The 243,793-nt window shown below is 38.9% G+C and overlaps 3 protein-coding genes, 1 long non-coding RNA gene and 4 pseudogenes across 27 annotated transcripts in view; 4 read left to right on the top strand and 4 right to left on the bottom strand.

The window, feature by feature from the left end:
- Positions 1 to 19,135: 19,135 nt before the first annotated feature.
- Positions 19,136 to 42,092, top strand: CLTA (clathrin light chain A). Its single transcript, XM_077147723.1, has 5 exons — positions 19,136 to 19,492; positions 25,893 to 25,930; positions 27,989 to 28,106; positions 34,608 to 34,719; positions 41,646 to 42,092. The coding sequence occupies exons 1-5, from the start codon at positions 19,276 to 19,278 to the stop codon at positions 41,815 to 41,817; spliced, it is 657 nt and encodes a 218-aa protein (XP_077003838.1). The 5' UTR covers positions 19,136 to 19,275; the 3' UTR covers positions 41,818 to 42,092.
- Positions 42,093 to 43,072: 980 nt separating this feature from the next.
- On the bottom strand, positions 43,073 to 119,612 carry GNE (glucosamine (UDP-N-acetyl)-2-epimerase/N-acetylmannosamine kinase). Of its 6 annotated transcripts, none has more exons than XM_077147717.1 (14): positions 119,498 to 119,612; positions 102,219 to 102,405; positions 91,333 to 91,538; positions 78,242 to 78,693; positions 74,020 to 74,172; positions 71,745 to 71,957; positions 62,527 to 62,614; positions 61,628 to 61,838; positions 59,258 to 59,387; positions 58,656 to 58,877; positions 52,258 to 52,440; positions 51,388 to 51,468; positions 46,297 to 46,413; positions 43,073 to 45,276 (listed from the first exon to the last, which is right to left on the bottom strand). In XM_077147717.1, the coding sequence occupies exons 2-14, from the start codon at positions 102,369 to 102,371 to the stop codon at positions 45,041 to 45,043; spliced, it is 2,445 nt and encodes an 814-aa protein (XP_077003832.1). In that variant the 5' UTR covers positions 102,372 to 102,405; positions 119,498 to 119,612; the 3' UTR covers positions 43,073 to 45,040. The 6 variants fall into 6 exon arrangements, with proteins under 6 accessions (XP_077003832.1, XP_077003834.1, XP_077003836.1 ...); XM_077147719.1 differs by lacking the exon at positions 119,498 to 119,612 and adding an exon at positions 98,740 to 98,844 and having other exon boundaries at positions 102,219 to 102,319; XM_077147721.1 differs by lacking the exon at positions 119,498 to 119,612 and adding an exon at positions 98,740 to 98,839 and having other exon boundaries at positions 102,219 to 102,306.
- A 2,123-nt stretch (positions 119,613 to 121,735) lies between these two features.
- On the top strand, positions 121,736 to 126,288 carry LOC143673346 (uncharacterized). Its single transcript, XR_013170331.1, has 4 exons — positions 121,736 to 121,803; positions 121,877 to 122,032; positions 124,281 to 124,412; positions 125,969 to 126,288. It is a non-coding gene; the product is annotated as an uncharacterized LOC143673346 (long non-coding RNA).
- A 10,504-nt stretch (positions 126,289 to 136,792) lies between these two features.
- On the top strand, positions 136,793 to 138,025 carry LOC143656279 (S-phase kinase-associated protein 1 pseudogene; annotated as a pseudogene).
- Positions 138,026 to 163,438: 25,413 nt separating this feature from the next.
- On the bottom strand, positions 163,439 to 175,248 carry LOC143656277 (protein FAM210A-like; annotated as a pseudogene).
- An 8,430-nt stretch (positions 175,249 to 183,678) lies between these two features.
- On the bottom strand, positions 183,679 to 185,233 carry LOC143656273 (polypyrimidine tract-binding protein 3 pseudogene; annotated as a pseudogene).
- A 34,949-nt stretch (positions 185,234 to 220,182) lies between these two features.
- LOC143660338 (histone-lysine N-methyltransferase KMT5B pseudogene) lies at positions 220,183 to 221,445 on the top strand (annotated as a pseudogene).
- Positions 221,446 to 237,529: 16,084 nt separating this feature from the next.
- Positions 237,530 to 243,793, bottom strand: part of RNF38 (ring finger protein 38) — a 218,604-nt gene continuing 212,340 nt past the window's right edge. For all 19 annotated transcript variants that reach the window (XM_077147696.1, XM_077147710.1, XM_077147716.1 and 16 more), the window contains 2 exons: positions 243,074 to 243,173; positions 237,530 to 241,474 (listed from right to left, as the gene is read on the bottom strand). In XM_077147696.1, coding sequence (XP_077003811.1) covers positions 241,412 to 241,474; positions 243,074 to 243,173 — 163 coding nt within the window. In that variant the 3' untranslated portion in view covers positions 237,530 to 241,411. The remainder of the gene's footprint in view (positions 241,475 to 243,073; positions 243,174 to 243,793) is intronic.

The raw sequence follows: 243,793 nt of genomic DNA, 5'->3' as shown, positions 1-243,793 counted from the left end.
ATAGGAAAAACACAGAGTCCAGAGACTTCATAGGAAAGTCTTTCAATCTACTGGGTCTTACCCTCAGGGAAAACTGATGCAGGTGACTCTTTCCTCCTGATAGGAGGCCAGTTTGGTCTGGGAAAACCCAGCTGGGATCTATAACACCTAAGTAGACCCTCCTAAGGGGGGGGGGGGAAGGCACCATACAGGCAGGGCAAGAAACAAGAAAACAAGAACTGAAAATTTCTATTCTGTTAAACAAAACCTAAACTAGTGGTCCAGATTAAACTGAACTGAATGTCAAAGAACAGATAGATAACGAAGTCATCCAGCAAGAAAATTCTAGATAAGAGAAGTGAAAACAATCTCCAGAATAAACTAATTAAGGCAATTAAATGCCTAGATGCCAGCAAAAAAATAACAAATCACACTACGAAAATTGAAGATATGGCCCAGTCAAAGGAACAAACCAATAACTCAAATGAGATACAGGAGTTGAAACAACTAATTCAGAATGTTCGAACAGACATGGAAAACCTCATCAAAAATCAAATCAATGAATTGAGGGAGGGTATAAAGAAGGCAAGGAATGAACAAAAAGAAGAAATCAAAACTCTGAAAAAAAATCACAGAACTTATGGGAATGAAAGGCACAGTGGAAGAGATGAAAAAAACATTGGAAACCTACAATGTCAGACTTCAAGAGGCAGAAGATAGGATTAGTGAATTGGAGGACTGGACATCTGAAATCCAACAAGCAAAAGAAAACACAGGGAAAAGAATGGAAAAATATGAGCAGGGACTCAGGGAATTGAATGACAACACGAAGTGCATGAATATACATGTTGTGGGTGTCCCAGAAGAAGAGAAGGGAAAAGGAGGAGAAAAACTAATGGAGGAAATTATCACTGAAAATTTCCCAACTCTTATGAAAGTCTTAAAATTACAGATCCAAGAAGTGTAACATACCCCAAACACAATAGATCCAAATAGATGTAGTCCAAGACACTTACTAATCAGAATGTCAGATGTCAAAGAGAAAGAGAGAATCTTGAAAGCAGCAAGAGAAAAGCAATCCATCACATACAAGGGAAGCCCAATAAGACTATGCATAGATTCTCAGCAGAAACCATGGAAGTAAGAAGAGAGTAGGATAATATATTTAAATTACTAAAAGAGAAAAACTGCCAACCAAGAATTCTATATCCAGTAAAACTGTCCTTCAAAAATGAGGGGGAAATTAAAACATTTTCAGACAAAAAAAATCACTGAGAGAATTTGTGACCAAGAGACCAGCTCTGCAAGAAATATTAAAGGGAGCACTAGAGGCAGATACAAAAAGACAGGAGAGAGAGGTGTGGAGAAAGTGTAGAAATGAAGACTATCAGTAAAGGTAAAAAGAAGAAAAATTAAATATGACATAAAATCCAAAAGGCAAAATGGTAGAAGAAAGTACTACCCTTACAGTAATAACACTAAATGTTAATGGATTAAATTCCCCAATCAAAAGACATAGACTGGCAGAATGGATTAAAAAACAGAACCCATCTATATGCTATATACAGGAAATACATCTTAGACCCAAGGATAAACATAGGTTGAAAGTGAAAGATTGGGAAAAGGTATTTCATGCAAATAATAATCAGAAAAGAGCAGGAATAACTATACTAATATCCAACTAATTAGACTTCCAATGTAAAACAGTTAAAAGAGACAAAGAAGTTGGTCACACACTGATGCTTAGATGTCCTAGTTTCTAATATGACCACAGAAGTCTTGATAGCCAGGCTTTTGTTTCCATCTTTTTTTCTTTAGAAACCCACAGAGGAAAACCAGATCCAACAGATCTCAATCTACTGTGTGTGTGAATGAACACTCCCTTTTGCTTCATATTTAAATGCTATACATCTTGTTTTGGATTGTATATTGTGTTTGTGTATTTATGCTTTGATTCACAGTACATTCTCATGTTATGGAATTGATTTGCATTGAACACAAACTGTAAATTTAAAATGGCTGAAAGGGCAAAAAAAAAAAGAGACAAAGAAAGAAATGATGTATTAATAAAAAGAACAATTCAACAAGAAGATATAACAATCATAAATATTTATGCACTGAGCCAGAATGCTCCAAAATACATGAGGCAAACACTGAAAACACTGAAAAGAGAAATAGACACATCTATCATAATAGTCAGAGACTTCAATTCCCCACTCTCATCAATGTATAGAACGTCTAGACAGAGCATCAACAAAGAAATAGAGAATCTGAATAATACAGTAAATGAACTAGACTTAACAGACGTTTATGGAATATTACACCCCACAACAGTAGGATACACCTTTGTCTCAAGTGCTCATGGATCATCCTCAAGGACAGACCATATGCTGGTCACAAGGCAAGTCTCAATAAATTTAAAAAGATTGAAATAATACAAAACACTTTCTCATATCATAAAGGAATGAAGTTGGAAATCAATAATAGGCAGAGTGCCAGAAAATACAAAAATATATGGAGGATCAACAACAAACTTTTAAATAAAGAGTTGGTCAAGGAAGAAATTACAAGAGAAATCAGAACATATCTCAAGCAAATGAAAATGAAAACACAAAATATCAAAATTTATGGGATGCAGCAAAGGCTGTGCTAAGAGGGAAATTTATTGCCCTAAATGCCTATATCAAAAAAGAAGAAAGGGAATTGAGGAATTAACTGTCCACTTGGAAGAATTAGAAAAAGAACAGCAAACTAACCCCAAAGCAAGCAAAAGGAAAGAAATAATGAAGATCAGAGCAGAAATAAATGAAATTGAGAACATGAAACCAATTGAGAAAATCAACAAAACCATAAGTTGGTTCTATGAGAAAATCAAAAAGATTGATGGACCCTCAGTGAGGTTGACAAAAATAAGAAGAGAGAGGATGCAAATAAATAAGATCAGAAATGGAAGAGGGGACATAACCACTGACCCCAGAGAAAAATAAAGGAAGTAATGAGAGGATACTATGAACAACTTCATGCTGATAAACTTGGCAATGTAGATGAAATGGACAACTTTCTAGAAAGGCATGAACAACCAACATTGACTCAAGAAGAAATAGATGACCTCAACAAACCAATCACAAGTAAAGAAATTGAATCAGTCATTCAAAAGCTTCCTAAAAAGAAAAGTCCAGAACCAGACAGCTTCACATGTGAATTTTATCAAACATTCCAGAAAGAATTAGTACCAACTCTCCTCAAACTCTTCAAAAAAATCGAAGCGGAGGGAAAGCTACCTAATTCATTCTATGAAGCCAACATCAGCCTCATACCAACACCAGGCAAAGATATTACAAAAAAAGAAAACTACAGGCCAATCTCTCTAATGAATATAGATGCAAAAATCCTCAACAAAATTCTAGCAAATCGAATCCAGCAACACATTAACAGATTTATACATCATGACCAAGTAGGATTCATCCCAGGTATGCAAGGATGGTTCAACATAAGAAAATCAATTATGTAATACACCATATCAACAAATCAAAGAAAAAAAAAACACTATCATCTCGATTGATGCAGAAAAGGCATCTGACAAAACTCAACATCCTTTCCTGTTGAAAACACTTCAAAGGATAGGAATAGAAGGGAACTTCCTCAAAATGATAAAGGGAATATATGAAAACCCACAGCTAACATCATCCTCAATGGGGAAAAACTGAAAACTTTCCCCTTAAGATCAGAACAAGGCAAGGAAGTTCACTAACACCACTGTTTTCAACATTGTGTCAGAAGTTCTAGCAAGAGCAATTACACAAGAAAAAGAAATACAAGGCATCAAAATTGTAAAGGAAGAAGTAAAACTCTCACTGCTTGCAGATGATATGATACGATATGTCAAAAAAAAAAAAACCAAAATCCACAGCAAAACTACTAGAGCTAATAAATGAGTACAGCAAAGTGGCAAGTTACAAGATCAACACTCAAAAATCTGTAGTGTTTCTATACACTAGTAATGAACAATCTGAGGGGGAAATCAAGAAAAGAATTCCGTTTACAGTTGCAAACAAAAGAATAAAATATTTAGGAATAAATTTAACTAAAGAGACAAAAGACCTATAGAAAGAAAACTACAAGAAATTGTTAAAAGAAATCACAGAAGACCTAAATAGGTGGAAGGGCATACAGTGTTCATGGATTGGAAGACTAAATATAGTTAACATGTCAATTCTACCTAAATTGATTTACAGATTCAATGCAATACCAATCAAAATCCCCAAAACTTACTTTTCAGAAATAGAAAAACCAATAACCAAATTTATCTGGAAGGACAGGGTGCCCCAAATAGCTAAAAATATCCTGAGAAAGAAAAATGAAGTCACAGGTCTCATGCTACCTGACTTTAAGGCATATTTGAAGTTACAGTGGTCAAAACAGCATGGTAGCATAAAGGGAGATATTCTGACCAATGGAACCGAACAGAGTTCAGATATAGACCCCCTCATCTATGGACAATTGATCTTTGATAAGGCAGTCAAGCCAACTCACCTGGGACAGAACAGTCTCTTCAATAAATGGTTACTAGAGAACTGGATATCCATATGCAAAAGAATGAAAGAGGATCCATATCTCACACCCTATACAAAAATGAACTCAAAATGGATCAAAGGCCTAAACATTTTATCTAAGTCCATAAATATGTTAGACAAAAATGTAGGGAAATATCTTATAAATTTTATAATAGAAGGCAGTTTCCTAGACCTTACACCCAAAGCACAAACATTGAAGGAAGAAAGAAAGAAATGGGAACTCCTCAAAATGAAACACTTTTGTTCATCAAAGAATTTCATTAAGAAAGTAAGAAATCAGCCTACACAATGGAAGACAATGTATGGAAATGATATATCAGATAAAGGTCTAGTATCCAGAATATATAAAGAGATTGTTCAACTTAACAACAAAAAAACAGACAACCCAATTACAAAATGGGCAAAAGACTTGAACAGACACTTCTCAGAAGAGGAAATACAAATGGCCAAAAGGCACATGAAAAGATGCTCAACTTCATTGGCTATTAGGGAAATGCAAATCAAAACCACAATGAGATATCATCTCACACCCACCAGAATGGCCATTATCAATAAAACAGAAAATGACAAGTGCTGGAGAGGTTGTGGAGAAAGAGGCACAGCTATCCACTGTTGGTGGGAATGTCAAATGGTACAACTGCTGTAGAAGGTAGTTTGGTGGGTCCTCAGGAAGCTAAGCATAGAAATGCCATATGACCCAGCAATACTATTGCTACGTATCTACTCAGAGGACATGAGGGCAAGGACACAAGCAGGCATTTGCATGCCAATGTTTATAGCAGCATTATTTACAATTGCAAAGAGATGGAAACAGCCCAAATGTCCATCAACAGAAGAGTGGCTAAACAAGCTGTGGTATATACATACGATGGAATATTACACAGCTGTAAGACAGAATAAAAATATGAAGTATGTCACAACATGGATGGACCTTGAGGACATTATGCTGAGTGAGATTTGCCAGAAACAAAAGGACAAATACTGTATGGTCTCACTGATATGAACTGACATTAGTGAAGAAACCTGGAGAATGTCATGGGTAACAGAGACCATCAGGAGATAGAAATAGGGTAAGATATTGGTTAATTGGAGCTGAAGGAATACAGATTGTGCAACAGGACTGACTGCAAAAACTCAGAAATGGATAGCACAATACTACCTAACTGTAATACAATTATGTTAGAACACCGAATGAAGCTGAATGTGAGAATGATAGAGGGAGGAGGGTTGGGGGCACAAATGAAATAATAAAGAAAGGTAGATGATAAAAACTGAAATGGTATCATCTAGGAATGCCTAGAGAGTATAATGATAGTGACTAAATATACAAATTTAAAAAATGTTTTTGCATGAGGAAGAACAAAGGATTGTCATCACTGCAGGGTGTTGAAAATAATGGTAATTAATATTTTAAAATTTTTAACTTATATGTGAGACTAAACCAAAAAATGTTTATTTGGTACAAAATTTATATTTTGTCTAGTGCAGTCCCTAACATAACTTATGTAGACATCTTAATTGAACACCATAAGTACATGGAACCTTGTAGGGCATAAGATTTTGTAGGTTTGTCCAGAGTGATGCCCCGATAAATCCCAGAGTGATTTGAACAGTGAGTAAAAACAGTATTTGCAAAGTCATCTCAGGGGAATGGTGAGAAAGGGGGCAAATTCAACTTCCCGAAGTGGAGAATTCTTGATATTCTCACAAGCAGTGGGGACAACCAAAGCAATAGGCTGAGTCCCCAATCTTGGGGGTTGTTCATATGAAACTCAACTCCACAAAGGATAGGTCAAGCCTACTTAAAATTAGGCTTAAGTGTCACCCCCAAGAGAACCTCTTTTGTTGCTCAGATGTGGCCTCTCTCTCCAGCCAACACAACAAGCAAACTCACTGCCCTCCCCCTGTCTATGTGGGACATTATTCCCAGAGGTGTGGACCCTCCTGGCAACGTGGGACAGAAATCCTATAATGAGCTGGGACTCAGCATCAAGGGATTGAGAAAACCTTCTCGACTGAAAGGGGGAAGAGTGAAATGAGACAAAATAAAGTGTCAATGGCTGAGAGATTCCAAACAGAGTCGAGAGATTATCCTGGAGGTTATTCTTATGCATTAAATAAATATCACCTTTTTAATTAAGGCATGACAGAAGCTGGAGGGAAATGCCTGAAAATGTACAGCTGTGTTCCAGTAGCCATGTTTCTTGAAGAAGATTGTATATGATATAGCTTTCGCAATGTGACTGTGTGATTGTGAAAACCTTGTGTCTGGTGCTCCTTTTATTTACTTTATCAACAGACAAGTAAAACATATGGAATAAAAATAAATAATAGGGGGAACAAATGTTAAAATAAATTTAAATTGAAATGCTAATGATCAATGAAAGGGAGGGGTAAGCAGTATGGTATGTATGAATTTCTATCTGTTGTCTTTTAATTTCTTTTTCTGAATTGATGCAAATGTTCTAAGAAATGATCATGTTGATGAATATGTAACTATGTGATGATATTGTGAATTACTGATTATATATGTAGAATAGAATGATCATATGTTAAAATGTTTGTGTTTATTGTTATATTTTTTAAAAAATTAATAAAACACACACACACACACAAAGGTTCACTTGGGGCATGCATCAATTGAAATAACCTAATCAAAAGGTCCCATCCACAATAATATAGACCCACAGGAACGGATTAAAAATACATGATCTTTTCTGGGGTATATTCAGCTTCAAAATCAACTCCTATTTTCTTTTCTCCGGCCTTGTTTGTTTAAGTCTCTACCCAGCTTCTCAGCCTCTGCTTTTAGAACTAACAACCTCCTTGAGAAGTAAATGGCTCCAAAGGATAGACTAATTTTTCTCAGCTCCCCTCCTCTGCTAGAACTTGGGCCCACAATGTCTTACTGGCTTGGTAGCTGCCTGATGCCTTTAAAAAGAATTTTAGAAACACACTGTGTTAGTTAGATTCGGTTGTCAACTTGGCCAGGTGAGCATACCTAGTCTTGTTGCTGGGGCCATGAGCCAATGGTATGTGAACCTCATCTGTTGCCAATTACATCTGCAGTCAGCTAGGAGGCGTGTCTGCTGCAATGAGTGACATTTGACTTAATTGGCTGGTGCTTAAATGAGAGAACACAATGTAGCTCAGCCTAAGCAGCTCGGCGGCGTTCCTCATCTCAGCACTTGCAGCTCAGCCCAGGCTTTTGGAGATGCAGAAAGAAGTCACCCCGGGGAAAGTTGTTGGAACCCAGGGGCCTGGAGAGAAGACCAGCAGAGACCATCTTGTGCCTTCCACTTAAGAAAGAACCTCAGTGGAAAGTTAGCTGCCTTTCCTCTGAAGAACCAACAAAATAAATCCCCTTTTATTAAAAGCCAATCCATCTCTGGTGTGATGCATTCCGGCAGCTAGCAAACTAGAACAGATTTGGTACCGGAGAGTGGGGTGCTGCTGCGGTTTGCAAATACCAGATATGTTGGAACAGTTTTTCGATGGATAAAGGGAAGATTTTGGAGGAACCATGAAAAGAATGATGGAGAAGTCCTGGAGGGCTTGAAGAGACTGTTGGTGTAAATGGAACCACTGCCAACCTTAGCAAAGGAGGATGCAAAAGGGAAAAATAGGAGTTTGCAGAGTGAGAACCATGGACGCTCAGGTCAGAAGCCAAGAAACCTCGGACAGGAGAGTGAACCCACCTGTATACATGGAGAGGGTGAGTTTACCCTGAAGGGTGAGGATGAGCCTCTCATCTTGTTGCAGTGGAAGAGTTGTGTAGCCTCAGGCCTTGGAGAAGGTAGACCATGCTCCTTGGGGGACTGGGAGAGCCTGGCTGCCACCATGTGGAGGGGTTGAGCGTGTGCCCCAGAAATGACAGAGAGCCCAGGGGTGGCCCTGATGCCTGGAGAGAGTGGAGCCTAGAAGTGGTCTCCTCAGTGTTCCCTGAGGATGATTTGGAAAGAGGTGGGCCACTGCATAGGCCCTTGGAAAGAGTGGGACTGCCACTTTCTACAGCCGAAGGATGAATGACTTTCAGACTTTGAAATTCCACAGCACTTGCCCTGCATGCTTTACATCTGTGTTTCTTCCAATTTCTCCCTATGGAAATGAAAATCTGTATCCTGTGAGTATCCTCCTTTGCATCTTGGCACCACACAACTTGTTTTTTTTTATTAATTAACGGAAAAAAAGAAATTAACCCAACATTTAGAAATCATACCATTCTACATATGCAATCAGTAATTCTTAACATCATCACATAGATGCATGATCATCGTTTCTTAGTACATTTGCATCGGTTTAGAAGAACTAGCAACACAACAGAAAAAGATATAGAATGTTAATATAGAGAAAAGAAATAAAAGTAATAATAACAGTAAAAAAAAAAAAACAAAAAAAAACCTATAGCTCAGATGCAGCTTCATTCAGTGTTTTAACATGATTACTTTACAATTAGGTATTATTGTGCTGTCCATTTTTGAGTTTTTGTATCTAGTCCTGTTGTGCAGTCTGTATCCCTTCAGCTCCAATTACCCATTATCTTACCCTGTTTCTAACTCCTGTTGGTCTCTGTTACCAATGACATGTTCCAAGTTTATTCTCGAACGTCGGTTCACATCAGTGGGACGATACAGTATTTGTCCTTTAGTTTTTGGCTAGACTCACTCAGCATAATGTTCTATAGGTCCATCCATGTTATTACATGCTCATAACTTTATTCTGTCTTAAAGATGCATAATATTCCATCGTATGTATATGCCACAGTTTGTTTAGCCACTCGTCTGTTGATGGACATTTTGGCTGTTTCCATCTCTTTGCCATTGTAAATAATGCTGCTATAAACATTGGTGTGCAAATGTCCGTTTGTGTCTTTGCCCTTAAGTCCTTTGAGTAGATTCCCAGCAATGGTATTGCTGGGTCGTATGGCAGTTCTATATTCAGCTTTTTGAGGAACTGCCAAACTGCCTTCCACAGTGGTTGCACCCTTTGACATTCCCACCAACAGTGGATAAGTGTGCCTCTTTCTCCGCATCCTCTCCAGCACTTGTCATTTTCTGTTTTGTTGATAATGGCCATTCTGGTGGGTGTGAGATGATATCTCATTGTGGTTTTGATTTGCATTTCTCTAATGGCCAGGGACATTGAGCATCTCTTCATGTGTCTTTTGGCCATTTGTATTTCCTCTTCTGAGAGGTGTCTGTTCAAGTCTTTTTCCCATTTTGTAATTGGGTTGGCTGTCTTTTCATTGTTGAGTTGAACAATCTCTTTATAAATTCTGGATACTAGACCTTTATCTGATATGTCGTTTCCAAATATTGTCTCCCATTGTGTAGGCTGTCTTTCTACTTTCTTGATGAAGTTCTTTGATGCACAAAAGTGTTTAATTTTGAGGAGCTCCCATTTATTTATTTCCTTCTTCAGTGCTCTTACTTTAGGTTTAAGGTCCATAAAACCACCTCCAATTGTAAGTTTCATAAGATATCTCCCTACATTTTCCTCTAACTGTTTTATGGTCTTAGACCTAATGTTTAGATCTTTGATCCATTTTGAGTTAACTTTTGTATAAGGTGTGAGAGATGGGTCTTCTTTCATTCTTTTGCATATGGATATCCAGTTCTCTAGGCACCATTTATTGAAGAGACTGTTCTGTCCCAGGTGAGTTGGCTTGACTGCCTTATCAAAGATCAAATGTCCATAGATGAGAGGGTCTATATCTGAGCACTCTATTCGATTCCATTGGTCGATATATCTATCTTTATGCCAATACCATGCTGTTTTGACCACTGTGGCTTCATAATATGCCTTAAAGTCAGGCAGCACGAGACCTCCAGCTTCGTTTTTTTTTCCTCAAGATGTTTTTAGCAATTCTGGGAACCCTGCCCTTCCAGATAAATTTGATTATTGGTTTTTCTATTTCTGAAAAATAAGTTGTTGGGCTTTTGATTGGTATTGCATTGAGTCTGTAAATCAATTTAGGTAGGATTGACATCTTAACTATATTTAGTCTTCCAATCCATGAACACGGTATGCCCTTCCATCTATTTAGGTCTTCTGTGATTTCTTTTAGCAGTTTTTTGTAGTTTTCTTTATATAGGTTTTTTATCTCTTTAGTTAAATTTATTCCTAGGTATTTTATTCTTTTAGTTGCAATTGTGAATGGGATTCGTTTCTTGATTTCCCCCTCAGCTTGTTCATTACTAGTGCATAGAAATGCTACAGATTTTTGAATGTTGATCTTGTAACCTGCTACTTTGCTGTACTCATTTATTAGCTCTAGTAGTTTTGTTGTGGATTTTTCCGGGTTTTCGACGTATAGTACCCTATCGTCTGCAAACAGTGATAGTTTTACTTCTTCCTTTCCAATTTTGATATCTTGTATTTCTTTTTCTTGTCTAATTGCTCTGGCTAGAACCTCCAACACAATGTTGAATACTAGTGGTGATAGTGGACATCCTTGTCTTGTTCCTGATCTTAGGGGGAAAGTTTTCAATTTTTCCCCATTGAGGATGATATTAGCTGTGGGTTTTTCATATATTCCCTCTATCATTTTAAGGAAGTTCCCTTGTATCCCTATCTTTTGAAGTGTCTTCAACAGGAAAGGATGTTGAATCTTGTCAAATGCCTTCTCTGCATCAATTGAGATGATCATGTGGTTTTTCTGCTTTGATTTGTTGATATGGTGTATTACATTAATTGATTTTCTTATGTTGAACCATCCTTGCATACCTGGGATGAATCCTACTTGGTCATGATGTATAATTCTTTTAATGTGTTGTTGGATACGATTTGCTAGGATTTTATTGAGGATTTTTGCATCTATATTCATTAGAGAGATTGGCCTGTAGTTTTTTTTTTTTTTTGTAATATCTTTGGCTGGTTTTGGTATGAGGGTGATGTTGGCTTCATAGAATGAATTAGGTAGTTTTCCCTCCACTTCAATTCTTTTGAAGAGTTTGAGGAGAGTTGGTACTAATTCTTTCTGGAATGTTTGATAGAGTTCACATGTGAAGCCATCTGGTCCTGGACTTTTCTTTTTAGGAAGCTTTTGAATGACTAATTCAATTTTTGTACTTGTGATTGGTTTGTTGAGGTCATCTATTTCTTCTTGAGTCAAAGTTGGTTGTTCATGTCTTTCCAGGAACCCATCCATTTCATCTAAATTGTTGTATTTATTAGCGTAAACTTGTTCATAGTATCCTGTTATTACCTCCTTTATTTCTGTGAGGTCAGTAGTTATGTCTCCTCTTCCATTTCTGATCTTATTTATTTGCACCCTCTCTCTTCTTCTTTTTGTCAATCTTGCTAAGGGCACATCAATCTTATTGATTTTCTCATAGAACCAACTTCTGGTCTTATTGATTTTCTCTATTGTTTTCATGTTTTCAATTTCATTTATTTCTGCTCTAATCTTTGTTATTTCTTTCCTTTTGCTTGCTTTGGGGTTAGTTTGCTGTTCTTTCTCCAGTTCTTCCAAGTGGACAGTTAATTCCTGCATTTTTGCCTTTTCTTCTTTTCTGATATAGGCATTTAGGGCAATAAATTTCCCTCTTAGCACTGCCTTTGCTGCGTCCCATAAGTTTTGATATGTTGTGTTTTCATTTTCATTCGCCTCGAGGTATTTACTAATTTCTCTTGCAATTTCTTCTTTGACCCACTGGTTGTTTAAGAGTGTGTTGTTGAGCCTCCACATATTTGTGAATTTTCTGGCACTCTGCCTATTATTGATTTCCAACTTCATTCCTTTATGATCCGAGAAAGTGTTGTGCATGATTTCAATCTTTTTAAATTTGTTAAGACTTGCTTTGTGACCCAGCATATGGTCTATCTTTGAGAATGATCCATGAGCACTTGAGAAAAAGGTGTATCCTGCTGTTGTGGGATGTAATGTCCTATAAATGTCTAAGTCTAGCTCATTTATAGTAATATTCAGATTCTCTATTTCTTTATTGATCCTCTGTCTAGATGTTCTGCCCATTGATGAGAGTGGTGAATTGAAGTCTCCAACTATTATAGTATATTTGTCTATTTCCCTTTTCAGTGTTTGCAGTGTATTCCTCACGTATTTTGGGGCATTCTGGTTTGGTGCATAAATATTTATGATTGTTATGTCTTCTTGTTTAATTGTTCCTTTTATTAGTATATAGCGTCCTTCTTTGTCTCTTTTAACTGTTTTACATTTGAAGTCTAATTTGTTGGATATTAGTATAGCCACTCCTGCTCTTTTCTGGTTGTTATTTGCATGAAATATCTTTTCCCAACCTTTCACTTTCAACCTATGTTTATCTTTGGGTCTAAGATGTGTTTCCTGTAGACAGCATATAGAAGGATCCTGTTTTTTAATCCATTCTGCCAGTCTATGTCTTTTGGTTGGGGAATTCAGTCCATTGACATTTAGTGTTATTACTGTTTGGATAATATTTTCCTCTACCATTTTTGCCTTTTGTATTATATATATCATATCTGACTTTCCTTCTTTCTATACTCTTCTCCATACCTCTCTCTTCTGTCTTTTCGTATCTGACTCTAGTGCTCCCTTTAGTATTTCTTGCAGAGCTGGTCTCTTGGTCACAAATTCTCTCAGTGACTTTTTGTCTGAGAATGTTTTAATTTCTCCCTCATTTTTGAAGGACAATTTTGCTGGATATAGTATTCTTGGTTGGCAGTTTTTCTCTTTTAGTAATTTAAATATATCATCCCACTGTCTTCTAGCTTCCATGGTTTCTGCTGAGAAATCTACACATAGTCTTATTGGGTTTCCCTTGTATGTGATGGATTGTTTTTCTCTTGCTGCTTTCAAGATCTTCTCTTTCTCTTTGACCTCTGACATTCTAACTAGTAAATGTCTTGGAGAACGCCTATTTGGGTCTAATCTGTTTGGGGTGCGCTGCACTTCTTGGATCTGTAATTTTAGGTCTTTCATAAGAGTTGGGAAATTTTCAGTGATCATTTCTTCCATTAGTTTCTCTCCTCCTTTTCCCTTCTCTTCTCCTTCTGGGACACCCACAACATGTATATTTGTGCGGGTCATATTGTCCTTGAGTTCCCTGATACCCCGTTCAAATTTTTCCATTCTTTTCCCGATAGTTTCTGTTTCTTTTTGGAATTCAGATGTGCCACCCTCCAAATCACTAATTCTATCTTCTGTCTCTTTAAATCTATCATTGTAGGTATCCATTATTTTTTCCATCTTTTCTACTTTATCCTTCACTTCCATAAGCTCTGTGATTTGTTTTTTCAGTTTTTATATTTCTTCTTTTTGTTCAGCCCATGTCTTCTTCATGTCCTCCCTCAATTTATCGATTTCATTTTTGAAGAGGTTTTCCATTTCTGTTCGTATATTCAGCATTAGTTGTTTCAGCTCCTGTATCTCATTTGAACTATTGGTTTGTTCCTTTGACTGGGCCATATTTTCAATCTTCTGAGCATGATCCATTATCTTCTGCTGGCTTCTGAGCATTTAGTCAGATTTCCCTGGGTGTTGGACCCAACAGGTTGAAAGATTTTTCTGTGAAATCTCTGGGTTCTGTTTTTCTTATCCTGCCCAGTAGGTGGTGCTCGTGGCACACGTTTGTCTGCGGGTTCCATCAGTAAAAGGTGCTGTGGGTCCTTTATCTTTGGAAAACTCTCGCCATGGGGGAGTTTCGCCAGCCGAAGCGGCTTGGAAGAGTGCCAGCCGGCCTGGGGGGTCCGAAAGCGGGGAGGTTCGCCGGCCGCCGCATTCCGGGAGAGCGCCCGACCAAATTTCCTAGTCGGCCCGGGGCACCAAGCGTGGCGGGAGGGCGCCAGCCACTGCAGCCCGGGAGAGTGCACCGTTCCCAGCCGGACCGGGGAGTCACGTGTTTGGAAGGGACCCCTCCGGTCACCGTTCTCCGCGGCCTGGGGATTTCCGATCCAATTCTCTCAGTTGGTCTGGGGGGCCTCGCGTGGTGGGGGCGCCAGCCGCCGTGGCTTGAGGGGACCACCTGCCCAATTCTGCCAGCTGGCCTGGGAAGGAGGAAGGGAGGTACTCCGGCCGCTTGCCGTCCCGCCCGGGAAAGCCCACGCCCCTCGGCAATCTCACCGGAGCTAGTTCTCCCAGACAGTCAGCCATTCCAGGATGGGGTACGCTGTCTTTTTGATCTCTGTCGTGGCTCTGGGAGCTGTTCTGTATTGTTTCTACTCCCCTAGTAGCTGTTCTGGAGGAGGAAAGGTGAGGGTGGCAAGGCTGTCGAGGACGGTGGCGGAGGAGCCGGTGAAGGTGGAAGAGGGCACCGTGGTGGTTGGAGAGCCGCCGGAGCAGGAGGAGAAAGGGAAGGGCAAGATGGCGGCGGGAGCGCCACTGGCGGAGAAAGAGGGAGAGGAGGGCTGGATGGCAGCGGGAGCGCCGCCAGTGGAGAAAGAGGGAGAGGAGGGCTGGATGGTGGCGGGAGCTAGACAACTTGTTTTGAGATTCCAGGTCCACATCAAGGAGAGAATTTTTTGCACCTGTTTAAGGTGATGCTTGAAGTTGCCAAGTTGACAAGGGGTGGACATGTGTTAGTTAGATTCAGTTGTCAACTTGACCAGGTGAGCATACCTAGTCTTATTGCTGTGGACATGAGCCAACAGTATGTGAACCTCATCTGTTGCCAATTACATCTGCAGTCAGCTAGGAGGCGTGTCTGCTGCAATGAGTGACATTTGACTTAATTGGCTGGTGCTTAAATGAGAGAACGCAATGTAGCTCAGCCTAAGCAGCTCGGCGGCGTTCCTCATCTCAGCACTTGCAGCTCAGCCCAGGCCTTTGGAGATGCAGAAAGAAGTCACCCCGGGGAAAGTTGTTGGAACCCAGGGGCTTGGAGAGAAGACCAGCAGAGACCATCTTGTGCCTTCCACTTAAGAAAGAACCTCAGTGGAAAGTTAGCTGCCCTTCCTCTGAAGAACCAACAAAATAAATCTCCTTTTATTAAAAGCCAATCCATCTCTGGTGTGATGCATTCCGGCAGCTAGCAAACTAGAACACACACACACACAGAGAATTTTAAAATATTCTGTACAGTTCTCATAGTTGATCTTAGCAGAATTGGTCCTAAATAACTTTGTTCACCAATGTTGGTAGAACTTCTCTCCTAAACTTTAGATCTAGATTTCCAATATCCTGTTAAACATTTCCTTAATATTCCACAGGTCCATAAATGCTTAATGTGTTCACAGTAAATTATTCATTTGTCTCATCCCCCACCCTATACTGCTACACCTTTTGGGGACTATTTTTGGTCATGGTTTTCCAAGCTGTAAATCTTGCCATCTATGACTCTCCTCTTTCCCTGTCTCCTATATGTTATCACTTACCAAGTTCTGAATATTACCTCCATTATTTTCCTCCCATCTGGGCTCATTGCTCAGTTTTCTAGAGTATCATTCTTGGCCACCCTCATTCCTCACCTGAACACTGAATCAGCGTTTCCTAATTATCTCTCCTGTTTTCAGAACCCTCCCCTATGCTTACACTGCATGAGCTTCCAGGAATCTCTTCCAAAACAAAGTGTTGACCAAGTCATTACCTACTTAAAGTCCTTCAAATGTTCCTCACAGCCTCTTCAATTAAGGTGTGCGCAGGCCCTCCATGATTTGGCTCCAACACACACTTTTTTCAGCCATATCCATCTGTTCTCCTGATTTTTACATCTGGGCAAATCATGTCGCCAAGCATAGCACCATCCTCTGCCTAGAGTCATCTTTCTTCCCCTCTGTCCCATCTCTTTCATAGACCTCTTCCTCTGAGGTCTCAAATACTACCTCATTTATTCCATCAACAAATGTTTGTTGAGCACCTGCTATATGCCAGACATAGTGCTAAGCCCTAGGAATACAACGATGACCAAGACAGACATAGTCCCTGCCCTCACCTAAAGGTCTAGTGGAAGACACGGACACTGGATTGCTTTTTAGCAACCTCTCAAACAAATATGATCTAGCCTTCCTTATGTCTTTTCAGCTTTTGGCTTGCTTGCCAATGCCTTGCTAATCCCTCACTCCACCCCATTCCAGCCCCATTATCACTTACAGTAATTTGTACCCATTTCCTACTGCCTTTATCTTGGATCAGATTCTTTTTTGGTTTTAGAGGGTAGGGACTGTGTCTTAATTTCTCACCCAGGACCCATCAAAAACAACTGTGTGGCCCACTTGGTTGTCTGGAAGAATGCTGAGGAAGGACAATCCTGCACAGGCCTGATCTCTGTCTCTCCTAGAGTCCAGGGCTCCTCCCTAACCAATAACCCAGTACTTCCCTCTCTCCATCCCTTCCATCCCACCCAGGCCAGGTGCTTCCCTCACCACTATTCTGTTTTTCTCTCCAGGTCTCTCCTGCCCCAGAGGCCCTGGTTAGGTCCCTTTTCAATTCCAATTTCAGACCTTCACTCTTTGTGGGTTGTTTCTGCTTTCAGAGTCTCAGGACTGTTAGCTGGGCTCACTCTGTATGAAGAGAAGTAAAAAATTGAATAGTCCTCCTATATATTTTTTGGCCATTATCTTCTGGGCTTCCCCTTGGCTTCCCTTTTCCCTCTCTTCTGGGTCTCATTTTGAGGAATTTAGTCCCTAGTGTGTCCTTACCCTTCCCTCTGCTTTTAATATCCTCCCTCCTCAGTCCATCCTTGCTAACACCTCTTTCTTCTTCATAACTTCAACCTTTCCCTATCTTCAGTCTACAAATTTATTGAAGTTTCTTCTATCTTGGCAAATAATCCTACAACTTTATAGCCTTTTCTAACTACTGCTCTCTCTTCTTCCCTCACTACCAACTCTTAAGTCTTCTACATTCACATTTACCCTAACATCTCATGCTATATTAGGCAAATTTCTTTCAGTTGCAAGTGACAGAAACACAACTCAAAATTGTCTTAAGGAAAAAAAAAATTGTTCACAGAACTGAAAAGTACAGAAGTCTCTGGTTATTTATGTTTTTAATTTTCAGGGTGGTGGTGGGAGGGGAGGAAAATGGTCCTTCCGTTGGCCATTACATAAGTACCCCTCCTCAGTATGAACAGCCATTATGTTCTGGAATCATCCATTATTTCTATGGTGTAGAGAAAATTTACTAGCCCTGTTATTAACATGTCCCTGATTTAAAAGAAGTATGAAGGAGCTTTTTTTTTTTTTTAAATGGAAGTTCCTATTGCCCTTAGCTAGTGAATGTTTGTACATACAAGAGGCTGTAGCTAGTACCATCATGGAGGTGCTGCGGTTGCCAGGAGACTCAGATCTTCTCTTGCCCAGTGACTCTGTGTATGACTGACCTCCTTCCATACCAGGGTCTTAGTTTCTCTATGAACCAGATGATCCCTGACAATGTTAAATTTTTCCCTGAGCTCTGTGATCCGAGAAAACAGAAAAAGCTAATAAAATATCCCCAATCTTTGTAGTCCAGGAAATAGCATACTGCAATGAACCACCCTTCTCCGTATAACTTAGGTAAGATACAGAGGTGTCTCATTTGCTTACCTACGACAAGGCCAGACATAGACCTCCCACATTTCCATTCTTCTCATAAATGATTAGCTGAACTGCTTGCTTTCACTGATCAAATCTGAACAAAACGCTTGCTAACCAAAAGTTTACGTTTCTTTCCTTCCTCTAGATCCCTGAACTTTAAGTACACCTTCCAGAAGTATGACTGTTTCAGCATGAAATATTCTCAGATTTACCATCATCACGCCAATCTTTCATCGACTTCTCTACACCCTCTTTTTCCTCTCTATGAAAGAAAAAAGCTTTTGCCCAACTCTTGAGACACTTGCAGACCTAAGAATCAGAGCCTTCTCCCTGGTGCAATAGTTCCCATACCTCACCTTGGACTAATCTTTTCGAATAGTCTCTCTGCCAAGTTCGGATTTTTTATTTGACACCCCTAAGGGATTTTCCGGTCCTAGAAACTTCTATCTAGTGCTGAAAAGCCATAATGTGTGCAAAAGTGCTTAGTAAAATAGGATAAATTCACCTTTATAAAAATACCTACTGGGAGAAAAATCAGAGTGGATGTGAATCAAGTGTATCTCAGTCGGCTCTAAGGGAGAAAAAACTCCAGGCTGGATGAATGAGTTAACCTATATATATATATAGTACCCCTATATATATATTTTTTTTAATTTTATTTTTTTTTAATTACATAAGCCAGTCCATATCCGTTAACGGATTCCGTTTTCCCAATAATCCTGGGAGGGAGGCAGTGCTGGAATTCTGGTCCCCATTTTACAAATGAGGAAACTGAGTTTCAAATATCGTCAGTGGCTTGCCGCTTCTGTAATCGACCAATCACCACCGCCCTAATTTCACCTCACTTCCCAGTGGAGAACTAGAATCCTCCTCAGCTGGTAGCCCTCCAGTCAGTCCTACTCTTGAGGGCGGGGCGGATAAGACTGCTTTAAGTCAAGCAGCCACTTCCGCCTCCCTTGAGCCCGCGGGACTCACGTCCCTCTCTATCAGCCCGGCCCGAGTCACGAGTTATCTTCAGGGGCCCGCCCCCTCCTGCTGACTGGGTAGCTCTTGAACCACTGCTGGGATCTGATTGGCGGTTCTCTTTCCGCTCTCCTTGACTGCCTGGACCAACCGGATATAGAGGCAGGATTTCCGCTTCCGTCTTCTCTCTCCTCCCGCTGGTCCCCGGATCGCCGCTGCCACCACAGCGGCCGCTGCTGGGCGCGGTGTTGGTGGGTCGGTTGGTTTGTCTCTTAACGTCAGTGTTCGTGCTGTTGAACTGCTTGCCATGGCTGAGGTAGATCCGTTTGGTGCCCCTGTGGTCGCCCCGGGAGGTCCCGCGCTGGGGAACGGAGTGGCCGGCGCGGGTGAAGAAGACCCCGCCGCGGCCTTCTTGGCTCAGCAGGAGAGCGAGATTGCGGGCATAGAGAACGACGAGGCCTTCGCCATCCTGGACGGCGGTGCCCCCGGGCCCCAGCCGCATGGCGAGCCGCCGGGGGGTCCTGGTGAGTGCAGGCGCTGTTGGGGCGGGAGGGCTTCTCTGGAAATTCGGGCCAGAGTGGGTCCGAGAGCTTCTGTGTAACTCCTGTTCCTTGTTGAACAGGGAGGGAAGAGCAGAGTAGAAAGAGGAAGCGAGACCCCGTTCAGTCATGCAGAAACCTGGGGTCGAGAAAAGCCTACTCAGTTCTGTGAGTGTGTTTTGTGTGCAGCAGCGCGCGGGGGGGCGGGGGAGGGAGGTTCCGAGAACTCAAAGAAAATCAAGGGTGACACTCAGGCCCAGGAACCCTGTTCAATTCAACAAGTTTTCATTAAGCACTCGCCATGCCTTGAGCCTGACCTCTGAATCAGCTCGGTTCGGCCATACTTACAAGTATGAGCCCAGCAGAGAACAGGTTATTAGGAAAGGGGGACAGAAAACTTATAGTAGTGGTATAGTTTTGAGTCATTTAAACAAACAAAAAAATGATAATGCTCTTCAGCATTTAAAAATGCTCGTAAGTTGGGTAGAGTCTTGGGTTATGGGGAAGGAAGGAAGAGTGAATAGTGAGTTCCAGAAACATGGTCTAACTCTGGAGAAAAAAACTCGCTCCTGAGAGGGATAGGAGTTTAGCATTCACTGAGTGGTATTAGAATTAGGACTTCTGGAGAGTGCTCTCCTTCCCTTCCTAACAGCTTCCTAGGCAGGGTTGCCTAAGTGGAACCTAAGACTAGCCTAGAACAGTCAGGGAGAGAAGAGGAGGTGAATAGAGGATACAGTGTGACTTTTTTCAGCTCAAGCCAAAAAAAAAAAAAAATTGTGTGTGTACTAGGGGCTGGTGGGATGCCAGTTTGACTTTTGAATACCTTACCTGTGTGTGATACTTAGTTGTGGCAGTGGGAGGAAAGAATACGTGGGATAGAGCTGTTCAGTAGTATAGGGACATAAGAAAACTAGCCAGAAGAACCAAGACATGGCTTCTCATTTCCTTAAAAAACATCCAGTTAGGGAGAAGAAGACACTGGTGGAGCAGATAGGGTATCTTCTACTTCAGACTCAAACTTTAAGGGACTAGTCAGATAACATAAGTGAGAAGCAGGCTGGGGGTGAAATAATGGGTGTTGGAGAATTAGGCTTGGGAACACTAGAGAGTAGTGCTCTGTTTAAAAGCATTCAGACTCAAAAATCTCAAATTATTATGCCAGCCAAGCACAACATCTGAGGTATTCAGCAGAGGTATAGCTGCTACGTTTCAAACCTCTAAGTTCTTTATACTACATGATACTGACTCTAAGCAAATGTCCCATTAAGAACTTGATGATAACTGAAAGTGGTACCATAAAGAATGGAGGTCAGAAATATATTCCCAGAAGCAAGCTTTTAGTATTATCTGGAATTGCTTGGACCAGGTGTATGCAGTTCATAGCAAGCAGGTTAGACTAAACTGGGCTGTGGCTGGGAAAGTTGGCTTTTAAGTGGTTAGGTGGAATTTTCATTGGGTGGTCTTTAACATTTGCCTGAGAATCATAAAATTTGCTTTTTAGATCTTTAGTTTACCTCTCATTTAATAAAAAACAGTCCCAGAGAGAAGTGATTTACTTAAATTAAAACAAAGGCAGGTTAATAGCTGACCCCGAAGTTTCCTCACCCTTAGATTATATCACATTCTGTTGCAGTTGTTTTAGCAGGGGTCTGGTGAGTAAGAGATGGTCTTTTCTGAAAAACCGTTGTGGCTGCACTGGGTAGGACAGAGTTGGGAGAAGCAGGATCCATAGTAAGAAGGCTATTCTTACTCAAAAGCAATGTTACTTTTGGCTCACTGTTGTATTCCCGATACCTAGCAGGGTGCCCTGACACATGGTAAGTGTCCACCTCCTTGCCAAAGGAATGGGCAGAAGTGTCTGATCCACAGGTTCTGTGTGGAACTGGTAGATCTTGGCATTGGGCATTTTGGGGAGGTAAAGGGAGAGAATGGAGTTGGACATTCAGGTCTCTCGTGCCTCAGGCTTCCAACAAAGGGAAGGAAGGGATGATTGCTGACTTAGTTCCTAGTAAAGAACTCTCTTAGTGAACTAAGCATTTAGTTACTTTAAGCCAGATTCCTGTCAGTGTGATTGAGGTTGTTAATAGTGCAGTGGTCAGCACTTACTTTGGGGTTAGAGAACTGGTTGGACCCTTTCTCTTTTTCTTTCTTTCTTTTCTTTTTTCTTAAAGAGGCACTCTTAATGTGTGCTATCCTAGACTGCTTGAGTGTGAGTTTAGCTTTGTGTTCTCAGCCCAGTTATATATGTACCACTCTGCCTCAGCTTTCTCCTCCATGAAAGGTGCATAATGTATGCCACATATTATTGGGATTATATGAAGATGCCTGTAAGGTTCTTACACGTACTTCTTGGTACATAGAAAACATCCAGTGAATTTTAGCTACTATTTTTCCTTGGGTATAGAGGAAGTTAGGTAACAAGATCTATAAGCTATAAGGTGTGTTGAGGAAATTGAGAGATTTTAGGTGGGACTCTTTTCTGATGCTTTATTCAGAAATATGTAACAATAGGCTGTAATAGATTAAGGAGAGGGGAGAATATCTAAACTCACCCCAGCCTTAGGGAGAATTCATCCTGTGGAGGATGGGGACAGACAAGAACCAGAGGGGTTGGATCTGAGCCTTTGAAGACACCCTCAGTTGTTCGAGACCCTTGGGGAAAGAAATAAGTGTACAGGCAGGAAGTAACCAGCTGGGTGATGTAGCTTGAGGGATATTGAAAAAGAACAAATGGTCCAGGAAGAGGCAACACAAGTCTAGAGCTATTAAAAAGCCCTCAGTCATGAAGGCTGAGGGAGGAGGAGGACAGGAGAGATGATGAGGAGTAATCAAGATAGTACAGCAGTGAGGCACTATTTACTATATAAGAGGAAAGCTTTCTGAAGGAGAGTAATTTTATTGGTAGCAGTGGTAGAGAGAGAAGTTCAGGGAAATATTTTGCAGGATATTTAATAGCTTTTTTCATTTACTCCACATTTACTATATGCCAGGTATTCTTTATATACTTTCAGATCTACATATTCACCCTGTAAGCTAATAGATACTGTGTTTCAGATAAGAATTGGTGTTTGTAGAAATTAAGCAATGTTCTTCGCAAGGTAGCAAGTTAATGCATAGCTCAGCTGGAGCAATTCAAACTCAGATCTGCTTTACCTTAAATGGTTGGGAAACATGGAAAGTTATAGGTAGGTTTGGAACAAAGAGTCTTGCATCTTCGGAAACTTACCCTGGTCCTTGTTTCTGTAGGAGTTTCTGAAATGTCCTAGAAAGTTTCCTTCTGGAAGAAACATCAGTTTGCTTAGTTTAGTTGTCTTAATAAGTTGAGGCCCTAGATTCCTTTTCTGCATGTTTCTTAGCAACAGACTATCCTTTGATAATTCATGTAAGAATATCAGTCTAGTAACAAAGAGCTCAAAGTGCATGCCTGTGTGTCTGAATGTCTTCAGACATAAAGGATAGGCAGCATGATTTAGAAGGAGTAATTGGATAAGGATTGCGTCTAGTTTTGTGTATGGAGAAGTGATCAAAGTCTCTGTCCTATTGAAAATGGCCCTGGGCTGGAATATATTAACTGAATAAGTGGTGTCTAGGTTGTAATATATTAACTGGAATATAGCCCTGGCCAGACTACCATTGTAGGCTCTAGAATTCAAAACTATTTCATTCTCTCCCATTTTAACAAAAATAAATTCCAGGTGAGCTAGACAGTTTTTAACGTACAGAGAAAGTGAATATCTATCCTAGAGTAGGGAAAGTTCATAAGCATAAAAACATAAATGAAAAATTAATAAGTAGTTCTAGGTGTTCAAACCAAAATCCAAGTTAAAAGTTAAAATGGGGAAAAATGTTTGCAGTATGAAAGGATTGTTATCTAATACAGAGATTAAAGAAAATAACCAATGAAGTGGGCAAAACTCAGACCATTCAGGTAGGAAGAAAATCAAATGTCAGATACGTGATTTCCTCACAAGTAATAAAAGTTGCACATCAAAGAAAGCTACCATGAGGTTTTTTCTGTCAAAATATTAGACACACTAAAATAGTCTCCAGTGTCGATGAAGGGATGAGGAGTGGGACACTTGTGTGGCTGGTAGTAATATAAATTGGTAGACTATTAGGGGCAAGTGGTTAGTGTTTTGGAAGTTAGGAAAATATATACCTGGTGACTCAGCAGGTTTACATAAGGAATTTTTTGTTATAGAGGAGCAAATGAATAGGCCCTCAAAATATTTTAATTAGTTTTTTGGTTAACTTTGTATTCCCAAAATTTAACAGAGTTATTAAAGCTTATATGGATAGGTGGTTTACCAACAGCTTAACCTAATAACAAGTGACTAAATAAAAACTGTTAAGAACAGACTCATTTTTTGTACTTTTATGAAATAAAGCATAGGAAGAAAGCAATTAGGGAAATTAAATTAAGAAAAGTATCAGAAATATGCTGAAGTAGTAGTATAGTATTTAACATACTAACCACTAGTGTCTAGTGTTTCCCATACTAAAAATTAAATTGAAAATCTAATATTTAGATAAATGGATTGCTTAAAAAGTATATGTTGTAGTTCAGTTTTGCTAAATTTTATGTATTGGTATTAGACAAACTAAAAAGATAGAAATTGAAGTACTTAGGCTGTGCAATGGAATTACACATCATTTGCTTCTGTCTCCATATTTTGTTATCAGGGGAGCATGGCAGGGAAATGATCTATAAAAGTTTTTAAATAGTCTCAGAGTCAAGGAAAGGGGAACTAAGAGAAACAAGAAGACCAAAAGAAAGGGTTAAGTATTAGGGTTGATTTGGAAAATACACAGTTTGCGTAGGTAACTAAGATACCCCGAGTAGTTGATTCGATGACATCTTTTGCCTGTTAGGAGAATAAACAGATTATCCTGTATTAGGCCTTTAGGAAAGCCGTGATGGCCCACGCTAACTACTTGGAGTCTCTTTTACTACCTGGGTTTCTTTGATCTCTTCTGGTTCTTCTCTTTTATCGTTCCCCTTCCACCATGTACAGTAAGACAGTCACTGAAGTTTGAAAAATATGTACAAAATAATGGAAAGTCCTAGTAGAGAGTAAATGTGGGTCACTCAACAGATACAGAATAGGTGGGATTTAAGTTTTTATGGTAGTTACATTGCAGTGCAGCTGCTCCCTAAAGAAGGAATGCAGTCCTTCCGCAATTCCCTCTTAGTAGGGGCTAGTGGTTCAGAGTAGGTATTAACAAACGTGGTTACAGGGACCAATCAGGAAACTGAGTTAGTGAGGGTCAGAAGGGGTTAAAATTTTAAAAAGCAGAATTAGTAAGGACCAGCAAATTGGCCAGAGCATTCTCTGTCTAAAGCCTGTCCTTGATTCCAGATATTTATCACCACCTCAGGAATGCAGGCCTAGTATTACCAGATCTTTTGTCTCCCTGCCCCTCTTCCTCCCCCTTCCCTCTGAAAAACTGGAAATCCTGCTTTTGTAAAATGTTCTAGCTTAGTACTTTGTATTTTAAATAAAATATGTTTGGCCCTTGGACCAGCGTTTTATACCTTAAGGGTAGATGATCTATAGGTCTTACTTAGATATTTCTCATATTTTTTATGAACTTTATCATTTAGCTCATGAATAGTTAATTATGTAAAAAAGACTGGATTGTACATCACACTCTGAGTTTTTTATAACATATCTTCAGATCACTGACTTATTTGGCATGCTCAAACCTTACTGCTTTGGACTAATTCCAGTTGGGCTAGAGGAATTAGAAGTCTCAACTGTAGACCCTTGGGTGCCTATTCTAGACCTTATTCTAACCAGGATGGGTAGTCCTGACCCCTCCCCCCCGAAAAGCCCCCTGGTTTGAAAAATGAACCTGCAGTTCTCTGCTTGTGATTGCAAAGATGAGTACATCTTGTATGATTGCAGGCCGCACTTTTCCTTTGCCTACTTCAGAGCATCCATCCAAACATTGTTGGTCCCTGAGACTTGTCTACCAATTTTACATTTGTTGTTTCTCAGGAAAAAAACAGAATCTCAGAACCTTTTTTGTTTGTTTGTTTGTTTGCATGGGTAGGCACTGGGAATCAAACCCAGGTCTCCAGCATGGCAGGCAAGAACTCTGCCTGCTGAGCCACTGTGGCCTGCCCTCTCAGAAGCTTTTGAACATGGGAAATTGGGAACAGATTTGTCCACATTTTGATGAAGTTACTTGGCATTTGTTTATAGGCACATCTTGGATTTATTAAATAGAAAATTTTTCAGTTATATCTAATACCTAACTCAGGGATAGCACCTAGTAGCTTATGGTACCTACAGTAAACAATAATATATTATACTGTATAACTCTTTGGCCTAGCATTTGACCAGCCCTGACTGACAGACTGAAATCTCTTGTCTTGCAGATGCTGTTGATGGAGTGATGAATGGCGAATACTACCAGGTACAGAGTACTCTGATTATTTGAATGATAGTGGTCAAGTGTCTTCCCTTCCTATGATTTTAATTGACTTATCTAAGGAGACAATCCAATCCTTTGATCTTCTTGGGCATATTCTTAGCTGGTGTGTTAACCTACCAAAGTGGAAGAATTTGAAGACAAGTGACAGTGACATAAAGAATGCTCTTTTAAAATCTTACTGACCTCACCCAAGGTCACCAACCTTGTTCTCAGGTTCTCTGTGATAATGATAACTAATTTAAACACCACCAGGTACTGTGTCCAAACTTACTCTTGTTAAATTCTCACAACAACCCGAGGGATATTTAATATTATGATTCCTATTTTACAGATGAATAAACTGAGATACACAGAGGTTAAACCAATTGTCTTAAGTTAACAGAGATTTGTGGTGGGGCTAGAATTTGAACCTTTTAGATTATATTTTTAGGGGGTTGGGTATTTGTGGTGACCACCATTATTTTCCTTCTGTCTCACTAAACTTTTGTTTGCCAGTCTAATTTGCACTGACTTAAACAATAAAGAAAACACACTGGTTCATATAACTGAAAGAACTCCAATGTAGGCTAGGTGTGCTTGGTCCAGTACTCTGTCTCTTTCTGCTGTGTAAGGCAGTTTTGTACTCAGACTTTTCTCACAGTAGCAAAATGACTACAATGGTTCCAGGCCTCACATAAAGGCATCACATTATGTAGAACAAGATGGGATTTTTCCTCTTCTAACTACCCAACAAGTCTTGCGTGTCCCTGAGGAGCAGTCACAACTCAGGAATAATGTGGTAATATGCTTACCTGGTTTCTGTCGGTCCCTGAACCAATTAACTGTATCAAGAGGGATAAGAGTAACCTAGTTGGGCCAGGGATATACGAACTTTTTCTGTAAAGGGCCATATAGTAAATATTTTAAGCCTTATGGGCTATATATAGTCTGTCAAAACTAGAAACTTCTCTACTCTGTGGCTGTAACATACAAGCAGCCATAGGCAGTATATAAACAAATGGGTATGACTGTTCCCAGTAAAAATATTGATTTATAAAAATAGGTGGCTGGCCTGGGCTGTAGTTTCTAATCCTCAGTTTAGAACTTGGGCTTAGATTGAACTGGGTTCAGATCCTGGCTTTACTGTTTACTAGCTGTGAATTTGGACATGTCATTTGTTTCTTTGTTCCTTGGTTTAACTCCCCTTTAAAAAAGAATAAAACTTAACCATTTAGATGATCAGGAGGTGAAACTTTTATGTTTTTGGCACATGGAGTATGCTAATAATTTCGTTATTAATATTTTAAATGATTCTCTTTTTTTGTTTATGGTCTTAATAGGTTAACCTGGTAATGTTCCCCAACTAGTTCAACAGGTGAAGTGATTCTCTAAAGATTGATATCTGTTTGAATGTTTATCAGTTTACTTATTAGCTCCCAAATTTTACTCACTACAAAGAAGAGTTGTTGTCCCTCCACTGCCAGTTGTGACTCATGTTTGTCCTTTTTTCCCCTCTCTCCGTTGCTGTGACTGTAGTAATTATATATCTTCTTTTGAACTTTATTTTCTAGAAGTCTGTATATTGTGATTAGAAAGTATTAGGTGACCTTTTTCCTATATAGTATAATAGTATTTATAAGTCTTGGGTCTGAGGCTTTGCTTTGCTGTGCAAAGCTTTGAGATGTCAATTTTATTGCTTTGAGATATCAATCTCTGTCAAAGGAGAAAATAAAAACTAATAACATTATTTCCTAATAAGTCTACCCCAGCCCTGCCCCCTGATAACTTTCCTATCTACCATTTATGTCCCATTTATTAACAGGTAGGATAATAACATCTCTGCTTCCCTTATGTGATTTTAAGTATTAAATGCAGTAGTGTTGATAGCACCCTATTGGCATGTAAGATTGTGTTAGAGTAATAAACCTTTATTTTCAACCTTCCTTTTAACATTTTAACAGCAGCCATCCATACACCAGGGGTTTTGTTCTAACTTGGATGAAGTGCATTTCAGAAAGGAGTTTTTGGTACTGATAGAGCACAATTGTGTTTTGTGTTAAGGAGAGTAATGGTCCGACAGACAGTTATGCAGCTATTTCACAAGTGGATCGATTGCAGTCAGAGCCTGAAAGTATTCGTAAATGGAGAGAAGAGCAAACAGAACGTTTGGAAGCCCTTGGTAAGAAATCCCTCTTTAATTGACTTTGACTCTACCTTCATTCCTTTTTAACTTAAGTTAGCCAGAATGTCCTTGTCTGGTCTTTGAAAAGGTTTCTTTCTCGACCTGAAGATCACAAGGTTATCCACATAGAGATGCGTAATACGGGCCATCCTTCAAGGAGTAGGGCAGCCCTCGGAGTCCCCAAGTGCCTCCTCTCTTACAGGAAGGAGCAGTGTGGTGCTATAGAAAGAGCACAGAGCTGGGAATGACATAACGGCTCTGGGTGCTTGGTTGTTCATACCTTTCAGAGTCTTGATTCTTCATCTGAGAAGGTATTTATAAGAGTGCTGTTAAACTTGAAAATATTGTATCCACGTGAGGAACTTTCACAGTCCATTTCTCATTTGAAGTCTGAATTTAAAATATACTTAGGAGAAAGATGTGAGATATATTAGGAAACATGATTTTTTTCTTACCTTAATATCCCTGCAAAGTAAGAAATGGTTGTCAGAATTTCTCCTTAAGTCTGCCCTTCTTCATAGTTCATATCCATTGCTTCAGCCTCGTTGCTTTCTAAACACATTTAATGTACACAGCCATCTAGCAATGCAGTCAAAGCCCAAAATCACTGCCAGCCAGCCTGGCCTTTAATGACAAGGTGTGTACTTATGGAGTGATTCTGGCCTCCCAGTCACTTGTTGATTCACAATATGGAAAGATTTGGTATATATGGGGTGGTGGGTGGAAGAGGCATGGTAGAGTGTGAGGATGTGATCCATGGTGTATCCTTAGCATTTTATTAAAATTTTCAAATGCTATATATATTTTTTTGTTTGTTTCTTGATTTTGTTTCATTTATTTAAATAAATATAAATATAAATTTTATATAAAACTATTCACATACAAAGAAACTTCCAGCGACTTGGATTTGAAACTCTCCCCAGGCAAATTTTCAGAAAGCAAGATCTATAGGGTTTAAGTTTCTAAATTATTTGCAACTTCAAAACTTTCACTTAAAGAAACAACAACAGAAAATAACCAAGACACCCCGTATTCTTAATGACCATTTCTATTTGATTTTATATTTTTCAATTAAAGAAGGTGCACCTTTACAGAAAAATCATGCAGAAAATAACAGAGTTCTCTAATACTGCGTTAACATTTTGCATTAATGTGGTACATTTGTTATAGTTGATAAATGAATATCATTATAATTGTACTATTAACTATAGATCATGATTTACATTAAGCTTCACTGTTTGTGGTGTACAGTACTAAGGTTTTTTGTTTTTGTATTTTTATTCTAGTAACATAGATGCAACCTAAAATTTCCACCTTTCATCCACATTGGATTATATAATCCATTGCTGTTACATTCACAATGCTGTGCTGTACAAAGTTTCTATTCAGAGTGATGGAAAAAAAAAAGTTTTCAAATGCAGAACAGTTGAAAGAAGAGTAAGATGAACATCTGCACACCACTTAGATTTAATAAGTAACATTTTGCCATTTTGGGTAGTCTTAAAGCATAAATAAAGCATGTGTGTATGAATATGTTTTATACATATAAGTGTGTGTGTGTGTGCACATACATACATAGAGATATAAAATTTTTTTCTGATCCACTTTAAGATAGAGATATCACATGCTCTGCACCTATATATTTCACTGTACATCTCCTAGGGATAACATTCTCCTTAGGTAACCACAGTGCCAGCAATATATTTCTTAAAACCACTGAATTAGTAAAAACAAGACTTCTATTTTACAGATGGGATCATTAAAACTCAGAAATAGGAAGGGACTTGACCCAGGTAGCAGCCAAGTACTGCCAAATCTGTAGTCTTGCCAGTTCCAATTTATATAGCTTTCAGAACAAACAGTACAATTTTTTTATGTTTTGGAGTTTACCGTGCTATCCAGTAGGTAGTAAGTAAAGTCCATAGTTTACATTAAGGTTCCCTCTTTGTATTGTGCACTTCTGTGAATTTGGACAAACATGTAATTCATTTATCCACCATTATAGTATCATGCAGAATAGTTTCAATGCCCTCAAAATGCCCTGTGCTCCATCAATTCATCCTTCCTTTCCTTCCCTTGAAACCATGGTAACTGCTGATCTTTTTTCTACTCTGTAAGTTTTGCCTTGTCCGTAATGTCATATAGTTTGAATCATATGGTATGTAACCTTTTCAGACTGCTTTCACTTAGCAGTATGTGTTGAACATTCCTCTATCCCTTTTCATGGCTTGATAGCTTATTTCTTTTTATTGTTGAATAGTACTCCACAGTATGGACATACCACAGTTTATCCATTTACCTATCATAGGATATCTTGGTTGCTTCTAAATTTTGGCAGTTATAGAAGAAACTGCTATAAATATTCATGTGCAGGTTTGCAGGTTTTGTTGTGTTTTTTGCATGGGCAGGCACCAGGACTCGAACCCAGGTCTCTGGCATGGCAGGGTTTGCAGGTTTTTGTGTCAAATAAGTTTTCCACTTATTTGGGTAAATAGTAGGAGCACAGTTGCTGGGTCATATGGTAAGCCTGTGTTTAACTTTGTAAGAAACTGCCAGACTATCATCCAAAGTGTTTGTATCATTTTACGTTCCCAGAGACCTTACTTTTTAAATTTGTTGTTTGCCTTAGTTGAAAGCTGTGTCAGCCCACAGCATTCCTCATTGCATTATAATGTCCTCCATTCCACATATGCACTTATGCAATAATCAAACACATCAGAAGTATATATACTGTATATTCTGAGTATCATCAATGGAAAATCTGTGTAAAATGTTTCTCCTTCTGATGATGGGTTACCTTCTGATAAGTTAGATAACAGGATAAAAAGTCCTTTATAATCTGAAACTTTGGGGCAGTTTCTAGCTCCTGTTGGGCTATTTCTAATTGTTCCAGACACAGCTTTCTGCAGGTTGTAATTATAAGACATTTCTTGCAAAGGCCCTAGAAATACCCAGAAATCCTTCATTTCTTCCTTTCAGGTATTTACTTGACACCACCATTGCTTTCTACTCTCTGAAGACTCAAATTTCAAATTGAGCTCTTTCTCCACACTTTAAAAAGTCTGTCCTCGGTATAACAGGAATTCTTAGAGTGGACAGTGATGGTGACTAAATGTACAAATATAAGAATGTCAGTATTGCAAGATGTTGATGATAGGATGGTATACAGGAAAAAATACAATCAGTTTAAGCTGGGGTCTGTAGTCAATGGTAACATTGTAATACGCTTCCACTGAATGTAACAAAGGCATAGTATCAGTAAGCAGGGGATATGGGGAGGGTATGGGATTCTTTCTGGGGCAGAAGGGGGGAAATGTCTTCCTGTAGATTCTGGTAGCTAAAGCATAACTATGTGATTATACCAGGAACCATTGATTTTTTAGTTATGTTGGATTGTATTATATACAAATAAAACTGTTTAAAACTGAACAGATACAAGTGCTGTAGAAAATGTGGAAAAAGATATTACATTTCTCTTCACTGTTGGTAGGAAAGCTGAAGAAGTGCAGCCCTTCTGAAGGGCAGTCTGATGGTTCCACAGGAGGCTAGGAGAGGTGTTGCCATATGATACTGCAACCCCTTTGCTAGGTATATACCTAGAGGAACTGAGAGTGGGGACACAATGGACATTTGCACGCTGGTGTTTATGGCAGCAATTTTCAGGATTTGTAATGTATGGAGGTGGCCTAAGGGTACAATGACTGAAGAATGGAAGGATCTGTGGTGTATACATACAATGGACTACTCAGTGCCTGTGAGAAGGAATAAAGTTGTGAGGTATATGCAACTAGGTGAGTGAAGCTTGAGGTCTGTATGTTGAATGAAATGTCAGAAAGAAAAAAGACAAATATCACCATGTTTTATTCGTATTGATAAACTGTAACATACAAACTCGAAGAATTGAATTCTAGAGTATGGGTTATCCAGGTTGGGGCCTACCATAAAGCTTCCTAGATTATGAGCTCTTACAGCAGTTACATCTATTCAGGAGTTGTAACTGTTATTTCTAAATTCTGAGATAGTGATCCATTTGGGTATAATTTTATTGTTCCCTAGAACTTTGAGTGTTTATGTGACACCTGGGACTCAGAGTTAGAGCTCTGAAGCTATGAAAGTCAGCATTATCCCATACAGCAACTGATAAAAAAAAAGGTTGAAAAAGTGATCAGGCTTCGACTGGAGATATGAATGAAGCTGATCTGGATAGGACTAAGGTAAATCAGAATACAGGGTAAAGGATGATATGGTCTATATTTTAAAACTCCAACTTCTGTGTGAGACCAAAGGAAGAGGTGTTTATTTGGTGCAAAATTTGTATTTTGGATGGCACATCTAATTTAATTTGTATGGTCGGTCAGTTTCTTCAAATACCTTAATTACATGGAATCTTGAATAGGGCATAAGATCTTGTTGGTTTGCACAGGTTAGTGTGCTGCCCCAATACATCCTAGGGTAAATAAAAAAGTATTTGCAAAGTCCCCCTGGGAGACTGCAGAGAAAGGAGGAAATATTCCACTTCCCCATTTGGGAAATTCCTGATATGCTCCCAAGCAGTGGAGACAACCAAATCAATTGGCTGAGCCCTCGATCTTGGGGCTCACCACTATGAAACTTATTCCTGCAAAGGATAAGCTAAGCCTGTTTACAATTATGCTTAAGAGGCATCCTCAGAGAATATCTTTTGTTGGTTAGATATGGTCTCTCTAAACCAACTATGCAGGGGAACTCATTGCCCTCCCTCCTGTGTGGGACATGACTCCCAGGGGTTTAAGTTCTCCCTGATATCAAGGGACAGAAAACGGGATAAGCTGGGACCTGGCATCAAGAGATTGAGAAAGCCTTTCTTGACCAAAAGGGAAAAGAGAGAAATGAGACAAAATGAAGTTTCAGTGGCTGAGAGATTTCAGACTGAGTTGAGAGGTTATTATACTTTATATGGATATCCTTTTTTAGTTTGTGGTATATTAGAGTGGCTAGAGGGAAGTACCTCTATTCCAATATTGTTTGAACTATATTCCAATAACCTTGATTTCTGAAGATGATTGTATAACTATATAGCTTTTACAGTGTGACCATGTGATTGTGAAAACCTTGTGGCTGATGCTCCCTTTATCCAGGGTATGGACAGATGAGTAAAACAATAAATAAATAATGGGGGGAGGGTAAGGGGTAAAAAAAAAAAAAAAGGGTACATTGCTATACTAGCCGTCAGTGAGAAGGAGGGGTAAGGGGTATGGGATGTATGAGTTTTTTTCTTTTTCTTTTTTGGAGTGATGCAAATGTTCTAAAAATGATCATGGTGATGAATACACAACTGTGATGATATTGTGAGCCATTGATTGTATGAATGAACTGTATATGCCTGAAAGTACCTAAAATAAAAATATTTTTTTAAAAAAATGTCTTTCCTGATCACTGGTGACCAGTTTCTGGCACATCCTATGATTACTCCTCTACTTATTCCCTTTCCATCCCTTCTTTGGAAGCAACACAATGAAGTAAGTACTGTATGAGTTTTAGAATCAGATCTGGGTTTGAATCTTGGGTTTGCCACTTATTATAATTTTAGGAAAGTCACTCAAACTTTGCGAGCATTAGTTTTCTCACTGGTGAAAAGGGGACTAGAGTTTATCTCCTTGGGGTTGTTGAAAAGATTAAATAAGATGTCTCTGCCAGAGAGGACATCCTTAATGTTTTTAAAGTTGTTATCAGGGTCACTTTAATTGCCAATTGCACGAAAAGCTATGACCTTGTGATCTATATTTCTTTATTTCTCACCGTCTACTGCTAATGTGTGCCTCTTTGGCCAAATGTCTCAGGGAAGCCCATATTTAGTCCTTAAAAAGTTTTATCTTTGCCAAAAGCCTTCAGGAAAAGGAGGTAAGAGAGAAATCAGTTTAGAGTTATGATGAAAAATCTGCAGTCTTGATAAATATTGAGAATCAGTCCAACCTGGCAGACCTGCTAGGTGTACGTTTTCTTTCTTATTTAATTCTGTCGTGTCTGCCACAAGCTCACTCTAGCTTGGAATAGATGTTTGTGGTCCTTTTCAACTCTGTATTCTATATTTCACAATTCTCTAGCCCTGAATCATCTCTACTAATAATAATTTTTCTCATAGCTCACTGCTTCATCATAGACATAGTTTTCCATATTTAGTTACAAGAATGCCACTTTGTATTTTATAAAACCATTACTTGTTAAACCTGGAGTATGGAATATCCCTCCTCCCACTAATACAAACAGAAAAATTAGTGATCCATTAAGGTGTCAGTGGACTGGGATAAAATGTGCTGAAACATGAGGAATAGTATCACTGAGATCAAGAATTGGTCATATAAACAGGGAAAATAGAATTTTATTTGTCCCCACCTCTCTCCTCCCCAGCATATGCACATGCCCACCATAAATTTAATCAAACCAAAATAAGCTCATGAAACTAACTTAAACTTGTGTTTTGCCTCATTTGTATTGTCTTTCTTTTCCCTCCATTCAAAGATGCCAATTCTCGGAAGCAAGAAGCAGAGTGGAAAGAAAAAGCAATAAAGGAGCTAGAAGAGTGGTATGCAAGGCAGGATGAGCAGCTACAGAAAACAAAAGCAAACAACAGGTCAGTCCATGGTGGTTCTATCACCAAGATTTGAATCAAATCCATTTGCCAGCACCCAGTCTAGGTCTCAGCTGCTGTCTCTTCTAGTGTGAGATGTCTTTATAAGCTTTCAAGTGCGTATTGAAACACAAGAGTTCCACGTCTCTTTGGAGTCTTGTGAACATAGTTCAGTCAGTCTGTAATGAGTTTAGCTCTTGAATGAGACCTTGGTTAATTTACATCACCTGCAGTGATATTGCTAAAAGAAAAGTTATTTCATGGATTAAGTCCACGTGTAAAATATAACCCTGAAATGAAGGGTGGTCACTAATGGATATATCAAAATTCCATTATTTTGGAGGTGATTATAGATTTGGTCAGGTTGCACTCCCTAAATAGAACCTTGTCCTCCCCTAAATACAAAGTTGCTTCACCAAAGGTACCCATTGGCTGGGAAATATGCTTTGTAGTTGAAATAGAAGAATGTTCTAAGATAGTAACTTCAGAATTAAGGATTCTCTGGATACTTGTCTGTACCTAAGGAAATCTTGAATTGACTTTATAATGCACTTTTCAGAAAATATTTCAGTCACTGACCGAAGGATAAGTTGTGGAAGAAAACATTCATTTTTGTATGACCACCAAAGAGCAGCTGTGGGTCTGTAACGCTCCACACTTAGGGTCAGTCTTCTAAGTAGCTTAGAAAGAGGCATAGGCAGTATTGCTCACCTCACTGTAGACAACTGGGCTTTGAACTCAGCAGGGGAAGAAAACAAAAGTTTCACTTAATAGTCACTCATCTCATTTCAGTATAAAGACAGGCCAGGCTGGGCCTGGGAATATTTCTGATTTTCACTGCAAAGAGCCTTAGTTTCTGTACTTAGAGGAGGGAAGCAGCAGTTGGATTCAGTGCCCTTGTCCTTAGCAGCTCTGTTAAGTAGGGATCTGCCTTGAAAGAGGGAGCTCGCCTTTTTGCCAGCCATCCTGTTCACATTGTTGGGTCAGCTATAACAACAGATTTACTTTCTCTTACACAGCCACCTTTTAGCTACTTGTCTCCCTTTAATCACACTTAATTCTATCAGCTGCCCCTCAGTTGCCAGGATTGAGCTACTGTCCTGGCCCCCTTCCTCTTGGGGATGGAATCTCTTCAAGTGCCTGTTGCATTTGAAGTTCTGTGGCAAGTATGGTGGGGACTGCTCTCTGGCCTAGGTGTTGAGTGGCTAATGGTGACATCAGCTACATGGGGTTTCTGTTGTTCTTGTGGTCAGTATGAGTTGCTAACGGGTCCAGGCTTTATCCTGTGCTCATTCAAAATGATTTCCCTTTAGATGAAGTTCAAAAATTTGTAAAAATTAAAAAATTAAAAAAAAAAATGACGAGGTGATTTGTGCAAGCACCATGCAAGGCCCTATGATTTTACCCTAGTGAGCAGCCTCAACAAATGAATCTGTTCTGAAATACTTGATATAACCAGCCTGACCCTCCCTGTATGGATAGGTTCCCTGATGCTTAAGCAATGTATGGATTTCAAGCTTTAAAAAATGAATATACAGGCTGGGCAATGGTGTCTCAGTGGCAGAGTTCTCACCTGCCATGTTGGAGACCTGGGTTTGATTGCCGGAGCCTGCCCGTGTCAAAAAAAAAAAAAAAGATTATATACGGGAGAGATTTCCCTTTGTAGAATTTTTTTCAAGCCAGTTTTGCTGAACTACATCTCTTCTGTAAAGAAAGGGGTATGTGTCTGTATATAGAAGCAGTTGTCCTTCTCTGTTTTTAGGAACTCAGTCTTAAAGGTTGACTAGTGCCTCCTGGGATTGATTTCCCAGGTTTTAGTACCCTTTTTAACTTGAAATTGTACAATGTTCAGTTAGATGGTTTCATGGATAAACCTCTCAAATCCCAGAGAAGGAAAGAGACTTAAAAACACACATTGAGAATGAAGAGCTGTGATGAAAAGCCAGAGCACTAGTTTTGTGGAAAAGTTTGCAGCACAGTTTAGTGACACATTAGCCACTCTCACCAACATCCTGGAGCAGGAGGGATGGTTTTTACTTTTTATTCCAGTGGTTCTTCGGTGGGTGGAGATGGGAGTCATTTTAGAATCATTTTGGAGAACTTCTTCCAATGGCATATACCTTCCCCTGAATATTTTAACGTTGCTAACTGCTCCCCCTCCATCTGTATTTGACTCTAAACATCAAAATCTAAAGGAATAGGTCATATTTATATCTTTCTCATTATCCATCTATGGGTAAGTAGTGAATGTTTTTAGAAACAAGAAATGGGGTTCTTAGTTTAAGCAGTTTTCCTTCTCCTTGGATGCCTCAAAATATGGCAGAAAAGCCAAGAAGTTTGAAAGAGGTGGCTTGGGGATAGAACAGTCCTGTTTGTGGAGTGTATCATCAGAACTCCTGCCTTCCAGGTGCCCCCATCCAGTCAGTCAGCAGAATATTAGGAGCATCCCTTCTCTGGCAGCACCATGCTGGGTGGTGTGCATAAAACAGTCACCAGGCAGATACCCTTGCAGAAGGTAGAGTGTGAGTCCTTAGATGGCATTTCCCTCCTTTTTTCCAATTTGGGGCCTAAATGTCACTGCACAAGAGCCATGAATTATTAAGTGATGGCCTATGGAAGAGAGTTCCTTTTTCCTAGGAGTCAGTTTTCATTGTAGCAGCTACAGGCTACTGTAGTTGGATAAGTTTACCTAATCAAGAACAACCCCAGCACATATTCTTTTCCAGACCACAATAGAAACTTTTTTTTTTTGCTGGGACTTTTCAGCTCTTTCAGGGCTTGTAAAAGTTTAGAAATCCATGGATTCTCAGTGATAGCAAACATTCACTTCTGTGCCCACTTTGGGTTAGTTATGGAAGTTCTGCATTGTGTTCAGGCCTCCTGAACTTGTCATGTAGTTAGGACCAAAGGCCCTCTTTCCCCTCTGCCGGGCTTCTCTGGACTCCTTCCTGTCTTGGCCAAGGATTGCAGCTTTCAGGGCCATCTGTCTGCTGGATGAAGAACAGACAGATTGATGGGGTTGTGTCTGTTTGGTGTGCATAATTTTCTGTTTGTTCTAGGCCTGTAATCTTGACAGGGGCTGTGCTTGTCACTGACAAGCTCTTTAGTCTTGGAACTAGCTGCGAAGGACCAAAAACCTGACATTCAAGCTTTTGTTGTCTTAGTGATGTCTTGACAGGAGTCATTAAACCTTTATTCTCTTTCAGTAGAAGCTCAAGTTGAAGTCAATTAGGTTTAGCCCTTTGTGTAGACTGAAAGGATTACAGATTTACAAACTGGCCTCCCTTTTCTTTCCCTCCCACTCATTCTGCTCACAATCAACTCTCTGTCTTCCTGCTGAGTCACTTTGAGTTCCAGTCAGGCTGCTCTTTATGCTTTCTATAAATGTCCACAAAACACCTCCTTTATATAAACTGAAATGGAAAAGAAGGAAGGGTTATGTGTGAGTTTAAAAATAAATTGGGATTGAGATTAAATTTACTACAACTTTCCTCAGATAAATATGTGTGCTTTTGGTAAGCATAATTATCCTTAAAGAACTGTCCCTTCCACTCTCCCACCCACACCCTCACTTCTAAACCTACCTGGCAAATGGTAGAGTAAGATTTCCTTGAAGGAATTCTGGGCTCAGTACAGTAGAAAAGAGTGGACTGGCTGGGCCCAGGGATTTGGCCTGGGGCAGCAGGGAGTCATAACCACCCTGTCCCCTGCATTGCACATTCCATCTAATATGCCCTCCTTTTCTTCTTGTCGAGCCCCTGCCACTTTGATCTACTTCCTGATCTGAATGCGAGTTAAGGAAGGATGTTCTGGCTTTTGGGCTGCACCTTCTCAAAGCCAGTGAAGTCTGGCATGGAAATATTCAGAAACTGCACCGGCACTTAAGCAGCCTGTCTTGTTCAGGGACACACAATAAGCCAGTGCCAGAGCCAGGACACCTCGTCTAGTGTTCTTTCCACCATACACTTGCCTCCAGTTGCTTTTTCTTTAAGGTAGGGATTTTGAAATGATTGTAGGTGTTCCCAGGTTGCTGAAAAATATATCCCACCTATCCAGTGTGGGGAAGCAGTAGTTAAAAATCTAAGATAAAACTGATTTTGGTCGTTAATGCATCTGGTGTCTGGCAGCATTCTATGCCCAGTCAAATTCACTAAACCTAGCAGGAAGATGGCATGGTCTCCTGACAATACACAGCTGTAAAGAAGCATAAATGTGTAGTAGTAAAAAGAGCCCTGGATAGGCAGCCTTGATTGTGAGTTTTGGTGCCACTCTTGTAGTTGCGCAAGGTGCTTCATCTCTAAGCCTCAGTCACCTCATCTGTAAAATGTGAAGTGTGGGTGAGAACACTGTCAAGAGGTTGTTAGGGAGAGGACAGAATCAGCATCATGAATTTAATAAGTGCTCATGGTTGCTTAATAAGTCTATGATTGCTGGGGTAAGCCACCCAAAAGGGAAGAAGGCAGGGAGTCCCCACGGAGGGTGGCCAGTTGGAAAACTCGGTATGATGTCAGTCTCTAGCATTGGAAGCTTTGCTGGGGTTAGAATGGAGCCTTGGGAGTGCTCCCCAGAGCACAGTTGCTCCCCTGTTGTGGATTTTAGATGTTTCTGCTTCTCAATGTTCTCTCTTTTTTCCTGCCTGCTTGCCTGCCTTTTGGACCTCTTGCTGTCTAGGGTGGCAGATGAAGCTTTCTACAAACAACCCTTCGCTGACGTGATTGGTTATGTGTATGTTGCAAAACTAATTCCTTTTCTTGTTTTTGATTCTTTCTATTTTATGTTTAGAGTTAATGCTCTTTTCATGTCACAAGTTGCTTTGCTTTTTAAATTGTCTCAAACTGGCAGAATGGGGCTACCTAAGAGTTGATAATCTGGGGGTGTGATTCATTGATCATCACAGGTCTTGCAGAATTAGGACTTCCTTGCCCCCCCCCCCCCGATGACCATTTTTTAAAATTCAGGGATGAAAGATAACTCCTTCCTAAAATGTGGATCATTCATGATATTGTCTGGGAAGGATTAGGGACTTGGGTAGACTCTGGTCTCTTGCTGTTGCCCCCACCACTGCTGGTACCACTGCCCTGTTGCTTCCCTGCCTCCAGGTAGGAAGGAGAAGTCTCCCTCCCTGGGAGGAGGTTAACAGTCCCAGGAGGTAAGGAGCCAGAAAGCAGCAACATTTGCATATTCAAAGTCAGGGCTCTAAAGGCTGCTTTTTCTACTTTTGGTTCCTTCCCAAAAAATGGGGTAAAAGATTCCAGAGCAGGGGAGATTGTCCCCAGTGGGTTTTTATGATTGGTTCTCTGTGGTCTCCCATATTGGAGATTATTCAGTCACCAGCTTCTGATACCCTGCCCCACATCCTAACAGAGAGACCCAGTTTTGAGGCCTTTCCCACCTCCTACCCAAAAGAAAACTGCATCTTTGTGTTCTGAATTTTTTTTTTAAGGATTCCTCGTATCAAAGTAGGGTTGCTGAAGACTTGGAAACCTTTATCACTGTTTCCTCCTTAAAAATTAGGGCCAACTTTTATATAAGGGAGATGGAATAGAAGAGGAGAGGAACCTGTGGGGAAGGATGGGCAATAGACTGAGAATTATAAAACCATTTAAGACCTCTGACCTTGAGATGATCATCCTATTAGAACACAGACTGGATTTCCTGGGCCTCCAGATGCATTTGCAAAGAGACTTGTGAAATGCTGGACTTACAGGTGGTGTTTGATTTGATTTTGCACATTCTCTCTGGAGTAGAAATGGAGACTGGAAAGGTCAAGTCTGGGTTTGCTGGGCAGCAGGGTGGCCCAGCAAAGCCAGTTGCACATTGCCAAGCATAGATGGAGTGGCAAAGGCATGTCTAGCTTACTGACCATCTGCATTGAGCTCATTCTCATTTTCTATATCTGACCTAAAGTTTCTCTCCTTGTTTCTTCTCTTCACGTTTAAGCACAAACATAAACCATCCTTGCTACAGCCTAGAACAGTTAAGTAAACCTTTCTCACTGCCCCTAACTGTGTGTGCCATGAGGTCGCAGTGTTGTAGTGGCTCTGGGCTTCAGCGGTGTTTACCACAGCCATCCCTGTGATAGTGCCACCCCTCCTTCCCCACAGACCAGTCATCTCCATTGCTTTTGCTTTGCCGTGATGCTTGTTGGACTAGATGAATATAGTGTGTCTTTCCTCCTCTTACCACTGTACTTCCCACTAGATAGATAGTCCCTAACTGGGGGTGGGATGGGCTTACCTTGGTGTGAAAGAATGTTGGAGCAAAGAATATTGGAGCAGCATTCTGCTCCAAAGCAGCTAACATTGGTTCTCCTGCCAGAATGTGCCCTGAGTGGCCCAAGGCACCTGGATGGAGGGAAAATGGCAAACTTTTGGCTGAACTGGAGAATGTCTTAACAACCCCCCTTCCAGAATGGCTTTAGTTCCTAGTGCCTGCTAGCATGGAAGCTTTGTCTTGAGTTCCTTTTGATCTGCCCTGTTTCTCTCCAACCTTAAGAATGAATCCATAGACTACTGTGCTATTTAGAAGTCTCTAAATTTACTTGAAACTCACAGCAGCCCAGTATAAACTATTGTTCAAGTTCATAACCAGCCTGTTCTGCACTTGTTAATAAAAGTAGCACATAGCTGGCTAAGGACTTATTTTTCTTTTTAAAGTTCTGTATGAGCAGAGAGAGACAGCAAGAGAGAGTGAGCCCTGAACCAAACACCTGTATTCCACCATTTTACACAGCAGTCCAGGCACACTTGTGCCTCGGAGAGCTGGCCATGGGCCTGCCCTGAGTCTGACCTGGGTTAGGGGCTGTCACTCTTTGAAATGCCAGAATGCCATTAGGTCAGGAATGAAGAGGCATTCACTTTTGTAAGAAGTCAGCCAGGTAGCTCACAAGGGTTCTCCGTTAAACCAACATATTCTGTTGTTCCTTCCAGGGCAGCAGAAGAAGCCTTTGTAAACGACATTGATGAGTCTTCCCCAGGCACTGAGTGGGAAAGGGTGGCCCGGCTGTGTGACTTTAACCCTAAGTCCAGCAAGCAGGCCAAAGATGTCTCCCGCATGCGCTCAGTCCTCATCTCCCTCAAGCAGGCTCCCCTGGTGCACTGAAGAGCCACCCTGTGGAAACACTACATCTGCAATATCTTAATCCTACTCAGTGAAGCTGTTCACAGTAATTGGATTAATTATGTTGAGTTCTTTTGGACCAAACCTTTTGTCTTTAGAGTTGATCATTGTTTGTGATTGCATGTTTCCTTCAACTGTGTTCTCCCTGGCATTCAGAGAAGGAGGAGGAGGAGGATGGGAGGGAAGCCTCCCAACAGTAACCTCACCTGAGCTTTTGTGCATTATTCTGAGAATAAATTTCTGTTTCAAACCATAAACATGAAGTTTCTTTATTGCCCTCAGGGTGTTCTAGTTTAGAGTGAGGTTTGAAGAAATGAGGGATTTCCTTTTGACTTTTTTAGGGCTGAGGTGGCACTAAAGCCACTAAAGGCATGGGACTCTCACCTATGCTTTGAATGAAAATCTTTTTCTGTGGTAAGATTTTATGGAAACTTTGATTTGAAAAGGGCAGTCCATGACTAAAAGTCCCTTACTATCCACCTAACACAGTGCTCGCCAACCTAGACATTTTCTCCCAGATGGGCTCTTGTTGGTCACTGTCCCTTAGTCTACGATCTTAGTGTGTTTTAACAGAGGTCTGCCTGGGGTATGTAGACCATAGTAGGATCTTTCTCCTTTGGATTCAACCAGGAAACCTGAGTCAAGATGTCAGTGTGTGGCCGGCCCCTTTACTTTGATTCCCTTAGCACACGTGGGGGTCTGTGCCATCCCTATGACTTTGATCATATTTCTGTTACAACACCCTCATCTCAACCTGTGCTATCTGTGCAATAGAGTGGGTTCTAGCCACATGTAGCTATTTAAGTTTAAATTAAAAAATTAAAAATAACATTTCTAGCCCTAGTCACATTTCACATACTCAAAACTCATGTGGTTAGGCAGCGTCCAAGTTGGGTAGTACAGATTCTACATTTCCATCATCATAGAACACTCTGTTGGACATGCTGTTATCTACAACTTGGGATGGCGTATAATACCTATGTTCCCTATACTCCATAAAAAGGAGGGAGTGGTCTAAGGACTCGGGGTGTTCAGCATCTAATTTCAAACCTTCCTTGGGGCCACTGCTATTTATGTCAAATTCTAAGTGTTACATAACAATGCTATCTATTAAATATTTTTGTATTAAATCTATAATATGAGATGCTTTAAAGAAAGTGTAACCTTCAAAACAAAACTAAAGAAGGGAAATGCTTTTTAGCTGGTGAGTTAAGAGCAAAACAATACAATGTGAGGATTTCCACAAAGAAATGTATTTATTTTTTCTTTAGAATTTGGCTCAGAACAGTACAGAAAATAATACATTAAAATAAATTAAGATGTGATTATTTAACCATATGTAATAATTTATGTTGTAATATATTAGCCTTTCCATGAGTTTAATAAAAACAACATGTGTTTTTAGATTCAGAACCATCCTTTCAAATATTTGGCATGAAACCTGCTAGCTGTGCAATTGTTGGATGTATAGAACAAAGTGTAGATTTCACCAAGGAATGACTGATGCCCCTTCATAGTACAGGATCTTATCCCTGATGGTGATGGCTGAGCAGACTAGCTTCCTTCTCCAGAATTACTGTGGATTGTTTCAACAATCACCAGGGCCACAGGTTATTTAAGGGTTGGTAGAGCTCCTAAGAATTATTTTTCACATTAACCCACCAGGAAGGAAGGCACCTCAAGTACAATATAGATTCCTTCATTTATTTTATAATGCTGAAGCAACACAATGTAGAAACTCTCAGGTTTTCCTAAAATAAAAGAAACAATTTGAAACAGGCATATGGTTTTTTAGATAAACTAAAAGTACCCTATAAAAACCTGTCACATTTCTAGACCACATAATGTAGCATAAAGTCTAGCAGACAGAAATGTTTGATTAAATTCACAGCTGACAAAATAGGGTCAAAGATAAATTGAGTCAACTGCAAGTAAAGTATTCTTATTAAAGCTTTTGGTAGCCTGGAATATATTAGAATATATTTGCATTTTGAAAGTGTTTCTCAAGTAAGCTTGTGTGGCTTAGCAGAAAAAGCACAGATGGATCAGAGTCAAATCCTGTCTCTAAGACTCACTAGCCACAGTGTCAAACACAATACTTAAACACACTAAGCCTTTGATTTTGGCTTATAAATGGGCATTTAAAAACCTACCTTATGAGTTATGAGAATTTAGAATAACGTATATGAAGCACCCTAGTTCAGAGCCTAGCACACAGTAGGCACTTAATAAATGGTGACTTTAAGTATTTTTTTCCAGTTGCAATTGATAGCCTTTGTAGTTTGATACCGTGGAAGCATGGGATCTTATTCGGCCAGAATTCAGACTCATGGATCTGGGCTCTAGTTATAACCCATACAAACACAGCCTTAATAATTGATCTAAGGTAATTTTTCAACCTAGTATGAAAAACTGATGGAGGGAGAGGTGTCTCCTTTCCAGTAGTAAAGATCCTTTTAGGGCAATCTCTTTCCAGAGGCTATAAATCCCACTGTTTTTCACCTATCCCTAGGAAGATGAGGACAAAAACATCGTAATTCAGATTCCTGGTGTAAAGTCTCACAAATTGTGCTAGAAATACCAAATAACATCCTTCAAAAAATGATATTCGCATGTGAGGGAAGGGATGTTGACAGATATGTCCAATGTCTTGATTGTGATTGTTTCACAGGTATACATATGTCAAAGCTTATCAAATTGTATATTTTAAAAATACATCAATAAAGCATTAAAAAAAAATAGTCAAGCCTTTCATGGTAAGATTTCCTTCTATTCCCTGACCCCTATTTCTGATCCAAATTTGGGGTTCGAGGGGTATGGACTTATTAATCCAAACTCCACTAACACGCTTACGTCCCAAGCAAGGCCTGTGGGTTTGAGCAGTATATCCAGTAAGCAGATTTCGAAGACTTCCTTGTCACTGTTGTAGCAATTTTTGGCACAGAGAACTGTGACTGTACTTAGAAGGTTCAAGCTGAAATTATCACTAAATAGAAAAAAGTCAGAAAGAGCAGCATCTACAAAACTTGGGTTGGGAAAGGTGACTTTAGAAAAGGAGACAAAAAATTAAAATGCCCATTTCTTTGCCAAAGTCACCTGCAATTAAATTCCAAATCTGCTTTTTAAAAAATGCTCATCAAAAAAGACAAGATCTGATTTCATGAAGTAGCTGTGGAATCTCTCTCCAGGTTTCCTCCTGGGATGCCTAGTAGATCCTGCGAGTTGTGTAGTCCAGGACCATGCTGGCAGCACCAAGCAGGGCAGGGTCAACCAAATTCGAAACCACCACATCCACGTCCTGAACTGAGGACAAGGCTTGCTGGCGGATGACATCTTTGACAATGTGGATATAGTGACTGGCAAGGATTCCAGAGAGGATCACAAGGGAAGGATTCATAGTGTGGAGGATGTTCACAATTCCAAGACCCAAAGCCGTTCCAGCTAAATAAACAAAAATTAGTTTTGGGGGAAAATCAAAAAACAACAAAATGGAAAAAAGCAGCCAGGAGGTTAAATACATTTACACTATGTAATGGAAAGTGGAACTTTAGAAACATTCATGATTTATTTTTTTTTTCACTCTGATGTTCATAGCAACATTATTTAGTTATTTAGTTTTGTGTTTTTTAATTTATATTTTTATTATGAACAACAAACATACAAACATTCTTGACATGGTTACTATCAATGGCTCACAATATCATCACATAGTTGTGTACTCATCACCATGATCATTTTTTTGAACATTTGCATCTCTCCAGCAAAAGAAAGAAAAAACTCATACATGCCATACCCCTTACCCCTCCCTCTCATTGACCACTATCATGATTTATTCTTTTTATTTTTTTTGCATGGGCAGGCATCAGGAATTGAGCCTGGGTCTCTGGCATGGCAGGCGAGAACTCTGCCTGCTGAGCCACCGATGATTTATTCTTAATATGAGAAAACGATCATGTTATACTTCGAAGTGAAAAAAGCAGGATATAAAATTAAACATATATACTATATTATTTGATTTAAACTATATTAAAAATTAATAGACTGGAAGGAAATGTTTACTGGATATCTTTGGATGGTAAAACACTAAGTTCTTACTAGTCCCTATTTCTCTAAAAAAAAATAAACGTATTATTTTCATAGTTATAAAACAAAAAAAAACCTATTTAAAAAGGCAATGGTGGGTGATGCAACGGTGGCTCAGTGGCAAAATTCTCACCTGCCATGCCAGAGACCTGGGTTTGATTCCTGGAGTCTGTCCATGCCAAGAAAAAAAGGCAATGGTGCCAAATATCTTGAATGTAATTCCCTTTTTCTCTCTCAGTAAACAAGAAAAATATCTCTGGTCAGATATTCCAGAGCACTGGTCCCTTGAGACAAGTTGGGTATCTTCCAGCCTGGCAGGAACCTTGGAATGTGTGAGACCCACCCTGATGCCAGAGCTCCTGAGAGTCACACACTCACCTGTTCGTAAGATGCTCTGGGCCTTGGCATTGCCAAGTTTTGCAGCTTGGATGAGGTGGAGCGCATTCACGGCTTCCTCCTTTGGCACTGACATCCCTTCCACCAAGAGCAGGTCTTCTGTTTTAGCAGAGGTGAGAAGGAGAAGCAGTCATTAATTAGCTACAGGCGGCCCTCTGGGGAGGCCACGCTTACAGGGATGCCTGTGGGCAGCAAGACCCCAAGTAGGAAGACAAAGTTTCCTTTTCACATTGGCAAAGACTGTTATCATTAACAAACATCCCTATACATTGCTACCCTCTTGCTCCATGTTTATATCTAATCCAGAATTTCCCTAACTTGAAAATCTTCAACCCTAACCATAGTCTCCTACCTTTCTGCTCCCTCACTTCTCACTTCCAATATAGAGTCCCTGAAATGTTCTTTTTTCTCAAATTATCAGATTTGTCTTCCATTCACTCCTTCTTCATCCATACCAAATGCAATGTTGTAGGACTTGCCAGTGCCCTGCATTTTATGAAGATGTAACCTAGTGGCTAAGAAATGCCACACACTGTCCTGGGTTCAGTTCTCAGCTCTGCCATGACTAGCTTCATGACTCTGTCCACTTAACCTTTATATGTGTGTCTATTCCTTTTTATAAGACTGGAGGTAACAGTACCTACCTTTATAGGGTTGTTTTAAGGATTACATGAGATATTGGAAATAAGGATTTGGCTAAGTGCTAACCAGAATAAATGCTCAATAAACAGTAGGTACCTCTGTTGTTACCTATAGTTCTTTTTTTATTATTAATTTTTAAATTTTTTTTAAAATACCAAAAAATACCAAACGCAAACATTCGTAACTTTTGATCATTCCGTTCTATATATATAATCAGTAATTCACAATATCATCACATAGTTGCATATTCATCATGATCATTTTTTTACCTATAGTGCTTGTTTTCTGCCACACTCACTCTATCAGTCACCAACCCAGTTCAATCCACGGTCCTAATCTGCTGCTATCCTTGGGCTCTAGTGGGAAAAAATTCCCCAGTCATGTAGACTGCTACCTAGACACCACTTGGTGGTGCTCCTGTCTTCCCTGGGCTCTCAAGGCTGCCCTGGTGGGTTCTCATTCTTCCTCATTGCTCTTCTGAACCCTCACCAGTTTCTCAAACCTACCCGCTCCCCCTAAAATCATTCCCTCCCCCCCAACACACACAACAATAGATTTACATACTTTTTACCGATAAAGGACACCACCAGGCAGGGATTCCCCTACTTTTCTGTCCCCCACCTATAATACCTAACTGTGTTTGTATATCTTTACTCCTCCTTTCCCGCTCCTAAGATTACTTTTCTGTCTGGGCCTTGGAACTCTGGGACTTTACTAAGGACTTTTTTCTTTTTCTCTCTTGCATTTTCACAACCTTCACATTCTTCCCCTCTGTCTCCTTTCCATCAGCATGTGCTCTAGAATTCCTTTTTTTTTTTTTTTCTTGCATGGGTAGGCACCGGGAATCAAACCTGGGTCTCCGGCATGGCAGGCGAGAACTCTGCCTGCTCAGCCACCGTGGCCCGCCCAGAATTCCATATTTTTTAAGCACCTTACCCAGCTATTTCAGTGTAGTTAGGCTTCTGTTCTTACTACTTGACTGGAACTTCTTTAAGACAGTTGCTCCCAAAGACAAAAATTAGTTCTTCAGGGCAAAACAAAACTTATTCTTTTTATGTATAAAGCACAGATGTGGTTTTAAAAATCCATGGTAGGCTAACTGTAATACAGTAATGTTAGAACACTGAATGAAGCTGAATGTGAGAATGACAGAGAGAGGAGAGCTGGGGGCACAAGTGAAATTAGAAGGAAAGATATACAATAAAGACTGAGGTGGTATAAAAAAAAAATCCATAGTAGGGGAAAGGGTTGTGGTAATTAGGAAAAAAAAGCTAACCAGGCTCCTTATGAGAGTGATAAAATTAAAAAGTTGAGAAATAGTCTTAAAGGATTCAGATGACATTCCCATGGCCAAATCCAATAAACATTTTTAAATTTTCTCTTACTTATAACATTTGACACTATTGGCTACTCCTTCCTTGAAATACTCTTCTCTTTTTAGCTTCTGTCATTGTATTTTTCTCACTTTCTTCTCATCTTTCTCCCTGCCCCTCAGATGTTGATGTTTCTCAATTCACTCTTTTTGACTCACTCCCTCGGTTTTATTCAGAGGTTTAGCCTTCTACCTCACAGCTGATCTCAAATCCTTATCTCATGCCCGGTAATTTCTCCAGAGCAACAGACCCCTAGGCATTTCCACTTGACACCTGTATTAGTTTGCTAATGCTGCCAGAAAGCAGTATACCAGAAAAGGAAGGCATTTATAAAGGGAATTTAATAAGTTACAATTCAATAGTTCTAAGGAAGTGAAAGTGTCCAAATTAAGGCAACAGTAAGAGGTTACCTTCACTCAAGAAAGGCTGAGGAGTTTTTCTGAACCCCTCTGTTAGCTGGGAAGGAATGTGGCTGAAGTCTGCTGGTCCTTGTCCTGGTTCATTGCTTCCATCTTCTGATGCCAGTAGTTTCCTCTCTAAGTGTCTGTGGGCCTTCACTCACAAACTGTGGGCCACAACTCTGGTTCAAGATTGTTTAGCATCTCATGGGAAGGCACATGGTGACATTTTGCTGGGCTCTACCCATTACTTGGCATCTTCTCTCTCTGGGCACTCCAAGCATCTCCAAACATCAGTGTCTCTAAAGTAACTGTTCTCCAAGCATGTGCATCTGCTCTGCTCTGAGCTTTCTCCAAAATGTTCCCTCTTTTAAAGGACTCCAATAAACTAATCAAGATCTACCTGGAATGGGTGGAGCCACATCTCCATCTAATCAAAAGGTCACACCAACAATTGGGCAAACCACAACTCCGTGTAGATAATCTAATCAAAAGTTTCCAAGCTACGATGCTGAATTAGCATTAAAAGAAACAGCTGCTCCCACAAGATTAGATCAGGATTCAAACTGGCACATTCCACCCTCTGGAATGTTCTTTCCGTATACAAAATACATTGACTTCATCACAATTTCACAAAAGTCTTAAACAATTTCAATAAAATACAAAGGCAATACAAAGTACAAACAGTAAAAAATCTAATCAAAGTCAGCTACAGGCATGATGTGTTCTAAGGTAAAAATTCTCCTCTGGCTCTGGACCTATGAAATTCAGAACAAGTTATCTCCTGCCAATATACCAAGAGGGGACTGTTATAGGATACATGTATCTATTACCATAGGGAGAAATTGATAGGTAAACAGGTCACAGACACAAACAGTTCTGAAAACCTGCTGGGAAAACTCCACTGGATTTCAAAAAACCATTTATCCTCAAGGCTTAGAAAGCAGCAATCCCACCCTTTCCAAGGGCCTACACAGCAGCCTTGCTCTCTCCAGATACTGGGGTGAGTTGCAACACTGGGGTGCGTTGGGTGAGACCACCTTTTTCTTGCTTTGGGGAGCACCCAGATCTCTGCCATTTCCAGGGCACAGGCTCAGCCCCTCCAGAATGGGGTGGCAATTCCTGGTTTATGCGCTTCCCCCTCTCTAAGGCCTGGGTGGGCAAAACTCTTACTGAGCATTGAGATGGAAAGCCCGCCCTCTTGTTTCCAGGGTAAACTCACCCTCTCCACGTGTATGGGTGAGTCTGCTCTCCTGGCCCAAGATTTCTTGTCTCCAGACCTTAGCTTCCATGGTTCTGCCTCTGAAGCCACTTTTCCTTCAGTTTGTCCCTTTTCTGTCCCTTTTAGTCCAGACTGGCAGTAGTTCATTTATAAAGATCTTGCAACACTCTTGTTGGTTCTCTATGTAGTATGCAGAGATCATAACCATCAGATAATAGGACTTTCCACAAATCCTTTCTGGATAACTCCATTTCCAATTCCGGCTTCTCCTGAAATGGCTAACTGGTTCCATGTTTGATTAAATCCTCACTTGTCACGTTCTGGAAGCCCAGAATTTTCCAGACCACAAATTTCTGTTTTCTTTGCACAAGAGTTCAGTTCTCAACTAATCTCTCTCCTGTTGTATTTTGCTACAAGCTGTAAGGAACAGCCAGACTGCACCTTCCACATTTAGCTTGGAAACCTCCTCTGCTAAATGTCCAAATTCATCACTCTCAGATTTTGCCTCCCATCCACAAAAAATGCCTTCCTTCCAGTTTGCAATGACACATTCATCATTTCAGTCTTTCAATTTCATTAAGAACATATTTAGTAAGCATCTAATGTATGTTTGGAACTGGAAGTATCCTTACAGTCCCTATTTCTACCAACAGTCTCTTCAGAGCATTCTAGGCCTTCTCTATCAAGACGCTCACAACTCTTCCATAATCTCCCTTTATCCATTTAAAAAGCTGTTCTAACATGTTTGGTAATTGCGAACCACAGCAGCACCACACTTTCCTGGTACCAGAATCTGTATTAGTATGCTAATGCACTAATGCTGCCAGAAAGCAATATACCAGAAAAGGAATGGTATTTATAAAGGGAATTTAATAAGTTACAAATGTATAGTTTTAAGGAAGTAAAAGTATCCAAATTAAGGCAACAACAAGAGGTTACCTTCACTCAGGAAAGGCTGATGGCTTTTCTGAACACTTCGTCAGCTGGGAAGGCATGTTTTATGCCTTATCTGCTGGTCCTTGTTCCTGGTTCATTGCTTCCATCTTCTGACGCCAGCAGTTTCTAAGCATCTGTGGGCTTTCACTCACAACTCTGGACACAACTCTGGGTTCAAAAAGCTTGCTTTGGTGGTTCAGTGGTAGAATGCTCACCTTCCATGTGGGAGACCCAGGTTCAATTCCCGGACAACGCACCCCCCCCCAAAAAAAAATGCAAAAAAAAAAAAGCTTGCTTAGCATCTCATGGGAAGGCACATGGTGACGTCTGCTGAGCTTTGCCCATGTCTCAGCATCTTCTCTCTCTGTGGGCACTCCAAATATCTCCAAACATCTGTGTCTCTGAAGTAGCTGTTCTCCAAGCATGTGCATCTGCTCTGCTCTGAGTTCTCTCCAAAATATTCCCTCTTTTAAAGGACTCTAGTAAACTAATTAAGACCCACCTGGAATGGGTGGAGTCACAACTCCATCTAATCCAAAGGGCATATCCACAATTGCGCACATCACATCTCCATGGAGATAATCTAATCAAAAGTTTCCAAAGTACAATATTGAATCAGGATTAAAAGAAATAGCTGTTTCCACGAGATTATATCAGGATTAAAACAGGCTTTTCTGGGGTTCATAACAGAGTCAAACCAGCACAGCACCCAACTATCATCTTCTGCCAAAAGCTTTTCCTCTTCTTAAATTCTCAATCCTGAGTTGTCCAACCAGAAAAGTGGAAGTGCCTCTAGAACTGTCCCACTTAAAGACATCCTACATTCAACTATCACTTGCTCCCAAAAAACATGAAGTTACAGTTTAGTGAAAAATCTGAAATTCAAATATAACCATGTCTGTTAATGGCTTCTCCATTACCTGCTGGTCCTGCTGAACTTCTTGCTACTCTATAACCTGCCTTACATTTCTGTACAGCACCAATTTCCCATGCCTCCTACAGGAGGTCCCTTAGCCATCCAAACTTGCTGGGCTAATTTCACTCATCCTCTGACTCTCAGTCCCCAGGATGGCACTAACACTCCCTGTTCCAAAGGAGAGGGCAGCGAGGGAACTCTGGTGTCCTTAAACATCTACATTCCTTAGCCATTTTTCTCACTGCACTTGGCACACTATTTTATAAGGATGTTAACTGACTCTTGTATTAGTCAGGACGTCAGAAGATGTCCTGATTTTCATAACATGTCCAGAAACAACTTTGATTCAAACCTCTCTCATGGTTTAAAAATATTAACGTGTTCATCCATTTATTCCTTCTTTAAAGGGCTTGTCTACCATTTGGCTATTTAATTTCTTAGGAAAAAGAAACCAACCATCATGTAGTTTTTTTGCTTCTCTCTGCAAGGCCATTCCAGAGGCATATGCTTCAATACACCCATGGCTTCCACATGAACAATCAGGTCCATCCAAAGACACAACAAGGTGGCCGAGTTCTGCAGCACAGAAGGAGCTTCCATGGATCAATTCATGCTGATGGATTATTCCACCACCAATTCCTACAGGGGAACAAAAATCATTGCTGTGGCTGTTCACCTGATATAGAAAAACATAAGGCAATTCTCATCTGTTAAGCATAGCTTTGGAACGTGAAGCTCTATAAAATGCCTGTTTTTCTAGATAGCTAAAGCTTACCTATTAAATACCAAAATATTATTTGCAACAATTCTGAAGGAAGTCTTTTTAGTAGACCCTCTGGTGCCCTGTGTCACATCTGCTTGGCTTACTCTGATTTCAATAATAGCTATGGTAGGCAGATCAGTGCAAGCTCAGACTCACCTTGTGTTGACAGCATTTCCACCTCAAACTTTCTACTTTCTACACCAAAGCTTTTCCAATACAGTAAGATCCGAGTCAACCATGTAAGCACAATGCCTGGAGGTAACCTTCAACCAAGGGGGTCAACTGCATATTCAAAGAATTATACACCATTATCAAGTGGGATAAATCCCAGGTATGCATGGGTAGTTCAGCGTAAGAAAATCAACTGATGTAATAAAGCACATTAAAAGAATAAAAGAAAAAAAAAGCCAAATGATCATCTCAGGGTCATGCACAGAAGCCATTTGGACAAATCCAGCACCTGTTCTTGATTTCAAACAAACAAACAACAACCAAAAAAAAAAACACTTAGAAAACTAGGAATAGAAGGAAACTGCCTTGACATGATATGAAAAACCTACAGCTAACCTCCTACTCAATGGTGAAAGCCTGAAAGCTTTCCTTCTAAGATCAGGAACAAAACAAGGATACCTACTGTCACCACTATTACTCAACACTGTACTGGAAGTTTTAGCCAGAGCAAATAGGCAAGTAAAGGAAAGCCTTCCCCTAAGATCAGGTACAAAACAAGGATGCCCATTGTCACTACTATTATTCAACATTGTGCTAGAAGTTCTAGCTAGAGCAATCAGGCAGGACAAAGAAATAAAAGGCATCCAAATTGGAAAGGAAGAAGTAAAACTCTACAGACCCTTCCAATATCAAAAATTTAGAAATGCCATAACCCAAACAACCCCAAAGAGAGGTGATGAAATATCAAAGGTGATGGCTTAATTATACATAGATGATAGGACTTAACAAATTAATATGAATGCTGATCATTAAATTGATATATTTTTGTCTTCAGTAGTTTAGAGCAGCTAGAAATAAAAACCTAAAATGTGAAACTGTAACCCATGTCAAAACTGAAATATGTTCTACAACTAATTGTGGTGCTGTGCTTTGAAATTTGTAGCTTTTTTTGTATATATGTTATTGTTCACAAAAAAAAAGGGAAAAAAAGGCGATTGTGATGATAAAAAATTATTTAAGCCCTCTAGCCTCCTATATTCTAGAGCAACTAGAAGGAAAAATATGAGAGGATTGTATGGTAGCCCATGATAAACTCTGGGATCTGTCACGTAACCACTTGTTCAAGAGTGCTTTGAGTACTACTGCTTTTTTATTTTTATACAATAAAAAAAGTTAAAAAAAAAAAAAAGAAGGGCAAAATAGTTGAACAATAATAATTGGAGGCTTCAATAATAGGTAGACACTAGACAGAAGATGAGCAAGGAAACAGAAGTTTTCAACACTATAAAACACCACACATTCTTCTCAAGTGCACCCGGAACAGTCTCCAGGACAGATCATATTTTAGGCCATAAAACAAGTTCCAATAAACTTACCAAGATGACAATCATCCATTACATCTTCTTTGAAAATGGAATGAAATTAGTAATCAATAACAAGGAAATATGAATATTCACTAAGATCTGGAAATTAAATCACATACTCTTAAATGACCAATGGGTCAAAGGAGAAATCACACGAGAAATGAGAAAATACTTTGGGATGAATGAAAATGAAGACAGAATATACTAAAACCTAAGGGGATGCAACAGAAACAGCACTTGGGGGAATTTACAGCTGTAAATGTCTTCATTATAGAAGAAAGATAGGAAATCAATAACCTGACCTTCTAACATAAGAAATTAGAAAAGGATAAGAAAAGTAAACACAAAGCTAGCAGAAGGAAGAAAATAATAAAGATTAGACTGGAGATAAATGAAATAGCAAATAGAAAAAGAAAGAGAATCAACAAAATCCAGTTGGTTCTTTGAAAATTAAGAAATTCAGAAACATTTAGCTAGACTGACCAAGAGAAAAAATTAAGGAGAGAAAACTCAACAAAAGTCAGGAATGAAAGTGCGGACATTATACCAACCTTACAGAAATAAAAAGGTTTGTAAGAGAATACTGTTAATACTTGTATACCAATGAATTAGATAACCTAGGTGAAACAAATTCCCAGAAACATACACATTGCCAAAACTGATTCAAGATGAAACAGAAAATCTGAATATCATTAAAACAATTAATTAGATTGAATCGATAATCAAAAAACTTCCAATAAAGAAAAGCACAGAACCAGATGGCTTCACTGGGGAATTCCACCAAATGTTTAAAGAATTATCACAAATCTTTCTCATTCTTCCACAGAATAGAAGAGAAGGAAATATTTCCTAACTCATTTTATGAGTCCAGGATTACCCTGATAGCAAAGCCTTACAAAGACATTACTAAAGAAAAATACAGACCATTGTCCTTTGTGAATATGAATTGTGATGTTCCAAAGCTGTATGTACCCCAGAAAACCTCATGTTCAGACAAGATCAGTTAATCTACTCCTTTGGGTATAGACCCATTGTGGATAGGACCTGTTTGTTGATTAGGTTGTTTCAGTTAAGGCATGCTCCAGGTGGATCTTAATCCTGTTACTGGAATCCTTTCTAAGAGGGTATAGGACAGAGAATACACAAAAATAGGTCCCAGAGAAAAAAGAGAAGCTGAGAGAGAGAAAGAAGCTAAAAGAGAAACACTCAGAAGCTCATAAAGGAAGCCACTAAAGGCAGAAGCTGGAAGCAAAAAAACCCAGGAGAAAAGAGAGAAACCAGCAGGCGTGCCATGTGCCTTCTGTTGTGACAGAGGTGTCCCAGATGCCAGCAGCGTGTCTTCAGAGTCCAGGTATCATCCTGTTGATGCCTTAATTTGGATATTTTCATGGCCTAAGAACTATAAGCTAGTAAGTCTATAAATCCCCATTGAAAAGAGCCAGTCCATTTCTGTTATATTGGATTTTGTCAGTTTTAGCAAACCGAAACATGGATGTAAAACTCCTCAACAGGAGCCATTTTCTCTTTCCTTACGTTGGCTCCCCTGGAGGGAATCATTTTCAGGCTCCTACCTGCTTTCTCCCTTTCGCTCTCCCACCTACCTTCTCCCTGCTTCCTCACCTCAATAAATCTGTTAAGCTTTAAAAAAAAAAATCCTCCACAAAATACTAGTAAACTAAATCCAGCAGTTATTATAAAGATTATATGCATTGCCCAAGTGAGATTTATCCCAGGAATGCAAATTTGGCTTAAAATTTAAAGATAAATCAGAGTGACACATCATATTAACAGCATGAAGGTAAACCTCAAATGATCAACTCAAGTGATACAGAAAAAGCATTTGACAAAACCCAACACCCTTCCATGTTAAAAAAAAAAAAAAAACACTCAACAAACTAGGAATAAAAGGAAACCTCTTCAACTTGATAAAGGGCATCTACAAAACACCCACAAAAAACATCATACTTAATGGTGTAAGATGAAATGTTTTTCCTTTAAGATCAGGAACAAAACAAAGATGTCTGCTATTGCTACTGCTCTTCAACATTGTACTGGAAATTCTGGCCAAGTCAATTAGGCAAGAAAAAGAAATAAAAGACATCCAGTTTGGAAAGGAAGAAGTAAAGCTACCTCTCTTCACAGATGACATGAACTTATATAAAGAAAACCCTAAAGAATCCATAAAACAATTATTAGAGCCAATAAATTAATTCAGCAAAGTTGTAAGATAAAAGATAAATATGCAAAAATAGTTGTATTTTCATATAGTAGCAATGAGCAAAACACAAAGTAAAATTAAGAAAATTCCATTTACAATGGATCAAAAAGAATAAAATTACTTAGGAATACATTTAATAAAATAACAGTAAAACTTGTACACTGAAAACTACAAAACATTGCTATAAGAAATAAAGACCTGAATAAAGGCATCATGTGTTCATGGATTGGAAGACTCAATACTGTTGATGGCACACTCCCCAAATTGATCTATGGATTCAGTGCAACCTCCATCAAAATGCCAAGTGTTTTTTATTTGTTTTTTTTTTGCAGAAATGGGCAAGCTGATCACAAAATTCATATGGAATTGCAAGGAATCCCAAGAGCAAAAACAATTTTGAAAAAGATGAACAAAGTTGGAGGACTCACATTTCTCAATTTCAAAACTCACTACAAGGTTACAGTAATCCAAACCGTGTGATAAAGGCATAAGGATAGAAAAAGTAGGCCAAAGGAACAGAATTGATAGTTCAGAAACAAACCCACACATCTATGGTCATCTGATTTTCAACAAGGTGCCAAAAACATTCCATGGAAAAAGTATAGTCTTTTCAACAAATAATGCTAAGACAAATGAATATTCACATGTAAAAAAAAAAATGAAACTGGAAGTGGATTCCCCCACCTTACATAATGTACAAAAATTAACTTGAATCAAAGACCTAAATGTAAGAGCTAAAACTATAAAAATCTTGGAAGGAAAAAAAAAAGGTGTAAATCTTCATGACCTTGAATAATGGTTTCTTAAGTCAGACTTAAGTATAACAAGAAACAACAACAACAACAAAAAAAGATAACTGGACTTCATTTTAATTAAGAACTTTTGTAGAAAGGATACTATCAAGAAAAATGAAAATAGAGCCTGAGATAAAATATTTGCAAATCATATATCTGGTAAGGGCCAAGTACTCAGTATACATAAAGAACTTCTAAAAAAAGAACTCCTACAACTCAACAAGAAGGCAAACAATCCATTTTAAAATGGGCAATGGACTTGAATAGACTTTTCTCCAAAGACGATGTACAAATGGCCAATATGAAGATAAAAAGATACTTAATATTATTAGTCATTAGGGAAATGCAAATCAAAACTATAATCTGAAATACTATTTAACTATTACTCATCCATCAGAATGGCTAAAATTAAAAGAAACAAACCTGGAAAATGACAAGTGTTGGTAAGGATGTGGAGAAATTGGAACCCTCTTATATTGCTGATGGGATTATTTATTGATAATGCAGCTGCTTTAGAAAACAGTTTGGCAGTTCCTCAAATGATTAAACATAGTTACCATATAATCTAGCAATTCCACCCCAAGGTATATACCCAAAGAAATGAAGATACTTGTTCATATAAAAACTTGTAAACAGATGTTCATAACAGCATTATTTATAATAGCAAAGACAGGAAGAAACCCAAATATCCATCAACTAATGAATAGATTTTTAAAATGTGCTATATCCATACAATGGAATATGATTAAGACCTAAAAAGGAATGAAATACTGATACATGCTACAACATGAATCAACCTTGAGAACACTGTGCAAAGTAACAGAAGCCAGACACAAAAGGCCACATGTTGTATGATCCCATTTATATGAAATGTCCAGAACAGGCAAACTCATAGACAGAAAATAATTAGAGGTTGCCAGGAGTAGGGGGAAATAGGAGAATGGGGATTACCTTCTGAATGGGTAAGGGTTTCTTTTGGGATGATGACAATGTTCTGGAATTCATAAGTGTGATGGTTGCACAACATTGTAAATATACCAAAACCACTGAACTGTGCATTTTTAAATGGTAAAAATGGTGAATTTTTAAAAAAATATTTTCAACAAAAATTTAAACCTACTTTATGGAAACTAGGATTAAATGAGATAATGTATGAAATATACTTAGCAAAGAGATTTGCAGCCCAACCTTAACAACTTAACAGATAATAGTACCTATTAATATTTTTAGTGAACACTGATTTTCCCACAATGTTAAGAAGTGTTATTGTAATCCCCATTTTATAGATGAGGAAACTAAGGATGGGTGGTTAAGTACTACTCCCAAAGTCATGAAGCCAGCTAAGTAGCAGGGCTAGGATTCTCACTCAAGTTCAACTTTCTTCAAAGCCTGGGCTCTTAACCAATATGCCACATTGCTCTCAAGAGTATGGATAAACTTCAGTACTTTTTCAACAAGAAATCATAAGGCTGAATAGGAAGGAACAACTTTTTCCAACTCTACCATTCTAGCTCTTGAAGCAAACTTCTCTCTTATTCTCTTACCTGTACCTGTGATGAGTGTCACAAAATTTTCCAGTCCCTTTCCCTGGCCAAATTTCCTTTCTGCCAGGGCAGCACAGTTGCCATCATTGTCTACCCACACTGGGAGATGCAAAGTATCAGACAGGGGAGTCCTGAGGTCCACAGAATTCCATTCTTGGATCAGCTTGGTAGAATGTAACACAATTCCTTCCCGAGGATTTACACGGCCACCCGTGGAAATGCCTGAGCTCAACCACAAACACAAAATATTTCTGGTTAGCAATCTTTTTTTTTTTCTGGTTAGCAATCTGAGAAAGTGACTAAGAATACCTGGCTGAGTTACAAATTAATTTACCCAAGATCTCCTAAGACAAACATTACCCAAGAATTACAAGGAAATGTGAGGCAGTTCTGATCTAAGGCTTTTTCCCCACAAGTATACAGTACCACCAGTGCTTCCCCTATAATGCTTCCAGGCAGTCCTCATGCTTGAGGCCCACAGACACAACCTGGTACCATGCACATACAAGGCCAACAATGACTCGATGTTCAGCCCTACATCAGAACATAGTAAACTCTATACATTAAAATGAAATTTCTTAGACCGGTAATTTACATCTCACCTACTCCCAGAATTCTGCAGTTCAATTTTACAGCTTCTGCTGCAGCTTCCACACACATCTGTAGAATTAATTTAATCCTCTCTTCATAGGTTTTAGGATTGAACTGTGTATACTTCTTAACTATTTCACCCTAAAAGAGGAAAAACAACAAAGTCTTTCTCACTGAGTTTATGCTCATGAGGAGCATACTAAGAATTTTTCATAACTCAGACATTGCTGCAGACAATATTGCAGATTTAGATGACTGATACAGAGGGTGCCACTGTATGGCTTTGACTGGCTCCAGAATAAACTCAAGTAATTTCCGGGGAAGTGGTCTTGACATATGGCTATTGAAGCAGTGGCAACTCCATGGTCAACCAGATGGCTCTCTCTCTTATGCTTAAAATGGATGTTGGCTAATCTGAATCCAGTTCATTCAAAGGTCATATTTATTCTTTCCATTCAGGTTGACAACATTTTCTTGCTTAAATGCTTGGGCAACTAAATAGATATCCCAAGTAGTAAGCTCTAATCAGCTCCAGTAGACTGAAGCATTTTATTTATTATACCCAGCTATTTTCCATGCTGGCTCTCACAAGTACTGCATTGTCTAAAATACTGTATTTTATATATGGTTTAATATCAGACAAGGAGAGTCCTTCCTATCTTGTTTTAACATTTGCTATCTTTTGTTTTTCTCACTTGCATATTAAGTAAATTTCAGATTCATGTTAATTTTTTAAAAATCCCACTAGCTCAGAACACTTATTTAAACTTAAAAAAAAACAAAACAACATTAAAATGTTGACTAAAATTATGATAAACTTAATACTTCAATTTGGAAAGTGCTGTCATTTAAAAAATAGTCAGCACTTCTATTCAGGATATGTTTTCAAGGCTTTATGTTTTACAGTAAAATTTTATAATTTTCCTATGCAGAGCACATAGTTTCTGACTTAGATTATTCTTAGCAGTTTTTGTTTTACTCTGAATATGATCTCTTTTTCCATTATATTCCTGGTTATTAATGGATTTTTATATCTCAACTACAAGGGTTAAAGATACCACTAATGATTGACATTAAAAATAAATCTAAAATAATGCTTCTCAACCTTCACTGGGCATTAGAATCACCTGGGCAGCTTTTAACAAATATTGATGCCTGGCCCACCCAGAGATTCAGATTTAAGGAGTCTGGAGTGAGAACCAAGCACCTGTTTTTATTTTTTAAGCTTCCAGATAATACATATGTGATCATAGCTGACAGTCACTCACCTAGAGAAAAAAAATCTTTGCCTACAATTTCATATAAGTAGAAGTTGATATTTATGTATTTATCATAGTATCCAGCCATTTTACTCAACTGTCTTATTAACTCTACAAGCTTTTTGGTTTATTCATATTGTCTATATACAAAATATTTTTATTTTTTGCTCTCCACAATTTCCCTTTTTGCTATTCCTTGCTTTATTCCCTCATAACTTCCAAAATTATGTCAAATAATGTTACAGAAAATGTCCTACTTTTCTTCTTATTTTCTTAATAGGAATACCTCTAGATTTTACCATTACAAAGGGTATTAGCCATTGATATGGAATAGATCATCTTTATGTTAAGAAAGTATTTTTCTGTTAATACTTTTAAAAGAGTATTTATATGGGAAGCCTTGGACTTTTCTTGAGAAAATCATGCTTTGTTTTGTTTTCCATTATTTGACCTGATAGTATCATAGTAACAGATTTCCTACAACTTTATGTTTAAAATACGTGTTATTTTTCAGATTTCTGAAACTTTATATATCTACACTATTTTAAACAAGTAATTTTCTGGTAAGTTCATACTTCTTTAAGTCATCAGAGATCATTAAAAGTCATCAGGACAATTTAGTATTTTCATGAAGGCTCTCAACTCCTGCCAACCTGTGGTGATGATTTGGTTAATAGATAAGGTGTGCTGTACTCAATAAAGAGCAGAAATGCCAAAATGCAAAATTGGGAACTAATACAACTTACTATGCCCTAAAGAAGGTGCAATTCCCTTAATCATACGTAGACACCCTCAACTAATAAGCGTATTACATGCTCCAAGCTATTAACCAAGAACAGGAGTGCAGGTCTCCTACATGACAAAAGCCATCTCTGGTGGCAAAGGAGCTCTCTCTATAGTCAACCCGGGTCTTGAGGCAATATTACCTTGGATTCACTGAACTTATTTCTTTGAAATTTTAATGATTAATAAGTGGTGAGGCAAACATTGTAAAGGATCCCCAAATCGACACTATAGGCAAATGATTTACGGGCTCTTGTGTATACTACCTTCCAAGCATACTTTTTTTTTAAAGCAGTTGCTCATTTGGGATATAAAGTTGGTGTTTAGGACTTATTTTACCTTCATGCTGACTATTGCAACTCTGAGGTTTGTCCCACCCAGATCAACAGCCAAGGCACTTAAAGTTTCGAGAATATGGTCAATATCTTGAGAGATATTCTCCTTTACAGGGGGAAAGCAGAATTTCTTTTGTAGTGGCTCTTGAAGATCAATAGATTTGAGAAACTTCAAAATCCTGGGAACAGCATTCCCATCCCCATATATCTTTGAACTGCAATATACAAAAAATCTAAATTAAATGCTGCTACCATACACATTAAATGATGTTGAGACATTGTATTAATGGAATCTGAGACTTAAGGTGAAAAATAGTTATGCTTCTACCTTTTAAAATAACAACATCTGGATCTCTTCAGCAACACAGTAACTAAGAACACCCATATTACCAATGCGATGCCTAGTTTCATTGCTAATTGAAATACAACTATTTCCAGCCTGAGATATCATTAATAAAATGCCCATATCATCAGGAAGACATTATCTTTATTAAGCTAACCTCAGATTACAACACAGTTTGTGGCAGTGAAAAAAATTTTTTCTTTTGCTCTTTTGGTTTTTATCTTTACATTCCTGGGGAAACAAATTATTTTCAAAATGATATTCAAATTCAGAAAGGACAGTATAAATTAAGTAAAATGCTGAACTAGACTGTATTTAAAGAAAATCAATTATATTACTTTCTAATACTTACAGAAATTCAAATAAGGCAAAAAAAATTTCTTAGTGGAAATGCTATATTAATTAACTAATACGATATTATCAAGCCCTGTTTCACCAATGACTAGAGGCCCTGGGCATTTAGAACGAGAGCTCTGGTAGGATGATTAATCAGTGAGCACAGCTAATGGTATCTGAGGCAGTTTCCCTTTTAAGTCACCCAAAAAGGGTTTGATACTCACCAAGGGTATTGTTTACCAAACTGAAGATGCAGTGCTTGCAATATTTTATCTTGGGTGTCAGCATCCCGAACATGAAGAACATTCTCCCCTAGGTAAATCCAGTAACACATTACAATGAATTAGAAATGAGAGTATCAAAGAATGAAGAAATTAGCATTATCCTGCGCATATAATTAGCCCTGAAACCTAAGGGATTTCAAATGCAAGTTTTCTATTAGTGAGACGTCAATTTTTCTACTCTATACTTTTTAAAGTACTTTCAGTAAGATTTCCATATATCGAACACTAAAGGGTACTAGGGTCCTTTAAATCAAGTTACTGTTTGCTTATTGAAATAAGGGGGATTAATTTAGCATCCACTTTACCTCTCCTCTAGTCATTTATCAAGTCTACTTTCTTCTAACCTGCTCTGCCTTCCTGCTCAGCCAGTCACTGAATCAGCTGGTCAGTTAGTCAGTCACTTTCTCTCCATTATATCTAGCCATACATTTTCTGACTAATGTGAAGGAGTAAATACACTGAAAATGACCAGGTCTCTCAACAGGCTTGGCTAAGAAGGGGAGAAAAACAGAAGGGTGGCAGCTGAAGAAAGGTGAGTGGTTAAGGCAGGGTTGTTTTGTATTGTTTTGTTTTGAAGATGTGAAAAGGCTGAAGCATGTTTAAATAATAAAGAGGCCAGAGATACCTGGAAGAGAAAGGATGCCTGATGGAGCGAGGTCCCTGAAAAGGCAGGGGGTGGGGATCTAGAACACAGGGAGAAGAAAAAGCAATGGACAGGCATGAAGGATCCTCTATACTATAAGAAAGTGAGAAGGAAAGGATGGGTGGGCATGTACATTTATAATGGTGTGGTGACAGAAAGCACAGATTGCTTTTGACAAAAGACCATGCTGCCTAGTACAGTATTCAACTCTCTGCTCACATCTAACTTGAACTCTCAGCAGCATTCAATACTGCCTCTTAAAAACTCTTTCTTCTCCTGGCTTTAATATCACCCTTTCCTAAATTTTCCCTGACCTCGCTGGCAGTTTCTTTTTAGTCTTCCCTGCCATCTCTTCCCTCTTCACCAGAACTCTAAATGATGAGGGGTTCCAGAGATTGGTCCTGGAGTTCAATATCTTCCCAATTTAAATGTTCTCCCTCATTTAGTCTCTTGGTTTTAAATATCACCTATAACACAGAGTACACTTGTTCTTTATATTCTTTCTCTATGCTAGTAATAGAATTTTTAGCTGAGCACCTGACCACCCAGCTAGACTATATATTCCTTTGCATTCCTTGCAGCTAGATGTGACCATGTAAATAAATTCTGATGAGATATGAGAAGAAATATTTGCAACTTTCAGATCATGCACTTAAAGGAAGGGCATCTTCCTCTTTCTTCCTTTCTATTGGCTAATATGTAGACTTGATGGCATATTTATTGCTGGAGCAGCAATAAACCAGATAGATGGAGATTATATTTCTGATGACTGAGGAGCTGCTATACAGTTCCAGACAGCCAACCAGTAAGAATGAAAGAAAATATAATTTTTAAATGCAAAAAAGAAATATAAAATTTATTAAAACACCCACAATATTTTAAAGATACCAGGAGTAATACAGTCCACAAACTCAGTTGTTCATATAAATTATAATGAAATACAAATCAAAAAGTGATACATACTTGCAATTTATAGGTTCCCTAAAATAAATTTACCTAAACACTGGGGAAGAAGGGATGGTGGGGAGGGGTAGTTCAGGAGGCAAACCAATAAAGTGGGAGGAATAAAATATTTTACAAAAAGGTAAAAATGATTCAAAATCAAAGTATCAGCAAAAATTTATGTACTAAGAATATCTATAGTTTAATAACTCGCATCCTATTGCCTTGAGACATTGCAAAACTCTACCATTCATTCATCAACCCCAGATAAACATTTCAAATAGCCACAGTTACAAAGTCAAGATGGAATAATGGAATATTCAAGTATGGTTGTTAACTTCACCTCCACTGGAAGCCAAGTTACCAAAAAGGAATTTTAAGAGAAGAACTAACTATATCAAAAAGCAACAGGGATTCTAGGTTAAGTATAACACATTAAAATATGCTACAAGATGACCTGCCCTTGCTTCTTTTTTTATTTTATTTTTTTATTTTTACATGGGCAGGCACTGGGAATCGAACCCGGGTCCTCTGTGGCATTGCAAGCAAGCATTCCTGCCTGCTGAGTCACCGTGGCCCACTTGCTTCTTTTTTTAATTAGAATACATGAAAAAGAAATGACATCACTCCTGTTTTCCTCCCTCTTTGTCCCCCCAAAAGAAAAGGTATTGGAACGAAGAAAATTTGGATATTCAAATGTGCCAGTTAGGTTTTTTTTTAAATCCCTATGAGAATAGCGATGTTATCCCTGAATGACAGGCAGTTAAAATGAGAAGAGAGCAAACAAAACCACAACTAAAAGCATCCCTGGTATCAGAAAAAATGAAGAACTAGGCTAAATCGCTCACTGATTCTTAGGGAAAAAACAACTGTAGACCTTGGATTTCTGGACTGCATTCTCTGTCCAGGGGAGAAGCCTACTGCTTTGTTTTGCTGGCACCACTCTGCAGGAAGGGCTTGGGAGCACAAGCCAGGCTCCTATACTCAGCCCTCTCATATATTAAAAACTCTCCATAAATGTTCCTTTTAGTCCAGGGCATGTCAGCCATTACTCCTACAGATATAGCTGGTTTAAAAAAGAATTAGGTTTTTAGAGAGTCATTTCAAATGACAGCAATGATGGAGATAGCTCAATGAGACGGGCATAGGAAATTCACATTTTATTCAAAAGCAAAACTTTAAGAAAAGAAACAAAGTCAGCCAAGCTCCTTCCTTTAGGTGTTCTGCAATTTTAACTGCTGAAGAATGAAAAATAAAATGACCCCCAATTCTTAAAAGTCATATATATCATCCAAAGGATAACATACAGGTGTCAGATCCTCACAGAATCTGTCAAAGATGTTTCAATGTCCTGTTTTTGAGGTATTTAAAAAAATTATTGTGATGTGGATGACACAAATGGAACTTCCTGCTGAGTTTTTAAAACATCAACTCCTATGGATCGAAGAAGAAATTCAGAATGGCACCAACTAAAAAGCAGCTGCAGTGGTATCAGCTGGGACATGAGGTGTTACCAACCAGGGATAGAAACAACACTGAGACAAAGGCTGCAAGGGGTAAAGGAATGCATATTGGTCCCAGCAATGCCAGTTGAAGAAGGGGCGCCATCTGGTCTGCCCTTTGCACCCTCAAGTCTCCCAGGGACGTCAGTGTGATTCTTGGCACGCATGCTTTTCCTGCAGGAAGAAAATACGTGTTCCCAGCTCTGAGAATGCCTGCCTCTTAGGGGAGGCAGGTCTCCCTAATGACCCCTCCCCCACAAAAAAGCTCTCTGCCTTTTCTTTCTCATTCGATTTGAGAAAACAGGTTTGACGCCAAAGGATCTGCTAGGTCAGGGAGGTCCACTCCCATCAGAAGTAAAGGAGCTAGCTGCCTTCTCCAGTTTGTTTGGTCACCAAGGGAAAAAGTAAAACAAAACAGAAAAACTGCTCAAAGCAGAACATAACATGGTAAACAGATCTAAGAAGGCAGATCTAAGTAGGGGTTGGGGGGAGCCAAGACGGACTGAAGCCCACATTATTTTTGGTTGGTTATGGTTTCGTAATGTTGATAGCATCTCAGCAAGTCAGGATAAGGGATAGTCACATTAAAACACTTTAGCACCATTTTATTTAGATGATTTCAATTAATAAAAAATGCTCCCTAGGGTGCATGGGTGGTTCAGAGGAAGAATGCTTGCCTTCCATGCAAAAGACCGGGTTCGATTCCCAGACCATGCACCTCCCCCCCCCAAAAAAAAAGCTCCCTAGTCCATAAAACACACTTCAGTAACACAAGGAAAGAGATATTGGTCAAGGCACATCAGGGATATAATATTAGTTTTCCGCCAGTGTTGCCTTGGTTGCAGACATTATGGTGGTTAAACTTCAAGAAGAAAACTGGCTAAATCTCGCTCAGACTACATTATCATCTCCTCATCGTCAACTATCCTCACACACCTACTGCTGTTTGATACAAAGCTAGTAAGCTCTGGTACTTCTTTCCTTGCTTCAGTGCTTTAAAAAGCCCTTGCTCTGCAAACTGCTTCCAAAAGTGGCTGGTAGAAGTGCCTAAAGGGGGCAGGGTATAATCTCTTTCCATGCATGCCACTATCATCTCAGGGAGAAGGCAAAGCAGTACCATGAAGCCAGGTGTGGGAAACTTGGGCCCTGCTAGAAACCAAAACAACAACAAAATACGAACAAAAAAACCCCAAATCCAAGAAACACCTTTAATCCAGATTTCCGACAGATAATGGTAGAAAATATAATTTGAGCCAATATTATTTATGATCTCTTTGTTGCAGCAGCTGAAGTGATATCCTATCAATACACCATCTATATACCAATAACTCTCAAATTTATATTCTAACTCTGGTACTGTCTAACTGCTTACTTGCCATTTCCACTTTGATATCTAACAGGCATCTCAAACTTAACATGACCATACAGAACTCTTAATTCTACCCTCAATCAAACCTGTTCCTCAGTCCAAAAATCTAGGAGTTATTGATGGTTCTTTTTTCCTTTGTCCCCCACATCCAGGTACCAGTATGTCCTATAACACTCCCCAAACCCATCTAACTTTTCTCCATTTCTAATATCACTTAACTTAACTGCTATCATCTCTCATCTGAATAGCTGAAATGGCCCCTTAACTTATCTCCCCACTTACACTCTTGCCCCCAAACATTCCACTCTGCACAGCAGCCAGAGTGATCTTATCAGATCATTCCATACTCTCCCTAAAGTGGCTTCCCATCATACTAAGGAAAAACTTAAAACTTAGAAAAAAACTTTAGGAAACACTGTCTATCCTGGCTTACTAAAGGCCTGCCTTCTTCTCTATCATCAACATATATCATTCTTCCTCTTGCCCATTAGTTCCCATCTTAGGGCCTTCACACTTGCTATTACCTCCAGTTCTCCCTGATCCTCACATATAGCTGACTCCTTGTCATTCAGATCTCAGCTTAAGTGTCACCTCCTCAAAGAAGCTTTCTCTGACTACCCAGTCCAGTGTAGTTACACATTCCCTGCTATCACATTACCCTGTGTTACAATCTGCAGAGACACAGGATCAGAAAAAGATCCTGATATTTTTATAATTTTTTTCTGTTTGTCTATTATCTATTTACCCTCCCACTGGAATATAAGTTACATGAGAGCTCAGTCCCTGTCAGCCTAGTTTACTGCAAATTCCAGTTCCTAGCACATAGTAGATGCTTACTAAATGTGTTCTTAATGAATGAAGTTGACAAGTTTTCCATCTAATGGCTTCTGATTTTTTCTGTGAAGTGGGAAGCAAAATAATATGCTGGGAATGAGAGAGGAAGAAGGTTTAAAGTTAATAGGAAAATCAGGGTGGGAATTATGAAAAAAAGGAGCAAACAGAGCAGGAACTAATCCCCTTGGTTCTAATCCAATTTTTTCCTATTAACCACATACTTTTTCCCATTAACTACAAATATATACTTGCATATAGATAAGACTTGCATACAGATAAAATTAGAACTTGGACTAATGTTAATAACAGTATCTAGCTCAATTAGCAAACGCTTTAATAATCCTACTTATACTTTAGGTATTAAAGGGACACCTTACTTAGAACAGCCATGCTCTAAAATACTGACTGAAGGAAGTCTCTCTTAGATCCAGAAAATAAAAGATTAGCATTTGTATTAGTTTGTTAAGCTGCTGGAATGCAATATACCAGAAATGGAATAGCTTTTAAAAAGGGAATTTAATAAGTTACAATTTTACACTTCTTAGGAAGTGAAAGTGTCCAAATTAAGGCACCAACAAGAGGTTACCTTCACTCAAGGAAGGCTGATGGCTTTTCTGAACACCTCTGTCAGCTGGGAAGGCACATGGCTGGCATGTACTGGTCCCTTGCTTCTGGGTTCTGTTGCTTTCAGCCTCTGTTGCTATGGGCTGGCTTTCATCTCTTGGCTTCCCTTGGCTCTCTCCAGGTTCTGGCTTGCTAAACATCTCATGGGAAGGCACATGGCGATGTCTGCTAGGCTCCAAGAATCTCCACACATCCGTGTCTCTGTCAGCCCTGAAGCAACTGTTCTTCAAGCATCTGCATCTGTGTCAGCTCTGAGGCGTCTTTGAAATGTTTCCCCTTTTAAAGGACTCCAGCAACTAATTAAGACCACCTTGAATGGGCAAAGTCACATCTCCATCTAATCAAAAGGTCACACCCACAATTGGGTGTGCCACATCTTTGTGGAAACAATCTAACCAAAAAGTTTCTGCCCTACAGTATTGAATCAAGATTAAGAGAAATGGCTGCCTCCATGTATTAGTCAGGGGTCTCCAGAGAAACAGAACCAACAGGAGATACTATAAATATGGGACTTATAAAAGTGCTTCACACAAACGTGGGGAAGGAAGAGACCAAAATCTACAGGGCAGGTTGCAACTGGCAGCTCCCATGAAGGTCCTCAACAAACTCCCCAGGAGAGGCTGGCTGGCTGGCTGAAGCAGAAAGAGCAATTCTCTCTTCTGGATTCTCCTTAAAGCCTCTGGGTGATTAGATTAAGTGTCACTCATTGCAGGAGACACTTCCCTTAGCCAACTGCAGATGTAATCAACTATGGATGCAACTAATGTGTAATGTATTCATGATTTGTCCTCATAGCAACAGATAAGCCAGTGCTTGCTTGACCAGACAACTAGGCACCATCACCTGGCCAAGCTGACACACAAACCTGACCACCACAGACCACTCCTTGTCAATCTGGCAACTATACACATCACCTTAACCCACACTTAATCTCTAAATAGAAAAACAATAACAGACATTTTTTTTTTTTTGCCTAACAATACTCAACTGTCCTGCAAATAGCTGGAAGCACACTAAATCTATCAGAATAAGGTAGAAGTCCTTGGGTAATATTCACTCAAACTTGATATCCTATAGCTTAAATACTATAACATGAACAATACAGTTTATATCGTATGATAAAGAGGATAAAATAGAGACAAAAACAAAGGTATTTGCTTTATGTATAAATACACAGAAACTCATTACAAAGCAAAAAAGAAATATTCTTTCTGTAACTGGTCATGTGGTCATAGTTCTTTTTTTAGAACTATGAACCCTCAGCAAGCACTTCAGCTAGCCATTATTCTTTGCCTGATGGGGTGACCCAAACCTTCATTCTTGAAGTTTCTGAGCCATTGGTTGTCCTGCCTGGATTGGGTTATTGCAGTTTTCCATTGATTTTAATCACAGGGCATGGTAGTACTAAGAGACTCCCTAGGAGATCGCCTATATTCCAGAAAACTCTTCTTTACCCCATTGTATAGTTGCAGTCCTATTTTCCCTTGATAGTCAGGATCAATCACCCCACCCAGTAAAGTAATCCCCTTCTTTGCCTGTTGATCCAGGGGCATGAGTAGCCCAAAGTGACCAGGTAGCAGCCTTAGATTCCAGTTCAATGGAATCACTGTTGTGTCTCCTGGTAGAAACACTCCTCCTTCTGGAACTAAAACCTGTAGATCAGCAGAGCTCAAGGTTGCACAGACAGGAAGCAAAAATTTTCCTAGTAGATCACTACGGGTGACAGTAAGTAGTGCCACTCCCATTTCCACCCCTTGATTCCTAGACCCATGAAGCCTGACTATGGGAGAAACAGCATCATAGATTGGATGCTGATTAAGAGTATACACAGCCTCCTGGAGATACTGCTCCAGCCTTGCAAGGTATTGTCACCTAGTTGACACCATAATTGGGTCTTCAAAAGGCCATTTCACCATTCTATCAATCCAGCTGCTTCAGCATGATGGGCAACATGATAAGACCAGAGAATTCCATGAGCATGTGCCCATTCCCACACTTCACTTGCTGTGAAGTGGGTTCCTTGATCAGAAGCAATGCTGTGTGGAATAGCATGATGGTGGATAAGACATTCTATAAATCCATGGACTGCAGTTTTGGCAGAAGCACTGCACGAAGGGAGGGCAAACCCATATCTAGAGTATGTGTCTATTTCAGTTAGAACAAATCACTGCCCCTTCCATGATGGAAGTAGTCTAGTGTAATCAACCTCCCACCATGTAACAGGCTGATCACCTCGGGGAATGGTGCCACAGTGGGGGCTGAATGAGGATCTCTGCTGCTGACAGATTCGGCATTCAGCAGTGGCTGTAGCGAGATCGGCCTTGGTGAGTGGAAACCCGTGTTGCTGAGCCCATGCATAACCTCCACCCCTAACATCGGTCCCACTTTGTACATGAGCCCATTGGGGCAATGGCAGGAGTTGCTGGAAAAAGAGGCTGCCTGGCATCCACAAAATGGGTCATCTTATCCATTTGATTATTAAAAACTTCCTCTGCTGAAGTCACCCTCTGGTGAGCATTCACATGGGACACAAATGTCTTCACGTTTTATGTCCATTCAGAAAGGTCTGTCTATATTAGCTCTCTCCCTGACACCCTACTCTCCAGTTATCCAATCATGTTTCTTCCATGACCCTGATAACTCCAGTTAGACCACCAGCTATAGTTATTGTGTATGAATGTACCTCCTACAATTTCACCTTCCAAGCTAAATAAAAAGCCAGGCACACTGCTTTAAGTTCTACCCACTGGGAGGATGCCCTTTCAACACTCTCCTTTTACAGGGATGTAGCAGTCACATCTCCATGGAGATAATCTAATCAAAAGTTTCTGCCCAGCAGTGTTGAATCAGGATTAAAATAGCTGCTCCCACAAGATTAGATGAGAAATAAAACATGGCTTTTCTGGGGCATGTAATAGCTTCAAACCAGCACAGCATTCATATGCTACTGACACATTCAACCACCTTCTCTTTTAAACACAGTCATCATAAACCACAATTGAGAAGCTCTTAGTTCTAAATGATATTACAAAGACAATAATTAAGTGTAAGTAGAGTTTTAAAAGGTTTGGTAAAATCACTTATGCTATTTATAGACTATTTATAGACTTTAGGCTACAATGAGTGATTAACCTCATTCACTCACTTGTTCATAAATATGTACCCAGCACGGATATATGCATGCCTTATAACTTGTACATATGTATAAAGCCTCATCAGTTGAAATATAAGCAAAGGTAAATACCTGTTTCTCTCCCAATCTGACGTGTTCCCAAATTGATTACAGGTGTACCAAAAGCTCCAACCTCTCGCACCCCACAGCTGCTGTTCCCAATCATGCAACCAGCATGAGCAACCAATTGTATAAACTGGTCAAATGGGACATGTTTAACTGCCCGAAAATTGGGATGATGCTCAATGCCCTTCTTCCGCATCACTCGAACCATTTCTTTGCTCCCTGTGAAAATGGAAAGAACCAACTGTTAGTAGTTTATGAGATAAAGAAACCATTTTCACTGTTTTGTCTTTTTAACTTTACTAAACCCCACTTAAAGAAATCTCCCTATTAAAATAAAAACTCACACTGGTTATAAGGGAAACAATAATTTTGATTACTGATCTGTTCATGAATGATGAATATCGCAAATGTATAGCCAGCTCTCTGCTTCAATTCAAACAACAGGAGCTGGTACTTTTCAAAAGAACTCAGCAAAATAAATTCCTTTCATTAGTACCCCAGTAAAAACCTTTACTTTTTAAAACAATGAAGAGGTTAGAGACAGGCCAGCAGTTTCTATCTCTTAAGCTAAGAGTTCTTACAAGAGAAGCTGATCAGAGAGCCTATCTCAGCTATGCTAAAACATCTGCACTAACAGTAGCTCACTTGGATAGCACTCCCACTTACATAGACCAAACCCCAAGAAAATACAGATAGATTCTGAGATTGTATGCGATATTTTATCTTATTTACAATGATTTAAAACACTTTTTAAAGAAGTATGAAGGGAAGGCAATATTTAATACCTCTCTGCTTGCCTCTCTTCCTACCCTTTCCTAGCTATCCCCACCACCAAGGGAGGAAATGTTGCTAATCAAGTTAATTCCAAGACATGACAATGACTGCACCACGTTCACCAGTGGGTATGAGCTACACCAGTTAACAGAAGTTGCACATGCATGTGTTCTCTCTCTTTTTAACTTTCTCAATGAGGCAGTAAATGGACTCAGGGTCTGGCTCCTTAGGGCAGGGCTTGCCACTTTTCTCTATATCCAATGTTGCCAAAGCATCACCTATAGTCATTGCAGCATGTCCAAGATTCAAATTTAAATTCAGGTGAAGGCTCCTCATTGGCCTTAATCTTATACCACACGCCATCAGCCCTACATTGGAGAACTGAGCACTAAGCCAGATAATGATAAAGTAATGCTTTGATTATTTCACTATTGTTCCCCATGTATATCTCATCAAAAACTCCATAGGGAAGAGGAGCAAACTACATGCATGATACAGATTTTCCTGGGACCTTTGCTTTAAAAATTTTCATATGTGAAAAATGTCTCTAATTCTAAAGTATATATAATCAGGAAAGTGTATTACAAACAGAATATCATTGGCAATGAATATTGAACATGAAAGACAATTACATTACAAATATTTATACAAAAATTTAAAGGATTAGAAAAGAATAAATGTCAAAGTTTTTTAAAGAAATGTCAAAGTTTACATTACCTGAATGAAATCTGGGTTAGGAGTTCTTAGATTTTTTTTTTTTTCAGTTAACACCCTACTCTGTTTCCCCTATCAGAAAATATTATGCAAGGGATTATTCCAAAGTGGGATTCTTTCAGAGTAACATGGTGACCTGGCACTGCAGGGAAGGGGTCCTGCCTCCTTCACAGAAAAAAATGTAACATCTTAGCAACAAGTGGGGTCAGCAAACCATAATCAATATTTGAAAGTTCCCCTTTGTCAGATTCTGTTTTAACATTTCTCACTGCCAACAGTTCTCACTAGTACGGCAGAACTGTCCACCAGCAGGTGATCAACCAGGTCAGGTTTGTGGATAAACTGGCTGCAGATTCCAGATCTATACTGCCTAAGGCACAGATAACAAAAATAAGAATGAGAACAAGATATAACCATAATACCTATTTTTCTGCAGCCAGTGGGATCTCTGCTTTCCTAGAGTTATTCCTTCACTTTAGTTTCTAAGGTTTATGTCTCTTGGTTATAGCTTTTTCTTGGGGCAAAGGGGAGGGAAAAGACTAAGCAAGTGACTAATGTGGAAACTGGAAAGACCTTTTTTTATTTTACATTTATTTCTTTGCTATTAAGTTTCTGTTAGACTTGATAAAACTCTTCAACCTACAGCATAATTGGTGATACTTTGAAAAGTGGAATGCATTTCAAATAGAATGGGCTTCAATCATAGGCAAAATAGGAAGAGAAATCAAAAGATGAGGTAATAGAAACATAACTTTGAGATAGGCAGCATAATTTCATTTTCAAGTTTAATTACCTGCATCAATATTTGGAAACAGAACTAGGGTCCGCTTGTTAAATGAGATAAGTGCATCCAATGTTAATTCAAACATTTTTATAGAATGCTTAATGTCAGTGGTCACAGGGTGCTGGAGTGCAACAATGTAATCTTTAGATTTTACATCATCACCTGTTTAAAGAAAGTCAAACCATATTGCTTCATTAGTTTAGACTCTTAAAAGAGAAAGAAACAAAGTCTAAAAGACCCCAAAGTCTGTGCTTTTAAAAATTCTAAAGTGAAACAGTTTGTCACATTCTAAGCATCCCAATAAAAATCAAATGCTGAGAATTTCTAGTAACAAGCCTGAGGATTTAGAGCACTTAAGATTTTACAAAGGTACATGCTACTACAAACATAAAATATAACTTCAAATAACAGGCACTAGAGACTTACTATGTTTCAAAGTCCATTGTATTCCAAAGCATTAAACAGTATATGAATCTTCTCAATTTCTCACTAATGTTTCTAATGAATATTAACAAGCAATAGTAATGAACAATAATATGTTTGTAAATGAAGGCATTCAGAATGTGAATGAGCATTAAACACATTTCATATAATGCAAAGCTGCTTCCCCATACCATCATTCACCAGTTTCAACAAATGATAAGTGTTTCTAGCTTTGTTCAAAGGACTAGAAAAACTCATATCACCACCAGAATGAACCCAAAGGACAGTTCCTCAGCAAAAATTTAAGTGTACTCTGTCAGCGTATAACCAAAGAAGCTGGGGGTCCAGGCCTGGTGACCGGTTCCTTAGCCCTCTCAATCAGGGTGCTCCCCACCTGCAGGCAGGAGGCTACACCCTATATGCTACCATCAGCCCTTCCAGAGCCCACCTGCCCCACCCCACCTCACCCTGCCCTGCCAAGCACAGCCATACCCTGCACATCTGAGAATGCTCTGCTCAGGAATGGGACGGCAGGGCTACATCTAGCTTCCCTGGTCAGCAGAGACTCAAGAGACCTCTGGGGTCCTGTTTTCTGGTCATGTGATCCTAGGGGTGCACATGGGCCCTTTGGGTGTCTGAACAGAAGGGCATGAGAGGGGGGCCACCACCCTGCAGTCCTGCTCTGCTGGTGTAGCAGGCAGCTGCCCACTCCCACTCCACCCTGCACTGCGGGCTCCTGAATCAGCAGAATAAGCATTTTATAAATTGTATTTTAAATACATGTTTTAAACTTGTCAAAAAAAATTTTTTAATGTAAAAGGTTTGGATGGACAGTGTTATGCCAAACAACACAAGACATTTACATCAGGGCCTAAATTATACCATAAAACTGAAAATGAACTCCAATTTTTTACTTTTAATGAAAGCATATCTTTCCCTGTGATACTAATTTTCATGATCAGTTTTATCATTAACTATATAGTTTAACATTAATTTCCAAATGCAATCAAAAGCAGTTATTTTTCATAGTTTAGAGGTAACAGAATTTTTACTAAGTTGCAACAGTACTTTTTGATTTAAAAGAATACATGGCTCCAAAATTTTAATTTTAAAAAATCATTGGTCCCATATTAGCTTCTAAACTTGGGAAAGACATAATTATTAAACTTTTGTACAACCAGGAAAAAGACCTGATAGATAGTAAAGGAATCTATCAGAAATTTGATAAAATATGAGAGGGTCAAAGATCAAAAGGAAAACTATTCTCTCTGTTCACAAGTAATTCTAGAAAGAGATCAACATAAAATCAGGCAATTTACTAAATACAGATCAGGGTTTAGAAAGAAACTATTTCAAAGAGAATTAAAAACTAAGGCAGATGGGGAGTAGCAATAAAAAAGTATTTTCATTGTGAACTACTAGATATAAACGTTGTAATCTGAAGTTCTGCTATAACGCATGGTTCTATAGTGTGAATTAACTCATGTGAGACTGGTAAAGAGAGGAATGACGTCAGCCTTTAACACAATAGCTGAGTTATTCACACGAATCCTCAAGGCTAAATGCAGAGAACCCTAATGTAAATGTATACAAGCTGTGGAGAAATATAGTACCCATCACAGAATTCCTTCACATTCTTTCTCTTGATTTGGTTTGCCCATGTGCTCTGTCTTGAAACCATTTATAGTGTAAGCCCCTTTGATCTTTGTGCATGGGATGTGGGGGCAATTTTTCTTTGAGAGTGAAAATGTTAATAGAGCTTCTGCAACTCCATATAGAGGATCATTCTATATAAGAGTTGTAAGGATTTATTGCTAAAGGGTAAATGGAAGGTAACAAGAAGTAAAACCCCAGCAGTCAACCCTCTGAGAACTTTTCACTTCTCATTTATCTTCTACTTTAAGTGTGGTTAAGAAACGTTTATAGTGGATAGAAAATAACCAATATAATGCAGAACATAGCAGGATTGCACTTTTTAACTTAAAATTCTATATGGAGCCATTTAAGCAGTTTCTTTATGAAAGGAAAAATGGCAAAATAGTAAAAACTAGATGTTTTTCCATCTGTGAAAAAGAAAATGGACAACAGTCCAAAGCCATCCATCCTAGTTAATAATATGTTTTGTGCTAAACCTGCATCTGCTTCTCAACCAGTAACTTCCAGTGTTATTTCTGCTCTTATCTCCAAAACTCAGCAGCCTCAATCCCTCTATCCAACCCTTTCCATTAAGGTACCATCATTGTTTTGTTTTTTATAATCTATTATTCACTAGGGTATTTCTCTCATTACTAGGAATTTAACATGCCTTTTAAACTTGGTTAAATTTTTATTAGAATTATTATTAAAGATCTGATTACAAAGTTGCATGCTTTGAATAGCCTACCCAACCCTATTTTTCTGTAAGGAGAATGATAATACCCTAAGTTGCAGGTGAAGAAACAGGTGCAGACTGTGTATAAACATATTACCGCCAGGGGAAGATGGCTCTGACTCATTGTGCCGTATTTTCCTTTTCACTGGTTGAAAAAAATGTCCAGGTTTTGCTGTTTTGTCATCCACTTTTCATAAAGAAACTGCTTAAATGGTTTCAAATGGGATCTCTAGTCCAAAGTACAATCTTTCTGCATTCTGCTTTATAATACTTTCTACTCACTAAACATTTTTCAGAAATACAAGATTTTTCTGAATACATATATAGCTAGCAGTATAATCAGAACAGAATGCAAGAGTGTTTACATAGATGCATGCAAAAAAGGAGTGGCTAAAGAGACAGAAGTGTGTTCCACCAGCCTAGGTTCCCTGATAATTATAAATATGTCCAAAGATAAGACATATATAGAATGGAGTAACATAGTAGGAAAGCCCAATCCCTTTCTTATTCCAGTGTGATCTGGATTAAAGATATATACAATCAACAAATCAATTTTCTATTCACTAATTTCATTATTCAATCAACTTACCTTTTAGAAAAGGGGAGACTAAACTAAAATCCTGGTTTTTCCCCTAGCTAATACTTTCACTATAAATTAATCAATGACATTCTGATTTATGAATGTTTTCTTTGTCTCTGATTAGCAAAAAGTAATTTCCAGGATGCTAGATCAGTCAATCTTGAAGATTTCAGGCCTTAAGGTTATTTAGATACAGAGAAAACAAACTCTAAATGAACTATGACTTTTGGTTTTTAATGATCATCATCATTCTTTACATTAGTACGTACTTACAGCATACTAATTGCTTTCACATTCCTTATCTCATCTGAGTATACCAACAATCTCGTAAGATAGGAATTAAAATTAACAGTTTTTCATTGTAGTAAAAAAAAAAATACAGAAAACAAAAATAAAAACACCCATAATCTCATCAACCAGAAATAAATATAAATATAATGACTTGGTATACATAGTTCCTAATCTTTCCATTAGGCTATAGTTTTATAAAAATTACATATTATACATATCATTTTGTAATTTGCTTTTTTTTCCCCTTTTGATTGTATTAGGATTTGTCCTTGCCACTAAATATTCATCCACATCAACTATATTTAATGGATTAAAAGCATTCCATTGTATAAATATAGCACAGATTTGTAAAGAATCAAATCATTAAGCCTATACCAGAAAAGCCTACACCCAGAAATAAACCCAGAGAACAGGTCAAATCATATCTTAGGGCAAGACTATGAACTACACACCTTAATCTTCCAATTGCTGGTGGAATATTTTATCCACAACAATTTACAAAATGACTGAAATATACCCAATATTTTTAGACAAAACCCCCTTAGACTGACAGGTCTAATACATACCTAACCACATCCGAATGATGCTCATATAGTCCTTGTTCTTGGCCGAGAGAAGTTTGTCATAGGAAGGGCAACCTGCCAGAAGGATACGATCGTGGTCTTCACACATGGATATCAGGTGCTGCTCTGCATTTCGGGTGCAGCACACATGATAATGAGCCAGTTTTGTTATGGCATGTCTGATAGAGTCATCAATGGTCCCACTGACCTCCCCACCTTCAATGTGAAGGATTCGAATGTTCATCAAGGCAGCAGATGTAGCCAGAGCCAGGGCATCGAATCTGTCTCCATGAACAATCATGATATCAGGCTTCAGGCGATTAAGGACATCTGGTAGCTTCACCAGGGCCAGGCCTACTGACTCCACCATGGCCGCCTCATCTTCCCCCCTAACGATCGTGTGTAACCTGGTGTTAATGTCAAAGTCATCTTGTTCAATCATGCGATATGTGTTTCTAAAGCATGAGAGAAATACAGGTGTGAGAGCATGTTCTTATATGCAGGACCATAACATCATATGGGAAAAGCAATCTAACACCAATCCTGAAGGGAGAAACACTGTTTTTAATTTACTTGTTAAAATAAATAAATGCAATGAAGTATAACTTACATACAAAAATAAAGAGCACGGATCATAAATCTACAGCTTGATTAATTTTTCTGCATGAACATACCTGTACCCTCTACCTAGATGAAAATATTCAATACCTCCAACTCCTAGGAAGGCTCACACATGTGCTCCCTGCCAGTTGATAGATGGAGGAAAAAAAAATCGAGGGAGTTTTTTTATTAGGAAGAACAATATCAAACTTTACACTAGTCATGACTTTTTTCTTTCTTTTTTTTTATTTACCAAATTTTAAAAAGCTATATGCTACTTTAATAATAGAAAAGAAGGTTACTTTAAAAAACAAAGCTTTTAATTTTTTTTTTTTTACAAAAACAAAACCTGGGAACCAGGATGCCTAATGTATAACTATGCTATAGTAAACCTCTGAATGATGGAAATTATCTCCTGAATTACCGGTATGGTACCATTAATGCAGCATAATTTTGTTTGGAGTGAAAATATAGGTTTGGGAGCACTAAAGTGGCCATGAAATACAGTTTTAAGTCCGCTTTATGCTTTAATAACAATAGAAACTCTTAAAATTTCAGAGTTTCCTGTTATAAGTAAATTTTAAAAGATATGGCTTTTTTTCTTAATATATAATACAAGTTTATCATTTAACATTGGAGAATACAAAAACTTATAAAGAGGAAAATAACTTTCATCCATAAACCTACTACTCAGTAATAAGTGATGATTTTATTTATTTCCTTCTAGTCATTTTATGTATCTTATTTTAACAAGATTGAGGATACTTTATGCATACAACTTGGTAACCTGCTTCATTCAGTTAACACTATAATATCAGATCATTAAATATTAATTACATACATCATTTTATATCACAAGGATGTTCTAGTAGACAATTTATAGATCCCTTCAGATTTTTCTACATGTTGCTTGTAAATCAAGACAATCTTTATGCCTTTATTTCTATGTTTTATTTTATTGGCACTGGCTGTTACTTCCAATATAAGTTGATGACAAGTGGTAAAAGCAGAAATCTTTACCTTGTTCCCAATCTTAGGGGAAGTGCATAAATTTTTATCAGCTGTAAGTTTTTCTCAGATGGGCTTATCAGATAAGGAATTCCCCTTCTAGTTCAAATTTGCTAAGACTTTATATTGCGACCAGTTGTTTAATTTTGTTAAATGCTTTGAGATGATAATATGGGTTTGTCCCTTTATTCTGTTAATGTGTGAATTATACTGTTTTTAATTGTTAAATCAATCTTGAATTTCCAATATGAACACTCTTAGTCATTATGAATTGTTTTTTATATTGCTGGATGTGATTTGCTGATACTGTGTTAGAAATTCTTGTCTATATTCATGAAGAATACCGATCTCAATTTCATTTTCTTGTAATATCTGTCAGGTTTTCATATTAGGGTTATGGCAGTCTTATAAAATGAGTTGGGAAAGTTCCCTGCTCATCTATTTTCCTAAAAAAGTTTGTATAGCTTTGGTGTTATTTCTTCCTTAAATGTTTGATAGAATTTATAAATGAGGCCATTTTGTGGGAAACTATTTTGGTGGGAAGTGTTCAATAAAGAAATAAATTCCTTTAATAGATATAGGGCTACTGAAATTTTCTATGTCTTTTTGTGCCAGTTTTGGAAAGCAGTGTTTTTCAAGGAACTGGTTCATTTCATCCAAATTCATTGTCCCATTTATTGACTGAATATTTCCTTTTTATCTTTTTAATGTCTGTAAGATCAGTAGTGATATCCTCTCTATTTTTGCTATATTGGTAATTTGTGTTTTTTCCATTTCCTTCTTCATCAGTTTTGCTAGGAGCTTATCAATTTTATTAATATTTTCAAAAAACCAACTTTTTTTCTTTGATTTCTAGTCTTTATTGTTTCCTTCCTTCTACTCTGGCTCAATATTTTTCATTTTCTTCTTTAATAAAACAGAAATGCAGATTATTGACTTTAAACTTTTCCTATATTTTAATATAAGCACTTTCACAAATTTTGAAATATTGTGATATTTACTATTCAGTTCAAAATATTTCTGAATTTCTCTTATTAAGAAATCATGGCCCATAGTCTTTTTTTTTTGAGAATTAAAATTTTATTTCTTTGTAAAATACTTATCAAGAGTAATTTTATTAGTGCTTGCCTTCTCATCATATAACTTGCGATATGGAGCTACTTTCTTTTATGTGGCAAACTATCATATTCCTAAATTTGAATGAGCGTTCAAAATTTTACCCTTTGCACTTTCAATGTCTTCATATTAAAATGTCTTTAATATGAAGCTTCTTGCCAAAACCACTTCCTCTGCAACATCTTCATCCTTTTCATCACCACAACCACTTTCCTCATTTATGCCTATAAGTAATTTTCAGTATGTTCCTCTGGTTGCGTATCTAAAGTCTCTTGAACAGCAGCAATGCCAGCATTCCCACAGTCAGCTATATCTTCTATAACTCCATTTCCATTCTATTTGAATCCTGCAAAATTTTTGTATAGTACTGTCCTGCACTACTGTGCAAAACAAGGACTGCCGGTAATTCTTGGAATCTGGGGGTAAACTTCACCAACACAACTTCACCAGATAATTTAATATTAATTAATTCATGCTAACTTCTGAAATGAAACCAGCCTCTACTGACAATAAAATGTTCTTTTTCAGTCTCCTTGTAATACAGCAACTTTCAATATAGCAAATAACTTCAACGCTTTGTTTGGCCGAAATGCTAGTCAAACTGATTGGGACTTGTTTTTTACTACAGTCTTCAACCCAAAGTTGAAGTAAACACTCCATTTCAACCATGAGAAGCAATTTATGCTAGAAGATGTTAAAGCTACTTTACCTTGTTTTTTCATATTCATTAGATTTTTTCAATATGGTTCGTACTGGAACTTCAAGCAAGCCTAGGTCTCTTCCTATCTTGGCTTTGATGTCACCATTTTCAAATCTAAACACAATTTCACTTCCAGCGTTATCGCTTTGCATTTCTTCACTGTCCCATCATCTTTATTGATTCCTCTTTCTATTATCCATTTTTGTAAAATGTCTCATGGGTTTATCACTGGGAGACAAGGAGGCTATGAGACTACATACTTTCTTGTTTATACATGAACTGGGTAACAGATGCTCAGTGACCAAAGCAGACTTTGAAGGAAGTATTGTGATTTGTCATCGATCATGATGCACATCTGTTATTTGCATAATGATTTATGAACAAAAGATCTAGCAGCAAAGTGTGTACTTTATGCAACTGTTCATAGCACTGTGGTAACTGAAATTTTGACTGTGTTTTTGGCAGACTGGTATTATTTAACTTTAGTTATGTATGTTCAAGCATATTGGAACCATGCAAAGCACACAGACAACCTTATTAAATAAATCTTCAAATTCTTGGTCAGATAAATCTGACAAACGATGTTTTCTAAAAAAAGCACCTTTCAACTTTATTCCTACCCAGCACATTTCAAGTAATTATCTTCAAGATTCACATAGCTTTTTCCATCATCTCCAAGAATAAAATTTCTTAGCCTTTCAATTCCATTGCGGCAAAGTGTCTTGCAGAAAAGGTTTCTTTGAAGTAAGAGTCCACGTATTTTCATACTAGAATTTCAAACTCCTCTGAGGTCATATACCTATGGTCAATATTACTGAGAACTTCTCCATTATCTCCATATCAGGGAGCAATCACCCTTGAACAACGTGGAAGCAGCCCATGGTCTTTCAAGACTAGTATTTAATTTCCAAATGTCTGGGCTTTTTGTTATTTCTCATTTCATGCTGCTGTGATCAGAGAATAAATACTGTAATATTTCAGACTTCTGAAATTTGTAAGGCTTAATTTATAGCCCAGGCTCTATTTTGATACATATGCATTTGAAAAGAAGGTCTATTTTACACATCTATTTGACAGTTCTGGAGCATTTAATGGCTGCTGCTAAAATTTCCACTACAGAGGCAAAAAAAAAAAAAAAAAAGATTCTCGTGCTGTCTGTTCTAGTTTGCTAGCTGCCGGAATGCAATATACCAGAAACGAATGGCTTTTAAAAAGGGGAATTTAATAAGTTGCTAGTGTACAGTTCTAAGGCTGAGAAAATGTCCCAGTTAAACAAGTCTATAGAAACGTACAATCACAGGCATCCAGGGAAAGATTCCTTGATTCAAGAAGGCTGGTGAAGTTAGGGTTTCTCTCTCAAGTGAGAAGGCACACAGGGAACATGGTCAGGGTTTCTCTCTTGGCTGGAAGGGCACATGGCGAACACGACGTCATCTGCTAGCTTTCTCTCCTGGTTTCCTGTTTCATGAAGCTTTCCGGGAGGCGTTTTCCTTCTTTATCTTCAAAGGTCACTGACTGGTGAACTCTGCTTCATGGTGTACAGCATTCTCTGCTCTCTCTGAATCTCTCTCATTCTCCAAAATGTTCCCTCTTTTATAGGACTCCAGAAACTAATCAAGACCCACGCAAATGGGTGGAGACACATTTCCCCCAATTCAGCTTAACAACCATTCTTGATTGGGTTACATCTCCAGGGAGATGATCTAATTACACTTTCAAACATACAGTATTGAATAGGGATTATTTTTGCCTTTACAAAATGGGATTTAGATTAAAACATGGCTTTTCTAGGGGACATACATCCTTTCAAACCAGCACACTGTCTGTCTGCATGTGACAGCCAAGACTGAATGGAGGAATACTATGAAGTACAAAAACATGGAAAGGGGAAGATAATCTTTGCAACTCAGAAAGAGCCCTGTAAAAAGTAAAGAGCTTTTTTATTCCACAAAAAGAATCTTAAAATTTGAATTTACATAAAAAAAGAGATGTATTTTTCCATAACTGGATACAGTGATCTATAAATGCCAGTTAGAGAAAGGTGACTGATGATTTTGTCCTGGGACTTCTATATTCTTGGGGATTTTCTAGTTATTTATTGTAACAATTACTGAGAGAGAGGTTTTAAACTCTCCAACTGCAATTACAAGTTTGTCTATTTCCCTCTTTAATCGTGTCATATGTTGCTTCATGTATTTTTAAACTGTTATTAAATACATGCATATTTAGGATTGGAATGCCAACTTTACATCATTCAAATGACTGCAAGAGTGGTAACCCCTCATTGTCTCTAGCAATATTCATTGAATTAAAGTCTACATTGTCATATAAATTATAGCCCCACCAGTTCTCTTACACTTACTGTTTCATGGTATGTTTTTTTTCATTCGTTTATTTTAAATTTATCTGTGTCTTTAAATTTAAAGTGTCTCTGGCGGATAGTATATAGTTAGATTTTGCTTTTTCACCCAGGCTGACAATCACTGCCTTTAATTGGAGCAATTAGCTTATTTATACTTAATGTAATTATTGATCCAGCTGGGTTTAGGCCTACCATTTGGTCATTTGTTCCTCATTTGTCACATCTGCATTTCTGCAGATTATGGTTGTTCCTCTGTTCCTCCTTTCCTGCCTTCTTTAAGGGTAGCAGAATATTTTTCAGTAGTCCATTTAAATTCCTCAACTGAATTTTTATCTGTATATCTTTGTATTATTTTTTATGTTTTTTCTAGGGAAAGAAATACTTATTGGTTTACCTTAAATACCATAAGACTTAATGTATAATAAAAACCTTATAATAATATACTTCCATTTTCACTTCCCATCCTTTGTGCTCCTTTTGTCATATATTTTATGGCTTTTTTTTTTTTTCGGGTGGGGGGGACAGGTTCATGGTCAGGGAATTGAACCCAGGTCTCCTGTACTGAAGGCGAGCATTTACCACTGAACCACCCATGCACCCTGTATTTTAAATCCACTTACATTATAAACTCCACAATGTCATGTTATGACTTTTACATAACAGTTTTATTTTTTTTAATTAAGAGAATAAAAAGGTAATCTTTTATATTTATCCATATGCATATATATAGTATATAACTGCTGGTGATAATTTACTTAGCTTTTATCTGAAAATATCTTTATTTCATCTTCACTTTTAAAGGATATTGTATTAGGGTTCTCTAGGGAAACGAGAAACAGGAGCTATCTGTAAATATTATGAGATTATGATAAGAATTGTCTCATGCAATTGTGGGGATGGACAAGTTCAAATTCCTTAGGGCAGGCTGCAAGCTGGGACCTCCAGTGATGGTTTTCAATGAACTCCCCAGGAGAGGCTGGCTGGCTGAAGTAGAAGTGGAAATTCTCTCTTCTGAATGCTGAAACCATCATTTCTTTTAAAACCTTTAATTGATTGGATGAAACTTCTCTCATTGTTGAAGGCAACCTGCTCTGTAGATTATACAGAGCCAAAATATGCAATGAACTCACTAATGATGTAAGTCCACAAAATGTTCTCATAGTAACAATCAGGCAAGGCTTTATGGCTTAGTGACTCTGACAATACACAGTTCATGATAGTCAACTCAGGGTTCAAGGTAAAATGGTGGCCATGGATAAGCATTCAGTCTCTACTAAGGCCCAGTAGCAGGCCAAAAGCTGTTTCTCAAAAGGAAAGTAGTTATCTGAAGAGGATGGCAAGGCTTTGCTCCAAAATCGTAAGTATATGTGTTGTGATTCTACAATGGGGGCCTGCCAGAGGCTCCAGACAGCATCTCTATTTGTCATTGATACTTCTAGTACCACTGGATCTGCTAGATCATTTGGCCCAAGAGGCAAAGAAGCTTGCACAGCAACCTGGATGTGTTGCAGAACCTCCTCTTGTTCTGGTTCCCACTCAACACTAGCAGCTTCTCGGGTCACTCTGTAAATGGATCAGAGTAGCAGACTCAAATGAGAAATATGTTAGTCTCTAAAATTCAAAGAGGCCAATTAGGTGGTGTGTCTTTTTTTTGGTTGCAGGAGGGGCCAAATGCAACAAACTTATTCTTCACTTTACAAGGGTCATCTCAACATTCCCCACACCACTGCACATCTAAAAATTTCACTGAAGTGGAAGTTACCTATATTTTTATTGGATTTATCTCCCATCCTCTGACATGGAAATGCCTTATCAATAAGTCTAGAGTAGTTGCTACTTCTTGCTCAGTAGGTCCAATCAACATGATATCATCAATATAAAGTGATGTCTCATGGGAGGGAGAGATGATCAAGGTCCCTGTGGACTACATTATGAAATAGGGCTGGTGAGTTGATATACCCCTGAGGTAGGACATTGAGGGTGTATTGCTAGACATAACAGCTGAAGGCAAACTGTTTCTCGTAGTCTATACTAACAGCAACGGAGCAAAAAGCATTTGCTAGATGAAAAGCTGCATACCAGGTACTGGGGATGGGTTGATTTGCTCAAGCAATGATACCACAACTGGGATAGCAGATGCAATTGGAGCTACCACCTGGTGAGGCTTACAATAAGCCACTGTAATCCTCCAAGATCCATCTGTTTTCTGCACAAGCCAAATAGGAAAGTTGAACGGGGATGCCACCACCCCTACATCCTTCAAATGCTAATTTCTGCAATCCCTCTATGCATCCAGTATTGCTTTTTTATTCACTATCTTGCAAGGTAGGGACAGTTCTAGTGGCTTCCACTTGGCCTTTCCTACCATAGTAGCCCTCAGTTCCCTACATGTTCAGGGGACCAATATGGAGGTTCTACCAGTTGCTGAGTATGTCTATTCCAATTATGCATTTCAGAACTGGAGGAATAACCATAGAATGGGTCCAGGACCCATTGGACCCACTGTGAAACAGACCAGAACCAAAATTCAATTCATCACCTGACCTCCTTAAGCCCCTACTCTGACTGGTGGACCACAGTGACATTTTTGGTCTCCTGGGATTAATGCCACTTCTGGGCCAACGTCTAATAACCCCCCAAATCTCCCCAATCATTTCCTTTTCCCCAATGCACAGATATTTGTTCACTTGACCTAGAACTCTTCTGCTTACACAGATCACATAAGAATTTAGTAGACTGCCTATCTATTTTACTTCAAGGTACACCATGATCTATTAGCCAACACCATAGGTCTCTGAGAGTCAGACTTTTTTGACAGCCACTTTGAATGTGCTTGTCTATTATGGTTGCCATGCCCACCCTGTCTTTGGCAACTAAGTGCTGCCATCTTGCTTCTGCCAACCAGGGATCTGAGGATTCCCATTGTGTTCAAGGATCCCAGTTCGGTGACAGCAGTTCACAAAATAATATCTGACCTTCAGAGAAGAGTGAACCATAGCGCTCTTTAGGGATAATGGAGTTACTCTTACAAATTTATTCCTCACAGTCCAAATGAAAGGTGTGTCTTCTGGAAATTCCTGGGGTAGGTAAGCAGATCTCACATGATGAAGCCATTCTAATCTCTCTAAGCCTTTGGGTCCTCTCATCTACATTAGGAAAGTTCTGGCATTTTGGCCTCACGTTATGTAGACCACCTTTTGATCCATGTTTCAGCCAACCACCTGAATAAACTGTTAAAGCCCTTTCTAACTCCTCGAGCTACAATATGGAGTCCAGAATCTCTGCTTAGTGGGCTCATAGCAATAAATTCAATCTTACCCCAGTTTATATTCCTTCCTCCATTATCCCATATACCATTAATATATCCATTTCCACACATATTTCCCTGATTTCTGTCTATACAAGTTGGGAAAATAATGCAGTTATTTTGGAGCACAGAGCCCCTTCTCATGGGTCGCACTTTGTACCTTACCTTTTTGGGCCTATTTAGACTTTAGTCTACTTATAGGTCTGAGAAGAATTAGAAATGTTTTACAAGCCAACACTACAGGGCATTTCGTTGCAGTTTCATCCAGTAAAACAAAATGAAGTTCCTCAAACAGAGTGCAGACTGTGTGCTTATGGGAGGTACTTACAGGCTTATCAGGCACAGCAGGGTTAATCTTTACAGGTGGAGGCTGGGTGGCTAGTTCCTCAGGGCTGAACAGAGGCTGGAGGCTGGTTTCTCAGGGCAGACCATTACAGGTTTATATGGCAAAAACTCAGTGAAACCCAGGGTTTCAATGTTCTCACCTGCATCATTATCAACCCATATGTCCCCATTCCAATTTTCAGGATCCCTTTCCTTTCCAATCAATGCCCTTGCTTTAACAGAAGACATCCTACAAGGTTAGGAATTTAGTTTATGTTGTAATTCAACTACTCATACAACGAGACTCTGGGTATGGTTTTCAAAAATCTCAAGTCTGCAGCTACAAAAAATAAGATTTTCTTTCAGGACACACACCCAGAAACTTTCATGTCTTTCATGTGGCATTTAATTAGTGAATTTGAAGCCTTGAGCTCATCCTTTCTTTTATCACTATATCCAGAGCACTTAGGAACAACCAGCCAACATCATAATACCTTTTAATCCCACAAAACTCTGTTGAGAGTGTCAAAAACACTTTCACCCAGAGCCATGCCACTTATAAGCATTTGAGTATCTGTATTCAGTGGTGATATTTTGGTATATCTCTATGGCCAACTCATGCCACGGACTATCATTGCCATCTTGACACTTGTCAATATAGTCATTAGTGCCTTTGAATCTAATCAAATTAGAGACCCAATTCTAAAAACCCCAGAACCAATTAAAAAATTTCATCCTTAATATTCTGCCCCTAACGAACCACTCCACTCTAGTATCAGAGCTGTGTTAGCATTCTCTAGGGAAACAGAACCAAAAGGAGATATCTGTAAATATTATGAGATTTGTATAAGAATTGCCTCACATGACCATGGGGACGGGCAAATCCAAATTCTGTAGAACAGGCCACAAACTGAGAACTCCAATGAAGATTTTTGATGAATTCCCCAGGAGAAGCTGGCTGGCTGAAGTAGAGGTGGAAATTCTTCACTTCTAACTGCTATTATCATAACTTCTTTAAAGTCTTCAACTGTACAGATGAAATTTCTTTGATTGTTGAAGGCAATCTCCTCATTTGACCGTAAATTGTAATCAGTCAAAGATGCAATCAACTTACTAATGATTTAAGTCCACAAAATGTTCTCATAGTAACAATCAAGCCAGTGCTTGCTTGACCAAATTAGGTACCATAACCTGGCCAAGTTGAAACATGAAATTAACCATCACAGATATTATCACTGGGGAAAAAATTCTGGATTGACAATTATTGTTGTTGGTTTTTTTTCTATGAGCCCTTTAGAAACATTCCATTATCTTCTGACCTCTGTTACTTCAGATGAGGCAACAGTTACCATTTACATCATGCTTTCTACAGGAACTGTCATTTTTCTCTTGCTATTTTCAAGATTTTTCTTGGTTTTCAGCAGTTTGACCATGCTGTGCCTAGAAAGTGGCTTACTTTGTATTTCTCCTTTTGTAGGGTTTGTTGTCCTTCCTGGATATATATACAATGTTTGTTGAATGAATAAATGAACAAATCGATTTCTCAGTAGTTGTTACTTATTTAATTTCCTCTTTTACTCAATTCTTATGAATTTGAAATGCTGATTTAAAAAAAAATTCCAAATAGCTGAAGTAAACTATATATGTTTTGTTTGTCTTAAGGTCTTAAAATAGGTAATATATACACAGTTTAAAATTCAAAAGGTACAAAGGTTATTTATGGTGAAAAGTCTACCCCTCACTTCTATCTCCTAGTCATTCAGTTCCCTCCCTAGAGGTAATTTCTTATGTTAGAATGCATTTTAAACATAAATTTAGGTACTAGTCAAGTTTCCAATTTAACAATCTTACCATACAAATACTATCTTTCCACCCTTAATAAGATAAGAACCTTACTTTCTACCCTTAATAAGATAGGAATCTTACTTAAAATTTCCCTGAGAGCCTTTCTCCCACTAGTCTTCCTACCAAGTCTTTCTCGTAGAAGTAAAAGAACCCACTCAGATTTTAATCACAGGCTAAATCGAAAATTTTTCTTCTACCTTGTCCTCTCATTCAAGTTGATTTTTTCAGTTGGCCAGAATTCATTTCACATTTAAAAGAAAAACTACGGATCTTTGTACTATCTTTAAGTTTCTTCTCTACTATTTAAATATTTTCTAAAAGCAAATTGCAACATTATTTTTGGAGGCAGGTTTTTATTTGTTGTTGTTGCTGTTGCTGTTTTGTTTTTAAGAAATAGTCTGAAAAACACTATTTTGCTTTAACACAAGCTTCCTTTATATACAACAGTGTATTTTTTTACCATCTTTTTTAAAAAATATTTTTATTGAGACATCTTCACACACATACATTCCATATATAGTGTACAATCAATGGCTCACAATATCATTACGTATCATCACAATATCATCACATATTCATCACCAGGATAATTTTTTTGAACATTTGCATCACTCCAGAAAAAGAAATAAAAAGAGAAAACTCATACATACCATACCCCTGACCCCTCCTTCTCATCAACCCACAGTATTTCCATCCACCCAATTTATTTTACCCTTTGTCCCCTCTATTATTTATTTATTTATCCTTATTTTTTACTCATCTGTCCATACCCTGGATAAAAGGAGCATCAGACACAAGTCTTTCACAATCACACAGTAACACTGTAAAAGTTTTATCTTTATACAATTGTCTTCAAGAATCAAGGCTGCCGGAACTCTGCTCAACAGTTTCAGGTACTTCCCTCCAGCCACTCCAATACATCATAAACTAAAAAGGGATATCTATATAATGCATAAGAATAACCTCCAGGATAACCTCTAGACGCTGTTTGAAATCTCTCAGCCACTGAAACTTTATTTGGTCTCATTTCTCTCTCACCCCTTTTTGTCAAGAAGGATTTCTCAGTCCCTTAATGACCAGTCCTGGCTCATCCTAGGATTTCTGTTTGACCATCTTAGGAGACTGTATTAACTTTTTCATGCCACAAGGGTGCACTAAATGCCACTTCATATTCTTTTAGTTTAAGTACATAGAACAAAATTCAATGTCCAGTTCTGATTTATACATTCTGTTCCCTCAAAATTTGATTGCCCAACCTTCATTTCTCAAATATAGATTGTGATTAACAACAAACATAACAATGCCATAATAAATATCAGTGGTAATAGCATGTAACATTCTACTTTACCTTGTAGATCAATTAGATTTTTAAAATCTTGTTCTATATCCATACACTGCTGATTTAAATACCAGTTTTAAAGTAGAATTGCCATTAAAGAACTCATAAAAGAGATCACATCGAATGAGTCACATTATTATAGACAATAAATATTTATAAATGGCATTTCTCCCTAATATAACTAACAATAATAACTATTATAACTATCATTATTATAATTAGCATTATATTATAATTAGCATCTACTAAACACCATCACTGTGATGGGCACTTTATATTACTATCACCATTCATCATCATAAGCAATGTTATAGGCTTTTACCTCATTTTATAGGTTAGAAAACCATCTCAGAAATACAAGTGACTTCCCCACGGTCTCATAAATATTTAATGATAATGGGGATTTAAACTAGGCCCATATGGCTCAAAAATCCAAACTCTCTCCAATACACCTTTCAATAAAGATTATCTTAAGGAAATACATTCATCTTACCCATAGTCGTCTATCAAGTGAGAGCCAAGTACCACCACGTCAAGTTCAAAGAACTCAGGTTCCATTTTAATGCCAAACATGATTGGGGCAAGTTTGGAATAATCAGCACGGTTGCAAGTAGCAACACAAACCCGAAGCTTTCGCTTATTCCCATTCTTCTCCATGACTTGCTTTATTCGTTTTGAGAGGTTTTCAAAATAGAGTTCCTAAGGTTACAAAAACAGAAATTACTATTTAGAATCAGAATGATAGGTCCTTGATACAAACACAGAATTTTGCAGTTCTAAGTCCTTAACAACTATTTAATATAGTGATTCTTAACCTTTTATCTACCCTAACCAATGAAGGACAACACTCCGGTGTGACCACTCCAATTGGCCTAGCCAGAGTATGAAATCTCAGCAGACTAATTACAACTCCACACTTTTCTCTCACACCCAAGAAAGAACAGTGGAATACAACCAAGAAAGAGAGACACAAATAAACTCTAATTTATAAAAGCAAGCAGACACCAGCGCTTTATCACTAATCTAAAATTACTTGCCATACTCACAAGTGATGCCAATAAAACATACTTACAAAACTTTAATTTTGTCAACTCCCTCACTTTACTGAAAGGGAAAACAGGTCTTGAGAAAGGAATGACATTCCCAAGATTCAAGATCACATCTCATAAGGGATGAGATCTATTCATTCTCATACCATACAGCCCCTATATCCAAAGCACTATGAATCATGCTGGGGAACAGAAAGAAGAGTAAGATAAAATCCTACCTCAAGGTTACATTAGCACCTAACACACCAGTGTCTACCAAACTGAAAACTCTAAATGCCAGCTATATGCCTCATACATTAAATACTTTAAAGTCAGTGTCCAAAGTGGAACTCATTTTCTTTCCCAAACCTGTTCCTCCTGCTTCATTTCTAGTTACATACTTTCATTCATCCAGTGCTTTGACATCATTGTCTTTACTGTTCTACATCCCATACTTCCTAAGCCTTATCAATTCTACCTCTTGAGTATCTTTCAAATCTATCCCCTTTTCTTCATCCCCACCAGGACTTCTCTAGTTCAAACCCTCACCGTGGGTCTGAACTGTTACACAACCGTTGAAATGGTTTGCTTATCTCTAGTCTTGCACCCTGCCTCTCACAAACTTTCATAGCACTCTATCAAAAGTTCATAAATCTGATTATATCACACAAAGCAGGATAAACCACCTAGGAAATAAAATCCAAACTGCTGATCTGGACCTATCCCTCTTTCCAATTGCTTCTCCCATACCTACAGTTTCCTTTACTCTGTGCCAAAGCATCAGTCATACCAAATTACCTGCACTTCAAATACTGGATCTCCATACTTCTTTGCCTTTACAGATGCAAGTATCTCCACATAAAACTTTTTTTCCCTCTTGCCTGAACTCTTCGTCCATCAAAACTCAGTCCAAGTGTCATCTCTACTGGAAAGCCTTCACATAAACCTCAATTCCTCCTTATTCTGCCTTGCTTAGTTGCTTCCCTTCTCTTAGCACTATATACTATCACTCAACTTCTCTTCCCAACCCCTCCCCCTATGCTATACCCTTCACTGAAAAAGTAGACATCAGGGGCAAGGAATAAGAGATATATTTTATGGAGCATCTTAAACTTCTCTACATCAATGTAAAATTTTTCCTCATGAACTCTGATCTCAATACTTAAGTTTCAGGAAAAATAGCAGTATTTCATATTTGTAAACAGGAATCTAAAGAAGCTTGAATTACAATGCCAATAAACAGGGAGCTGTCGTTTAGATCAGGATACACAGTGAAGCCCACTAGAAGTACTTTAGACTAGAAGTCTGTGGCCATGTCAATTGTGACATTACTAGACCTCCTCTGAACTTGCAACCTCCAGTAAAAGCTAATTCCACTCAATGGAAAGTACTTATAGGATAATAAGCATTCTGCCAAGAGCGTTGCATTTTTAAGGCCTAAGCACTACCCAATCATTAAAGAGTCAAAAATATTCTTCCCAAAATGGCTGTCTTGAGGTTCTTGCACCTAATTCTTCTACTCACTATTAAATTTAAGTTGAAGACACTGTGGTGATATTTAATTGGATGGGTAAGGCAAAGCAAATCACTCATGGTTGGTCAATTTGTATTTATTTTAGAAAGAACATTAAACATTCCATCTGGCAATACTAAAATGCTCTTAGTATTTACCAAGTTACTCAAAGGTCAGTCTACCAAAACTGAGTCTAAGCTAGCTGTGTAAATAAACTACAAAAAATACAACAATGTTACTTAAAGCCAAAGCTTTTTTTGGGGAAAGAAGTTAACTCTTCAAAAGAAAATAATGATAAAATGCCTAATTTTAAGGGGGAACTATTATTCAAAAATAATTTTAACTAATTTATTATTTGATTAAGTAGAAAATTCACATGGTTTAAAAGTGAACAATCCCAAGAGGCTATAGAGCAAAAAGTCTTGTCATCTGTGTTCCCCAACCATATAGTTTGTCTTCCTAAAAATTAATACTTACTAGTTTCTTCTCTAACCTTCAGGACATATACTATGTGTTTATACTTATTTAAAATTTAATATAATACATATTATACAAGTAGTAACATATTCTACCAACTGTTGTTGTATATCTTACTTTTTAATATTTATTTTTAACATTTTTTATTGTGGTAAAATATGCATAACATAAAATTTACCATTTTAACCATTTTTAAGTTTACCATTCAATGACATTAAGCACATTCACAATGTTGAGTAATTATTACTCTATATCCAGAACATTTTCATCATCCCAAACAGAAACTGTACCCATTAAGCAATATATACCCTGCTGTTTAAAATGCTTTTAATTATGTTTCTGAATGAAATGGAAAGGTTTAAAAGCACTGGAAATATCAAACCTAAAAGTATAAAGTTATGAAGATTGCTAGCCATCAATTTTTCAAATATGCGAAGGATTATGAGAGCCCTGAAAACAAAAATATTCATTGTCACAAACATTTATCTACTTCGCGCAAAGCATTGTAAAGAAAACAGAGAGATGTGAAGCTGAGCAAGTTCCTGATTTTTAGGAATTTATAATCTAGTACATGACACCAGGCCACAGAATAGATTTTAACCAGTTCACTTTCCTGAACAGAAGTACTAGAAGAAAATTAATAAAATTTTTCTTCGCCCAATATTCATTACAACTATTTGTTCTGCATTAGATGTTATGCCCAAATATATACTTTTATACTAAGAATTGTGACCAAAGTGTCCATCACCAGTATGGAATGAATAAATGTGATAAAAAGGATTTAAACTGCAATAGAAGAATCTAAATTGTATAAAGTACAATGCAAAACAAACAAGATAAAACTTATCTGTTTACACAGTGGCGTCCCAAACAATTCAAATGAATGGATTATGTCTCTATTTGTATTGATAAATCTCAAAAACAGAGCATTAGAAAGCAGCAAATTCTAAAAATTATATATTGGATACCATCTTTGTAATTTTGTTAAAATATGCAAAACATCATTACATGCTGTTCACTGATATTTAGTAAAATTTTAAGTACTTGCATGGGAACAATACATACCAACTCAGGATATTAGTTACCTCTGGAGAGGTAAGAAAAATGGGGGCTAAAGGGCTAAAGGGCTGACTATATAACTATTTTAAAAAACCATACCATAAGCAGAAATCTGAAGCAAACCTGAAAACATGTAAATATGTTAAACCTGGTGGATGGTAGAGGTTGTCATATTGTTTTATGTCCTTTTCAGCATATTTGAAATATTTCAATTTTAAGAACAAGAAGTCTTTTAAGTGAACACTGTTAAGTACTGTCCACAGTCCCCTCAAGATCTAAAGCTCGGAAAGCCAGAAGGAAGGGACTTGATATTTGCATCCATTTCACACTTCATTCCATAACTGTGACCCAGAGGCATCAAAGAAAGATTATATATATGGTTTCAAAAAAAAGCATGCCTTAATCTTGAATGCACTAATCTCTATCTGAGAAACCCAATTCTTGAAGACCATGTCAAGTATTCTCTCAATTCAAGACTGTCCATTTTAAACGCTACAAAAGATCCCACTCAACTGTGGGTAAAAAAGACATATCTTCTACATGAAGACGATTTCTTTTTTTAGGTTAATCAATTTAAAGTGATGACCCCTTGGCCCAAGTAGTCACTGAGCAGAGGAAGTAATTTGCTAAGCACTTCCTACGTGCCAAGGACTGTGCTACCTGCTAACAAACATTATCTCATTTCATCCTCACAGCCCTCTAATTAGCCCTGTTGTACAGGCGGGGACACTGAAGTACAGAGAAAATCATATACTTGCTCATAGCCAGTTAATTACTGACAGAACCAAAAATCAAACCCAAATCTGAATGACTCCAGTACTCAGGATACTGCCCCGCATCCAGTGTTTGCCATGTGTCTGTTCATTCCAGAAACACCCATGCGGGAAAACCTTCCCATGCCTGGCCCTGCAAGACACCATCGGGGTAAAGGGAATAGGATATACCACTCTTCCTCAGTGCAGAGGGGATGAAGCTCACAGGAACAAGAAGGAAAGGCTATACAAAGTGGTCTGGAACTCAGAACCCTATTCCTGAGCTATAATTCGGCCTGGCTCCTCATCCTTCTAGAGCCCCTGGAATTGGGTTAACCAGTTATCTATACAGCTCAGCTGTACCCCTCCTCCCCAGGGGAGGATCAAATGCTCTTTGTGTTCTAACAACCTTACAAGTGTGCTCAGGGTTTGGGGGCAAAGGCGGATGGATTATCAAACCTCCAAGGAAGCCCAGACTCAGAATACAGACTAAAGGTTGGGTCGGGACCTTCAAGATCAGTCCAACTCTAAACTTCAGGGCAACTCGCCTGCCAGGTTGCTGTCCAGCCTCTTTTGCACACCTACGTAACACACGCTCACTATCTTTCAGGACAGCCCATTTCCTTGCTGGACAGTAGTGCCCGTGGGAATGAGTCAAGCTTGATGTCACTCTAACCCTCCCCACGACTTCCCGGGTGTTCAGTCAGGGCGCATACCGAACCTGACTGCCCCGTGAGCCACAGGCAGAGATCCCTCAGCTGGGTTAAACAGGAGGTGCAGCGTATAAGCCCGCGGGCGACAGGACGAGGCCCGGGCCTAGGGGTAAGGGGCAGAGCGAAGCCGCGGGCGGAAGAGCTGAGGCCTCCGGCAAGGAGACTGGTAGGAGGCTCTGGGGGCCGGGAGGATGCTCTATCCGAGGCCGCCCGCGAGTCCCCGGCTGAATCGCGGCTCTCACCACAGGCGGATATGAAATTCCGTCCCTCGCCGCCGCCGCCGCAGCCGCCGCGGTGCTTCGCGGGTCAGATCCGAACCCGGCGCTCTAACGCAGGCGGGGCACAGGCCCGCCCCCTCGGCTTCAGCACCTCGGCCGCGCGGTCGATGAACTCGTCGCTCGACCCTGCTGACCCCCGGGTTCTCGCACACCCGGGCACATCCACCCCGGAGCACCGAATCAGAGAACGCTCTCTTACGTCACGAGAGAAGAATCCTGTGATTGGCTGCTGCTCCCCTCCGCCCCACCCCCTTCCCTGGGGGTTTTAGAGAGGCCGGATGCGCCGCGGGCCGAGGGCCTTCCGATGTCGTGGCATCACCGGTTTGGGAGCGCAATGAGCCTGCCAGTCTCTGTCCCCTCCCGGAAAGGGTCTCCTCCGCGGGCCACACACACTCATCAGAAACCCGAATCTTCTCCCGGGGTGGTGGTTTTAGTCTTGCAACCATAGTCGAATTTCCTACGCCTTCCATTCCCTCAGTCATTTCATAGGCCATGACATGCAGAAAAAACATACCGTCGTATAGCTAGTCAGTTCCAGAGGCATTTACTTCAGGACTGCGTCTGCCACCAGACTCAATGCGGTGCCGGAAGTTGGCCAAGGCAAGCCAGACAGTGATCGTTACAACTAGCGCGGCCTCGGCCTCCACTGTAGGGAATCCCCGGCCGGTCCCCCAACCCGCCCAGAGACGTCAGGAGAGAAACAGGGTAGTGGTGCCGGAAACGTGGCGGGAAAGGGCTCGCGCTGCCTCTGATGAAGACTTTCTGATAGTCTTTGCAAGCACCTGAGTCACCAGAAACTTTGAATGAGTTGGTGTTGCAAAATGTTAACGTTTTATAAAACCATTCAAAACTTTACTACAGTTTAAACCATTTAAACATCAGCACTTGGAAGATTTCTTGCCATAAAGCAAATTAATCTCAAATCCAATCAAACTTTTTCAGTTAATGATGTGTTTTAATTAGTGAAGAAGCTTTAATTTCCAGAACACAGCGGCTGTTAAGGTAGTGCCCTGCAGCTAGTTTAGATCCACCAAAAGGTCACATAGCCACAAAAGGACAGACATTAAAGGGTTTTGTTTAATAAGTGCCATAGGATTTCTTTTAAAAATACCACTTTTGGTTGTATGGAGAATAGATCGTTTGGGGGTTTAAAATGTTGGCATTGAAACTCAGTTGAAGTGAACGTAAATGAGATTTATTTTGGAAGTAGGATTGATGGAACATACTCATGGATTAGATAAGAGGGGATGCCAGACAAAAAGAAGGAATAAAGAATGACTTCCAGGTTTCTGGCTTTAGTGTTTGGGGGGAGGGGGTGCCATTTACTGAGATGAGAAAGGCTGTGGAAGTGACCAGGTTTGGGGGGATGACATGGCATGTTTGAGATGCCTATAAGATATATTAAATAGGAAATAGGATATATGAATCTGGGAACAGAGTTGTTCTAGTTTGCTAGCTGCCGGAATGCATCACGCCTTTTAATAAAAGGGGATTTATTTTGTTAGTTCTTCAGAGGAAAGGCAGCTAACTTTCCACTGAGGTTCTTTCTTAGGTGGGAAGGCACAGGATGGTCTCTGCCGGCCTTCTCTCCAGGCCTCTGGGTTCCAACAACTTTCCCTGGGGTGACTTCTTTCTGCATCTCCAAAGGTCTGGGCTGAGCTGCAAGTGCTGAGATGAGGAATGCCAAGCTGCTTAGGCTGTGCTACCTTGTGCTCCCTCATTTAAGCACCAGCCAATTAAGTCAAACATCATTCATTACAGCAGGCACACCTCCTAGCCAACTGCAGATGTAATTAGCAACAGATGAGGTTCACCTACCATTGGCTCAAGTCCACAGCAACAGAACTAGGTGCCTTCACCTGGCCAAGTTGACAACTGCATCTAAATACCACAAGAGCCATCAGACTATAGATGGCATATTCATTTCTTATTGCTGCTGAAACAAATCACCACAACCCAAATTTATTATCTTACAGTTTTAGATGTCAGGAGTCAGAAATGGGTTTCATGGAACTAAAATCAACGTGTCAGTAGGGATGCCTTCTTTCTGAAGGCTCTAGGGGAGAATCTGTTTCCTTACCGTCTCCACCTTTTAGAGGCTGTCCATATTCTTTGACTCATGGCCCCTCTGACCTCTGTTTCCCTCTTGTCACATCTCCTCTGACTCTTCTGCCTCCCACCTTCACTTAAAAAAAAAAAAGACTCTAATGATTACATTTCGCCCACCCAAATAATCCAGGATAATCTTTCCATCTCAAAATCCTTAACCACATCTGCCTAGTCCCTTTTGCCATCAGAGGTAAGATATTCACAGGTTCTGGGTATTAGGACATGGTAATCTTTGGAGAGCCATTATTCTGCCTGCCACAAGTAGTACTGAAATCCCAGGAGATATTCAAGATGGGCATATTACTTTTAAAGTTACACACCATACCACCAAATATTTTGAATAGAATATTAATTTTTTTCTCTTGAAAGTTAAGAAAATTAATTTCAAAAACAACACTAATGGTCAGTTTCTTGATCTAGATCCTGATTTTGCAGGTATGTTTAGTTTGTAAATTTTGAGTTGTATATTCAACATATGTTTAGTTTTTGCATGTATATTGTACTTCCATATGTTTTTAAAATAATGCTTAAGAATTTAGCTACAAATAAATGTAGTTAGAAATATAAATACTTTTCATAAAAGGCAATGCATTTTGAGAATTTGTGCACACTTATTAAGCCACTTTTAGAGTTTGTGTGTAATCAATATTGAGAATTTTATAATTCTCTTATAGTTAGGTAGTTCTCTGTACATGGGATCACTTAACCTTAAATGAAATTATCCTCTTTTTAGAATGTTCTGGGGTTTTTTTCTCCTATGAGAACTCTCTTAAGATAAAGTTGCGCAAAGAACCATTTTCTCTTGGCTTTTTGGAATAGTTTTCTATGATTAAATAGTATTACATTTCTGGATCTCTGTTACTTTATTTAACACTATGAATTACGTATCAAAAATCTTCCCAAGTGATCAAGTTTTTTGTTTGTTTGTTTAATTGTTCTGATATGAGGGCTCTATAAGCTGCAAAAAAATACATGTGGTCTGTAAATTTTTCTATAGATTACTCCTTAAGCAGAAATATGACTTCAAGAATTTAGGGCACAAACTGTCAAGGAATTCTGCACATTAAGAGATCATCTAGTTCGATCTTCTCATCAAAGAGAAGGCCTGTCGACAGCTTTCCTGACAGATGTTTATCTGGCCGCTTTGGGAACATTTCTTCCAACAGGGACTCTTGTTCTTTTACTTGGAGATTTAATTATTATAACATTACTCTATCTCTCGGTAATTTCTATCCATGTGTTAGTAACCTACTATTTTGAACACTTTGGCTATATTCACTCAGCCTTTGCAACAGCCGCAAAATATAGATTCTATTACCCATTTTATAGTATTGAAACATACTATTCTCTCTTAGCTTAAGGCACCCAATTACATTTCCTGCCATACCTGTTTCACCAGATTTTTCTAATATCCCTGTCTCCGGGTTTGTTATACATTTATTTTTAACCCATTCAGAAGTCTTTCATAACATTTACATACAGCAGTTGTCTGAGTCTTAGACAATTAGACTTGTAAGACATTATTAATTTTAATTTTATAGGGTTTTGGGGAAGCCAGGCAATTGTGCTTTATTTTAAACTTTCAGTAGTGCTTTCCTAGTGATATTAATACTTTTCTGACTCACTTTCTCCAATTGCCCATGCACCTACTCTTTTCTCCTCTCCAGCTTCTCCTCTTTCAACCCCTTTCTTTACACTACTGGTCACTGCCTCCTTCTTCAAACTTTCTTCTTCCTCGTCTCCCACAACATCTCCTGATTTCTGGCCTACCTCCAACTTCTCTGGCTGCTTTACCCCTAGTTAAGAGGTTCTGTTTCCTAGGATTCCTTATTCACCCTTACTTTCATCTCATTTTAGTATATACCTGGTGTGACCTCATCCACCTGCATGTCTTAACAACCAGCCATTAAAATTATTACTAAATCTGAATCTGAAGCCTATTCTTCTCAGTTCAAATCCAAATATCCAACTGCTTAAAGGACGTGTCTATTTGGATATGTTCCACAGACACCTCAAATCCACTTGTCCAAAATGACGTTTTCCTCTTCCCTGTGAACCTAGTCTTTCTCCTCTATTCTGATCCTCCGTGAATGGTATTATCATCTACCCAGAAACCTAGACGGCATCCTTGACTTCTATCCCCCTCTTTTATCTCTCACATTCAGACATGAAATCCTATGAATTTTGCACTTCATAAGAGTATTTTTCTGGAAGAGAATATAGTGTGATTAAAGAGAGTAAGATAGGAATGAGAATTACATATAGGGAAGACCAAGCTAACAGGAGATAAGTTTTGTTGGAGAATATTGGAAACATGATTAGAACTATAAGTGGAAGATTACCTTGAAAGATAACTTAGAGTATTTCAGAGTTGAGTGGTTGTAGAAACCACTAATCATTAGGCAGGTGAATGAAATGGAAATTTCAAATCACACTGAAAAAGATCAGTCATATAAAAAATGGGTTAGAGAGAAAGACACGTGTTAGAGCAACCATTACCTCTGTAATGAGAGGCAACCAATTCTTAGTAGATTTTATTGAAGACATGGGGTGAGGCAGGAAGACTTAGAAGCTCCAACTAGAAACTCAGAAAGTCTGACCTTGAATTTAAATCTAAGTACAAATGCTATTTAAAAACACACAAAGTAAAATGCTTGCAGAAGACGAATTGAAATGAAGTCTGTTACTGCATTAGTGATGCAGCTAAAAGAGTAGACAGTTGAAAATAATCGCAAGAATGTCATATCTGATTGAAAACTTCTCATAAAGCACTCCTGAACTATAGATGCCCTTTATACATACATAATCACCAAATTGAAATGTGATAATGATTTCCGAAAACATCTTGATTTCCATATGCCTCAAGAAAAAATTTAAATTAAATAAGCTATACCACAGTATAGCACGCTATTTGACACATTTATATGTTGATAAATATGGTAATTTCCTTTTTATTTGGCCCAGAAACTAGTTAATTCCAAATGAGCACACCACTGCCCAAAATGTGGTCAAACAACTGGATAAAAAAGAAGTAAAAACCAGGCAGCTCTGTATGCCATGTTTCAAAAGCAAAGGAAAAATTAAAAGTAAGTTCCAGAGAGCATTGCACCTTTTAGAAATAAACTGTATTTGTGAAGGAGAGGGTTCAATACTTAGACACAAACCGCGATTTATCTGATAAAAGTATCAGAAATCTGAAGGAAAGAGTTCATCTGCAGCTTTCAGTTTGGAAATATAAGGAGACCACAAGTTTCAGCGCAGTAACTGAGAAATAGTAGCCATACAATGACTAACCTGAGTTAGCAAAAATAATTACACTTACAAAGAAAAAAAAAAGATGCATATGATAGATATAAAAACAAAGCTTTCCTCTTCCTCCTTATAATTTCCCCTTCTCTTCTGATTACAATTTCAATAATAAAGATTCTATTAAATAGCTAGATTACTTACATGAGGTCCTTGAAAGTACCGCTCCCTGTGAGGATACATATTGGTTTCCATCCTGTCGCACAGGCTTTGTATTTCCGTGTGTTCTGAATTAATGAGCCGAGCAGCTGTTTGTTCTCTTGGTTTAGCTGCCACAGAGCAGTCATAATTAGACATCTGAATTCCAGTTTACATCTTGAGCCCCGCCTCTCTGAAAAGGAAGGGGGAAAAAATGTGGCTCTGAATTCTTCCTGTATTCCTGAAAGTAGAAGGACAGCCAGTATCTGGGTGTTATATCTCCAGTTTTGATATACCATTCTAGCCAGTGGTTTTAGTTTCCACTAGAAAAATTATTTCCTTCTGAGTTTCTTGAAGTAGAAACAAAACTCAACAAAAACCTCAATAGTCTTTTCCATAGTTTTCACACAAAGGTATATTCACAACATATTTACTGACATACTACTTTGAACAAAGAAGTAAAATAAAAGGGTTTAACTAGAAGATTTTTAGAGTTTACAGTCACAGATCTCAAGATATTTAGAATCTTAGTTTCATGAGGTTGAAGGAAAATCAATATTGTTGCATTTTTTTCTAAGTTACATTTGAATGGAAAACCTGCTACATTTTAGGAAGGATGTACCATGTTTTTGGTGCTGGGGGCTCCCTGGGGCAAGTGATACAGACTGATAAGCTGCTTGTGGTCAAACACAATTCTTTCCATTCAGTTGTTATATACTCATTTGGACACAGCAGCAGCCAAGTCTTACCTAACACACACCTTTACATTCCACATAAGGAAAGCTATAATAAAAGTAATCCACATTAATGAAAATAACACTTTATACTGCTATTTTTGAAAGCTAATAAACACAGAGACCCAGGTTCGATTCCCGGTGCCTGCCCATGAAAAAAAAATTAATAAACAGGATGGGAAGCATATAGGTTAGCATAGGCTGGCACATATTATTAAGCTAGCATAGGCTGTATGAAATACATTTAAAGAATCCTAAATAAAATGTTTATGAAATAATATTTGACAATATATGAAAATAATAAAACCTAACAAGTAGTCAGCATTTGTTTCTGTACCGTAAGGATGGTTCAGTTAGTGAAAAGTTTTGATGCACTCTCTCATTGTCATATTAACAAAAAAGAAAAGCATGATGGTGAAGCAAAATACTCTAATGCCATCGCCATCACTATTCACATGGTACTGGAAGTCCTAACCAATGCAACAAGATGAGACATATATGAAAGGCATTATTATTGGGAAGTAAGAATTAAAACCATTATTATTTGCAGATTGCATGGCTATTTACCAAGACATCCCAAGGGAAACAACTGAACTACTATAACCAAGGTGGCTGGATACAAAATGCCCAGTAATAACTAATAAGGAAATGCAGCAGAAAAAAAAGTCCGACTCAAAAAGTTAGTATACTTTGGAATTAGTCTGATAAAAAAAAATGTGTTTAAAAAAAAAAGGTGCAAGACATAAAGAAAACTCTAACACATTACTAGAAAACTTTAGGGAAAATCTCAATAAATATATAGACATTCTGTGTTCCTGGATGGGAACGCTCACTAATGTAATGATATTGACTCTCCCCCAATAATTTATAAATTTGAAACAATCCTAATGAAAATTTTCACTTGATTTTTCATGGAACTTTACTAGTTCAAGTTCTTCTAGAATAGGAAATGAGCAGAAATAAATAATAATAATAATAATGGGGAGGAAAATAAATTAAGGTGCAAAACTTGCCCTACCAGATATGAAACCATCCATAAATCAGCAGTAATTAAAACAATGCAGTATTGGTGCAGGAATAAACTAATAGATAACCAAAGCAGAATAAAGTCCAGAAGTTAATAGAAATTTAGCGTATGACAAGTGGAATTGATAAATAGTGAGAAAATAAAGGGCTATCTGACAATAAGAGATCCATAAAGAAAAAAAAAATACATCCCTATCTCACACCATACTCTGAAATAAATTCCACATTGATTATAGATTTGCAGTATAAACAAAAATACAGGGTAATGCCTTTATAATCATGAGGTCAGAAAGACCCAAAAGCCATAGAAAAAAATGGATAGATCTACTTAAATAGGGATTTAAAACAATGAAAGACTGGGAGAAAATATTTGCAATATATACCATAAAGGTTTAATAATAATAAAATATAAATAGTGCAACTATGTGATGATATTGTGAATTACTGATTATATATGTAGAACAGAATGAGCATATGTTAAGAATGTTTGTGTTTCTCTCTTGTAATTTTTTTTAAATTTAAAAATTAATTAAAAAAGCAATATATATATATATATAAATAGTCCCTACAAATATGCAATAACAAAATAAACAAGCTAATAGAGCATGTGATGATTTGGAGTTATGTACCCCAGTAAAACATGTTATTAAAGTTAATCCATTCCTGTGGGTGTGAACACTTGTAAAGAGGAGCTTTTGAAGAGGGTACTTCAGGTGCAGGTAAGGTGTGGCCCAGGATGGGTCTTAACCATATTTCTGAAAGTCACAGAGAGAGAAAGCAACCATAGAGGGAGCAGCTAGAAGTTGAAAGTCAACAGAACCTGGAAGAAAAGGGAGCGGCCAGGAGAGGCCACCACGTGCTTTGTCATGTGACAGAGAAGCCAAGCACCAAAGAGTACCGGCAACCAGCCCCAGGATGCCTGTCATTGGGAAGAAAACATCGCCTTGATGACGCCTTGATTTGGATTTCTCCTAGCCTCAAAACTGTGAGGCAATAAACGACCATTGTTTAAAACATGGTATTTACTTTAGCAATGAGGAAACTAAAACAGAGTGGGGGAAAGGCAAAGGATAAAAATAGACAATTCTTAGAAGAGGAAATACAAATATTCCAATAAATATTTGAAAAGATGCTTAACCTCACTGGCACTCAGGATAATGCAAATGAAAACCAACAAGGAGGAATTATTTATTGCCTATCAAATTCGCAAAAGCTAAAAAAAAATGATAATATGTAATGCCGATGATTGTGTGGAGGGAATTAAGAACTCTCCCACTCTGTGGATGGGAGTATGAATGGTTACATCCTTTTTGGAAAACAATATTTGACAATATTCATCAGAATTTTAAAGTGAATACTCTGACTCATCTAATCCCCTTCATATCATCTATCCTACATACAGAATTGCAAATGTGTTCAAAGATATATGTGCAATTATGGTCATTAAATCTTTTTCTAAAAAATTGGTGATATATACCTCTCAAGAGAAGAATAGTTAAATAAATAAATAAATTAAATTATTATAAATCCATGCTGCAAAATAACATATACCTATTGAAAGGAATACATAGCTCTGTTTGTGACTATACGGAATATTTTCTAGGACACATTGAAAAATGAAAATGCAGGCATCCAAACTATATGAATATTATAACCCTATAATGTGGAACAAAACTCTAAACTATACTTGGTACAGTTTATAAATTGTTCAAATATATAAATAACCCTATTGTAGTCATGAACCACATGTTTCAGTCCTAAAGCAATTTAACATTGAAAAAAGCACAACGCAAACAAGAACTCCAATCTCCACGTATGCTCTTAAAAACATAAAATTCAAATACATAGTCCAGGAACTATGTACTGTTCTTTCTTCCCCTGTTCTTTGCTTTTCCATATAAATTGTAGGATCAACTTGCCACATTCAGTGGAAAACCCCAATAGGGATCTTATTGCTTTAATTAATTTTTAAATTGTCTCTGTGGCTCCAGACTGAAAGCTCCTTGATGACAAGGGGCCATGTCCACCTTTGTTCATAATAGTGACCTCAGCACCTCACCCAGTGCCTGGCAAATAGTAAGTGCTCAATTAATATACGTAGAATGGTTGGGTGTGTGAATGTATGAATAAATGAATGAATGAATGACCGATACAACAAGATAATGGCTAAACATAAAATATTTTACAGGCATTTAAAATCTTAGTTTCAAAGTCCAGTCAATTGCAGTAAAACATTCACAACATATTAAATGAAAAATTGAGGGAAAATTTCCACAACATATTAAGTGAAAAACTGTGTAAATAAAATGATACTAATATTACAGTGTATATATACTTCATATATGCATAACAAAAAAACTGAAGCAGCAAATAAAAAAATAATGGTGGTTGTCTCTGGGTGGCAAGGTTATATATTGTTGTTACTTTCTTTTTATACTTTTATATCTTTTCTATAATTAGCCATGGTACTTTCATAAAAAGTGATAGACAAAAATAATTACTTAAAAAAAAATCACAATGCTTAGTTGTCATAATGAGGAGCAGATACTTTTGATTTTCATTAAATGAGAACTTCTTGCAATGCCAGGAAGTGTACTACAGAAACAATTCTGCCCTATCGCAGATCCACTCCTACTGAGACACTCTACTAGAGTTTTAGGCCCTCTCTCTTTTTGCCACATGTAAAAAGCTTCAGGGGGTTGTGATTCCATAGAAAATGATAGAACCTTCTTGTATTACTTGGTTGGGAAGTTACAGGGAATTGCTCATCCGGGGTCTTCCACCAGGCACAGAAATTCCTAGTTAGTCATTACCTATTTATAGATTATGAAGCAAACTGAGGTCCGAATTTATGGTGTTATAGTTAGAGAAACCAGTAAGGCCACCAAAGGGTAATTTTTAAATAACTCAGATTTTTTTTGTATTTCTGAAATATGTTAAAGTGTGTGTATAACCCTCAACATTTTGTTGTTGTGTGAAATCCTCACTTTATTCTCAATTTCAGTTCCTCACACCCACACTGCCCCTTCTCTTCTCCTCTTTTAACTACAAACGAAGTCAGACCTCCCTTCTACCCCCTTTTTCTCATCTCTTTCTCACTGAAGTTCAACTGGACCCTCTTTGGAGGGGGCAGGAGTGAGTGTTTTTAAGTAGGCCAGGACAGAATCTTTTCTCAAGCAGGGAGAGGAATGGGTCTCATAGATCATTTTTATGCTTCCCAGCTTCCTCTTGTTAATCTAGGCAGACCACACCTGCCAATAAAAATGTCCACTCTCTTAATGTACCACCCACAGACTGCTCCTGGGACCTCACTTGAGAATTTACCTATCAGTAGGGGGATTAAAAGGAGCTCTCCAATGGAAAAGGGGCGGAAAACGAGTAGGGAATTCACAAAGAAAGAAATACATAATCAATGAGCTGCCAATCCCAGAGTCCAGTCTCATTAGCACTTAAGAAAATGCAAATATTTTTGCTTATCCTATTGACTAAGTAAAAAATTAACTGCCCAGTGCTGGAGTGGGTTCAGGAAAAGGGGCTCTTTTATATCTTGCCAGGGAGGTGCAAATTGGGATAATCTTCTGTACAGTAACATGTCAGTCATGCCAAAAGTCTTTAAAGCGTGGTGTTCTAGTTTGCTAGCTGCTGGAATGCAATATATCAGAAATGGAATGGCTTTCAAAAAGGGAAATTTAATGAGTTGCTAGTTTACACTTCTAAGGCCAAGAAAATGTCCCGATTAAAACAAGTCTAAAGAAATGTCTAATCAAAGGCATCCAGGGAAAGATACCTTGGTTCAAGAAGGCCGATAAAGTTCAGGGTTTCTCTCTTATCTGAGAAGGCACATGGTGAACACAGTCATGGTTTCTCCCTCAGCTGGAAGGGCACATGGTGAGCACAGCATCATCTGCTAGCTTTCTCTCCTGGTTTCCTGTTTCATGAAGCTACCCCAGGAAGCATTTTCCTTCTTCATCTCCAAACCACTGGCTGATGGACTCTGTTTCATGGTGCTGCAGCATTCTCTGCTCTCTCTGAATCTCTCAATCTCTGAAATGTTTCCTCTTTTATAGGACTTCAGAAACTAATCAAACCCACCCAAATGGGTGGAGACATGCCACCAGCTAATCCAGTTTAACAACCACTCTTGACTAAATCACATCTCCAAGGAGATAATCTAATTGCAGTTTCAAATGTACAAACTGAATAGGGATTAGAAGAAATTGCTGCCTTTACAAAATGAGATTAGGATTAAAACATGGCTTTTCTAGGGTACATACATCCTTTCAAACCAGCACATGTGGATACCCAAAAACTCACTTCTAGACATTTTTATTTAAAAAAAAAAAGACCAAAAAAGTGTGCAAGGATTTTATTTCCGGGTTATTCGCTCCATTATTTTAAATTGTTCACTACTATAAAAATCTTAACTTCTCACAGTAGGGGGTGGTTAAGGTAACTATAGAACATCCATACAATAGAATATCATTCAATAATTTATAATGCTCAAAATATATAATATTCATAATATTCTTTAAGTGGCAAAAAAAAAAAGTTGTGAGTTACTCTATGTTTAGGTATAAATTAGTTCATATCACTTGCTCTTCAAAAATAAATCCCCAGGAAACCCCATAATGCCAAATTAACAGGAAATCCATTAGGTCGCTCTTTGGCTCAAATTGTCTTTGTATCCTGGGGATTTACTTAGTTTTGTGGTTCTCAAACTTTTTTATGCCTCAGAATCACCCAGCGAGCCTGTTACAATGTAGGTTCTCCATTCAGTTTTCAATTCAGTAGGTCCAGAATGAGAACATACATTTCTAACAAGTTCCCAGGTACTGCTGATGCTTTGGGTCCAGGAAATGCCCTCAGAGAACGTTTGGATCTAATCCAAATAGATCAATTCTGCTTTCAAGTGCCTTGTAGAGAGAGAACAAGAAAATCTCTCCATCCGGTTTTAGTGGTTGCTGCCCCCGTGTTCAGTCCCTGCCGCATGGGGTTCAGTCCCTGCCTCGTGACAGCTGTTGAGAAATGGTCTCATGTTCTCCACCAATGCTGTAACAATGTCCCCGTTGTTCTAGATCTCAGCCATAGAGGTTTTTTAAAGGAGCATTAAAAAAAAAAAAAAGCTGCCGAGAAGAAAACTATGCCAAGAAGCCCTGTCAGTGCATTTGTTTTCACTCAAAAACTCAGCCATTATTCCCAAAGCACATTTACCAGCCCAGGGTGGCCAGGTTAGAAGGCATTCCCAACCTGAGAGCACACCAGAACCAACCCCGCTCTATTCATACCGCTCACCCAGCATCTAACCCTAGTATTGAGCCCAGCTCATCAGCCCAGCAGCCATCTGATGGAACATGATAAATTCCCATCTAGAGGGGATTTGGTGTCTTTTCTGAGGAAAAGACTTGCATCAGGACCATCTCGATCCATCAAAGACATTCAAATAATCCTGCCCGAAAGAGGGAAAATGAAGGGCTGCATTCCTCTGTTCGCAGGAGGCCCTGGCAGGATCTTAGGCAAAATTTTCCACCTTCACTCTAAGAACTAGCTCTGCATATTTTTATATATGAGCAATCTCTTTCAAACACAAAGTTCCTAGTTTACCCTTCTCCAGGGCCAAGGAAACCTTATCAGCTTTTCCATTAATATGATTCAAACATAAATCATTCCAGTCTTCCAGAACAAAGAAAATTTATACTAAGATGTCTTGATGCCTTGATTTTGAGAAGAGATTCAGAAATATGAAATACATGTTGATTTCAAATACTAACTAAATGTACTAATGCTGTGTAATGAAACTGTCTGTTACATTGAAGGATAAGACCACCAGGAAGCTTTTCCATCTCAAAGAGAACTACATAGAGTTAGTAAATTGACCAACATTGTAGCAGGTTGGGTTCCCCAGTGTTCTAGTTTGCTAGCTGCCGGAATGCAGTATACCAGAAACGGAATGGCTTTTAAAAAGGGGAATTTAATAAGTTTCTAGTTTACAGTTCTAATTGTCCCAGTTAAAACAAGTCTATAGAAATGTCCAATCAAAGGCATCCAGGAAAAGATACTTTGGTTCAAGAAGGCCAATGAAGCTCAGGGTTTCTCTTTCAAGTGGAAGGGCACATGGTGAACACAGTCAGAGTTTCTCTCTCATCTGGAAGGCGCATGGCAAACACGGTGTCATCTGCTAGCTTCCTATCCTGGCTTCCTATTTCATGAAGCTCCCTCGGAGGCATTTTTCTTCTTCATCTCCAAAGGTCACTGGCTGGTGGACTCTGCTTCTCATGTCCATATCATTCTTCTCTGCTCTCTCTGAATCTCCTCCTTTCTCCAAACTGTTTCCTCTTTTATAGGACTCCAGAAACTAATCAAGACCCACCCAAATGGGTGGAGACACATTTCCCCCAATCCAGCTTAACAACCACTCTTGATTGGGTTACATCTCCAGGGAGATGATCTAAATACAGATTCAAACATACGGTATTGAATAGGGTTTATTCTGCCTTACAAAATGGGATTTAGATTAAAAGGTGGCTTTTCTAGGTGACATACATGCTTTCAAGCCAGCACACCCGATAACAGACTCTGCCACAGAGATTAATGTACAGGTGTATCAGGGAATACGCTCAGGATCAATATCTGTGGAAGGGAAGGGAAGAAGCAGGATCGGGAAGAGGGTGAAACTGGCTGCAACGTGGAATTAATGGAGGCCTCGGAGAACCCTATGGAGAGTTCTGTGTCTGGGACAATCCCTTTAAGTTTCTTAAAAGGTTAAACATAGAGTGCTCAATGTGGCCTATCTCTCAGCCAACACGACAAGTAAACTCACTGCCCTCCCCCTGTCTACGTGGGACATGACTCCCAAGGGTGTGGACTTTCCTGGCAGCATGGGACAGAAATCCTAGAATGAGCTGGGACTCGGCATCAAGGGATTGAGAAAACCTTCTCGACCAAAAGGGGGAAGAGAGGAACGAGACAAAATAGTCAGTGGCTGAGAGATTTCAAATAGAGTCAAGAGTTTATCCTGGAGGTTATTCTTACACATTATATAGATAACTCCTTTTTAGTTTAAGGTGTAACGGCCAGGTTAGAAGGGAACTGCCTGAAACTGTAGAGCTGTGCTCCAGTAGCCATGTTTCTTGAAGATGATTGTATAATGATAAAGCTTTCTCAAGTGACTGTGTGATTGTGAAAACTTTGTTCTGTTGCTCCTTGTATCTACGGTATGGACAGATGAGTAAAAAATATGGATGAAAAATAAACAAATAATAGGGAGAACAAATGTCAAAATAAATTGGGTAGAGGGAAATACTAGTGGTCAATGAGAAGGAGGGGTAAGGGGTATGGTGTGTATGAGTTTTTTCTTTTTTCTTTTTATTTCTTTTTTTGTAGTGATGCAAATGTTCTGAGAAATTATCGTGGTGATGATATACAACTATATGATGATATTGTGAGCCAATCACTTGGTGATTGCACACCAAGTATGAGATGTTCATATGTTAAGAATGTTCATATTGTATGTTGATTGATTTTATTAATAAACATTTTTTTAAAAACGTTAAACTTGGAGGTATCATATGACCCAGCATTTCTACTCCTAGATATATACCCAAGAGAAATAAAACATGTATGTTCACACAAAAACTTACACACAAATGCAGCATTATTCATAACAGTGAAAAGCAGAAACAACCCGTTCATTCTACTCAGCGTATGTCAAGAATGACAAGCTTCTCAACCTGAAACGTCATACTTCTGAGGAAGAATTAGACACATTTTGACGTATCATAAAATATTTTGAAGTCATTCGAGATAATATGAATGATGAGAAATCATGAGGAAATGTTTATGAAATCATGCTAATAAAAATGCAAGACAAAATTGTATATAGAATTCTGAATATGGAAAGGAAAAATATGTAAAGGGTAAATATATTAGGATATTAGCAGTTGTTTCCTTATGGTAGATGTGTCGCTGATTTCTTTTTCTGCTTATTTATACTTTTTTTGTCCATTTTCAGAGCCAATAAATAATAAAATTTTTTAAAAAGTGAATACATTTTGGGTATGCTTATAATAAATTTCTTTCAGGATGATTTTGTTAGATTTGGGCATTGATTGGAATTGGAGTAATACATTTAGCCTGTGATAAAGCAGAAAATCCAGTTTTTAACCATGCAAAGCCCTGGTTGTTTAAGGCTACAGAAAGACAGAAGAAGTTGTAACAAGCCTTGGCCTTCTGGGCAAGCCTAATTTTTTGGTCATGTTACGTGGTCCACCCTGAGTGGCCGCTCTTTCTTTTTTTTTTAATTTTTAAATTCTTATTAATAAAACCAATCGACATACAATATGAGCATTCTTTTTCAACACATAGTTGCATATTCATCGTCGTGATCATTTCTTAGAACATTTGCATCAATTCAGAAAAAGAAAACAGAAAAAAATTCATACATACCATATCCCTCACCCCTCCCTTCATTGATCACTAGCATTTCAATCTACTAAATTTATTTTAACATTTGTTCCCCCTATTGTATTTATTTATTTTTAATTCTTATGTTTTACTCATCTGTCCATAGGTAGATACAAGAAGCATCAGACACAAGGTTTTCACAATCACAGAGTCACATTGCGAAAGCTATATCATTATACAATTATCTTCAAGAAACATGACTACTGGAACACAGCTCTACATTTTCAGGCAGTTCCCTCCAGCTTCTCTGTCATGCCTTAACTAAAAAGATGATATCTATTTAATGCATAAGAATAACCTCCAGGATAATCTCTCAACTGTTTGGAATCTCTCAGCCATTGACACTTTATTTTGTCTCATTTCACTCTTCCCCCTTTTGGTCAAGAAGGTTTTCTCAGTCCCCTGATGCTGAGTCTCAGCTCATTCTAGGATTTCTGTTCCACATTGCCAGGGAGGTCCACATCCCCGGCAGTCAAGTCCCACATAGAGGGGGAGGGCAGTGAGTTTGCTTGTTGTGTCGGCTGAGAGAGAGAAGGCCTCTATTTCTTGCGAGTAAGAAAAAAGAAACCTTTGGAGAAGTGAAAACTTCTCTTTAAACCCATAGCTTTTTAACTTCTAGACATTGCTATATTAGCAATATTTACAGACTGGTTGGATTTGTAGATAAAATATTATTCACAAAGTCATCTCAAAAATCATTTGCAGTGCCAGCTTCTTCTAGAAAAGGTAATGCCATATTTGAAAGCTAAAACTTGGGGAATTTTCTTAACACTGAATTTTAGACCAAGGACTTGGGGATCAGGTGGCCAAACAAACATGTGGGGATTGCCCAGGCAGTGCGCCTGCCCCACACTTGTCTCTCAGTCTCTAACACAGGGATGACAAGCACACACACAAGACAAGGCAAGGACGAGGACAAGACTTGTCTGAACGTAATCTAGCTTTACCTGTTGAATCGAAGAGTTTAATACTTACACAAGCAGCAAAAGGAAGAACATTTCATCACCCCCAAAAGAAGCATCATACCCACCTCCTCCCAGCCCCTGGCAACCGCTAATCTCCTTTCTGACTCCATGGATTTACCTAAATTCACCTAAATAGGATACTACAATATGTGGTGTTTCGTGACTGGCTTCTTTCACTCAGCATAATGTTTTCAAGGTTCATCCATGTCATAGCACGTATCAGTACTTCATGGCTGAATATCCCATGGTGTATATGTACTACATTTTGTTTCTATATTCATCAGTTGATGAGCATTCAGGTTGGTTCCACTTTTTGACTATTATGAATAATACTGATATGAACATTTATGTAGGATTTTTTGTGTGGACATATGTTTTCATTCTTCTTGGGTATATACCTAAGAGTGGGATTGTTGAGTCAAATAGTAACTTTCTGTTAAACTTTTTGGGGAACTACTAAACTGTTTTCCAAATTGGCTACACCATTTTACATTTCTTACCACCAGTGATGAGAGTCCCAATTTCTCCACATCCTCATCAACATTTGCTTTTGTTTGTTTGTTTGTTTGTTTTTATTATAGCCTTCCCAATGTGTGTAAAGTGGTATCTCGTAGTTTTGATTTGCATTTCCCTCATGACTAGTGATGCTGAGGATCTCTTCATGTTTTTATTGACCATTTCTTTTCCTTTGGAGAAATGTCTGTTCAGAAGCAGAAATGTCCTTTGCCCGTTCTTAATTAGGTTATTTAGCTTGTATTATTGAGTCATAGTTCTTTATACACTCTGGATAAGATATATCATTTAAAAATATTTTCTTCCATTCTATGAGTTGTCTTTTCAGTTTCCTTTGAAGCACAAAAGTTTTAAATTTTGATGGAGCCCAATTTTTCTAATTTTTCCTTTGTCATTTGTGTTTTTGTGTTAGATATATATTTTAAAGACCTGGATGGGAAAAGCTTAAAAAGAAAAAGGAGTTAATTCTGATGATTATGTTCAAAAAAGAAATGGTTTTCCTTCATTAGTTCTGGCAGCTTTAAGTTTAGGACTATCATCTGGGTCTGTCTTATTTTTTAAAGTACTCCCATGAACAAACCATTATACCACTTGTTATTGTAATGGAAAGCAAGAACTCCCTCAGCTTCCCTCCACAACACCAATCCTCTTACCAGCATCTCTGTCCCTTCTGTTCCTCCTTCCCCACATGATAATAGAAGAGCTACCCATCCTCAAGGAAATAACTCTGGTTCCCAACACTTCCCTCCTCCTTAGAGCTTTGCACTTTCACTTATTCCATCTCCACATATATCTTCAGCCTCTACTGGGTCCTTTCCACTACTATTTCCATATTTTCTTCTATTTTAAACACCCCCTCCAGCTAAAACCCTATTCTCCCTCCCTTCACAGATAAACTTCTTGGAAGAGTTCCCCCTGCCCTGCCCCCAAACCCTCAGCCTTTCTCCTCTCTCTCCCTCTCTCACTTCCTCACCTCCCTTTTATTCTTCACCACTTCGTTGAAGCTGCTCTCCACAAAGGTGATGAATTAATTCCTTGTTACCAATGAATGATTCAGTCCTTGTCTTACCTGATCACATGATACTATTAATCAATTTCTCCTTACTCAAGTACCCCCTTCCTTGGCTTTTGTGACACCCTACTCTTCTGACATTCCCCCTACCTTCTTCTCCATCTCCTTTGGAGGTTTTGCTTCTTCTGTCTGTTCATTAAATGCTGTTTTCAGAGGCATAAGAGATTCTTCCACCCCAGCTCTCTTTCCAGAGCTTCAGACCTTATATCCAACTATTGACTGGATAGCTCCACTTGGACATCCAAAAGACTCTCCACCCTTAACCTAATGAGTAAAAAACTGGATGTCTTATCTTTCTTCCTCTCCCCAGCCAACTTCTTCTCTGCCCCCTTTCCCTGAGACCATCATTCTGTCCTCCTGAATACAGAGGTGGCTTTCCTGCTCTTTCTCTCTTCACATTATCAAGTCCTATCAGTTCTATCTCCAGGACTGTTGCTTTCCCCCTAACCTATAGCCACTACCCTAATCCAGGCCCCCATCTTCTTGTGCCTAAATTACTGCAACAGCCCCTACCATTGTCCTAGTGCCCAAGCTGCTCCACTCCAAAATGCTCTCCACTCTTTAGCCAGGATGAGTTTCCAAAAATACAAATCCTGGCCTGTCACTTCCCTGCTCAAAACTAGTGGCTTCCTGTTGCCTTTAGGGTAGAATCCAGCACACTGTTGGGTCCCTGCATCCCTCTCCCGCTTCATCCCTGGCCACCTCTCTCTTACATTCCGTCTTCTAGTAACATCAAACTCCTTTCATCCTTCAGTGGGTCATGCAGAGCCTTATCTCTGGGCCTTGGTACCTGCTGTCCTTTTGGTCTGGAATCCTTTCCTCATCCCCACAAATAAACTTTTGTTTAACTAACTCCTCTGCATCTTTCAACTCTCAGCTTAAGACTTTCTGGGAAGTCTTTGCTGATCTCTCAACTCAGATTTAGAATCTCTTATTGAGTCCTCTACAGTAAAGTTCTCAACATTTAGGCATTCAGAACCTCTTTACACTTTTAGAAAGTACTGAAGACCTCAAAGGCCTTTTGTTTGTTTAGATGGGTTATATCTTTTAATACTCATCATGTTGTAAATTAAAGCTGACATTTTAAAAATATTTATTTTAAAATAATTTAGATTAAAATAACAATAATCAATGACAGATTACATAATTTATTTATTTTATTTAAAATAACTGTATTTTCCAAAACTAAAGAAATTAATGAGAATAGAATTGTTTTACATTTTCTCAAATCTCTTGGGGGGGAATTATAATGAAAAAGGCAAATGTCATCTTTGTATTATTATGAATATAGTTTGTGCTTCACACAGCCCTGAAAGGGCCTCAGGGACACCTCTCACAGGGGTCCCCTCTTTGAGAACCACCCTTACTGCACGGCTTTAATAGACTGGTATTTCTAATAACCCATAAACTACTATAAATAGTAATTTATGGCTACTAGTATTTAGTATTTACTATAAATTTAGTATTTAGTATGTACTATAATACTAAAATAGCCAGGGCTATTTTACTTATCTTTGTATTTCCAAAATCTTATATAGAGCCAGACACATAGTAGACACTCAATAAAGTATAAGTTAAATTGAAATGAGCCATACACAACTATGTGATGATAGTGTGAGCCATTGATTGTAACTTTGGATGAACTGTGTGGTGCATGAAGATATCTCAATAAAATTATTTAACGGAAAAACCTAAATGTTCAAAAAAAAAAATTGAAATGAGCCAGCGGTAAGATAATCATGAGGAAACTAAAGAAACCTGAGAGAGGCAGAAGTTTAGTGCTGAAGGTCAGGTCTGTCTTCATCTTCATGATTTCATGTCTAGAATAGATTAGCTGATCTATTAAATATGTTTAGGCATATTTAGGGACTATTTAAAGTGAGAAGAACTGTATCAAAGACATGAAAGAGGATTTTTTTTTTAAAGAACATCAGATTAAAAAAAAGAACATCAGATAGGAAGAGAATCTATTCAGTGTGATAAATTGATAAACACAAACCTATACCGATTAAATATCTTGATTACTGAAGTGGATTTTATAGTGTGAATTTTTTAAAAAAATGCAGAATTGACATTAAGCTTACCCTCATATTTTCTAGTGACTGTGGGAATGATTATATAAACGTTTACTACTCTAGATCAAAATATATAACATCATTGTTCCTTATCTTTTCTTATACAAACACCACTTGGCATTAGGTTATGGCTTTAATGAAATAATGCTTTGTTAACAGCTCCATGTGTCAAAATCAGCCCATGCCTTATTTCATTTGTCATATGAATGCTCTTCCACAGCAAAGACCAACAGATAACAGTGTGCACTTCTGAAAGAGAAGCTGTACAGCTAGATTTTGGTCCTAATATTCTCCACAAGCGGCATCCCTGCATCTTGCAAGATAGAGGAGGAGCAGGTGCTGAGCAGATTGCTGGAAATCAGTGGCCACAGGCCATGTTTTTAGAGAAGTGAGAAGATCGCATTACTGATCTGTTGACTTCTGGAGAGCAGGGACTTTGAGGTTGTCCTCTCCAGCATGTAGAAGAGTGCTGATTCATTGTAGATGCACAATAAATGCTTGCTGACTTGAGAGATAAGTAACAGTGGGGTTTAGTACACTGAGGCTCTCAGCAGAGACCTGGTGGGCCCAGGTCCGAGCATGAGGTTTCAGGCCTCCTAAGCCTGAAAGAGAATCAGGACCACACCCTTGGACAGGTGTCTGTGAGGGGTGAGGCGTGCAGGACTGGTATGCTGGGCAGGCAGGATGTGCCAGCTAGCAGCAGGGAAGCAGAATTGAGCTGCTTTGGTACAGGAGGACCTGGACTAGATGCATGAGGAGACTAGAGGGTAAGATCTGGGGGTCTGGACTCAAAGCACCTGAATAGTAGAAGCAGGGAGTGGGACAAGAAGATTCTGTGTGTAGGTGTAGATATGTGGATTAACTGCAGTAGAGAAGTGAGGCAGAGGAAGCCTCCTGTCATTTCTTAGTCATATGAGTTTCCCAGGGCTACCACAACAACTTACCACAAACTGGGTGGCTTAAATCAACAGGCTCTAGGGGAGGACCCTTCCTTGCCTCCTCCAGCATCTGTTGGTTCCTGGCATTCCGTGACTTACTTGGCTTGTGGCCACATCCCTGCAAGCTCTTCTCTATCTTCACACCTCCTTTTCCTCCTCTGCCTGTGTGTTTCTTCTAAGGACACTTGTCATTGGATTTAGGGCCCACCCAGATAATCGAGGATGAGCACCTTATCTTGAGATCCTTAATTACATCTGCAAAGAGCCTTTTTCCAAATGAGGTAACAGTCTCAGGTTCCAGACATTTGACATGGGCCTATCTTTGGGGGGGAGGGTCACCATTCACCCCCTACACCAGTATCTGATCTAGAGTAGTGCTTCTCAGACCTGAGTGTGCATGTGACTTTGTTCAAGTGCAGATCCCGAATCAGGAGGTCTGCGGTGGGGCATCTGCATTCTAACAAGCTTCCAGATGCTACAGGAGTTTCTGATGAGGGTAACCAGCTTACCTGGCTGTCCCAGGATTACCCCAGTTTCAGCACATCCCCAGGTTAACTAGAATGGTTGGTTACCTGCAGGCCATATCCCTGCAGGAGGGGAAAACTGTGAACACTTGAGACTTCCCTCAAATATGGGGATAAGTGTAAAAGTATCCCAGAGTGGATGAAGTATGAGTCCCCAACATAAAGGGCCACAGATGGTTGCACATTTACTCTCTAAGTGTCTCCCTTTTCCAGTGCTTTTAATTTTCTATCAGCTCAGGATTAAAGCCTCAAGCAGGGTGATTTCTTATCAAATTCCCCAGATTGGCTCAGCAGATGGACTCTCCATTCATTTTACTGAGGCAAAGAACCTCCCAAGGAAAGTCCCTCATCTTTTCTCCCCCAAGCCGAACTGCTTTCCATACACTGACTCATGCTCTTCTCCTTGACTGGCAGATGGTAAAAAAAGCAAGGCTTTGAAACCAGCCAGAGCTATGTTTGAATTCTGGCTTTGCCATTTACAGTTGATTGATCTTGGACACACTGCTTAACTTTGTTAAGGTAGATAACACTCGAAGAGATAATTCTTCAAAGAGCTTTACCTGGTTGAGGAAGATAACCTATACAGAGTGCACAGCAAGCTTCCTTCCTCTCCCCGCACCCAGCAGAAGGGTGACATGGGCTCTGGTGGGTGATGGGCAGTGGAGTAGATGGTGCACCTTAGTCTCAATGACCACCAGAGTTCCTTGGATGAAGTAAATGCTACTTGTGCTACTATTTTACTTACACTTCTTGAAATCAACTTTAAATCAAATCAATGAAATCCTAACCAATAATATTTGTGGAATCATGGCTTTAACATGCTAATTATACATTTCCCAATGCACAGAAAGATAAATACATTTAGTTAGGCATTCATTTGAGGAATATTTAGTGTCTTTGGGGCTATGGATGGGATTAACCTGCTAGTTATATATTTTTTTCTAATAGACATTAAAATAAACACCCTGAGTTACTCACTCATTGAGGAGAATATTTATGCTTGTTTGAACAGCCTGGTGCAGTTCTAGACCTCTTGGGCATCCACGCTGAGAAAGTGAGCCCAGACCTCTCGGGCTGACAGGACAGATGACCTGCCACACTCTGGGGAGGCTCTGGCATGTGTTTGCCGAGGAACTGGTCCAGGGTGTACTAAATCCAGGCCTTAGGTGGATGACTTGCTTCTGCTCTTTATTTGCCTCCATCCAGTCAGAGAGAGAGAAGGGCAAAGGGATGGGGGGTTCTATTTTAAGACTTGAACATCTTGTTCTTGCTTTCTTATCTAGTATTTCCTTACAGATGACTGAAAAGAGAATTGACTCAAACCTGCTCTGTGGGTTTTGAGCATGTAGGTGTGTGTGTGTGTGTGTGTGTGTGTGTGTGTGCGCGCGCGCGCGCGCACGCGCGTGCTTTCTCTCTCTCCCTTCTCTTCCTCTTTCCATGCAGCTGCATGAGTGAATTGACTCAGGCCCTGAAGTGACCGGGCAACCCACCTACTTTTACCCTCTTTTCTTTTCCTCACATGCATACATCCTTCCTAAAACATTACTTTGGGTGCCAGGCCCATGTACCGATAAAATCCCAAGATTTAGATTTCAGGGTTGGAGTTTAGGAGATGCTACTTGAGAGTAAGACAAGAGTTCCAATCCAGCTTTATCAGACATTTATACCAGAAGGTATCACATGCTCCTTTAAAAACTAATAAAATGGTTCCACCAACTTCAGTATGATTTTCTAAGTTCCCTCCTTCACTGAGATTTGAGTTTGTCAATGATCTCTTTTGTCTTTTGCATTTTCAGTCTCTTCCTTTCTTCACAGGCCATTTCTTCTGACTACAAAGATGCTCCCCTATGGCCAAAACAAAAACAAACCCAAAACAGTTCTCTCTCTCCATACCACCTTTTGCATTTCATTCAATCTCTTTCCTTCCTTTCATAACACTAATATTGTGAGAGTGGGTTTCCATTTGGCAACCACCCACTCATTTCTTAATTTTTCCAGTCTGTCCTCAGACCCTAGTACCCTCCTGAAAACTGCTACCCTAAATTCAGCAGGGACCTTCGTCAACCTCTGCAACATATGCCACGTTGACCCTCCCCTGGCTCTGCCGCCTTTTCCTGACTCATCTTCTCCTCTACCACATGCCCACGGCTGCTGTCCTTATTTCCTCTTGGCCTGCATTCATCCTTCCCAGGAGCAGACCCCGTCCATGCCATCTTTGGCCCTTCAACACAGCGTCACCATCTGCCTTCACAAGAGAGAAAGGTGGCAGCATTTACTTTCATTCCCCCTTCCCTCTCAGAGTCCATAACTAAAAAAAGAAATGTTGAAAGGCTCATGAGGAGGACCCCAGGAAGGTCAGTGGGAACAAGTGAGGGTTTCAGAAAGGAAGCATGATCCCTGGAAGCCAGTCAGTTCAGAAGAACAAGGAGTTTCATAAAGAGTGGGACTTACCAAACCAGCCTCTGGTTATACGGTCAGGTGCAGAAAGAGGCACCAAAGTTTCAGAGGAGTATCCATCAAAACTTGCCTTAGAGCCTTATGGATAAGGACAGCTGCGGTTGGGTGAGATGGAAGAAAAACTATTTGTCCTCAAGAGTTGTTGGGTGACCCCTGGGGAGAGGAATTGGCTCCTGAGGCACCCAACAATGGGAAGCGGGGAAAACAGAGGACCGAGAAGTATGTGGTGTGGGCAGGCACTGCTCCCTCCTGCTATTTCAGGGCCCCCCCCCCCCCCAGCACACAGATCCTGATCGCTTGTGCTCTCTATAGAGACCTGGAGGCCCATACAGATGCTCCTTTTTATCAGGCAGTAATAATGCCCATTTTAAACATCAACGGTTCTGACTGCAGCCTGCAGAAAGCACCCCCCTCACCATTCCAGAAACAGGCAGCCAGAGGGGGGGGGGTGGAAGGATGCTTTCCTAGAATGTCTGCAAGTGCTGCTGGAATGTGAGGGCCAAAGTCCTTCCCACAACTTGGGCAGACGTGCCGGAATGCAATGTGGGCAACAAGGCAGGAGGGTTATTCAGTCTACCCCATTAAGGGACAGCTTTCAGAGGAGAGTGACATGTCACAGTCAGGCCAAACCGGGCAGGAATCCTGCATTTCTGGTTTACTAACAGCAAATGTTTAAGTTGCAGAACCTGTAAGGCACTGGTCTGGGCCATGGGGTGGGGGTGTGGTGGAGCCATGGGGAATATGTTCATGAGAATAGAAAAGAAAACACGGAAACACAGAGAAGAGGAATGGAAGATACACTGGCGCAGGGCCACTCAAGAGCTGAGGTGAAGACTCGGAACCGGAGGAGGGGGGCAGGTCTGCAGAGCCTGGGGGACGAACCACATCATGTATTTATAGGATCTCCAAGAGCTGTCCTGAACTGCTCAACACATGGTGTCCGAGAGAAAGAGGGATCGAACAAGAAGAAGAAAAAAGGAATGTTGTCTGGGGAGGCCAGATGGGAGGAGCCATGATCTGGGAGAAACAGGAGCCAAGCAAGATCCCACGGGCTTGGTAAGAAGCCTGGCACTGTCCCTGCCTTCCCTTCTCCTCCTCATCTCTCTGCTGTTGTAGAAAGGGTCACACTCAAACTAAATAATTTAAACATCTCTTCCTCCAGGCTTTTTTCTTAAGTTTTCATTAAAAAAATTGTTTATGTGAAATATTTCAAATAATAGAGGCAAAAACGAAAACATAACAAAAAACCCCGACTTATAAAGTTGAGCATTATGCCATATTGGCATCAGATCTCGTAGTTGGAAAAGGAAGCATGAAGGATAGAGTGAAGGGAGCTACCCTCGTTCTGTTTCTGAGAGCCTACTTCATTTCCATCAGCTTTTGGTCAGGGAGTTGCCTTCTGGCAGGGAAGTAACGTCCCTTTGAGAATCCTAAGTTCTTAGGTAGGAAAGCAAACCCTGAAGTGGACTCTAAATTCCCTCTCTCTTGCTCAGGAAGGGAGGCAGACGGTGGAGGGCGGACATGTGGAAGGTCTGTGGTTAACTGAGGTCTAAAGAAACAGGATAGCTAAAGAGGTCTTCACGCTGTGCCCATGTAATAAAAAGCACCCACCCAGGTACTGGTGCATGTTTTTCCTGCTTATGACTTTAATCTTGCTGGTTATCCTTTCACTCACATCTTTATTGAATGTCACACCCTTATTTACAGTGTGCCTTTTAAACCACAGTGGTTCATGAACCATTACTGTCATTTTCCTCTTATATGACTTGATTGGCAGATGGGTGTTAACCATTCTTATTCAAATATTTCCTGCTTATTCACCTGCAAAATTAGGACAATGATACCTATTTCAAAGTGTTTCCTGAGGATTACATGAGATAATGTATATAATACCTAGCATATTAATTGACAATCCAGAATGGGTTTTTTTTTTTTTTTTTGCCCTTTTCTAATTTCTCAGAAAGCATCCATTTAAAACTTCATCAAGAATTCTCAAACCACAGTTGGAGCTTTTGGAAACTACTTTTTGATCCATTTATAGATATTGTGGGATTTGCTTTCTTCTGGTTAACTTAGATGCTAGAAAACCTGCAGGAATTTAGCATCGGTAAAGTATAATCATTAAAAAATGTCGAAACATGATTTTCATGCAAATATAGAATGAACATTTGTCAAAGATTTCATTCAATTCATTAATTTACAAGGGCACCAGTGAGATATTAAGACTGTTTCAAAGGAGAATTTGAAGAACAGAGAAATGTATAGGCAATCAGGAATGATGAAATAGTTTTACTAAGAGATGCAAAACTTGTTAATATTCTACAGTGCAAAAAATATATAACATTTGGAGAGTGCTTGAGTAGTTCAGTGGTAGAATGCTCACCTGCCACTTGGGAGACCTGGGTTTGATTCCCAGCCCATGTGCCGCCCCTGCCAAAAAAAAAAGGGGGGGGTTATTTTTTCGACAATGAAATCAATGATATCTTTACCAGACAAAATTAACTTGTATTGCTATGAACAAGAATCATTTGTGTTGCTATCAATTTCCTACAAGGTAACTTCAACCCCTACAGAGCTGTAAAATAGGCTGACTAATAGGAAGTCAGTAAAAGTGCACAATCTTCTAGAATAAAAAAATCCCCTGCAGTTCACTAGGCAATGACCAGCATTCCAGTGAAAGGGAACCCAGTGGTCTCTTTACGCCCATTTCCAAATCTCGAACGCCCTTTTCTGACAATACCCACACCTTTGGGATGCCATTGTGGAGGGAGGCCTTGGAATTTTCTCACTGTGAATTGTGGGGTGACAAAGTCGACGTGGGGCAGCCTAGACTGGAAACTCAGGCTCCTAGCATAGCCAGCTTCTTCCTCTCTGAGGACTCAGCTCAGGGTTCTCCTCTCCCTGGGGCACGATGGGGATGAAGGAGAGGGTACTCGGGCAGCCCCAGCTTAACCATCCTAGTCTGTATATGGTAGTCCAGAGGCGAATAGGACCATTATCTAAGGCCTCCCTTCACAAGCACCCCTAACAGGCTTTCAGACACTCTCCCACTTTTCTCTTGCCAATCCTTGACTCACGCCTAAGAAATAACTAATATGCCCTTAAATTTGCAAAACTGTACGGTTTGTTAAACGGTTAATCATGTGCCACTTTGGAACATGTCTTGTATCATAGTTTCTAACTCATCTACAATTTTTTAAAATGTTATTTCTTGTGTCTTCAATTGGGTCATACTTCTTTGCTAGCGGAAACTTCCTTCCACATACCCAATAGTCTGTGCTAAATAAATATGTGTTGATTGAAGGACTCCAGAGAGGACAGAATCCTTCCCTGCTCAGAAAAATTATTTGACTTCTCAATGCCTTCAGAAAAAATGCAAACAACCTCTCAGAAAGCTCAAGGTCCCCCTGGATATGTTCTCCTCTTGACATATCAGGTGCTCACCCCAATACATTTATTTTTGCATCTTTGTGTCTGTTCTTCCAGCCTGGAATGCTCTCCACCTTTAGAGCTTCATTCAAATGCCATCTCTTCCGGGAACCCTTCCATGATTCCTCTACTTAGAAGTTATCATGTCACTTGCCTGGTCCTCTAAACAACTCTGTCTGGATGCAGTGTCAGACAGCCTGAGTTTATTTATTTATTAGCTTTGTAAACTTTGGCAACTTACTAAACCATTTGGTGTCTGTTTTCTAATATAAATTTGGGGGGAATACTTACCCCATAGGGCTTTTATGAGGCTTAAGTAAATTAATACATGTAAAGCACTTAGAAGATGCCTGGAACCTATTAAGTGCCTGTAAGGGTCAGTCATTATTCTTTGTGGACGCTCTCTGTGCTGGTTTGAATCTGTGGTGGACCCCAGAAAAGCCATATCCTTTAATCCTCATTCAATATTGCTGAGTGGGAGATTTTTTATTGTTTCCATGGAGATGTGTTTCCACCCATTCAAAGTGGGGCTGCTTACTGGAGTCCTTTAAGAGGGAACCACTTTAGAGAAAATTTTAGAGCCTGTGCAGCCAGAGACTTTTGGAGATGAAGGAAAACCCTCCCAGGGGAGCTTCATGAAATAAGAAGCCTGGAGAGAAAGCTAGCAGACTTCACCAAGTGTCTTTCCAGTTGAGAGAGAAACCCTGAAAGTCATTGGCCTTCTTGAACCAAGGAATCTTTCCCTGGATGCCTTAGATTGGACATTTCTATAGCTTTGCTTTAATTTGGACATTTTCACAGCCTTAGAAGCATAAACTGGCAACTTATTAAATTCCCCCCTTTTAAAAAGCCATTCCATTTCTGGTGTATTGCATCCTGGCAGCTTGCAAACTAGAACACTCTCATGATTCTTTACCAGTGCCTCTTCCAGAGTTTTTACATTTAGCTATTTCTACCTTATACATATCTATTTAATTGTATATCTTTCTGTCTCCATCACTTACGATAAGCTCCTTAAGGGGTGGTCAGGGAACATTTGCTGAATGAATGAACAAATTAAAGATTGAATGGATAGGTAATTGGTGCCCTGGCTCTCAGTAAATGCATCCTAACAAAAATCAGACTTTTTGCTCATGGTATATCGTATTTTTTTACACCACAAACCTGTGGAATGAGCTTTTAAATTTGCAATTTCAGAAATCTGTTTGATCTGAACTTTAATGTTTGCATAGCCCTGACACCTCCTACAGCACCAGGATCTTTACTATACAAACAGTTGAGGGTGTATTTGTTTTTTGGTGTATGTCAGAGCCATAATTTGATAGTCAGTTTGTCTTGCCTTCTAAAATTCACATCCGTGGTTGATTTTTTTCCTAATGTAAGTCCTAGGGTGAAAGGCAGAGAATCTAAGTTGAATCTTTTTACCACTAGTAAGTCACTTCCACACCACTGATTTATTTCTCTTAATCTTTAAAAGGAGGTGATTTCACTACCTGTGCTGAATTGTCTGGGTGGCTTCTCAGTGTCTCACCCATTCTATTCTGTGTCCTCCTCTTTCTGTAGGAGTTGGACATCTGGGAAGTACATTTCCTAGAAGACTTTGCTAGCACGGGGCCAGCGAGCAGCACGTCTGTGAGATTTGGAGGGTAGAAGAGCATATGCACCATTGCTCCAGCATGGCGGGCAGGTGCGTAGATGTCAGCAGGCTATGGAAGTGAAGTTTTTGCTACATCTTTTAGGTGTCCTTCTGCAAATCTTCTGCTTTGGTTTGGTAAAGCTGACAAAATGCAATATGCCAGAAATGGATTGGCTTTTACAATAGGGATTTATTAACTTACAATTTTACAGTTCTGAAGTGTGAGAATGTCCAAATCAAGGCATCATCAGACAATATTTGGACTTCTCTGTCACATGGCAATGCAAATTTCAGTGTCGGTTCTTCTCTCCCAGATTTCACTGCTTCAGCTTCTCACATCCATGGCTTTCTCTCTGCTTTCATTGTGTCCTCTCTCTTTTGGCTTCTGTCTCTCTTAGCTGCTGTTTCCTTCTCTCTAAACTTCTCTGGGGCTTTTTGTGTCTTATTCTCTTATAAAGGACTCTAATAAGAGGATTAAGACCCATCCTGAATGAGGTGGGTCACATTTCAACTGGAATAACCTAATCCAAAGGTCCTACCCTCGATAGGTCTACCTACCGGAATGGATGAAAAGAACAGATCTACCTAGGCCGTTATATGATAACCTACAGCTTTATATCGGATTCTACAAAGGTTCCATGCACTCAGATTACTTTCCTGAAACCTACAACCTCCAGACAGGTTCCTAGACCAGATATATCTTGAAATGCAGAGAGGCCAGCCCCTCCAGAATATCAACTAGTTCCATCCCTGTATCCCATATTATCGACGCCCCTTTCAACACGAAAAAGCTAGAATGGACATAGCCCAAATGCCCCTAAAGAGAAGGAAACGATCCAAGGAGATAGTGGAGTTATACAGAGAAGGTAGGGTTTAACAAATGAGTATGAGTGCTGAATCATTATGTTGATATTTCTTTTAGTCTCCAGTGTCTTGGAGCAGCTAGTAGCAAAAAAATCTAAAATTGTGGAATTGTAACCCATGCCAAAAACTGTGAAATCTGTTCTACAACTAATTGTTGTGGTGTGCTTTGAAATTTATCGCTTTTTTGTATATATGTTAGTTTTCACAAAAAAGAAAAAAGTTGATTGTGATGATGAACGCGCAGCTACATGATGACACTGCAAACCACTGACTGTGCACTTTGGATGATTACATGGTATGGGAATACATAATATATATCAGTAAAATTACATTAAAATTTAAAAAAGAACAGATCTTTTCTGGGGCACACAGCAGCTTCAGACCATCACATCTTCTACTTAAGCGCTTCAGGAAGCTGAAGTCCTTGGCGAATCCTATACATCTTGATTTCCTGAACTGCAGCAGTTTCCTGCCATTCCAATAAATATAAATTTTTAACAACAGCTTGATTGAGATGTAATTCACATGTAATTCACTCTGTGTTTTCTAGTATATTCATAGAGTTGTGTAACCATTCCCACAGTCAATTTTAGAATATTTTTACCACCCCAACGAGATACATTATACCTAGCAATAGTTTCCGCATTTCCTCCCAGCCTTGCCCACCCTCTGTCTTAGGCAAACACCAATCCACTTTCTGTCATGATGGATTTGCCTATTCTGGATATTTCATATAAATGGAATCTTGTAATATGAGGCCTTTGTGTCTGCCTCCTTTCACTTAGCATGATGTTTTAAAAGTTCATCCATGTTATTATATATATTTCTTTTCTTCATTTCTTTTTATTGCCAAATAATATTCCATTCTATAGATATACAACATCCTATTTATCCATCTATCAGTTGATGGAAATTTGGGGTGTTTCCACTTTTTGGTGATGAGTCATGCTACATTTGTATACAAGTTTTTGTGTGGATATATATTTTCGTTTCTCTTGGGCATACACATCAGAATGGAAATTCTGAGTCGTAACTCTCTTAAGCCTTTTAAGGAAGTGCTAGGTTGTTTCCAAAGGTGGCAACAGCTTTTTACGTGCCCAATACTTGTCATTTTCCTTCCTTTAAAAATTAAAACAACCTACTAGTTTCACTTCCCCCTTATTAGTGTGTGTTTTAACTCTTTTTTTGTGCTCAAAAGGCATTCTCCTTCACAGAGAGAACAGAATGAGAACAGTTCATTTCTATAGTAGCAACTGTCATTGATTTAAAATTTTGGACTTTGACCTTTATTTAAGTTTAGCTCTAAATATCACTTCAAAAGTTCTTCTTTGGTCCTGCATTTTTGTAGTTCATTTTGCTTTATCCATGTTGGCTCTATTTTTCCAGATATGTGTGACCTTCTATTTCTACTTTGCCTTGATGATAAGGCTATCATTTGCAAATGTTATCAACTGAACTCACTGGCTAACATCCTGTGTAAAATTCTAGTTTCTTTAGGGTTCTTTTTTTCTTTTTCACCCTTTGAAGATTACTTTGTTTATACAGATTTGAATTTTTGGAAGCTTACCATTAACTTCCCATCCAGAATCTCACACCATGGATCATTCATATCATCTCTCTGAATTTTAAAATAGTAACATTGGGGATTTTTATGATCATAAAAACAATACATAAAAAGTGAAAAAATATCAAATAAAGTAATACATGCTCATAGTAGACAGTTTTTTTTAACTTTTTTATTAATTAAAAAAATTAACAAACAAAACATTAAGATATCATTCCATTCTACATATACAATCAGTAATTCTTAATATCATCACATAGTTGCATATTCATCATTTCTTAGAACATTTGCATCGATTTAGAAAAAGAAATAAAAAGACAACATAAAAAGAAATAAAACGATAACAGAGGAATAAAAAGATTATACATACCATACCCTTTACCCCTCGCTTTCATTTACCACTAGCATTTCAAACTAAATTTATTTTAGTATTTGTTCCCCCTATTATTTATTTTTATTCCATATGTTCTACTCTTCTGTTGATATAGTAGCTAAAAGGAGCATCAGACACAAGGTTTTCACATTCACAGAGTCTCATTGTGTAAGCTATATCATTGTTCAATCATCATCAAGAAACATGGCTGCTGGAACACAGCTCTACATTTTCAGGCAGTTCCCTCCAGCCTCTCCGCTATATCTTGAACAACAATGTGATATCTACTTAATGCATAAGAATAACCTCCAGGATAACCTCTCAACTCTGTTTGGCATAGTAGACAGTTTTGAGGGGAAAAAAAAACAAAGAAAATTTAAATTACCTATAATCTCAATCCCTGGACAGTATTCATTAACAATTTGGTTTATTTCCTTCCAACTATTTTCTCTGCATTAATTTTTATAGTTTTACCTAATTGATATTACAATGTATGTACAGTTATTTATTTTGATTTTTCATGTCTCATTTCATGAGCATTACTCCATGTCATCAAAATTTCTTCATAAACATCATTTTTGAAACAAAACACAGTTTACGAAACCTTTGGGATGGGCAAAAGCAGTCGTCAGAGTGAGATTTACAGCTGTAATAACCTACACTTAAAATAAAACTAGCTGAAATCAATAGTTTAAACACCACCTTAAGAAACTGGAAAAAGAAAAGAAAACTAAACTCAAAGCAAGTAGAATAGACTAAATAATAAGGATTAAAGTGGAAATAAATAAAATAGAAATTGAGAAAATCAAGAAAACCAAAAATTTGTTCTTTGAAAAGATCAACAAAATTGACAAATCTGTAGCTAGACTGACCCAGAGAAAAAGAGAGAAGACTAAAATTCCTTTTTGGGAATGAAAACAGGCATTATTCTGTACTTAGAGGGGGGAAAAGTATAATGGAATATGGTGAACAATTATATGCCAAGAAATTAGATCATATGAAATAGTTAAATTCCTAGAAATTGACTTAAGAAGAAAATGAACATCTGAATAGACCTGTGAGTGAGATGATTAAGCAATCAAACTTCCCACGTGGAAAGGCCAAGTACAAGATGTCTTCACTGGTGAATGCTACCAAATATTTAAGAACAACTAATGCCTATCCTTCACAGACTCTTCCAAATAATACAAGAGATGGGAACACTTCCTCCACTCATTCTATGAGGCCAGGATTAACCTAATGCCAAAATCAAACAAAGACATCACAAGAAAAGAAATCTACAGCCCTATACGCCTTATGAATATAGATACAAATATCCTTGGCAAAATACAAGGAAACCAAATCCAAAAGCATGTTAAAAGAATTTTACGCTGTGATCAAGTGGGATTTATCCCAGCTATGTAATCATGGCTCAACATAAGAAAATCAATTAATGTAATACCAGACATTATAGAATTAAGGGGAAAAAATACATGATCATCACAATTGATGCAAAAAAGGCATTTGACAAGATCCAGCATCCTTTCTGGATAAAAAAAACACTTGGAAAACTAAGAGAAGGGAACTTCCTCAACATGATAAAGGGCATATATGAAAACCTCACAGCAAACCTCACTAGTGAAAGACTAAAAGCTTTCCCTCTTAGATCAGAAACAAGACAAGGCTGTCCACTGTCACTATTGTTATTCAACTTTGTACTGGAAGTTCTAGGCAGAGTACTTTGGCAAGCAAAAAAAAAGTGACATCCAAATTGGAAAGGAGGATCTAAAACTTTCTCTCTTTGAAGATGACATGATCCTTGTACTGGTTTGAAAATATTATGTACCCCAGAAAAGCCAAACTCTTTTAATCATAATCTGATTTTGTGGGGGAAGACCTATTGTTTGGGTGGGATCTTTTGATCAGGTTGTTTCCATAAAGATGTGACCCACCCAATTGTGGGTGGAATGTTTTGGTTAGATGGAGATGTAACCCTGCCCATTCAAGGTGGGTCTTAATTAGTTTGCTAGAGTCCTCAAAACAGCCAATATAGAGAGCAGAGAGTTCAGATGCTTGTAGACAGAAGAAGCTCAGAGAGGAGGCCACTGGAACCAGACACTGAAAATTATGAAACCCACTAGCAAAGGGCCAGGAGACATTGCCATGTACTTTCCCATGTGATAGAGAAACTCAAGATGTAATCAGTCTTTCTTGAGTGAAGGTATCCTCTTGGTGATGCCTTAATTTGGAGGTTTGCATGGACTTAGAATGGCAAATCTGTAACCTAATAAATCCCCTTTGCAAAAGCCAATCCATTTCTGATATATTGTCTTCCAGCAGCATTAGCAAACTGCAACAATCCTTTATACAGAAAATCCTTAAACATCCACAGCCAAGTCACTGGAACTAATAAACAAATTTAGCAAAGTGGTGGAGTGTAAGATTCACAAATTTAAATCAATAGTGTTTCTATATTCTAGTAATGAACAATCTGAAGAGGAAATCTAGAAAACAATCCCATTTACAATAGTAACTAAAAGAATCAAATATCTAGAAATAAATTTATCCAAGGATGTAAAGGACTTATACAAAGAAAACTATAAAATGTTGCTAGAAAAAAAAGACCCAAATCAATGGAAGAAGATTCTATGTCGTGGGATGGAAGACTGAATATTGTTAAGATATCAGTTCTACTCAAAACAATTTACAGGTTCAACACAATCCCAATCAAAATTCCAGTAGCCTTTTCATTAGGGGCACCCAAATCAATAGGCCAAGCCCTTGATCTTGAGGCTTGCTCTTGTGAACCTTAGCCTACCTATAGGTATGCCTAAGAGTTACTTCTGGAGGACTTCTTTTGTTGCTCAGATGTGGCCTCCACTCTCTCTAAGCCAAACTCTGCAAGTGAAATCATTGCCCTCCCCCGCTACATGGGACATGATATCCAGGGGTGAAAGTTTCCCTGGTGGCATGAGCGATGACTTCCCGGGATGAGTCTGGTCCTGGCACCATAGGATCAACAATGCCATCCTAACAAAAAGGGGGGAAAGAAGTGTAACAAATAGGGTATCAGCGGCTGAGAGAATTCCAATAGTCGAGAGGCTACTCTGGAGGTCACTCTTTTTTTTTGCGGGCAGGCATCAGGAATTGAACCCAGGTCTCCAGCATGGCAGGCAAGAATTCTGCCTGCTGATCCACCATGGCCCACCCTGCAGGTCTCTCTTATGCAAGCTTCAGTTAGACATTGCTACCGACCATAACTTTCCAACCCTGAACCAAAACTATTCCTGCTGATCCTAAAGAACACTCAGGGCATTATATGAGATTCTACAAAGGTTCCATGCACTAGGGTAACTTTCCAGAAACTTACAACCTCCAGATAGCTCCCTGGACCAGATAAGTCCTGAAACATAGAGGGGCCAGCCTCCCCAGAACATCAACTAGTTCCATCCCCCTATTCCATATTATCGACAACCCCTTCCAACATGAGAAAGTTAGATTAGGCATAGCCCAAATACTCCTAAAGAGTGGGAGAAAGATCAAAGGTGATGGTGAAGTTATACAGAGAAGGTAGGGTTTAACAAATGAGTATGATTACTGAATCATTCTACTGATATTTCTTTTACTCTCCAGTATCTTGTAACAGCTAGTAGTAAAAACCTAAAATTGTGGAATTGTAACCCACATTAGTTGTTGTATCACAACTAATTCTTGTGATATGTTTTAAAATTTAATGTTTTTTAATCAATTTTTAAAGTTTTTTTAAAATACCAAAAAACACCAAATGCAAACATTCCAACTTTTGATTATTCCGTTATACATATATAATCAGTAATTCACAATATCATCACATATAATGTGGTTTTTTTTGTATATGTGTTATTTTTCACACACACACACAAAGTCAATTGTGATGATTTAAAAAAAAAATTCCTTCTAGCCTCCAATATTCTGGAGCAGCTAGAGGGAAAAATCTGAGATGATGGAATGGTAACCCATGACAAACTCTGGGATCTGTTCTGTAACTACTTGTTGAAGAGTGCTTTGAAAATTATTGTTTTCTTCTTTCTTTGCTTTGTATATTTGTTATATTATACAATAAAAAATTCCAATAGCCTTTTTTGCATTAACAGGGAAATCAATCATCAAAATCTTATGAAAGTAGGGTGGGCAACAGTGGCTCAGTGGCAGAGTTCTTGTCTGCTGTGCCGGAGACCTGGGTTTGATTTCCAGAGCCTACCCATGCAAAAAAAATAATAAATAAATAAATAAATAATTTTATGGAAGTAAGGGAGTGGTAAGAGGTATAGAACAAAAAAACATAGGGGGAACAAAGGTTAAAATATATTAGGTAGATGGAAATACTGGTGGTCAATGAGAGGGAGGGTTAAGGGGTATGGTATGTATGGGTTTTTTCTTATTTTTTTTTTCTGGAGTGATGCAAATGTTCCAAGAAATGATCATGGTGATGAATATACAACTATATGATGATATTGTGAGTCACTGATTGTACACCAAGTATGGAATGTTCATATGTTAAGAATGTTAGTGTTTATATGTTGTTATGTTTTGTCAATAAAAAGATTTTTAAAATTTATGGAAGTGTAAGAGATCCAGAATAGTCAAAACCAACTTGAAAAAGAACAAAGTTGGAGGACTTACATTTCTTGACTTTAAAACTTATTATAAAGCTACAGTAATCAAAGTAGCATGGTATTGGCATAAGGACAGACATAAAGAACAATGTAATAGAATGGAAAGTTCAGAAATAACCCCCTCCCACATCTATGGCCAATTGATTTTTTTTTAATTTTTAATTTTTTTATTAATTTTTAAATTTTTTTAAAAAGTTACAGGAAAGAAATACAAACATTCTTAATATATGATCATTCCATTCTACATATATAATCAGTAATTCACAATATCATCATATAGTTGCATATTCATCATCATGATCATTTCTTAGAACATTTGCATCAATTCAGAAAAAGAAATAAAAAGACAACAGAAAAATAAAATGAAAACAGAAAAAAAATTATACATACCATACCCCTTACCCCTCCCTTTCATTGATCACTAGCATTTCAAACTAAATTTATTTTAACATTTGTTCCCCCTGTTATTTACTTTTCTTCCATATGTTCTACTCATCTGTTGATAAGGTAGATAAAAGGAACATCAGACACAAGGTTTTCACAATCACACAGTCACATTGTGAAAGCTATATCATCATACAATCATCATCAAGAAACACAGCTACTGGAACCCAGCTCTACATTTTCAGGCAGTTCCCTCCAGCCTCCCCATTACCTCTTGGATAACAAGGTGATATCTACCTAATGCGTAAGAATAACCTCCAGGATAACTTCTAGACTCTGTTTGGAAACTCTCAGCCATTAACACTTTGTCTCATTTCACTCTTCCCCCTTTTGGTCAAGAAGATTTTCTCAATCCCTTGATGCTAAGTCTCAGCTCATTCTAGGGTTTTTCTCAATCCCTTAATGCTGAGTCTCAGCTCATTCTAGGATTTCTGTCCCACATTGCCAGGAAGGTCCAAACCCCTGGGAGTCATGCCCAACGTAGACAGGGGGAGGGTGGTGAGTTTGCTTGTTGTGTTGGCTGGAGAGAGAGGCCACATCTGAGCAACAAAAGAGGTTCTCTTGGGGGTGACTCTTAGGCCTAATTTTAAGTAGGCTTGACCTATCCTTTGTGGGGCTAAGTTTCATGTGAACAAACCCCAAGACTGGGGGCTCAGTATGGCCAATTGATTTTTAATAAGAATGCCAAGTCCACTCAATTGAGAAAATAATCTCTTCAACATATGCTAGAAAAACTGGATGTCCTTATGCCAAAGAATGAAGATTGACCCCTACCTCACACCATATACAAAAATCAGCTAAAAGTAGATCAAATACCTAAAAATAATAACCCAGACTCTAAAACTCCTAGAAGAAAACATAGAGAAGCATCTTTAGGACCTGGTGTTCGGCAATGATTTCTTAGACTTTGCACCAAAAGCATGAGCCACAAAAGAATAAATAGAGAAAAGGGACTTCATCAAAATTAAAAATCTTTGCACATCAGAGGACTTCATAATGAAAATGAAAAGGCCACCTATAGAATTGGAAAAATATTTGGAAACCACATATCCAATAAGGGTTTAATATCCAGAATATACAAAGAAAACCTACAACTCAACAATAAAAAGACAAACAACTCAATTTAAAAATTGGCAAAAGACTCGAATAGACATTCATTCAAATAAGATATACAAACTGCTAAAAGGCACATGAAAAGATACTCAACATCATTAGCCATTAGGGAAATCAAAAACCACAATGAGACACTATTTCATGTACACTAGAATGGTTACTATTTAAAAGTGTAAAATCAGTGTTGGTGAAGATGTGGAGAAAAAGGAACCTTCATTCATTGTTAGTGAGGATATAAAATGGTGCAGCTACTGTGAAAGACAGTTTGATGGTTCCTCAGAAAGTTAAGTACAGAATTACCACATGACCGGGTGATTCCACTTCTAGGCATATCTCCAAAATAATTGAAAGGAAGAACTCAAACAGATATTTGCACATTGATATTCAGAGTGGCATTATTCATGATTGCCAAAAGGTGAAAGTAGTCCAAGTGTCCATCAACAGATGAATATTATTATTCACAATGGAATATTATTCAGCCATAAACAGGGCTGGAGTACTGATGTGTGTGACATGGATGAACTTTGAAGACATTATCATTAAATAAACCAGACCCAAAAGGACAAAAACTATATGATTTCACTGGTATAAAATACTTTAGATAAGCAAATACATAGAGACACAGAGTGGATTACAGGTTATCAGAGGGCGAAGGGTGAGAAGTGAGAATGGAGAACCTTTGCTTGATGGGTACAGAGTTTCTTTTTGAAGTGATAATGGTAATGGATGGTGGTAATAGTAACTCAATATTGTGGATGTAGGGAATATCTCTGAATTACACATAAGATCACAGTTAAAATGGGAAATTTTGTTTTGTATAGATGTGCTTTAGTTTCCTAGCTGCTAAAACAAATACCATATTATGGGCTAGCTTAACAATAGGATTTATTGGCTCATGATTTCAGAGGCTAGACAACTTGCTTCCTCCTGGGTTGGTGTCCTCTGGCTGGCTGGCAATCTTTGGGGTTCCTTGGCTTTTCTATCAAATGATAATGCACATTGTGATGTCTTCTCCTTTCTCCTCTGGGTTCCAATGATTTCTGGCCTCTGGCTGCTTCCCGTGACTTTTCTCTCCACCTGACTTTCACTTATTTGTAAAGGACTCCAGTAATCCGCATTAAAGTCCAAACTGATGCACTTGGGCCACACCTTAACTGAAGCAACGTCTTGAGGAGGTTTTATCTACAGTGGGGCCACGCCTACCAGAATGCAGACCAGGACCGTGTCTAAACTGGGACACATAATTCAATCCACGATAATATGTTATCAATAAGAATTTTTCAAGAAGAGAACATGTCGGCGATTATGAGCTGAGATGGGTTTCACTCACATAATGTCAGGTCTCATTACATACCTTCAACAAGCATTTGCTGAATGGGTGAATGAATGAATGAATGAAATACCTGAGGGGATTTTCGTTCCTTCAGGGAACAGGAGCAAGGTGACAAGAGTATGGAGAGGGGCCAGATGAGCCATCCGGAAAGTGGCCTTTCAATGAGTTGGAAAGAAAACAGAAACAGACATCTGGCTTTTGTGGGTAACCTTTGTTCAGAGGCAGCGTGGGAGATAACATGACCTTTACTTTCCCACGCCTGGTCAAAGGGGCTGTATTTATTAAGGTTGCAGGACACGGCAACAATAAACATGAGCAAACGTCTTTCCTTCACAGGAAGAAGTTTTGGGGCGGGTCTTTTTCTCTAGTTTTAGTGAGGCCTGAGGCAGATGGAAGGCATTAAGTCTTTGCCAAATGGCCTTCTGAAACCTGCCGGGGTTGGGGCGCGCCCAGCCAGAGTCCCGTAAAGAGCAGACAGCCAGGCTGTGGCCTTGGTCTCCGCCTTTTCCTTGTACTGTTCTGACGACGCTGGCTCTCTGGCTCTCGTCAGTCTCTGCCTCCCCCCACCCCCGCACCGCCTCCTGGAGACCCAATACCGTGGCTTCAACCACGTTGCAGCGTTCTGATGGACAGAGACCTGAAGCTGAGGTGGACGTGGCCAAACAATCTGTGACTGTAAAGACCATGCTGGACGAGTTGGGAACGGATGGTGAAGGAGATGAAGACCAGTTCCTCGACCAAATGTTAACGTAGCAATATTAAGAAACGGTCATTCAGTGGTGCGCCCACCGCAAAGATGACCCTCCCTCTCCTCCTGAGGGGGAGGAGGACAAAGCGAGCAGAGGATAGCTCTGTTTGGGACCGAGAATTCCCAAAAGTTGACCAGGGAACACTTTTTGGACTTATTCTGGCTGCAAACTAATTAGACAGCAAGGGTTTGCTTGACGTTACATGCAAGACTATTGCCACTAGGATCAAGGGGGAAATTCCCGAAGGGATTTGCGAGACCTTCAATATTAAAATGACTTTACTGAAGAGGAGGAGCCCAGGTACGCAGGTGAAGCGTTGTGCCCGGCACTAACACTGTAAGGGTTGTTCCAGACAGCAGGTGTGCAGCTTTGTCTGTAAGTGTTAACGTTAGACAAGCGGTAGACGAATGCAGCAGCAAACCAACTGTATTAGCAGAATATCGTCCCCATTGCGTGTGCAGTTTGAGTACAGATTCCAAACCTATGGCTGGATTTCTTCTAGTATGATCAAAAGCTGTTTTTCTCTGCTCTGAATAAAACTGAACTATGGGTTCTCTCTATACACACAGTGGCATTTTGGGCTTTCCCTCTTTTTGTAAAGCAATTTCTGCCTAGTTTACTGTTCAGTTACCTTCAGTGTAGTGACCTCTTTAAAGTTGGCATTGTAAATAAAAACAACTTGGAAAAAGTTTTCTGAAATAGAATTAACAACGTATTAGCTTATTCATGAGTTGAAAACTAGAAAAAGGCTAATTAAGGTAAATGCTCTGAGTTGGGGTCATTAGAATGTCTCCCAGCTCCCTAGAGTCAAAGAATACCACCAGTATTGATTAGTCTGTAAACAGGACTCCCTGAATTGGATTTCCTGGGGTACACAACAGTTTCAAATTGGCACACATGCCTTTTTCCCCCTGGCCAAATTTAAGATTGGATCTGTACCACTGGTTTGAGCAATTTGATGACAATACACGTAGGTGGTGTTTTTCTCATGTTCCTTGTGCTTAGGATTCATTTGAACTTCTTGACTAGGTGAGCTTGTTGCCTACATCCTTAACTGAAGGATAAACTGAATTTGTTAGAGGTTAATGGAAGCAAGGGTGTCATTTTCCCCCTAAATTTACAGACCCTTTTGATTTTGTCTGTGGGCCTCATCCCTCTTATTATTATGTGAATACTTTTAATCTTCTCAGCTTTGAATATATTGGCTAGAAATTCAGCTACTAACCAGTTTGTGTCTTTTTGGGAGAAATGTAACAAGGCAGTTTGTAGTTTTTAAATTGTAAAAGACACAACCCACATGGTATGTCATCTTTTTATAATCATTATTCCCATGTGGGGAAAACTATTCACACTACATGCGTCTAAAAAATAATTTAACCTTTATCATTAACATGTGTTGCAAAACCCAGAAAGTATCCGTCACAAATGCAAGATACTTTAAATAAAAAGTTAAGTTACATAAGCATGTGACAAACTCTGGGATCTATCCTGTAATCACTTTTTGAAAAATGCTTTGAAAACTACGCTTTTTTATTTCTTTGTATATATGTTATACTATACAATAAAAAACGTTAAGAAAAAAGAAAGAAAGAAAGAAAACACAGCCAACGTCAACGGAGCACTCTGGTACATTTAAGAGTTTGCACATCACAGACCCCAAGGACTGTTCATTTAGAGAAACCCTTCCTGGAGCCAGAGGCAGGCAGGGAATGTCACTGCTGTTCTGGGGAAAATGCACATTGCTGTCTGAGACAGCCCCGCCTAGTGAGAAATATTATTTTGGAGACTGGGTTTGAAGTCTGACACTCCTGTCCCCATTCCTTGGAAGAGTTAGATACATCTCCTACTTCTCACCAAGTCAAATTTAAATCCCCCTCAGCCCTGAGGGAATGGCACCTGAGAGGACAAAGGGGTGAGTGGGAGAGAAAGTGGGGGAAGAGAGAATAATGGTGAGGGCTGGACTGCCAGGCCCATCAGCTCTCCAAGTCAGTTGTTTTCCATGCCACAGGGATGTTTCAGGCAGGAGTCTTGGCAGGAAGAGGGATGAGGCCCACAGACAAAATCAAAAGGGTCTGTAAATTTAGGGGAAAAATGACACCCTCGCTTCCATTAACCTCTAACAAATTCAGTTTATCCTTCAGTTAAGGATGTAGGCAACAAGCTCACCTAGTCAAGAAGTTCAAATGAATCCTAAGCACAAGGAACATGAGAAAAACACCACCTACGTGTATTGTCATCAAATTGCTCAAACCAGTGGTACAGATCCAATCTTAAATTTGGCCAGGGGGAAAAAGGCATGTGTGCCAATTTGAAACTGTTGTGTACCCCAGGAAAGTCAGGTTCCTTACTTACTGATTCAAATATGTTGGGTGAGATCTTTTTTACTGTTTCCGTGGAGATGTGACCCACCTAATTGTGGGTGAAACCTTTTGATTAGGTGGTTTCCATGAAGATGTGTCTCCACCCATTCAAGGTGGAGTCACTTACTGGAGTTTTTAAGAGGGAACCATTTTAGAAAAAGCTTCAGAGCCATCAGAGCTGACATAGGCAGAGACATTTGGAGATTAAGAAAGAAAACGCCCCTGGGGAAGCCGTTTTGAAACATGAAGCCAAAGACCCCATTAAATGACAGCCATGTGTCTTTCCAGCTGATAGAGGCATTCCGGACCCATCAGCCTTCCTTGAGTCAAGGTATCTTTCTCTTGATGCCTTAGTGGGACATTTTCATAGCCTTACAACTGTAAACCGGCAACTTAATAAATTCTCTTTATAAAAGCCATTCCATTTCTGGTATATTGCAATCTGACAGCTTTAAGGAACAAATGCAGCATATTAGGAAGAGAGAAAGGTAAGGATGTTGGCAGATTTCGATCTAGAAAAATGCAAGGGAGGAAACAGTTGAGCAATATATTTAAAAGTACTGAAAGAAAAAAATTGTCACACTATAATTCTACTGCTAACAAAAATATCTTTTTAAAATGCTAGAAAAGAGAAAAAGAAAAAGTTTTTTTTTAAATGCAGGAAAGCAATATGGGTGAACCTTGAAAACATTATGCTCAATGAGCAAAGCCATTCACAAAGACCGCAATATTTTATGATTCCATTTATATGAAATGTCTAAAATAGGCAAATCCATAAAGAGAAAAAGTAGAAAAAATGTCTTTGTTTTTTTTTTTAGGGCTGGGGTTAGGCAAATAAGAAGTTGATAGCTAAAAGATATAGGGTTTCTTTTTAAGGGGATGAAAATGTTCTGAAATCGACTGTGGTGATGGTGGCACATATCTGTGAACACAATCAAAACCACTGAGTAGTAAACCACAGATGGGTGAATTGTATCTACGGGAATAATATCTCAATAAAATTGTGTTTAAAAAAGAAAAGAAAGAAAAATAGGTTTGGAAATACTAAAAAATAGAACATAGGCAACAAACTATAGCAATATTGGAGAGACCTGTGACCCTGTCACCACTATTAATATTGTCATATCATGTTATATTTGTTGCAAATACCTCAAAATGTCACTTAGATTCATCCTGTCAGAATCACAGTTGCTGGCTTCAGGAAGATGGCACAGTGGGGTGGATTGAGTTCACCCTACTCCATGGGACAGGATGGGGATGGAGAAAGAATGACCAGGACGGTGGTCCCAGGGGACGGATAATCTAAGAGGGTCACCATGGCGTTTTGGGGAGGAGAGAGGCAGGGGGATCAGCACAGGGAGAGCAGGGTGGTTCACACTGGCCGTGACACCCACCAGGGGTGGACAGCAGCGTGCAGGGAAGTGCGGATTGTAGGGAACTGACCGTCCCTCCGCTCCAGCCTGCCCCACGGGCTGGCTCGGGAAGCCTCCCCATGGATCTCTGCAGCCAATAGCAACTGTGGGGAGCCTGGAGGTAGGAGGGCCGGCCAATGCCAACAGCCGCAACTCCAAGCACTGGCAGGGGCTGCCTAGCGGGGCACTGTGAATAGCCATCGGGTAGGGCGCGCTGCTGCAGTTCAGCTGCTCCCTGGGCGCTGGTGGGCTCCACCATCACACGCACTGCGGACAGTCGTCCCTCTGCCGCGGGTCAGGAGCAGTCCCCATGCGGTGCATACCATCCCTCCACTCTGAAGCTGCACAGGCGGGCCTGAGGGAGGAGGTGCCTCGGGTGCACCACCTGCTGGTGAGGATGAGTAAGTGCAGGCAGGCAGACTCCCTATCTGCCTAGGTTTTTTTTTCTTTCCCTTCTTTTTTTAAATAATATATTTTTCTCTACATATTTTATTAATATATTATTGTTATTTATTATATTTATATATTTTCATATATTTATATTTTATTTATTTTTTATTTTATTTACTTTTTAAAAATTTTTATTTTGTCTCCCTTCTTAGCCACTGGTCTGTGTTCTCATCCTCAGTATATCCTGGGGTGACTCCTTCGGACTCCAGGACCCATTACTGGTGGGATGTTTTTGTTGTTGGTGGTGATTTTTTTCCATATATTTATTATAATTGTTATTTTTGGGGTGCACAGGCCTGGAATCGAGCCCAGGTCTCCCACGTGGTGGGCAGGTGCTCTGTCACTGAATTCCCCGTGCACCCCAGCCTAACTTTCTATAGACCCTCAAGTAGACCTATATCCCCTCCAAGAAATCTGAGCCTTGGTCTGGCAGGGAATTACTAACAATGTGCAAAAGGAAACCTTCAATGCAAAACCAAGTAAATACAAAACTTGAGATGAGTGAAGGAAACCAAATTGCAAAATAATATTATTAAGAGAATCAAACACCCTGAACACAACAGAAAATCACAGACCACATGAAGACTGAGATAGAAATGTCCCAACCAAACAACCAAATCAAAACACCAGAGGGGACGCAGAATAAATAACAACTATTCAAGGATATTTATAAAGGAATAAAGGATTTCAGGAAGACACTTAAGAGCATAAAGAAGAATGCAAAAGATTAAATAGAAAAGTGAAAGATCACACAGAGATGAAAGATAGAGTAGAACAGTGGGTCATAGAAGAAATTGCTAGAGAAATCAGTAAATATCTGGAGATGAATGAAAATAAGAATACAACATATAAAAAATTATGGGATGTGGCAAAGGCACTGCTGTGAGGAAAATTTACTGCCCTACATGCCTGTATTAAAAAACAAGAACGACCATGCGGAGACCTGTGTTCGAGTCCCAGGCATTGCACCTTAAAAAAAAAAAAAAAACAAGAATGAATAAAACATGAGGATTTAACTGCTCAACTGAAGAATTTAGAGAAAGAAATAAATAACCCCAAAGCAAATAAAAGAAGAGAAATAACAGAGATTAAAGCAGAAAGAAAAAAACTGGAGAATAATAAAACAATACAAAGAATCAACAAAACCAAAAGTTGGTTCTTTGGGAAAATCAATAAAATTGATGGATCCCTAGCTGGAATACCAATTAAAAAGAGAGAGGATGTAAATAAGCAAAATCAGAAATGAAAGGGGGTCATTACCATGGATCCTGAAGAAATTAAAAGAATCATAAGAAAATACCATGAACAATTTAATTTTATGCCCGCAAACTAGACCACCTAGATGAAATGGATAAATTGCTAGAAACACACAAACTACCCATACTGACTCAAGAATAAATACATCTCAACAAATTACAAATAAATTACAAGTAAAGAGATTCAATCAGCCATCAAAAATCTTCCCACAAAGAAAAGCCCAAGATCAGATGACTGCACGAGGGAAGTCTATAAAAATTCCAGAAAGAACAGACACCAATCCTGCTCAAACTCTTCCAAAACATTGAGAAAAAAGCAATGTTACCTTTACTATTTTATGAAGCTAACATAACTCTAACAGCAGATAAAGACACTGAAGGAAGGAAAACTACAGATCAATCTCCCTAACCAACATGGATGTGGAATTCTCAACAAAATACTAGCAAATTGACTCCAACGACACTTTCAAAGAGCTATACATCACAACCACGTGGGGTTTGAACCAGGAATAAAAGAAAAGGGTGGTTCAACACAAGAAAATCAATCAATGTAATACAGCACATTAGCAAATCGAAAGGGAAAAATCACATGATTATATCGATTAATGCTGAAAAAGCATTCAACAAAATTCAGCATCCTTTCCTGATAAAAACATTTCAAAAGGAAGGAATCATTGGGCCCTCTACATGATGCCCAATGAGTGCAGGTGGCTGAAGGATGCACTGACGGAGAAATAGAATGGCGAACAGTGGGGTATTCTTATGAACGAAGGTTGTGCTGCTACAAAAAGGAACAAAGTCGTGAGGCATGCAACGATGTGAATGAACATATGAGACATTTGGTGAGACAAAATAAGCCAGAAACAAAAAAGAACGACAACAGTATAGTCACCTTTAGAAAATGCTTGTAAGAAAACAGGGGCCTAGATTGTAAGCTTTTAGAGCAGACACATTAAGTCCGGAGTGGTGATTATTATTTCTGGATTTTGAGAGGCTGTTTTATATATATAACCTGATATTTAGAGATAAGAACTAAGCCAAACAGGTTGGGGTTAAAGTCATTCAGAACATAGGGGTAAGGAAGACAGTGTCTATATTTTAGAACCACACATACTCTTTGAGACCAATGGAAGAAAGGTTTATTTGATCTGGAACTGAAATTTTCTGTTGTGCATAATCTAATTCAACCTATCTGTATACTCATTTTAACAATTGAAACACAGGGAGCACAGAATAAAAAAGAGGTCATTTAATCCTGTATAGATTATTGTAATGCCTGGATACATCCTAGAGGATATTAAGCAGATAATCAAAAGTATTGGCTAAGTCCCTTGAGAGATGGGAGAAAGAACACAGAACTATTACACCTTAACATCAGGGAATCCCCTGTTACTGTGTCAAACTTTAGGGACACCCAAATCAATAGGCCATGCCCTTGATCATGAGGCTTACTCTTGTGAAGCTTATATAGTTAGCAGAGAAGCTTAGACTACCTATAGGCATGCCTAAGAGTTACTTCTGGAGGACCTCTGTTGTTGCTCAGATGTGGCCTCACTCTCTCTAAGCCCAATTCTGCAAGTGAGATCATTGCCTTCCCCCATACGTGGGACAAGATATCCAGGGGTGAAACTCTCCCTGTTGACGTGGGAGATGACTCCCAGAATGAATCCAGACCTGGTGCCGTGGGATCAACAAATCCATCCTGACCAAAAAGGGGGAAAGAAGTGTAATTAATAAAGTATGAGTGGCAGAGAGAGTTCAAATAGAGTCGCAAGGCTACTCTGGGGGTTGCTCTTACGCAAGCTTCAGTTAGACCTTGCTACCTATCATAACCTGCCAACCCCAACCAAGACCATTCCAGCCAATCCTAAAGAACACCTTGGGCAATATATAAGATTCCACAAGGGCTCCATGCACTAGAGTAACTTTCCAGAAACCTACTACCTACTACCTGGGTCCCTGGTCCAGATAACTCCTGAAACCTTGCCCAGCCTCTCCAGAACATCATGTAGTTCCATCTCCCTACCCCGTATTAGTGACAGACCCTTCCAATATCAAAAATTTAGAATTGCTATAACCCAAATACCCCTAAAGAGAGGTATGGAAATATCAAATGTGATGGTGGAGTTATACAAAGAAGATAGGATTTAACAAATGAATATGAATGCTGAATCATTGCACTGATATCTCTTTTAGTCTCCAGTATTTTAGAGCAGCTAGAAGTAAAAGCCTAAAATTGTGAAATTATAACCCATGTGAAAGTCTGAAATATGTTCTACAACTAATTGTGGTGCTGTGCTTTGAAATTTGTAGCTTTTTTGTATATATATTTTATTTTTTCACGAAAAAAGAAGGAAAAAAGTCAATTGTAATAAAAAAATATTTAAGCCCTCTAGCCTCCTATATTCTGGAGCAGCTAAAAGGAAAAATCTGACAGGATTGTATGGTAGCCCATGACAAACTCTGGAATCTGTCCTGTAACCACTTGTTGAAGAGTGCTTCGAAAACTATTGCTTTTTTTATTTCTTTGCTTTGTATATATGTTACACTATACAATAAAAAAGTTTTTTTTAAAAGTAAGGAATCAAAGAAAACTTTATCAGTATCATAAAGGGCATATATAAAAACTCATACCCAGAATCATATATAATGGTGAGAAACTGAAAGCATTCCCCCTAAGATTGGGAACAAGACAAGGATGCCCGTTGTCACCACTATTATTCAACATTATACTAGAAGCTCTAGCTAGAGTGATTAGAGAGGAGTAAGAAATAAAAGGCATCCAAATAGGAAAGGAAGAAGTAAAATTTTCATTATTTGCAGTTGACACAATCCTATACTTAGAAAACTCTGAGATATCTATGACAAAGCTACCTGAGCTAATAAACAAATTCAGCAAAGTGGCAGAATAGAAGATTAATGCACAAAAATCAGTAAAGTTTCTATACACAAGTAATGACCTATCTGAGGAGACAATCAAGGAAAACATTCCATTCAAAATACCGACCGGAAGAATCAGGTGTCTAGGAATAAGTCTAACCAGAAGTGTCAAGGATTTATACACAGAAAATTACAGAACATTGCTAAAATAAAATTTAAATGACCTAAATAGATGCAAAGACATTCCATGCTCATAGATAGGAAGGTCGAATGACGTTAATATGTCAGTTCTACCCAAATTGATCTACAGATTCAATGAAGTACCAATCAAAATTTCAACAACCTATTTTGGAGAGTTGGAAAAGCTAGTTACCAAATTCATCTAGAAGGGAGAAAGGTCCCCAAAAGCTAAAAGCATCATAAAAAAGAAGAATAAAGTTGGAGGATTAACACTTCTTGGTTTTAAAACTTACTATAAAGCCACAGTGGTCAAAACAGCATGGTCCTGGGCGGGCCACAGTGGCTCAGCAGCAAGAACGCTTGCCTGGAATGCCAGAGGACCTGGGTTCGATTCCCGGTGCCTGCCCATGTATTTAAAAACAAACAAAAAACAGCATGGTACTGGCACAAAGACAGAAGTATTGACCAATGGAATAAAATCAAGAGCACAGAAAAAGACCACCAAATCTATGATCAACTGATCTTCAAGGAGGCCTCTAAATCCACTGAACTGGGACAAAATAGTCTTTTCAATAAATGGGCATGGGAGAACTAGTCAAAAATGAAATAGGACCCTTACTTTACACCTTATACAAAAATTGAGTCAAAGTGGATCAAACACATAAATATAAGAATCAGTACCATAAAGCTCCTAGAAGAAAATGTAGGGAAACATCTTCAACACGTAGTAATAGGAGGTAGCCTCTAAACTTTACACCCAAAGCACAAGCAGCAAAAGAAAAAAAATAGATAAATTGGAAATCCTCAAAATCAAATGTTTTTGTGCCTCAAAAGACTCAAAAGTCAAAAAGGTGAAGAGGCAGCCAATGCAATGGGAGCAAATATTTGGAAATCAAGCATTGGATAAAGGTTTGTCCAGTTCTCCCATGCCCATTTTATGCTTTATGCTCTATATACATAAAGAAATCATACAACCCAATAACAGAAGAACAAACTGTCCAATTATAAAATGGGTAAAGATATGAATAGGCATTTTTGTGAAGAGCAAATACAGATGGCTAAAAAGCACATGTAGAGATGCTCATTTCCGTTAGCGATAAGGGAATTGCAGCTCAAGACTACAATAAGATACCATCTCACACCGATACGAATGGCTGCTATTAAACAAACAGGAAACTACATATGTTGGAGAGGATGTGGAGAAACTGAAACACTTATGCAGTACTGGTGGAATGTATACTGGTGCAGCCACTATGGATGACAGTCTGGTGGTTCCTCAGAAAACTAAATATTGATTTGCCCTATGACCTGGCAATACCACTACTCAGTATATACCCAGAAGAGCTGAAAGCAGTGACATAAACAGACACTTGCACACTAATGTTCATAGTAGCATTAGTCACAATTCCTAAAAGATGGAAAAATCCAAGTGCCCATGAATAGATGAGAGGATTAAGTAAATATGGTATATACATACAATGGAAAATTATGCAGCAGGAAGATGAGATGACGTCATGAAGCTTATGACAAGATGGATGACCGTTGAGGACACAATCCTGAGTGAAATAAACCAGACACAAAAGGATAGATACTGTGTGATTTCACTTTTATAACCATGGCAAAGGTAAAATCAGAGGCTTATAATACAGAATATAGGGGACCTAGAGATGGATGAACTGTTGGCTAATGAGGTTGACCTGAAATGTAAGGCAATAGATAGAAGTAAAGGCAGTTCACTAGTGGGTCTATAAGTAATATTAACATATTGAAGGTGGATTTTATTGAAAGGGGTTGTGTAGACCGATGTGTCCCACTGATTAACACTACAAATACAAATAAGTTCCTGCATGAACTACTACAAAGATATGAATCTTGTACAAAGAATGTATAATGTCAGGGTATGGGAGAAAACTACTACTGCAAGCTATGGGCTATGTTTAACAGGAAAACATCAGCAGTGCCAAGGCAACAGCAGAGGTAAATAATGGGTGGAGGGACAAGAGTTAAGAGGAGGTTTAGATCTTTTATTTGGCGAGGGTGTGTTTACTGGTTTTCTCTCTCTTGGGAACAATGAAATTATCTAAAATTGAGAATGTTGATGGACTATTGACTGTGGACATTCTACATGATGCCCAGTGAAGGCATGTGGCTGAAAGATACACTGACTGAGAAGTAGGTTGGAGAACAATGGTGTATACATATGATCAAATATTGTGCCACTACTAAAAGGAATGAAGTTTTGAAGCATACAGCATTGTGAATGAACCTGTGGGACATTTGGTGAGGCAAAATAAGCCAGAAAAAAAAAGAACAAATATTGTATGGTCTCATTTAGAAAATACTTATAAGAAAACAGAGGCCTAGACTGTAAGCACTTATAGTAGTCACATTTAGTCCAGAGTGATAATTGTTATTTCTGGATTTTGAGAGGGTGTTTTATATATGTATAAACCGGTATTGAGAGATAAGAATGAAGCTCATAAGGTCAGGATTAAGGTAGTTCAGAAATACATGGATAAGGAAGACATTGTCTGTATTTTAGAATTTCATGTATTCATTGAAACCAAAGGAAGAAAGTTTATTTTGTCCAGAACCCAAATTTTCTGTAGCACATAATCTAACTCAATCTGTCTGGATAGATCATTTAAACAAACCAAGCACAGGGATCCCAGAATAAGAATGAGGACCTTTAATCCTATACAGCTTCATGTAATGCCTGGATACATCCCAGAGTATATTAAGCAGATAATCAAAAAGTATTGGCTAAGTCCCTTGAGAGATGGGAGGAAAAAATAGGGAACTATTAAACTTTACCACTGGGGAAAACCCTGATACATGTCAAACATTAGGGACACCCAAATAAACAGGCCAAGCCCTTGAACTTAAGGCTTGCTCTTGTGAAGCTTATGTATGTAGTGGAGAAGTTTAGCCTACCTATAGGTATACCTAAGAGCTACTTCTGGAGGACCTCTTTTGTTTCTCAGATGTGGCCTGCCTCTCTCTAAGTCCAACTCTGCAAGTAAAATCATGGGACGTGACATCCAGGGGTGAAAGTCTCCCTGGCAGCATGGGAGATGACCCCCAGGGATGAGCCTGGCCTTGGGACCATGGGATCAACAATGCTATCCTGATCAAAAGGGGGGAGAAATGTAACAAATAAGGTGTCAGTGGCTGAGAGAATTCAAATAGAGACCAGAGGCTACTCTGGAGGTTACTCTTATGCAAGCTTCAGTTAGACATTGCTACCCATCACAGATTGCCAAATGCCAACCAAAACCATTCCTGCCAATCCTAAAGAATACCTAGGGCACTTTACATAAGATTTTACAAAATTCCATGCACTACAGTAACTTTCCAGAAACCTACAACTTCCAGATGGGTCCCTGGATCCAATAAGTCCTGAAATGCAGAGGGGCCAGCCTCTCCAGAACATCCCTGTTCCATATTATTGACAGCCCCTTCTAACATGAAAAAGCTAGAATGGGCATAGCCCAAATACCCCCCAAAGAGTGGAAGAATATCAAAGTTGATGGTGGAGCTATATGGAGAAGTTAGGGTTTAACAAATGAGTATGATTGCTGAAACATTCTATTGATATTTCTTTTAGTCTTAGAGCAGCTGGAAGTAAAAACCTAAAATTGTGGAATCATAACCCATACCAAACTTTAAAATCTGTTCTACAACTAATTGTTTTGATGTGCTTTGAAACTTATTGCTTCTTTGTATATATATTATTTTTCAAAAAAAGAAAAAGTCTATTGTAATGATAAATGCACAGCTGTATGATGATATTGTGAGCCACTGATTGTAGACCTGGATGATTACATGGTATGTGAATATATAATATATACCAATTTTTAAAAAGGTGAAGAGACAGCCAACTCAATGGGAGAAAATATTTGGAAGTCACATATCAGATAAAGGCTTGATATCCTATGTATATAAGGAAATTACACAGCTCACCAACAAAAGAACAAGCAATCCTATTAAAGAATTGGCAGAGGATATGAGTAGACCATTTTTGAGGAGCAAAACAAATGGCTAAAAAGCACATGAAGAGATACTCATTTTCATTAGCTATAAGGAAAACACAAATGAAGATAGCAGTGGGATATCACCTCACTTCTATAAAAATGGCTGCTATTAAAAAGACAGCTACAAATGTTGGAGAGGATGTGGAGAAATAGGAACACTTATTCACTGTTGATGGGAATGTATAATGGTGCAGCTGCCAGGGAAGACAGTTTGGCAGTTCCTCAAGAAACTAATTATTGAGTTGCCCTAACCTGGCAATACCAAGACTCGGTAAATACCAAAAAGAGCTGAAAGCAGTGACACAAACAGACATTTGCACAGAGATGTTCAAAATTGCCAAAAGATGGAAAGAATCCAAGTGCCCATCAACACCAGAGTGGGTAAAAGAAATATGGTATATACATATGATAGAATATTATGCAAGGTAAGAGGAAATGAAGTCCCTAAGCATATGACAACGTGGATGAACCAGGAGGACATAATGCTGAGTGAAATAAATCAAACACAAAAAGACAGATACTGTATAATTTCACAATTATGACTCTGGTAAAAGTAATCACAGAGGCGGGCCGCGGTGGCTCAGCGGGCAAAGTGCTTGCCTGCTATGCCGGAGGACCTCGGTTCGATTCCCGGCCCCAGCCCATGTAACAAAATACGGAGAAACAGAGTACAATAAAAAAAAAAACAAGAAAATGTTTCCCTTTCTTCCTTCCTTCCTTCCTTCTATCCTTCCTTCCTTCTCTCTGTCTTTCCTTTAAAAAAAAAAAAAAAAAAAAAAAAAAAAAAAAAAAAAGTAATCACAGAGGTTACACTACAGGATATAGCAGGTCTAGATGTCCCTAAAAGCTAGAGTGGGGGGAAAGTCTACATAAGAAGGGTGAACCTAAATGCAGGAACAGACAGAAAGGGTTGGTAACTCATTTATAATAACACTGCCATATTGAAGGTGAATATGACTGAAGGGGTGTGTACAGTGCCATGTATCCACTGATTAAATCTACAATTATAAATAAGTTTTCACATGAACTATTTCAAAGGTTCGATAGTGGACAAAGAGTCAATAGTAGGGGTATAAGGGGGAAACTAAAAAGGCATGCTATGACCAATAGTTAACAGAGAGACATCAACAGTAGCACAGCACTACCATGGGCAAAACTAATTGGGGGCAGGTGATAAGGGGTACTTTTGATTTGATAGTTGGTGATACTGTGTTTGTCGGTTCTTTGTCATTATGGACTAATGAAAATTGCCTGAAATTGAGAGTCCTGCTAATTGTACCAAGTGAGGATACTTTAAGATACGGTTTGTTTACTTGGATATTATCCATGGTGCCCAATTGATGGAGGGAGCTGAAGGATACAATGGCTGAGAAGCAGAGTGGCTTCGTATGATGGAATATGGTATGGCTACAAAAAGGAAGGACGTGGAGAGGCACACAGTGAACTAAATAAACCTTGGGGACAATGTGTTGTGCAAAATGAGCCAGAAACAAAAGAACAAATATGCTAAGGTCTCTTTCAGAAACTACTTATGAGAAAATTGGAGCCTAGAGTATAAACCGTTATAGAAGCCACACCCAGTCTGAAGTTGTAAATGTATTTCTGGATTCTGAGATGCTGAGCTATATGTGTATCCGCTGGTATGTTCCTGGAACTTTGTGTAACTGTGGCAGGGAGAACCCAGAAATGGAGTGCTGTAGCCCTGAATATTAGCATAGCTACATACAATAACAGTTAAAGCAACCGAAAAAGAGATCAGGCCTCGATTAGAATTAAAACAATACCAATCAGAATACAGGGTAAAAGATGAAAGCGTATGTACTTGTGCTGGTCTGTACCCTAAAAAAGCCATGTTTTAATCCTAATCCCATTTTGTAAAGGCAGCCACTTCTTCTAATCCCTATTCAGTACTGTATGTTTGGAACTGTAATTAGATCATCTCCCAGGAGATGTGATTTAATCAAGAGCGGTTGTTAAGCTGGATTAGGTGGAGACATGTCCCCACCCATTTGGGTGGGTCTTGATTAGTTTCTGAAGTCCTACAAAAGAGGAAACATTTTGGAGAATGAGAGCAATTTAAAGAAGAGCAGAGCAGAATGACATAGCCACGAGAAGCAGAGTCCACCAGCCAGCGACCTTTGGAGATGAAGAAGGAAAACATCTGCCAGGGAGCTTCATGAAACAGGAAGCTAGGACAGAAAGCTAGCAGATGATGCTGTGTTTGCCATGTGTCCTTCCAACTGAGAGAGAAACCCTGACTGTGTTTGCCATGTGCCTTCTCATTTGAGAGAGAAACCCTGAACTTCATTGGCCTTCTTGAACCAAGGTATCTTTCCCTGGATGCCTTTGATTGGAAATTTCTATAGACTTGTTTTAATCGGGACATTTTCTCAGCCTTAGAACTGTAAACTAGAAACTCATTAAATTCCCCTTTTAGAAAGCCATTCCATTCCTGGTATATTGCATTCTGGCAGCTAGCAAACTAGAACAGTATTCTAGACCTTCACCTACTATATGAGACCAGTGGCAGAGAGTTTTATTATGTCTAGAATCTAAATTTTTTGTAACACATAATCTAAGTCAACCTGCTTGATGGCTCATTTAAACAACCCAAGCTCCTAGAATCCAGAAAGGGAACAGGCCTCATAATTCTGTATAGCTTAATGTAATACCCAGATACATCTCAGACTATGGTGGACTAAAAATTTTTAAAGTATGGGTAGAGTCACTTGAGGGTCCAAAGAAATATATATATATGGAACTACTAAAACTTTCCCAATCTGTGAAACCCCAGGAACCTTCTCAACCATTGGGGACTCTCAAGAAAATTGGTCAAGCCCTTGAATCTGAAACTTATTTCTTATGAAATAAGCCGTTATGAAACTTATTTCTGTAGGTGAGAAGCTAAAAGTACCTATAATGAGGGCTAAAAGTTTCTCCCAGGAAACCTCTTTGTTGCTTAGATGTGGCCTTACTCTCTCCAAGCCCAACTTTGCAAGGAAAATTATTGCCCTCCCCTCTATGTGGGACACCACATTCAAGGGTGGAAGTCTCCGTGGTGGCATGGGGTGTGGCTCCTAGGGATGAGTCTGGCCCTGGCACTATGGTATTGACAAGGCCTTCTGGACCAAAACGGGGAAAAGAAGCGTAATAAAATAAGGCATCAGTGGCCAAGAGAGATCAAATGGAGTCAAGAGGTTATTCGAGAAGCTATTCTTATGCAAGCTTCAGTTAGATAGTACTCATTGCCATGATTTACTAAACCCCAACCAACATCATTCCTGTTGACTCTTAAGAACACCTAGGGCTTCAACTGAGACTCTATAAAGGTTTCATGCACTAAGTATGCTTTCCTGGAACCTGTAATTCCTGGAGGGTTCCTAGGTCAGACAAATCTTGAAACCCAGAGGGACCAGCCTCTCCAATATTATCAATTAATTACATCCCCCTTGGTGTCAACAACCCTTCTCAACATGAAAAAGTCAGAAGGGGCATTGCATAAGATCTGTATAGATTTGGAGAAGGATCAAAGGAGAAGGAGGAGGTATAATAGAGAAAATAGGATTTAACAAACAAGTATGACTGTGGAATCACTATATTAATATTCCTTCTAGCTTCCAGTGTTTTGGAGCAGCTAGAAGGAAAAATTGGGGATGAGGGAATCGTAATCCATGACAACTTCTGGATCTGTTCTGTAACTATTCACTGAAGTGTCCTTTGAAAATTATTGCTTTTTCTTTCTTTGCTTTATATATATATTTTTTATTTTACAACAAAAACATTTTTAAAAAATCACAGTTACTATTAGACCTGTTGACTCTTAGATCACTAGATCTTATCATTTATGCATTATAAAGTAGCATGTATATCCCATATCACAAATTTGTTTGTTTTGATACCTATATTTCAATATAATTTGTTGCCTTTACAGTTATTTCTACTTTATTTTATGCATTAAAAACATTAATCTGAGAAGTGGTCCATAGACTTCACCAGACTGCCAAAGGAGTGAGTTCAGGGCACACAAAAAAGAACTAAGAAAAGCAGTCTACAAAGGAGACATTCTGAAAACTCAAGATAGATTAAGCTCCATTTCAACATCCTTTTCAGAAGACATAAAGTCCTTTGTTGCTTGTGGCTGTGACCCTCTAAAGTTGATCCTGTTACAGAACAGGATGAAGATCAGATAGAAATGGGCCATGGGCCATGGAGACAAAGAAAAGAAAGGTCATGGCCAATACCCTCTACTCCACCCCTTGCCTATCCACCACCACCCCACCCCCCACCCCATACACACACATACAGGTAACAAAGAAGAGCAGAATCCACAGAGGCTCTGAGACCCAGACCCTTGGGTAGTTCTTACTATGCCAGCACCAGTGAGCTCCTTACAGTCAGCAGCTGCCAGCAGGCAAACTCCCAGTGGCTTCTACCACCTGCCAGAGAACTGCCTTGCCTGCTAAAAGCCTCTCAGACCCCAAACAGCTTTTCCTCAAGAAAGCAGAGATGACTTTGGTCTTTATTTGAAGATTCTACCGATATTTGACCCCTGAGTGCATGCCAAAGCTCTGCACTAAACATCCACTTGAACTTTGCAGTTTCCCTACTGATTAAAAGAGGGCTATTGTAAAGTCTGGCCAGGCGGAAAGGACACGTGGATTCCCAGGGAAACCACAATCCTCTGCAACTGAGGCCAATGGAGGAAGGAGGTGTAGCTGGACTAAAAAGAAGCCGAGAAGAAGTGTGCTGTGCCTAGAAGCTGACTGCCCCAGAACTGGCTTGGATGGCTCAGGCCCTGATTTTTGGGGATCACAAAACTCTTGGTTATAGGGCTGTCTTGACACATTTACTGAACCAGGAATTAATTTTCCCCTGAGTAACCCCCAGCTAATTTATAGATTAAGAAGAGAGTATTCCAGGAAGATAATTGCAGTGTTCTCAGAGCCTCAAGCTTTCCTCTAACATCTGGTAAAGCAGAGGTTTATATAGGGACAGGGTAAGTGAAACTGTGCTCTTCATTTTTCCTTGGAATCCAATCGTTTTAACCAGCCATAGATGAATTTCACATGCTGATGATTTAGGTCCGCAGCAACAGAACAACTGGGCACAATCACCTGGTCAAGTTGACACCTGAAGCTAACTACTACAGCTGCTAATCGTTGGGGTAATTTGTTACACAGCAAATGATAGCTAATATCCTGCCTTATGGGATGGTTTCTTTTAGTAAAATGAACAGGCTGCTGGTTGTCTCTCTCTCTTGATCTCTCACTTTCTCACTCTTTGCCTCCCTTTCTATTAAAAAATTACCCTGAAGTAAACTTGGCCCACGGAGGACCTCCATAATATTCAGCTATTTCTGTAACATTTTCCAAACAGAGTTTGTGCCTAGGTGGCTTTAACACAGAGGTCAGAAATTCAGGTCTGCTGTTAATTTCTGGAAGGATGGTCTGATCAATAACCAAGGCCATAAGAGTCACCTCCAAGAGAACCTCTTCTGTTGCTCAGATGTGGTCTCTCTCTCAGCCAACATGACAAGCAAACTCACCACCCTTCCCCCTCTACGTGGGACATGATTCCCAGGGGTGTGGACCTTCCTGGCAACATGGGACAGAGATCCTACAATGAGCTGAGACTCAGCACCAAGGGATTGAGAAAACCTTCTTGACTGAAAGGGGGAAGAGAGAAATGAGACAAAATGGAGTGTCAGCAGCTAAGAGATTCCAAACAGAGTTGAGAGATTATCCTGGAGGTAATTGTTATGCATAAAATAGATATCACTTTTTTAGTTACAGAGTAATGGAGAATCTGGAGGGAACTGCCTAAAAATGTAGAGCTGTGTTCCAGTAGCCATGTTTCTTGAAGATGATTGTATAATGATATAGCTTTTGCAATGTGGTTGTGTGATTGTGAAAACCTTGTGTCTGATGCTTCTTTTATCTACTTTATGGACAGATGAGTAAAACATATGGATTAAAAATAAGTAAATAATAGGGGAAATAAAGTTAAAATAAATTTAATAGATTGAAATGCTAGTGATAAATGAAAGGAAGGGGTAAGTGCATGGTATGTATGATTTTTTTCTGTTTTCTTTTTATTCTTTTTTCTGAATTGATGCAAATGTTCTAAGAAATGATCATGATGATGAATATATAACTATGTGATGATATTATGAATTGCTGATTATATATGTAAAATGGAATGATCATATGGTAAGAATGTTTGTGTTTGTATGTTGGTATGTTTAATAAATAAAATAAATGTTTAAAAAAAACATCAAGAGATGCTCATTTTCATTAGCTATAAGGAAAATGTAGATCAAGACTGTGTGAGATCCAGATAAAGCTGAACAGAATGTCAAAGAACAGATAAACAACAAATTCATCCAGCAAGAAAACCCTAGATAAAAGAAGTGAAAGCAATCTCCAGAATAAACTAATTAAGGTAATTAAATGCCTAGATGCCAGCAAAAAATAGCAAATCACACCAGGAAAATTGAAGATATGGCCCAGTCAAAGGAACAAACCAACAATTCAAATGACATACAGGAGCTGAAACAATTAATTCAGAATGTACGAACAGACATGGAAAACCTCATCAAAAACCAAATCAATGAATTGAGGGAGGATATAAAGAAGGCAAGGAAAGAATGAAAAGAAGAAACTGAAAGTCTGAAAAAAACAAATCACAGAACTTATGGGAATGAAAGACACAGTAGAAGAGATGAAAAAAGCAATGGAAACCTACAATGGTAGATTTCAAGAGACAGAACATAGGATTTCAAAACTGGAGGACAGAACATCTGAAATCCAACAAGAAACAGAAGCTATAGGGAAAAAAATGGAAAAATATGAGCAGGGACTCAGGGAATTGAAAGACAATATGAAGCGCATGAATATACATGTTATTGGTGTCCCAGAAGGAGAAGAGAAGGGAAAAGGAGGAGAAAAACTAATGGAGGAAATTATCACTGAAAATTTCCCAATTCTTATGAAAGACCTAAAATTACAGATCCAAGAAGTGCAGCGTACCCCAAAGAGAATAGATCCAAATAGACGTTCTCCAAGACACCTACTAGTCAGAATGTCAGAGGTCAAAGAGAAAGAGAGGATCTTGAAAGCAGCAAGAGAAAAGCAATCCATCACATACAAGGGAAGCCCAATAAGACTATGCACAGATCTCTCAGCAGAAACCATGGAGGCAAGAAGACAGTGGGATAATATATTTAAATTATTAAAAGAGAAAAACTGCCAACCAAGACTTCTATATCCAGCAAAACTGTCCTTCAAAAATGAGGGAGAAATTAAAACATTTTCAGACAAAAAATCACTGAGAGAATTTGTGACCAAGAGACCAGCTCTGCAAGAAATACTAAAGGGAACACTAGAGACAGATACGAAGACAGAAGAGAGAGGTGTGGAGAAGAGTGTAGAAAGGAAGACTATGAGTAAAGGTAAAAAGAAGGAAAATTAGATATGGCATATAAAATCCAGAAGGCAAAATAGTAGAAGAAAGTACTACCCATGCAGTAATAACACTGAGTGTTAATGGATTAAACTCTCCAATCAAAAGACATAGTCTAGCAGAATGGATTAAAAACCATGACCCATCTATATGCTGTCTCTACTCAAAGGACATGAGGCCAAGGACACAAATGGACATTTACACACCAATGTTTATAGCAACATTATTAACAATTACCAAGAGATGGAAACAGCCAAAATGTCCATCAACAGACAGTTGACTAAACAAACTGTGACATTTACATAAGATGGAATATTATGCAGCTTTAAGACAAAATAAAGTTATGAAATATGTAACAACATGAATGGACCTTAAGGACATTATGCTGAGTGTGATTAGCCAGAAACAAAAGGACAAATACTGTATGATCTCACTGATATGAACTGACATAAGTGAATAAACTTGGAATATTTCCTTGGTAACAGAGACCATCAGGAGATAGAAATAGGGTGAGATATTGGGTAATTGGAGCTGAAGGGATACAGATTTTGCAACAAGACTGAATATAAAAACTCAGAAATGGACAGCACAATACTACCTAATTGTAATGTAATTATGTTAAAACACTGAAAGAAGCTGCATGTGAGAATGATAGAGGGAGGAGGCCTGGGGACATAAATGAAATCAGAAAGAAAGATAGATGGTAAATATCGAGATGGTATAATCTAGGAATGCCTAGAGTGTATAATAATAGTGAAATGTACAATGTACAACTTTTAAAAATGTTTTTGCATGAGGAAGAACAAAGGAATGTCATTATTGCAGGGTGCTGAAAATAGATGATAATTAATACTTTAAATTGCCACCTTATGTGTGAGATTAAAGCAAAAAATGTTTATTTGTTACAAAATTTATATTTTGACTAGAGCATTTCCTAATATAACTCATGTAGATAGTTTGATTGAATGTCATAAGTACTTGGAATCTCAGGTAGGACATGAGATTTTGTTGGTTTGTCCAGAGTGATGCCCTGATGAATCCCAGAGGGATTTTATCAGTGACTGGAAAAGTATTTGCAAGCCCCCTTCAGGGAATGGTGAGAGTGGGGAAAAATTCAACTTCCCCAAGTTGAATTCTTGATATTCTCACAAGCAGTGTGGACAACCAAAGCTATAGGCTGAGCCCTCAGTTTTGGGGTTTGTTTTTATGAAACTTAACCCCACAAAGGATAGGTCAAGTCTACTTAAAATTTGGGCCTAAGAGTCACCCCCAAAAGAGCCTCTTTTGTTGCTCAGATGTGGCCTCTCTCTCCAGCCAACACGATGAGCAGTTTCACCACCCTACCCCTCTCTGCGTGGGACATGACTCCCAGGGGTGTGGACCTTCCTGGCAATTTGGGACAGAGATCCTGGAATGAGCTGAGACTCAGGATCAAGGGAGTGAGAAAAACCTTAGAATGAACTGAGAATTAACGTCAAGGGATTGATAGAAACTTCTTGACCAAAGGGGAAAGAATGAAATGAGACAAAGTGTCAATGGCTGAGAGATTCCAAACAGAGTCGAGAGGTTATCCTGGAGGTTATTCTTATGCATTAAGTAGATATCACCTTGTTGTTCAAGATGTAGCGGAGAGGCTGGAGGGAACTGCCTGAAAATGTAGAGCTGTGTTCCAGTAGCCATGTTTCTTGATGATGATTGAACAATGATATAGCTTTCACAATCTGTGAATGTGAAAACCTTGTGTCTGATGCTCCTTTTAGCTACCATATCAACAGAAGAGTAGAAAATATGGAATAAAAATAAATAATAGGGGGAACAAATGTTAAAATAAATTTAGTTCGAAATGCTAGTGGTAAATGAAAGCGAGGGGTAAGGGGTATGGTATGTATAATCTTTTTTTTCTGTATTATCATTTTATTTCTTTCTCTGTTGTCTTTTTATTTCTTTTTCTAAATCGATGCAAATGTTCTAAGAAATGATGAATATGCAACTATGTGATGATATTAAGAATCACTGATTGTATATGTAGAATGGAATGATATCTTAATGTCTTGTTTGTTAATTTTTTTTAATTAATAAAAAAAGTTAAAAAAAAAAAAAAGACTGTATGAGATACCACCTCACAGCTGTAAGAATGGCTGCTATTAAACAAACAGGAAACTACAAATGTTGGCGAGGATGTGGAGAAATTGGGACACTTATGAACTGCTGGTGGGAGTGTATAATGGAAGAGAGTCTAGAGATTCCTTAGAAAGTTAAATACCAAGTTGCCCTATGACCTGGTAGTACCAGGTCTGCTCCGTATACATCCAGAAGAACTGAAAGCAGTGACACAAACAGGCATTTGCACACTGCTGTTTATAGTAGCATTATTCATAATCACCAAAAGATAGAAAAAACCCAAGTACCCATCACCTGATGAGTGGATAAACAAAATGTGGTATATACATACAATGGAATATTATGCAGTAGTAAGACAAAATGATGACGTGAAGGATGTGAAAAGATAGATGAACTTTGACAATGCTTAGTGAAATAATCCAAGCACAAAGGGTAGATACTGTATGATTTCGCCTTGATGACCATGGAAAAGATAAACTCAGAGCCTTATAATACAGAATGCACAGAGAGATACCCAGAAGCTACAGATGGGTAAACTTAGTTTACCCATGAGGTTGGGTAACCTTAAGTTCATGAGGTTGAACTTAAATGTAAGGGGATGGGTAGAAGTGAAGGCAGTTCATTAATAGGTCTACAAGTAATATTGCCATATTGAAGGTCAACATAATTGAAAGGAGTCGTATAGACCTATGGGTCTCACTGATTAATACTACAAATACAAATAAGTTCTTACGGGAACTACTTCAAAGGTATGATTCTTGTACAAAGAGTGTTTAAGTTCAGGGTATGGGGGGAAATTGCTATTGCATGCTATGGGCTACGTTTAACAGGAAAACATCAATAGTACCACAGCAATACCAGGAGTAAATAATGGGGTAGTGAGGGACAAGAGTTAAGGGGAGGTTTGGATTTTCTATTTGGTGAGGGTGTGTTTATCAGTTATTTTTCTATGGGGAGCAATGAAAATTGTCTAAAACTGAGAGTGTTGATGGACTGTTGCCTTTGGAGATTATACATGATACCCAATGGATAAATGTGGCTGAAAGATACACCGACTAGGAGGTAGAATGGCGAACCATGGTGTATACATATGATTGAATATTGTGCTGCTACAGAAAGGAACGAAGTCATGAGGTATGCAACACTGTGAATGAACCTGTGGGACATTATGTGACACAAAATAAGCCAGAAACAAAAGAACAAATATTGTATGGTCTCATTTAGAAAATACTTATAAGAAAAATGGGGCCTAGATTGTAAGCTAACACAGTAGTCACATTTAGTCCAGAACAGTAATTGCTAATTGAGAGGTTGTGCTATATATGTTTAACCTGGTATTTCCCTGGAACTTTGGGTACCTGTGTAACACCTAAGACTCAGAGTAGGAGTTCTGCAGTTCTGAAGGTCACCATTGTCACATACAACAACTGTCAAAGAAATTGAAAAAGAGACCAGGCTTTAATTAGAAAAAAGAGCAAAGTCCGTCAGGTCAGGACTAAGGTAAATCAGAATACAGGGATAAGAAAGACATTATCTGCATTTTAGAAGTTCACCTACTCTATGAGACTAAAGGAAGAGAGGTTTGTTAATGTCCAGAATCTAAACTTTCTGTAGCACATAATCTAACTCAACCTGTCTGGATAGATCATTTAAACAACCCAAACACAGAGAGCCCAGAATGGGAATGAGGACTTGTAATTTTATATCTCAATTTAATGTCTGGATACATTCCAGAGTATGTTGAGTAGATAATTAAAAAGAATTGACAAAGTCCCTTGAGGGATAGGCCCAACTATTCCAACTAAATCCAACTCTGCATATGAAATCATTATCCTCCCCTCTATGTGGGACATGACATCCAGAGATGAAAGTCTCCCTGGAAACATGGTAAATGACTCCCAGAGATGAGCCTGGTCCTTGTACCAGGGTATCAGCAATGCCTTGTGACCAAAAGGGGGAAAAGAATTGTAACAAATAAGGTATCAATGGCGAAGAGAGTTCAAAGAGAGAGGCTACTCTGGAGGCTACTCTTACACAAGCTTCTGTTAGACATTGCTACAATCATGGTTTGCCAAACCCTAACCAAAACCATTCCTACCAGCCCTAAAGAACACCTAGGGCTTCATCTGAGATCCTACAAAGGATCCATGCACTATTATTACTTTCCAGAAACCTACAACCTCCAGATGAGTTCCTAGACTAGGTAAATCCTATAATCCAGAGGGGCCAGACTCCAGAACATCAACTAATTCCATCCCCCTATCCCATATTATCAACTGCTCTTTCCCACATGAAAAAGTTAGAATGGGCATAACCCAAATACCCTTAAAGATTGGGAGAAAGATCAAAGGAGAAGGTGGAGTTATAACAGAGAAGATAGGATTTAACAAATGAGTATGATTGCTGAATCATTATATTGATATTTCTTTTAGTCTCCAGTGTCTTGGAGCAGCTAGAAGTAAAAACCTGAAATTGTAGAATTGTAACCCATATCAAACTCTGAAATCTGTTTTACAACTAATTGTTGTGGTTTGCTTTAAAATGTATTGCTTTTTTGAATGTATGTTATTTTTCACAATGAAAAAAGAAAAAAGTAATAACTAAGGCCTGACTTTAATGAATTTTACCCTTCTCAACCTTCCTACCTAAAGTGTTAACTGTCTAGCACTTCTCTCCTTTCAGTGATGCTCATTCTACTGTCCAAAGATTCAGTTTGGTTTAAAACAAAATTGTTTTTATTAAGCCCATATCATATGCTAGGTGCTGAATGAGGTATCATATTTGACCTCACAGAACCAACTTATAATCAGTGAAGGAGAAAATATATAATTAGAGATAGTAACATTATTATGTAGAAAATATCATATTGGAGATGGGGGCTTCACAGAGGTCAAGAGGGGCTTCTTGGGGGAGATGACCCCTAGGCTGAGTTTTGGAGGAAGTTTTCCAAAGAAGGGTGAGAAGGATGTTTCAGGGAGAAGAGAGTGTATGAGGAAATTATCTTGGAGAAGTGTTTTAAGGGAATTGGAAATAGTTTCCATTTCCAGAGCGATAATGTGCAAGCTGAGACCGAGAAGAAATCGAGTTAGAAAGGTAGGGGGTAGGGAGGCCAGGTAGGGTCCCGGGTACCATGTGAAGGAACTTAAACTCTATCTAGATGATGGGGAGCCATGAAGGAAGTTTAAGCAAAGGAGTCACATGGTAAGACTTAGAGGGAGGAAATATTTGGATTGCCAAGGATTCTCATAGCCCAAGCTGGGAAAAAGCCTAAATGTTCAACAGTGGTGGAATGGGTAAAAAAAATTATGATAATCTATCAATGGATTATTATGCCACTGTTAAAATTTACTTTTTCAAAGACTATGCAGTGATGGGTGGGAATGCTCATGCTGTATATACACAGCTTTGTGTCCCCTTCCCCCTTTCACCTAACATGCTGAGCATGCAGCAAGATGCCAATTCTATGTAAAAATAATCAGGAGAGCAATAAGTATGGCTTACCTGATTATTAATTCAGGAGAGACAAGGAGAGGGCTTAAGCTAAAAGATAAAAATGATAAAGAGAAAGGGGCAGAACAGAGAAATGTTTAGGAGGTAAAATGGTTAGAATGAGTAACTAACTGGAGGGAGAGGGAGGTGTGTGGGGGCACTTGTTCAACTTGGTCAGCTAGGATGGCCTGTGTGATGGCAATGCGGTCAACCAAGCCAAAGAACACAGAAGCCAAGAAATTTGGGAAGGAGAATGAGTGCAGGCCTGAGCCCATTGAGTTCTGAGGTGCCTGAGGGAACCCAGTGTGAGGCTCAGGAGAAGGGCTGATCTGGTAATTATTGACATAGAATGATAGTTAAACCAAAGGGTAGAGGGCTTGCCTTAGGGTAAGGACTTTGGTTGAGTGCTCCAGTGTACTCAAAACTTTGACTTATAAGACAGTGACCACTGCTTCATGTGGCTGTTGATGTTAAATTCTATTGGGTTAATCGTTTCCTTTTAAAACACTGATTTTTCTAGTGATATTTAACTTTAAATGGTAACTTGGTTCTTTAACCCTCAGAGAAATGAAGCATTTAGGCAGATAAACAAAAACATAATTAGGAGACTGTACCTTTGCTCATGGTCTCCAAAGGGTTAAAATGAATGGATTTTTCTATAATCTGTTATATAAGTCATCCTATTCCACTTTTTCCTTTGGCTCTTGTAATTTTTCAGTGAATCTATACTTTGTCTCTTCCAGTTTCTCAGTGATAAGCTCCTTTGTCTCTTCCATCCTGTCCTGTAGGTACTCTTCAACTGGGTATTCTAGTTTATAAGCTGCCAGAATGCAATATACCAGAAATGGAATGACTTTTATAAAGGGAATTTAATAAATTAGAAGTTTACAGTTCTAAGCCTATAAAAATGTCCAAATTAAAGCATCCAGGTAAAAATACGATTCTAGTTTGCTAGCTGCTGGAATGCAATATACCAGAAATGAAATGGCTTTTAAAAATGAGAATTTAATAAGTTGCTAGTATAGTTCTAAGGCTGAGAAAATGTCCCAATTAAAACAAATCTATAGAAATGCCAATAGGGAAAGATACATCGGTTCAAGAAGGTTGATGACATTTGGCATTTCTCTCTCTGCTGGGAGGACACATGGCAAACATAGAGACATTGTCTGGCTTTCCTCCAGGCCTCTTGCTTCATGAAGCTCCCTGGAAGGTGTTTTCCTTCTTCATCTCCAAAAGTCACTGGCTGATGGACTCCACTTCGTGGTGCTGCAGTGTTCTGAAGCTTTCTCCAAAATGCTCTTCTTTCATGGGATTCCAATAAACTAATCAAGACCCACTTAGAATGGGTGGAGACATGTCTCCATCTAATCAAGTTTAATGCTAACAGTTGATTGAGTCACATCTCCATGGAAGTAACTTAATCAAGTTTCCAACATATAGTACTGAATAGGGATTAGAAGAAGCCGTTGCTCTCACAAGATTGATTAAGATTAAAACATGACTTTTCTAAGGTACATAAATCCTTTCAAACCAGTAGATATCTTAATTCAAGAAAGGGGTCAGGGAGGACTTCCTGGAAGATGGCGGCTTAGTAAGACGCGCGGATCTTAGTTTCTTCTCCAGGACACCTACTAGGGGAGTAGAAACGATACAGAAAGCGCCCAAAGCCACAACAGAGATAAAAAAAGACAGCGTACCCCATCCTGGAACGACTGGCTGGCTGAGAGAAGCAGCTCGGGTGAGATCGCCGAGGCGCGCGGGCTTTACCGGGCGGGGTGGCAAGCGGCCGGAGTTACTCCCTTCCCCCTTCCCGGGCCGGCTGGGAGAATTGGAGAGGCGGTCCCCTGAAACCAAGGTGACTGGCGCCCACACCACGCGCAGCCCCCGGACCAACTGAGAGAATTGGATCGGAAACCCCCAGGCCGCGGAGAACGGTGACCCCGTGACTCCCGGGGAACGTGCACTCTCTCGGGTGGGCCGCTGCCGCTGGCGCCCTCCCGCCACGCTTGTTGCCCAGGGCCGACTAGGAAATTCGGACGGGCTCTTTCCCTGGCTGCGGCGACCAGCAACCCTCCCTGTGCTCGGACACCCTCCCTGCGTTCGGACCCCGGGCCGGCTCAAGCTGCTTCGGCTAGCGAACCCCCAGGACGGCGAGAGTTTTCCAAAGTTTAAGGTCCCACAGCACCTTTTACTGGTGGGACCCGCAGACAAACGGGTGCCACGAGCGCCACCTACTGGGCAGGATAAGAAAAACAGAACCCAGAGATTTCACAGAAAAATATTACAACCTTGCTGGGTCCAACACCAAGAGAAATCTGAATAAATGCCCAGACGCCAGCAGCAGAAGATAACTGTCCACGCTCAAAAGATTGGGAATATGGCTCAGTCAAAGGAACAAACCAATAGCTCAAATGAGACACAAGAGCTGAGACAACTAATGCTGAATATACGAACAGAAATGGAAAACCTCTTCAAAAATGAAATCGATAAATTGAGGGAGGACATGAAGAGGACATGGGCTGAACATAAAGAAGAAATAGAAAAACTGAAAAAACAAATCGCAGAACTTATGGAAGTGAAGGATAAAGTAGCAAACATAGAAAAAATAATGGATAGCTACAATGATAGATTTAAAGAGACAGAAGATAGAATTAGTGATTTGGAGGATGGAACATCTGAATTCCAAAAAGAAACAGAAACTATAGGGAAAAGAATGGAAAAATTTGAACAGGGTATCAGGGAACTCAAGGACAATATGAACCGCACAAATATACGTGTTGTGGGTGTCCCAGAAGGAGAAGAGAAGGGAAAAGGAGGAGAAAAACTAATGGAAGAAATTATCACTGAAAATTTCCCAACTCTTATGAAAGACCTAAAATTACAGATCCAAGAAGTGCAGCGCACCCCAAAGAGATTAGACCCAAATAGGCGTTCTCCAAGACACTTACTAGTTAGAATGTCAGAGGTCAAAGAGAAAGAGAAGATCTTGAAAGCAGCAAGAGAAAAACAATCCATTACATACAAGGGAAACCCAATAAGACTTTGTGTGGATTTCTCAGCAGAAATCATGGAAGCTAGAAGACAGTGGGATGATATATTTAAAATACTAAAAGAGAAAAACTGCCAACCAAGACTCCTATATCCAGCAAAATTATCCTTCAAAAATGAGGGAGAAATTAAAACATTCTCAGACAAAAAGTCACTGAAAGAATTTGTGACCAAGAGACCAGCTCTGCAAGAAATACTAAAGGGAGCACTAGAGTCAGAACCAAAAAGACAGAAGAGAGAGATATGGAAAAGAGTGTAGAAAGAAGGAAAATCAGATATGATATATATAATACAAAAGGCAAAATGGTAGAGGAAAATATTATCCAAACAGTAATAACACTAAATGTCAATGGACTGAATTCCCCAATCAAAAGACATAGATTGGCAGAATGGATTAAAAAACAGGATCCTTCGATATGCTGTCTACAGGAAACACATCTTAGACCCAAAGATAAACATAGGTTGAAAGTGAAAGGTTGGGAAAAGATATTTCATGCAAATAACAACCAGAAAAGAGCAGGAGTGGCTATACTAATATCCAACAAATTAGACTTCAAATGTAAAACAGTTAAAAGAGACAAAGAAGGACACTATATACTAATAAAAGGAACAATTAAACAAGAAGACATAACAATCATAAATATTTACGCACCGAAACAGAATGCCCCCAAATACGTGAGGAATATACTGCAAACACTGAAAAGGGAAATAGACTCATTACCATAATAGTTGGAGACTTCAACTCACCACTCTCATCAAGGGACAGAACATCTAGACAGAGGATCAACAAAGAAATAGAGAATCTGAATATTACTATAAATGAACTAGACTTAATAGACATTTATAGGACATTACATCCCACAACAGCAGGATACACCTTTTTCTCAAGTGCTCATGGATCATTCTCAAAGATAGACCATATGCTGGGTCACAAAGCAAGTCTCAACAAATTTAAAAAGATTGAAATCTTACACAACACTTTCTCGGACCATAAAGAATGATGTTGGAAATCAATAATAGGCAGAGTGCCAGAAAATTCACAAATACTTGGAGGCTCAACAACACACTCCTAAACAATGACTGGGTCAAAGAAGAAATTGCAAGAGAAATTAGCAAATACCTCGAGGCGAATGAAAATGAAAACACAACATATCAAAACTTATGGGACGCAGCAAAGGCAATGCTAAGAGGGAAATTTATTGCTCTAAATGCCTATATCAGAAAAGAAGAAAAGGCAAAAATTCAGGAATTAACTATCCATTTGGAAGAACTGGAGAAAGAACAGCAAGCTAACCCCAAAGCAAGCAAAAGGAAAGAAATAACAAAGATTAGAGCAGAAATAAATGAAATTGAAAACATGAAAACAATAGAGAAAATCAATAAGGCCAGAAGTTGGTTCTATGAGAAAATCAATAAGATTGATGGACCCTTAGCAAGATTGACAAAAAGAAGAAGAGAGAGGATGCAAATAAATAAGATCAGAAATGGAAGAGGAGACATAACTACTGACCTCACAGAAATAAAGGAGGTAATAACAGGATACTATGAACAACTTTACGCTAATAAATACAACAATTTAGAGGAAATGGACGGGTTCCTGGAAAGACATGAACAACCAACTTTGACTCAAGAAGACATAGATGACCTCAACAAACCAATCACAAGTAAAGAAATTGAATTAGTCATTCAAAAGCTTCCTAAAAAGAAAAGTCCAGGACCAGATGGCTTCACATGTGAATTCTACCAAACGTTCCAGAAAGAATTAGTACCAATTCTCTTCAAACTCTTCAAAAAAATCGAAGTGGAGGGAAAACTACCTAATTCATTCTATGAAGCCAACATCACCCTCATACCAAAACCAGGCAAAGATATTACAAAAAAAGAAAACTACAGACCAATCTCTCTGATGAATACAGATGCAAAAATCCTCAATAAAATTCTAGCAAATCGTATCCAACAACACATTAAAAGAATTATACATCATGACCAAGTAGGATTCATCCCAGGTATGCAAGGATGGTTCAACATAAGAAAATCAATTAATGTAATACACCATATCAACAAATCAAAGCAGAAAAATCACATGATCATCTCAATTGATGCAGAGAAGGCATTCGACAAGATTCAACATCCTTTCCTGTTGAAAACACTTCAAAAGATAGGAATACAAGGGAACTTCCTTAAAATGATAGAGGGAATATATGAAAAACCCACAGCTAATATCATCCTCAATGGGGAAAAATTGAAAACTTTCCCCCTAAGATCAGGAACAAGACAAGGATGTCCACTATCACCACTATTATTCAACATTGTGTTGGAGGTTCTAGCCAGAGCAATTAGACAAGAAAAAGAAATACAAGGCATCAAAATTGGAAAGGAAGAAGTAAAACTACCACTGTTTGCAGACGATATGATACTATACGTCGAAAACCCGGAAAAATCCACAACAAAACTACTAGAGCTAATAAATGAGTACAGCAAAGTAGCAGGTTACAAGATCAACATTCAAAAATCTGTAGCATTTCTATACACTAGTAATGAACAAGCTGAGGGGGAAATCAAGAAACGAATCCCATTTACAATTGCAACTAAAAGAATAAAATACCTAGGAATAAATTTAACTAAAGAGACAAAAAACCTATATAAAGAAAACTACAAAAAACTGCTAAAAGAAATCACAGAAGACCTAAATAGATGGAAGGGCATACCGTGTTCATGGATTGGAAGACTAAATATAGTTAAGATGTCAATCCTACCTAAATTGATTTACAGATTCAATGCAATACCAATCAAAATCCCTACAACTTATTTTTCAGAAATAGAAAAACCAATAAGCAAATTTATCTGGAAGGGCAGGGTGCCCCGAATTGCTAAAAACATCTTGAGGGAAAAAAACGAAGCTGGAGGTCTCGCGCTGCCTGACTTTAAGGCATATTATGAAGCCACAGTGGTCAAAACAGCATGGTATTGGCATAAAGATAGATATATCGACCAATGGAATCGAATAGAGTGCTCAGATATAGACCCTCTCATCTATGGACATTTGATCTTTGATAAGGCAGTCAAGCCAACTCACCTGGGACAGAACAGTCTCTTCAATAAATGGTGCCTAGAGAACTGGATATCCATATGCAAAAGAATGAAAGAAGACCCATCTCTCACACCCTATACAAAAGTTAACTCAAAATGGATCAAAGATCTAAACATTAGGTCTAAGACCATAAAACAGTTAGAGGAAAATGTTGGGAGATATCTTATGGATCTTACAACTGGAGGCGGTTTTATGGACCTTAAACCTAAAGCAAGAGCACTGAAGAAGGAAATAAATAAATGGGAACTCCTCAAAATTAAACACTTTTGTGCATCAAAGAACTTCATCAAGAAAGTAGAAAGACAGCCTTCACAATGGGAGACAATATTTGGAAATGATATATCAGATAAAGGTCTAGTATCCAGAATTTATAAAGAGATTGTTCATCTCAACAACAAAAAGACAGCCAACCCAATTACAAAATGGGAAAAAGACTTGAACAGACACCTCTCAGAAGAGGAAATACGGATGGCCAAGAGGCACATGAAGAGATGCTCAATGTCCCTGGCCATTAGAGAAATGCAAATCAAAACCACAATGAGATATCATCTCACACCCACCAGAATGGCCATTATCAACAAAACAGAAAATGACAAGTGCTGGAGAGGATGCGGAGAAAGAGGCACACTTATCCACTGTTGGTGGGAATGTCAAAGGGTGCAACCACTGTGGAATGCAGTTTGGCGATTCCTCAAAAAGCTGAATATAGAATTGCCATACGACCCAGCAATACCATTGCTAGGTATCTACTCAAAGGACTTAAGGGCAAAGACACAAACGGACATTTGCACACCAATGTTTATAGCAGCATTATTTACAATTGCAAAGAGATGGAAACAGCCAAAATCTCCATCAACAGAAGAGTGGCTAAACAAACTGTGGTATATACATACGATGGAATATTATGCAGCTTTAAGACAAGATAAACTTATGAACCATGTAATAACATGGATGGACCTAGAGAATATTATGCTGAGTGAATCCAGCCAAAAACTAAAGGACAAATACTGTATGGTCCCACTGATGTGAACGGACATTCGAGAATAAACTTGAAATATGTCATTGGTAACAGAGTTCAGCAGGAGTTAGAAACAGGGTAAGACAATGAGTAATTGAAGCTGAAGGGATACAGACTGTGCAACAGGACTAGATACAAAAACTCAAAAATGGACAACACAATAATACCTAATTGTAAAGTAATCATGTTAAAACACTGAATGAAGCTGCATCTGAGCTATAGGTTTTTGTTTTGTTTTGTTTTGTTTTGTTTTGATTTTACTATTATTACTTTTATTTTTTTCTCTATATTAACATTCTATATCTTTTTCGGTTATGTTGCTAGTTCTTCTAAACCAATGCAAATGTACTAAGAAATGATGATCATGCATCTATGTGATGATGTTAAGAATTAATGATTGCATGTGTAGAATGGTATGATCTCTAAATGTTGGGTTAATTTCTTTTTTTCCGTTAATTAAAAAAAAAAAAAAGAGAAGGGATAATTGGAGATGAAGGGATACAGACTGTACAACGGGACTGGATATAAAAACTCAGAAATGGACAGCACAATACTACCCAATTGTAATGCAATTATGTTAAAACACTGAATGAAGCTGCATGTGAGGTATAGGTTTTTTGTTTTTGTTTTTTTTGTTTTTTTTCTTTCTATTATTGTTTTAATTCTTATTCTGTTGTCTTTTTATTTCTTTTTCTAAATCGATGCAAATGTACTAAGAAATGATGAATATGCAACTATGTGATGTTATTAAGAATTACTGATTGTACATGTAGATTGGAATGATTTCTAATTGTTTTGTTAATTCTTTTTTTAATTAATAAAAAAAAAAAAAGAAAGGGGTCAGGAACGGAAGTCACATGGCTGGCATGCTGGTCCCTTGCTCCTGAGTTCCATTGCTTTCAGCCTCTGTTCCTATGGAGGTTCCTCATTTTGCTTCTATGTGGCTGGCTTTCATCTATTGGCTCCCTTTGGCTCTCTCCAGGTTCTGGCTTGCTTATCACCTCATGGTGGCATCTGCTGGGCTCCAAGCATCTCCAAACATCTGTGTCTCTCTTCCCCAAGTGTTGGCATCTGTATCAACTCTGCTCTGAAGTCTCTCTCCAAGATGTTTCCTTTTTAAAAGGATTCCAGTAAACTAATCAGAATGCACCTGGAATGGATGGACTCACATTTCTATCTAATCAAAAGATCATATCCCCAATTGAGCATATCACATCTTCATGGAGATAATCTAATCAAAAGTTTCTGCCTACAATATTGAATCAAGATTAAAAGAAATGGCTGCCCCCACAAGATTGGGTTAGGATTAAAAACATGGCTTTTCTAGGGTACATAATAGATTCAAAGCAGCACACAGAGACAAGTGCAGACATGTAGCCATGATCATGCAGCACTTTACAGCAAATCATGTTCCTCCCAGAGTCATGGGGTACCAGACAGGGGTGGCAAGGCATACACTGTGCATGCATTTCCACTCTGGGAATTTTTCAGAATGTTCACTATGCTGTCAGATAACCCAATTCACTCCAGAAAAGGGACAGTTCTCCTTTTATGGCTGCATAATAAAATGTCTCAAACTAAATACCAGAGTTATTAGATGCACTGGAATAAAAACTTTTCCATATTGTTTAAATGTTTTCTTAAATCATTGATACAAACTAATAGATTTGCCTTATAAAGGATCAGATTCTTCCTTCTTTCCTACAGCAATTCCTTGGAATTTGGCACTGGATAATACAACTCTCCTGGATGAAATACCTTGCTCCCATTGTTTATGGTGAAGGACCCCAAGTTGGGGTGAGCAGTCATCAAATGCCTCCTTTTCTTTGCAACACACTGGGTAGCAGATAGAGACAGCCATTGTCTTTGAGGGCCCTCTACCTGAACTACTTTGGATTCAGCATTTATACAAAGGTAATAGTTCCTCTGAGCTGTGACAGTGTCCACAAAACTCAGTTTTATCTGGGTCCAGCCATGTGACTATGTGTCAGTCAAGATACAGTCCAGAGTGTGTTTCATTGCATTTTGGAGGACGGTGATTGATGGATTTCAGCTCCTCAGTGCACAAGTGCCTTGCTCAGCAGATTCTACTTCCTGCCTCTTGTCGGGATCTGGGTGAGCAGGGCCAGTAATCACAGCCCATGGACTCGGCCTAGAATAGAACATCTTTAATCTTTAATACTAGCATTTGCTTCTTTTTAAACATTTGGCACTATTTAAACAAATAGCTATATTTATGAAATTCTGAACCCAAGAAGATGTCTGCATGGTTGTATCAGTTATGGCTCTTTATTTTTTCAGGTTACAGAAAAAACAAATCAGACAAACTGTAAAGAGGCTTTTCTGACTCAAATCACCATTGGGATTGTTCAATGTGGCAGCCCAACAGAGTCATCAGAGGCCCTTTCTTTCCAATTCTCCTTTGCCTTCCATGGGGTCAGCCTCAAATTGTGAGGCTGATTCCTGCTCATGACCGTAGGAGGGCTAACAGTAGCTATTAGGGTTACATACTTCCTTATTCCATTCTGGGGAGATAGAGAGCATTTCTGAGCCAACTTTCCAGGTAAGACTCTGGAGAGTCACCTTAATTCAGACTCCTTAAGTCACATGCTCTCCTTGGATGCATGACTGTGCCAAGGGGAATGGAATGTGCTCGTTGGCTTAAAACAAACAGGGTCCAACATGAAGCTGGACTGGAGGTAATGACTTCCTAAGAGCATGTGGTAGTCAGTAACCACCATGAGAGAGGGATGGGTAGGGACTTTTAGGAAGAGGGAATGGGGGAATGGATAACAGGTAGGTAAGAACAATCAATGTTCATTAGACAGAATGTCCAGATCTGCAAACCCATAAACCTAGTCCAGAGGAAAATGTTGAGTCTTCAGTTTTAGAAGAAACTGAATGCTTTATTCCTCTTTTGGGGGGAAACCTTTCAATTCATCATGGGTTTCAACTACTTATCACCATATGTAAATGATTCCAGAATCATTTCTCCAGATCCTTAGGGACTGCCCTTCAGACTCCCAGGGGAGGTGAAAAAAGGAATAACATTTGTTGAGAGCATACTAGTAGTAATTTTGCTTCCACTAAATTATTTAACTTAGTCCCTTTGTTTCTGTAAAGAATCTTATTATCCCCAGTTGATGGGTAAGGAAACTGGTGTCCAAAGAGGTAAACCAAGTTACCCATGGCATGTAGTAGTTAGTGGCACATTCCCAATAGATTGGAATTGAGTTAGCTCAGTCAAAACATGGGAAATTTATCATAAGGATCCAAAGGTGTCTTATGGACCTTCAGGGCTGAGATGCAGCCAGGACAAGAAGTAGAGCCTGGAGAGCCATGAGGATTTTCTTTTTCATCTCTCTGTGTTTCTGGGTCATTCTTCTCTCTTTCTGCAGATAGGTTTTCTCTGCTTCTGCAGACATTGTGGCAGACATGGACACTAAACACTCAGTTCCAAAATCCTGGGGAAGATACACTGATAGGCAGAAAGATTGAGTCACGTTATACAAATGACAGCTTCCCTGGCCCCACTCTGGGTGGATGTCAATTAAATAAGGTCATTATTTGTTGAGTGGATAATGCAGAAGCTGAATTTTCTGTGCTGACCAGCAACAGGGAGCAAATCTCCATGAGCCTGGTCAGGAACTTCCAGAAAGTGGATTACTGTGGAAGGAGCTTTGAGCCTACAGTTTCAACTGGTTGTCTACTTTACTCTACCCACAGACATTTTGTCCAGGCCTCCCCTGCTGCTTATTGAGCAATTCACATGGTGAATTGAGAACCCTTAGTGAAATAATTGCTTGAGACCTCAGAGTTTCCTTCCTATCTTTGTGTGATAAAATTTGGGGTCATTTCTGAGTGGCCTTTGGTTCTGGATTGGGCTTGGATGGGAATCCTTGGTAGAGTCATGAAGAGACAAACCTGAGGGACAGGCTCAGCCCTGTCTGGACAATTGGCCCTGCTGGATCTGGGCAGTCAAAGGAACTGATGCACTTATATTCCATGCAGAGGCCAGGGCTTGTTCCTCTTTATGGTCTCCTTGTGAGGGTAGTAGGTATGTGGGGCAAGCATTCACTCTACCTGGGTTAATAGATAATAGTAACCTGAGCTTAATTCATTTGATATGCAAATTCAGGAAAGGTAGTTCACTCAGAATTGGGCATGGGCAGCCAGGCAAGCCTCTTTCTGTCCAGTATATCTTAGCAAAGGAGTGCCTGTTTATTCCCCAATGGCCATCTGTGGTGCAGACATTCAGGCACTCAAAACCCTGTGGAGACTTACCCAGATTGGCACACTTCATTCCCATAATGTCAGTGGTGGAAGGTGGAGTTAGAAGAAGCCCTCAGCCAGCCCTAAAATGGCACAGTTGTTTCCTCACACTGTCTGGCAGTCCCTGAGTATCTGTTCAAAGAAGACATTGTCCCTGGATCATCCGGAAAGGAAGAGTCTTCTTCTTACATCAAGAAAAGAAGTGTTGGTGCTTTCCTGGAAAGGAGACTTCCTTCTAAGACCTCCTGAAATCTGCCTTGCAAGCTGTGCATAGGTGGCTTTTGCCACAATTAAATGCTTCTAATGCCCAATGGCCTGGTCTTCTCTCTGGAACTCCTATGGGATCTCTGCCTTTTTTGTGTCCCAGGCACTGCTTAGGATGTCAAAAACCCAGATCCTGGATTCAGAGAAAGCAGAACGATGTAGCTATGAGATGCAGAGAGTCCACGAGCCAGCAACCTTTGGAGAAGAAGAAGGAAAACGCCTCCTGGGGAGCTTCATGAAATAGGAAGCCAGGAGAGAAAGCTAGCAGGTGATGCTGTGTTCACCATGTGCCCTTCCAGCTGAGAGAGAAGCCCTGACTGTGTTCACCATGTGCCTTCTCACTTGAGAGAGAAACCCTGAACTTCACTGGCCTTCTTGAACCAAGGTATCTTTCCCTGGATGCCTTTGATTGGACACTTCTATAGACTTGTTTTAATTGGGACATTTTCTCAGCCTTAGAACTGTAAACTAGCAACTTATTAAATTCCCCTTTTAAAAGCCATTCCATTTCTGGTATATTGCATTCCAGCAGCTAGCAAACTAGAACACTACTTAACATGTAATGTAAGAAACTCACAACAGACTTCTTCTATTCCTTTCCACTTTGCGCTGTTGTTGTCTTACAGATTACTTCTACATTTTTTATAAACCCCACAATTTATTGTGATTATTTTTGCTTTAAACAGTTATTTAAGAAATTAAATGATAAGAAAAAATCTTTAATATTTACCCACCCATTTACCATTTCTAACACTCTTCATTATTTTCTGAAGATCTAAGTTTCCATCAGCTGCCATTTTTACTGCATCTGAACAACTTCCTTTAACATTTCTTGTAGGGCTTGTCTACTAGTCGTAACTCTCTCTGCTTTTGTTGGTACTAAAACTATTAATTTTGCTTTCACTTTTGAAACATTCTTGCAGAATGTAAAATTCTAGGTTGGGAGTTTACTTTCATTTTTTTGGTTGTTTTAAAATTTTGTTTTGTTTTGTCTTTCAGTACTTTTAAAAATGTCACTTTACTATTTACTGGCATAAATTTTTGTGGTGAAAAGTCTATGATCCTTGTTCTCCTATATGTTATTATGTTTCATTTCCTTTTGCTGCATTAGGAATTTTCTGTTGTTACTGGTTTTCAGAAGTTTAATTATAATGTGCCTTGCTGTAGCTTTCTTTATGTTTAAAGCTCCTTGGATCTGTGGATTTAAAACGTCCACCAAATCTTGACATTTGGGGGCAATTATTTTCTTGAATATTTTTTCTGCCCTGACCTCTCCTCTCCTTCTAGAACTCAAATTACACATATGTCTGGAAGCTTGATATCATCTCACAAGTCTCTGAAATTTTACTTCTCAGTCTCTTTTCTCTATGTTTGGATAGTTTATATTACTATTTCTTCACATTTACTGATCCTTCCTTGTGTCTAATCTCTTTTTACCTCATCTAGTGAATTTTTTATTTCATTTCTTTCTCTTTGAGTTATAATTAACATACCATAAAACTCTTACCTTTTAAACTGTAAAATTCAGTGTGCTTTAGTAAATTCACGAAGTTGTACAACCATCACCACAATCTAATTCCAGAACATTTTCATGATTCCAAAAATAAACCTTATACCCATTAGCAGTCAGTTCCCACTCCCCTTTTCCCCTGGCCCTTGTAAGCATTAATCTACTTTCTATCACTATAGATTTGCCTATTCTGACATTTGGTTCATTTTTAATCTTCCATTTCTCTTATTTTTTTTTTTTTTTTTTTAAGAGAGAGGGAGGAAGGGAAGGAAAGACAGAGAGAAGGAAGGAAGGATGGAAGGAAGGAAGGGAGGAAGAAAGGGAAACATCTTTAAACATTTTCTTGTTTTTATTATATTTTGTTTGTTTGTTTGTTTTTTACATGGGCTGGGGCCGGGAATCGAACCGAGGTCCTCCGGCATGGCAGGCAAGCACTCTTGCCCGCTGAGCCACCGCGGCCCGCCCAATTTCTCTTATTTTGATGCTTCTTTTAAATCCTTGAGTGTATTTATAACATTTTAAAATTTTTATTAATAAAATCGATCAACATTCCAAAAAAAAAAAACCCAGGTCCTCAGTAAATGTATTTTTTGCATGATTTTTTTATAAACCTATAATTTCCCTTAAAAAAAAAAGCCCAGGTCCTCATCTTTCACATGCACTGTGCTTTCCCAACCTTACTATCCTCAAAACCTGCTCCTCCTCCAATATTCACTTCTTTGTTGATTGTCCCACTCGCCTCCAACTCATTCAAGCTGGTAAGCCATTCTCCATTCTTCACTCAAGAAATATTTATTGAATCCCTGTTATGTGCTAGACACTCTGATGGGCCCTGAAGATACAGATATGAGTCAGAGGCAGTACATGTTCAAGAGGCTCACAGCTAGTGAGAAAGACACTCAAGAGCAGGTGAGGATGACACACTGGAGAAGGGCCATAAAGTGAACTGATATAGGAGGAGGAAGTGGGGCTTCTAACCCAGCTTGCAAGGATCAGGAAAAGCCTGTCACTAATATGGGGTAGGGAGATGGAACTAGCTGATGTTCTGGAGAGGCTAGGCCCTTTATGTTTCAGGACTTATCTGGTCCAGGGACCCATCTGGAGGTTGCAGGTTTCTGGCAAGTTACTCTAGTGCATGGAATCCTTGTGGAATCTTAGGCAAACTTACTGCATGAAACTTCTATAGTCTCAGTGCAAGCCCTAGGTGTTCTTAAGAGGAGTGATGCTGGTAGGGGGTTAGCAAACCATGACAATTAGCACTAACTGAGGCTTACATAAGAGAAACCTCCAGAATAGACTCTTGACTCTAGTTGAGCTCTCCTGGCCACTAATGTCTAATTTTATTACATTTCTTTCCCCCTTTTTGATCAGGAAGATGTTGTCCATTCCATAGTGCCAGAGCCAGACTCATCCCTGAGAGTCATGCCCCACATTGTCAGGGAGATCTTCATCCTGAATGTCATATCCCATGTAGCAGGGAAGGAAATTATTTTCCTTGCAGAGTTGGTCTTAGAAAGAAAGAGGCCACATCTGAGCAATAAAAGAGGTTTTCTGTAAGCAACTCTTAGTCTTTGCTATAGGTAGTCTTAGTTTCTCCACTACAGAAATCAGTTTCATAAAGGCAAGCCTCAAATTCAAGAGGTTGGCCTATTTTCTGGAGAGTCCCCAGTGGTTGAGAGGGTTCCCAGGATTTCCCAGATGGGAACGTTTAGGAGTTGTTTGTTTTTTTTTTTCCTTCAGACCCTCAAGGGACTCTACTAATTCTTTTTTGATTTTCAGCCCACCATAGTCTGAGATGTATCCTGGTATTACATTAAGCTATACAAAATTACAAGACCTCATTCCCATTCTGGACTCCAAGAGTTTGGGTTGTTTAAATGAGCTATCCAGACAGGTTGATTTAGATTGTGGGTTACAGAAAATTTAGGTTCTAGATGTAACAAACCTCTTTGCCTTTGGTCTCATTAGTAGGTATAGGTCTAGAGTACATATACTATCATCTTTTACCCTTATTCTGACTTACCTTAGTCGCAACCAGATTGGCTTAATTTCCATCTCTAATTGAAACCTGGTCTCTTTTTCAGTTACTTTAACTGTTATTTTATATATATAGCTATGCTAATTTTCAGAGCTGCAGCACTCCACTTCTGGGTCTTAGGTGTCACAGAGTTACTCAGAGTTCCAGAGAAGTACCAACTTATACACATATAGCTCAGTGTCTCAGAATCTAGAAATACACTTACAACTTCAGACTAAGTGTGGCTGCTATAAGGGCTTATAATCTAGATTCCAATTTTCTTATAAGTATTTTCTAAAAGAGACATTAGCATATTTGTTCTTTTGTCTCTGGCTCATGTTGCACAGCACATTGTCCCGAAGGTTTATTCAGTTTGTTATGTGCCTCTCAATATCCTTCCTTTTTTGTAGCTGCACCATATTCTATCATATAAATGTACCACAGTTCACCATTCTGCTTCTTAGTCGCTATACCCTTCAGCTCCCTCCATCTATTGGACATCATGGATTAGGTCCAAAATAAGCAAACCACATCTTACAAGTATCCTCACTTAGTTATACAATCAGCAACACTCTTGATTTTAGGCAATTTTCATTGGTCAGTAGACCAAAAGAACCAACAAAGCATCACCAAATAACCAATCAAAATTACCCCTAATCATTTGTCCCTCCACCCAATTAGTTGCCCCTGGTGATGCTGTGCTACTGTTGATGTCTTCCTGTTAATTAGGAACCATAGCATGCAATTTTAGCTTCTCCCCATACCCCTCTGCTGTTGACACCTTGTCCACTATCAAATTTTGAAACCATTCATATGAGAATTTACTTATTTATTCATAATTATAGATTTAATCAATGGGATACATGGCACTGTACAACCCCTTAAATCATATTGACCCTCAATATGGCAGTGTTATTATAAATCCGCTAATTACTTACCATCACTTCTATCCATTCCCTTGCATTTAAGTTCAGCCTTTCTCCCATCCCTAACTTCTGTGCACCTGTAGGCCTGCTGTTACATTCTACAGTGTAATCTCTGAGATTACCTTTACAAAAGTTATAGTAGTGAAAACATACCAGTATCTATCCTTTTGTGTCTGGTTTATTTCACTCAGCATTATGTCCTCAAGGATCATCCATGTTGTCATATGCTTAGGGACCACATTTCCTCTTACTGCTGTATAATATTCCATCATATGTATATACCATATTCTGTTTATCCATTTGTCTGTTGATGGGCACTTGGATTCTTTCCATCTTTTGGCAATTCTGAGTAGAGCTGCTGTGAACAACTGTCATGGTCAGGTTCATTATCAACTTGGCCAAGTGGTGGTACCCGTTTGTCTGGTTGGGCAAGTGCTGGCCTGTCTGTTGCAATGAGGACATTTCATAGAATTAAATCATGATCAGGTCAGCTGCATCCACCGCTGATTCCATTTGTAATCAGCCAAGGGGAGTGTCTTCTGCAATGAGTGATGCTTAATCAAATCACTGGAAACCTTTTAAGGAGGATTCAGAAGAGATAAGGTCTCTTCCTGCTTCAGAGGTTTCCTGCACAGCCTCTCCTGTGGAGTGCATCCAGACCCTCCATCAGAATCATCAGCTTCACAGCCTGCCCTGCAGATTTTGGACTCTGTGTTCCCACAGTTATGTGAAACACTTTCATAGATTTTATATTTGCAAGTGTTTCTTGTTGATTCTGTTTCTCTAGAGAATCTTAACTAATACAAGAACAGTGTGTAAATGTCTGTTTATGTCACTGCTTTCAGCTATTTTGGGTAAATATTGAGTATTGGTATTGCCAGGTCATAGGGCAACTCAATACTTAGTTTTCTGAGAAATTGCCAACTGTCTTCCCCAGTGGCTGTATCATTATACATCCCTACCAACAGTGAATAAGTGCTTCAGTTTCTCCACATCTTCTCCAACATTTGTAGTTTTCTGTTCAATAGCAGTCATTGTTGTAGGTGTGAGAATGTCTATGGATAAGCTAAGATATCCATTTTAGGAGGTTAAGATTTCCATATGTTAACTGCAAAAATATTTTATCTTCATATTTCCTGAAATCAGGAAAATATTTAGTAACAGAGGTCATTACTATAGCAATGCAGATATTTGTAAGAACTTTCTACTAGATATTTGGCTGTCTTCATTTGCATTCCCCTTATAGTTAGTGAAAATGAACATCTCTTCTTGTGCTTCTTAGTCATTTTATTTACTCTTCAGAAAAACATCCACTCATATTCTCTGCAAGTTTATAATTTGGTTGTTTGGGTTTTTTGCTGTTGAGCTATATAATTTCATTATGTACATGGCTATTAAGTCTTTATCTGATATGTGGTTTTTGGTTTCCAAATATTTTCTCCCATTGAGTTGGCTGCCTCTTAACCTTTTTGACAAAGTCCTTTGATGCACAGAAGGTCTTGATCTTAAGAAGTTCCAATTTGTCTATTTTTCTTTCACCGCTTGTGCTTTAGGTGTAAAGTATATGAGGCTACCTCCTATTACTAGATCTTGAAGATATTTCTCTGCATTTTCTCCTAGAAGTTTTATAGTACTGGCTCTTACATTTAGGTCTTTAATTGTTTAATTACTTTTTGTATAGGGTGTAATGTAGGGGTCCTCTTTCATGCTTTTGGTATTGATTTCCAATTCTCTCATGCCCATTTATTGAAGAATATTCTGTCCCAGTTCAGTTGATTTGGGTGCCTGTACTGTTGGAACCTGTTGTGTACCCCAGAAAAGCCATGTCCTTTAATCTTCATCAGTATTGTTGGGTAGAATCCTTTTTATTATTTCTATGGAGATCTGACCCACCCAATTGTGGGTGATAACTTTTTTTAAACTTTTTTATTGCATAATACATATATACAAAGGAAAGAAAGAAAAAAGCAATAGTTTTCAAATACTCTTCAAATAATTACTCACAGGACAGATCCCAAATTTGTCACGGGTTACCATACCATCTTCTCTGTTTTTTCCTTCTAGCATCTCAAGAATATAGAAGGCTAGAAGGAATAAATATTTTTTTATCATCACAATCAACTTCTTTTTTCCTTTTTGTGAAAAATAACATATATACCAAAAAAAAAAAATTTCAAAGCACAGCACCACAATTAGTTGTGGAACAGATTTCAGAATTTGACATGGGTTACAATTCCACAATTTTAGGTTTTTACTTCTAGCTGCTCTAAGGAACTGGATACTAAAAGAAATATCAATTTATTGATTCAGTAATCATACTCATTTGTCAAAACCTACCTTCTCTGTATAAGTCCATTATCACCTTTCATATTTCTATCCAAATCTTTAGGAGTATTTGAGCTATGGCCATTCTAGCTTTTTCATGTTGGAAGGGACTGTCAATAATATGGCCCTGGGAGATCAAACTAGTTGATGTTCTGGAGAAGCTGGACCCTCTAGGTTTTAGGACTTGTCTCATCCAGGGACCCATCTGGAGGTTGTAGGTTTCTCAAAAGTTACCCTAGTACATGGAACCTTATACATAATCTTATAAATTGCCCTAGGTGTTCTTTAGGATTGGCTGTAATGGTTTTGACTGGGGTTTGGCTAATTATGATAGGTAGCAATGTCTAACTGAAGCTTGCATTAGAATGACCTCCAGAGTAACCTCTTGACTCTATTTGAAGTCTCTCTGCCACTGATATTTTATTAGTTACACTTCTTTTCCCCCTTTTGGTCAGGATGGAATTGTTGATCCCACAGTGCTAGGGCTGGACTAATCCCTAGGAGTCATCTCCCACACCATTAAGGAGACTTTCACCCCCCGATGTCATGTCTCAGATGGGGGAGGACAATGATTTCACTTGCAGAGTTGGGCTTAGAAAGAGTGAGGCCACATCTGAGTAACAACAAAAGTCTTCCAGAAGTAACTCTTAGGCATACCTATAGGTAGGCTAAGCTTCTCAGCTACCTCATAAGAGCAAGCTTCAAGATCAAGGGCTTGACCTATTAATTTGGTTGCCCATAATTTTTACACAATATCAGAAGATTCCCTGATGCTAAAGTTTAATAGTTCCATATTTTTTCTCCCATCCCTCAAAGAACTTTGCCAATACTTTTTGATTATCTGCTTAATATGTTCTGGGATGTATCCAGGCATTACATTAAGCTATGGGCCCTCATTCTTATAATGGGCCCCCTGTGTTTCAACTTGTTCAAATGAACTACCCAGACAGATTGAGTTAGATTATGTGCTACAGAAAGTTTAGTTTCAGACAAAATAAACATTTCTTCCTTTGGTCTCAAAGAGTAGGTGTGGTTCTAAAATATCAACGATGTCTTCCCTACCCCTGTGTTCTGAATTACCTTATTCCCAACCTAACTGGCTTCATTCTTATCTCTAAATACCAGGCTATAGATATATGAAACAGCCTCTCAAAATCCAGAAATAATAATTAAGTGGTAACATTTGATTAGATGATTTCCATGATGGGGTTGCTCACTTGAGCCCTTTAAGAGGGAACCATTTTGGAAAAAGTGTAAGAGCCATGAGAGTTTATGCAGCCAGAGACCTTTGGAGGTGAAGAAAGAAAATGCCCCCAGGGGAGCTTCATGAAACAAGAAGCCTGGAGAGAAAGCTAGCAGCCGTCATCATGTTAACCATGTGCCTTTCCAGTTGAGAGAGAAACCCTGATCATCAGTCTTCTTGAACCAAGGTATCTTTCCCTGGATGCCTTCAATTGGACATGGTCTATAGCCTTGCTTTAATAATGGACATTTTCACAGCCTTAAAACTGTAAACATGCAACTTACTTCCTCTTTTTAAAAGCCATTCCATTTCTGGTATATTGTATTCTGGCAGTTTGCAAACTAGAACAGGGTCTTATCAAAGTTCAACTGCCATAGACTCAGAACTCTATCTCCACACTCTTGATTCAATTCCACTGATTGATACTTCTGTCTTTGTGCCAGGACCATGCTGTTTTGACCACTGTGGCTTTACAGTAAGCTTTACAGTCACAAGTCCTCCCAATTCACTCTTCTTTTTTAGGCTATCTTTAGTTATTTGGGGCCTCATTTCCTCCCAAGTAAATTTGATAACCAGCTTTTCCAAGTCTTCAAAGTAGGTTGTTGGGATTTTACTTGGTATTGCACTGAATCAATTTGGGTAGAACTGACATCTTAATGAAATTCAATCTTTCTCTCAATGAGCATAGAATATCTTTCCATTTATTTAGGTCATTTTAAATTTCTTTTAGCAATGTTTTGTAATTTTCTGTGCACAAGTCCTTGACATCTCTGGTTATGCTTATTCCTAGACACCTGATTCTTTGGGTTGTCATTTATTTTTTTTTAATTCTAAAAGTCTTTATATTTAAACATTTTAAAGTACAGAGTTTAGAGATATTGTAGATGGCTGATTTGGACCCAAACTAAAAGAAAGTCTGTCTTCCTGAAATTCAATTTAACATAGGGAATTAATTTTTTCTTGAAATTTTTTTCATAGAAACTATGGTGTAAAGAAAAGCAAACTTTTGATCACATACTGGCAGGGGAAAAAAATGGGAAAAGAGAACACCCCTTGGTATTCTGAATATACTTGGATATCAAACTCAGCAAGAGTTTAGTAGTTATTTTTGTGAAAGAGGCAGAATTGGTCTTGAGCTGCTTCAGTCTATATCTGAAGGTTTGACTTAAATATGGTCCAGTCTTAGGAGAAAATTTCACAGAAAAGTTAGGTTGTGGGTTTTGAGAAGGAAACTCGGAGGTGGTGATTTTCTCCAAGGTCCTGGTATGAAGCTCAATAAGGGCCTGGATTGCTTCTTCCATGGATCCCAATTGAATGAGCACCATTTTGAGATCTTTCTGAAAGAATTTAAAATCCTTTACTGAACATCTAGCATCTGTGAACAGGTTCTTCAGATCACCACTGTAACAGAAGGGGGGATGCTGGAAAGGTGCAGAGTGGTTGATGGTGGAAAGATATTCTGGAAGTTTTTAGAGCCAGGATTTTGAAGTGATACAAAGAACTATTGCTGAAATCTTCAGTCAGACCTTGGTCTTCTTGTCCCTCTTGAGGAAGATGAGTTGTCTGATGCTTGGACGGTGTAGCAGAAAGCACTTTTCCATAAAGTTTCTGACTACTCAGGTGATTCATTGCTAGTTGAGCTTGACTTGCATCTGCCATCTGAACCAAGGCATTTTCTTTCTTATTAAACATCATTTTCACTCAATGTACATCACCATACACTTCGAATAGGATAAAAAGTCCATGTGGTCTCTCCTCCCCCTCTGTACGTGGGAAGTGACTCCCAGGGGTGTGGACTTCCTGGCAACGTGGGACAGAGATCCTAGAATGAGCTGAGACTCAGCATCAAGGAATTGAGAAAACCTTCTCGACCAAAAGGGGGAAGAGAGAAATGAGACAAACTAAAGTGTCAATGGCTGAGATATTCCAAACAGAGTCAAGAGGTTATCCTGGAGGTTATTCTTATGCATTACATAGACATCACCTTTTTAGTTAAGGTGTAATGGAGAGGCTGGAGGAAAGTGCCTGAAAATGTAGAGCTGTGTTCCAGTAGCTATGTTTCTTGAAGATGATTGTATGATGATATAGTTTTCACAATGTGACCGTGTGATTGTGGAAACCTTGTATCTGATGCTCTTTTTATCTACCTTATCGACAGATGAGTAAAACACATGGATTAAAAATAAATAAATAATAGGGGGAACAAATATTAAAATAAATTTAGTAGATTGAAATTCTAGTGATCAATGAAAGGGAGGGGTAAGGGATATGGTATGTATGAATTTTTTTCTGTGTTCTTTTTCTTTTTCTGAATTGATGGAAATGTTCTAAGAAATAATCATGATAATGAATATACAACTATGTGATGATATTGTGAGTTATTGTTTATATATCAAGAATGGAATGATCATATGGTAAGAATGTTTGTGTTTGCATGTGGTTATGTTTAATAAATAAATAAATAAATAGCCCAGGTGGTGTGATAAGATCAGTATTGAGATTGGTGACAAGGAGAACAGAATTTCCAGGCATGCCACTGGCCCCAGGAATGGCCATCAGTGTGCAGAGTGCAGCATGCATTATAGATATTCTGGCCATCCAGACCCATTTTAGCATAATGTACATTCACTGGGTCAGCATACTGAAGCAAGGCTTGAAACTGATTCTTCTTTGTAAAGGTGATAATCTTCGAGACCACACCAAATTTAGAAAATATCTGATGGATAACTTCCAGAGTAACAGGGTAAAAGAGGTTTTCCATAATATTTGGAGCACAGGGCTTTGCCCAGTCAGGACTGTACCTTCACTGGCAGGAGTTCCAGTAAGGGCCAGGCTTCCCAACTGGACAGCACTGATGGCCTATTCTAGTTTGCCAGCTGCTGGAATGCAATATACCAGAAACAGAATGGCTTTTAAAGAAAGGAATTTAATAAGTTGCTAGTTTAAAGTTCTAAGGCTGATAAAATATCCCAATTAAAACAAGTCTATAGAAATGTCCAATCTAAGGCACCCAGGGAAAGACACCTTGGTTCAAGAAGGCTGATGAAGTTCACGGTTTCTCTCTCATCTGGAAGGGCACATGGAAAACATAGCATCATCTGCTAGCTTCTTCTCTTGGCTTCCTGTTTCATGAAGCTCCCTGGGAGGCATTTTCCTTCTTCATCTCTGAAGGTCGCTGCTGGTGGACTCTGCTTCTTGTGGCTATGTCATTCTGCTCTGCTCTTTTTGAATCTCCTTCATTCTCCAAAATGTTTCCTCTTTTACGGGACTCCAGAAACTTATCGAGACCCACCCAAATGGGTGGAGACATGTTGTCACCTAATCCATCTTAACAATCACTCTTGATTGGATTACATCTCCAGGGAGATGATCTAATTACAGATTCAAACATGCAGTATTGAATAGGGATTATTCTGCCTTTACGAAATGGGATTTTGATTAAAATGTGGCTTTTCTAGGGTCCATACACCTTTCAAACCAGCACAGCCTGCAATGAAGTTTGGGTTCTAGCTTGATTAGGCACATTGGCAGTCTTAAGTTCTCTATGATTGGGATACTGGATATAAACAGGCTGGCTTAGTAGGTGAGGAGTATTAGGAATGTAATTATTCACCACAGTAACAGCAGCTTACTCAGAAGAGGACCTTCATTGGAGCTGCCAGTATGCAGCCTGCCCTACAGATCTTGGACTCTTACATTCCCACAGATGCATGAGACACTTTTATAAATCTTATATTTACAGATATCTCCTGCTGATTCTGTTTCTCTGGAGAACCATAGCTAATACAGGGTCCAACAATTTTATTGATTTTCTCAAAGAAACAACTTTTGGTTTGGTTACTCTTTCTATTGTTTTATTGTTCTCCAGTTTGTTTACTTCTACTTTAATCTTTGTTATTTCTCTTGTTTTACTTGCTTTTGTGTTAGTTTGCTGTTCATTCTATAATTTCTCCACATGAGCAGTTAAGTCCTCAATTTTTACTCATTTTGTTTTTTAATGTATGTATTTAGGGCAATAAATTTTCCTCTCAGCAATGTCTTTGCTCTATCCCATAAAATCTGATATGTTGTATTGTCATTTTCATTTGTCTCCAACTATTTACTGGTTTCTCTAAAAATTTCTTCTTTGACCCACTGATTATTTAAATGTATGTTGTTTTATCTCCATATATTTGTGAAAACTCTGGTTCTTTGGATTAATTTCCAGCTTTATTCTGTTGAGGTCAGGGAAAGTGCTTTGGATAATTTCAATTTGATTAAATTTATAAGGACTCAGTTTGCACCGCAGCATACCATCTGTCCTGGAGACTGTTCCATGTGCTCTAGAGAAGAATATGTATCATGGTGTTTTGGAGTGTAACAATCTATATATGTCTATTAAGTCTGTTCTAGTTTGCAAGCTGCCAGAATGCGATATACCAGAAATGGAACAGCTTTTAAGAAGGGGAATTAATTAAGTTGCCAGTTCACATGTTCTAAGGCTGTGAAAATGTCCAAATTAAAGCAAGGCTAAAGAAATGTCCAGTCTAAGGCATCCAGGGAAGATACCTTGGTTCAAGAAGGTCAATGTTCAGGGTTTCTCTCTCAACTGGAAAGTCACATGGAGAATATGGTGACATCTGCCAGCTTTCTCTCCAGGCATCTTGTTTGATGAAGCTCACCAAGGGGTGTTTTCTTTCTTTATCTGCAAGGGTCTCTGGCTGTGTTCTGGTGGCTCATGTATTTTTCCAAAATGCTTCCTCTTTTAAAGGATTCCAGGAAACTAATCAGGACCCACTTGGAATGGGTGGAGTCACATCTCCCTATAATCAAAGTTTGGTGCCCACAATTGGGTGTGCCACATCTCCACGGAGATAATCTAATACAGTGCTGAATAGGGATTAAAAGAAGTGGCTGCCTCCACAAAATGGATCAAGATTAAAACATGGCTTTTCTAGGGTACACAATCCTTTCAAACCAGCACAAGGTCTAATTCATTTATCCCATGGTTTAGGTTCTCTGTTTCCTTGCTGAGCCTCCATGTGCTTGTTCTATCTATAATGGAGAATGATGTATTGAAGTCTCCCACTATTATTGTCAAAGCATCTATACTCCCTTCAGTTTTGCTATGTTTGCCTCATGTAGTTTGGAGCTCCTTGATTGGGAGCATTAACATTTATGATTGTTATTTCCTATTGGTGACTTGTCCCTTTTATTAATACGTAGTGTCCTTCCTTGTTCTTATGACATGTTTACATTTCAAGCCTATTTTATCTGATATTAGTATAGCTACTCCTGCTTTCTTTTGGTTACAGCTTGCATAGAACATCTTTTTCTTTCCTTTCACATTCAATCCACTTGTGTCCTGGGTCTTAGATGGAGCTCTTGTAAACAACATGCACATGGATTATATTTTTTAATTCATTCTGCCAATCTGTATCTTTTAATTCGTGAGTTTAGTCCATTAACATTCAAAGTTATCACTGTATGAATAAAAAAATATTTGCAAAGTCCCCTTCAGGGAATGGTGAGAACAGAGGAAAATTCAACTTCCCCAAGTTGAATTTTTGATATTCTCACAAGCAGTGTGGACAACCAAAGCTATAGGCTGAGCCTTCAGTCTTGGGGTTTGTTCATATGAAACTTAACCCCACAAAGGATAGGTCAAGCCTACTTAAAATTAGGCCTAAGAGTCACCCCAATCTCTTGTTGAGAGATTACCCCTTTTGTTTCTCATATGTGGCCTCTCTCTCCAGCCAACACAACAAGCAATCTCACCACTCTCCCCCTGTCTATGTGGGACATGACTCCCAGGGGTGTGGACCTTCTTGGCAACATGGGACAGAAATCCTAGAATGAGCTGAGACTCAGCATTAAGGGATTGAGAAAAACCATAGAATGAGCTGAGACTCAGCATCAAGGGATTAAGAAAACCTTCTCGACCAAAAGGGGGGAAGAGTGAAATGAGACAAAGTGTCAAAGGTTGAGAGATTCCAAACAGAGTCAAGAGGTTATCCTGGAGGTTATTCTTATGCATTAAGTAGATATCACCTTGTTATTCAAAATGTAATGGAGAGGCTGGAGGGAACTGCCTGAAAATGTAGAGCTGTGTTCCAGTAGCCATGTTTCTTGAGGATGATTGAATAATGATATAGCTTTCACAGTGTTACTGTGTGATTGTGAAAACCTTGTGTCTGATGCTCCTTTTATCTACCTTGTCAATAGATGAGTAGAACATATGGAATAAAAATAAATAATAAGGGGAACAAATGTTAAAATAAATTAAGTTTGAAATGCTAGTGATCAATGAAAGGGAGGAGTAAGGGGTATGGTATGCATACATCTTTTTTCTGTTGTCTTTTTATTTCTTTTTTTGAATAGATGCAAATGTTCCAAGAAATGATCATGATGATGAATATGCAACTATGAGATGATGTTGTGAATTACTGATTATATATAGAGACCAGAATGATAAAAATAGGAATGTTTGCGTTTGCTTGGGTTTTTTTTTTTTTTTTTGGTATTTAAAAAAATAAAATAAAATAAATTTTTAAAAAAGTTATCACTATAAAACAGTTCTTGAATTCACCATCTTACCCTATAGTTTTTATTCATCAGATCTGTACATTCTTTTCCCTCTGATTCTTTTCATCCTTTAAACTACCGTTACAGATATTCTTCAATTCTGTGCCCTCCTCCAGACATGACTCTGTTTAGGTTTCTTGTAGGGCAGGTCTGTTGTTGACTAGTTCTCTCAGTCTTTGTCTTTGAAGATTTTAATCTCTCCTTCAATTTTGAAAATCAGCTTGACTGGATAAAAAAATTATTGGCTGGAAGTCTTTCTAGTTCTGGATCTTAAATATAGCATACCACTGCCTTCTTGCTTCCATGGTGCCTGTTAAGTAGTCTGAACTCAGTCTTAGGTGTTTTCTCTTATATGCAGCAGATTTTTTCACTCATATTGCTTTTGGGACTTTCTGCTTCTCGTCAACATTTGACAGTCTGATTGGTATATGTCTTGGAGTAGGCCTATATGAATTTGTTCTGTTTGGGGTTGATTTGGCTTCTTTGATTTGCATATTTATGTCTTTTGTAAGGTTTGGGATGTTTTCCCCGATTATAGCTTCCCAGCCCTTTACTCTTCTCTTCTTCTTCTGGGACACCATTGAATCTCATAGTTGTGTGCCTCTTGTTTCCCTAAGATTCAGTTTCATTTTTCCATCTTTCTTGCCATTTGTTCTTTTGTGCATTCTAGTTCAATTATTCTGTCTTCTAGCTCACTTATTTTTCTTCCACTTTTGAGGCTGCTATCGTGTGTCTCTAGTATATTTCTGATTTGGTCTACTTTATCTCTGTTAAATCAGTCACTTTTCTATTTAATTTTTTTAATTATTCTTTATGTTCTTCTAGTGTCTTTCTGATATCCTTTATTTCTTTATAAACATCTTTAAGTAGTTGTTATGTATTCCATGTCCCCTCTGGTGTTTTGACTTGGTCATTTGGTTGGGTCATTTTTGCCTGGTTCTTCACATGCTTTGTAATTTCTGCTGTGTTTGGGGCATTCAATTCTCTTGATATGGTTACTTTGCATGTTGGTGTCCTTCACTCATCTAAAGTTTTGTATTAATTCATTTTTCATTGAAGGTTCCATTTTGCACTTGTTTTATCAGTAATTCCATGTCAAACCAAGGGGATCTCATATGTGGGGTACAATTCTACTTGTGGGTCAATTAAAAGCCAAGCAGGGGTGCACAGGTACTTCAGTGGCAGAATGCCTGTCCAGCATGTGAGAGACCTGGGCTCAATTCCAGTCCAGGCACCTCCCATAAAATAATAATAATAATAAAATAAAATTTTTAAAAAACACACACCTCAGCAATAGTAAGCCCTGAAGTCAGAAGGAGACACCCCAAGATATATTGGGAATGAACTCAGATTGGTACCCTTAAAAGAGAAACAATATTTTTAAAAAAATAGAAAGTAAAAAACCAATAATAAATATATATATTATAAAATCAAGAAATAAATAGTAGTTTTTAAATATAGAAAAACATGCTTGAAAAAAAGAAACCTAGGCTGATAGGGAGTATGCCAGACTGCACTTACCACTCCTTCCCAGCCAATGCCACTGCTGAGGCACCTCCTCCCCTGAGGCCTGCCTCTCCCAAACTGCAGCAGCTATATGGGATATGGAATGTGCTGCAGGGGCATGTGCCTGGCATCCAACAGCAGGATGGGAGAGCTGACTGAAGCACCCAGTGGAGCAGCTGTTTGCAGCACCCAGAGCCCATTGGATCAGCCATTCACCACACCCAATGCGACACTATTCATGATACCTGGCTGGAGGACTACTCCCAGCACCTGGGGCCATAGCTTTTTGCAGTGATGGCCAGGCATGCTGACCAGTTCCCCACAGGCACTGCTGGCTACGGGGCCACACAGAGAGGTTTCCCCTGCCAGCAGCTGGGGTAAGCTGGAGTGGAGGAAGGTCACTGCCAGCAGCTGGGGTAGGCTGGAGTGGAGGAAGGTCACTTCCCTCAGATTCGCACTCACCTATGTGCTGCTGCCTGCCCATCAGAACCACCCTGCTCTCTCCTCCAAATCTCCCCCATTCCTCCTCCCTACGAAATACTGAAAACCCTCTTCAATCACTCAGGGCTGCACTCCCGGTCATTTTTCCCCTGTCCCCTACCTTATTCTATGGAGCCAGGCTGAGTTCAGCCTGCCTACTGTGCCTTCTTCCCGGAAGTTCTGCCTTGCTTCTTTGTAAAGTCTGTTTGCTGTTGCTCTATTGTTGAAGAGCAGCTCTGACCTGCACAAGCACCTTCAGAGGAGACTCAGGGTGAAAACAACGCAACTGAGAGAAAATCTGGTTGTTTTTGTGACACATAACATTTCTAAAATGACTGAAAGCATGACTAACAGTGCTATACTGTTGTCTAGTATCCTCTAGATCTCTGTCAGGGCAAAACAGGGACACCGAGAACATTGTTAGGCTTCCAGGAATTTTATATGTTCTTTAAATATATATATATGAACAATATTCATCAATACAAATTCAACTATCAGAAGCTTAGAAAATCCTTTTCATTTGACAACATTTCTTATACAATTCTAACATATTAAATGAAAACTATTTCTAGCACCTTTTTTCTTTTTTACAAGATGAAAGAATAAATCCTTTGCAATTTTTTTAGGGGCTCCCTGGAAAATCTCAAAAGCAGTTTGAAATAAAATGACTTTTTTTTAGGGTTTGACCTTGAGTTGAATATTTTGTTACCCAGGAAAAGGGTCACTTGTGAAAGAATATTTTATCTTTTATTTTAATTAAAGCTAAGGAAAGACTTAGTTCTTTTAAAAGTAAGAACACTTCTTTTTTTAAAGACAACACAGGATGTAAAGGCTAACATTCATCAATGGAGATAATATTTTGATAAGATATACACTTTCTTTTTTCTTAAACCACCAAGGTCATGGTGAAGCTAACATAAAGTACAAGAAGTTATTCTGATAAAACACAGACTTTGGATGGGCCATGGTGGCTCAGTGGCAGAATTCTCGCCTGCCATGCCAGAAACCCTGGTTCGATTCCTGGTGTCTGCCCATGCAAGATAACAAAACAAAACAAACAAACAAACAAAAAAACCCGCAGACTTTCTGCCTATTATACTGATTATTTAGAAAATTTTTTATAACCTCTTACTAAAAATAGATTAATAATCCAATAGAACTTTGTTACTGTAAAGGGAGAAAAACAAAAGTTTTAGTTTTGCATTAGTGTATTATTTGATACTAATACTTTTACAATTTTATACATAAACCCATCAAACCTTACCCAACTTTTACCAAAAGAAATAAATTTCCTTTTCATGAACTTTGTGCAACTTTTTACATTGTGCCAGTTTGAAAGTATCATGTACCTCAGAAAAGCCGTGTTTTAATCCTGATCCAATCATGTGGTAGCAGCCATTTCTTTTGATCCTGATACAATACTATGGGTTGGAATCTTTTGATTACATTATCAGCATGAAGACATGACTGCACCCATTCCAGGTGGGGTCTTGATTAGTTTACTGGAATCATTTAAAAGAGGAAACATTTTGGAGAGAGTCATAACAGAAGCCTCAGGGCCAATGGAACCCAGAGCTGATACACACACCCTGATGTTTGGAGATGCTTGGAGCCCAGCAGCTGTCACTATGCGATGTTAAGCAAGCCAGAACTTGGAGAGAATCAAGGGAATCCCAGAGATGAAAGCCAGCCCCAGAGAAGCAAAGTGAGGAACCCCGACAGGAACAGAGGCTGAAGACAACAGAGCCCAGGAGCAACAGAGCCCAGCAGATGCCAGCCATGTGACTTCCCAGCTGACAGAGGTGTTCCTGACCCATGGACCTTCCTTGAATTAGGGCATCTTCCCCTGGTTGCCTTAGTTTGGACATTTTTGCAAACTAACAAATATATTCCATATTTTTTTCTTTCTCATTCTGTAACAACCAGTCATTTTATTTTAGGACGAAAGTACTCTCTTTTTCCTTCAGAAAGAACATATCCTATATACTTACATACTTAAGTTACCAAAATGATTTTGGAAACTACCTTTAAGCCAACATGTTACAACATACCATTACTGTTAAAATCAATCTTGTCAGAATAATGACTCAATTTGGCTAATGCAACAATTTTTTATTCATTTTAAATACTTATTGGATGTGATGTTAGCTTATTTCAATATTAAATTTGTATAAATTTAGTAAGAACACAATTTAGTAGAACAAACTGTATGCTTCTATCATAAAGTCTTTTAGATACAGTCACTTAGTTCATAAGGAATAGTTTCAGAAATACTGCTTTCTTCAGTTTACTATTTTGTCAGTATTTCAGTGAGATACATTATGAAATATTTACTGGATACATTTCTGAATAATTTTCTAGAGATGAGTAGTAAGGTCTGTTATTAGGGCTAAGCTATATTTTCATTACAGGTTTATAAAAGCAGCCAGCATTTTTATTCTTTTCTTTTTAATAGATTTGTCTGTTAAGAGGTTAAAAAAAAAAAAAAGCCTTTTCAGAGCCAGACCCCCACTCCTCGGGTTTGCCAATCAAGAGTTTGAGTAGGTATGTGGCTCTATGTATCCCCAGGTTCTATGTGCCCCCTTTCTTGGGGTCCAGCCCTTTTCCAGTATATTGTGCTATCAAACTCAAAAAGCCACTAATTCTTGTTTGTTTTTTTCCACCAGCCTCACCCCCTTTCTGTTGGGGCCTAAACTCCTTGTTCCTATAGTGCTTATTCCAGGTTAATCTGTGCTTGGGGCCTGTTTTCAATGGTCAGAATTGGTTAATTCTGCAATTGGAGCTCAGTTGCACTAAGCCCTTGCTACTAGTAAAGTCTATTTTCTTTCCCCTCGGGGAATTGGCCTGCTGTGTCCATGGGGGAGGGGTGCCAGCCTCTGCGGCTTGGGGGACTTACAGTTCTGTGTGTGGTCTCAGCCATCCCACCTGTTACAGATGGGTGTTGTCTAGTTTAAAAGTTATTAAACTTTAACAGTACCATTTATTTTAATGTGGCTATTCAGGTCTAATTAGAATTAACATGGAAACAACAGAGAATAGTAATGTTGTTGTCCAGGTTTGACGTTTTTTGTTAATGTTCTTTGTTCTTCTAAATTACATAGAGGAACTGTTGCAAATGAAACTATGAAAACATGTTTGCACAAGAAGTTTTGTCTAATATTTAAAACACCTAAGTCAATGGATGTTTGAAAAAATAATATATAATCTTTTAACAAAGATTAATGGTACACATAGCATTACACTGCTGATGTATAGTATACTAATGGATTTTGAAACTGATGAAGGTATTTTGTCTCTACAGTTTGGTTAAATCCTTAAGTAAATGTACATACAAATTTAATTCATACAAAAATTGGAGAGAAGTTTTCACTAAGTGAATTAAATGAAGATGTAAGAAATAAGTATTCAGAATACCTATTTTCGGTTATACTCCATTCTTATAAGATTTTCAGTGTATTAATGCCCTAAGCCTTGGTGCTTAGAGGGTTTATTGGGGCCTATTTAGCTGTAGTTTTAACTCAAAAGGATTTCTTCTTTCTGCATTTTTTTCAAATAGCTTTTTTTATTCTGTGTGACCTTCGCCAGCAGCCTTGTAGGCTAATCAGCAAAGGTCTGAGTGTCCAGGCTCATGAGTCTGAATGATGAGACTGAAGTCTTTGAAAGACCCACTGAGTCTTCAGTTGGTGTTGGAAAGTCTTACCATGATAAAAGGGGGGTTAGGATAAGCAAGAATACAGAGAGAAGGCAGGAGGATTTCAAAGAGCATCATAAGCCAGCTTCCTCAACTTCTGGGACTCTTGGCATACTAATATATATATATATACACATATACATTCACTTCTTTATTTTTAAGGAGTTTGAATAGAGTTCTCTTAAAAGTTTTTTATTTGTAAATTTGGTATTATCATCCAGAGGAAGGTAAATAGACATCAAACAAATATACAGACACAAATAGAAAGTTATACGCAAACCACAGAAACACAAAAATGTGAAATTCACTAGATTAAGCCATAATTCTGCACCTTTTTTTTTCTCTGCAAATTCTTATTCTGATTCCAAGTCATAAGAGTGTACAAATGAGATTGGATCACATTTTTCTTTTCTTTTGTAATACAAATCTAATTGAAATATGGGATTTTAAAAATGGAACCATTCTCAGGCCATTTTTTTCTTGGTTTAAACCATATTGAGGCTAAGCAGTTTTCCATAGAAATATCTTTTTTGTTTGCTTTTTCATAGATTGATATCTAAAGGCTGACCACTTATCAAGAATACATTTTAGGGGCGGGCCGCGGTGGCTCAGCGGGCAAAGTGCTTGCCTGCTATGCCGGAGGACCTCGGTTCGATTCCCGGCCCCAGCCCATGTAACGAAAACGGAGAAACAAAATACAATAAAACAAGAAAATGTTTAAAAGATGTTTCCCTTTCTTCCTCTCTTCCTTCCTTCTATCCTTCCTTCCTTCTCTCTGTCTTTCCTTTAAAAAAAAAAAAAAAGAATACATTTTAGGACTTCCGGAGAAGACGGTGGCTTAGTAAGACACACGGGTCTTAGTTCCTCCTCCAGAACAGCTACTAAAGAAATAGAAACAGTACATAACAGCTCCTGGAGCAACGACAGAGAACAGAAACACAGCATACCCCATTCTGGAATGGCTGAACCAGCTAAGAGAATCGGCTGCGGTGAGGTCCCTGAGAGGTGCGCACTTCCTGGGGCCGTGGCAGCTGGCAGCCAGAGCCCCTCCCTCCCTCCTTTCTGGGCCGGCTGGGAGATTTGGATCAGAGGTCCCCCAAGTCGCGGAGGCCGGCGACTGGAGCCCCTTCCACACACGTGGCTTCCCAGGCCGGCTGGGAACTTTGGATCGGCACCCCCCTAAGCCGCGGCGGCTGGCACCACCCCCCCCACACATGGCTTCCCGGGCCGGCTGGGACATTTGCATCGGCACTCCCCCAAGGCACTTTGGCTGGCGACCCTCCCCCACAGCGAGAGTCTTCCAAAGATAAAGGAGCCACAGCATCTTTTACTGGTGGGACCCGCAGACAGACGAGCACCACATACTGGGCAGGATAAGAAAAACAGAGCCCAGAGACTTCACAGGAAAGTCTTTCAACCTGCTGGGTCCCACACCCAGGGAAATCTGATTAAATGCCCAGAGGCCAGCAAAAAATAACGAATCACACCAGGAAAATTGAAGATATGGCCCAGTCAAATGAACAAACCAATAGCTCAAATGAGATACAGGAGCTGAGACAACTAATTCTGAATATATGAACAGAAATGGAAAACCTCTTCAAAAACCAAATCAATAAATTGAGGGAGGACATGAAGAAGGCATGGGCTGAACAAAAAGAAGAAATGGAAAGTCTGAAAAATTAAATCACAGAACTTATGGGATTGAAGGATAAAGTAGAAAAGATGGAAAAAACAATGGATACCTACAATGGTAGATTTAAAGAGACAGAGGCTAGAATTAGTGAATTGGAGGATTTCAAAAAGAAACAGAAACTATAGGGAAAAGGATGGAAAAATTTGAGCAGGGGATCAGGGAATTGAATGATAATATGAAGCACACAAATATACGTGTTGTGGGTGTCCCAGAAGGAGAAGAGAAGGGAAAAGGAGGAGAAAAACTAATGGAAGAAATTCTCACTGAAAATTTCCCAACTCTTATGAAAGACCTAAAATTACAGATCCAAGAAGCGCAGCACACCCAAAAGAGAATAGACCCAAATAGGTGTTCTCCAAGACACTTACTAGTTAGAATGTCAGAAGTCAAAGAGAAAGAGAGGATCTTGAAAGCAGCAAGAGAAAAACAATCCATCACATACAAGGGAAACCCAATAAGACTATGTGTAGATTTCTCAGCAGAAACCATGGAAGCTAGAAGACAGTAGGATGATATATTTAAATTACTAAAAGAGAAAAACTGCCAACCAAGACTTCTATATCCAGCAAAATTGTCCTTCAAAAATGGGGGAGAAATTAAAACATTCTCAGACAAAAAGTCACTGAGAGAATTTGTGACCAAGAGACCAGCTCTGCAAGAAATACTAAAGGGAGCACTAGAGTCAGATACGAAAAGACAGAAGTGAGACGTATGGAGAAGAGTGTAGAAAGAACGAAAATCAGATATGATATATATAATACAAAAGGCAAAATGGTAGAGGAAAATATTATACAAACAGTAATAACACTAAATGTTAATGGACTGATTCCCCAATCAAAAGACATAGACTGGCAGAATGGATTAAAAAACAGGATCCTTCTATATGCTGTCTACAGGAAACACATCTTAGACCCAAAGATAAACATAGGTTGAAAGTGAAAGGTTGGGAAAAGATATTTCATGCAAATCACAACCAGAAAAGAGCAGGAATAGCTATACAAATATCCAACAAATTAGACTTCAAATGTAAAACAGTTAAAAGAGACAAAGAAGGATACCATCTACTAATAAAAGGAACAATTAAACAAGAAGACATAACAATCATAAATATTTATGCACCGAACCAGAATGCCCCAAAATACATGAGGAATACACTGCAATCAATCACTGAAAAGGGAAATAGACACATATACCATAATAGTTGGAGACTTCAATTCGCCACTCTCATCAATGGACAGAACATCTAGACAGAGGATCAGTAAAGAAATAGAGAATTTGAATATTACAATAAATGAGCTAGACTTAACAGACATTTATAGGACATTACATTCCACAACAGCAGGATACACCTTTTTCTCAAGTGCTCATGGATCATTCTCAAAGATAGACCATATGCTGGGTCACAAAGCAAGTCTTAACAAATTTAAAAAGATTGAAATCATACACAACACTTTCTCAGATCATAAAGGAATGAAGTTGGAAATCAATAATAGGTGGAGTGCCAGAAAATTCACAAATACGTGGAGGCTCAACAACACACTCTTAAACAACGAGTGGGTCAAGGAAGAAATTGCAAGAGAAATTAGTAAATGTCTTGAGGTGAATGAAAATGAAAACACAACATATCAAAACCTATGGGATGCAGCAAAGGCAGTGTTAAGAGGGAAATTTATTGCCCTAAATGCCTATATCAGAAAAGAAGAAAAGGCAAAAATTCAGGAATTAACTGTCCACTTGGAAGAACTGGAGAAAGAACAGCAGACTAACCCCAAAGCAAGCAAAAGGAAAGAAATAACAAAGATTAGAGCACAAATAAATGAAATTGAAAACATGAAAACAATAGAGAAAATCAATAAGACCAGAAGTTGGTTCTATGAGAAAATCAATAAGATTGATGGGCCCTTAGCAAGATTGACAAAAAGAAGAAGAGAGAAGACGCAAATAAATGAGATCAGAAATGGAAGAGGAGACATAACCACTGACCTCACAGAAATAAAGGAGGTAATAACAGGATACTATGAACAACTTTACACTAATAAATACAACAATTTAGATGAAATGGACGGGTTCCTGGAAAGGCATGAACAACCAACTTTGACTCAAGAAGAAATAGATGACCTCAACAAACCAATCACAAGTAAAGAAATTGAATCAGTCATTCAAAAGCTTCCCAAAAAGAAAAGTCCAGGACCAGACAGCTTCACATGTGAATTCTACCAAACATTCCAGAAAGAATTAGTACCAACTCTGCTCAAACTCTTCAAAAAAATCGAAGTGGAGGGAAAGCTACCTAATTCATTCTATGAAGCCAACGTCACCCTCATACCAAAACCAGGCAAAGATATTACAAAAAAAGAAAACTACAGACCAATCTCTCTAATGAATATAGATGCAAAAATCCTCAACAAAATTCTAGCAAATTGAATCCAGCAACACATTAAAGAATTATACATCATGACCAAGTAGGATTCATCCCAGGTATGCAAGGATGGTTCAACATAAGAAAATCAATTAATGTAATACACCATATCAACAAATCAAAGCAGAAAAATCACATGATCATCTCGATGCAGAGAAGGTATTTGACAAGATTCAACATCCTTTCCTGTTGAAAACACTTAAAAAGATAGGAATACAAGGGAACTTCCTTAAAATGATAGAGGGAATATATGAAAAACCCACAGCTAATATCATCCTCAATGGGGAAAAATTGAAAACTTTCCCCCTAAGATCAGGAACAAGACAAGGATGTCCATTATCACCACTATTTTTCAACATCATGTTGGAGGTTCTAGCCAGAGCAATTAGACAAGAAAAAGAAATACAAGGCATCAAATTGGAAAGGAAGAAGTAAAACTATCACTGTTTGCAGACAATATGATACTATATGTCGAAAACCTGGAAAAATCCACAACAAAACTACTAGAGCTAATAAATGAGTACAGCAAAGTAGCAGGTTACAAGATCAACATTAAAAAATCTGTAGCATTTCTATACACTAGCAATGAACAAGCTGAGGGGGAAATCAAGAAATGAATTCCATTTACAATTGCAACTAAAAGAATAAAATACCTAGGAATAAATTTAACTAAAGAGACAAAAAACCTATACAAAGAAAACTACAAAAAACTGTTAAAAGAAATCACAGAAGACTTAAATAGATGGAAGGGCATACCGTGTTCATGGATTGGAAGACTAAATATAGTTAAGATGTCAATCCTACCTAAATTGATTTACAGATTCAATGCAATACCAATCAAAATCCCAACAACTTATTTTTCAGAAATAGAAAAACCAATAAGCAAATTTATCTGGAAGGCAGGGTGCCCAGAATTGCTAAAAGTATCTTGAGGAAAAAAAACGAAGCTGGAGGTCTCACGCTGCCGGATTTTAAGGCATATTATGAAGCAACAGTGGTCAAAACAGCATGGTATTGGCATAAAGATAGATATATCAACCAATGGAATTGAATAGAGTGCTCAGATATAGACCCTCTCATCTATGGACATTTGATCTTTGATAAGGCAGTCAAGCCAAGTCACCTGGGACAGAACAGTTTCTTCAATAAACGGTGCCTAGAGAACTGGATATCCATATGCAAAAGAATGAAAGAAGACCCGTATCTCACACCCTATACAAAAGTTAACTCAAAATGGATCAAAGATCTAAACATTAGGTCTAAGACCATAAAACAGTTAGAGAAAAATGTAGGGAGATATCTTATGAAACTTACAATTGGAGGTGGTTTTATGGACCTTAAACCTAAAGCAAGAGCACTGAAGAAAGAAATAAATAAATGGGAGCTCCTCAAAATTAAACACTTTTGTGCATCAAAGAACTTCATCAAGAAAGTAGAAAGACAGCCTACACAATGGGAGACAATATTTGGAAACGACATATCAGATAAAGGTCTAGTATCCAGAATTTATAAAGAGATTGTTCAACTCAGCAACAAAAAGACAGCCAACCCAATTACAAAATGGGAAAAAGACTTGAACAGACACCTCTCAGAAGAGGAAATACAAATGGCCAAAAGACACATGAAGAGATGCTCAATGTCCCTGGCCATTAGAGAAATGCAAATCAAAACCACAATGAGATATCATCTCACACCCACCAGAATGGCCATTATCAACAAAACAGAAAATGACAAGTGCTGGAGAGGATGCGGAGAAAGAGGCACACATCCACTGTTGGTGGGAATGTCAAATGGTGCAACCACTGTGGAAGGCAGTTTGGCGGTTCCTCAAAAAACTGAATATAGAATTGCCATACGACCCAGCAATACCATTGCTATGTATCTACTCAAAGAACTTAAGGGCAAAGAAACAAACGGACATTTGCACACCAATGTTTATAGTAGCATTATTTACAATTGCAAAGAGATGGAAACAGCCAAAATGTCCATCGACAGACGAGTGGCTAAACAAACTGTGGTATATACATACGATGGAATATTATGCAGCTTTAAGACAGAATAAACTTATGAAACATGTAATAACATGGATGGACCTAGAGAACATTATGCTGAGTGAGACTAGCCAAAAACTAAAGGACAAATACTGTATGGTCCCACTGATGTGAACCGACATTAGAGAATAAACTTGGAATATGTCATTGGTAACAGAGACCATCAGGAGTTAGAAACAGGCTAAGACAATGGGTAATTGGAGCTGAAGGGTTACAGACTGTGCAACAGAACTAGATACAAGAACTCAAAAATGGACAGCACAATACTATCTAATTGTAATGTAATTATGTTAAAACACTGAATGAAGCTGCATCTGAGCTATAAAAAAAAAAAAGAATACATTTTAGGAGACTGAAGATATTGTTGAAGTACTACTAACATTGCCCATAGTTATAATTTCCCTTTTTGGTGCCCTGTTATGGTCAGGTTCATGTGTCAACTTGGCCAGGTGGTGGTACCTGTTTGTCTGTTGGGCAAGTGCTGGCCTGTCTTTTGCTTTGAGGGCATTTCATAGAGTTAAATCATGATCACACTGGATAAATCTACAGCTCATTCAATTTGTAATCAGCCAAGGGGAGTGTCTTATTTAATGAGTGATGCTTAATTTAATCACTGGAAGCCTTTTAAGGAGGATTCAGAAGAGACAGGCTCTCTTCCTGCTTCAGTTGGCGAGCCTCTCCTGTGGAGTTTGTCCAGACCCTCCATCGAAATCATCAGCTTCACAGCCTGCTCTACAGATTTTGGACTCTACGTTCCCATGGTTATGTGAGACATTTTTATAGATTTTATATTTATGAATATTTCCTGTTGATTCTGTTTCTCTTGAGAACCCTAATAATACAACTTGGTACCAGGAGTTGTTCTTATGAAACAGAATTTTAAAAATGGGTTTTTATGAATGGTTTTCTAAACTGACTGGACTCAAAGGCACTAAGGACTTTGATTCCCATAATCAGAATGACATTGCCAATCCATGGAGTGAGTTGGCAAAAGAGATAGTCAAAATATCATCATTCAATTCTTCTAATGCTCCACTTGTACGAAGCCAGGTTCTGGGGGATAATATTTTTGATACCTTTATGGAGTTTTGTGGAGATAATAAGTATAGAAATGTTGGCTGGTTGTTGTTAGATACACTGTATACATTAATGAGTGAAAGGGATGGACTTAAGACTTCGAATGAGAAGTTAAATGCCATCTGATAGATGTAGAAGATTCTGAGAGTGTCCTGAAGAAAAATCTTATTTCCTTTAATCATAGACTTGAGATCTCCAAAAATCAGACTCAGAATCTTATTGTTAGAGTAGCAACTTTACTACATAATCTGAAATCTCACTCTTGCATGGTGTCTGCCATTTAAGTGAGGGCATTGACTGGGAAGGAATGGGACCCTGAAAAATTGGATGGTGACATATGGATTGGTAATGATGTCAGTGAAAGAAAAGTCTTCTCTAGATAACCCTGTAATAGTCTGCCCTGAGGACATAGCCACCCCACCTCCAGTCTGCCTTGAGGAGTTGGTCACCCAACTTCCACCTGAAGGGATTAGCCCTAGAGTGATTAATCCTGTTTCACCAGATGAAACTGCAAATGAATGCCCTAAAGCAAATGGCTTGGAAGATATTTCTAATTTTTTTCATGACCCACCCCCACCAACCCTCATTTCTTCTAGACCTATAACTAGACTAAAGCCCCAACAGGCCCCTAAAGGTGAGGTACAAAATATCACACATGAGGAGATACATTATACTCCAAAAGAACTGTGTGAGTTTTCCAATTTATATAGACAGAAATCAGGGGAATATGTGTGGCAATGGATTTTAAGGGTATGGGATAATGGTGGGCAGAATATAAAGCAAGTTCAAGCTGAATTTATTGATATGGGCCCACTAAGCAGAGATTCTGCATTCAATGTTTAACTCGAGGGGTTATAAAAGGCATTAACAGTTTGTTTGGATGGCTGGCTGAAGATTGGATCAAAAGGTGGCCGACATTACCTGAGGTTGAAATGCCAGAACTGCCCTGGTATAATGTAGATGACAGGAACCAAAAGATTAGAGAGATTGGAATGTTAGAATGGCTCTATCATGCAAAGCCTGCTCTTACACCCCAGGAATGTTGGGGGATGCACCTTTTACCAGAACAGTGAGAAATAAATTTGTGAGACTAGCACCATCATCCCTGAAGAGCTCTGTAGTTACACTTCGCTGTAGGTCAGATATTACTGTGGAAACTGCTGTCACTAGCTGGAATCCTTAAACACAATGGGGATGACCGGATCCCAAGTTGGCAGAAGCCAGGTGGCAGCACTTAATTGCCAAAGACAGGGTGGACATGGCTATTATGATAGACAGCAAACTAAAAGCAGGAGTCAAAATAATCTGACTCATAGATATTTGTGGCATTTGCTAGTCAGTCATGGGGTACCTAGAAATACAATAGATGAGCAGTCTACTAAATTCTTGTTTGAGCTGTATAAACAAAAGAGTTCTAGGTCAAGTGAACAGAAGTCTAACTTGAATTACAAAAAAAATGGAGTAATGGTCCTTTAATCAATTTCCAGACTTGAGACAGTTTACAGACCCAGAGCTCTTTGAATGAAGGGGAGGCCAGGTCCCTTTGGAGGAGAACCCTGTTACACTGCCACAAATCTATACTGTTAATCTTCCTTCAAGCCTACCCCAAGGAGACCAACAGCCTTTTACCATGGTAACTGTGCATTGGGGAAAAGGAAATGATCAGATATTTCAGGGATTATTAGTCACTGGCTTAGAAGTGACATTAATTCCAGGGGACCCAAAACATCACTCTGGTCCACCAGTCAGAGTGGGGGCTTTATGAAGGTCAGATGATCAATGGAATTTTAGCTCAGGTCCTTCTCACAGTGGGTCCAGTGAGGCCCCGGACCCATTTTGCAGTTATTTCCCCAGTTCCAGAATGCATAATTGAAATAGACATACTGAGCAACTGGCAGAATTCCCACATTCGCTCTCTAAATCGTGCAGTGAGGGCTATTATGGTGCGAAAAGCCAAGTGGAAGCCACTAGCACTGCCCCTACTTAGCAAAATAGTAAATCAGAAGCAATACCAGATTCCTGGAGGGATTGCAGAAATTACTGCCACTCTTAGGGATTTGAAGGATGCAGGGGTGGTGATTCCCACCACATCCCCATTCAACTCTCTGATTTGGCCTGTGCAGAAAACAGATGGGTCTTGGAGGATGACAGTGGATTATTGTAAGCTCAACCAGGTGGTACCTCCAATTGCAGCTGTTTTTCCAGATGTGATATGATTGCTTGAGCAAATCAATACATTCCCTGGTACCTGGTATGCAGCTATTGATCTGGCAAATGCTTTTTTCTCAATAGCTATTAGTAAGGACCACCAGAAACAGTTTGCTTTCAGTTGGCAAGGTCAGCAATATACTTTCACTGTCCTATCTTAGGGGTATATCAACTCTCCAGCCCTATGTCATAATCTTATCCGCAGGAAACTTTATCATTTCTCCCTTCAACAAGACATCACACTGGTCCATTATATTGATGATATCATGTTGATTAGACCTAGTGAGCAAGAAGAAGCAGATACTCTAGAATTACTCATAAGGCATTTGCATGTCAGAGGATGGGAGATAAATCCAACAAAAATACAGGGGGCTTCCACCTCAGTGAAATTTCTAGGTGTCCAGTGGTGTGGGGCATGTTGAGATATCCTTTTTAAGGTGAAGGATAAGTTGCTGCATCTGGCCCCTCCTCCAACTAATAAAGAGGCACAACACCCAGTTGATCTCTTTGAATTTTAGCTACAACATATTCCTCATTTGGGTGTGCTACTCCAGCCCATTTATCAAGTGACCAGAAAAGCTGCTAATTTTGACTGGGGACCTGAACAAGAGGAGGCTCTGTGACAGGTCCAGGCTGCTGTACAAGCTGCTCTGCCACTTGGACCATATGACTCAGCATATCCAGTGGTGCTGGAAGTGTCAGTGGCAAATAGAGATGCTGTCTGGAGCCTTTGGCAGGCCCCTATAGGAGAATCACAATGCAGACCCTTAGGATTTTGGAGTAAAGCTTTACCATCTGCTGCAGATAACTACTTTCCTTTTGAGAAACAGCTTTTGGCCTGCTAATGGGCCTTAGTAGAGACTGAACGCTTAACCATGGGCCACCAAGTTACCATGAGACCTGAGTTGCCTATCATGAGCTGTGTCATCTGACCCACTAAGCCATAAAGTTGGGCATGTGTAGCAGCACTCCAACATAAAATGGAAACGGTATATACGCGATAGGGCCAGAGCAGGTCCTGAAGGTACAAGTAAGTTACATGAAGAAGTGGCCCAAATGCCCATGGTCTCCACTCCTGCCACATTGCCATCTCTTTCCCAGACCAGAGTCATGGCCTCGTGGGGAGTTCCTTACAGTGAATTGACTGAGGAAGGGAAAACTCGGGCCTGATTTACAGATGGTTCAGCACGATATGCAGGTACCACCTGAAAGTGGACAGCTGTGGCACTACAACCCCTTTCTGGGGTGTCCTTGAAGGACAGTGGTGAAGGAAAATCCTCCCAGTGGGCAGAACTTCGAGCAGTGCACCTGGTTGTTCATTTTGTTTGGATGGAAAATTGGCCAGAGGTGCATTTATATACTGACTCATGGGCTATTGCTAATGGTTTGGCTGGATGGTCAGGGACTTGGAAAGACCATAATTGGAAAATTGATGACAAAGAGGTCTGGGAAAGAAGTATGTGGATAGATCTTTCTGAGTGTGCTAAAAACATGAACATATTTGTGTCCCATGTGAATGCACACCAGAGGGTGACTTCAGCAGAAGAAGGTTTTAATAATCAAGTGGATAAGATGACCAATACTGTGGATATCAGTCAGCCTCTTTCCCCAGCAACTCCTGTCATTGCCCAATGGGCTCATGAACAAAGTGGTCATGGTGATAGGGATGGAGGTTATGCGTGGGCTTAGCAACATGGACTTCCATTCACCAAGACTGACCTGGCTACAGCCACTGCTGAGTGCCCAATCTGCCAGCAGCAAAGACCCACACTCAGCCGCTGATATGGCACCATTCCCCGAGGTGACCAGCCAGCTCCATGGTGGCAAGTTGATTACATTGGACCACTCCCTTCATGGAAGGGGCAGCAATTTGTTCTAAATGGAATAGACACACACTGGATATGGGTCTGCTTTCCCTATACACAATGCTTCTGTCAAAACTACCATCCGTGGGCTTACAGAATGCCTTATCTATCATCTTGGTATTCCACGCAACATTGCTTCTGATCAGGGAACACGCTTCACAGCAAATGAAGTGTGGGAATGGGCACATGCGCATGGAATTCTCTGGTCTTACCTTGTTCCCCATCATCCAGAAGCAGCTGAATTGATAGAACGGTGGAATGGCCTTTTGAAAACTCAATTATGGTTCCAACTAGGTGGAAATACCTTGAAGGGCTGGGGTAATGTTCTCCAGGAAGCTGTGTATGCTCTGAATCAGCGTCCGCTGTATGGTGCTGTTTCTCCCATAGCCAGGATCCATGGGTCCAGGAACCAAGGGGTGGAAATGGGTGTGGCACCACTCACTATTACCCCTAGTGATCCACTAGGAACGTTTTTGCTTCCTGTCCCTGAGCTCTGCTGGTCTACAGGTTTTAGTTCCAAAAGGGGGAGTGCTTCCATCAGGAGAAAAAATGATTCCATTGACTGCTACCTGGTCACTTTGGGCTACTCATGCCCCTGGATCAACAAGCCAAGAAGGGGATTACATTACTGGCTGGGGTGATTGACCCTGACTAGCAGGAGGAAATAGGACTGCAACTACACAATGGAGGTAAAGAAGAGTTTTCCTGGAATATAGGAGATATCCTAGTGCATCTCTTAGTAGTACCATGCCCTGTGATTAAAATCAATGGAAAACTGCAATAACCCAATCCAGGCAGGGCTACTAATGGCTCTGAAACTTCAGGAATGAAGGTTTGGGTCACCCCACCAGGCAAAGAACCACAGCCAGCTGAAGTGCTTGCTGAGAGTAAAGGGAACATGGAATGGGTAGTGAAAGAAGGTAGTTATAAATAGGAACTATGACCATGTGATTAGTTACAGAAACGAGGACTGTAGTGCTGTTTTGTTCATGTTATACTATTTAAGTTGTAAGATATCAAGTTTAAGAATGAATATTATCCAAGGACTTGCACCCTATTCTGGAGAGATTTACTGTGCTTCCAGTTATATGCAGGACAGTTGAGTATTGTTAGATGAGAAAAAAATGTGTTTTTTATTGTTTTCCATTTAGAAATTAGGTACGGTTTAAGGTGATGAGTATAGCTGCCAAGTTGACAAGAGGTGGACTGTCATGGTCAGGTTCATGCGTCAACTTGGCCATGTGGTGGTACCTGTTTGTCTGGTTGGACAAGTGCTGGCCTGTCTTTTGCTATGAGGACATTTCATAGAGTTAAATTATGATCATGTTGGCTACATCCACAGCTGATTCCATTTGTAATCAGCCAAGGGGAGTGTCTTTTGCAATAAGTGATGCTTAATCTAATCACCAGAAGCCTTTTAAGGAGGATTCAGAAAAGACAGGCTCTCTTCCTGCTTTGGCCTGCAGGCCTCTCCTGTGGAGTTCATCCAGACCCTCCATCAGAGTTGTCAGCTTCACAGCCTGTCCTATAGATTTTGGATTTTGTGTTGCCATGGTTACATGAGATGTTTTTATATATTTGATATTTATGAATATTTCCTGTTGATTCTGTTTCTCTAGAGAACCCTAACTAATACATGCCCCAACAAAAGACCTTCTAAACTTCAGACTGGTGAAAGCAAGGAAAGCAAAGTAGGGCTTGAACCCAAACCACCAATGGGAACAGCATAGAGACTGGCTCTCATATGCAGGGGCCTGCAGCCAGTATTCCAAATTGGGCTAAGGTAGGCTCTAACTTACAATCTTAGCCTTGTAACTGAAAACCAGAACACCAGACAGGTTTTGTGTAAGAAGCCAGCCCCTTTAGTTTGCTTACTCAGAAGATGTCCTTTCAGGACTGTTACACTCCTCAAAATTTAAGTGCCGTTGGGATCAGCCATGCCAGTGAGGATGGGGTTGTGTTTCATCCCCCGAACTTCTAACAAAGGAGTCTAGGTGCCCACTCAGGGTCAGTGGCTGATACCATTTCATTGGGTTGCAGAATCCCTTGGCCGTGGCCTTAAAGTCACAGTCCTATCTGGGGTGCCAAATTGTTATGGCTTTAAAAGAGAATCTTCACCTGATATGCACAAAATCAGTCAGTACACATTTTGAGAGGAAGAAAAGTTTACTTAGCAAAAGTTAGCCTTGCAGAGACAGAAGGATAAATAGTTTCTCATATATGTGTCCTTGAGCTGGTCGCCTGAGGGATATTTATTGGATTAAACAAAGACAGGTGGGGCCAGGGATTTTAGAGCTTTTGGCATTTTGGATTTGGCTAGTAAACATTCTAATTTAAGATTGCAAATTGGCTATCATTGTCTGTGTCTACCTTTAAATTAGGGATTGCAAGTTCATTATTGTTATTGGCTGATTGGTTCTGTTATCTTGAGGAGTTGACTTGTCATAGGGGTTGGACATCTTGCTTTCTTTCTGGTCATGTATTCTTTTCTGTTGTCTCTGCTCAGTTTGATTTTGTTTGCAGGGGATTTTATGTCCTGGGATCATTTTAAGTCCAGATCTTTGTTAAAGGTATTTAAGACTGGTCTGTATAGAGCTGTTAAGACAAGAATTTATCTCTGGAGTGTGTAGGTGGGAATTTTGGAGAAAAGAGAAATGGAAACTTTTGCAACCCCGTTAGGGAAGCAGCTGCTTTGGCAGTGCGTAGGGCGGGGGTGGGGGATCAGTTATGACAAACAGGTCAGTGTCTGTTACGACTTGACATTTAGGAAGTAACTGGTGAACTTGCGATTGTTAGGGGCAGGTCTCAGCAGAGAAACTGCAGCCCAGTCTCACCAGCGCCTGCCTGAGAGGAAGGAGCATAGGAATGGAGCTCCTATTCTGGTTCATCAGTGCCCCCTAGTGTCAAGGTCAAGCACAAACATTTCTCTTTCAGCATGGAAGCGGTATTCTAGAAATGTCACTGATACTTTTTCTTTAACTTAGAAAGCAGTTTCAAAACATAAATGTTTTGGAAGATGGCAGAGCCGGAGTAGAATGACTCCTGCTCCATGAAACAAGATAAGGGACAGGGAGAAAGTGATCAGGACTGTGTCCTCGGGGTGTGAGTAACCAAACAGGGTGTCTAGGCAGTTTGGAGGAGGAGAGAGGTGAGGGGCAGGAGATCAGGAAGGGGAGAGCAGGGTGGGCAGGTGACTGTATCCCGCCTGGGGCAGGCTGCGGCGTGAGGGAAGGTGCGATTGAAGGGAACTGATCATCCCTCTGGTCCAGCCTGCCCCAGCTGCTGGATGGGAACCCTCCCCACGCAGGTCATGGCTGACAGCTCCGGCAGTGAGCAGAGGGAGACCTGATCATCCACTGGGGGTGGGGGTGGGGTAGGGGTAGGGGGGCGGCCCCGGGAGTGGGGAGCAATCGCCTTGCAGGTGCCGGGAATAGTCCTTTCTGCAGGTGCGGTATCTGTGGGACCCACAAGTGCTGCAGGTCGGCGGATCCCCTGGGCACTAGCCGGTCCCTCAGTCTCTCAAGAAGAGACCACAGTCTGGCCTCTGAGGCCAGGGTGCAGAGTCTTTGAATGGCTGCGGGCCCGGAGGGGCGGGCCTGAGGGAGAAGGACCCTTAGGCGCGCCACCTGCCGGCAAGAAGAGGTACATGCAGGCTAGCTAATCCTCTCCGCCCAGGTTTTTTTTAAAATTTTTTTCTTAATACTCTTTTCTTTTTCACTTCCCCCATTTAAAATACAATATTCCTCTATATTTTATTGGTAATATAATTGTTTTTCATTTTTAAATTTTTGTTTTGTAGATAGTGTATATTTATATATTTTTATTGATTATTTTTATTTCTTGCATATTAATTTTTATTACTCTACTTTATTTCATTTATTTTTGTTATTTTTATTTTTCTTAAATTTTCTCTCCCTTTGGTGGGTACCAGTCTGATTTCACTCACAATATATCTTGGGGTGTCTCCTTTTGACTCAATTCAACTTGAGGGCTTCCTACTGTTGAGATGTATTTTGTTGTTGTTCTTATTGTTGTTTTGTTCATATATTTATTATATGTTTATTTTATTTACTTATTTGTTTTCTTTACAAAGGTGGCTGGGCCGGGAGTTGAGCCTGGGTCTCCCGCATGGTGGGCACCCATTCTGCCACTGTGGTACCCATACGTCCTGGCCGAGCTTCTAACAGACCTTCAGGTTGAATTGTGTGCCCTACATGTGATCTGGACCTCGATTTGTCAGGGAATAACTGACATACTAAGTGCAAAATGAAACCTTCCATGAAAACCAAGAAAATTCAAAATTATAGATGATTTTAAGGAAACCAACTTGCAAGATAACCATATAAAGATAATCAAATGCCCTGAACACAACAGAAAAGCATAAAGCACATGAAGGTCCAAGCAGAAATAGCCCAGCCAAACAACCATATTAAAATTCCAGAGGGGACACAAAATGTAGAATATAACTCAAGGATATTTATAAAGAAATAAAAGATATCAGGAAGACATTTGAAGAGCATAAAGAAGAATTCAAAAGATTAAGTAGAAAAATGGCAGATCTCACAGAAATGAAAGTAGATCATTAGAAATATACTAGACACATGATAGCAAATTTGAAGAAGCAGAAGGAAGAATAAGTAAGGTAGGAGAAAAAACAATTGAACTAGAGTGCACAAAAAAACAAATGGCAAAAAAAGATGGAAAAAATGCAACTGGATCTTAGGGAAAATGATGGGCAACAAGAGGCACATAAATATAAGAATCATTGGGCTCCTAGAAGGAGAAGAGAAGAGTAAAGGACTGGAAAAGTTACTTGAAGATATAACCAGGGAAAACATCCTAACCTTATAAAAGACATAAATATGTAAGTCAAAGTAGCCCAAGAAACTCCAAATAGAATAAATCTGGAAAGATCTACTCCAAAACACACACTAATCAAACTGTCAGGTGTTGAAGAGAAACAGAAAGTCCTGAAAGCTGCCTAAGAAAAGCTATTTACTATATACAAGGGAAAACCCACATGACTGACTTTGGACTACTCAACAGGCACCATGGAAGCTAGAAGGTAGTGGTATGATATATTTAAGAATATGAATGAGAAAGGCTTTCAGCCAAGAGTTTGCTAGAGCCAAGTTATTCTTCAAAATTGAGGGGGCGATTAAAATCTTCAAAGACAGACAAAGATTGAGAGATCTAGTCAACAAGAGACTTTCCCTACAAGAAATACTGAAGGGAATCCTATTAGCTGGGAAAAAAAGACAGGAGCAGGAGATCTAGAGGAGAGCACAGAACTGAAGAATATTAGTAACCGTAATTTAAAGGATAAAAAGGGAGAGAAAGAAAAGAATATACAGATCTAACAAATAAAATTACAGGATAAGGTGGTAGAGTCAAGAACTACTTTTACAGTAATTACTTTGAATGCTAACAGACTAAACTCACCAATTAAAAGATACAGACTGGCAGAATGGATTTAAAAACTTAATCCATCTACATGCTTTTTATAAGAGGCACATCTTAGACTCAAGGACACAGTTAGATTGAAAGTGAAAGGGTGGGAAAAAATATTCTATGCAAGCTGTAACCAAAAGAAAGCAAGAGTAGCTATACCAATATAAGACAAAATAGACTTTAAATGTAAAGACATCATAAGAGACAAAGAAGAACACTACATATTAATAAAAGGGACAATTCACCAAGAAGAAATATATTAATAAAGGGACAATTCACCAAGAAGAAATATATTAATAAAGGGACAATTTACCAAGAGGAAATAACAATCATAAATATTTATGCTCCCAATCAAGGAGCTCTAAAGTACATGAGGCAAACATTGGCAAAGCTGAAGGGAGGTGTAAACATTTCAGCAGTAATAATGGGAGACTTCAATACACCACTCTCTTCTATGGATAGAACAACCAGACAGAGGATCAACAAAGAAATAGAGAACCTAAACAATGTGATAAATGAATTAGACCTAATTGACATATATAGATCATTACACTCCAAAACACCAGGATGTACATTCTTCTCCAGCACATATGGAACATTCTCCAGGATAGATCATATGCTGAGACACAAACTGAGTCTTTATAAATTTAATAAGATTGAAATTATCCAAAGCATTTCTCTGATCACAATGGAATAAAGCTGAAAATTAATCATCACCAGCGCTTTCACAAATATATGGAGATTAAACAACACACTCTTAAATAATCAGTGGGTCAAGGAAGAAATTGCTAGAGAAATTGGTAAATATCTGGAGACAAATAAAAATGAGAATACAATATATCAGAACTTATGAGATGCAGCAAAGGCAGTGCTGAGAGAGAAATTTATTGCTCTAAATGTCTGTATTTAAAAAAAAGAACAGGGCAGTGCGACAGTGGCAGCATTTTTGCCTGCCAGGCTGGAGACCTGGGTTCAATTCCCAGTCCCTACCCATGTAAAAAAAAAAGAAGAAGAAGAATAAAAGAAACATGAATTTAACAGCTTACCTAGAGAATTTAGAGAAAGAACAGCAAACTAATCCCAAAGCAAATAGAAAAGGAGAAGTAATAAAAATTAAAACAGAAATAAAGAAACCAGAGAACAATAAAACAATAGAAAGAATCAACAAAACCAAAAGTTGGTTCTTTGAGAAAATCAATAAAATTGATGGACCCCTAGCTAGATTAACAAAGAAAAAAAGAGGGAGGATGCAGACAAACAAAATCAGAAATGAGATGGGGGTTGTTACCACAGAACATGAAGACATTTTAAAAATCATAAGAGAATATTATCACCAATAAAGTTTGCCAATAAACTAGATAACTTAGATAAAATGGACAAATTCCTAGAAACATGTGAATTACCTATACTGACTTGAGAAGAAATAGAAGATCTCAACAAATCAATTATAAGTAAAGAGATTCATTCAGTCATTAAAAAATCTTCCCATAAAGGAAAGCCCAGGACCAGATGGCTTCACAGGAGAATTTTATCAAACATTCCAAAAAGAACTAACAGCAATCCTGCTCAAACTCTCCCAAAAAATTGAGAAAAAAGAACACCACCTAATTCATTTTATGAGGCTAACATCACTTTAATACCAAAATTGGGTAAAGATGCTATAAGAAAGGAGAACTACAGGCCAATCTCCTAATGAGCATAGATGTTCCTCTAGTTTGCAAGCCACTGGAATGTGATACACCAGAGGTGGAATGGCTTTTAAAAAGAGGAGTTTAGTAAATTGCAAGTTTATGGTTCTAAAGCTGTGAAAATGTCAAAATTAAAGCAAGGCTATAGAAATGTCCAATCAAAGGCATCCAGGGAAAGATACGATGGTTCAAGAAGGCCAATGACATCCAGGGTTTCTCTCTCAACTGAGAAGGCACATGGCAAACATGGAGACATCTGCTAGCTTTCTCTCCAGGCTTCTTGTTTCATGAAGCTCCCCTGGGAGCATATTCTTCTTCATCTCCAAAGGCTGCATGGGCTCTCATGGTCTAATGGCTCTCTCGTTGCTCTCTCCAAAATGTTTCCTCTTTTAAAGGATTCCAGTAAACTAGTCAAGACCCACCTGGAATGGATGGAGTCACATCTCCATCTAATCAAGGTTAAGACCCACAATTGGATGAGCCACATCTCTGTGGATATAATCTAATCAAGAGATTTAAACCTACATTATTGAATAGGTATTAAAAGAAAAGGTTGCTCCTACAAGATTGGATCAGGATTAAGCCATGGCTTTTCTAGGGTACATAATCCTTTCAAACCAGCACGGATACAAAAATTCTTAACAAAATACTAGCAAGTCAAATCCAATACTTCATTAAAGAATTATTCATATGACCAAGTGGGATTATACCAGGAATGCAAGGGTAGTTCAATATAAGAAAATCAATCAACATAATACAGCACATTAACAAATCAAAAGGAAACATCACATGATCATATCGACTGATGCTGAAAAAGCATTCGACAAAATTCAGCATCTTTTCCTGATAAAAACACTTCCAAAGTTAGGAAGCAAAGGAAACTTTCTCGAAATCACAAAGGGCATGCATGTATGATAAACCCATAGCCAGCATCATACTTAATGGTGAGAGACTTAAAGCAAAACAGCTGAGTGGCTATGGGTCTCATGGATACAACATTGGCGTATCAGTCACCTCCAGTAACACGGGCGTGCCAGACATCTCGGGTTCTGTGTCCTCCAAAACCCAGCAGTCCTTTGAGAAACAAGGATTTCATTCCGGTACTCCTGCTACCTCCTTCAACTTGCCTTCAGCCCTAGGAATTGGGGGGCCCATCAACCCGGCCACAGCTGCTACCTACCCACCTGCCCTTTTATGCACATTCTGACCCCCCCATCGGCAGCCACACTCCCAGATCCTTCACCATCGCCTGCAGCAGGATGGCCAGATGGGCAGCGGCCCATGTAGCCAGACCAACTCCACCCACAGAAGCCCCAGACCAACAAGTCTGCCTACGACAGCTACAGCTGGGGGCCAGCTGAGGCCCCGGTCCTCTTCTCCTGGCCCCATCTCCTGAGAGGGCTTCTCAGCCTGGCAACTACGGAAACAGCATCAAAGGGAAAAAGGAATGTTGGGGGATTCCGCTGCCCCCCACCCCCCAGCGGAGCTCCCCGTGCCTCAGCTTCATGTCTGTCCCATTCCCACACCATCCCCACCCTGTTGTATGTATTACAGGATTCATAATTTTTCCTTTTTTTTCCCCCTTCCTTTCCTTTTCTTTCTCTTCCCCACCACCCCACGCATTCAAGATTATGAAATTTTACTGTGGGCGCTGCCTTTCCTTCTCCTCCTGTTCACCCCGTGTGTGGGTGAGAAGGGGAGGTGGGACCCCCAAATATATATCAGCCCAACAGCCCTAAGTCTCCTCCTTTATTATTAGGAAAACAAAACAAAACAAAACAAACAAAAAACGGCGTCATGAATATGAACAGCACTGTCAGATGAATTCGTTGAAGTGGTTTTTTTTCGTACTGTGTCCTCAAATTTAATGGATTAATGTGTCTTGTATATATAAAAAGAAAACCTGTAAAAAAAAAAAAAGCATTCCCCTTAAGATCACGAGTGAGACAAGGATGCCCATTATCACCACTGTTACTCAACATCGTGTTAGAAGTCCTAGCCGGAGCTTTTAGACAGGAAAAATAAATAAAATGCGTCCAAATAGGAAAGGAAGAATTGAAACTTTAATTAGTGCAGATGACATGATCCTATATTTAGGAAACCCTGAGAAATCTATGGCAAAGCTACTTGAGCTAATAAATAAATTCAGCAAAGTGGCGGGATAGAAGACTAATGTACATAAATCAATAATGTTTCTATACACAAGTAATGACCTATCTGAGGTGACAATTAAGGGAAAAAATCCATTCAAAACAGTGACCAGAAGAAACAAGTGTCTAGGAATAAGCCTAACCAGGGATGTCAAGGATTTATATACAGAAAATTACAAAACATTACTAAAAGAAATAAAAAATTATCTAAATAAATGGAAGGACTTTCCATGCTCATGGATAGGAAGGTTGAATGTCATTAAGATGTCAATTCTACCCAAATTGATATACAGATTCAATGTAATGCCAATCAAAATCCCAACAACCTACTTTGAAGAATTCCAAAATTATATGGAAGAGAAAGAGATCCTGAATAGCTAAAGATATCCCAAAAAAGAAGAGTGAAGTGGAAGGACTAATACTGCCTACTTTAAAACTTACTACAAAGCCGCAGTAATCAAAACAACATGTTACTGGCAACAAATATAAAAGTATCAACCAATGGAATAGAATTGAGTGTGCAGAGATAGACCACCAAATTTATGGACATTAGATATTCAATAAGGCCCCCCAAATCCACTGAACTTGGACAGAATAGTTTTTTCAATAAATGGATATGGGAGAATTGGGTATCAATAGCCAAAAGAACGAGAGAGGACCCTTACTTTATACCCTATACAAAAATTAGTTCAAAATGGATTAAAGACCTAAATATTTGAGCCAGTACCATAAAACTTCTAGAAGAAAATATGGGGAAACATCTTCAAGATCTAGTAATAGGAGGTAGCTACTTAAACTTTACATCTAAAGCACAAACAGCAAAAGAAAAAAATAGACAAATGGGAACTCCTTATAGAGACTTTCTGTGCATCAAAGTACTTTGTTAAAAAGGTGAAGAGGTAGCCAACTTAATGGGAGAGAATATTCGGAAGCCACATATCAGATAAAGTTTATACCTTATGTACATAAAGGAATTGTACAGCTCAACAACAAAAGAACAAACAACCCTATCATCAAATGGGCAGAGGATATGAGTAGACACTTTTCTGAAGAGCAAATACAGATGGCTAAAACGTACAATTCTCCAGCCCTATGTCATAATCTTGTTCGCAGGGACCTTGATCTTTCTCCCTCCCACAAGACATCACACTGGTCCATTAAATTGATAATATCATGTTGATTGGACCTAGTGAGCAAGAAGTAGCAGCTAGTCTAGACTTATTGGTAAGGCATTACCAAGGCTGACTTGGCTACAGCCACTGCTGTGTGCCCAATCTGCCAGCAGCAGAGACCCACACTCAACCCCTGATATGGCACCATTCCCCAAGGTGACCAGCCAGCTACATGGTGGCAGGTTGATTACATTGGACCACTGCCTTCATGGAAGGGGCAGCGATTTGTTCTAACTGGAATAGACACATACTCTGGATATGGATTTGCTTTCCCTGCATGCAATGCTTCTGCCAAAACTAACATCCTTGTGCTTACAGAATGCCTTATCCATCATCATGGTATTCCATATAGCATTGCTTCTGATCAAGAAACACACTTCACAGCAAATGAAGTGCGGGAATGGGCATGTGCTCATGGAATTCTCTGGTCTTACCATATTCCCCATCATCCAGAAGCAGCTGGATTGGTAGAATGGTGGAATGGTCTTTTGAAAACTCAATTACGGTGCCAACTAGGTGGCAATACCTTGAAAGGCTGGAGTAGTGTTCTCCAGGAAGCTGTATATGCTCTGAATCGGCATCCACTGTATAGTGCTGTTTCTCCCATAGCCAGGATCTATGGGTCCAGGAACCAAGGGGTAGAAATGGGTGTGGTGCCACTCACTATTACCCCTAGTGATCCACTAGGAAAATTTTTGCTCCCTGTCCCTGCTACCCTGAGCTCTGCTGGTCTACAGGTTTTAGTTCCAAAAGGGGGAGTGCTTCTGCCAGGAGAAACAGCAATGATTCCATTGAACTGGAATTTAAGACTACCACCTGGTCACTTTGGGCTACTTATGCCACTGGATCAACAAGCCAAGAGGGGGATTACATTACTGTCTGGGGTGAATGACCCTGACTATCAGGGGGAAGTAGGACTGCAACTCCATAATGGAGGTAAAGAAGAGTTTTCTTGGAATATAGGAGATCCCCTAGGACATCTTTTAGTACTTCCACACCCTGTGATTAAAATCAATGTAAAACTGCAACAACCCAATCCAGGAAGGACTACCAATGGCTCTGAAACTTCAAGAATGAAGGTTTGGGTCACCCCACCAGGCAAAGAACCAGGGCCAGTTAAAGCGCTTGCTGAGGCTAAAGGGAACATGGAATGGGTAATGGAAGAAGGTAGTGATAAATATGAACTTCGACCACGTGATCAATTACAAAAATGAAGACTGTAATGCTGTTTTGTTCATGTTCAGTTGTGTTCACCCATATTGTAGCATGTATTGTTCCTTTTATTGCTGAATAATATTCCATTGTATATATTGAATAATATTATATTTTGCTTACTAATTCATCAGTTGATGGAAATTTGGATTGCTTATATTTTTTGACTATTATGAATAATGCTGCTATAAAGATTTGTGTTTAAATTAATTTTTGTGTGGATTCTATATTTCCATTTCCCTTAACTGGAAATGGGATTACTATGTCATATGGTAATTCTGTTTAACTTTTTAAGAAACTGCCAGGCCATTTTCGAAAGTGGCCACACCCTTTTACATCCCCACCAGCAATATATGAGGGTTCCATTTTCTCCACATTCTCATCAACATTATTTTCCTTTTATTTTTAAATTCTAGCCATCTTAGTGGATGTGAAGTGGTATCTCATTGTGGTTTTAATTTGCATTTCCTTGATGGCTAATAATGTTGAGCATCTCTTCATGCACTTACTGGCCATTTTGGAGAAATGTCTATTCCCACTCTTGGTCCACTTTTTAATTTGATTATTTGTCCTTTTATTTTTGAGTTATGAGGGGCTTTTTATATACTATAGATAGAACTCCCTTATCATTTATGTGATTCTCAAGAATGGCTCCTATTCTTGGTGTTGTCTTTTCAGTTCCTTGATGGTATCTTTTAAGAGCACAAAAGTTTTAATTTTGATAAAGTTCAATTTATCTATTTTTTCTTTCGTTGTTTGTGCTAATGGTGTCACATCTAAGACACCAATACTTAATCCACAGTCACAAAGATTTACTTCTATGGTTACTTCTGAGATTTTTAGTTTTAACTCATATTTAGGTCTTTTCCATTTTGATTTAATTTTTGCATGTTGTGTAAGGATCCAAATTCACTCTTTTGCATGTTGATATCCAGTTATCCCAGCACCATTTGTGTAAAGACTATTTTTTCTCCAGACAGTTGGATGCCTTTACTCTTGTCAAAAATCAATCGACTGTAGGATGGGCCATGGTGGCTAAGCAGGCAGAGTTCTTGCCTGCCATGACAGAGACCTGCGGTCAATTCCTGGTGCAAGAAAAAAAAGAAACTCATAAAAAATCAATTGACTGTAAATGTGAGGATTTACTTTTGAGCTGTCAATTTTATTCCATTGATCGTTGTCTAACTTGATGCCAGTACCACACAGTATTAATACTATAGCTTTGTATTAAGTTTTGAAATCAGGAAGCATGAGTCCTCCGTTTTTGTTATTCTTTTTCAAGATTGTTTTGGCTATTCTAAGTCCCTTGAATTTCCATATGAATTTTAGAACTAGGTTGTCAATTTCTGCAAAGAAACCTGCCATTGTGTTTTAATTTTCACTTCCCTGATGATTAATGAAGTTGAGTATCTTTTCATATGTTTATTGGCCATTTTAATATTCTCTTGCCTTTCAAATATTGTGCCCATATTTCTATTGGGTTATCTATCCTTTTCTTACCTATATGTAGGTTTTTGTTTTCTATTTGGTATACTCTGGATATGAGACCTTTGTTGGTGGGGAAATATCTTCTCCCACTGTTCTCTCTTAATGTTGTGCCAAAATTCTTAATTTCAATGTGGTCCATTTTCTCAGTTGTTTCTTTTGCAGTTTTTGTTCCCTGTTTAAGAAATATTTGCCCATCCTGCTCATCTTTTAAAAAGGAAATTTACAAATTCCAAGTCACAGCGCATTTAGTTTATTGGACATTCTTTTAAAATTCTATGTCATCATTTTCCTCAACAATTTGAAAATCAGAAAGTTTGTTGTGAAGAGCAAAGAGGATTCCATTGTAATTATTCCACTGCTGATCACTGTTATCCTCTGCTCTGCTTACCAATTAAATGTTAAGAAGTACTTATGAGGTTTGCATTCTTTGTTGTGTGCCCAGCATACCTTCTTTTGATTCCATGTGGTCCAGGAGGGGCATGAAAGAGCATGGCATGAGCTGGCCAGAATGCCACACTCTCATGGGTTCATGATTGGCTCAAGGATAGGCTCATATTCCAAGCAGATCAAATTGGAGCCTTTCCATTTGATTTGACATATACAGATGCTGGAAGAATCCCTCTCTTGGATCATATGTGATAATAAGTCAGTAGGGATTGGGCAGCCAGTAGCCACACGGAGAAATATGGATAATACCTGCTTGAGAACTAATACAGTACTCAGAGGTCCTCTGGGCCCAGAGACTGAGAGTAAGACAGAAACCGAAGATGTGATTTGAGACCAGAGTATTCAGCCTCTTCTGAGTTTGAACTTCCCAGGTATGAGTCCATGAGGGGCGGTGCTGTGGATTTTACTCTCCATTTTTCTCTGGAATTATTTTTTGGTGATTAATTTCCTAAGGGGATGGGAAAGTGTTGCCCGGCTGTGTGGGCCTCCCCCATCTCAGCAACCTGGCACTGGGGCTGGGGATGAGCCCCGAGGAGGAGCCGGGCAGCACCAGTCGAAGAGAACATTGAAATTATTCCCTAAGCTATTTGAAAAGAGTGACTAAATGCAACTGGGTCAGGCTGTCTGTGGGTATGAAGTGGTTGGGAGACTCCAAGGACATTGTGGTGAATGGCAGGAAAAATGGAAATAAGTTGTCTGATGACCATCAGCAGAATCCCTCAAAAATTACAGCACATGGAAAAGGATACCCTGAAGCCTGGCAAAGTGCACTGGAGAGGAGGCCAAGCAGATGTAATGGTAATTCGGGATTCGAGGACAGAGTCGATATGTACCACCTTCTGGAATGTCTGCCAAGGAACTTTGTGAAAATGACGACCTTGCAACCGGTTTGGTTCTTGATCCCTATTTAGGTTTTCAGACACACGAAATGAATACGAGGGCCTTTCCTTCGAGGAGCTCAAGGCATTTTTCAAAATCTGACAGTTTTCCTCGCAACAACCTGTGAGATTTCCGTCTATTAAAGGAAGGCAAGAAGAACTAAAAGAAGTAACTGAACGTTTTAGGAAAGCTGAACACTTGGAGAAAGGCTCCAAATGTTTGACTTCAGGTGAATGGGCACGGCACTATTTTCTTAACAAGAACAAAATGCAAAAGAAATTATTCAAGGAACATGTATTTATTTACTTGTGAATGTTTGCAACTGACAGCGGATTTGAAATACTGCCTTGTAATAGATACTCATCAGAACAAAATGGAGCCAAAATAGTTGCAACAAAAGAGTGGAAACGAAATGTCAAAATAGAATTACTCGTGGGTTGTATTGCCGAACTTCCAGAGATTGAGGAGAACATGCCACTTAGACATGGAGAAAATGACTTCCGTGTCATGGATTCCACAAGGAAAAACTGTGCTCAACTCTGGCTTGGTCCTGCTCATTTATAAATCATGATTGCAGACCTAACTGTAAGTTTATGTCAACTGGTCGAGATACAGCATGTGTGAAGGCTTTGAGAGATATTGAACCTGATGAAGAAATTTCTTGCTATTATGGAGATGGATTCTTCGGGAAAAATAATGAGTTCTGTGAGTGTTACACTTGTGAAAGATGGGGAACTGGTGCTTTTATATCCAGAATGGGACTGCCTGCACCTGCTTTTGTTATCAATAGCCAATATGGACTCAGAGAAACTGACAAATGTTTAAATAGGCTTAAAAAGTTAGGTGACAACAGTAAAAATTCAGACAGTCAATCTGTCAGCTCTAACACTGATGCAGATATGACTCAGGAGAAGAGCAATGCAAGTAAGTAAGGGAAGGGAAAAGATTTGATAAGCATACCTTTTTAAAAGTATTTTCACAAAACTTGCTTTCTAAAGCCTACTTCAATAGTTTTGAACATTTAAATATTGAAAGAAACTGGCACTCATGAGCTTCAGCAACACTGAAAGTTTCTAGAAATGATTTTAGTACAAAAGCATAGTCTGTGTCCCACCTCCAATTTCAGTACCATACTCTATATGGAACTGTCTGGATTTTTAAAATACTTGAAACTGGATATTGAATTCTTCACCATGTGTTCCAGGGTCATCATATGTTGAGAGAAACCTTTCAAAATGTTAATGACTCTTTAATGATGTCATCAGTCTCTCTGAGAAGACAAAGGATGAGGTAGACTCATAGAAGCACTAAACATGGTCTAGCACCTACCTAGCCAGTGTGTTATGAAAAGGTGATGGACTTGGGGGAGTTAATAGCTTCTGTCCTTGAGGCTTTCCCCCTTTTTTACTGCTTACTTGCCTTTCTCAAAATGAACTGATTCAACGCACCAGACCAGACTCAGAATTGGGGTAGAGGAGCATTTTGAATATCACCATATTATGGTGCATGGTATTGGCCACTACAGAAAGTAGCAAGAAAAGAGAAGTGAAAAAGAGAAAGGAGCCCAGCTTTGAGTTACCAGTTTGTATGTGGGCAAAATCTAATGGAAACTGGAAAAATAGAGAATGAAGAATAAACAAAGAGAAAAGAGAAGAAAGCCTAAATAGACAAAAGAAAACACATCTTGTTAATGGAGCTTTGAAGTGCTGGAACAATTTTGATTGCTACTGCTTTTCATTTGGGCAGTGCCAGTTTTCTCTAGTTGCCACCAAAGTGGTATGCTCTTTAGTCTCACTTGTCTGTTACAGACATGAATAAAATTACAAAGTTTTAGGTTGGTGATCCTCAAAGTATGCCTGTTTTGGTTCTGAAAGTGTCCAGATGAGACTTCTTATGGCTCTTAGGACTTAGGAACCCTCTGAGATGAATATTTTAGGCTCTTCTCCCTATCTTCAAGTGTTCTCAGCCCAACACTGGGTACTCTCATGCCCTACAAAAAATCTGAATCAAAAGGAAAGCATCTCTCTTTATGGTAAATGTCACTGCCATGAATTCCTGAGAATCTACTTGCTGCTGGAAGTCACAAGCCAGGCATAAACTCTGTGCATAAAAAAAATACTGTATTCCTATTCTAGTCTCTATGTAATGTCTAACATAAACAAAAGAGAACAGTTAGTCAATCCATTCACTGTTGAATGGCATAAAACAATACTATATTTCTATTCTGATCTCTATGCTAATGTCTAAGGTAAGCAAAAGAGCACAGTTAATTGACCCATTCATGGTTGACTGTTGGCTCTGATAATAAATGCAGTGTAATGGAGGAAAAAAGAGTCCATGAATATTTCTCTTTGCTTAAGCCTGTTTGTGTTAGGTTTTCTCACTGGAACCTGTAGAGTGCTGGCTGGTAGAAGACTTAGGTTTATTTACATTGTCTTCATAATTCTAACATCAGGTTTTGATTCCATAAAGAAACCAGTGATTCTAAAGATCAAATTGTACACCTGGGACATAGATTGAAGACTCTTTGCTATTTGTTTATCCCCTTTTAAAACACATTGCTTATTATTTGCTCACTTACATAATGGTACATTTTATACCACATTTTATAGCTAGCTTATTTTCATGGATATAGTAGGCAATCTTGCTACTTTGACTCAAACATGCTATGAAAACATGACTGAAATTTATCTTTGGCTGCAGGAATGAACTGCCAACCCTTGTGCTAGTTTGAAACTGTTATGTACCCCAGAAAAGCCATGTATTTTTTGTTTGTTTTGTTTTTTACATGGGCAGTCTCCAGGAATCAAACCCGGCATGGCAGGCAAGAATTCTGCCACTGAGCCACCATTGCCCACCCAAAGCCACGTTTTAATGTTGATTCAACTTGTGGGGGCAGCCATTTCTTATAATCCTGATTCAATATCATAGGGTGGAAACTTTTGATTAGTTTATCTCCATGGAGATGTGACATGCCCGATAGTAGCTGTGGCCTTTTGATTAGATGGAGATGTGGCTCCACTCATTGAAGGTGGTTCTTGATTAGTTTACTAGAGTCCTTTAAAAAGGGAAGCATTTTGAAGAAACTTGAGTTGCAGACACTTGGAAAACAGTTGCTTCAGAGCTGAGAGAGACATATTTATTTGGAGATACTTGGAGTGACAACAGAGACAGCAGATGCCTAGATATGGGCAGAGCCAATCAGACATTGCCATGTGCCTAACCATGAGATGCTAAGCAAACCAGAACCAGAAGAGCTAAGTGAAGGCCCACAGATGCTTAGAGACAAAACCACTGGCATCAGAAGGTGAAACAACAGAACTAGGAATAAGGACCAGCAGATGCCAGCCACATACCTCCCCAGCTGATAGAGGTGTTCCTGGTGGTATCAGCCTTTCTTGAGGGAAAGCAACCTCTTGTTGGTGCCTTAATTTGGGCATTTTCACAGCCTTAGAATTTTAACTTGCAACTTTTTAAATTCTCTTTTTAAATGCTATTCCAGGAGGTGGGGCAAGATGGCAGCATAGAGAGGTATGAAATTCAGTTCATCTTTCAGAGCAGCTAGTAAATAACCACAAATAGAACAGAACAACTACTGGGAGTACATCAGTGACCAGACACGCAGAGTACACCAGTCTAGGCCAGATGTCCATCTGAGACCCCACACAGAGCTGTTAAGTCCTCCAAGCCATGGAGGCCAGTGTCCCTCCCCTAAGGGTACAGCAGGATACTTCCCCAAGAGGAAAGGGAACAGACTTTACTAGCAGCAACGGCTTAGTTCAACCAAGCTCCAAGGCAGAATTAATTAACAAATTCTGACTACTGTAAATAGGCCTCCAGCACAGATAAACCTAGAATAGCACTAAAGGTACTAGGAGTTTTTGCCCCTGCAGAGAGGGGGTGGGGCTGATGGGGGGGGGGAAAGGCAGATACTTTTTGAGTTGTACAGCACAAAATATTGCAAAAGGGCTGGACCACAGGAAAAGGGGGCACATAGAGCCTGGAGAAACATAGAGCCACGTACCAACTTAACCTCTTGATTGAAACATCAGATGAGCAAAGATTCCATTCTGAAAAGGCTTTTTTTCCCCTACTCCTTAACTGTTCATGAGATAGAACTGGAAGCCTTCTCAGCCCCAACAGTGACCCAGGCAAAAGTGAAATTAAGCTTCTCTGAGAGACAAAGTAACTCATCAGGTGAAAGGAGTTCATTCCCTAAAAGTTATATATGCACCAAGAGAAAGGTGGGGCCCAGCTTAAGTGGAATTCCTCCTTCAAGAAATTCAGGCCCCAGAGATTAGAAAGCTGAAGCAATTAAAGCAATCATAGTATATCACCTCTGTGTCAACCATGCCCCCAGCAGGAAAAGTCTGCTGAAAATTAAAGGCACCACATCACTTTATGCTAGTAGGAAGCCACAGGCAGACAAGCACTACATGTGGGGCAGGATAGGAAAAGTGCAGAGTGTGGCAGGTTCTTAGGAAAGTCTGATAGTCTGCTGCATTTCATCCTCAGGGGAAATTGATTCTGGCAACTCTTTCCTCCTGAGACGAGGGAGAGGCTGGCCTGGGAAAATCTGACTGGGATTTTCCATCTGAGGAGGCCCTCCTCAGAAAAAAAGGCTCCATATAGGCAGGGCAAGAAAAAGAAAAACAAGAACTGAAAAGCTCTGATCAGTTAAACAAAACCTGTGCTAGAGGTCTAGAAAAAGTTGAACTGAATGTCAAAGAACAGAGAGAGCACAAAGCCATCCAGCAAGAAAACCCTAGCTAAAAGAGTGAAAAAATCTCCAGAATAAAATAATTGAGGAAATCAAATGCCTTGACACTAGAAAAAATTAATGAGTCATACTAGGAAAACAGAAGATATTTGACATTGAAGGGAACAAACCACCAATTCAAATGAGATACATGAGTTGAAACACCTAATTCAGGATGTTTGCACAGATGTCATCAAAATCAGATGTCATCAAAATCTAATCAATGAGTTGAGGGAGGATATAAAGAAGACATTGGGTGAACAAAAAATTGAAAGTTTGAAAAAACAAATCACAGAACTTATGAGAATGAAAGGCAAAATAAAAGAGAGAGAAAAGCAATGGAAACCTACAATAGATTTGAAGAGGTGGAAGAAAGGATTAGTGAATTAGAGGACTGGACATCTGAAATCACACAGAAAATATAGGGAAAAGAATAGAACTGGAAGCACTCTCAGGCTCCAGCATTGCCCTAGGCAAGGGTGGAATCAAGCTTGTCTGAGAGACAAAGTAACTGGTCAGGTGAAAGGAGTTAATCCCCTAAGGAATGTATCTTCCCCAAGAGAAAGGTGGGGCCCAGCTCAAGTGGAATGCTTCCAAGAAGTTCAGGCCCCAGGGACTGGAAAACTGAAATAATTAAAGCCATCATATTACCTCACCTCTCACTCAGCCATGCCTCTGGCAGGATGAGTCTGCTGAAATTAAAGGCACCTCATCACTTTAAGTTGACTGGAAGATGAGAGCAGACAAATGCCACATGCTGGGCAGTTTAGGAAAAGCACAGAGTGTGGAGGCTTCATAGGAAAGTCTGACAACCTGCTGGGTCTCACAGTTAGAGAAAACTGATGCTGGCTACTCTTTACTCCTGAGATGTGGTTTTGTTTGGTCTGGGAAAATGTAACTGGGGTCTGTAATATGTGAGGAGACCCTCCTCAAAAAAAAGGGGGTGGGAGCTCCATATAGGCAGGCAAGAAACAGAAAAACAACGGGAAAATTCCGATCAGTTAAAGAGAACATATGCTAGACGTCTAGAATAAGTTGAACTGAATATTAACAGAGAACAAAGTCATCCAGCAAGAAAATCCTGGGTGAAAGAGTAAAAACAGCCTCCAAAATAAACTGAGGAAATCAAATGTCTAGATGCCAGTAAGAAATAAACTAGTCATACTAGTAAATTCGAGGCTATGGCCCAGTCAAAGGAACAAACCAACTAAAATCAGATGTAGGAGTTGGAAGAACTAATTCAGGACATGGAAAATCTTGTAAAAAATCAATGAGTTGAGAGGATATAAAGAAGACATTGGGTGAACAAAAAAATTGAAAGTTTGAAAAAAGAAATCACAGAACTTATGAGAATGAATAAAAGAGAGAGAAAAACAATGAAAACCTACAATAGATTTGAAGAGGTGGAAGAAAGGATGAGTGAACTCGAGGACTGGACTTCTGAAATCACACAGAAGATATAGGGAAAAGAATAGAAAAATATGAGCAGGATCTCGGGGAATTGAATGACAACATAAAGTGCATGAATAAATGTGTTGTGAGTGTCCCAGAAGGAGAAGAGAAGGGAGAAGGAGGAGAAATACTAATGGAGGAAATTATCACTGAAAATTTCCCATCTCTTAGAAAACACATAAAATTACAGATCCAAGAAGTACAGTGTACCCCAAACAGAAGAGATCCAAATGACATACTACAGGACACTTACTAATCAGATTGTCACATGTCAAAAAGAAAGAGACTTTTTAAAGTAGCAAGAGAAAAGCAATCCATCACATACAAGGGAAGCCCAATAATACTAAATGTGGATTTCTCAGCAGAAACCGTGGAGGCAAGAAGGCAGTGGTATGATATATTTAAGATTCATATCTTAATCTTAAGATATGATTAAGATTTTAATCATATCTTATATGATTATATAAGATATATATATATATATATATCCAGCAAAACTGACCTTCAAAAATGAGAGGGAAATTAAAACATTTTCAGACAAGCAATTACTGAGGAATTTGTGAGCAAGAGACTGTCTCTGCAAGAAATACTAAAGAGAGCATTACAGGCAGATAGGAAAAGGCAGGAGAGAAAAGTCTGGAGAAGAGTGTAGAAATGAAGACTATCAGTAAAGGTTTTAAAAAGAGGGAAAAAATTAGATATGACATATAAAACCCAAAAGGCAAAATGGTAGAAGAAAGTATTGCCTTTACAGTAATAACACTAAATGTTAATGTGGTGTACCAGAAACAGAATGGTTTTCAAAGGGGGGAGTTTATTAAGTTGCAAATTCACAGTTTAAAGGCCATGAAAATGCTCCAACTAAAGCAAATGTCCAAATTAAGTCACCAACAAGAGGTTACCTTCACTTAAGAAAGGCAATGAAGTTCAGATTTCTAAGAGATGGGGAATCTAAGAAATGCAAATCAAAACCACATCATCTGACCCCCACTAGAATGACCATTATATAAAAAAAATGACAAGTGCTGGAGAGGATATGGAGAAAGAGGCACACTTATCTACTGTTGGTGGGAATGTAAAATGGTACAGCTGTTCTGGAAGGCAATGGCGATTCCTCAGGAAGCTAAGTATAGAATTGCCATATGATCCAGCAATCCCATTACTAGGTATGTATTTAGAGAACATGATGGCTAGGACACAAATGGACATTTTCACACCAATGTTTATAGCAGCATTATTTACAATTGCCTACAGATGGAAGCAGCCCAAATGTCCATCAATGGATGAGTGGCTAAACAAGCTGTGTTATATACATACAATGGAACATTATTCAGCTGTAAGACCGAATAAAGTCATAAAGCATGTAACAATGTGGATGAACCTTGAGGAAATTGTGCGGGGTGAAATTAGCCAGAAAGAAATATTGTACAGTCTCACTAATAGAAACTAATGTATGGGTGAATGTGGAAAACTGAAGTGAAGAATACAGGTTATCAGGAGATAGATTGAGCAACTGGTGCTTCTGAAGCAACAAAGATTGTGCCACAGGACTGATTGCAAAAATTCAGAAATGGATAGCACAATACTACCTGATTGTAGCACAATAATACAAGTACTGAATGACACTGAATGTGAATATGTTAGAGGGAGAAGGGCTGGGGACACCTATGAAACCAGAAGAAAATATAGAGAATAAAAACTGGGATGGTATGATATAGAAATGCCAAAAGTGGACAATGATGGTGATTAAATGTACAAATGAAAAAAGCCTTTTGCATGAATGGATGTGACTCCACCTATTTCAGGTGTGTCTTGATTAGTTACTAGAAGCTTTAAAAGAGAAAACACTTTGGAGAAAGCAAGGGAGCCATGACAGTCACAAGAGACCATGCAGCTAGAGACTTTTGGAGATGCAGAAGGAAAATGTCCCTGGGAGAGCTTCATGAAACAAGAAGCCTTGAGAGAGAGCTATCAGATATCGCTATGTTCACCATGGACCTTTCCAGTCAAGAGAGAAACTGTGAACTTCATTGCCTTTCTTAAGTGAAGGTAACCTCTTGTTGGTGACTTAATTTGGACATTTGCTTTAGTTGGAGCATTTTCATGGCCTTTAAACTGTGAATTTGCAACTTAATAAACTCCCCCTTTGAAAACCATTCTGTTTCTGGTACACCACATTAACATTTAGTGTTATTACTGTAAAGGCAATACTTTCTTCTACCATTTTGCCTTTTGGGTTTTATATGTCATATCTAATTTTTTCCCTCTTTTTAAAACCTTTACTGATAGTCTTCATTTCTACACTCTTCTCCAGACTTCTCTCTCCTGCCTTTTCCTATCTGCCTGTAATGCTCTCTTTAGTATTTCTTGCAGAGACAGTCTCTTGCTCACAAATTCCTCAGTAATTGCTTGTCTGAAAATGTTTTAATTTCCCTCTCATTTTTGAAGGTCAGTTTTGCTGGATATATATATATATATATATATATCTTATATAATCATATAAGATATGATTAAAATCTTAATCATATCTTAAGATTAAGATATGAATCTTAAATATATCATACCACTGCCTTCTTGCCTCCACGGTTTCTGCTGAGAAATCCACATTTAGTATTATTGGGCTTCCCTTGTATGTGATGGATTGCTTTTCTCTTGCTACTTTAAAAAGTCTCTTTCTTTTTGACATGTGACAATCTGATTAGTAAGTGTCCTGTAGTATGTCATTTGGATCTCTTCTGTTTGGGGTACACTGTACTTCTTGGATCTGTAATTTTATGTGTTTTCTAAGAGATGGGAAATTTTCAGTGATAATTTCCTCCATTAGTATTTCTCCTCCTTCTCCCTTCTCTTCTCCTTCTGGGACACTCACAACACGTTTATTCATGCACTTGATGTTGTCATTCAATTCCCCGAGATCCTGCTCATATTTTTCTATTCTTTCCCTATATCTTCTGTGTGATTTCAGAAGTCCAGTCCTCGAGTTCACTCATCCTTTCTTCCACCTCTTCAAATCTATTGTAGGTTTTCATTGTTTTTCTCTCTCTTTTATTCATTCTCATAAGTTCTGTGATTTCTTTTTTCAAACTTTCAATTTTTTTGTTCACCCAATGTCTTCTTTATATCCTCTCAACTCATTGATTTTTTACAAGATTTTCCATGTCCTGAATTAGTTCTTCCAACTCCTACATCTGATTTTAGTTGGTTTGTTCCTTTGACTGGGCCATAGCCTCGAATTTACTAGTATGACTAGTTTATTTCTTACTGGCATCTAGACATTTGATTTCCTCAGTTTATTTTGGAGGCTGTTTTTACTCTTTCACCCAGGATTTTCTTGCTGGATGACTTTGTTCTCTGTTAATATTCAGTTCAACTTATTCTAGACGTCTAGCATATGTTCTCTTTAACTGATCGAATTTTCCTGTTGTTTTTCTGTTTCTTGCCTGCCTATATGGAGCTCCCACCCCCTTTTTTTTGAGGAGGGTCTCCTCACATATTACAGACCCCAGTTACATTTTCCCAGACCAAACAAAACCACATCTCAGGAGTAAAGAGTAGCCAGCATCAGTTTTCTCTAACTGTGAGACCCAGCAGGTTGTCAGACTTTCCTATGAAGCCTCCACACTCTGTGCTTTTCCTAAACTGCCCAGCATGTGGCATTTGTCTGCTCTCATCTTCCAGTCAACTTAAAGTGATGAGGTGCCTTTAATTTCAGCAGACTCATCCTGCCAGAGGCATGGCTGAGTGAGAGGTGAGGTAATATGATGGCTTTAATTATTTCAGTTTTCCAGTCCCTGGGGCCTGAACTTCTTGGAAGCATTCCACTTGAGCTGGGCCCCACCTTTCTCTTGGGGAAGATACATTCCTTAGGGGATTAACTCCTTTCACCTGACCAGTTACTTTGTCTCTCAGACAAGCTTGATTCCACCCTTGCCTAGGGCAATGCTGGAGCCTGAGAGTGCTTCCAGTTCTATTTAATGACCTGTTAAGTAGGAAAAAAAAAGCAGGAAAAAAAAACCTTCTGAGGTCAACCCTGCTCCTCTGGTTTGTCAATCAAGAAATTAAGTTGGTAGGTGGCTCTGTGTATCACCAGGTTCTATGTGCCCCCTTTTCTTGGGGTCCAGACCTTTTCCAGTGTTTTGTGCTGTCCAACTAAAACAAGCCTCTCTTTTTTTTTAAATGACAGCTCCACCCCCTCTCTATGGGGAAAAATTCCTACTTCCTTTAGTGCTTATTCCAGGTTTGGCTGTCAGAGACCTGTTTTTAGTAGTCAGAATTTGTTAATTTATTCCAAACTGGAGCTTGGTTGAGCTAAGCCATTGCTGCTAATAAAGTCTGTTTACTTTCCCATCTGGGAACCAGCTTGCCATGCCCAGGAGGGGCTTACAGTTCTGTGTGGAATCTCAGCCATTCCATCTGGTCCAGACTAGTGTAACCTGTGTGTCCAGCCACAATGTTCCCCCAGCAGTTGTTCTGTACCATTCCTGCTATTTACTAGCTGCTCTGAAGGACAAACTAAATTCCACACCTCAGTGTGCCACCATCTTGCCCCAACTTCCATATTAATCTTTTTAAGTAGCTATGAATCCTGAGAGGACTAAGCAGATGTCTTTTTGAGAAATTTACAGACAAATTTGCTCTTAAATGTTATCTAGGGCAGTAATGTATTATGAAGTTCACAGTAAAAAAAAAAGCATACTTTTTATTTTATTTAATTAATTAATTTATTTATTTTACATGGGCAGGCACCGGGAATTGAACCCGGGTTCTCTGGCATGGCAGGCAGCATCCTTGCCTGCTGAGTCACCGTGGCCCGCCCTATTTATTTATTTTTGTTATGGGCAGGCTCTGGGAATTGAACCTGGGTTTCTGACATGGCAGATGAGGATTCTGCCACTGAGCCACTAATTGAATAATTCTTAAATATTGAACTACACATGCTAAAATATTTCTAACAATGCTATATTTGCTAAGACATACAAAAAGAAAGAAATCTTGGGGCAGCAAGACTAATGTTCCACTCTCTGGAAACCAGATAATCTGGCATGGGTCCTGGTCTAGACCTGTGCCATCCAATATGATGACTGCCATCCAATGCGTGGCTATTGAGCACTTGAAATGTGGTTAGTCCAAACTGAGATGTGCTCCAAGTGTGAAATACACACTATTTCAAACACATGGTATGAAAAAAAGATTACAAAATATTTCATTAATTTTTTATACTCATTAAATATTAAAATAAAATCTAGGACATGTTAGGTTGAATAGAACATATTGTTGATTACAGTTCACTAGCTTGAAGCACACAAGAGGCCTGAAACTACTGCTTGTGGCTAATCGCCAACGTAAGAATTTTATTCCTTGGTGTGAATAGGGGCCTATGATCTATTAAGAAATATTCATGGCCTGTGATGTTTTAATACATTTGGAATGCATGGAGATTAGTATCATCAAAGGCTACTTAGAATAAGGACTTGGAAAATAGGGAAATAAACCGGTCCAGAGTGGTCCTGATAGGAGTACACGCTTCTCATCTTGTTTAAGAAACTCTATTTTTCACTCACAGAAAACCTGATGAGGGTCCCGTGGCCTTCTAGGGCACCCCCTTCCAGGTAGTGGCTTAGGACCCAGGAATGCAATTACCATGGCATAGAAAGGGGGTGTCATGGTTAGGTTCACGTGTCAACTTGGCCAGTTGGTGGTACCTGTTTGTCTGGTTGGGCGAATGCTGGCCTGTCTGTTGCTATGAAGACATTTTATAGAATTAAATCATAAGCATGTCAGCTGCATCCACAGCTGATTCCATTTGTAATCAGCCAAGGGGAGTGTCTTCTGCAATGAGTGATGCTTAATCTAATCACTGGAAGCATTTTAAGGAGGATTCAGAAGAGATAGGCTCTCTTCCTGTTTCAGCCGACAAGCCTCTCCCGTGGAATTTATTCAGACCCTCCATTGGAGTCATCAGCTTCACAGCCTGCCCTATAGATTTTGGACTCTATGTTCCCATGGTTATGAGACACTTTTATAAATTTTATATCTACAGACATTTCCTGCTGATTTTGTGTCGCTGGAGAACCCTAGTTAATACAGCTTGGTACCAGAAATGGGGTGGTTCTTAGAAACAAAATCTTAAAAATGGATTGGTTCTCTACTCTGACTGAACTCAAAGGCATTAAAGACTCTGATTCCCATAATTAGAATGATATTGCCAATCCATGGGTGAGTTGACAAAAGAGGTAAAAATATCACCATTTGATTCTTCTAATGCTTTGCTTGTATGAAGCCAGGCTCTGGGGAATAATGTCTTTGACACCTTTACGGAGTTATGTGGAAATAGAAGGTATAGAGATGTTGGCTGGTTGTTATTGGATATACTGTATACATTAATGAGTGAGATGGATGGGCTTAAGGCTTCAAATGAGAAGCTTACGCACCCCCGACAGATGTAAATGATTCTATAAGTGTCCTGAAGGAAAATTTATTTCCTGATTTGAGATCTCCAAAAATCAGACTCAGAATATTATTGTTAGAGTAGCAACTTTACAATATAAGCTAGAATTTCAATCTTGCATGGTGTCTGCCATTGGAGTGAGGGCATTGATTGGAAAGGAATGGGATGGCGACATATGGGTTGATAATGATGTTGGTGGAGAGGTTGAAACCCTAGGTCATGCTGAGTATTCTCTAGATAACCCTGTAATAGTCTGCCCTGAGGACCTAGCTGCCCCACCTCCAGCCTGCCCTTAGGAGTTGCCCACCCAACCTCCCCTTGAAGGGATTAGCCCTAGAGTGATAAATATTGTTTACCTAGATAAAACTGCAAATGAATGCCCTGAAGCAAATGGCTTGGAAGATACTTCTAATTCCTTTCATGACCCACATCCACCACCCCTCATTTCTTCTAGACCTATAACTAGACTAAAGTCCCAACAGGCCCCTAAAGGTGAGGTACAAAGTATCACACATGAGGAGATATGTTATACTCCAAAAGAATTGTGTGACTTTTCCAATTTATATAGACAGAAATCAGGGGAATATGTGTGGCAATGGATTTTAAGGGTGTGGGATAATAGTGGGAGGAATATGAAGCTGGATCAAGCTGAATTTATTGATATGGGCCCACTAAGCAGAGATTCTGCATTTAATGTTATAGCTTGAGGGGTTAGAAAAGGCATTAACAGTTTGTTTGGATGGTTGGCTGAAACATGGATCAAAAGGCAGTCGACAATACCTGAGGTTGAAATGCCAGAACTGCCCTGGTATAATGTAGATGAGGGGATCCAGAGGCTTATAAAGATTGGAATGTTAGAGTGGATTTATCATGCAAAGCCTGCTTACACCCCAGGAATGCCTTTTCTTTTACCAGAACTGTGAGAAATAAATTTGTGAGACTAGCACCATAATCCCTGAAGAACTCTGTAGTTGCACTTCTCTGTAGGTCAGATATTACTGTAGGAACTGCTGTCACTGAGCTGGAATCCTTAAACACAAAGGGGATGACTGGATCCTGAGCAGAGCCAGGTGGCAGCCCTTAATAGCCAAAGACAGGGTGGATGTGGCGATCTTATTAGAAGCCTCAAAGCAGGAGTAAAAATAATCTGATTCACAGAGACTTGTGGCATTAGCTAGTAAATCATAGGGTACCTAGAAGTACAATAGATGGGCAGTCTACTAAATTCTTGTTAGAGCTGAATAAACAAGAACTGTAGGTCAAGTGAACACAAGTCTAACTTGAATTACAAAAAGAGAGTCACGGCCCCTGAATCAATTTCCAAACTTTAGACAGTTTACAGACCCAGAGTCCCTCGAATGAGGGGGAGGCCAGGTCCCCTTGGGAGAGGACCCTGTTACCCTACCACAAATTTATACTGTTAATCTTCTGCCAAGCCTTCCACAAGGAGACTGATGGCCTTTTACCAGGGTAACTGCGTTGGGGAAAAGGAAATGATCAGATATTTCGGGGATTATTAGATACTGGTTCAGAAGTGACATTAATTCCAGGGGACCCAAAATGTCACTCTGGTCCACCAGTCAGAGTGGGGGCTTATGGAGGTCAGGTGATCAATGGAGCTTTAGCTCAGGCGAGTCTCACAGTGGGTCCAGTAGGCCCCCGGACCCCTTCTGTAGTTTGGCCCATTCGGTAGTTATTTTCCCAGTTCCAGAATGCATATTTGGAATAGACATACTGAGCAACTGGCAGAATCCCCACATTGGCTCTCTAACTCATGGAGTGAGGGCTATTATGGTGGGAAAGGCCAAGTGGAAGCCACTAGAACTGCCCCTATCTAGCAAAATAGTAATTCAGAAGCAATACTGGATTCCTGGAGGGATTGCAGAGATTACTGCCACTCTTAAGGACCTGAAGGACGCAGGGGTGGTGATTCCTACCAAATCCCCATTAAACTCTCCTATTTGGCCTGTGCAGAAAACTGATAGGTCTTTGGGAATGACAGTGGATTATTGTAAACTCAGCCAGGTGGTAACTTCAATTGCTATTGCTGTTGCGGATGTGGTATCATTGCTTGAGCAAATCAATACATTCCCTGGTACCTGGTATGCAGCTATTGATCTGACAAATGCCTTTTTTCTCAACAGCTGTTAGTAAGGACCACCAGAAACAGTTTGCTTTCAGTTGGCAAGGTCAGCAATATATTTTCACTGTCCTATCTTAGGGGTGTATCAACTCTCCAGCCCTATGTCATAATCTTGTCCACAGGAACCTTTATTGTTCCTTCCTTCCAACATCACACTTGTTCATTATATTGATAATATCATGTTGACTGGACCTAGTGAGCAAGAAGTAGCAGCTACTCTAGACTTATTGGTAAGGCATTTGTGTGTCAGAGGATGGGAGATAAATCTAATAAAAATACAGGGGCCTTTCACCTCAGTGAAATTTCTAGGTGTCCAGTGGTGTGGGCATGTTGAAATATCCCTTTTAAGGTGAAGGATAAGTTGCTGCATCTGGCCCTTCCAACAACCAATAAAGAGGCATAACACCCAGTTGATTTGGATTTTGGCGACAACATTCCTCATTTGGGTGTGCTACTCCAGATGAGTGACCAGAAAAGCTGCTAATTTTGTGTGGGGACTTGAACAAGAGGAAGCTCTGTGACAGGTCCAGGCTGCTGTACAAGCTGCTCTGCCACTTGGACCATATGATTCAGTAGATCCAATGGTGCTGGAAATGTCAGTGGCAAATGGGGATGCTGTTTGCAACCGTTGGCAGGCCACTATAGGAGAATCAAAACGCAGACCCTTATGATTCTGGAGCAAAGCCTTACCATCTGCTGAAGATAACTACTCTCCTTTTGAGAAACAGCTTTTGGCCTGCTACTGGGCCTTGGTAGAGACTGAACTCTTAACCATGGGCCACCGAATTACCATGAAACCTGAGCTGCCTATCATGAGCTGGGTGTTGTATGATACACTAAGCCAAGAAGGGGATTACATTACTGGCTGGGATGATTGACTCTATCAGGGGTAAATAGGACTGCAACTACACAATGGAGGTAAAGAAGAGTTTTCCTGGAATATAGATCTCCTAGGGCGTCTTTTAGTACTGCCATGTCCTATAATTAAAACTAATGGAAAACTGCAACAACCCAATCCAGGCAGCACTACCAATAGTTCTGAAACTTCAGGAGTGAAGGTTTGGGTCACCCTACCAGGCCAAGAACCACAGCCAGCTGAAGTGCTTATTGAGAGTAAAGGGAACATGGCTTTTTGTTGATGTTACAGTATTTAAGTTGTGAGATACCAAATTTAAGAATGAATATTACCCAAGGATTTGCACCCTGCTCTGGGGAGAGTTAACATGCCTCTGGTTGTATGCTGGACAGTTGAGTATTGTTAGGTGAGGAAAAAATGTGTTTTTTATTGTTTTCTATTTAGAAATTAACTATGGGTTAAGGTGATGTGTACAGCTGCCAAGTTGACAAAGGGTGGACTGTCATGGTCAGGTTCATGTGTCAACTTGGGTAGGTGGTGGTACCTGTTTGGTTGGGCGAGTGTGGGCCTGTCTGTTGCTATGAGGACATTTCATAGAATTAAATCATGATCACGTCGGTTGCATCCACAACTGATTCCATTTGTAATCAGCCAAGGGGAGTGTCTTCTGCAATGTGTGATGCTTAATTTAACCACTGGAAGACTTTTAAGGAGGATTCTTAATCCTCCTTAAACAGGGCCTCTTCTGTGGAGTTCATCCAGACCCTTACTGGAGTTGTCAGCTTCATAGCCTGCCCTACAGATTTTGGACTCTGCATTTCCACAGTTATGTGAAATACTTTAATACATTTTATATCTACAGATATCTCCTGCTGATTCTGTTTCTCTAGAGAACCCTAGCTAATACAGTGGGCTCACTCTGAAATGCTCCTACACAGAAAAGCCACACATTGCCCATGTTTACACGCTTTTGTCGAGAGCCAGCCTCATGGTCCTGCCTTATGTAAGGGAGATGTAAGAGAGTGCATGGATACTTACTGAAAAGTAATTGCCTCTGATATAGGACAACACAAGTTCTGGGATTGTTGGGACACTAGAAGTCAAATAAAAGCAATCAAATATGCTGGAAAAATGGGGAAGGGTAATCAGAACTAGGTCACTTTTCTGAATGTCTCAGAGGTCAGAGCGACAGGGTAAAAGCAGAAGCTCCTGCCAGTTGAGTACGGAAGCTGAGAAGAGAACATAACCTTCCCTAAGCCACAGAATGACTTTCCCAAATGAGGGAGGAGAATAGGATCTATTATATAATCTCATTTTCTTTGTTTCTACTTTCCTTCTCAATTAACACAGTCAGCATATAAGTAGTAGATTATGTTTATTTTCTTCCTTTTTTAATCAAAGGAAAGCAATTACACAAACATTTATGGAAAATGACAGAGAAAAGCCCTTTCCAAATTATGCTGGCAATGAGTCTGATGTGAGCTGTGGCTCATATGGACAAACATGCCCAATTATCTATTGTAATCTTGTTTCCTGCATTTTATCTTTAGCATATAGGAAAAACCTGACTTATCTATCCATGTATGTGTCTCTGTTCAATATGCATATCCTCCATGCATGGTAACACCTTTAGCTATCTTCTTGACCTTTAAAAAATATATAAATATGCACTGTTATAATACTAGTTGTTTTTGTATTTCTAAATTGTTTACACAAATGCAGAAACATAAAATCTGAAATGCAGTCCAAAAATTAAATCTGGCAGCCAGTAGCTTAACTAGTTCTGTCAGCTAAAATATGCAACCCTTAAAACAGTAATATGAAACACAACAAAATACATTAAGTATACATCATACATTTATTACCAACAATCCTCTCAACTCCAAAATTGGGCACAGGGATTAAAAATAAAAATTCATTGCACTACTTAGTAAAGCATTACTATTAACTTTCATAAAAAATGTACAAACTTTGTTAAAAATTTATCAAGCCTTCAAATGATTTGGTTACAGATATTTATAATACATACATTTAAAACTATATGTTAACTGATATAATGGAATATGATTTGAAGAAATGACTCAGCAAATGATTCCAAAAAACACCCCTGTAAGCTTTCATAATCTAAAACAAACAGCAAGAGGTAACCAAATGTAACAACAGGGGGGAAAATAGCTTTCTAATGAAGGCCTAAAGATATCTGTGAAAAATATTCTTATAAGTGAGTTGGTAGATCTCATTCAAAATATTACAAGAGGCCCAAATTTTAAGAATCTTAAATCACATTTCAGAGAGTGTATAAAATCTAAATGTGTTCACATTTTCTAGATTTTGTCCAAAAAAGAAAAATTCAAATCAGAAAACCCTAAATTGAGATCTTGAGAACTAGGGGGCCTTGACTTGTTTTGTTTGCTGGGGGGTGGGGTGGGGTTGGAGGGTATTAAAAAAAATCAAAATTGAGTTGACAATTCATGGGGGTGGGAGGAGGGGACCCACAGCAGAGTTAAAATGGAAAAGCAAATATTGTTTTAGAAGGGAAGAGGAGGAAGGCTAACAAACCAACATCTGCCTGCTATCTCATGCTGTCACCCAAGGTGAAAACAGCAGGGAATAATTATTCTTCCTCTTTTGCTAGCCACAAAGTTCCTCACTGTGGCTAGGCTAAGTTGGTTAAAAACACATAAATGCATGTCCCTAATACAAACTAACCACAGAATAAGTAAGTCTGCACATTTCTAAGAGCCCCGTGCAACCATAACACATCCCCAAAGAGAGATCAGTCACAAGAGTGCAACAATTAAATTCAGGTTTTTACCAAGGTAGACCCTGCTGCCTCCAAAATGGCCAACTGCCTCTCAAATATTCACTGGACAGAAATATTATGACAAGAATTCATAGTTGGAGGGAGGGGGGAAAAGCTACTTTTCCTAGTCATCATTAGTACAATGTGCCTTGTTAATTAGGTATCTATACAAATTAGAAAAAGTGCTTTACTTGCATGCTTCAATAAAATGAATACTGAGAGTGTACTAGTGTTAGTTAGATCTGTACAGATATAAATTTTTCTCAGCTATATAAAAGTCTATGTATAAGATGGGCCCTTACCATTTTAAACATGATTCTTTTAATTAAAAAAAATAAAAGATAAAACTATACGTGATTCGTATGTAGTTGATTATTAAGTCAATAATTTTGGTCTTTAACACACTTTTTGTTCCTCTGGAGCAGGTGGGGGATGCTATTTAAAAATAGCATGTGTATTTTACCCCTGTTTAGATGGATTTCTTCTGATGCACTGACAAATCTATGGGCAAATAGAAAGTATGCAAAATCTTACTCTATAATGAGATAGAGACAACAGTGTCTGGAAAAGGGCAAAATTGTGCTTTTGTGTGAATTGACTTTACTGAACTCTAGGCTGTGAGGAGCTTATAAGAGACTTTAGGGGAGGGGCAAGCAGCATGGCAGTAACAAGTAGTTAACACTGTCTGAGTAGAAAACTGACACAGAGCCAAATGAAAGTTGAGTGAGGCTGGCAGCAAGTTATCACAGTCCTGACTGGAATTATGCAGCTTGTACTATTATAAAACAAAGCAATGACAGCAACTGTAGGGAGAGGCAGACAATGCTGAATACACTAAAAGAATGTGAGAGGAACCTAAATGTTGCTGGAAAAATGACCTCAAACAATCTGAATTATGCTCAATGAGCCTTGAAAAAGACACACAGTTATGTACTATTTCACATCAACTTAATGAAGGTCAATTCCTGTTTTACAACATTATTTTTTATACAAAAATCAAATCTTCATTTATACTGCAAGTTTTCTGGACACCTGTTGAATTAAACTTTTCTCATTCAAACAAAAATTAAAAGGAAAAGCAATTAAAAAATACCAAAGCAAATCAGATCTAAGGAACACAAGCTGTCACAGCACTTGATCCATCCTGGAAAGTAGGGTTTTGATGAGAAATACATTTACTGAGGGAAGAAGAACTAGACAACTTTCAGAACTGTAGCTTGAGAGGTGAATTAATAAAAGAAAAATATTTTTCTTAAAATAATTTTGGTGACTATGGGAGCTTGAACAAAGAACGAATATCAGAAGTCAAGTCAAGCTGAGTTAACAGATTTTGTTCTGGTAGAAGTCAAGGAGGTAAGACTTCATGGGACCAGTGGTATTCTTACAAATATATTACTCAAATATCTTCAGAATAGACTACAAATCTAAATAATTAAAAAAAATCACAGGTTCTTTCTATAACAAGCTTAATGGAAATGTAAAGGAAAAAACAAAGTATCAACATTCAAATCACTGATTGAAATGCTAATATTGCTCTAACTGATGATGTATGATATTGCACCTTCTATTTGGAAACAGCAAGTTGGAGTTCTAAAAATTTCTTTTTCACAACAGAATAAAAAAATCAGGTCCATGGAGTGAGAATCTGTTATATGTTTTTTCTTAAGTGACCCACTTAGGACCACCAACAAAGAGGAGGTGACAGCTGCCTGAAGCAAAGCAAGAAGACCTTTCTCATTCCATTCACTGGGAGGGAAAGGGATGGAGTATTCAATGCTTATAATTGATGCACCCTTAGCAATTAGTGTGCAACAGCAAACACAAGGAAAAAAACCAGTGTACAGTACTAGTGCTGTTTAAATAACACACCAGATTATACATTGCAGCATAATTAAAACTACACACACATTCTTGGTACATGCTGGTATATAAGATCTCATACACACATTAGCTACCATGCCCTCACACAAGTAGTTGTACACACACCCTCTTACACACAGAGATACATTTATCACCCATAGGCATACACTGCATTCATCTCCACTCACAGTTTCTGAAGGCTCTATATAAGGTAGATTGCTATATCATCTGGAGCTAACACTTCTTATAAAAGCACATGCTAAAAGATCACGTCCACTGTAATCTTGCAGCAACACTCGGAATGATCACACAAAAACCAGGGAATGTTAGTGCACACACAAAATTAAGCTAAAGAAAAAGTCTTTGGAGTTCCAATCACACGGTTAGTATAACAATCCCATAATTGTGAAGACTAATTGTAAGCTTTTATAGTTGATTAAGTCACACAGTGCAAAGAAAGGTCCATTGACCCTTTTGGTAAAGGGAGGGCTGGAAGCCACACAGATTAAGTTCAATGGATAGTCCGTATATACATGTGATGAGGAACACCCAAACTAAATTTGTGCTCTTAGGTTGGTCATTCTGAATCCCGATGCACTTCTGAAGCATCAGCTCGGCAAATTGGACAAGTACGATTTGCCTATAAAACAAAAAGAAAACTTGTCTGAATTGTGACAATGAAACACATTAAAAACAAAGGAACTATTTTTACTTGACACATAGCATTTATGTTCTTTGCTCCTTTAAAGAGGTCTAAAATGATCATTTAACTTTGTCTTAATAAATAAAGACAGGGTTATTTGTCAAAATAAATAAATGACAACTCTCAAAGACGTAAGAGCCTATGACTGATATTTTAATACCTCTGTTCTAACATATAGACAAATAGCCATCACCAGTCCAGACAAATTTAAAAACTGACTTAAAAGTAAAACTGTGGCTATTCTTAATAGAATGAAAATAAAGAAAAATCTAAAGGCGGTTAGGAACACCCAATTGTAAAACAGAGATGGTATCTATACTCATCCCTTCCCCAGCAACAAAACACTCTCTTACTCCATTCTCAACAAATGGCACCACCATTTTCCCAGTTGCTGGAGCCAGGAAAACACACATGACCTGCTCTCTTGCTTTCTGGTACCTATCTGTCATTAAATTATCTTATTTATATATTATGCAGTTCTTGAATCAGTCTTCTTCTTTTTGCCTAATTGCCACTACCCACTCTCCATCTGGCCCACTATGTTCCATTCTCCATACAGAGACTAGAGATCTTTCTAAAACACAACCTGTCCTATCATGCCCCACTGCTTTCAGGATCAAGTCCAAATCCCTTCACACTGTAGTCCTAGGTAAGCTGGTCACTGCTCATATCCCAGTATGAGTCTTCTCTTGCCATTCTTCCCCAAAGTCCAGCTATATAGCTACATGGAACTTGCTGTTTACTGATTCTCTATTTTCACACATTAGGGCTTTGTACATATAATGCCTTTTTTTTTTCCCCTAAGAAGTCACATCTCTATCTTCAAGATTCACTCTGGGATAGGCTAGGTACAACCTTGCTATGTGGTCACTCAGTGGACTGTTTATATTTTATTCTAATCTTTTCTCAGCAAATTGTGAAGTTATCCAATCTAGAATTATTACCTCCAAATTAGAACACTAAAAACAGCATAAAGTTAACTATTCAAATTCTTTCACTGTATCATACTTTCATTCTACTATTATAATTTAAGACAATGAAGGTATAAACAGTAAAGAAAATATAATAACTATGAAAAAAGAGGTCCCTACAATAATTTCACCTTGGCATAACCACTGTTAGAATTTGTGTCCTTTGGGCTTTTTAACTAAATTAAATAAAAACCTTTGACCAAGAACCTCCAATGAGGTCCCTTTGTAAACTCTTAGAAGAAATGGTGGTGCAACAAACTCAGCCTTGTTCCCCCTATACACCACGAGAAAATCAGGACATACTGATTGTCAATCACAATTAACTCATTTTTGGCTTTGTACAATCACTCCCATATTGCTGATTCAGGAAACTTTGCTAGTGTTTTCTCTTCATTCAGAGAGATCACACTGAAAACTATCCTTCACATTTGTCTCACCTATCCAAATTCCACAAAACCACTGACTCCAAAGTAAACTTACTCTATATGAATCTACAGCCTTACAGCCTATGATCAATAAAAAATAAAATTCAATGTTATTTCCTTCACAGATGCCACCACTTTACCTTAAGCCATTTGTCGACACACTTGGCATGGAACTCATGGTTACATGGTAAGACTCTAAGTAGCTGCCTTGACTCAAAATCACACATGCATACTACACACCTAAAAAAAGGGAGAAAGATCATTAACTATACAACCAGTTGTTTTTTATTTCTGTTACTAGTATTGAAGCCCACAAAATAATTTAAACCCCATTTATCAAAATGTCAAATTTTTAGAAAAAAATTTTAGTCCATTACCTTAAAAAAATGATGCTAATTATAAGGCATTTATAGTAACTGTGCAAGAGTGCTTTGCTTTACTGAACAATTATCAGTAACATTCTACTTTAAAATCTAAATCCTGTCTTAATATTATAAAACTTGTAGAAGAAAACAGATGTAAATTATCATGGCTTCGAGTTAGACAATGGTTTCTTAGACATGATAAATGTCTTAAATGTGATAAAAGTAGATAAATTGGACTTCATCAAAATTACACATTTTTGTTCTCAACCCTTATAAATCCATGTGATTTATGAGGTTCTTATAAGGTTATAAGAAACTCCAAGGTTTCTTAGAGTTTTTTGCTGGGGAGAAAGTATATGTCTCTGGGCTAACCTGTGTGTTTCTTCAAATTAGATAAGGAGAACTTTGCAGCTCACAATGCTGTCTTGTTTGCTTGTCAGCCAGGAAGCTCAAAACTCAAGTGTTGTGCTCCTTTGTAACTGACTGCTTTTAGTT

The sequence above is a fragment of the Tamandua tetradactyla genome, chromosome 2, assembly GCF_023851605.1.
Source record: "Tamandua tetradactyla isolate mTamTet1 chromosome 2, mTamTet1.pri, whole genome shotgun sequence".
In the NCBI taxonomy this organism is placed as follows: Eukaryota; Metazoa; Chordata; class Mammalia; order Pilosa; family Myrmecophagidae; genus Tamandua; species Tamandua tetradactyla.
Note: the sequence above shows the minus strand (reverse complement) of the source record. Positions and strands in the feature narration are given on the sequence as shown.

Coding starts and splice junctions, on each gene's coding strand:
- GNE (XM_077147717.1), bottom strand. CDS start 102,371: ATGTCTAATTATGACTGCTCTGTGGCAGCTAAACCAAGAGAACAAACA. Junction 71,958..74,019: donor GTTTCCAAATATTGATGCAG/GTAATTAAACTT, acceptor CCATTTTCACAG/GGAGCAAAGAAATGGTTCGA. Junction 46,414..51,387: donor TGTGACTCCACCCATTCCAG/GTGGGTCTTAAT, acceptor CTGCTAAAACAG/AAGACCTGCTCTTGGTGGAA.
- CLTA (XM_077147723.1), top strand. CDS start 19,276: ATGGCTGAGGTAGATCCGTTTGGTGCCCCTGTGGTCGCCCCGGGAGGT. Junction 19,493..25,892: donor CGAGCCGCCGGGGGGTCCTG/GTGAGTGCAGGC, acceptor CTTGTCTTGCAG/ATGCTGTTGATGGAGTGATG. Junction 25,931..27,988: donor TGAATGGCGAATACTACCAG/GTACAGAGTACT, acceptor TTTTGTGTTAAG/GAGAGTAATGGTCCGACAGA.